Consider the following 288358-nt stretch of genomic DNA (forward strand, 5'->3'; position numbering starts at 1 on the left):
CAAATTATTGTTTTTTTATGTGTGCAGAAAGCATGTCCCAGGGATCATTAACTTACTGGGCTCATTGGACAGAATGTGGGGCTCATATTGTTGTTGCTGTTTAGTCGCTCAGTCGTGTCCAACTTTTTTTGACTCCATAGACTGCAGCCCACCAGGCTCCTCTGTCCATGGAATTCTCCAGGCAAGAATACTAGAGTGGGTTGCCATTTCCTTCTCCAGGGGATCTTCCTGACCTAGAGATGGAACCCTCACTGGCAGGAGGATTCTTTACCACTGAGCCACCAGGGAAACCCATACACGAGGTGTATATTTATGTTATTAAACTTCTTTTCCCTTGTTAATCTTTTACTGCATACGGGAATCTCAGCCACAGAACTTAGAAGAGTAGAGAGAAAATTCTTTTTCCTCCCCTTTAGCAACAGAGTCTCCGTGGAAACACAGACAGGCAGCAGGTGGTAAGTCCAGACAGACTCCGAGTGATGGGAGGGGTCCCAGTAGTTGGACCAAGCTGGGTGGAGCTGGATGGGGCTGTTTAGGAGGCTTCCACCCTACTGTTGGCCCTACATGTTGAGTTTGCTGAGGTGCTCAATGCCATTTTTGTGTTTGAAAACATTTGGATCCACCTCCTTGCAAAGATGAGAGTCCACTAGACAGCTCAGTCCCCTTGGCTATGCTGTGATTCACCTGACTCCTTACTCCTTTAAAAAAAGCTTGGTGGTGGGAATTTCCTTGCTGGTCCAAAGGTTAGGACTCTATGCTTTTAATGCAGGGGGCACAGGTTCGATCCCTAGTTGGGAAACTAAGATCCTGGGTGCTGTGTGGCACTGCCAAAACATAAAATAAAAATAATAAAAAGGCATGGTGGAATAAACAGAGATAGACGGTTTGTTCTTCAGATGGGGAGCGGGGAAGATGGCTTACCCAGGTGAGGTCAGGATGGCTACAGAGACATTCCAGACACCTCAACCCAGCAAAGTGCTCCAAACTTCTCTGCCACAAGCCTGTCCCATGAGAACTGTCTGTTTTCCTAATGACCAAATGTTCACACACAGAAAAAAAATCAATTGGGATCCAATGGAATTCATCAAAAATTAAATTAGAAAAGAGTCAATTCAATCAGAAGGAACAAAATTTTGATGAAATTAATTAAATCAAACCCATTTAATAAAAAAATTGAAACAGCACTTTAATTTTAGAGGTATCGAGAAGAGTGCATAGATTAAGACAAGGTGTGTTTACAGCACTGCTTTGCAATCCTGACTGTACGTGGTAATCGCCTGAGGTGTTACTGAGGCCTGAGTACTACTAAGTACTTAAACAAAAAAATTTACTGTTTTTATTTTTGGCTGCACTGGGTCTTCATTGCTGCAGTAGGGCTTTTTCTAGTTGTGGTGAGCCGGGCTACTTTGGAGTTGCAGAGCACGGGCTCTAGGCAAGCGGGCTCCAGTAGTTGCAGCTCGTGGGCTCCAGAGCTCAGGCTCAGTAATTGTGCTGCATGGGCTTAGTTGGACCACGGCTTACGGGATCTAGTTCCAAAACCAGGAGTCGAATCCATGTCCCCTGCCTTGGCCACCAGGAAGTCCCCCAATAAATTATTATCATGATTTAATTTGTTTGGGGTGGGACTTGGGCAAGAGGACTTTGAAAATTTTCCCTTTAAAGAAATTTCTTTGACATACATACACGCATGTATTTAGCTCAATGGGATCATAGTGACCATTTGTTTTTTTGATGTGGACCATTTTTAAAGTCTTTATTTAATTTTTTACAATGTTGGTTCTGTTGTTTATATTCTGGTTCTTTGGCCACAAGGCATGTGGGATCGTAGCTCCCAGACCAGGGATCAAACCTAAACCCCTGCACTGGAAGGCGAAGTCTTAACCACTGGATTGCCAGGAAAATCCCTATACTACTTGTTATTAACTTTGCTTTTCCTATTTTATTAAGTCATGTTATTCTGCAAGCATTTTTATATGTCAATAGATTCTTGTTTACAGGATTATTTTAACTTAGACATTTTAAAGGTACTATTCTATATAGTAGACTTAGCCTACATAGTACATTTCATATACTCTAAATGTATGATTTAGACCTTTAAGTTCTAAATAGTATTTCATATTGTCAAGTTACAATAATTAACTAACATCATGCTATTAGGTATATAGTCTTAACTTTTTCACTGTTGTAAATAACATGTCAGTAAAGAAGCCACTACATAATTTATTTTGTGCCTAACAATAATTGTTTCCCGAGAATCAATGTTTATCATATACATTAAACTGTCTACACGAGTAGAAGATGGCATTTCACTATTCTTTGTTTCTTTTTTTTAAAAAAATACTGGTGGAGTTGAACATTTGTGTATGTGCATGGTTGTATTATGTTTTATTTTAACAGCTTGTAGCCTTTTCTCCTTGAATTGTCTCCGAATGCTTCATCCTCCATAACCAGGGAGGAGCCTGGCTTTCCGGACTTGTTCTTGCCCCCTATGATAGTATTTTCCCTGGTCTTCTTTCAGAAGCTGCTGAACACATTTTAGATGACATTCTAGACCTTCTTAAAGAAATACCTTTATATTCACTCCAGACCTGGCATTCCACAGGTGTCTGGTCCTGGGGGACACCCAGAGATGCTGTGCTCGAGCAATTTGGCCAAAAACAGGGAAAAACAGGAGGGAAGTCCCTCTTCCCCTTTCCTCTCTTCAGTTTCTCTCTAATGCTTCTTTTTTGGCAAATTCTAAAAGGACTCCCTCTGGCAAGTGGATCCAAGAAATGGAGTTGGCAGAGTCTCTGCTTCAGCTCTGTTAAGCAGCAAATAAAAGGACGGATCAATAAGTAGCACACAGGGACTTACCTGATAGTCCAAAAGTTAAAACTCCAAGCTTCAAAAGCAGGGGACAGGGGTTCAGTCCCTGGTTGGGAAGCTAAGATCCCACATGCTATGTAGCCAAAAAAAAAAAATAATAATAATAATAATAAGTAGCATACAGAAGGGTAAGACCCAAGGGCACAGTGTCCTTGAGACACAGCTCACCTGGATTTTATCACCCATCTATCTCTATGTGTTTATGGCCCTCTGGTAGTTCCCACCATGAGAACGGTTCATTCCTAGTGCCGACAGGTGCCTCCACATATGGTCGGCTTCATGGTCACTGAGATGCTCTTCCTTTCACGAGCTGATCACCAGGTGCCCTCTGATAGGCTATTGGCCTCTTGGTTTTGGAAGACAACTCCATCAAGGTCGATTCCACTAAGTCGATGTCAGCTCCAGATGACAAAATGACACATACCAAACAGGAAATGAAATATTTCCCTTGCTATCTCTACAAAACACAATGAGACTGTCAACTTGACCTCTAGAGAATTCTCATATAACTTACTGACTTCCTGCCATGAGAACGTCAAGTTGCATGCGATGATGGCTTTCCTCTTCCTGCTGAGCCTCTGCATCCGGGTCACTCTGGCCACAGAACATCATAGCCAAGAACAGTAGAAATGTGCTGACCAGCCTTTCGTCCCTCTGGGTGGGAGACACCATGGTTTCTCCTACAGGCTGATGCTGTTTAGTTGCTAAATCATGTCTGACTGTTTGCAACATCATAGACTGTAGCCCGCCAGGCTCCTCTGCCCATGGGATTTCCCAGGCAAGAATGCTGGAGTGGGTAGCCATTTCCTTCTCCAGGGGAGCTTCCCGAGCCAGGGATCGAGCCTGCATCTCTTGTATCTTCTGCATTGGCAGGTGGATTCTTTACCAATGTGCCACCTGGGAAGCCCTGTGGTGAAGGGGGAATACATGCAATCAAGCACATATATTTACAGAAGGTTTCTGCTAGTCCTGAGGAGCAGTCATCACCATGAAGGATTTTAGTGCTTTTCTAGATCTGAGGAGATACATAAATTGGGCTTGAGGTAGGAGTTAGACGGGCTCTAGTTTAGACATTTACAACTGCCCTTCTGTTTGCATTTCATGGGACACGAAGAAGTGGGCTTCAGGCTGGACACTTAAAACTAGTTTCCAGTTTGCATTTTCTGAAACAAGAGATAGGTGGGCTCCAGTTGAGGAATTTACAATCAGCCTCCTCTTTGCCTTCCAAAATGGAAATAACAACAAAAACAGGGTAAATAGCCAGTGTTTGTCTCTTGTAAACACCTAACCTGGAGCCCTTCTAACTCCTACCTAAGGCTCATAAAAATCAGCTTCTGAAAATATTTAACTATTCAAAGGCCTGTTCTGCCCATTTTTCCCAAAGCACAGAGTTCCTTTTCCTGTTCTCCACCCAGAACTCCTTCCAGGGGGTGTTAAAAGGCAGAAGCCACAGCATCACATGGTTTAACTCTTGTAGAAGTAGATGGCACGTGCCCATGACAAGTGCCAATTTTTATCTGTCACGTCTTACTCTATGTATTGCTTATTCACTTTGTTTATCCTTCATGTCAGATTCCTTTTTCTGTCTTTTGCTTTCTCCTTGAGACTCAACCTCACATCTCCTCTTGTTTCCATGCCCACCCCACCCAGGGTGGCTCACCAAGACCCGTTCAGCTGCACCAGAATCTCCTCTCTGGAACTGCCACATCTATTCACTGGGGCCACCGTGACCTGCTCCTTGGAAGAAAAGCTATGACAAGCCCAGACAGTGTATTAAAAAGCAGAGACATCAATTTGCCAACAAAGGTCTATATAGTCAAAGCTATGGCTTTTCCAGTAGTAATGGACAGACGTGAGAGTTGGACCATAAAGAAAACTGAGTGCCAAAGAAATGTTTATTTTAAATTGTACTGGAGAAGATTTTTGAGAGTCCTTTTGATTGCAAGGAGATAAATCCTAAAGGAAATCAAGCCTGAATATTCACTGGAAGGACTGATGCTGAAGATGAATGTTTAATCCTTTGGCCACCTGATGCGAAGAGTCGGTGGAAAACACCCAGATGGTGGGAGAGATTGAGGGCAGGAGGAGAAGGGGACGGCAGAGGACGAGATGATTGGATGACATCACTGACTCTATGGATGTAAGTTTGAGCAAACTCCAGGAGACAGTGAAGTTCAGGGAAGCCTGGCATGCTGCAGTCCATGGGGTCACAAAGGGTCAGATACAACTGAGCAACTGAACAGCAGCAGCACTCTGGCCTGCAGGGCATCCTTGTCCTCAGGTGCTTTCGTTCCTCCCCTCAGACTGTCCCTGCTCAGCTCACACAGAGGCTTCTCTGATTCTGTGTAAGGCTCTTGCCAGAGGAGCTGGAAGGGTGATTTTTTAAAAGGGGGATTGGCTTGGCTGAGGGTGAGGGCCATCTCCCACCATCATCAGCCTCCCCTCCCCCAGTAGGCGTCAATGGGAAGCAGGAGACAACTCAGCAGGACAGTGACCCTCCCCGGTGGATGCACCCTCTGTTCATCCCAACCCAAGGGTGGCTCTGCTAGGTGGTTGTGATCAGCAAAAGCTGAGGTTGGAGGGCACCAGGGGGCCTCATCTCATCACAGATACCCACTCCTCCACAATACACGCTCTTCCCCCAAACTCCCAAGTGCCTGTGGGGCCCGGTACTCTCAACACAGAGGACTCCTGTTGGTCCCTGGGCTTCTCTCTGATGCCCCCACTGGAAGTGGTCAAATGGACTTTGCCAGGCCAGTTTGTCCTAGAAAGCTCCACTCAACAGATTCTATTTAGAATTCAGTGCCGGAGAAAGGGCTGCCTCCTCAAGGAGAAGTTATGCTTCTGCCTCTTTAATAGAAAGACTGATGTGAAAGCTCTCTTTGCTCTCCTGGGGGTAAACTTCTAACCAAGCAGGACCCTCTGGGGCTGTCCCAGGACAGGCCTTTCCCCATATCCTCTGCTTTAGCTCCTGTCTGAATAGTATTTGACGCATATAGTGTTTAGTCCCTCAGTCACTCAGTCATATCTGACTCTTTGCGACCTCAAGGACTGTAGACCCCTAGGTTCCTCTGTCCATGGGTATTCTTCAGGCAAGAATACTGGAGTAGGTTGCCTTGCCCTTCTCCAGGGATACAAATAGTATTTGATGCAAATTTCCTGAGATGTTCTGCAGATGTGAAACCCCCCACCAAATGGAAGATGTTAACTACTTGAAGACCTTGAGCACACAGCCCCAGGCCTCTTGGACCCTGAGTTCACTCCTGTGACCCCCATGTTAGCTCACCATCAATCAGAGAATTGTGCATAAACTGATCACAGACCCTTTGACCCCCTGCCTCAGTGGATTTTAAAAGTGCTTTGTTGAAACCCTTCAGAGAGCTTGGGGCTTTTTAGGGCATGAAGGACTGAGCATGCAAGCACCCATCTCCTTGCATGGCCCTGCAATAAACCTTTCCCTGCTCCAAACTCTGACGTTTGGTGTGTTTGGCATCACTGTGTGTCGGGCACATACTTGCTAACACACTGAACCAAGAGCAGTGGCAAAAGAGGAGGAACCACAGCGCCAGCTTTGTAGGCCATTTCCTGAGCTTGTGAGCGGTGCCCAGCGGGGTGTCCGCACCCTCTCTCCATTGCTCTTGGCTCCAGTTTCTGTGCAGGACAAATGGTTACAGGGAATCCTCAAAGCTCACACAGAAACTTGGAGTCAGTAGGGTGTAAAAGAGGAAAAGAAGGACGCTTCCATCACTCACTGTTGGCTGGATTTTTGCTGGATTAATGAATAACTAAATGAACGTGCTTGTGAATGCATGAGTTAATAAGAGAATGGACAAACAAATCTGTTTTTGCTGAGACAAATTCACTCCGAGCTGATTCTCTGCCTGGGGTGCAATTGAGATACAGTCAGTCCCCTACATACAAACAAGTCTCATTCTGAGAGAGAGATCATAAGTCCAATTTGTTTGTTAAGTCCAACAAACTTAGCCTCGGTACCCAATTAACACAGTCAGCTGTATATTAATAGTACTGTACTGTCATAGGCTTATAATACTTTTCACACAAATAATACATGAAAAACAAACACAAAAACTAGAGAAAACTTTTTTTTTAATTAATTTTTTTTATTTGGCCACACCATGTGGCATTCAAGATCTTAGTTCCCTGACCAGGGATTGAACCCATGACCCCTACATTGGGAATGAAGAGTCCTAACCGCTGAATTCTTTGGAACTCTGCATTCAGATGGAAATATCTTTCCTTTTCTTCTTTGCTTTTAGCTTCTCTTCTTTTCACAACTATTTGCAAGGCCTTCTCAGACAGCCATTTTGCTTTTTTGCATTTCTTTTCCATGGGGATGGTCTTAATCCCTGTCTCCTGTACAATGTCACAAAACTCCGTCCATAGTTCATCAGGCACTCTGTCTATCAGATCCAGTCCCTTAAATCTATTTCTCACTTCCACAGTATAATCATAAGGGGTTTGATTTAGGTCATACCTGAATGGTCTAGTGGTTTTTCCCACTTTCTTCAATTTAAGTCTGAATTTGGCAATAAGGAGTTCATGATCTGAGCCACAGTCAGCTCCTGGTCTTGTTTCTGCTAACTGTATAGAGCTTCTCCATCTTTGGCTGCAAAGAATATAATCAATCTGATTTCAGTGCTGACCATTTGGTGATGTCCGTGTGTAGAGTCTTCTCTTGTGTTGTTGGAAGAGGGTGTTTACTATGACCAGCATGTTCTCTTGGCAAAACTCTATTAGCCTTTGCCCTGCTTCATTCTGTACTCCAAGGCCAAATTTGCCTGTTACTCCAGGTATTTCCTGACTTCCTACTTTTGCATTCCAGTCCCCTATAATGAAAAGGACATCTTTTTGCAGTGTTAGTTCTAAAAGGTCTTGTAGTCTTCATAGAACCGTTCAATTTCAGCTTCTTCAGCATTACTGGTTGGGGCATAGACTTGGATTACAGTGATATTGAATGGTTTGGCTTGGAAATGAACAGAGATCATTCTGTCATTTTTGAGATTGCATCCAAGTACTGCATTTCAGACTCTTTTGTTGACCATGATGGCTACTCCATTTCTTCTAAGGGATTCCTGCTCACAGTAGTAGATATAATGGTCATCTGAGTTAAATTCACCCATTCCAGTCCATTTTAGTTCACTAATTCCTACAATGTCGACATTCACTCTTGCCATCTCCTGTTTGACCACTTCCAATTTGCCTTGATTCATGGACCTAACATCCCAGGTTCCTATGCAATATTGCTCTTTACAGCATCGGACCTTGCTTCTATCACCAGTCACATCCACAGCTGAGTATTGTTTTTGCTTTGGTTCCATCCCTTCATTCCTTCTGGACTTATTTCTCCACTGATCTCCAGTAGCATATTGGGCACCTACCGACCTGGGGAGTTCATCTTTCAGAATCCTACCATTTTGCCTTTTCATACTGTTCATGGGGTTCTCAAGGCAAGAATTGAATGAAACCACTGAAGTGGTTTGCCATTCCCTTCTCCAGTGCACCACATTCTGTCAGACCTCTCCACCATGACCTGTCTGTCTTGGGTGGCCCCACATGACATGGGTTAGTTTCATTGAGTTAGACAAGGCTGTGGTCCATGTGATCAGATTGGCTAGTTTTCTGTGATTATGGTTTCAGTGTGTCTGCCCTCTAACACCCTCTCGCAACACCTACCATCTTACTTGGGTTTCTCTTGCCTTGGACAAGGGGTATCTCTTCATGGCCGCCCCTCCTGACCTTAAACTTGGAGTAGCTCCTCTCGGCCCTTCTGCGCCCGTGCAGCTGCTGCTCCTTGGACGTGGGGTAGCTTCTCTCGGCTGCCCCTCCCAAAGCCTTCTTCAGTGATCAATGCAAAGAAATTGAGGAAAACAACAGAATGGGAAAGACTAGAGATCTCTTCAAGAAAATTAGAGATATCGAGGGAACATTTCATGCAAAGGTGGGCTTGATAAAGGACAGAAATGGTATGGACCTAACAGAAGCAGAAGATATTAAGAAGAGGTGGCAAGAATACACAGAAGAACTGTACAAAAAAGATCTTCACGACCCAGATAATCACGATGGTGTGATCACTCACCTAGAGCCAGACATCCTGGAATGTAAAGTCAAGTAGGCCTTAGAAAGCATCACTACAAACAAAGCTAGTGGAGGTGATGGAATTCCAGTTGCTGCTGCTGCTGCTGCTAAGTCACTTCAGTCATGTCCAACTCTGTGCGACCCCATGGACTGCAGCCTTCCAGTCTCCTCTATCCATGGGATTTTCCAGGCAAGAGTACTAGAGTGGGTTGCCATTGCCTTCTCCGGCATTCCAGCTGAGCTATTTCAAATCCTGAAAGATGATACTGTGAAAATGCTGTACTCAATATGCCAGCAAATTTGGAAAACTCAGCAGTGGCCACAGGACTGGAAAAGGCCAGTTTTATTCCAATCCCAAAGAAAGGCAATGCCAAAGAATGCTCAAACTCCCGCATAATTGTACTCATCTCACACACTAGTAAAGTAATGCTCAAAATTCTCCAAGCCAGGCTTCAGCAATACATGAACCGTGAACTTCCAAATGTTCAAGCTGATTTTAGAAAAGGCAGAGGAGCCAGAGATCAAATTGCCAACATCTGCTGGATCATTGAAAAAGCAAGAGAGTTCCAGAAAAACATCTATTTCTGCTTTATTGACTATGCCAAAGCCTTTAACTGTGTGGATCACGATAAACTGTGGAAAATTCTGAAAGAGATGGGAATACCAGACCACCTGACCTGTCTCTTGAGAAACCTGTATGCAGGTCAGGAAGCAACAGTTAGAACTGGACATAGAACAACAGACTGGTTCCAAATAGGAAAAGGAGTACATCAAGGCTGTATATTGTCACCCTGCTTATTTAACTTATATGCAGAATATATCATGAGAAACGCTGGGCTGGAAGAAGCACAAGCTGGAATCAAGACTGCTGGGAGAAATATTAATAACCTCAGATATGCAGATGACACCACCCTTATGGCAGAAAGTGAAGAGGAACTAAAAAGCCTCTTGATGAAAGTGAAAGTGGAGAGTGAAAAAGTTGGCTGAAAGCTCAACATTCAGAAAACGAAGATCATGGCATCTGGTCCCATTACTTCATGGCAAATAGAGGGGGAAACAGTGGAAATAGTGTCAGACTTTATTTTTCTGGGCTCCAAAATCACTGCAGATGGTGACTGCAGCCATGAAATTAAAAGACGCTTACTCCTTGGAAGAAAAGTTATGACCAACCTAGATAGCATATTCAAAAGCAGAGACATTACTTTGCCAACAAAGGTCCGTCTAGTCAAGGCTATGGTTTTTCCTGTGGTCATGTATGGATGTGAGAGTTGGACTGTGAAGAAGGCTGAGCGCCGAAGAATTGATGCTTTTGAACTGTGGTGTTGGAGAAGACTCTTGAGAGTCCCTTGGACTGCAAGGAGATCCAACCAGTCCATTCTAAAGGAGATCAGTCCTGGGTATTCATTGGAAGGACTGATGTTGAAGCTGAAACTCCAATACTTTGGCCACCTCATGCGAAGAGTTGACTCATTGGAAAAGACTCTGATGCTGGGAGGGATTGAGGGTGGGAGGAGAAGCAGACGACAGAGGATGAGATGGCTGGATGGCATCACTGACTCGATGGGCATGTGTTTGGGTAGACTCCAGGAGTTGGTGATGGACAGGGAGGCCTGGCGTGCTGCGATTCATGGGGTCACAAGGAGTCGAACACAACTGAGCGACTGAACTGAACTGAACTGAACCGAACCACTGAATTGCCAGGGAAGTCCCAAGAAAACATTTTTAATCTTACAGTACAGTACCTTGAAAAGCACAGTAGGACTGGTTACATCAGTGCTGCTTTTATGTTTGCTTCCAGACATTCTGGGCTTGAAATAAAGATGCTATGCTGTTGTGTACTATATAGGACTGTACAGTGAAGTACACACAAACACAACTGATCTCAGCGAGGCAGTAGTGAGAGGTGCCATGAAGTGAGATGTTAATTCCCTGCCTGGGAGTTGAACCTGGATAGCCTGAAGAGCCAGGAATCCTAGCTACCAGGCCTGCAAGGGCTAGAGGCTAGAAGCTATTTTCCCCTATATTTTGCCTCCAGTGAAAAATGCACTTATCACAGAGGCAGGAACTATAAACGCAGGTACAAAGTTTATTATTACAGACATAGCACAATAACAAGTAGGAGAATACACAGAGAAATTGTTTTTTTAGTTAAGACAGAAGCAAGGCAGCAATGCACAAGTGGAGAGAAGGGTATGGGGCATCCCCCCTAGTGAAGAGGAGCATAGTAAGAGGTGGTTAAGTCATTTAATACGTCTGTTCTTTGGGTCTTTGTCTTCCTGCAGACCAATTGTCTGGTTTCTTTTCTATACCTGATGTACCCTGGGACCCTCCTCTGGGCACATATGCACCCCTCAGCCAAGATGGATCTTGAAGTGAAGGTTTCTGGGAGGAAAAAGACTCATTACAGCCTGGCATTATCCCCTGACTTTTGATCCACAAGGAGCCATTTACTGTGCATGTATAGTGTCTTCCTTGTCCCCAAAATGGAGGAACAGAGATCCCTTAATCCTTTACTCAAACAGGATTTGCCTCTTTGTCCTTACCGTGACTATTACCTTGACTATTACCATGACTATTACCTTGACTGTTACCATGACTATTTCCTTAAGGTGTTTACAAGAGACAAACATTGGCTATTTACCTTGTTTCTTTTACTTTCATTTCAGAGGGCAAACAGGAGACTGATTGTAAATGCCTTAACTGGAGCCCACCTATCTCTTGTCTCAAGAAATGCTAACAGTTCTAAGTGTCCAGCCTGAAGCCCACTTCTTCGTGCCCCACGAAATGCAAACAGGAGGCTAGTTGTAAATGTCTAACCAGGAGTCCACCTATCTCCTACATCACAACCACTTGGAGAGGACGCAAGCACATGGCAATGTACGCCAGACACATGAACTAACTTACGTGATTGGACATGTGAACTCACATTCAAATCTTTGAGAGTTTGCAGCTTGAAGGTTCATGTATAAGGAACTTACTGTACTTTCCTGTTTAAGTACCTCAGGTCATGAAAATCTCCCCCCTTCACTCTGTGCTGGTCATTTTGGCCCTCAGCCCCCTTTCCGTTCCTCCATGCACTGTCTTGTGTGAAGGGAGGCTGGGCCCTGCACACTGAATTTAGATGCTGGCCTGGGGGGCACTAGGGGAAGTTTGGAAGATGGGGGATAGAAGGCTTTCCTAGCTATTGTTCCTGCAGCAGCAGTGGGGAAGCTGGACTCCTGGGTTCCAGTTCAGGTTGCTGTGATGTGGCAGGAATGTAGGCGTTGACTTCCTGGAACACCAAAGTGTTGGCAGTTGTAGGGGTGCAAGCTGCCACTCAGGACTGTCTAGATCCCAGACTCCAGCACCCGCTCCCTGTCAGCTGTCTCCTGTAGGGTTCATTCCATTTCTTTTTCTGCTTCTCTGGCCTTTTCAGTGCTTTTGTAATCAACTCCCTGTATCCAGATCCTGCAAGCTGGTACAAGCTGGCTGCAGCCCACTACGGGAATGGGCGTGTCTGTGTGCTGCATGCTCAGTCGTGTCCGACTCTTTGTGACCCTGTGGACTGTAGCCCATCAGGTTCTTTTGTCCATGGGATTCTGCAGGCAAGAATCCTGGAGTGGGTTGCCATTTTCTCCTCCAGGATAGAACCCTTGTCTACTTCATATCTTGCATTACAGGCAGCCTGGGAAGCCCCCTTTGAAGCTTCCAGTTGAGCCTAAAGTGCAGATAAATTTGAATTCCACTGCTTTAGAAAAACAGCTCTCAAATTTTAACATACTTTGGGATCACGTGGGGGGCTTGATGAAACATAGACTACTGTGATAGGGGCAGAATAAAGGGACAAAGTAGGTGATTAAATAGTTAACCCCACCAGGGGTTTATGGGGACCTCCCCTGTGGCTCAGGGGTAAAGAACCTGCCTGCAATGCAGGTAGACCTGGGTTGGGTCCCTGGGTCAGAAAGATCCTCTAGAGAGGGAATGGCAACCCACTCCAGTATTCTTGCCTGGAGAAACCCACGGACAGAGGAGCCTGGAGGGCTACAGTCCATCAAGTCACAGAGTCAGACATGACTGAAGTGACTTAGCACAGGGGATTATAAGTAGAATAAATATGGGATACCTGTAAGTTAATGATTACTCAAGAAAGCAGGTTTGCTTAACCACGGAACCAAGCAGGCTTGCTTAGCAACAAAACCATGCAGCAGAAGCAGGAGATATGCCCCCAAACAGTAAAACAGCGGTGGCATGAGCCCCACATCCTGCCCAGTGAGCTCAGCAAGTTAATGATCCCTAGGACACTCTCTCTGCACACATGAAAAACAGTAATTTGTGGACCTAGCTTGATCTGTAGGGACAAGAAAACTTGCCTGCCCAACCTGGAGGAGGAGTGATGATGGAAGCATGGCGTCTACTCAAGAAAGACAAAGGAGCTCTCTTCGTCTGCTCCACTTTTCCTTTCATTATAAAACTGGCCCAGTCCAGTATGTTCCCAGGGTGTGGCATTTCTCATCTGTCTGCCTATAAACCTCACAAGTGTCCTATTCTAATAAACCACTTTTTATCTATCATTTTGTCTCTTATTGAATTCTTTTCTGTGCTGAGACATAAACGATGATGATGGTACCAGAGCTCTCTGGAGGCCCCCTGAAATGACACCAAATGATTTCACTGTGTCTGCCCCTGCCTCAGCTTCTGACTTAGTAGGTCTACCTTGGGAGGAGAGAGTTGCGGGGGAAAGAACTTGCCCCTCTTACAAGTTCCCGGAAGACATTAATGTTGCTGGTCAGAGAACCATACTTTGATTAAAAATACACCAGCTTCAGTTCCTGGTTAACTTCCTTTCTCAGAATGGGCTGGGTTTGGTTGAAGCCAGTCTGTCTGAATTTCTTACAGATAGCAGTTCCCACCCAGAGGACAGCAAGCACAGTGAATGTCTGATGCCGTGGGATGGTGCTTCAACCTTGAAGATGCCCTGAGAGTTCTGCAGCCCCAGGAGCAGACTGTGAATCCTTACAGCCCCTCCCCCATCACCACTCACCCTCCTGCTCCCAGGGCCAAGGGTAAGTGGGTAGGGGGCGGGGAGCAAGCAGCAAAGCTATCACTCAGAAAGCCATTACCAGCTCCCTGGGGGCAGTTTCAAGTGCCTACCCCGTCACCATGGAGACTGACCATTGGTGGGGAGGGGCTGGGATCCAAAGGAATGATGACTGAGCCTAGACATAGGCAGACAGCTCCCTTAGCCCTTCTTGTCCAAAGACTATGGGAAGTCAGAGGCATTTTACCGTTGGCCTGAGAAGAGGTGTAAGAAAAGCTTATCAAGGTTTCTGCTACATTAGATAAAAAAGGACGAGGAGGTTTCATCAAGTGAAAGATAGGCAAGAGACTTCCTTGGAGGTCCAGTGGTTAAGGAAAGACTCTGTGCTTCTAATGCAGAGGCGTGAGTTTGATCTCTGGTCAGGGAACTAGGATCCCATATGCTGTGCAATCAAAAAAAAAAAAAAAAAAGAAATAGGCAAAATGAAGCTGCATTTATTCTTTAAGGGACTAAGCAAGCAGTGACCTTCCTAAAGACAGGGATCTTGTAGTCAATATTACCCATCTGCCTGCAACAGCCATGCACAGGACCTGCTGTGAGCAAAGCAGGATTTCATAGATGTTTGCCAACAAGATGAAGGATGTACACCACAGAATCTCAAAATCAGAAGGAGCCTTATCTCTGGTTTTCCCACATTTCACAGTGTGATCTGAGAAGGCAGGGGATGGTGACAGATTTCTCTGTACCCTCAGACAACGACATAAACTTCCTCCGTTTTCTCATCTGTAAGGCAAAGACCATGTCTACCATGTGGGACTGATGAAGACATAAGTGACCAGGTTCACCATAAAGTACTGAGCTCAGTGGCGGTGAGTAACAAACATTTACTGTTGTGTGACTCAGTGACCTGGGAAGCAAAAATGGACTAAAGCTGGCACCTGCTACCCTATCCCCATTGCTTCTGAGGCATCTGTGGAGCATCTTGCTGTTCAGTTGCTCAGTCATGTTCCATTCTTTGGGACCCCATGGACTGCAGCACACTAGGCTTTCCTGCCCTTCACTATCTCCCAGAGTTTGCTCAAACTCATGTCCATTGAGTCAGTGATGCCATCCAACCATCTCATTCTCTGCCACCCCCTTCTCCTTTTGTCTTCAATCTACCAGCATCAAGGTCTTTTCCAATGAGTCAGTTCTTTGCATCAGGTGGCCAAAGAATTGGAGCTTCAGCTTCAACATCAGTCCTTTCAATGAATATTTAGGGTTGATTTCCTTTAGGATGGACTGATTTGATCTCCTTGCCATCCAAAGGGACTTTCAAGAGTCTCCTCTAGCACCACAATTCAAAAGCATCAATTCTTTGGTGCTCAGCCTTCTTTATGGTCCACCTCTCATATCCGTATGTGATTTACTGGAAAAACCAGTAGTCTGGGGAGACCAGTGGAGCATCTAGGAAGCTGTATAGGAGGAACAGAGAACCCCAGCCTCCTAAGGACCCCTGTGATGGGCACTACACCCTTTACACCTTATGGTATGAGCTAGGATTCCACATAATGCACAGGGTGTGGACAAAAATCAATAAATAAATGTGTTTAATAAAATATGTGGGGAAAAGGCCATAAAGATGTTGTAAAAATACATACCAACATACTAACGATGATTATGGATAATTTTTTTGGTAATGGCTTTTTTGAGATACCACTCACATACTGTAAAAGTCATCCATTTAGAATACACAATTCAATGGTTTTAGTATATTCATAAAGTTGTGCAGTCATCACCACAATCCATTTTGCAACTTTTTTATCCCTCTAAAAAGAAATGGTAGCAATTAGCAGGCACTGCCCCTCAGCCTTAGCCAACCACAGATCACCTTTGTCTCTCTAAACTTGTCTATTTAATGTATGTTATGCAACTGAAATAAAACATATGTGGTCCTTTTTATTTAGAATACAATAGAGTTAAAATATTATTTTTTTAGTTTTATCCAAGCTGTAACTTGAAACAGTTCAGTTCAGTTTAGTCTCTCAGTTGTGTCCGACTCTTTGCAACCCCATGGACTGCAGCATACCAGGCCTCCCTGTCCATCAACAACTCCTGGAGCTTGCTCAAACTCATATCCATTGAGTAGGTGAAGCCATCCAACCATCTCACCCTCTGTCACCCCCTTCTCTTCCTGACTTCAATCTTTGCCAGCATCAGGGTCTTTCCCAATGAGTCAGTTCTTCACATCAGGTGGCCAGAGTATTAGAGTTTCAGCTTGAGTCCTTCCAATGAATATTCAGGACTGATTTCCTTTAGAATTGACCGGTTTGATCTCCTTGAAGTCCTTCCCCTTTTATTTATGATTGAATAATATTCTATCAGGACTTCCCTGATAGCTTAGTTGGTAAAGAATCTGCCTGTAATGCAGGAGACCCCGGTGTGATTCCTGGGTTGGGAAGATCCACTGAAGAAGGGATAGGTTACCCACTCCAGTATTCTTGGGCTTCCCTCATGGCTCAGCTGGTAAAGAATCTGCTTGCAATGTGGGAGACCTGGGTTTGATCCCTGGGTTGGGAAGATCCCCTGGAGAAGGGAAAGGCTACCCATTCCTGTATTCTGGCCTGGAGAATTCCATGGACTGTATAGTCCATGGGGGCACAAAGATTCGGATGTGACTGAGCAACTTTCACTTTCAGTATTCTAGCATATAGACATATCGCATGATTTTCCTTATTCATTCATTGGTTGATTGATAGTTGAGTTGTTTCCACTTTTGGCTATAATGCTGCTATGAATATTAGGCTTCCCTGGTAGCTCACCTGGTAAAGAATCCGCCTGCAATGCAGGAGACCCTGGTTCAATTCCTGGGTTGGGAAGATCCCCTGGAGAAGGGATAGGCTACCCATTCTAGTATTCTTGTCTCAAGAATCTCCGTGGACAGAGGAGCCTGGCGGGCTACAGTCCATGGGGTCGCAAAGAGACAGACATGACTAAGTGACTAAGAATAGCACAGATATGAATATTATTGTACAAATTTCTGTGTGAATACATCTTTGTGTTTCTCCTGAGTATATTCATAAGAGTGGAATTGCTGTGTGTCTTTTGAGGAGCTGCCCAGCAGTTTTCCTGTGTTTGCACCATTTTATAATCCCACCAGCAGTGTCTGGGGTTTTATTTTAGCCCTTACATTTAATCTTTTGATCCATGTTAAGTTAAATTTTGCACATGAAGTTGGACCCCCTAACTCATACCCCGTATGAGGTAGTGCATCCAACGTTTTTCTTTTGCACATGGATATACAGTTGTCCAAAACCATTTTGTTGAAAAGACTATTCATTCTCCATTGAATGATCTAGGCACTCTTGTGGAAAATCAATTGACTTTAAACGTGAGGTTTATTTCTGGACTTTCAGCTCAATCCTATTGATCTATACATCTAACCTTATACTGCTATCACATTGGTTTCTCTATAATTGCAGCTTTATATATATGTATATATATATATATTTTAAAAACTATATGTTTATATCTACTTATTTGACTGCATCTGGGTCTTAGTTGTGGTGTGCAGGATCTAGTTCCTAGACCAGGCATAGAACCCATGCCCCCTGCATTGATGGGGCGGAGTCTTAGCCACTGGGCCCTCAGGGAAGTCTCCGTAATTACATTTTTGCAGTAAGTTTTAAATTAGGAGGTATGAGTCCTCCAATTTTATGTTTTCTTTTAAAGAAATTTTAACTAATTTGAGTCCCTTGAATTTCCATATATATATATATAGCCATGCAGCAAGACTTGTAAGATCTCAGTTCCCACACCAGGGATTGAACCTGGGCTCTAGCAGTGAAAGCCCAGAATCCTAACCACTAGACCATCAGGGAACTGCCTTCCATATATATTTTAGAATCAGCTTGTCAATGTCTGCAAAGAAACTAAGAGGAATTTTGAGAGGGATTGCATTGAATCTGTAGCTCTATTTGTATTGCCATCTTAACAGAACTGGCAGAAGGAAATGGCAACCCACTCCAGTATTCTTGCTTGGAGAATCCCACGGACAGAGGAGCCTGGTGGGCTGCTGTCTATGGGGTCGCAAAGAGTCAGACACGACTGACATGACTTAGCAGCAGCTTAACAGAACTGAGTCCTACAATCCGAGAACATGGGATGTCTTTCCATTTATTAGGTCTTCTAGAATTTCTTTCAACAATGTTTTATAGGTTTTGGAGTGTATGTTTTGCATTAAAAAAATAATTTTATTTATTTTTGGCTGTGCTGGGTCTTCATTGCTGTGTGGGCTTTTCTCTACTTGCAGTGAGCGGGAGCTACTCTCTATTTCGGTGCACGGGCTTCTCATTGCAGTGGTTTCTCTTGTTGTGGAGCATGGGCTCTAGGGCATGCTGGCTTCAGTAGTTGTGGCTACTGGGCTCTAGAGCACAGACTCAGTAGTTTTGGTTCCTGGATGGAGTTGTTCCTTGGCCTGTGGGATCTTCCCAGACAAGGGATTGAACCTGTGTCTCCTGCATTGGTAGGCAGATTCTTTACCACTGAGCCACCAGGGAAGCCCTGTATTTCTTTTGTGAATGGGTAATTTTTTCATTGTGATAAAATAGACATAAAATTTACCATTTTATTCATTTTTAAGTGGCAGTAAGTACATTCACTTTGCTGTCATCAGCATCCACATTCAGAACTTCATCTTCCCAAAGTGAAACTCTATCTGCAATAAACACTGACTGCCTGGTCCCCTCTTCCTCCAGCTCCTAGTCACCTCTACCCTACTTTCTGTCTTTAGTAATTTGATGACACTTGATACGTCACATAAGTGAAATCATATGTTCTCAGAACCCATCAACATGTCCCATAATTTGGGAACTAATAGATATTTACAATGGCTTCAACATGTGGTTCACGTAATCACTCTGCTGACAACTTGGAAATGTCTCATTTCCTTCCCTGGGGAGTGGGTCAGAACTCGACTGGCAAAAGTACAGTAAGTTCCCTACATACAAACAAGTTCCATTCTGGGAGCGTGTTCATAAGTCCAATTTGTTTCTAAGTCCAACAAAGTCAGCCTACTTATCCAAATAACACAATCTGCTATATAGTACCGTACTGTAATAAGTTTATAATACTTTTCACACAAATAATACATATAAAATCAAACAGAACACATAAAGGAAATATTTTTAATCTTACAGTACAGAACCTTGAGAAGTACAGGAGTACATAGTACAACAGCAGGCACACAGGGGCTGGCATCGAGTGAACAGGCAAGAAGAGTTACTGACTGGAGGAGGGAGAGGAGGTGGGAGATGGTAGAGCGGACAGGTCGTCAGCAACAGGAGATGGAGGGCAAGCTGAGATGTCACTCATGCCTGACATTGATGGCACAGGTTCTGATTCCTTGCTGGATTCAATTCTATCTACCCTCTTGAAAAAAATGATCCAGTGATGCATATTAGCATCTTTGAAAATCTGCAGCTTGAAGGTTTGTATATAGGAGACTTACTCTACCTTGGACTTTTCCTGTGAGCAGTAAGACCTGACTCTTGTGTCTACTCTGTACCTCTCACCCACCTTCACGACACGGAGTTTTATACCCGTTCCTGGGGCAAGGAGCAATGAACAGAGAAGGTGAGTCCTTTGACCTGTTGATTAGTGATAGCCTCTGTCTTCTGACTCTGGTCCTGCTACTTCCATTCTAACCATGTGGTCTTCCTTTCCCCAGGCGGCACAGAAAACAGAACAGAACAGAATTGAACACAGTGGTTTTGGCAAACAAGTCAGCATGCAAACGGGAATAAGAGCCCTGGGACTTTCCTAAGACAAACAAAGGATTTAAAAGAAATAACAATATTTAACAGAACTCAAAACCCCCAAGTCCAGATTAAGAAAACAACTTGCTACAAACAACGGAAGATAGTAAAATTAGCTGTATTTTTTTTTTTTAACTAGAAACTCTCTCATCACAGCACCCAAAAACAGGTACATCAAGTTTAAGAACTGTTTTATGATGGGAATAGAAATTTTCAGCTCCAGGAAGAATAACTACTGAATCCTCCACTGACTGGAGCTTCCCAAGTGTCGCTAGTGGTAAAGAACCCGCTTGCCAATGGAGACATAAAGAGACCTGGGTTCAATCTCTGGGTTGAAAAGATCCCCCTGGAGGAGATCATGGCAACCCACTCCAGTATTCTTGCCTGGAGAATCCCACGGACAGAGGACTCTGTAGGGCAACACTTCATGGGGTGGCAAGGAATTAGACATGAATGAAGCAACTCAGCTGATCCACTCAGTGGCCTACCCCAAATCTTTGTTCATTCCTGCTTCCCCAAGTGCCTGGTTTCCTGTCAAATTGCTATTGTCCCGAAGCCTTCACGTTTCCTCTTGATCATGTTTCTTCCCCCAAGCCCTTTTTCAGCAGTGAGTTAAAGCTCCAGACAGTTGTCAAGTATTCCTCTTGTACAGGCCAAGCTTTCCAAGGAGTGACACCACAAAGTGAAGACGCAAACGGATGTGACGAGGCACTTGATGTTGGACTTGGCAGAGCCCTGGGCAGAGAAATGGAGCTGCAGGGGAGGATCCACGCGGAGCCAGGATCCACATTATTTCCAGAAGAGTCATTGGGATATAACTGCACGTGGCTCAAGTTCAGAGTCCTGGGTCAAAGCCCTTGAGAAATCCTATGGTCCAGAGTCTCTCACCCCAGCTGACACTTGGCATCAGTAAACATTCTAGACCAAGGGTCAGAAAACTATGGGCTCTAGGCCAAATAGGACCCTTGCCTATTTTTGTATGACTGGCAAGCTTCGAGTGATTTTTAAGTATTTGAAAAAAAAATTAAGTAATACTGTTGACATTAAAATGGTATGCAATTAAAGCTTCAGTGTCTAAAATTAAAGTTTTGCTGCATACCACCACATCCATTGACCTGTGCCTATGTCTATGGCTGCTTTCTTATTGTGTTAGAAGAGTTGAGTAGTTGTATCAGAGATTGTATGGCCCACAGGAGCCTAAGATATTTACTCTCTGGCCCTCTGCAGAGAAAGTCTGCTATCCTCGTATCCAATTGTTTTTAAAAATGATTTTATTTACTTATATATATAATGGCTGTGCTTGGTCTTGAAAGGGGTTTCTCTGTTGTTGTTGTTCAGTCCCTCAGTCATGTCCAACTCTTTGCGATGCCATGGACTGCAGTATGCCAGGCTTCCCTGTCCTTCATCATCTCCTGGAGTTTGCTCAGACTCATGTCCAATGGGTTGTTGATGCCATTCATCATCGACTTTGGGATCTTTCTCTAGTTGTGGTAATTGGGGCCTCTACTGTTCATTGTGATATTCGGGGTACTTTTCTCATTTTGGTGGCTTCTCTTGTTGAGGGTGGGCAGGCTTCAGTAGCTATGGCTCGTGGGCTCAGTAGTTGGGGTTCCTGGGCTCTAGAGCACAGGCTCAGTCGTTGTGGTGCACAGGCTTAGTTGCCCCACTGCATGTGGGATATTCCTGGATCAGGGATTGAAATGGTGTCTCCTGTATTGGCAGGTGGATTCTTTACCACTGAGCCACCAGGGAAGCCCCAGTATTCAACTCTTTTTCAGAGACTGCAGTAGCAAAAGAAGAGAAAGGAACAGAGGAGAGCCAAGTCACAACCATCCCCTCTAAGATGGGGAGTCCAGCTGGTCAGACAGGATTAGAGCTTGGGAATCACTACTTAGATCTGGCCACTGTGTTTCCACAAGGGGGCCCTTGGATGCAGTGAGGGATGGGCCAGGCCTAGTGACTGCCCCTGCTGCTGTATCATCTCACCCTGCTACGGCCCTTCCTCATCACATGGTGTGCCTCTAGACACATCGTGCCTCTTACGGGAGCAGCCATTGCCGTCCTCGTCTCCAGGACAGAAGTCTAAGTTCAGCTCCATTTGGCAGATGGAGAATTTGGGAAGACCTTACGTGTCACCCCAGCAATTCTGAGTGCCAATGACCTCCTCAAGATCGGTCCCCTCTCTCAATTCAACTTCTGTGTTGGCCCCTTGACCAGTCTCTGGGCTCCATTCTGTGTCTTGATAGAGCCTAGGAAAGGGATTAACATCTCCAGATATCCCAAGGGCCGTCCTGCAAAAGATGGTTCTATGAGGTCCCAGAGGTCAAACTAGTGTGAATGGGTGGAGTGAAAATAGCTTTGAACTTGCACGGGGAAGGCTCACCACACAATGTTTGCTGAGCAGAACCCGACCTTGGGAGGCAACGAGTTCACTGCTTTAGCAGAAATTATGTGGGTGATAAGAGAGTGGTGGGTCTGATGACCTCTGGCTGCTAGGATTGTCTGAATCAGAACTCATGGATTTGGGGGCAGAGTTTGACAACTCAGATACTGAATGTTTCCCAGGTGACACAGCGGTAAAGAATCTGCCTGCCAATGCATGAGATGTGGATTCCATCCCTGGGTCAGGAAGATCTCCCGGAGTAGGAAATGGCAATCCATTCCAGCCTTCTCGTCTGGAGAATTCCAAGGACAGAGGAGCTATAGTGGGCTATAGTCCATGGGGTCGAAAAGAGTCAGACTCGACTTTGTGACTGAGTGCGTACACACGTACACACACAGACACACACACACACACACACACTGAATGCAGTAGCTCAGAGCATGGGCTTTGGTGTCAGAGCTGTCCTAAAGTCAAACCTCAGGCTCAGTCACTTACTGACTGAGTCATTTGGTAAAGTTAGTTAACTCATTGTTGACTGGGGGATTTTTGCAGAAACTATCGCCTATGACGGATTTTATTTTGGCTGGCCCCCAAATTAATTCTGTTATTTCACTAACACTTTGCAGGTTATTACATTCAATAGTTATACCTGACACACCTGTAAAGCCTTCTAATTTTCATGAAATGTGTTCAACCCAAAGCAAAGGATTGACGCAAAGGAGCCTTCTCCAGTACGGTGAGTTTCATGTTCACTTTCTGTATCAGAATCAATCACTAAGGTGTTTTGTCTTTTTGTTGGTCTAATATTCACATCATCTGAATCAGAACTATGTTCTGAAGAACTGTCATCTTCTGAGACGTTAGTATATATGTCACTCGGACAATCAGAGAAAGTATAAAATTCACCAAAAACTTCACTCAAAATTTCAGGATGCATCATTTTTGAAATTTTACATTGATGATATATATAAAGTTGGAACAAAGACCTAATGTAACAAAATGTGAGTGATTATGACAATCATAAGTTGCATAATGGACACTTGATCAATTTGAAGCTCTAACAACTTCCCGTGGTGATGTTAATTGTATCTCTCTCTAACAGTAGATTGATAAGTCTCTGGTCAAAAATGCTCAAATAACACAACACGTAGTAATACGTCTCTGGTCAATAGTTAAGATGAGGGACTTTCCTGATGGTCCAGTGGTTAAGAATTCGCCTGCCTAAGCAGGGGGCACAGGTGGGAAGATCTTAAAAGCCATGGGGCAGCTAAGCCCATGCCCAACAGTTACTGAGCCGGCACACCCTAGAACCTGTGCTCCGCAACAAGAGAAACCACTGCAATGAGAAGCCCGCGCACCACAACTAGTGAAAAGCCTCTAAATAACAACAGAGACCCAGCACAGCCAAAAATAAATAAATAAAAAGTTAAGATGAGTCTCACTGAGCTCCCACATCTGTAAAGTGTGAGGCTGGTCATTAGGAAACCAAGATCCTGTTAGGGATGACAGCACATTTAGTGTCAACAAGAGGTAACTGTTGATGAACAATTTATTACAAGAAATCTTCGTCGGTTGCTGATTGCCTTCTATATCAGTGGAGTCCAAATCTTGGTTGGAAAAAAATTTTTTTTCCCCAAACCATTTGAGGGCCAGGAATGGAGGAAATGAAGAAATAAATGAAATAGCTCTCTTGGATCACACATCAGCCTTCAAGCAGGAGATGGTGACTGTTCTGCATCACCATCTTCCTGGGGTCAGTGACATCAATGTGTCGCTCATCGACATGGTTGCTTCAAATGGGGTTGTTGAATCTCTCCCCGCGACTCCAAAGGGTTGAGCAGAGAGGAGAGATGCTCACCAGATGTCTGAGGGGAATATATTGCTGCTGATGGTAGACAGGGATGTGGGAATCAGAGAACATCACATTAACCGCTTTCTTCTATTTTGCCCAAATGTTTTACGAAAGCATTAATCAAGAATCACATTTGGTGGAAAAACCAATGTTGGTGGTGAGTAATGAATGCCAGCTTCCGTCACTTTTGTCCTTTTCTGGGAGTTTCTAAAGTGCTGGACTTGCTGGTTTAATGGTTTACTGCCACCAAGGGAGATTTTTATAAACTGCAGCATCAACAGGCAGCTTTATTGACACTGGGGAGCTGAGCCACTTTGAAGAGAGCACAAAACAGGGTAGCTTAACATCTTCGGCTGGGATGAACGTTTCTTGAATTCATTTTATTTGTTTGCTTTTTTATAAATTATTTAATTAGTTTATTTTAAAGTTTGTTTTTTTTTTAATGTGGACCATTTTTAAAGTCTTTATTGAATTTGTTACAATATTGCCTCTACTTTATGCTTTGGTTTTTTGGCCACTAGGGGTGTTGGGATTTTTGCTCCCTGACCCCGGATCGAATCCAAACCCTCTTCGTTGGAAGGGGAAGTCTTAACCACTGGACCACCAGTGTGTCCATGCTCAGTTGCTCAGTCGTGTCTGACTGTGACCCCACGGACTGTAGCCCACCAGACTCCTCTGTCCATGGGACTTTCCAGGCAAGAATGTTGGAGTAGGTTGCCATGCCCTCTTCCAGGGGATCTTCCTGACCCAGGGATCAAACCTGAGTCTCCTGTGTCTCCTTCATTACAGATGGATTCTTTATCCACTGAGCCACCTGGGAAGCCACAAACCACCAGGTAAGTCCCTTATTTATTTAGCTTTGCCAGGTGTTAGTTGCAGCACTCAGGATCTTCCATCTTCCTTGTGGCATGCATAAAGGATTTTTAACTGTGGCATGCGGGATCTTTTTGGTTTCGGTTAGTTGTGGCATGTGGGACCTAGTTTCCTGGCCAGGGGTTGACCCTGGCCCCCTGCATTGGGAGTCTTAACCGTGGGACCACCACGGAAGTCCCAGTTGAATTCATTCTAATCCTCTTCTCCTACTGGGTGCCGGGCACTGTATGAGGGTTTGGAGATACGGAAGTGAGCAGGGCAGCCACTGTCCTTAAGAGGACCATCTGTTGAGAAATACCCACAGCTGTTCCATGCAAAGTGGCCCCTGACGCAGATATGAGCCTGGGGGTAGGAACGCCTCATCAGGCCAGGGGCCCAGAGAAGGCTTCCTGGAGGAGTCAGGCCTGAGCTAAATTTGGAAGGACCGTTAGTTAAGGACTTAGGCATCAAAAAGAAAGTTGCTGCAAAGTCAAAGGCAAGGAGGCCAGAGACAGCCTGCAGGAGCAGCCAAGTGGAGGCCAGTGGGTGAGGGAAGCAACAGCGGACAATGAAGCTGGAGTGACGGGTAGGCTGGGCCTTAAGGCAGCGCTTGAAGGCCATGCGCCAAAGCAGGGACTCTGCCAGGGGGAACCATGAAGGGTTTTAGGAAGAGAAGCATCAATCAGATTTGCATGTTTATCTTTTCTAAATTAATTAATGTTTACTATTTGTTTGGCTGTGCTGGTTCTTCGTGGCTGAGCATGGGCTTTCTCAAGTTATGATGAGCGGTGGCTTCTCTTGTTGTGGAGCATGGGCTCCAGGGCGTGCGGGCTTCAGTAGTTGCAGCTTGAGGGCTCTGGAGCACAGGCTCAGTAGTTGTGGCACATGGGCTTAGTTGCTCTGTGGCATGTGGGATCTTCCCAGACCAGGCATTGAACCTGTGTCCCCTGTATTGGCAGGAGGATTCTTAGCCACTGGACTACCAGGGAAGACCCAGATTTGCGCTTTTAAACAGATACTTTGTGAGCCACGGTGTGGAAGACCAGCTAGAGGGCGGGAGCCTGGGCTGGGTGGTGCTGAGAGGCTGCAAAGGCGCCGGGACAGTGGTGACCACTTCTCCTTTCCTTCTGGGTCCCCACCATCTATCTGCCCGGGTCATGTCCTCATGGTGGGGAGCAGGGTCACTCAATGTTTGCTGACTTAGCAGTAAGTTGTATCAGTAGACCCTAGTGTCCTGGGTGGTGAATGTACGTGAGTGTGTATCTATATCTATTTAAAGGGAGTTTCCACCGACCTTGACAGTGACAGGGAATCCAGACATGCTTGAATTATGCTGCACATCCATCATATGTGAGTCATTTGCATTTTGAATTGTAGAGGCCCTCACTGAAGTCTGCCAGCAGAGGAAAAATGGTTCCTGTCATGGAGCTGACTTCATCATGGTCAAATTCAGCACTTGTAGGCGTCACAGGTACGAGAGAGCAGGACATGTTAAGTGGGGAAGGGCACGTGAAGGACAGGAGGCAGATTTCCCAGGTGCACGGGGAGCGCTGCCCTCATGTATCATCTCCATGCATCTGCATAGCAGCCTTGGATGGTTGTTGTTGGGTCAATAAATCGTGTCCAACCCTTTGTGACCCCATGAACTGTAGCCCACCATAGAATTCTCCAGGCAAGAATACTGGAGTGGGTTGCCATTTCCTCCTCCAGGGGATCTTCCTGATTCCAGGATGGAACCCGTGTCTCTGTGTCTCCTGCACTGGCAGACGGGTTCTTTACCGTGGAACCATAAGGGAAGTCCCAAGTTACTGCCTTTTATATTAATACCCGGAAACACCAGAGGATGAGAATGTGGAGTAGTGAACACCCTGAAGGCTCAAATGCAGGGCTCCTGACTGTCCAGGGCTCTGTCCCTCCTCCTTGGTGTGTTGTGAGGCAACTCTGAGAACAGACAGTATTGTAACATGAGTGCTTTTTTTAAAAGTTTTTTTGGTGTGGACCATTTTTATAGTCTTTACTGAATTCACTATATATTGTTTCTGTTTTTTGGCCAGGAGTCATGTGGCATCTTAGCTCCCTGACCAGGGATCAAATTCATACCTCCTGCATTGGAAGAAATCCTAACCACTGGACCACCAGGGAAGTCCCAACACGGCTGCTATTTGAGAACCACGGCACTTCTGATTGAATGAGACTCTAGTACACTTGGGAGGTGTGGTAGGCTTAACAATGCCTCCCAAAGAGGTCCACATGCTTATGCTTGCATCCTGGAACTATGTCACTTTATACGGTAAAAGAGACCTTACAGATGTGATGAAATTAAGGATCTTGAGATGGGAGATGACCCTGGATTATCTGGGTGGACCAAGGGAATCACAAACCCTATATAAGGGAGGCAGGAGGATTGGAATTGGTAGTTGAAGATTCTTGACTGTGAAAAGAAAAGGCTGGAGTTATTGGAGGGAGGGGTCTTGAGAGAAGGAGTGCAGGCAGCCCGAGGAAGCTGGAAAAGGAAAGGAATTTCTACCGGAACCGCCTGAAGAGAGCCAGTTGCAGACACCTTATTTCTAGAGCACAGTGAGACTAGGTTTGGATTTTTGACCTCCAGGACTCTCAGAGAGTAATAAACCAAACAAGTAGGGCCACACTGCATAGCGGCTACAATATGTACCTGGGATTTCAGAGAAAATCCGGAGTCTTGCAGAGGTTGATCTAGTGATGAATATGAGTGAGGGGTTGGGTGAGAGGATCTCAGGTCGGCCCGGAGGGGTGACCATTCTGATGGTATGGTTTATCTAGTCAACATGGGCTGAGAGGCAAGTCTAGTGTTGCTGAATACAGTGACAAGAACGCTCCTCTTTTCTCTTTCCAGCAGTGGAACCATAGGTGTCAGCAGGCTCCCCGCTCATAGCTGGGTTGGCTTTAGAAGAAGGGGGGCAGTCTACAAAATGGGATCGGGGGTGGAAGGCAGTGGTTCTCTGCTTCACAAGCTCCAGCCCCCTGTCGCATGCACACATACACACACACATCCTTGGAGGAGGATACGCCTTTCTATCAACCACCTGGCTGAGGATGCTGTGCTGTTTGGACTTGGCCCCCTTCTTGGACCACCCTCCTCCCTGTGCCTGTGCTGTTCATCTGGTTGTGAGACACAGAGGGAGAAGCAGGTGTCTAAGTCCAGCCTTGCTTTCCCTACTTCCCAGATGGGACCTCACACACCCTGGACAGGTCTGCGGGGGCTCCTGGGGGACACCTGCATCGCTCTGGCTTGGTGGTCAAACACCAAGACAGAGTTCCTCAAAGGCTGTACACCTGAGCGGGTATCTAGCAGTCTGTTCAGTAATGGGGCTGCTTGAAAGAGAGAGACACTCCCACAGTCCTGCCTCTTTTCCCGGGGCTCCCCTGGTGGCTCACACAGTAAAGGATCTGCCTGCAATGCGAGAGACCCAGGTTCGATCCCTGGGTCAGGAAGATCCCCTGGAGAAGGGAATGGCAACCCTCTCCAGTATTCTTGCTTGGAGAATCCCATGGACAGAAGAACCTGTTGAGCTATAGTCCACGGGGTCGCAAATAGTGGGACATGACTGAGTGACTAACACAGCACATTTCTTTTCCCTAAAGACACACTTTGAGCTTAGCATCTCCCTTCTGGGAAATCCCAGAAAGCTGGTGTTCCTTTTTCTTTTTCTAATTTCATTTATTTTTGGCTGTGCTGGATCTTCGTTGCTGTGCGGGCTTTTCTCTAGTCTCAGTGAGCGGGAGCTATTCTGTAGGTGCAGTGCTCGGGTCTCTCTTTGCAGTGGCCTCTCTTGCTGTGCAGCATGGGCTCTAGGGCTCTGGGTTTAAGTAGCTGCAGCATGTGGACTCAGTAGTTGCAGCTTCTGGGCTTCAGAGCACAGGCTCAGTAGCTGTGGCACACGGGCTTAGTTGCTCTGATGCATGTGGGATCTTCCCGGACCAGGGCTTGAACCCAGATCTCCTGCATTAGCAGGTGGATTCTTTACCGCCAAATTCCTTAATTCCCCATCCACACTTCCCTTGTACTTGATGGCTGGATGCACACAAAGCCACACAGCACCGCATCCGAAACAAACAGACACATTTTAAGTTCTTTGCTTCTGTCAAGGCTATGCCCACATTCAGTCAAGCTGTTCCAGCCTTTTCACAGAGACGACTTCTGTGGCTGCCAAACAGTCTCTCGTGTTCAAGTTTCCCCTGCTGTCATGGAGGCATGGCAACAAGGTATAGCCACACCTCTCTTGTGTGTCAATACAACTTTATTTTTCTGAGACTGGACTCAGGTTAGTTCTGTAGATGGTAGGAAACTTTTTCTTTCACTCAACTCTGCTTTAAAAGTTAGTATCTTTGGAATTAAATCTGGGACTCTCCTTTCGCTTTTGCTCCACTTTTCAGCTCCCTGAAGGTGGTCTAATTTCTAGGGGATTAAGAGAAGTCTTGATCCCTAGACATTGGCAGGGACTGCTTCTCTTGTTGGTGAAATCCTCTGACCTTGCCACTTTCTGTTGTGGGCAAACCCAGGATTGGACACTGGGGGTTAGTATTGACCCGGGATCAGATACTGTGTGTTGTATTGATTCAGGATCAGACACTGGGTGCTGATATTGACCAGGATGGACTTCTCTGGTTGCTCAATGGTAAAGAGTCCATCTGCAATGCAGGAGCCTCAGGAGATGTAGATTCAATCCCTGGGTCTGGAAGATCCCCTGGAGGAGGAAAAGGCAACCCACTCCAGTATTGTTGCCTGGGAAATCCCATAGACAGAGTAGCCTGGTGGGCTACAGTTCATGGGGTTGCAAAGAGTCGGACACATGGGGTTGCAAAGAGTCGGACACAACAGAAGTGACAAGCACTTTCACTTTCATGTTTTAAATGAGCAAGTGGCTCCCAAACTTGTAGTCAAAGGACAGATTAATATAAGACAAACAAGTTGGATTAAGGCTGTATAAACAGGAGTCCCACTAAATATGAAACTCAAAGAAGTGACCAGAACAGGTTTATCCCTTTCAGATAAAAAATACATGTATACCTATGGCTGATTCATGTTGATATATTGCAGAAACCATCACAACATTGTAAAGTAATTATTCTCTAATTAAAAATAAAATAAAGTTTTAAAAAAGAAATATTTGTGAAGAATTGACAGAAAAATAACTGGGGCTCAGTACAGTAAGATGATAAAAAAGTAATAAAATATTTTTCTACAGCCTTTTCAGCCCTTAACTCCCTGTCTCTGGTGATAAGGTTGCCTTCTACCCTCCTGGTTGTCGTTGTTTAGTGGCTAAGTCACGTCCGACTTTTTTGAGACCTCATAGACTGTAGCCCGCCAGGCTCCTCTGTCCAGGGGATTTCCCAGACAGGAATGGAAGGGCAATTTTATGGGAGATTTAGCTTCTGCTTTCAGGGGGCAAAAGAGGGTCAGATTGTGCATCCTGCACTGGCTGTTTCTCAAATATCTTTACTTAAAAATAATCACTATGCCAAAATGGCATATTTGGAGGTGACATATTCTGAACCCTTGCAGGCAAAAAGATCATTATTAGGCCATCATGAGTCTTCTGTACCCAAAGGGAAGTAAAAGCTCCTCAGCTCTCCAATCTTGGCTTTGTGTTTTTGTGTCTAGATCCTATAAAATGCTTTCAAACTTTTAGTACAGGCCGAATCTTGCAAAGTCTCTTCAGCATTTTCTCTGCATCTATATATAATCTCTCTTTTTAAAGGTGCTTTCTGGGAGTTTCCTGTTGTTCCAATGATTAAGAATCCACCTTGCAAAGCAGGCGATCCTTGGTTGTAGGTTGAAGACCCCATGTGCCACAGAGCATCTAAGCCCATCCACTGAAACTACTGAGCCCACACACTGCAACTGGAAGACTCTGCATGACGCAGCTAAGACACAACACAGCCAAATAAATAAATACTTCTTTAAAAAGTGCTTTCTATTCCCAAGATAGGGGCTCTTCCTGCTCCCTGAGTGGAGGCTGGGAAGGGCAGGAGAAGACAAAGGGAATGAAATATTCATAGTTTAATATTAAATCATTACTTATTACACAAATATAACTGAAATGAAGAATTCTCTGGGTTTAACTTTTCCTTATGTTGAGTAAATTTGATGTAATAAATTCCCAGCTTCTGAGAGAATGGATCAGAAGGTCTGCACATGGCTCTGTGTGGCCAAGGGTCTATGACTGAATGACAGAAACTCGCAACTGTCTTTTCTAGCCTCATGAGACCAACGCTGTATCCCTGAGATCAATAATGATAACTTAGTGGAGGAAGCACAGTGCACGTAGGTCCCATCTTTTATTCTTAAGACTGTCGTCTGAGGCCGGCACGTACAGCCAGCATGAGCGCAGCCTGGGTGAGTACTCCAATTACAATCCTTAGATGACCTTGAACATGTGCTTGTACAATAAAAAGTGTCCATCAGGGCCTCCCATCTCCCTGCCCCCTGGCTCTCTGCATGCTCCTGGGACCTCTGGACCTCACGACTTCACCCACCGGCTCTGCCCAAAACCATCAGGTCAACTAGATGCTTGTTTCATTCACTGAGTTTTTCTGAAAGCTGGGTGTTGCCTTGTGATTGAGGCCTGGGGACATGTTTTTTTCCTGGAGTCTGTGCCCTTGGAGGCTAGTCTTCACAGAAAGGACGCCTGGATCCTGCCTTGGCTACACCACTGGCCTTGCTTTGGCCGGGTCCCCAGTGACTCCTAAGCTCCAAGGTCAGTGGACACTTTCCAGGCCGGATATTATTTGACAGCTGTGTCATTTGACACTGCTGATGGTACTTCCTTAATACATGTCTGTTAAAAAAATTATGGTTCCCTTTTGGCTTTCTTGAAGGTTGGACACAAATTCATATCAGCATAACTGGAAAAGCATTTTGTAATTTAGAAATATACTGTACTTAAATATGCAGAGTACATCATGAGAAACACTGGGCTGGAAGAAGCACCAGCTGGAATCAAGATTGCCGGGAGAAATATCAATAACCTCAGATATGTAGATGACACCACCCTTATGGCAGAAAGTGAAGAGGAACTCAAAAGCCTCTTGATGAAAGTGAAAAGAGAGTGAAAATGTTGGCTTAAAGCTCAACATTCAGAAAACGAAGATCATGACATCTGGTCCCATCACTTCATGGGAAATAGATGGCAAAATAGTGGAAACAGTGTCAGACTTTATTTTTTTGGTCTCCCAAATCACTGCAGATGGTGACTGCAGCCATGAAATTAAAAGACGCTTACTCCTTGGAAGGAAAGTTATGACCAACCTGGATAGCATATTGAAAAGCAGAGACATTACTTTGCCAGCAAAGGTCCGTCTAGTCAAGGCTATGGCTTTTCCTGTGGTCAAGTATGGATGTGAGAGTTGGACTGAAGAAAGCTGAGTGCCAAAGAATTGATGCTTTTGAACTGTGGTGTTGGAGAAGACTCTTGAGAGTCCCTTGGACTGCAAGGAGATCCAACCAGTCCATTCTAAAGAAGATCAGCCCTGGGTGTTCTTTGGAAGGACTGATGCTGAAGCTGAAACTCCAATACTTTGGCCACCTCATGCGAAGAGTTGACTCATTGGAAAAGACTCTGATGCTGGGAGGGACTGGGGGCAGGAGGAGAAGGGGACGACAGAGGATGAGATGGCTAGATGGCATCACCGACTTGATGGACATGAGTCTGAGTGAACTCCGGGAGTTGGTGATGGACAGGGAGGCCTGGTGTGCTGCAATTCATGGGGTCGCAAAGAGTCAGACACAACTGAGCAACTGAAGTGAACTGAACTGAAAGACTCATTTAAAAAAATTATTTTGAAATAATGATAGCCTCATAGGAGGCTGTGGAGAAATGTACAGGGAAGTCCCAAGTATCCTTTTCCTGTCTTCTCTGCCCCCTTGTTTCCCTCTTTCATAGCTTGCATGTGCAGTTCAGTCACTTCACTTGTATCCAACTCTTTGTGACCTCATGGACTGTAGCTCACCAGCCTCCTCTTTCCATGGAATTCTCCAGGCAAGAACACTGAAGTGGGTTGCCATGCCCTCCTCCAGGGGGTCTTCCTGACCCAGGGATCGAACCCAGGTCTCCTGTGTCTCCTGCATTGGCAAGTGGATTCTTTACTGTTGAGCCACCAAGGAAGCCCTTTTCATAGCTTAGATGACTGCAAACCCATGAAATTGACATTGGTGCTATCCACAGAGATTATTCGGATGTTACCAGTTTTATATTCACTTGTATGTGTGTGCACGTGTGTGTAGCTTTATGCAAGATGTGTGTGTGTGTGTGTGTGTGTGTGTGTGTGTGAGTAGCCTTGCAGAACCACCACCACAGTGCAGATATTGTAACATCTCCACAAGGCCCTCTCATGTTACCTTCCCTACCCACACCCATCTGTCCCTCCTTAACCCCTGGCAACCATTAATCCCCTCTCTGTCTCTGTAATGATGTTATTTCACGATGACTTTCACATTAATGGAATCAAGTAGCATGTATCCTTTTGAGAACGGCTTTTCTCAAGGCTCACCCAAGCTATTACATGAATCAATAGTCTGTTGGGTTTTTTTTAATATCTTTTTATTGTGGTAAAAGTCACATAATGTAAAACATTCTATTTTAACCATATTTAACTGCACAGTTCAGTAGCACTAAGTACATTCCACTGTTGTGCAACTCTCACCATCATCCGTCTCCTGAATTTTCCACCTTCCTGAACTGAAACTCTGTCCCCATTAAACCCTAACTCCCTTTTCCCTCTCCCCCACTTCCCCTGGTCCCTGGCATCTACCAATGTATTTTCTGACTCTATGAATTTGACTATTCTAGGTACCTTGTATAAGTGGAATCAAGTAGTATTTGTCTGTATCTACTGCATATAGGGTCACAAAAATCAGACACGACTAAAGCAACTTAGCATGTACTGCATATTGAAATGCATTTTAAAGGTTAACTTTAAGTTAACTTTAGCTTCTTTTTTCCCCTGTGCTACAAGCTATTATGAGCATTCATTGACAGTTTTTTAAAATGTTTACAATTTCTTGAGTGAAAAATAAGTCTCCCTTTTCCTAAGATAAATCCCCAACAGGGCCATTACCGAGTTGTATGGTAAATCCACTTCTTTAGTTTTGAAAGGAGTTGCCAAACTACTTTTCAGAGTGGCTGTACTGTTTTGCATCCTCACCAGCAGTGTCTGAGCCGTCTATCTTCTCCACATCCTCGCCAGTGTCTCGTGTTGTCACTATTTTTCATTTCAGCCATTCTGATGGATGGGAATGATGTCTCACTGTAGTTTTACTTTAGCTAATCCCCCAATATGTGAAGGCCTCATATTGTTGATAGGAAAGGCTTCCCTTAAAACTCTAAAATAATCTGCATCAAATAAATCTTCTGTTGCAACAACCACAATGCCTAAAGTAGTGTGGAAAGCATTTTTGATATACATTCTAATGTCTTTTCTCTCTTAGTAATTTGGATAGGTTCTTTCTTCTTTTTAAATTTTGGCCACACTGGGTCCTTGCTATGGCACGTGGGCTTCTCTTGCTGCAGAGCACAGGCTCTATAGGGTAAGGAATCAGTAACCCCGTGGCATGTGAGATCTTAGTTCCCTGACCAGGGATTGAACTCATATCTTCTACATTGGAAGGCGGGTTCTTAATCACTGGACCACCAGGGAGGTCCCTGGATATGTTCCTTCTGTAGGCCTTTCTGTGATTACAAACTCAAGGAACGGGAGGGTGGCTCACACCTAGGACAATGCAGTCCATTGTGTAGGAAGCAGAATGTGAAGCAGAAGAAGTTCTCACCCAGTAGGACGAGGAAGGAGGTGCTTCTGGCAAACAGGAGAGGGAAATTTAGAAATAATTAATTCATTTATCAAACATCATGTATCCATTGTGTGACAGGTAATGTTCCCAGCTGCAGGGGAGATCAGTGAACTAACAGAGATCCCCAATCTCATGGAGCTGAGAACGTTGCCCTCCTCCAAAATTAGAAAAAGGAAACAAAAAACAAAGGTGAAATAAACCCCTTGAAGCAACAAATATGAAGAGAGAGTACCCAAGAATAAGATAAAATGATAAAATATCAGGGCTTCCCAGGTGGCTCAGTGGTAAAGACTTCACCTGCCAAAGCAGGAGACATGTGTTCCATCCCTGATCTAGGAAGATCCCACGTGCTGCGGACCAACAACTACTGAGCCTGTGCTCTAGAGCCCAGGAGCCACAACTACTGAGCCCACACGCCCTAGAGCCTGTGCTCTGCAACAAGAGAAGCCACCGCAGTGAGAAGCCCACGCAGAAAATAGAGAGGACCCCCCGCAGTAACGAAGACCCAGCTCAGCTGGAAATAAAAACATTTTAAAAATTAAAAATAAAATCTTGGTTTAAAATATCTTTAAAAAATGATAAAATATCTAGTAGAAAAACATATAGGTAACCATGGTGATTCTGAGTTAGACAGAGATTTCTTAGCTTAGGAACACCAAAATCACATCCACAAAAACAAAGATTAATCATTGGGACTTGGGTAAAATTAAAGAAGTTTGCTTTTTGAAAGGCTGTTAAGAGAATGAAGTGGCATGTTAATACAAAGGAATGTTATTTGGCAATAAAAGGGATTAAAGTACTGATACACGCCACAACATGGATGAACTTTGAAACCCTTATGGCTAAATGACAGAAGCCAGACACGAAAGGCCGCATTCAGTAGGATTCCATTTATATGAAATGTACAGAACAAGCAAATCCATCCAGACAGAAAGGAGATTAGTGGCTGCAGGGGTTGAAGGGAGGAGGGGAAGAGGAGGGGTATGGGGTTTCCTTATGGGGTGCTGAAATGTTCTGGAATTAGTCACGATGGTTGCACAACCTTGTTTATAGGCTGAAACCACCACATTGGACATGGAACATGCTATGTGAATTTTATCTCCGCTTGAAAAATGCAACACGTGTCACTGGAAGAATTTCAACAAATGTAATCACCATCCTCTTTCCAGAATAATCCTCCTTCTAAAACACACTCCCTCCTGTATTTTTGTATTTCTTTATGAACAGAAAAAGAGGTAAGATAGCATTGGCTGGTGTACCCATTCAGAAAAGGCAGTGTTCTCTAGCTCCATGCCTTGCCCAGTCACTTTTGCCTTTGACCCATGCCTGGAATGGGCATGGGTCTTGCTATCTTGGGTCCTCTTGCTATCTTATGTCAGCATGGACATCTCCTAGGTTGCTCCAGAATACCTCCATCTTCATCTTGTTTGAGTTGGAAATACCATTTTCCACCCTTCGTTCACCCCATGATAGAAGCACCTTCACAGACATCACCGATGCTGAGAAACGCAAACATGGCAGCTGGAGATTGTGTGTATCTGAACTGGAGCTGAACCCTGTCCACACGTACATTACACTCTACCCCACCACACTGATCTCATCTCCACAGATGCTCTGAGCCTCAGACTCAGCATGGTAACTGTGACCTAGCTTTCCCCAAATACCCTCTACTATTAATAAAGGACCAGTGACTCCAAGGACTATGGCTTACCAGCCTACTCTGTCCATGGGGTTCTCCAGGCAGAAATATTGGAGTGGGTAGCCATTCCCTTCTCCAGGGGAACTTTCCCACCCCGGGATCAAAGCCTGGCCTCCCGCAATGCAGCAGATTCTTTACTGTCTGAGCCACCAGGAAAACCCAGATAAAGGACAAAGGACTTTATCTCTGAAATCTGAATGTATTTCCCTCTTTCTAAACTCAATCAGACTCACCATCTGACTGTTCCTCCCAAAACTGTGCTCCTCTCTTCTTGCAGTCTTCAGATCCGAACACAAATCGGATAGGCCCATATGGAAGCAAAAAATATACATAATGTAAATAAATAGGAGCAAAAGTCTGTGATTTACAGATCCACACACTGAGTCTCTGAACAACACTTCCAGGTCCAGGCCCTGCCTATCCCAGGCGTTCCTGTGTGGGGTCCCTCCTGGAAGATCCCAGGACTGAGCATCTCATCAGACTCAAAGAGGCTGGGTCAGGTAGCAGGCGCTAAAGGAACTGGAGATGAGACACTGTCCAGGAGATAAGCATGTGGACACCCAGCCCCTCCTTTGAGCTTCTTCCTACTCAACATTTGCCATTGATCCATAATCATCTAGGAATCTCCAGGGTCCACTGGGAATTTCTCTGGGATTTGTTCCACCCTTTTGCATGAATGATAACCCTCCAAAAGTCAGAGTTGTAATTGCAAGTTTAGGTCAACCTCCTGTAGTCTCTGTGTTTTTGTGAGTACGTCACCATTATTTCCAGGCCAAGGAGGTGAATACAGATGGAAGGTATGGTACTCCAGTGGGCAAATTTATCATGGCCCTTGGATACACTTCCTCATATTCATTCCATCTAAAAACATGATTGATCACTTTTCCAGACATTGTGTTGGGGGGTAGAGATACAGAGATGAATATACCCGTACTGCATCCTAAGTTATCTATCCATTCTAGGGTATTTCTGGAGCATAATCTTGGCCTCCTAAGAAAAAAGATTTCAGAAAGATAAGAATGCAATGTTTCTAATGCAAAACAAAACAAAGAAAAAAAGAACAAAAATCCCTAACCTTTGTCAGTGAACCTATTTGTTAGTCTCAAACCATGTGGATTCAGGGACTTCTCTGGTGATCCGATGGTTAAGACTCTGTGCCCCCAGTGCAGGGGGCCCAGGTTTGATTCCTGGTTGGGGAACTAAGATCCTGAATACTCTGTGGAGTGGCCAAAACAAATAAATAAAATAAAGAGATGCTATTTTTAAAGAAAATCAAAACATGTGGATTCACATTTTTGAGCACAGCTGGTCTTTCTCTCTGTGGTACGTGATTTTTTTTTTCTCCCACACTGCCTTCTCTGATGGAGATTGCTGGGCAAGAAGAGACAGTTCCGGTTTTAGGGGACTTGTGCCATTTGCTCCTGTCCTGTCAGGGGTCTCCACTGCCCTGTTTCTTTAACCTCGCCATAATTTCTGCCTTCCTTCTGTCCCAACAAATTACAGAGCTGGGGGACTTCCCTCGTGGTCCAGTAGTTGGGAATCCACCTTCCAGTGCAGGGGATGCAGGTTCCAATTCTGGTCAGGGAGGTAAGAGCCCATGTACTATGAGGCAACCAAGCCTGGGCTCTGCAACAATAGAAGTCTGAGTGCCACAACTAGAGAAAGCCTGGATACAGTGACAAAGATCCAGGGCAACCAGAGAAAAATAACTAGTAAGAAAAATAGATCAGATCAGTCGCTCAGTCGTGTCCGACTCTTTGTGACCCCACGAATCGCAGCATGCCAGGCCTCCCTGTCCATCACCAACTCCCAGAGTTCACTGAGACTCACGTCCATCGAGTCAGTGATGCCGTCCAGCCATCCCATCCTCTGTCGTCCCCTTCTCCTCCTGCCCCCAATCCCTCCAAGCATCAGAGTCTTTTCCAATGAGTCAACTCTTCGCATGAGGTGGCCAAAGTATTGGAGTTTCAGCTTTAGCATCATTCCTTCCAAAGAACACCCAGGACTGATCACCTTCAGAATGGACTGGTTGAATCTCCTTGCAGTCCAAGGGACTCTCAAGAGTCTTCTCCAACACCACAGTTCAGAAGCATCAATTCTTCAGCACTCAGCCTTCTTCACAGTCCAACTCTCACATCCATACATGACCACAGGAAAAACCATAGTCTTGACTAGATGAACCTTTGTTGGCAAAGTAATGTCTCTGCTTTTGAATATGCTATCTAGGTTGGTCATAACTTTCCTTCCAAGGAGTAAGCGTCTTTTAATTTCATGGCTGCAGTCACCATCTGCAGTGATTTTGGAGCCCAGAAAAATAAAGTCTGACACTGTTTCCACTGTTTCCCCATCTATTTCCCATGAAGTGATGGGACCAGATGCCGTGATCTTCGTTTTCTGAATGTTGAGCTTTCAGCCAACTTTTTCACTCTCCACTTTCACTTTCATCAAGAGGCTTTTTAGTTCCTCTTCACTTTCTGCCATAAGGGTGGTGTCATCTGCATATCTGAGGTTATTGATATTTATCCTGGCAATCTTGATTCCAGCTTGTGTTTCTTCCAGCCCAGCGTTTCTCATGATGTACTCTGCATAGAAGTTAAATAAGCAGGGTGACAATATACAGCCTTGATGAACTCCTTTTCCTATTTGGAACCAGTCTGTTGTTCCAGGTCCAGTTCTAACTGTTGCTTCCTGACCTGCATACAAATTTCTCAAGAGGCAGATCAGGTGGTCTGGTATTCCCATCTCTTTCAGAATTTTCCACACTTTCTTGTGATCCACACAGTCAAAGGTTTTGGCATAGTCAATAAAGCGGAAATAGATGATTTTCTGAAACTCTCTTGCTTTTTTGATGATCCAGCGGATGTTGGCAATTTGATCTCTGGTTCCTCTGCCTTTTCTAAAACCAGCTTGCACATCAGGAAGTTCATGGTTCACATATTGCTGAAGTCTGGCTTGGAGAATTTTGAGCATTACTTTACTAGCATGCGAGATGAGTGCAATTGTGTGGTAGTTTGAGCATTCTTTGGCATTGCCTTTCTTTGGGATTGGAATAAAACTGACCTTTTCCAGTCCTGTGGCCACTGCTGAGTTTTCCAAATTTGCTGGCATATTGAGTGCAGCACTTTCACAGCATCATCTTTCAGGATTTGGAATAGCTCAACTGGAATTCCATCACCTCCACTAGCTTTGTTTGTAGTGATGCTTTCTAAGGCCCACTTGACTTCACATTCCAGGATGTCTGGCTCTAGGTCAGTGATCACACCATTGTGATTATCTGGGTCGTGAAGATCTTTTTTGTACAGTTCTTCTGTGTATTCTTGCTATCTCTTCTTAATATCTTCTGCTTCTGTTAGGTCCATACCATTTCTTTCCTTTATTGAGCCCATCTTTGCATGAAATGTTCCTTTGGTAACTCTGATTTTCTTGAAGAGATCTCTAGTCTTTCCCATTCTGTTGTTTTCCTCTATTTCTTTGCATTGATCGCTGAAGAAGGCTTTCTTATCTCTTCTTGCTATTCTTTGGAACTCTGCATTCAGATGTTTATATCTTTCCTTTTCTCCTTTGCTTTTCGCTTCTCTTCTTTTCACAGGTATTTGTAAGGCCTCCCCAGACAGCCATTTTGCTTTTTTGCATTTCTTTTCCATGGGGATGGTCTAGTAACTTTAAAAAATAATAAATAACATATTATTTTATAAATTACAAAAAAAAAATTAGAGAGCTGGGAGCTCCCTCTCCAGAAATGGTCTCCCCTTCCATCTTTCACTTCTCAGTGAGTCCACTCTATTCCTAGAGAGAATGCAGTTAATTCTCAGCATCCTGAGAACCACCTCTCTGCTGGAGACCTTGCGTTCCCTCCCTCCTTCTGGGGTGAGGAGTCTGTGCCCTGGGGATCGAGGTCAGCTGTCCCGAGGCTTCTGTAAGCACCACGTCTTCTTCGTTGTTATTCAGTTGCTCAGTCATGTCTGACTCTTTTCTGACTTCATGGACTGCAGCACGTCAGGCTTCCCTGTCCTTTTCCATCTCCCAGAGTTTGCTTAAATTCATGCCCATTGAGTTGGTGATGTCATCCAACCATCTCGTCCTCTGTCACCCGCTTCTCCTCCTGCCTTCAGTGTTTCCCAGCATCAGGGTCTTTTACAATGAGTTGGCTCCTCTGATCAGGTGACCCAAGTATTGGAGCTTCGGCTTCAGCATACGTCTTCCAGATCTGTGCAACTGTGGTGTAGCGCTGGTGGCAGATGGCGTGCTTGAAAGGAGGGTCTCAGGGAAGAGGCGGAACCCTCACGCCTGGTCAGTGCTCTCTGGCAGTGGGAGTCCAGGATGACCACCATCTGGCACTGAGGATGCCCAGCTGTTTGACATCACTCCTGGGCCTGCTGTTTCTGCATCAGATCCACCAGTCATTCCAGCTCATGCAGCTGTTGTCTCTGCTTGTCCAAGTGCTTCTTCAGGACCCGACATGCTTTCCTTGGCTGCCGTGTTGGTAGTAGGGACGTTCTGTGTTGCTTCAGGCACTTCTGCATATTGTTTGAACCATCACACGTCTGAGACAGAAAGTCTGCATTCCTGCGTGTTCTGGTGGAAGACCAGGCAAGTGGAACTCTCCCCCCACCCTTTGCCTTATGTCATGGGTTGATTGTCCTGCCTACCTGCTCTGTCGTGTCCGACTCTTTGTGACCCCATAGACTATAGCCCGCCAGGCTCCCCTGCCCATGGGATTCTCCAGGCAAGAATACAGGAGTGGGTTACCATTGCCTTCTCCAGGGGATGTCCCTGACCCAGGGATGGAACCCAGGCCTCCTACATTGCAGGCAGATTCTTTACCATTTGAGCCACCAGGGAAGCCCCTTCTCAGAAATTCAACCTCAAAAACTCAGGGTTGGGTGTGATGAATTGGGAGATTGGGATTGACATATATACACTGTAGATACTGTGCATATATACACTATTGTAAAATAGATAATTGATGAGAACCTTTAAAAAAAAGTTATAAAAGACATTAAAATTAAAAAAAACTAAAAAACTCAGGGTTTTCGTCTGTGAGCCAAACTGCCAAGCCAGATTTGTGTTCAGTTGCTACTCCCTTTATGAGGTGGACTCGGGTAGAATGTGCACATATGACCTAGTCAGTCTTTTTCAGGTCAAAGTGGAAGGGTCATTCTCCATACACCTGTCGCATTGAATGTGATGCAGAGAAGAACAATGTTTCGCTTCAGTCATGTCCTACTCTTTGTGACCCCATGGACTGTAGCCTGCCAGACTCCTCTGTCCATGGGATTCTCCAGGCAAGAATACTGGAACGGGTTGCCATGCCCTCCTCCAGGGGATCTTCCCCACCCAGGGATGGAACCCTCATCTCTTGTGTCTCCTGCATTGGCAGGTGGGTTCTTTACCACTGCGCCACATAATCACCAGCTTCTCATGGGCTCTTTGTGGGTATGATTCTTGGACTCGTTCATCTAGAAGAATCAGGCTGAGATAAGTTTCCTCTATTGCCCAATCTTCTGGGAAACAGAATAAACAGAATAAACTTCGGAACTCCCTTTTCCTTATCCGTTACCAAAATTCCCTCCAGCGTTAAACTTCTGTGGTTCCATAAAACCCAGTCAGCATCTTCCTTCCTCTTCAGGGGTTCTATCTTTGTCAGGAAATGTTGAGGTCCTGGGTAGGTGACCAGATGTCCTGGTTTTCTTCATTTCTGCGACATAGGACTTTCACTGCTAAAAAGGGAAAAGTTTCAAGTCAACCAGGATAAGTAGATTTCCCTAGTCCTGGGAAAAATAGACTTTTATTTTTTGCTTTTTTTTTTTAGATGACCACTTTCTTCCTCATTCTTGTTTTTCAATTAATCAATCAATTTATTTTTGACTACACTGGGTCGGGTCTTTGTTGCTGTGTGCAGTGAGCAGGGGCTCCTCTCTGGTTGCAGCATGCTGGCTTCTTATTGCGATGGCTTCTTGTTGCAGAGCACAGGCTCTAGGGTGTGTGGGCTTCAGCAGTTGTGGCACCTGGGCCACGGCATGTGGATCTTAGTTCCCAGACCAGGGATCAAACCAGTGTCCCCTGAACTGGCAGGCAGATTCTCAACCACTAGACCAAAAGGGAAGTTCTGAAAAACAGGTTTCTTTGTAGACAAAGTCCTTTCCACATCTACACTATCAAATATTTCTAAAATTTAAGATTTATTTTAATTGAAAAGGAAAGGTGAAATTCTTTGCAGGCATATCTTTAAAAATATTTTTTAATTTCTTGTTTTTCTGACAGAAAAATGAAGTGTGACTGTTCCTATTCTTTGCTGCAGTGTAGTATTTGTTATAAGACTGTCATTGATCATTGGTAAAGGGCTGGTCTTGGCAGATGTAAAAATCTGAGGCACTTGGGCTCTGTATGCTTCTGCAAAGTAGAATCCAGCAGGCTGAGGACAGCCCTTCAATAAGGAGACCCAGATTCTGGTGCCTTAAAGTGAAAGCAGAGAGCTGGGGTGTGTGAACCTGGATGGAGGTCTGTGGGCAGCCACCTTTTTCTCCCCAGCAGAATAACAGAGTCCCAGGGATCTCTGTAGTCTGCTCAGAAGGTCTGAAGTCATGCTGGGGTTCAGTTCCTTTGGACGTTGGGCCATCTCCAGAATCGGAAGACCCTGGGCACACTGAGAACCAACATTCCCATCTTGGCCCTTGCCACACAGCTTGACTTTCTGCCTCTCTCCCATTACTTTAATTTCTTCTTTTTTTTTTTTTTTTTAAATGGGGACCATTTTCAAAGTCTGTATTGAAGATGTTACAATACTGCTTCTGTTTTTTTTTTTAATGTTTTGGTTTTTTGGCCATAAGGCATGTGGGATCATAGCTCCCAGACCAGGGATCGAACCCATACCCCCTGCGTTGGAGGGTAGATTCTTAGCCACTGGACCACCAGGGAGTACCTCTGCCCTCTCTTCTTTATCTTCAGGCTGTCTGTTTGGAACACGCCATTTCTCTATCACCTGGCTCCAGCATCATGAAGCTGTCTTCTCAGGCAACAGGAAGTGCCTTCACCCTTGGGTTCTCATTTCCTGGATGTTGTTTTTTAGAAATCCTTGTTGATCCTGGTTCAGATTAGGCTAAATGCCACCCCTCACTTACCACTCTTCGCACCTCCTCACACTTCCTCCCTGACCACATACCCACAAAATTGTAGGAGAATCACTCAAAGTAAGGGGCAAAGCTCGAAGATTCCAGAGTTGAAGCTCTTACTTCCCCAAACCTCCTGATCTTGGTCCTCTTTCCCTTTGCCCCCAACCCCAGCCCATCCCTCTCACTTGAGCTCAGCCAGTTTTCATCATGACCCAATGCTAACCGCGTCTCATCCCAGCTCGCCACTGCCCTCCATGCGTTCCATCTCCCTGAGGCAGACAGGAATGACAATACAAGTGTGCACACCCATCCCTGGCTCAGACGCAGGGTCTGAGGCCTATCCAGAAACCTCTCAAGCTGCCAGCAGTCGTGATGAACTCACTGTGGAGCTGGACAATTGAGGAACCTGCCTCTGCCTCCTCTGTCCAATGCTTGTGACTTAGAGCAAAATGAATTTCTTATAGTTTTTCCAGAAAAATTTAATTTTTACTTTATATTGGAGTTGAGTTGATTTACAATGCTGTGTAGTTTCAGCTGTCCAGCAATTCCTTATCATTTAAAGACCATTCACTGAGTTTCATGTACTTTCCGATGTATTGCACAGAGACTGGTGAACAGAAAGCCTGAAGAAGCCCCCACTGAAAGCCTCCTCAGGACCACATCCTGGGTCATTTCTCTCTTCTGTCCCACCTTCCAGGGAGCTGGCCCCTGGAAGAGGCCACACAGGAAGTGTGTGAGCACCCATGCCTAAGACAAAAGTCTCCTCCCCACCCCCCTTACATGGTGACTTGGAAGCGCATTAACACCTCATTCTGCCAGTGGGACATGAACCTAAGAAAACATAACTCCAAGGTTTCTAGCATCTTATTAGTGTTTGGGATCCTGGCTGCTCGCTGAGTTGATGTGACAAGGTGACTTTCCATGGCTTCCAAAGGCAGATCTCAGAAGACTAGCCAGGAGTCTGTCGGATCACCAAGGTTTCCAGTAACCCATGTGTGATGTCATCACGGTGGAGCTCAGTTCTGTGGGTCCAGCTTATGCCCCAATGTGGCCATGATGAAAACATGGCAGCCCTCTAGGGATGTGGAGACTCCGTGAGAAACATGAGCCAGCATGGCTTTTACTGTCAAGGACCCTGGGGGAATAGCAGGGCTCACACACTGATAAACCGCTGTGATGAAATATTTTTTTTCTTCCCCGTCAGCGCCAGGTCACGTTTCTTTGTTTTTGGCATTTTTATTTGAGTCTTAAGTGAAATGTGTGGGAAGAATTAGGAGCTGGGCTGTAGAACCAGAGGCCAGCTGCATTCCAGGCATTTTAATCTGGTGTCCTGCTGAGGGGCGGCTTACCTATTTCATGATTTATAAGGGTCTTGGGCTTGGAGACGGGAACCCATTAAGCACTTTCTGCAAAAGCAGAGCCAACAAGCTGGGCGCCCGGTGGGGAGGCTCTGCTTCTGATGGGCCCCATCTGTTGGGACCTATTGACGAAGTCATGCAAATCACAGCCTTCTGAATTCTTCCCCCAACCCACCTCCCTTTGTCCATCTGCAGGGTGGGTGCTCTCCACCTAAATCCTTAGCACTTTTATTTTATATTGGAGTATAACTGATTGACAATGTGACAGTTTCAGGTACACAACAAAGGGACTCAGCCATACATATACATGTATCCGTTCTCTCCCAAACTCCTTTCCCATCCAGGCTGCCACATAACATTGAGCAGAATTCCCTGGGCTGTACAGTAGGACCTTGTCGGTTATCCATTTTACTTTTTTTCTTCATGTAAAGATTTCTTTTTATTAACATAACCACAATAGAATGTTTTACTTCATATTAGCAATCAAAATGGGCATTTTAAAATGACATTTGTCATTCATTAATGACATTCAACAATGCTACTCATTCAATCATAACAACTAAATAATATCATTTATTAATTCAAACACATAAAGTGCCTTATTGCTGTTGTTTAGTCACTAAGTGGTGTCTGACTCTTTGCGACCCCATGGACTGTAGCACACCAGGCTCCTCTGTCCATGGGATTTTCCAGGCAAGAGTACTGGAGCGGGTAGCCATTCCCTTCACCAAGGGATTGTCACAACCCAGGGATTGAACCCATGTCTCCTGCATTTGCAGGCAGATTCTTTACCACTGAGCCACCTGGGAAGCCCTATCAAGTGCTTGCTGCTTCTGCTGCTAAGTCACTTCAGTCGTGTCCGACATTGGATGAGACAAAGATAAAATTAGAGCAATAATTATACAACATCCCATCACAAATATGACAATAATTTCAGATATTTCATATCAAGGTTTTAAAAAAATTTCTAATGCATTTTTTAGAACTTTTTATTTTGTACTAGGGTATAGCTGATTATCAAAGTTGTGATAGTTTCAGGCGCACAGCAAAGGGACTCAGCCATACATATACATGTATCCATTCTCCCCTAAACCCTTCTCCCATCCAGTCTGCTACATAACACTGAGCAGAGTTCCCTGTGCTGTAACAGTAGGTCCTTGTTGGTTATCCATTTTAAATATAGCAGTGTTTACTTGTCCATCCCAAACTCCCTAACTATCCCTTCCTCCATCCTTCCCCCAGGAGCCATAAGTTAGGAACCTCATATTCTAGGGGTGGGGTTGGGTCTTCACTGTGTAGCTCTAGCCCTGTGTGCAGCAAGTGGCAGGTGCCACACAAATGTTTATTGAAAGAGCATGCTTGAGAGGGTTTGCAGGAGAATTAACTTCATAACTGTTGGGCTTCAACATGGTTAACAGGGAGATGACCTTATTTTCCTTCCAGAGGAAGATAAGGAGCTGTTGGGAGGGGAGGCTGGGAGGTGGCTCTTGGAAGTGGAGGGAGCACCGTGAGAACCTGGCCAACTCTTCCTGCTTTATTCCCCCTCCCAACCTGAGCAGCCTCACGCTTCCACATCCCTGTGCTTCATCCCCATTGCCTTTCACTGTTTATTGGGCCCCTGATCAATAACCTGAATCAGAATACAATCTTTTATTCTTCATGCTTTTCTATATGCTACACTCTTAAAAATAATGAGTGTACATCATTAGTAACATCAGGAAAAGAATTACTATTGCTCTATCTATGATGAGAGTGTACTTCTATTTAGTTGTCTATTGCTGGGGGAGGAATAAAGGGAGGATGCAGGTGAAGCCATGTCCTGGCAACTGTTTGGGCTTTTTTCACTATTTCTTCTCCTCTGAACTTACCTGGCAATTCCTGCACTGCCTGGTCTGGCATAGCTGTGTCCAGCCATGGCTCTTTCTTTTTTTCCTTTTTAAGTTCAAAGTTTCAAGGTTCAAAAAATTATTTATTTGGCCTTGCTATGTGGCATGCAGGATCTTAGTTCCTCGATGAGGGATCCAACGATTTCAAGGTAGTGTGGCTAAGTCATTTATTTTCTTATTCTGACAGGTGATTTGCTTTTCATTATTTTTCAAGACTTTATAAGTAATACACATTCTTCGTAAAACAAATAACATTAAAAATTACAAGGATAGGGACTTCCCTGGTGGTCCAGTGGCTTAGACTCTGAGCTCCCAACGCAGGGGGACCAGGTTCAATTCCCTTTTCGGGGAACTAGATGCTGCAACTAAGATTGGGTGCACTCAAGTAAGCAAATAAATATATATATATTTTTATTACATAAAAGGTAAATTCACTTGAGATTCTATTATGTGGAGATAGGCTACTAGAGTGTCATCTTTAATGAATATAAATGCACACAGAATTTTATATCAATGCAACGGAACATTCCTGGGTCAGGAAGATCTGTGGAGAAGGAAATGGCAACCCACTCCAGAATTCTTGCCTGGGAAATCCAATGAACAGAGGAGCCTGGTGGGCTACAGTCTATTGGGACACATAGAGTTGGACATGACTGAGTGACTAACACTTTTTCTACTATGCAGCAAATTTGAGAAAAGTATACCATATGCTCATCACCAAGATGAAATAGCTGTTTAACATTTTGCCATAACTGCTTCAGATACTTTTTCTCCAGATGAATGGATAAAGAAGATGTGGCACATATACACAATGGAGTATCACTCAGCCATTAAAAGGAACAAAATTGGATCATTTGTAGAGACATGCATGGACTTACAGACTGTCACACGGAGTGAAGTAAGAGAAAACAGAAAGAGAAAAACACAAAAAGAGAAAAACAAATACCATATATTTCTCTTTATTTTCAATCAACACCTCTTTCTTTCCTCTGCCTTAATCTGCTTTAAGGAATTCAACCACACAAGTCACTCTGTCCACTCTTCCTCTCTTTATTCACAGTTGTACCTATCCATTTAGGAGATTCTTTTTAAAAAATGTTTGCTGCATATCTATTTATGCAGAAACACAATACGTAATTGCCCTGAGTTATAAAATATGTACAATCTTTTAAATGTAATAGTATGTTTTTAGAAGGTGCGCACACTTCTACAAAATCATTTTAAGTGCGGCACACAAATGTTGTGGGCCTACATCAATCAGTCGATTCATTTCTTTCCTGAAGGATGCTTAGGCAGGTTCCCGGTTTTTCACTGCAACAAGCAGTGCAGTAGGTCTCCTTTTACCTGCCTTGTCTCACACATGTGGGAGGTTTCCTAGGACAGACCCTTGGATTCACTGAGTCATAGGGTTCGTACATCTTTGACGTGTCAGGATATTGTGTAACCCTTCCCAGAGTGTCTGTCCTGTTTCCCCATATGGTCATAACAATTGAGTTATCAGACCTGGTACATCTGAGTGATAGACCTGATCTTGCTTGAATTTTGCATTTCCCTTCATTACTAGTGAGGTTCAGTCTTTTCTCAGCATCTAATGCCACTGAGTTTCTATGAACTGACAATTCAAACTCCAATCATTTATCTATTAAAAACAATTCTTTTTGTTTTTTTTGATGCGGACCATTTTTAAAGTCTTTATTGAATTTGTTACAATCTTGTTTCTGTTTTACGTTTCGGTTTCTAGGGAAGTGAGCTCTTGGACCAAGGATTGAACCTGTAATCCCTGCACTGGAAGGCAATGTCTTAACAACTGGACCACCAGGGAAGCCTCTGGTCACTTAGCTATTGAGTTGTATTTTTCTTATTGACTTTGATGACTCCTTATATTCAGAATAGTCTCTCTCAATGATGTGAATACCACTTCGTTAGGTACATACATTGCAAATATTTCTACCAGTTTATTGGTTGTCTTGTCCATTTCTTTAAGCTGATTATGTTTTAGTGACCTCAAACAAAACTTTTTTTTTTTTTTTCAAACAGAACTTTTAAAAATTTCTGTATAGTTTGTGGTCTTTTTGCCTGGTTTAAAATCTCCTTCGCTAACTGATTTCATGAATATATTTTCCCAGATTTTTTTTCTAAAGATTTTACATATATTGCTTTTCAACACTCAGATGTTTTCATCTGTGGGGAATTTATCTTTTGTACATTGTGTAAGATAAGAGTACACTTACTTCTTTTCCCCATGTGCTTTTCCCTGGCACCATTTATTGGAAGTCTGTCTGGTCCCATGATTTGTAATGCTGACTCTTGTAAATAACAGCTTTGGCTTGCTTCAGCAGTGCACATACCAAATATTCTCCTTTCTGAACATGTGCATACTTTCAGATTCTTTATGGTATTCTACTAATCTAGTTTTCTCTATGCCAATCCCACGTCTTCTTTTAAAAGAAAAATGTAGGCCATTTAAAAAAGTTTTTATTGAATTTTTTACAATACTTGCTAGTTCATGTTTTGATTTTTTGGCCACAAGGCATGTGGGATCTTAGTTCCCTAACCAGAGATGGAACCTGCACCCCTTGCATTGTAAGGTGAAGTCTTAAACATGGGACCACCACTGGACTTCCAGGAAAGTCCCTGGGAGAATTTAAGAAAGAAATGAGTGTTTGAAGAGTACAACAGATACAAGGTTTTGTAATGAGACCTAAGATCAACCTTTTGTGTTCTTAGATAAGTCACTTAACTTCTCTGAGTCCCAATATCTGAATCTATAAACCAGGAGTAATATCCACATCGCAGAGGTTAATAATGGTCACAAAAATAGCATTTGCAAAGAGCCTTCCAGAGAGCCTTGCCTAACACACAAAGCTGAGAGTTATTAGCTTCTTTTAAAATTTTATGTACCCAGATCTCCTGACAGTCACTCTTTAGCATACATGCTTTCTACACCCTTTTCTGGGGACAACAAAACACAGCCCTTAGGAAGAGTAATATGAGAGCATCTACCCAACTTCAAGAGCAGGTTCTATAAATTCTTCAGTGAAAAAGCTGGCCTGGGCTATTCAGTGTTCAGAGCAAAGTCATTTTTATTGTAATGAAATTTTAAAAGGCAGTTCCATTAGTTACACATATACACAACTGACTTAATAACTGTTAGTCATAGAGAACATTCAAGAAATACAAATGATTTATCCACAGCACGGTTCACATTCATAAGAAGAAAGGTTAAAAGAGAAACGATTAAGTGCTGAAACTGTCCTCTGAAGCTCATCTGGGAATTATCTTGTTTTTGGAGGAAAATGAGATTGTTAACCAGAAGCAGGCTGCCTTGTTCCCATAAAAGGTGGAAAAACCTCCCTTTTTCCACCTCCATGGTCACCACTCCACAGTCTTTGGCCCCAAGACCCAGGCACACCTACCTATGCATGAAGAGGTGCCGGTATTCCAGCATGATGCCTCTCAAGCTGCTCCAGCCCACAGACAGCGGGGAAAGGACAGTCAGATCCCTTCATACCCAAGATGAAGATCTGGCCAGGAGAGAGGGCTGAATGGACAAGTTGGGCTGTCCGTGGCAAGTCAGGACACAGCGACTTAATGATCAAACCCGTACTTCCCAGTAAAAGGAGCATTTCCACCCTGACTCATGACTGGCTACTGCTGTTAAGTGACCAGCATGGTCCTGCTTATGTCATAAATGTTAGGGAGCAGGTACGTTGTGGGGGGGGGGGGGCCGGGGGTAGAGATTCAGGGCTCATCTGCTAGTCCAGGTGCTGACGTAGAGGGAAGGGAACACGGTCATTTCCCTGGGGCCTGACTCATCTCTAGGCTGAGCCTGGTCACAGCACTGACAGTGTCAAGGGTGGCTAGTCTGGGGGACAGAGTCTCTCATGGACTCAGGAGAGTCATGCTCTTCAACGTCAGTCCCATCAACTATCGGTATTCTCATTGCAACATGTATTCACGAAACAACAAAAGGGTGAATTTGATCAACTGGGAAGCAGAGAAGAATGTGGGTGTCTGTGATGGCTCTGTTGCTCCCTGAAACCAAAACTACAGATGAAGCCAGTGGGAGGCATATGGGGCAGAACGTTCCAGAAGCCCTGTAGCCACCGTCGCAGTCACTGAGCCAGCCTTGGCCAAGCCTCAGCGTGGCTGTGTCTGTGTGCTCACCAATGGTTCAGGCAGCCACCACATGGCTCTTTTTGGGGGAGAGCCTTCTGCTTGCTCAGCCAAAGGAAGCCACTGGAAGGCCTGGGAGATGCAAGATGAGGTGTGAATGAGGAAGAGAGTCCTGGAGCCAAAGTCCTAGTGTTGTTCCCCTTCCCAATCCAGCTTTTTGTCCATCTCCAATAGGAAAGGAAGTTGAGCTGAAGGCCACGCTGACACAGGGTCCGTGGGCATCCTGGTCTCCTGGCTGGGCAGGACCAAGGCTTCTACAAACTGGCATTACTAGGCTCTCCAGGACTTTAATGCTCATTTGTCTCAAAATTCCTTGTGTGTGTGTGTGGGGGGTGGTGGTGCAGAAAACATCCCTCAGACATGTGGTCCTCTGGGTGCTCCCTGTTTTCTGAGTGGCCACATGGTGCTTCTAACACTCACAATCAAAGCGTGGAATGGGGAATACAGAAAACAGAAAACTCAAACTGCCAGTCACACTACAGCCACACACCCTTCCAGGGCTCCTGGGACACAGCTGGGAGGGGAGGTGGGCTTACTTATTTATTTATTTTTTTGGCCACACTGTGCTATGTGTAGGATCTTAGTTCCCCGACCAGGGATCGAACTCAGGCCCCAGAAGTGGAAGCTCAGAGTCTTAACCACTGGACCACGAGGGAAGTCAGGTTGAGGCTGTTTAGTTATGACGCTCTCCATTACATCTGGCTTTCATTTGCTCACGAATCCTTGCCTACTAGGACTAAGAACTGAGAGGTCCTCATCCTAGACCTTGTGTAAGTAGATGAAAGGTCCTGGGGGCAAGACTGTTCTCCTCTGTCCTGCATCCCCTCAGCACCCAGTACAGCCCGGGTGGGTGGCAGGCTCCCAGTCAGCGTGCCGATCAGTGTGTGCGCCTCAGAAAACCCCCAAACTCCCTCCAAAACCAGAAGAGACAAACATACCTCCCACCTCAAACTCAAATTTATAGACTCAAAGTCACAAGAAGTCTGTTTTCATTTCACCGAGAACCCATTCTTTGATCCAAAAGCTATTTTGGTGTCTCTTCTTGGGAAATAATTAAGTCTACCGTCTGGGACAAGTTCAAGGCTGCAGGGGGTGCAGAGGTGACCCCAGGAGCAGGGCACACCCAGGGGAGGCCCCTTCTGGGTCTTGGTTCTGTCAGGGTCGGGGGACGTTCAGCCACCTGCCATTTTCCCAGGAACCAAAAGGCTTCTAAAGGTTAAAAATGACATCCGTGCGTCTAAACCCCAAATCCAATCGCCACTATATACACGAAGATTAAAAACCACTCTAGAAACTGTCAGGTCAGTTTTAATTTAGAGCCCATGACCTGGGATCACACAAAGCTGGCTACCAGCCAAGGGTAAGCTCATGAACAATGCTGGACTTTAACAGCTGGAGCTTCCCAGGCCAGAATGAACGCCCATCCGCTCTGGATGCTGGCCAGTGCTGGGGTTGATGCAGTTTTCAGAGGATGAGAGCAAACACTCTCCACGTGGCTCCTTCCTGCAGATGGGGCTCACTCCCGGCTCAGGTAGCCTAGAAGCGACTCCACCCCGCCGGGCCCCTCAGAACCCCAGGAGGAGGGGTACAAGGATTGTTCCTAGCCAGGCGCCTGCAGGGGGCAGGGCTCCTCTGCCTGCTGCGAGGTGGCCACGGGTAGGTAGCCTGTCTCCCTATGGGTGTCGGTGAGCTGATGGGATGGGGAGGCAGGACAGGAGGGGGACTATTGGGAAAAGAAGAGGACACAGGAGTTTCCTTCCTTACTGTAAAGGGCACGGGATGGAGTGGTGGTAAGTAAAAAGGGGGAATCATCTCAGATCTGAGAGAAACAACAAGCCAGGGACCAGGGGCTCAGAAGTTAGCCAGGCAAGCTTCTAGAAGTCAGCTCTCACTCTGTCTTGAGACAACCTGAGGGATTCAAGGCCCTGGGGTGGGGGGTGTGTGGCAAAACCAGAACTGGAGCCCAAGTCCTCTCCCTCAAAGACCTGCCCTCTGCCCCTCCTGAGAAGCCGCTGTCCCCTGCCTGGACTGAAGAACTGACCTAGCAGAGCAAGCAGCTCTGGGCCGGGACTCCTGGGGTCGCCATCAAGTGCCCGCCTGCTCAGTTCAGCCTGTCTGCCTGGAACCCAGGCCCCAGGCCTGGCTCCCTCTGGTCAGGGCATCCTCCTCAGCTTGGCCGGGGCTCCACCTCCACCACACACCCTGGATTCTAGACACTCGCTCTTGCCACACACGACAGACACGGGCACAGCACATCCTTCAGGACAAGGATTCACATCACGCGGCACAAAGTACATGCCTCATGGCCACACGGACGGACGGACGGATGGATGTGGCTGAGCCAGGAGACAGAGGAGCCGGCGTCCACCTGGGGGTCCCCGGCTGCTCACCTCCAGCTCTGAGAACACAGGCTTTGTGCCCTCTCTCCTCACTACTCCCTGAGCCCCACGCGGACACAGAAGTAAGAAGCCAGGAGAAACCAGATTCCAGCTTCCAGGGCAGGCCTGGGCATGCCGCTTGGGCTCTCTGGGCTGTAAGTGAACTTTACATAGACACAAATTGTCCGATAGGAGATTATTCACAACCAGATTTTAGGAACCCAATGGGTTGGCCTCCCAAGCACACACAAGTAAAATACAATAAATAAACCCACCCCTGACGTCTACCAGGCTCCTGTTTGGTGGCGGAGCAGCCACTGCTGAGGGTTAGAAGCTGAGCAATGCGACAGTGGCAGGGGGAACACGGCGGGGGCGGGGGGAAATGAGGTGTCTTCTGCTGCGGGGGGTCCTGCCACAGGACAAGCAGGGCAAGGGGGGCCCCTGTTCACGACGGCGTCGACGTCACAGCAGGGGGGACACTGCTCTGTGAAGCCTGGCTTTGCCCGCAGCTACTCCGAAAACGGCGGGAACATGCCCAGGTCGGCAAAATCTTCAATGTTATAGTTGCCGGTCCCCTGGGTTGGATCTCCGGGCATGGGCAGCATGTCCTGCAGGAGAGAGGAAAAGAGCGCAGAGGAGTCGGCTCATCCCTCATTCTCCCGGGCAGTAGCACGTCCCAGGAGCCCAGCCTGCCCACCACCCTCACGGCATCTCTCCAACAGGGCAGCCTGGGAACACGTACCCTCCCCACCGCCCCCACCATCTGACAGATGCTCTGCTGGGTTCCTCCAATGTCTGAAACCCTGGGAAGCTTTGCTGTCCTGGGAGATGTCATTGCAGCAGGAAGCTCTGTCTGTTTAAAGCCTAGCCAGGACACAGGGTGCACAAGAGGCCCACTGGTACCAGTCTGGTACCAAGCAAGTTATATACACAACCGACAATCAAGATACAACAGCACTGTGATGCAGGGAAGGGCAGGAGGGCTACGTGGAAGGAGAACTGCGTGGGCTGTCTTCACCGTGTACATCGAGGACAAGGCCAAATCCCTGTGGGGTTAGACTTCACCTTTCACGAGTCCTTCAAGTTCTCTGGGACTCAGACTACCCATCCAGAAAATGGGCAGAGCTATATTTCAATCCTTTACAGCAATTTCCCCAAAGTGTGCTGTGTCCAATTCCCAAAGTGTGCTGTGTCCAATTCTTGGCCCATGAGACACTCTGGGAGAAAAGAATTCTGCGGACAAATGAGTTTGGGAAACGAGGTGTACTTTGCTGCCCTTCTGTAAACCCTCAGTCATCATTAGTACATAAAGGCTCTGTTAAGTCCTGTAGTCATACAGATGAACCTATCTGCAGGGCAGGAATAGAGATGCAGATGTAGAGAATAGACGAGAGGGCAGAGCAGGGGAAGGAGAAGGTGGGACAAACGAGACAGTAGCATTGACCTATATATACCACCACGTGTAAAACAGAGGGCTATTGGGAAGCTGCCATATAGCGCAGGAAACTCAGCTCTGTGATGACCTAAAGCAGTGGGATGGCAGGGTGGGAGGGAGGCTCAAGAGGAAGGAGATACATGTAAACATATGGCGGATTCACTTTGTTGTACAGCAGAAATTAACACAACATTGTAAAGCAATTATATTCTAATTTTTTAAAAAAGAAACTGAATAACTGTTTAATCATGTCTCACAAATGTATTTGACCAAAAATTCCTTTTAGCATCGTGACCATGAAGAGCCAGGTTAGGGAAATCTGCTTAAATGGTGACTGTGAGGCACAAGGAGGGGCCAGGGCTCAGCATGACGGATGGAGGAAGCGGGGATAGTCATCATGGGTCAGGGGTGGTCAGGTGAGGGCCTGGGTGAGGCACCTCTCTGCAAGTATAAAAGGATTTTGTCTCTTCGGGGACCTGGGTTCTACAGCTTTGCCTGTAAAGGTGCTGCTTGAACTGGTGGGAAAGGAGCTTGAGGTGTTGCTGCTGTTTAGTCACTAAGTCATGTCCAGCTCTTTGTGACCCCATGGACTGTGGCCCGCCAGGCTCCTCTGTCCATGGCATTTCCCAGGCAAGAATACCGGAGTGGGTTGCCATTTCCTCCTCCAAGAGATCTTCCCGACCCAGGGATCAAACTCGCGTCTCTTGCATTGGCAGGCGAATTCTTTTCCACTGAGCCACTAGGGAAGCCCCAGCTTGGGGTGAGGGTGGGGTAAATGGAGAGCTCTCCCATGAGAGCTTTGTAGTCCTGTGGGTCCCAGGTGAGCCCTGCTCCAGCCATGCCTTGAGGGGCAGGCTCTAGAATGTGACAGAAGGCACTGGGGGCTCTTGTTATCAGGTGTTTCTCCCTCATGAAGACCTGGTAGGATGGACGGGACACACCCCCACTTGGAGCCTCTTCCCAGTGAGAACTTTCCTGGCTGAAAGTGGGGCTCTGACACCCAAGGGGGCCGAGTCCTGCACTGTGGTATGCCAGCGATATCTGTTACTGCTGCACACTTAGGGAATGGCTCAAACCGGGGGTCCCCAATCTCTGGTATCCAAAGCCTGATGATCTGAGGTGGAGCTGATGTAATAACAATAGAAATAAAATGCACAATAAATGTAATGCACTTAAATCATTCCGAAACCATCCCCTCCCACTATCCGTGGAAAAACTGTCTTCCACAAAACTGGTTCCTGGTGCCAAAACGGTTGAGGACAGCTGGATCAAACAACGGAGGAGTTGCAAGGCACCCAGGCAGCTTCAATCAGCAATACGTGCCTGGGGCTCAAGAAGGGAGCCTCGCCTCTTTCTCCTCCTGGAGCCCCTGGAGTCGGGGCTACGACCTTCCCGGGAGGGGCCAGAACTCACAATCTCTATCAGCAGTCGGTGCTACAGCAGGGAGGCAGAGACTGAGGGGGAAAGGAAGCAGAGAGAAGGCGCGGGTACCTACGAGAAGGCGGTGCTCGCTGATTTACCTGGAACACTTCAGTCTGACCGGGCTGCTGGTGGGAGTGCGGCTCACCGCTCTGCTGTCCGTGGTGCTGGCTTTGCCACTGCGACCAAACTTCCGAGGGCCGCCCTTGGAACTGCCCGCTACTCTGTCCGCTCTCAGCTGAAAGATCCGACATAGAGGACACTTCCTTTAAAAGCCAGCCCATGACTTCGGGAGACCCAAGAACCACTACAGCCCAGAGGACCCCCGCACTCCATCCAGAGCGGGCTGACAGTGCTCGCTGTCCCCCTCTGCCTCATGCTGGCTGACAGATAAGAAGCTGGTTTGGCACCCGAGGCCTGGATGGGTGAAACAGAAACAGGAGCTCTCTGCCAGATGGTGCGGGTACTGGGCAGTGAGGGTGGTTCTCCCCGAGCGCATCTGCCAGGGTAAAGTCTTACAGCCCTCAGTCCTTCATGATCACTGCTGGAGGCATGTCTGTGGCCGAGAAGCCATCTCCTAGATGTGCAGGAGAATGGATATGCAGTCTCTGCCACTCCAGATACCCCAGCTCACAGGCTGCTCTTTAAAGGAACCCTGACCTGCCAGTAGTAGAGCCTCACTCAGCAAAACTTGACCTCCACCAGCCTCACTGCCTTCTGGGTAACTCGGCTGAAGCCACACATGGCATTCCATGAGGGTCCTTCCATGGGGGCCAAGAGCCATGGCTCTTTCTGCCCGTCTCTTTAGCAGAGTGTTTCTCAGCACCACTAGCTAGAGAGGAAAGGCATTTGGGTACAGCTTAGACAAGGAGATAGGTCTCTTTGTGGGAATTGCTGGATAAATTTGTGAACAAGAGCGACCTTGCTTCTGTCCACAATTTACAAAAAATACCTAGTGGAAAAACAAAACTTAGAAAAAAAAGAGCAGAATTTTGCCTAAAACATTTTAAAGACTAACCCAAGGGGGCGAGAAAGGGAATATTTCCTGCCATATATGTAAACAAGGACGTCACAGTCATCAGCAATTGCAGACACCATGATGGGGAGCTGGTGAGCCCTGAGGGAACCGAGGAAGAAAAGAATACCTGCCATCCAGCCGCCATCAGTCTGCAGCCACTCCCTACTGGGAGCCTTGAGGAAACTCAGGATGTGAAAACATAGGATACTGGCCCCAGATAGGTGAGGTGTACATCAAAGGAATGATTTCAGTGAGCCCAGACTCTTGTATCTTCCCATACATGGAAAAGTGTGAAATTCCTTAACCTGGCTATCTGGTCTTCTTTAACAATAATCTTTTGATGTTCAGACTACCTGCCCTTTGTTGCAAAACTTCTATATCACCTGGCTTCTCCCCTCACCTCCTCTGAGCAGTTCTCTAAGGGTTACTTGAAATGCTGCCTCACAGGCTTGAAGTCCTAAATCCTGTGCATGCTCAGTCATGTCTGACTCTTTGTGACCCCACGGACTGTAGTCTGCTAGGCTCCTCTGTCCATGGAATTTTCCAGGCAAGAATACTGGAGTGCGTTGCCATTTCCTACTCTAGGGGATCTTCTCAACCCAGGGATCCAACCCTGGTCTCCTGCATTGCCAGGAGGATTCTTTATCATTGAGCCATCAGGGAAGCCCAGTCCCATCAAATAAAACATAATTCTCAACTTTCAGGTTGTGAATATTTTTTAAGTCTACCAGGGTTGGTTTATCCTAAGGCATATTAAAAACTGCAGGCACTTTTCCTTGTTCCAAACCATTCAATGACATTTTGGAGGTGACAGGCTCACTGTCCAGCTCTAGAGAGCAGAACAAGTCCCATCTTGGCCCTACTTGTTCTTCAACAGTTGTTCTGACCATGGGCGACCCCACTCCCCACCTGATAAGTGGGCACTGGGTTCATCTTGGGTGGAAGTTTAGATGGTGTTCAAAGGGAAGAGTCAATCCCTTTCTCTCTCACATCTCACCTACTGCCTGAGACATGAAGGGCTTTTATAAAACATATACTCCCTTGAATGGTTCACCACGGCACCTTTCAAGCTCTGCGTGACCACAGTTGGTAAAGGGATCCAGAAACTCAGGTAAGGATACTATTCCCAATTGCACACAAGAAGGAGTTAAATCTACTGTGCATACAGGATTCTGTTGTTTAAACAAATGCATCTGGCTTTGCTGAAATGCTTTCCCGAACACTCTCTCATGATATTCCATGGGCCAGGGACAACTTTTTCATAGAATCATGTCCCCTGGCCCGATTTGGGAATGGTGGTGGTTTAGTTGCTAAGTTGTGTCCGACTCTGGTGACCCCATGAACTGTAGCCTGCCAGGCTCCTCTGTCCATAGGATCTCCCAGGCAAGAACACTGGAGTGGGTTGCCATGATAAGAGAAGCCACTGCAATGAGAACCCTGTGCATTGCAACTAAAGAGTAGCCCCTGCTTGCTCCAACTAGAGAAAGCCCACATGCGGCAACAAAGACACAGCACAGCAATAAATAAATAAGTAAATAAAATGCTTAAAAAAAGAAGATGAAATGTGCAGCGGCCCCAGCTGGAGCAGTGATGGAAGCCCCACTGGTCAGATATCCACCCCATCCTGGAGGCCCTGAGGTTGAGCATGAGCTGGGCCATCTGCTGCTGGGACAGAGGATGGATGGACACAGGCACCTCTGCTGAAGGTGGGGCTGGGGCAGACCATGAGGGTTGTCCTCATGTATTCAGGGATGACTGGCTTGGTGTCGCTGTACCTGTGTTCTCTCTGGCGTGTGCGTCCTCCCCCTGTTCTGCGCCTGCAGGATTCTACTTGTACTCCGAGACCTGATGGAATGTGACCTTGAACGACTGACTCCATGCTCTCTCCTCAGTTGGCCTGTGGCACTTGTGCTGTCTCTCAGGATGGTGCCCTTCACGCTAAGATGACTCATCCCCAGATGTGAATAACTTAAGGCCAGGGACCTTATCTATTAAAACGTCTGTTCCAGGCTTCACTGAGTACAGTGCCTGGAATAAAGCAGAAGTATCTGCTGGGATTTCCCTGGTGGTCCAGTGGCTAAGAGTCTGCATTCCCAATGCAGGGGGTCCAGGTTCAATCCCTGGTCAGGGAACTAAGATCCTACATGCCACACTAAGATCCCACACAGCCAAGTAAATTTTAAAAAGTATCTGCTGAAGGCAAGAATGAAGGAAGGAAAGAGGAGCAAAGGAGGAAGAAATAAGAACGCTCTATACACTTTTACTTCTATTCCCACTGGAGGCTTCCTGGATATCACTAATTTATAATGAAGCTAATACCCATCTTCTCATCAGTCTTCCTTGGTGACAGCCAGAGCCAGGGGAGGGGGAGGATTAGAGGAAGACTAGCTTCCCCAACTTGTGTCTGGGGGTGGTTGTATTCATGAACAAGACAAAATTTCAGAACAAAAATTCTTAAACTTCTGGGAAGGGAAGTGCTTTTCTTAACTGCATGCAATAGAAAAAAAATTAATGAACTGGATTGCTTTATTCATTTATTTATTTTTATAGGGATGTAAATGCAACATGATGACTAAATAGTTAATACTGTTACAGGGTATGCCTATTTATTTATGACCCTGCTGCGCGGCACAGGAGATCTTAGCTCCTCAATCAGGGATCAATCCCATGCTCCCTGCACTGGTCATGTGGAGTCTTAACCACTGGACCACCAGGGAAGAACTGGTTTGCTTTAGAAACAGCATAAGCTAGCTAAGGAAGCAGGGAAAGGGCTTGGTATTTTTGGAGTACTGACTAGGTGCTAGGCATCCCTCGGGATACTTTTTAGACATTCTTTAATTTCTTCTTCACTCTGACGCTAAGAGATGAGTCCATCTTCCACATTTTTCAGATGAAGACACTGGGGCTCAAAGATGTCAGGAAATGTGCCCAACTCATTTAGCTTATGAATACCAGAGCCAGGGTTTGAACCGAGATCTGTCTGATGCTGAAGCCCACGTGCATTGATTTGATAAATAGTTTTCATAGTGAATGCTATGTACCCGACACTGAGCAGTGGCTGGGGATACAGTGGGTTGCAATGGCCCAATTCATTGAGAAAGACAGATGAGTAACTAGGCAATTGGAATTGTTGTTTGTTTAGTCGCTCAGTCATGTCTAACTCTTTACAACCCCATGGACTGTAGCCCACCAGTCTCCTCTGTCCATGGGATTTCCCAGGCAAGAATACTGGAGTGGGCTGCCATTTCCTTCTCCAGGGGATCTTCACAACTCAGGGATTGAATCCAGGTCTCCTGCATGGCAGGTGGATTCTGTATTGCTGAGCCAGCAGTGAAGCCCAATTGAAACTGTTAAGACTGCTTATAAGGGAAGCACAGGCAATTGGAAGGACAGGGCTGTGAGACTTAAGTCAATCTGCATCTTCCTGGAGGAAGTTATATCCACCGACAATCTAGAAGATGACCTCACCCGTCATGTGGTGGGACAGTTAAAGGGGAAAGTCCGCCATGCAGTCTCTGCTCCTGACATTTTTTTCTGAGCTGTATCAGTGACCTCTCTGATTAAAGAATGAGTAATAACTACAACATAACCTCCCCAGGATGATAGAGCCCTGTGGGGTCTTAGACTAAACCCTGGCCCCGACTGACCAGTACCACAGACCATAAACAGGGCATGTTTGTGGCCCACCCCCAGGATATGTACCTACAAGCCTCTTTCTGGAAAAAGCCCCAGTGTTGCTTCATCGATCCGAAAGCCACGTGTGTGACTGCAAACCTTAAGCATGGGTTCCAGCCACGCCGTGCTTCTTGTGTTCTGCGGGCTGCCTGCGTAAGACCTAGGCTGCTACATCTCCTGGCTGGATGCCTGGGCCACCTGCCAGCCCAGGGATTCCAAACAGAATATACGAGTAGGTTGCTACCATCTGGGCCGACTGGGTGGGCTTTCACAGCAAGAGTCAGAATCTTGGGGAGCTTGTCAATTTCTAGACTGTAGACAAAGGGGATGACAACTTCCTTAAATTATTGGCACTCAATGTTCTCTTTTCAGCTTTTGCTAACTAATAATTTTGGTGAGATTCATTTGATTTGGAAAGTGCATTAAGACTCAAGGTTTACCTGAAGTCCCATTCAGAGGTCCTAAGTGGTTGAGTTTAGCTCAGTGCTTCTCAGGCATGGGTGATTTTGCCCTTACCCGCCATCCTGGAGGGACATTTGGCAACGTCTAGAGACATTTCTTTCTTTTCTGATAGGTAAGAAGTAGACCTTTTTAGAGAGACACACTTCACAGACAGGGTGCGGGCCATCTCAGAAGGCATATGTATGTGTGCGCATGCTCAGTCGCTAAGTCGTGCCTCACTCTTTGTGACCCTATGGACTGTAGTCTGCCAGGCTCCTCTGTCCATGGGACTTCCCAGGCAAGAAAACTGGAGCGGGTTGTCATTTCCTGCTCCAGGGGATCTTACCAACTCAGGGATCAAACTTGTTTTTCTTATGTCTCCTGCATTGTCAGGCGGGTGAGTTCTTTACCACTAGCACCACCTGGGAAGCCCTCCATGAGCTTTAACTAAATTCAAGTGTGTAAAGCACTGAGCACAAAGTAAGTATGTGGTATGAGTGAGCTGCTATCATAATTATTACAATATTATCATCATCCGAAGTAAGCTAGCTGCATGGCAGCTGTAGCAGCGGCTGCTTAGCCTGGAGCCCCGTTTGTGCAGTCCTGCTCTTGGTCAGAGAGTTGTGTGGCAGCCTCAGCCCCTGGCTCTGTCCTTCCTGCGTTCCACCTCCTTTTGCACTTCAGAGCCCAGCATTTGTAAGTGGAGACCAGACAGAGGCACAGAGCTAAAGGCTCTAGCCGCTGGGGCAGGGGGTGGCGTCCCCTCATTTCTTGTTAGGGCCGCCCTGAGATACTTCTAGGCATACCAGGGGGAATGCTGACTCTCCTGGGAGCCTCTCCTGACTCCCCCACTTGCTTCCAACAGACTTGGCTGTTGCACCTTCAGCACTGGCTTGCCCGCCTCTCTGTAGCTGTCTCTCTCCCCGGCCTCGGAGTCTGCACTGTGACCTTCTACCCGGTCAGAGCTGAGTCTCCTCCCAGGGCTCAGCACAGGGCCTGGCATCAGGAGGGCCAGCGAGTAGGTCAGTGCCCGGTGGGCCCTGTGCTCCCAGGAAGGACTAGGTGCCTGCATGCCAAGTGTGCTCAGATTGGTCATAGGGGTGGTGTCTCTCCACATGCAGCGAGCAGGGGGCCCTCCTGGGAACCAGGGACCTCCAACCTCAGGGTGGGTCCAAGTTGAGCTCCTGGCTGACTTGAAAGCAGCTGCCTTTCAGGAAGGCCCTCTCCTTCCTGAAACAGGGGGCTGTGCTTCTAAACTCACCGTATCATCTGGCAAGGATATTTAAAGGCTGAGTGTGAGACCCTGCTACAAGTCTATGGGATTCACGCAGAGAGACACCTGAATCTGAGGGGGAGGGACAGATAAAGGGTTGGGAAATGCTTGCCCAACCCCCAGGCCTGGGGCTGCGGGGCCAGAAGTGCTCTATTAGCGGTGGGGTTGGACAGGGGGTGGGGGCAGCTGACGACTCAGGTGTGGGCCAGGGGCAAGGCACCACATACTTCCTAAAGCTGACATAGCCCTAAAAGGACACATGCAGCTCAAATGGAAACGCAGGTGTCTGCTTCATGCTTGCCTGAGAATGATCCATTCTGGAAAGGAAATGCCCCCTGAGCATGACTGTCTCCACAGACAGCCCTGCAGGAAGGGGACACCAGCTCAGGCTTCTTGCCAGCACCAGGATCCTTTCTGAGTTCCTGCTCTGTGACGTGGCACTCAGACCCTGGCAGACACACGGAGTGGGTCATTTAAACACCCGCAGGGTGAGCAGTGGCAGGGGCTCCTGGGAAGTCCACCAGAGGGAGCAGACGGTTAACCCTTTAGGGCCTGAGGTTGTGCAAACAAAGCTAAGCAAACTGTTCTTCCATGGGATAGGATCCCTCTTGTAATATTAAAGAGAGCGAATTTTACGATGTTTATCATGTACACAATTTATTGACACAATGCATCCTCCCTATGACCCACACTTCCCCAGCTTTTTGAAACAAGATCACAGTAAGCTCCCTATATAAAAACTTTCAAAGATGCGAATATGCCCAGCTATTGTACTGCAGTACTGTACTTTTCAAGGTACGGAACTGTAAGATTAAAAATACTTGCTTTTTTTTGTTTTTTTTTTATGTATTATTTGTATGAAAAGTATTATAAATCTATGGCAGTACAGTACTATATAGCCAGTTGTGTTAGTCTAGGCTAACTTTGTTGGACTTACTAATGCACTCTTGGAACAGAACTCATTCATAAGTAGGGGACTTACTGTATAGGGTTTTTGACTTGGGTGATCTAAAAGTCCTTGCCAAGGGCCATAAATGGTTAAAATAGCACTCAGATGACATCAGTGCACAGGAGACCCAGAGCCTTGACAATAATAAAGTCGATCTACAAAGCCAAGGTCTAGGCAGCAAGTCCCTTAGGGACACCACTGGCCTCCTGATGGCCAGAGAGAAGAGAATTTGGAAATCTCCAGACCTGGTACCAGGGTTCTGAGAGCCTAGGGCTCAGACCCCCAAACCCAGAATGTTCAGAAATGATCTTAGCTGGCTCTCCCAGGAATTCTTCCCCTCTGTCCCCACCTACCGAAACCTGGAGTCCTGTTGGCCAGGCTGGAGTAGGCGTTCCCGCTGGGCGAGGAGGTAGCCGGACTGGAGAGAGGGCTGTAGGACGAGGGGTCTGCGGGATATGTGTGGCTCGTTCCGATCCCAAAGGGAGAAGACTGAGTCTTGCTGGACTGCGAGGGGAGTTGCTACAATCAGGACAAAGCGAAGAGAGGGCCAGCATCACCAGCAGGCCCCCTCCCCCCACCCTCCATGGCCCCGCTTGGTCACTGTCACGCGCAGGTCCAGCCTACACGGGCAGCCCTGCTCTGGGCTGATAGTGACTCCAGTGGCCTCCTGGCCTGCTGGGCACCATGCCCAGGATCAGGCCAACATGTGCTGGCCCAAGAAACAGGACTCAGGTCCTGGATCTTCAGGGTCTGGTTGAAATTGCCCTCCAGGGACTCAGTGATCTAAGTCCTCTGCCTTCCGCTTAGGGGACCTTGGCAAGGTCCAGGATACAGATGTCCCCACAGTGACAACAGGGAGGCAGGTGCATCCCCATGTTGACAACCTCATGCACTCCGGGGCCAAGGGAACTGAGGTCCTGAGTGGTGAGGGGCTTGCTCCTGATGGACGGTCTCTGAGTGCCTGTCCCCTCCCCTGGTTTCCCAGAGCTGCCTCCAGACTGCTGGGAGAAAAGGCTGTGAAAACAGACTTGGTACCATTGATGGGTACCTGGTTCTCAAAGTACCCTTCGCCTCCATGCTCCCTGGAGCCTGGCCGTGGTTGAGGCAGTCAGCTCCAGCTCCATGCGCTGACTTGTTCTCAGAGCCGGGATCCCCAGAGAGCACAGCTCAGGTGCTCTGCGCCCTCTGGGGACCTGGGGCAATGCCCTTGCTGACGCCCATACCTGTCCTGGAAAGGGCGGACGGCTTCCTGTCCAGGCCACCTGACTCTGGTTGAGCTGCCTGGAGATCTGGGACATGTTCTGACTTGTTGAGGACGAGGACTGGATGTCGTTCACTCCAGGCACGTGCACCACGGCAGAGCTGCGAAGGAAGAAAGAGCACCATGGGACTTTCCTGGTGATCCAGCGGTAAGACTCCACCTTCCAACACAGGGGGCTCAGGTTCCACCCCTGGCCAGGGAACTAAGATCCCACGTGCCTAGGGGCAACTAAGCCTGTGTGCCACAACTAGAGACGCCACAGTGCCACAATGAAGACACAGCACAGCCACAAAAAAAAATTCCTGCACTAACCGTGATTAAGAGGAACTTCACTCCTGAGATCCCTTCCTCACTTAACACAGGGCTCCTTTCCCATCTCTTGATGTGTGTAAGTGACCTCGGGGCCTTTTCTGATCACTGTTCTCTATTGGGGTGGCGGGAGTCTCCTCCACCGCTTGGCCCTGGCTGCCCTCACAGCACTGACTGGAGAGCTGGCAGGAGTGCTGTGGACCCCAGGAAAGGTGCCCTGGTGCACAGGGCCCGTGGGACCACAGCAGGACTTGGGTGGGGGACAAACTTAGGGACGTGCAGCCACAGCTGTGCCATCCTGCCAAGGGCTCAGTGCCACTCATCCCATGTCCCTTCCCACTCAATCCAGCTCAGGCCCTGCAGATGTACAGGAAACTGGCCATCCTACAAGCTTACAGCTTCATGGCACTCTTTTAACTAATTAACCCATTCGTTCTATAGACCAGTGATCTAGTGAGAGCCTCCCCAATGCCAGGCTCCACAAGGGGACCGGCCCCTTCTTCTGTTTCAGTGACAACAGCTGGTGCAGACTCAGCATCTCTGGCTGGACCATCTGTTCTAAGCACCTGCCTGCAGCCGCAACTCCTCCACTCCACCCCTTACACCCCGTCATCACAAACTTTCTCCAGGACCTTGTTTCCTCAAGCCCCTCTTCTACCATGAGTCGTCCCAGTGATGAGTCCAAACTCCCAAGTCGAGCACAGTAGTCAAGACTGATATATTCATCTCATTCTTTTCCTCCCAGACTCCAGGAGTCCCCATGTCTCCTGCCCCTGGACTCCGCTCAGCACAATCCTGATGCCTATGCACCTACCCTTGCAGCAGGTGGCCATCTGCTTTTTTGCTTCCGGGCCTCCCCCTCCTCCTGCCCCCACCATGCTGTGCCTGGCTAGCCCTCCTCACCTCTGGCCTCTGCTCCATCCTGGCTGCCCTCTGTCCAGATGGCAGGGGGCGGGGAGGGAGAGGGGGAAGCAGCAAGTGCTACAAGGACTCGATGAACACAGGCCTAGGCGGGCCTGGCATGGAACTACAGCAGGTCACCATGTGCTGAGTGGGTGAGTAACCAGCAGCAGGGGAAGAGCCTGGAGCCTTGGCCAGTGCTCTGCAGAGCCAGGTGACCAGCATGGATTATGTCTCAGGGGCAGCTCACAAGGGGCCACCATCTTGTTCTTCCATCCCCAGACTAGAGAGTAGCTGCTCCAGGAAAGAGTTCCCCAGAGACTCAGAACAAGTCACCATCTACTACAGCCCAGCTGCGGGGCTGGCAGAGCTACTCTGTGACCTCAGGGGTTAATGTCTCATGGCGCAGTTGCTGACCACCTGCTGCCTCCCCTGAAGTTGGTCCACTGACCCTTGGTGAGGGCCATCCCGGCTGGGACCTGTTCCTGGGGTGGCTGGCCCACCTGCCCAGTCTTGGTCCCTGCCTGATTCTCAACTGGACATTCAGCTCTGGCCAAGTCAGCCAGAGGCTGGGCTGCTTGGGGAGCCCCATCCCACCAGGCACGGGTCTGAGATGCTTCTGCTAGTGGGTCTGGGGGTACCCGTTGGCTACCACAAGTGCCCACCACCCTCCCTGAAGGTGTCTGTGCCCTAGCTGAGCTCCCCAGCCCCTGCTCCTGCTGCCCTGGGAGCCCCTGGATCCAGGCCCCATCCCTGGTGGTGTTGCTGGCTTCCTCAGTGACTTACAAGAGACCCCTGATGCTAAGAACCAACCCCCGGAAGCACAACATCTTACTTATACCTCCCATGAGCAGCCCTTTAGGCTGAGACCCCAGGCGTGATGGGCTGAGTGGTCCTCTCCCCCTTGGAGTTCGCTGTGGCCTCTAGAAACCCAGGGACAGGGTACTTTCTGCTGCCCTGTCAGGTGTCCCTAGGTCTGTCCTGGCTTGAGCCACCTCACTCCCTTCTCCATGGCAGGCACCTCTGCAAACACAGTGGCTGGCACCTTTCACATCCAAGAAAGAGCAACCGACACTTTGTGTTTATGGTGGCTCATCAAGGGCTTGCAGGTCAGAACTGGAGCTCCCGGACCCCTCAGCCTGGCCCTGGCATACAAATGTGTGTGTGTGCTCAGTCATCTCTGACTCTTTGCGACCCCATGGACTGTAGCCCACCAGGCTCCTCCGTCCACGGGATTCTCCAGGCAAGAATAGTGGAGTGGTTGCCACTTCCTTCTCCAGGGGGTCTACCTGACCCAGGGATTGAACCCACATCTCCTGCACTGGCAGGTGGGTTCTTTACCACTGAGCCATCTGGGAAGCCCGGGCATTCGAATGGGTAAGCACTAAGTGAGGTTGGCAGTATTTGCTGCACACAGAGTCATACTCTGAGACCCAGGGCTTCACTGAGTAGAGGCCTCTTCCTGCCCTCTTGCCCACCCCTGCTCCATGTCCCGCACTCCCAGCTTGTACCTGAAGGCCTTTCCCGAGTGTCCAGCAGGGAATGGGCTTCCTTGGGAGTAGATCTGCTGTGTTCCTGCTGCAGAAGCTGAGCTCATCATCTTCTTCTCCGCTGGGAAAAGTAGAGCAAGGGTCACCCTGGAGGAGTTCCCGCCCTATAGACTCCAGGGCAGGGAGCCCCGAGCACCCCCACAGAGAGGCTCAAGAAATGGGCTCAAACCCCAGCTGGGCCTTTAGATCTGACATGAGCAAGAGGGTGGTAGTTTGAGAAACAGCAATGGGGATGGGAGCTCTCTCACTCTCTCTTGTAATCGAGGGGTCCGGGGCTCCCTCGAAGCACCCTCCCATTTCCCCAGAAGCTCAAAGACCCCACTTGCATCTTATTCCTATAATCTCTAACATCTCCACTTGCAGTAAGATACCAGAATAAAGGAGATGCAGATGAGTTACATGGCAGCTATTCTGTGCCTGGACAGACCCCACATCTGCACCTATCTCTGGCTTGCTGGTGGGGAGGTGGGCAGAGCGGGCAGATCCTTCCCTGGGTGACCATGAGCAGAGATGGACACTCAGGATCCCAGACTTGGGGCCCAGGGATTGGGCTAAAGGGACCATGGCTAAATCTCCCACATGTGTCAACAAACCTCCATGATGTTTTTAAAAACACGGAGGCACTGCACAGTTTTACTGCTCCATTGTCTTTTGCTGTGATGACGGTGTTGCTCAATGGGAAATCCCTACAGGATGGAAAGAGATCGGATCTTGGGTGTGTATTTCTAACCTAATCATAAGGCCTTGGATCTTGGAGAGAAAGAGACGAGGCTAAAAGTTGCAGGAGGGGGGCTTCCCTGGCAGTCCAGTGGTTAAGATTCTATGCTCCCACTGGTGGGGGCACAGGTTTGATCCCTGGTCAGGGAACTAAGATCCTGCAAGCCACATGGGGTTGCCAAAAAATAAATAAAATTAAAAGTTGCAGGAATAAGAAAGACTTCTGAATTTCTCTTAACTATAAACAAGCCATTTTTTTTCTCATGTATTTAAGATTTTTGGTTGTTGGTTAAATAAGAAACATTTATTTTTCTCAATGCTCCAGAATGTTTGTGGGGTACAAAATTACATATGTCTATAAAATCACATGGGCTTCTCAGGTGGTTCAGTGGTAAAAAATCTGCCTGCCAATAAGAAGATGTGGGTTCAATCCCTGGGAGGGGAAGATCCCCTGGAGGAGGAAATGACAATCCACTCCAGTATTCTTGTCTGGGAAATCCCATGGACAGAGGAATCTAGTGGGCTATACATATAGTCCATGGGATTGCAAAGAGTCAGACATAACTGAGCACGCATGCACATAAAATTATATATATATATATATAAATTTTAACTTTCTAAATCTTTCTTATTACTTTGAGCTACATGAGTGGTTAGAGATGAAGAAAGGCATATTGAAATCTTCCACTGCAATTTGGCTTTATCAGGCTTTCTTGTGTTTCAAACTATTTTTGGATTTCACATTTCAATGTTCATGATGTATCTTCATTTTTAGGTTCCACCTTTTATCTATATAAAATAAGCTTCTTTCCCCACTGAACGCTCTAACTTTTCTTTGTGCAGCAAGGTCAACATCTCTGCTTTCCTCCTTGGTTTTGGAGCACCATCAGCATCTATTCTTTCAGGTTAAATAGTTTCACTCTGTTATCATATTTTATCATATCATATCATATCATATCACTCTGTACTATCATATTTTGGGGGCATACCATTCCAGAATTAGCAATCAGGAGCCCTTGGACATCAGCTTATTGCACTACTCATGCTATTCATAGTTTCTTCTATTTCACTTTATTTTTCTTCTGAGTATTTTGCAAGTTGCTAAAAATGTCCTTGTCTTTTCTTGGAAATGATTTGGAAGTGAGACCTCTTTCCTTTCCTTTTTTTTTTTTTTTAATCATTCATTAGTAGTTATGTTTTTAATACTTGAAGTTATATATCTTTGTAAATGTCAGAGATAAAAATAGTATAGACTGATGAGAAATTTCTGTTCCTAGTATCCTCGCCCAAAGTATGTATTTTTGCTGAACTGATTTGACTTGGGTTTTTATTTATTTTTACGTATCTTTTGTATCTTCTAAGAATTTTTATATTAATTCTATATGTTACCAGTTTCACTTTTTCATTGCTACTACTTTTCCAACCTATCATTTCCAATCTTGGGTTCTGTATTTTGATTCATTTCACAATGAATTCTCCTGCAAGTGATTTTTTCCAGGAAGTATAAGTAGATGGCATATATCTGAGAAGGTCCTTCTGTTCCTTTTTTTCTTTCTTTGGCTGCACTGGGTCTTCCTTGTGATGTGTGGGTTTCTTCTCTAGTTGAGGCACTAGGGCTTCTTATTGTGGAGCACAAACTCTGGAGTGTGAGGGCTCAGTATTTCTAGTACGTGGGCTTAGTTGCTCCATTGTGTGTGGGATCTTAGTTCCCCGACCAGGGGTCAAACCCACGTCCCCTGCATGGAAAGGCAGATTCTTAACCACTGAACCAACTCTCTGTTGCTTTTTCATATAGGAAAGCAGCTTGGCTGGTGGGAAAATTTTGAGATTACATATTTTCTTTCCCCTTCTTTTTCCTTTTCTGTTAACTTTTTTTTTTCTATTTTGTCATCTCTATGGGAAGATGTCTATGTCTGTACAACATTAAAATTTCAAATGGATTTCCCAGAAATGCTGTGGGTGTGGCCAAATATTTCAGGATTATCTGAGAGGAAGAGGAACCAGTGATATGAGGGACTGTTTCCTCTTGCTGGATGAAACCACATCTCTCTATGAAAGTGGAAGAAATACTGTTATGGGCAACTGGCACATGTGGATGACCGGCGATGGGGAGGAGGGGGAGCACCAGCAGGGAGCCCTCGAGTCATGCTAACAGGTCTGTCCTCTGCTCGGAGCCGGGCGCTGGGCTGCGCTGGCACCTGCTGCCCTCAGTTCAGGCTGTGCTGTGCTTAGTCAGTCAGTCGTGTCCGACTCTTTGTGATCCCATGGACTATAGACCGCCAAGGCGCCTCTGTCCATGGGGTTCTCTAGGCAAGAATACTGGAGTGGGTTGCCATGCCCTCCTCCAGGGGATCTTCTCAACGCAGGGATCGAACCCAGGTCTCCTGCACTGCAGGTGGAATCTTTACCGTCTGAGCCACCAGTTCAGGCAGCTTCCTGCTTTCTAGCATCCAGTCCCCAGCCACATGGGAATAGGGCTGGGGTCTTCCACCGCACGAGCTGACAGCAGGAGGCCTGGGACTGCTTAGGGCCTCTCTGTCCTCCCCCAGGCCACGCTGTCCCCGTTCCCTGGTCCTGGGAGGATGGTACCGGGGGGTCCTGTCCCTTTACTGCGTTTCCCACGATTCTGTGGGATGAGTCAGCAATATCTCCCTAAACTGATTCCAACTGTGCTGTATTTTGCTAATCACATGAAAATGGAATCTTTTTTTCTGAATTTTGGAACTGACAACAACATTTCCAAGTTTTATATGTGATCACAGACTGATCTCTGTGGCAGTCTGAGTTGGGGAGTGAGGCGGCTACACAAGTGGGTTCCATGTGACACCTGAACTTTGGACAGCACCATTTTCTTTATTAGGTTTCTTATATTGTTTTGTTATTTATTTATTTTTTTGGCTGCGCTGTGCGGCAAGTAGGGATCTTAGTTCCCTGACCAGGGATTGAACCTGGAACCCTTGTCGTGCAAGCACAGAGTCCTAACCACTGGACATCAGGGAAGTCCCATGAATGGTACCACTTTCTCTAATAGCGGCACTAACACAGGTGGACACTCTGGTGACCACCGCAAAGGATGACTTATGAACACTCATACAATGGAACGCTACGCAGGCAATAACAATGCAGATTATTTAATAACCTAGAAAGATGTTCGTAATAGACACGTGAAAAAGTAAGCTACCAAACAGTATGAGCTCAATTCTGTATATAAAAAGAATTCATATGTGTAGAAAATGGTCTTGCTCTAGTGGGCAGGGCCATGCTCAGTAAATCTTTAACCCAGTTGTCTCCTCCTGGGAGGTTGTGCTCCCTCCATGTTAGTTGTTTGGCCTTCAACATCAAGAAGATCAAGCCAGTCAATCCTAAAGAAAATCAACCCTGAATATCCATTGGAAGGACTGATGTTGAAGCTGAGGCTCCAATACTTTGGCCACCTGATATGAAGAGCCGACACATTGGAAAAGTCCCTGATGAGAGAAGTTGAGGAGAAGTTGAGGCCAGGAGGAGAAGCAGGAGATGGAGGATGAGATGGTTGGATGGCATGACAGACTCAGTGGATATGAGTGTGAACAAGCTCCAGGAGATAGTGAAGGACAGGGAAGCCTGGTGTGCTGCAGTCCATGGGGACATAAAGAGTCAGACACGATTTAGCAACTGAACAACAACGTGTAGAAAGACAAAAAGGACAAGCTTTAAAAAGTTAAAAAAGATTAAATGTAGGTGGTATGATACTGGATCATTTTTATTTTCCTTTTTATGCATATTTTTATTTTCAAATATGGTCCTCTCTACATTAGAGATTAAAATTTTTTTAAAAATAGGGACATGTCTTTGGCTTGATAATACTAAACTGTACCATGATGAATAGAGCTCATTTACTCCAATTCCTCACATTTTGAAGATGAGATGTCAGAGGCCCATGAGATGTCAGGTGGTTGCCCCAAGGTAACAGGTAAATGAGAGGTGAGTTTAAGAATAGAGAGGATTCATTAGGACCCCTGAATTTGGTGTTCCTTTTACACCTTGCAGTAGTCGCTGAAAATTCACCCTCAAGGGTGGCCAGCTGGAGGCAACTATAAATCCCACCATCTCACCATGTCAGCACTCTTTGTGAACTTACATGCACTGATTCCTGCAAACATTTCGGCAAACCGCGGATCTCTTTCCTGGGAAAAGATTGCATCTGCCTTCTCCACGGACTTCCCTGCATCATGAACTCCAGCTGGTAGGTTGGGGACAGGCACCTGTTTGCATGTGAAAATATAACAGCATCCCTGGGTGTGAGGGGCAGAACAGACACACCAGATCCCTCTCCCTCAGAATCGCTGGCATCTCATGCTGGGGTACTGGGTAGGGCAGGAAGCTTTTGTATATGTGAAAGATAGAACACACAGGTGTGGGTGTGAACAAAGGGTCACAGAAGGCTCACTGGAGTTCCACCGATCACTTGGAGAGAAAGAAATAAAAATGATCAACTTAGTCTAAATATCAGGGAAAGTGAACATAAAGTTTAATTGGAGAGAAACGCCAAGTACCAACACAAGCTTCAGTTTCTCTAAGGCCAGAAGCAGTGAGAAGAGAAGGAAGGAGAAGGGAAGGAGGCGGGCCTGAGGAGATGGCCAGGAAGAGGTCCCCTGAGAACATCAGGGTACAGACTAAAGGTGGGAGGGGCAGCAAGGAGGCTGCAGAGCTGACAAGGTTCAGAGCTGGGTGGTCTCCAAGTTCCCACACAGCCTTTGGATCTCAGTACCAGTAAGTCCCTTACATACGAACCAGTTCCATTCCGAGAGCATGTTCATAAGACCAATTCGTTTGTAAGTCTGACAAAGTTAGCCTAGGTGCCCAACTAATACACTCGGCTATATTGTACTTTACTCTCATAGGTTTATAATACTTTTCACATATATCTGCACAAAAAAATGAACACAAAAAAAATTAAGAGAACATGTGTAATCTTACAGTACAGTACCTTAAAAAGTACAGGAGCACCAGCTACATCATCACTGCTTTTATGCTTGCTTCCCAACACCCTGGGCTTGAAATAGACACTGCACTGCTATCCCCTATATAGTACTGTACAGTAAATACACACGAGCACAACCATTGTACAGGCTGTACACACGTGATAGTGTATGCCAGACATGAGAACTAACTCATGTGATTGGATATGCAAACCCACATTTGCATCTTTGAAAGCTCACAACTTGAACTTCGTATGGAGGGAACTTACGGTACTGGCTGTCCGCAGCTCCTAACGCTTGTGTTCTACACTCTGCATGGGAGAGTCACGGTAGACCTCCACTGCACACACACACTCTCTGGGGGCCAAAATGCTTTCTGCAGTGTGGGTGGAGGGAGCAACACCACCTGCTGGGCGGAGGGGATTTAGTCTGCAGTCCTTTGGTTGGAGACAGTTCTAACTGGGAAAAAGTTTTCCAGAAATTCACCTGCGACAAGTCGTACGATGACAGCCCGTCTCTCTGGTGCACTTCCAGCTCTGCCTGCTGCTGCTGGAGCTGCCTGTGAAACAAGGTCAGCAGAGAGTCAGGAAAAGTAGACGTGGGGATGACAGGGAGGAGCCTGAATGTCCCTTGCTCCCCAGTGGCACAGCGGGTGACACCTGTTGGATCTCTAAATCGTTTTCAGTGTTGATTGATTTTATTTCTTCATGTTCCAAATCAAGGCTCCAAGTCTTATATTTTAAGTTGGAAAGTGAAAGTGTTAGTCGATCAGTAGTGTCTGACTCTTTGCGACCCCGTGGACTGTAGCCTGCCAGGTTCCTCTGTCCATGGGATTCTCCAGGTAAGAATATTGGAGTGTTGCCATTTCCTCCTCTTGGGCCGGAGGCGGGGAGGTCTTCCTGACCCAGGGATCAAACCCAGCTTAGGTTGCCAATATTTAGGAAATAAGTGGGTTTTTTCAAAAAGTCAATTTTATTGAGTATAGTTGCTTTTGTTTCCCTGGTGGCTCAGCTGGTAAAGAACCTGCCTGCTAACACATGACATGCAAGAGACACAGGTTTGATCCCTGGGTTAGGAAGATCTCCTAGAGAAGGAAATGGGATTTCTTGCTGGGAAAGCCCATGGACAGAGGAGCCAAGAGGGCTACAGTCCATGGGGTGGCAGAAGAGTCAGACATGGCTTCACGACTAAACAACAATAATACATAAATATATATATATATATTTATATATATTTATATATATATTTATATATATATATATACACACACATATAATGAGCAAGTAGGGAAATATTTTCACCATTAAAATAAGCAAAATAAGCGCAAATTAAAATAATCTCAAAGTACAATTTTTCACCTACTAAGTTGGTAAAAGCACGCTCAGTGTGCTGGCATGGTACTGAAACTATCTTGCTCACACCCTGCAAGAGAAGCCTGTGTGGATGCAGTCTTCTCGGAAAACAGGACAGTGGCCACATCAGAAGGGGCGGCTGCGGTCACAGCCTTGCAGGTGGTCGCCCTGAAGCAGGGGCTGTACTAAGGAAATGATTCAGGGGCAGGAAACAAGAGCTGTCCCCGCACAGCTGGCTGTGACAGGGGAGTGGCTTTGTAAACTACATCTATTCATTTGCTGAGTAAACACGGTCAGCAGCGGAGGCCACAGTGAAGACTGGAAACACCACAAGGTATGACAAGAGCGTGCGGGAAAGTTCAGCACCAAATGTTACGGATGCTGTGATTACAGCTACAAACGTTATGTCCTGTGTGGGTGAGTGAGATTTGGAACATGGAAAAAAAATATCTTAAGAGTTTGCATTAACTGGAAAGATTTTCCGTGTTCATTTTCACTATGAAAGTATGAATGATGCTAGGGTGTCCCTTTGTCATTCCTGGCCACACCCTGGACAGGAAGTGGCAGGCAGAACAACGGCTCACAGATCCCCTGCCCTCTTCACTTGCGGCCTGAGGTGTATGGAGGAGAGCCCGTGAGGCCCTTCCTGGAGAGGACAGGCAGCTGTGGAGCTCAGTTAGGGAGTAGGGCCCTGGAGAGGGGCAGCTGCTGAACAGTCACAACCTGAATCAGCATCTGAGGACCTGGAGGGCTCCCGTTCACCCTGCCCTTTCGGCTCAGAGTCTGCATTCATATGGACCACGTTAGCCTCACAATGTAAGCTCACAGCCCTTGGGGTAGAGATATTTAAAACTCCCTTTATATTTAAAACTCCCAGGTGGCTTAGACGGTGAAGAATCTGCCTGCCAATGCAGGAGACCCAGGTTCAATTGTTAGATTGGGAAAATCCCCTGGAGGAGGGAATGGCTACCCACTCCAGTATTCTTGCCTGGGAAATCTCATGGACAGAGGAGCCTGGCAGGCTACAATCCATGGGTTTGCAAGAGTTGGAGACAACCGAAGCAACTTAGCACGCACGCACCTCCCTACGACTCCGAGTTTGAGTTCCAATTCTGCTTTGGAGAAATACAAAATAACTTGAATTGTGGTTCTCAACTCTTTTCCTCAGCATTCAGAGGTGTACAATCTGAACACTGTTCACTCCTCCAGTCACGCCTTTTAATTGGGGCCCCTAGCATGTGTGTCCCCCACAAGGGAAGATGTCTTAAAAGAGGACCCCACCCAGTTGGAAGACGCAGTGAATAGTTCATTTAAAACTAAGCCCGGCAGGGCTTCCCTGGTGGCTTAGTGGTTAAGACACCGAGCTTTCAATGCAGGGGGCGCTCCAGTGTTCTTGCCTGGAGAATCCCAGGGACAGGGGAGCCTGGTGGGCTGCTGTCTACAGGGTCGCACACAGTCGGACACAACCAAAGTGACTTAGCAGCAGGAGCAGCAGCAGTAGGGAAGTAAGATCCCATATGCCTCCAAGTGCAGCCAGAAAAAAAGAAAAAAAAGAACTAAGCCCAGGTGAGCCATGTCTTCAGTGAAGTGTGCTGAGCTATCTATGCCAAGTGTCTGCAAGGCACTGGAGAGAAAAGATAACTCAGAGCCTATGTGGTCTCTGGCCTCGGGGAGTTGACAGCCTCCAGGGGCAGACAGATAAGTTGGCAAAAACAATGGCAGTATGCTGAGTTAGGGATCACAACAGAGGAAGAAGGGAGGTTCTATCTGAAAGTGAAAAGTGTGAAAGTGTTAGTCGCTCAGTCGTGTCTGAGTCTTTGTGACCCGGTGGACTGCAGCCTGCCAGTCTCCTCTGTCCATGGGATTCTCCAGGCAAGAATACTGGAATGGGTTCCCATTTCCTTCTACAGGGGATCTTCCCAACCCAGGGATGGAAGCAGTGTCTCCTGCACTGGCAGGTGGATTCTTTACCACTGAGCCACCAGGGAAGTGCACAGTATGTCTCCCAACCCTGGTGTCAGAGCCTGGAGAAAAGCTTAACAATAAAAGCAGCACCATGTGACTGCCCACCAGTCAGCCTAAGCCCGGCAACACCAGGAAACAGGAGCACTAAAAATAATTTTCAAAAAAAAATGGACATTTCAAAAACATTTTAAAGAATTGATATAATCGTCTATTGAAAAATGACAACTTTCTGTATTTTCTGATTCTGACTTGACAGCTTTGCTGTTTTACTTTGATTTACATCTTGTGGGCACCCTCATCTCTCATTAGCATGCCCTCTAAAATCCAAGTGTGGTACACAGAGCCAGAACCTCATCAATGTTTTCACATCTCTGAAAAACATCCCATATTACAGATAAAGAAACTGAGGCTCAGAGAGTTCAGTGACGTGCCCAAGGTGACATTGGTCAGTACGGCAAACCCAGGATTCAAAACCAAATGTGTCTGGCATCAGCCCCTGAATTCCATTCCAAAGGTGTAACAGGAACCACCTTTCCACGTGTCCCATCCCAGACCTGTGAGCCCAAGACACCATCCTGAGCCGCCAGGTAGGAGAAAACAAAAATCTGTGCTTTGGGATTTTTGTGGGATTTTTGTAGCAGTGAGCTCCCCTCCAGGGCAGGAATCCATGGACCACCCCCTTCTTCCTTTCATAAGCTTTCAGACGCTCAACCTTGAACACAGAAGAGGGTTTCCAGGAAATAAGGACCACTCCTACCTCGTGGTTCAGCCCTGGTGTCCAGCCCAAGCACAGAATCTTGATGAGTGGGCAGCTGTGCTGCTGTGCCGGGGGGCCTGGTGCTTGGGGTGAACAGGGCAGAAACCCAGCCCTTTCCACTTGCCCAGCTCTGCGCCCTGGGGTGTGTCTGTGATGCATGGAGGAGGGCGAGGGCTTTAGTTAGCACAGAAGCATGATCAGACATGATCAGAGCCAGAGTGTGTCTGCTCTCTGCACTGTTGAGCTCTGGGGGCGCTGAGACCGCAGACAGTGACTTTCGCTGGGATGTGGAAAGAAAACAAAGTCTCAGGCCTGGCTGGCAAAGATCCAGGATGCCAACCTCACTGTCCCTGTGGTCTGGACATGAGGTGCTCGGTCTGGGCCTTTGGTTTCCGCTTCTGCAGCTGAGCGCGTGGGGAAGAAGTGCTGACCTGTGGGCTGCCCCATTCTGAGAAGCGGTCCGAGGAGCTTTTTCGGACATTTCATGGCAATGGAATGAAAATAAACCTTGGTGTGCTTGCAAATTCCAGAGAGGGAGAAACACGGTGGCTGGGCTGAAAGCTGACCCATAGCACACGGGAGGGAACCGGATCCCGTTCCACAGACTGCTGCCCCCGCCCACCACCCATTAGCTGGGGTCCAGAGCTAATGATCAGCGAACAGACACACCAAGCACGGGCTTCCTGTCAGAGTGGCCTCTCTGCATCAGGAGGTGCAGCATGCTGGCAGATGCTGTCAATTATCTCTGATGCTCCCAGGACAGAGGTTTTTACTCAGCCAGAGTAAGTGAGCAACCAGCCATTAGGGGAGAAGTCGGGGGCAGCCTGCCATCATACCCCTGGGAGTAACAGGAATCTGGCTCACAGCCATCAGGGTGGTGGGGGTGAGGGGGTGCGCAAGCTCAGCTGATCAATTTGCTCTCAAGGATAATAATATCCTGCCCCCTCACCCCCATGGATTGAGCACTGTCTGCATGTCCCCTGCGAAGGGCTCTGGGTGCCTGTGAAAGGGTTCGGAATTGGTCTGATCCGGGACAGGGAGCAGCCTGAGTGTGGTTTTAGAGACATGCTTCCAGGGCCGGATGGAAGGCAGGGAGAACCGGCAGCAGGGATGATGGATGGTCACACGGGAGACGGTGAAGCCTTGATGGAGGCAGAAGCAAAGGAGGAAGAGGTGGGTCAGAGGACCCCAGACACAATCCGTGCGCCCCGGCTCTCTGCCAGGTGTCTGCCTCAGAGAAGAGGCAGAGGAGGAAGAGGTGGGCCCCAGACAAAATCCGTGGGCCCTGACTCTCTGCCAGCTGTCTGCTGCAGGTGGACTAGAGGGCGTCTGGACCCAAGATAAGATGGGGCTTGGTGATTTGACAGGGTGTTTCGGCTTCTTTCTGACTCTAAATTCTGCACAGACCAGGAGCAACACCTTCCCTGTAGGTTGTCTTTGCTTCCTTTTACTCTCTGCTTGCACATCCTGCCAACTACCAGCCAGGTGGGCTGGACCCACCAGGAAGCCATCCCGGAAGACATGGGGACCGTGGAGTTTCAAGGACACACATACACACCAGCACAACACGCAGCTGTGGTCATGTAGACCCGCAGTGACTCTGTAAGGGGTGGTTGCACAGGAGGGCGCGTGCTCAGCCCCAACAGATGCACAGGAATGCCTTCCATCCCTAAGGAGAGGGGGGGCACAGGAAGGTACAGCGCCTGGGTCGTGCGAACAGCTCCTGCTCAGCGGCAGCCCACAGCATGTCTCCCTGATGGTGTTTTCCCCAGACACCCAGATGTGGGCACTTTTCAAAGCTGGGCCTCTAGCATGTAAAACGGGAGCCTGTGTTTTATGGACTTTCCCTTTTCTTGCCTCGACGTAATAGGAAAACAGGCAAGCGGGCGACAAAGAGGCCTCCCTTCCAGCAGCTTCCAATGCTAATCACACTCTGTTTCCCTGGGCTGTTTCTTTTGGATGGTCCGGACTGAATGCAACTGGGTTTGCAATTCTCCCTGTGCCCCACAGGCAGAGAGCATGAAAGAACCTTTCCACAACAAGTCTGCCTATTGCTCGCGAGGACAGTCAGGTATAAACTGGAAGCCGGACTGTTCACATGATGGCTGTCACTGCCCTCTGCTGTCCACAGGCAACATTTGCTACATCCTCACCCAGAGGCCCTTAAAAGCCAGCAGACACTAGTTCAGCCTCTGCTGTGAGTCCGTGTGTGGGGTGGCTCCTCACTCCGTCCAATCTCAGTGAGCTGCGGGCAGTGATCGTTCTGAGAAGAGATGTAAGGACATCCCCGGGACAGAGTGTTCTGTTTTGTCCATGATGCCTGACTTCCAGGAAAATAGGTCAGAGCCTCTGCCTGTGGCTGCTTTTAGGAGGAGGGAGCTTTCCTTTCCTTCCAGGCCTCCCTGTGACACTACCTGCCAGGGATGCGTTCTCAGAGGCCCTGCGTGTAAATTGTTGATTCTCTGCCTCCCCTGCGCCCTCCTTGTGGCCTTTTACTCCCTCCTGCGTTCCTTCCCTCCTGCCACTCACTTCTCATGCTCTCCATGCAATGGGAGACACCTGGGGTGGCAGGGACCAGAGCAGAGGCATCCTGAGAGTACTGGACGCCTGGCACGATGCTCAGTGACCATCCATTGTGTTGCATCACAACAAAGCATGCAACTGTGAGTGCTGAAGCTTGTATTCATGTTGGAAGTGAATGAAGCATGGGGAGGACTTCCCTGGTGGTCCAGTGGTTAAGAATCCACTTGCCAATGCAGGGGACATGGTTTCGATCCCAGGACAGGGGTCTGGGAAGATCTCACATGCCTCGGGGCACCTAAGCCTGTGCGCCACAACTACTGAAGCTCAAGTTCTGGAGCTCATGCTCTGCAACAAGAGAAGCCGCTGTAATAAGAAGCCTGCACACCACAACTAAAGAAAGCCCGTGCAGAGCAATGACGATGCAGTGAAACAAACAAAAGAATAGTCATAAATATAAAACAACCAAAACCCCCAAAGGGGCAGCTTCAGTCTGTTCTTCTGCCCCAAATCCAGAGGACTCTACCGATCCCCAACCTGGGATCCTGCTCTCTACTGCTGAGTGCAGCCTGCATGTAAGTGGCTTCATTGACAGGCGGGCTGTTTGCACCACACCCTCCGAGGTTCCCTGGATCAGGCCATGGACACCAGGCATCACACACACAGAGGGAGGACCAGGAGAGAGCCCAGGTGTGGGGAGGAAGGCAGACAGGGTGAACAGAAGAGAGGAGGGGCAGGATCATAAGAGGAGGTAGCTATCACTAAAAGCTGGTTAATATGTTGGCATCAAAACCGTGGACGTTCTAGGATGCTGCCCATGGCCTGGCATGGTGGTAGGCTGGCCCATCTCCATAGCTTTGGGCACAGGTAGCTGGTGGGGCTGGGACAGGCGAGGTGAGCCTGCAGATGAGCTGCAATTTGAACAGATGCTGAGCAGACCTGCTCTCTTGTTCATTTCAGCCTTATTCCCTGGGGCTCCTGCTGCCCAACCCCAGCTTCAGGCCAATGAGCCCACCTGTTACTTCCTCCTAGAAGCCCCTGCAGGTCTGGCCTGTGTCTCACTTCTACACCCCCAGCTGCTGAACAAAGAAGGAGCTTCGAGATTCTACATGCTGCGTATCTCACTCTTCCTCCTGTTTCTCAAGCTTCATCATTTTCTCCAAGGGCAGGGCAGGACACAGGCCCAGCACTAACAGGCACCACTCTGCTCCCTCTCCTGCCCAAGTTGGGAAGAGTGGGAAGCAAAAACTCCTTCACTGGAGTTTACCAAGCAGTGACTAGACAAAGTCAGATATTAAAAAATAATAAAGATATGGGGCTTCCCTGGTGGTCCAGTGGTTAAGACTCTATGCTTCCACTGTGGTCAAGGGGGTGCGGGTTCAATCCTGGTCAGGGAACTAAGATCCCACATGGCACAGGCCAAGCAAAAGAAAAAAAAGTTACCTTTTTGCATTAGTGGATCTACAACTTAACTAGATTTACTCCTGCTATTCTTACCACCAAGAAAGTCTTGACTAGGAGAAGGAGGTGTAAGAAGAATCAGAGCATCAGGTGAGTCAAGGGGTAAGATGTAAAGAGAGAGGAGATGCCCTGACAGTTAGGGAAAAATGACCAGTGAGAACGGGTTATTGACGAGGGTCCCTGGTGGCTTCTGGGAGAGCAAGTTAGCAGAGTTGGTACCACACCAGGTTCTCGGGGGTCAAGGGGAGATGAAGAGCGAGAGCGTCCAATACAAACACGTGGCAGGGCAGGGAGGGAAGCAAGGAGGGTGGCAACAGAGGGGTTTTCTAAGATCAGGAGGCATGTCCCCAGGTGAGGGCCTCCGGAGGAAACCTGCAGCTCAACTGGATGAGTACCAGCCCATGGGAGACAGGATGCACCAGGAGCTAGAAGAAGGAAAGTGGAGGGCTTGGTCCTGGAGGGGGTGGCCTCGCCCTGGCTGGAAGCCAGCAGAGCAGGAGAGGAGGGTACTAGACAGACCCACATGAACAAGGAGGGGTTCACACAGACGGCCCCTGGCTTCCCTGTTCGCTGGAAGACAATACAATGTGCTCAGAGTTAGAAGCAATGCATGCTTAGTCAATCTGGTGGAACTGGCAGAGAACAGCCAAGAAACTGCCGTGCAGCTGCGCCACGTGGCAGGGAGGATGTAGCTGCCTCCATCAAATCAGTAATGATCACTGGAGACCCCCCATCTCACTGCCCAGGGCTGCTGCTCCACCAGAGAGATGCAAAAGCACCATCCACACTGAGGATCCAAGGGTGGGCAGGTGGGTGGGGTCCGTCATTCTCCCCATTTTACAGATGAGCAACTGAGGCTTCGAAAGAGCAGGTGACTTGCCCAGGTGGGAGCTGGGACTGAAGCCCAGGTCACCGGTCCTCTGAGGGGTCTTGTGTGGACCCATCTGTCCAGCTCTGCGCCTTGTGGTCCAGCAGCAGAGCCAAAGCCGAGACACTCAGGGTGGTGCTAGAAAGGAGGCTGCTTCCGGGGACCCAGAGGGGAACCGCCAAACTCAGGGAGCCAGGGATGGCAATGGAGAGCTCTGGGCAAGCCAGGAGGTCACTCACGTGATGGCCTGGAGGTGCTGGTGTCTGGGGAGGGGGGGCTATCATAGATGAGGACAGGGAGGTGGCCAGGGTGGGGACAGACTCCACAGCTTAGTGTGGAACCTGGGAAAGTGGAGGGCAGCAGTGCTGCTGACCGGAGACACGCGGACGCATGGGCACGGTTTCCACCATGTAAGCTCGTCTCACGCCCTGCAGACTGTGCCCCCTACCCCAACACTGGGCACGGCTTCCACGTGCTCCCATGCATGTGGACATCATTTTGCCTTTGTCCATGTTGGTTCTTTGGATTGCTGATATTTCCTCAAAAATAAGTCCAGAGAGGAGGCATGACCTGCCTGTATCTAGAAGCCCGACCTCATCAAACCTTCCGGGGAACCTGAGAGACAGTTGTTATCACCCCTTCCACCAATGGGGAATGAAGGCTGAGAGATGAAGGGACACAGTCAAGGTCACACAGCAGGGAATCAGGGGCCATGATCGGAGCTCAGGTCTGTGTGTTAACACATGTAGGGTACAGCAGCAAAGCCAGCAGGGATCTCAGAGGACTGCGTCAGTGACCAGACAGCCAAGAAGCCCTGTGACCCTGAGGTACTCACCCGCTGTGCCGCCTGCCCCCCATGCCCCAGAACTGCCAAGAGGCTCAGCCTCACTCAGCTGGCACAGCAGAGAGCCCCAGGGAAGCCCCCAGCTCCACTCTGCTGGGTTCTGCACTCGGGGAGGAGAAGATCATGGAAACCAGAGCATCTTGAACTGACCAACCGTGTGATGGAGAGGGAGTACCACCAGGGTCATCAGTCAGCACTGAGGGCTCCCAGTCAGGAAAGCCTTGAGAAGGGGGACCCGGGAGGAGATAGTGAAGAGGGGCCAGTGTTGCTTCGTCCTGCTCCTTAGTCTCCTGCAGGGATCTGCAGCTGCCGGCAGAGCCAGAGCCTGCAGGGAGGAGAGCGTCACAGAACACTAGCAGGCTGGGACCTGGGGAGGGGCGGGTGGGTACTTACTTGACGTTAGTGTTGGTGCAGATGATGTACTCTATCTCATCGGAATACGGGTTCTGGAAGGTGAAGCTGCTGGTGCGGATCAACACCCACTCGCGGTTCTTGGTGCGGAACCGATACATGACCGACAGCACTTGGCCTTTCAGCTTCACCACCTGAGCAAACATTTGGAGAAGGAAGTCAGCGGGAGGAAGGAAGGTGCCAGACGGAGCGGGGAGGCAGCAGGCAGTGCAGGCTTGGCGGGGGCCAGCGGGAGCCCAGGACAGGAGCATCATGGCCACAGACAGGCATGGAGGGAGGGCGGTCACCCTCAGGGAAAGCTTGGTCCACTCCCCCTTGAGAAGGGACACTGCACTTGGGTCGTTCTGTCACCCCCCAGTGAGAAACCAATTAGTCAATGCCCTTTTTAAAATACTGGCGTATAATTGCTTTACAATGTTGTGTTAGTTTCTGCTGTACAACAACGTGAACCAGCTCTACATAAACATATATCCCGTCCCCTCTTGAGCCTCCCTCCCTCTCACTCCCCATCCCACCTGTCTAGGTCATCACAGAGCCGCAAGCTGGGCTCCCTGTGCTAATCAGCACCTTCCCATTAACTAGCTATTTTACACATGATAGTGGATATATGTCAATGCTCCTCTCCCAATTTGTTCCACCCACCCCTTCAAAGCCCATTTTATATCAGAACATTTTAGCTTTTAGAAATCAGACCATGAAAACTCTATAAGCTGGAGGGTTTCCCTTTTTGCCTTGGCTACCAGGGCACTCTGAGTTTGGTGCCCATGCCCCGGATGCAGTTAACTCAGGTACGTAGTGACGTTGTACTCGTGGGTTTATTTCTTCATGCTTCACGTTAAGAAATTCTTAAACTCCATTTAACATTGCAGATTGGATTAAATATACTCTCTGGGAGGAGATACAATAAAATAACAAATTTCTATGCACTATCTATTATTACTTTTTTGTGGCCCCCTCAATGAGGCATACAAGATTTTAGTCCCCTGACCAGGGATGGAAACTTTGCCCCCTGAAGTGGGAATCTTAACCACTGGACTGCCAGGGAAGCTCCTCTATTATGACTTTTATGTTGCAGTACAGTTTCCAAGATACTTCTCAATGTAATCCCTCACAGGAACTTGAAGAGGTGGGCTTTTACTATTTACAAAGATAATGCTGAGCATCACAGAAATAAAATAAGTTGCCCGAGATCAGACGACTTGGGTAGAAAAGCTGGGACAGGAACCGAAATCTTATTTCCAAACCACGAGTATGTTTCAGGGGACACACAGCTGGCTTTCCAGCTTTATGCACACACAGAACCTATCCCACGTAGAAACCCCAAGATGCCAAGACTAGATGGCACGGTGTGGGTGCAGAAGATGACACCAGGGGCAGTTCTCAGCTGAATCAGGAAAGAAGGAGAAAGGATACAGATGGCTGGTGGGTCCAGGACTGGGTGTGATGATGTCTCCAGGACAAAGCAAGGGGAACAGGAGCGCCCCCTCCTGGTCTGCGCATCCCAGATCCTGGGGCTGGGAAGCAACCAGCCTCCTGACTGCAGATCACAATGCCAGAGATAAGAACTGGGACCCAGGTCCTTGCCCCCTAACCCTAGGCACCTGTACTTTATTCTGGTTGAATGTCAGCAGCAGCTGGGGTCACGGACCCCATGGTCACCAAGAGCATGCACCATCAGCCCAGGACCCGGCAGAGAGTAGGTGCCTCAAGCACATTTCCTGAGCTGACTCAACATATCAATGTGGGGGGGTGAGGCCAGGCCAGGATGCCCAGGGGTGCCTGCTAGCAAAACTACAGCCTCAACAGGAAGCTGGCCAGAGGTCAAGGCCATGTGCCCTTCAGGGCCGTTTTCCGGGGGTTCTCTGAGTCTGCACAAAGCACCTGGGATGCAGGCAGCGCCCCCATGGTGAGACCATGTCTACTGTGTTCTGAAGCTTGAGGATGGTGCCTTTTCCTGCTTCCTCCAACCAGGATGCCTGAGATGTGTGAAATTTTTTAACTCCATGGAACACACACTCTCAGGCACTGCCTGTGTGCGAGCTCAGCCCCTGCCGTTAGTCGCTCAGTCATGTCCAACTCTTTGTGACCCCATGGACTGTAGCCCACCAAGTTCCTCTGTCCATGGGATTCTCCAGGCAAGAATATTGGAGTGGGTTGCCATTTCCTTCTCTAGGGGATCTTCCTGACTCAGGGATTGAACCTGCATCTTCTGCATTGCAGGCAGATTCTTTATACCATCTGAGCCACCAAGGAAGCCCCTTGGCCCCTGGAGCCATGGGTAAAGACCAAGGGCGGGAGGGAGCCCAGACTTGTACCTGCCGGGGGCTGACCTACAAATATCTTGTGCAAGTCACCTCCTGTGGTCCTCACAAGTGCCTGGTGTATCTGGAAGCTGAGCCACAAAGGAGGGAACTCTCCTGCCAAAGCCTTGTGACAGAGGAGGTTAATCTCAAAATTAAAGGCCTGCTGTCTTCAACTTGGAAATGAAAAGAGCCCCATTCATCCCATTCACATGGGATAGAAATCTGATTCTGCCCATTGGGCACCATGAAAGGAAAGGTTAGTTTCTTTTTATTTATTTATTGGACTGTGCTGGGTCTTAGTTGTGGCATGTGGGATCTAGTTCCCTGACTAGGGATGAAACCCAGGTCCCACGCATTGGAAGCTCAGAGTGTTAACCACGGGACCACCAGGAAAGTCCCAAGAAGCAATTAGCTTCCACTGCATCTGGCCAAGTATCTCCGAAGTATTAGAGAACTAAAAAAGATATAACACAGGGCACTTGAATGGCATTGTCGACTCAATGGACATGAGTCTGAGCAAACTAAGGGAGATAGTGAAGGATGGGGAAGCCTGGTGTGCTGTATGTAGTTCATGGGGTCGCAAGGAGTTGGACATGACAGAGCGACTGAACAACAACAACGAAAATAGGGAACTCTCCTGCCAAAGCCTCATGACTGAGGAGGAGCAGAGGCAGGAAGGAACCCCACGTCTACCTGACCTCTGTCTTTCCCCAACTCGCTAGAGCTGAGACAGAACCATCGTGTCATCCCCAGAGAGCCTCTCACCAGCACAGGAGGGGCAGGCACATGGGTAATTGTAACTTGGAGAGCAATCACTACAACAGAAACATACGATCAGGTGCCATGGGTTACCAAGAAGTCAAGGGCAGGCTTTCTCAGGATCCAGAAAGGGTCCTGGAGGGAGGTGGGTTTGGGTGACATGCTGGCTGGTAAAGCTCTGGCTGAAACTGAAACTCCAGTACTCTGGCCCCCTGATGCGAAGAACTGACTCATTGGGAAAGACTCTTGATGCTGGGAAAGATTGAGAGCAGGAGAAGTAGGTGACAGAGGATGAGATGGTTGGATGGCATCACCGACTCCATGGACATGAGTTTGAGCAAACTCTGGGGGATGGTGAAGGACAGGGAAGCCTGGCATGCTGCAGTCCATGGGGCTGCAAAGAGTCGGACACGACCGAGTGACTGAACAATAACAAAGCTTTGGAGAGGGTTTCCCTGGGGCAGAGGGCGCAGATGAGCACATGTCTGGGGGCGGGGAGACCTAAGGTGCTATGTGGGTGGGACCACGCATGTAAGGCAGTGGGGGTGTCACAGTCCAGGCCTGGAGACCAGGCTGGTGCATTCACCTGTGCTTTATTCAGGTATGATGCTAGTACCTGAGACCACCAAGGCCAGGTATAAAGCCAGCCCAGCCCAGCTGTTCCTGCAAACATGTTTACTCATCACCACCACCACCACCATCATCACTGTGGAAGACATCTAAACAGAGAGAAGGAGGAGCCTGCCTTAATCTCCCTGGGTCCCACTCTTCCATCTGACATCCAGGTCACCTGGGATCTAGAGAGGGCATCAGAGTCCAGAGCAGACTCGGGATCCCCACCCCATCGGGGCCCCGTCTGGCATGCTGTCATCCCACCAACCACAAATTCCTCACAAACTCGCGATCCCACTCTAAAGTCTCACATCTGGGTCGTTCAAAACGTCTGTTTAAATCCAGAGTTCAAGGACTTGCTCTGAACTCACACAGCCTCCTCTGTGCTTTTTGCAAAAATAAGTCACTTCCTTTTATCAACATTTGTCCTCCACCCCGACCACTGGTGGCTGGAACCCAAAGAACACAGGCGAGAAGCCCTGGCCTGGCTCTCCAGCATGTCCTTGTGGCTGCTGGTTGCTGCCTGCTGAGCCAGGTGACCCACCCTGGCCGCCGGCTATCGGGTGCGGCTGTTTTGGTTTCACCTCCTGCCCCAGGAATGAGGTGGCTGCTCTCAGAGAGAGGGTTACTTAAGCAGAATCCTGGGGTGGGATCGATGTCTTACTCCTTCTCTTTCTTTTCCGAACTAACTGGGTTCTGACAGTGTCAGCAGTTTAAAATCTCTGAGGTGCTGTCAGATGGAGAGGTCTGTGTGAGGAGTTTGGGGTTGGAGGTGGACACTTCAGAAGGAGGCAGGCTCTGACTCCAGTTCTGTTATCACCTTGCTGTGTGACTTGGAGCAAATGACTGAATCTCTCTGAGTCCTGGTTTTCACTGCAAAAAGTAGGAATGATAAGATATTGTGAAGGGTTGAGGATTATACAGGATAAAAATATGTGTGACAAAGGGTCCATTGTTATTCAGTTGCTAAGTCGTGTCTGAGTGTGATCCCATGGACTACAGCCTGTCAGGCTCCTCTGTCCATGGGATTTCCCAGGCAAGACAGCTGGAGTGCATTTCCATTTTCTTCTCCAGGGGATCTTTCCAACCCAGGGATCAAACCCATGTCTCCTGCATTGGCAGGCAGATTCTTTGCCACTGAGCCACTTGGAAAGCCCAAGGAAGCTGTTGCAAAACTCAAAATACATGGCCTGGGCAAGGTCAGTAAGAACAAGAGAGGGAGAAGAGGGCAGGTTACTGGTGTCTTTTGAAGGGGGCTGGAGTCAGGAGGACTGATTGGGCAGGATATGGGAGATCAAGGGAACAGTGAAGACTTTTTCTTGGTTTCTGACCTTTGTATCCAGAAGACCAGTGGTACAAAGGAGACTGGGGGCTGTGAGAAGGGAGTGGAGCACTGTGTTGGAAGGTTCATGGGCACTCAAGTGCAGATGTGGGCTAGGTATCCGCACATTCGGAGGTGATGATCTGGACTGAACTCATCCAGTAGGTAAAATCACCTGGATACTAGAGAGAAGGAGATGTAGGCAGAGATGAAGGATGGACTACAAAGCAGTCTAACAGGTGGAAAGGTAACCAGGAGCTGGTGATATTTGGGAAGAACAGAGCAGCAGGGCACACGTCAGGTCATGTGATCTGCACGCACAGGTGTGGTGTAACTGGAGCCCTAGGTCTGTGCATGCAGACAGCTCCATGCCTTTCACAGGAGAGCTCAGTGTCCGAGGCGCTCATTCTGAACCACTTGCAAAGCAGAATGTCAAGGACTTATTCTCTCAGATGAATGACAAACCATGATTCCCTCTTAAAAAGAAATTCAAAGGCCCTTCTTCTGTAACATCACCCATCCTTTTCCCTGCAGGGGCTGAAGCAAGTCCTTGGAACCCTTCGAGGAACTGGCTCTCTCTCTCCTCCCAGGTGGACCCGGGCTCAAGAGGGGGCAGGTCCACAGTGACAGTCCTGCTCCTGTCACTCCCCACCCACGTGACCTTATGGAATTCCTTCACGAAGCTTCACTTGACTCGCCTGAAGCACGAGGATAATCACACCCACTCCTGTGACTGTTGTGAAGTTTCAGGAAAGTAGTGTGTGCAAAAGGGGTTTCCACACTGCCTGGAACACAGTAGGTGCTCAGTAAACAGCATCTAATTCTAACAATGCTCTGGATGCAGTGAGCACAGTGGCCTTTCTCTCAGACCCCCACGGTCACCCTCGGTCCTTCTCTCTCCTTCACTGTCTCTATTCACATTGTCAGCATCGCTACCCAGCAACAACCTCCTCTGCTGCTCCTGCCCCAGTTCTGGTCTCATCACTAGGGCAACCGAAGCAGCCTTCTGATTTGTCTTTTGTTCCATTTATTTCGCATCCTTGTCTCTTCCACATACCTGGGCTGCCAAAACGGTTTTTCAAAAACATCGCTCCACTTCAAATCCTCAAGGGAATTCTCACTTAAACGATTCAGGAGAGATTTTAAGTTCCCGGTGATAACATATGAGGCCCTTCAGAATCTGGCCTCTTCTTTGACCACTGCCCACCTCCTCCCTACAAGCCGGCCAGTGTCGCTCTAGCCATGAGGAACTACTTAAAACTCTCCCAACAGGCTGTGCTCTTCTTTGCATCTCTGATGCTGGCCCCTTGTCTAGAATGTTCTGTCATTTCTTCTCTGCTCATCTGTTAAGACCCATCCTGATTGTTGCCTCCCCTTAAAGACTGTTGCTCACCCTGTCAATCTTGTCCTCCTTTGCTCTTCTCTCAAGACATGGAAATTCCTTACTGATGGTCTGCCCTCCCCACTGGACTGCGAGCTCCTTCATTCCAGGGGCCCTCTGATGCCTTGGAGAGGGGGTCCCTGCTGCCTGCCTGGCAAATGGAAGGACCACATCCACGTGTACCCGGCTTCTACATCAGCTGGAAATGAACATTCATGGTACCTGCTGGAAACTCTCCCGAAGATGGCTCTGATCCTCAGAGTGGCAGAACTCCAAAATGTCCTTTCCTAGAAGATCCTAAAGAGAGAGAGACAAGCTTTAATACTCCCCAACTCCACATTTCATTTTATATCAGTTTATATATCATATATATAACAGTTTATATATCACTGTTAGACAAGAGTGTTCACATACATCCTCTTCAACTCATCTCCTTTAGCTCACACCATCATAAGGGGGAAAAAGTGGATGGAAATGTTCTCCTTGAGCGATTAAGGAGCTGGCATCTGGTGCTCCATCCTCAGTGCCTCTGGCATGTTCAGTACTGACTTCTAATTTTGCTAAGGCACTAGAGCAGCAGCTTCAGAATGCAATTTTATTTCTGTTTGCCTTGGAAAGGCAGAATGTACAGGCGAGCTCTAATAAACATTTTAATAAACATGAAAGGAACACAAGTGGTAGCATGAAGATGGATGTGTAGCCTATGAAACCTGGAATCGTTTAAACTGGGGGAATTGCAGCTCTCTTGTGACTGGAGAAAAGCAGTTATCATAAAATAACTAAACTTGTTAAGTCTGTTGACTACCTACCTTCGTTCATCTATGTTTTATTCAAAGGACCCAGCGTTAACCCCAAACAAAAGTGTTTTGCAATGAAACCAACTGGAATGAGAGAAACCGTCCAAAAGCAAATGGGTTATAGGAAACTGGTCCAGTTGGAAGTATCTTCAGCAGCAAAGAGTTTCAACAAAGTCATCGATCAGAACCCAAATCAGCAAATGGCCTCAGTGGGTGCTGACGCTGACAGGGGAAAGGAGTCTTATCTGTGCCAAGAAACACCTAGATCCAGATGCCCATGGAAGGTGACCGGCGGATAAATGAATCTGGCTGGAAACAGAAGTCATCAGAGGTCACAGTGAATTTGGAAAGAGATTAATTTCCCCCTTCATTCCATCCCAGTATTCTGAGGTTTACATCAGTCTAGAGATGAAGAATTCGATGAATGGTTCCCATATTTCAATTTGGTCTGTTTGTAGTTATAAAATAGACATGTAATTAAAAAAAAAACCCATCAATGTCACCCAAACTCTGTTTCTCAGAACAAAGATTCTTTTTCTTCTTTCTTTTTTGTTCAAATGCTTTTTATATTGGAAGAAATTTAAATCTACAGAAAAGTTGAAAGGGTAGTGTAATTCACACCTGTGGGTCATTTTAACTGGATTCATCCACTGTCAGTATTTTGCCACATTTGCATTTTTCTCTTTCTTTCACATATATGCAAATATAAATGTATAAGTGAAACATAAAAAGTAAATACAAATGAAATATCATACCTATGCACAAATATATCTAAAATATATTTATATATCTTATTTTAAAATACATTTAAAATATATTTATATATTTAATTTTTTGTTGAATCATTTGAAAACAATTAGTAGGAATCACGACACTCCTCATATATGAAATACGTGTCTCTTTGCGACCCCATGGTCTGTTCATGGAATTTTCTTTTTTTTTTTTTTTTTTTGAATTTTCTAGGCAAGAACAGTAGAGTAGATTGCTATTCCCTTCTCCAGGGGATCTTCCTGACCCAGGGAATTGAACCAGGGCCTCCTGCATTGCAGGCAGAATTTTTAGCATCTGTGCTAGCAGGGAAGCCCCATATAAATGACATTTTCTTACAAATCCATAATGTACCATATTATACCTTAAAAGATCAATTTGATAAAATCACCTAACATATTAACATTTCCTCACTTGTCTCCCAGTTGTCCTTTATAGCTATACGTCTTCAGGCTGAGGACCCAAGGAAGGCTTTTACCTTGCATACTGTTATTTTATCTCTTTGGTTTATCTTAATTTGGAACAAACTCTCCTGACTTTTGGTATTTCTTGTGACTTTTGTATTTTTCCACTTTCTTAAAAAAAAGACCTTGAAAATGTGCCTCCTGTAAAAAGAGGATCCATATACATTTGAGAAACAAATGGTGAGACAAAATTCAGGGAACATCTTTAAGACATTTCAGGGTCTTTCACATGAATATAATGTTAAAGTTTCTAAGGAGATTGCCTGTTTGGTATTCATCAAAATTAATTGATAAGAGAGTCTCTTTTTCATAGAACATCTTAATTCTAGTTTGAGAAAAATCTAGAGCGAGATTAAACAAAATGGTTAGCACAAAAAATGGAGAGTTAATTTTAAGCAGTGCAGTTGCACACAATAACCTTTTTTGCTTTGGAAGGCCATTACCCAGGCAAGGAGATGGATTTTTATGCTGTGTTTCCCTGTATCATCACTGTATTATATCTTGAACAAATGAGGTAGGTGCATTTTAAAAGTGAAACTGTTAATCGATCAGTCGTGTCTGACTCTTTGTGACCCCATGGTCTATTGCCTGCCAGGCTCCTCTCCATGGGATTCTCCAGGGAAGAATATTGGATTGGGTTGCCATGCCCTTCTCCAGGGGATCTTCCTAACCAAGGGATTGAACCCAGGTGTCCTGCATTGCAGGCAGATTCTTTACCATCTGAGCCACCAGGGAAGCCCAGGTGCATTTTAAATAAAACTAAATCTCTAGCCTACTCCATGAGCTCAAAACCACCTACCTGAGGCTGGTAGCCAATCACACTGATGCATCTTGGGTCCACAAACGTGATGATCCCATCAGAGTTATGCCGTGATAAGAATTCTGTGGGCACCGACATCCCACTCATGTCCATGCACACAGGAGAGCTGGTCACCTGGAATGGAGAAATCCACAGGGAGGCAGTTTTAATAGAGACAGGCGGTGATGGAGACTGAGTTAGAGAACAATCCACGTGGATTTAATTTCACAGATCCTTCCAGGTCATGAGTACAATGAGTTCAAAATGTTTGACAATAAATGCAGGAGAGGGTGTGGAGAAAAGGGAACCCTCCTACATTGTTGGTGGGAATGTAAATTGGTGCGAACAGTAGGGAGGTTCCTTAAAAAAAACTAAAAATAAAACTACCGTATGACCCAGGAATCCCACTCCTGGGCATATACCCTGAGAAAACCATAATTCAAAAGATACATACAGTGGAGAGCAAATAGGGAATTAATTACTGGCTAGATTGCTCTCTCCCGTTTTGATTCCCCCTCTTCTCCTCCTGGTCACCTCTATCACCCTCCTCCCTCTTCTCTTCTCTACGTAACTCTGTGAACCTCTCTGGGTGTCCCTCACTGTGGAAAATCTTTTCACCATTAACCTAGATGTTTTGTCATTGGTGCTATATGGATGGAGAAGTCTTGAGGTTACTGTAAGAATAACTAAAGCCAGAGGCAGGAGGCTTAAATCCAAAACTTGAGAACAACAGAAAACTCCTGACTCCAGGGAACATTTATCAACAAGAGCTCATCCAAAAGCCTCTATACCTACACTGAAACCAAGTTCTACCCAAGAGCCAACAAGTTTCAGAGCAAGACATACCAAGCTAACTCTCCAACAACACAGGAACTTAACCCTGAGCACAAAAATACAGACAGCCAAAAGTCACACCAAACCCATTGACTACCTCAACACTCACTACTGGACACTTCACTGCACTCCAGAGAAAAGAGATCCAGCTCCACCCACTGGAACACCAACGCAAGCTTCCCTAACCAGGAAGCCTTGACAAGCCACTCGTCCAACCCCACCCTCAGGGAGGAACCTCCACAGTAAAGAGGAACCACAAACTTCCAGCATATAGAAAGGCCACCCCAAACACAGCAACCTAAACAAGATGAAAAGGCAGAGAAATATTCAGCAGGTAAAGGGACATGATAAAAGCCCACCAAACCAAACAGAAGAGGAGGAGACAGGGAGTCTACCTGAAAAAGAATTCAGAATAATGATAATAAAAATGATCCAAAATCTTGAAAACAAAATGGAGTTACAGATAAATAGTCTAGAGACAAGGATTGAGAAGATGCAAAAAAAGTTTAACAAGGACCTAGAAGAAATAAAAAAGAGTCAATCAATAATGAATAATACAATAACTGAGATCAAAAGCACTCTGGAGGGAACCAACAGTAGAATAACTGAGGCAGAAGATAGGATAAGTGAAGTGGAAGATAGAATGGTGGAAATAAATGAAGCAGAGAAGAAGAAAAAAAATAATTAAAAGAAATGAGGACAACCTCAGAGACCTCTGGGACAATGTTAAACACTCCAGCATTTGAATCTTAGGAGTCCCAGAAGAAGAAGACAAAAAGAAAGTCCATGAGAAAATAACTTGAGGAGATAATAGTTGAAAACTTCCCTGAAATGGGGAAGGAAATAGCCACCCAAGTCCAAGAAACCCAGAGAGTCCCAAACAAGATAAACCCAAGGCGAAACACCCCAAGACACATATTAATCAAATTAACAAAGATCAAACACAAAGAACAAATATTAAAAGCAGCAAGGGAAAAACAACAAATAACTCACAAGGGGATCCCCATAAGGATAACAGCTGATCTTTCAATAGAAACTCTTCAGGCCAGAAGGGAATGGCAGGACATACTTAAAGTGATGAAAGAGAAAAACCTACAGCCCCGATTACTGTACCCAGCAAGGATCTCATTCAAATATGAAGGAGAAATCAAAAGCTTTACAGACAAGCAAAAGCTGAGAGAATTCAGCACCACCAAACCAGCTCATCAACAAATACTAAAGGATCTTCTCTAGACAGGAAACCCAGGAAAGGTTTATAAACTCGAACCCAAAACAACAAAACAAATGGCAACAGGATCATATTTATCAATAATTACCTTAAATGTAAATGGGTTGAATGCCCCAACCAAAAGACAAAGACTGGCTGAATGGATACAAAAACAAGACCCCTATATATGCTGTCTACAAGAGACCCACCTCAAACCAAGGGACACATACAGACTGAAAGTGAAGGGCTATAAAAAGATATTTAATGGAAATGGAGATCAGAAGAAAGCAGGAATAGCAATACTTGTATCAGATAAAACAGACTTTGAAATAAAGGCCGTGAAAAGAGACAAAGAAGGACACTACATAATGATCAAAGGATCAATCAAAGAAGAAGATATAACAATTATAAATATATATGCACTCAACATAGGAGCACCACAATATGTAAGGCAAATGCTAACAAGTATGAAAGGGGAAATTAACAGTAACACAATAATAGTGGGAGACTTTAATACCCCACTCACACCTATGGATAGATCAACTAAACAGAAAATTAGGAAGGAAACACAAACTTTAAATGATACAATGGACCAGTTAGACCTAATTGATATCTATAGGACATTTCACCCTAAAACAATGAATTTCACCTTTTTCTCAAGTTCACACGGAACTTTCTCCAGGATAGATCACATCCTGGGCCATAAATCTAGCCTTGGTAAATTCATAAAAGTTGAAATCATCTCAAGCATCTTTTCTGATCACAATGCAGTAAGATTAGATGTCAACTACAGGAAACTCTGGGCTGGAAGAAGCACAAGCTGGAATCAAGGTTGCTGGGAGAAATATAAATAACCTCAGATATGCAGATGACACCACTCTTATGGCAGAAAGTGAAGAGGAACTAAAAAGCCTCTTGACGAAAGTGAAAGAGGAGAGTGAAAAAGTTGGCTTAAAGCTCAACATTCAGAAAACGAAGATCATGGCATCTGGTCCCATCACTTCATGGGAAATAGATGGGGAAATAGTGTCAGACTTTATTTTTTTGGGCTCCCAAATCACTGCAGATGGAGACGGCAGCCATGAAATTAAAAGATGCTTACTCTTTGTAAGGAAAGTTATGACCAACCTGGATAGCATATTAAAAAGAAGAGACATTACTTTGCCAACAAAGGTCCATCTAGTCAAGGCTATGGCTTTTCCAGTGGTCATGTATGGCTGTGAGAGTTGGACTGAAGAAAGCTGAGTGCCGAAGAATTGATGCTTTTGAACTGTGGTGTTGGAGAAGACTCTTGAGAGTCCCTTGGACTGCAAGGAGATCCAACCAGTCCATTCTAAAGGAGATCAGCCCTGGATGTTCTTTGGAAGGAATGATGCTGAAGCTGAAACTCCAATACTTTGGCCACCTCATGCGAAGAGTTGACTCATTGGAAAAGACCCTGATGCTGGGAGGGACTGGGGGCAGGAGGAGAAGGGGATGACAGAGGATGGGATGGCTGGACGGCATCACAGACTCGATGGACATGAGTTTGAGTGAACTCCAGGAGTTGGTGATGGACAGGGAGGCCTGGCATGCTGTAATTCATGGGGTCACAAAGAGTCGGACATGACTGAGTGACTGAACTGAACTGAACAGGAAAAAAACTATTAAAAATACAAACATAAGGAGGCTAAACAACACATTTCTGAGTAACCAACAAATCACAGAAGAAATCAAAAAAGAAACAAAAATATGCATAGAAACGAATGAAAATGAAAACACAGCCCCAAACTTATGGGATTCAGAAATGGCAACCCACTCCAGTATTCTTGCCTGGAGAATCCCATGGACGGAGGAGCCTGGTGGGCTACAGTCCACGGGGTTGCAAAGAGTCGGACACGACTGAGCGACTTCACATCACATCACATCACATCAAGGGGAAGGTTCATAGCAATACAAGCCTACCTCAAGAAACAGGAAAGAAATCAAATAAATAACATAACTCTACACCTAAAGCACTAGAAAAGGAAGAAATGAAGCACCCCAGGGTCAGTAGAAGGAAAGAAATCATAAAAATTAGGGCAGAAATAAATGCAAAAGAAAAAAAGTAGATCATAGCCAAAATCAACAAAGCTAAAAGCCGGTTCTCTTTGAGAAGATAAATAAAATAGACAAACCATTAGCCAGACTCATCAAGAAAAAAAGGGAGAAGGATCAAATCAACAAAATTAGAAATGAAAATGGAGAAATCACAACAGACAACACAGAAATACAAAGGATCATAAGAGACTACTATCAGCAACAATATGCCAATAAAATGGACAACTTGGAAGAAACGGACAAATTCTTAGAAAAGTAAAACTTCCCAAAACTGAACCAGGAAGAAATAGAAAATCTTAACAGACCCATCACAAGCACAGAAATTGAAACTGTAATCAGAAATCTTCCAACAAACAAAAGCCCAGGACCTGATAGCTTCACAGCTGAATTCTACCAAAAGTTTAGAGAAGAGCTAACACCTATCCTACTCAAACTCTTGCAGAAAATTGCAGAGGAAGGTAAACTTCCAAACTCATTCTATGAGGCCACAATCACCTAATATCAAAACCAGACAAAGATGCCACAAAAAAAGAAAAGTACAGGCCAATATCACTGATGAACATAGATGCAAAAATCCTTAAAATTCTAGCAAACAGAATCCAACAACATACTAAAAAGATCACACATCATGCCCAAGTGGACTTTATCCCAGGGATGCAAGGATTCTTCGATATTCACAAATCAACCAATGTGATACAATGCATTAACAAATTGAAAGATTAAAAACCATATGATTATCTCAACAGATGCAGAGAAAGCCTTTGACAAAATTCAACATCCATTTATGATAAAAATCCTCCAGAAAGCAGGCATAGAAGGAACATACCTCAACATAATAAAAGCCATATATGATAAACCCACAGCAAACATTATCCTCAATGGTGAAAAATTGAAAGCATTTCCCCTAAGGTCAGGAACAAAACAAGGATGCCCATTTGTACCACTACTATTCAACATAGTTTTGGAAGTTTTAGCCACGGCAATCAGAGAAGAGAAAGAAAGAAAAGGAATCCAGATTGGAAAAGAAGTAGTAAAACTCTCCACCATTTGCAAACCCTAAAGACTCCACCAGAAAATTACTATAGCTAATCAATGAATACAGTAAAGTCTCAGGATATAAAATTAACACACAGAAATCCCTTGCATTCCTATACACTAACAATGAGAAAACAGAAAGAGAAAGTAAAGAAACAATTCTATTCACCGTTGCAACGAAAAGAATAAAATACTTAGGAATAAATCTACCTAAAGAAACAAAAGACGTATATACAGAAAACTATAAAACACTGATGAATGAAATCAAAGATGACACAAATAGATGGAGAAATATCAGGGATCAGAAGAATCAATATAGTGAAAATGAATATACTACTCAAAGCTATCTATAGATTTAATGTAATACCTATCAAGCTACTAACAGTATTTTTCAGAGAACTAGAACAAATAATTTCACAATTTGTATGGAAATACAAAACACCTCAAATAGCCAAAGCAATCTTGAGAAAGAAGAATGGAACTGGAGGAATCAACCTGCCTGACTTCAGACTATACTACAAAGAAACAGTCATCAAGACAGTATGGTACTGGCACAAAGACAGAAACATAGATCAATGGAACAATATAGAAAGCCCAGAGATAAATTCACACACCTACAGAAACCTTATCTTTGACAAAGGAGGCAAGAATATACAATGGAGAAAAGAAAATCTTTTTAACAAGTGGTGCTGGGAAAACTGGTCAACCACTTGTCAAAGAATGAAACTAGAACACTTTCTAACACCATACACAAAAATAAACTCAAAATGGATTAAAGATCTAAATGTAAGACCAGAAACTATAAAACTCCTAGAGGAAAACATAGGCAAAACACTCTCTGACATAAATCATAGCAGGATCCTCTATGACCCACCTCCCAGAGTAATGGAAATAAAAGCAAAAATAAACAAATGGGACCTAATTAAACTTAAAAGATTTTGCACAACGAAGGAAACTATAAGCAAGGTGAAAAGACAGCCTTCAGAATGGGAGCAAATAATAGCAAATGAAGCAACTGACAAAGAATTATTATCAAAAATATACAAGCAACTCCTGCAGCTCAATTCCAGAAAAATAAATGACCCAATCAAAAAATGGGCCAAAGAACTAAACAGATATTTCTCCAAAGAAGACATACAGATGGCTAACAAACACATGAAAAGATGTTCAACACCACTCATCAGAGAAATGCAAATCAAAACCACAATGAGGTACCATCTCATGCTGGTCAGGATGGCTGCTATCCAAAAGTCTACAAACAATAAATGCTGGAGAGGGTGTGGAGAAAAGGGAACCCTCTTACACTGCTGGTGGGAATGCAAACTAGTACAGCCACTATGGAGAACAGTGTGGAGATTCCTTAAAAAACTGGAAATAGAACTGCCATATGACCCACCAATCCCACTGCCGGGCATACACACCAAGGAAACCAGAATTGAAAGAGACCCATGTACCCCAATGTTCATCCCAGCACTGTTTATAATAACCAGGACATGGAAGCAACCTAGATGTCCATCGATAGACGAATGAATAAGAAAGCTGTGGTACATATACACAATGGACTATTACTCAGCTATTAAAAAGAATGCATTTGAATCAGTTTTAATGAGGTGGATGAAACTGGAGCCTATTATACAGAGTGAAGTAAGTGAGAAAGAAAAACACCAATACAGTATATTAACACATATATATGGAATTTAGAAAGATGGTGTAATGATGACCCTATATGTGAGACAGTAAAAGAGACACAAATGTAAAGAACAGTCTTTTGGACTCTGTGGGAGAAGGCGAGGGTGGGATGATTTGAGAGAATAGCATTGAAACATGAATATTATCATATGTGAAACAGATCGCCAGTCCAGGTTTGATGCATGAGACAGGGTGCTCAGGGCTGGTGCACTGAGATGACCCTGAGGGATGGGATGGGGAGGGATGGGATGGGGAGGGAGGGTTGGGATGGGGAACACATGTACACCCATGGCTGATTCCTGTGAATGTGTGGCAAAAACTACCACAATATTGTAATTAGCCTCCAATTAAAATAAATTTTTTAAAAAGATACATGCATCCCAATGGCCACTGCAGCACTATTTATGATAGCTGGGACATGGAAGCTAAATGTCCATTAGCATAGGAATGAATAAAGAAGATATGGTACATGTATACAACAAAATATTACTCAGCCGTAAAAAGGAATGAAATTGTGCCATTTAGGCAGGTGGATGAACCTAGAGACTTATACAGAGTGAAGTAAGTCAGAAAGAGAAGAACAAATACTATATAATATCGTTTATCTGTAGAATCTAGAAAAATGGTACAGATGTGCTTGCTGGAAAAACAGAAATAGAGACACAGATGTAGAGAACAAACATTCGGACACCAAAACAGGGAAGGGAGAGTGGGATGGATTGGGAGATTGGGACTGACACTTATACCCTATTCATACTATGTATAAAATAGACAACTAATGAGAACTGTACAGCACAGGAAATGATACTCACTGCTCTGTGATGACCTAAATGGTAAGGAAATCTAAAAAGGAATATATGTGTAGCTGATTCACTTTGCTGTACAGCAAAACTAACACAACGTTACCTGAAAGCAACTATCAGTTCAGTTCAGTTCGGTTGCTCAGTCATGTCCAACTCTGCGACCCCATGAATCGCAGCACACCAGGCCTCCCTGTCCATCACCAACACCCGGAGTTCACTCAAACTCATGTCCATCAAGTCACTGATGCCATCCAGCCATCTCATCCTCTGTCGTCCCCTTCTTCTCCTGCCCCCAATCCCTCCCAGCATCAGAGTCTTTTCCAATGAGTCAACTCTTCGCATGAGGTGGCCAAAGTATTAGAGTTTCAGCTTTAGCATCAGTCCTTCCAATGAACACCCAGGACTGATCTCCTTTAGGATGGACTGGTTGGATCTCCTTGCAGTCCAAGGGATTTAAAATTAATTTAAAAAATAAATAAAATGTTTGAAACTGCCCTGGTCATACCTTGGACTAACTGGAACAGTGGACCACTTTCTCTACATTTCTGAGCTTCTTTTGTGACCCCATGGACTGGAGTCCACCATGCTCTTCTGTCCATGGGATTTCCCAGGCAAGAATACTGGAGCGGGTAGCCATTTCCTTCTCCATGGGATCTTCCGGGACCAGGGATTGAACCCGCTTCTCCTGCATTGGCAGGCGGATTCTTTACCACTGAGCCACCAAGGAAGCCCAAGTGAATCTAAGGCACTGATTACACTGTTTGGAAATTCTACATTTGTGAACTGAATTCACCCAAGTATTCTTTCTTCCCCTGTTTGCAAGGAATAAACAATGCTTATCATGTGTTAATGAAAAAGCTTATTCATCTGTCTGAAAACAGTGAGATCCAGGAAGCCACAGACATGCAGTATCAGTGTTCTCTGAACTACATCTACTACGGCCTCACCATCAGTAACTGGAAGGCCCTCAATGCCACAGGAAGAAAGACTTAGTGGCTACTGGGTGCACCAGCCATCAAGCCAGTGGGATTTATGCATTAATACATTATTCAGAATATCTAATTCTCAAAAGATGAAAAAGACACATTTCCTGCCCTTGAGGAGTCTGCAAGGAAGGGCCTTACCCTCAACTAACTATATGAAAACAGCAAAGAAACTTAACTGACATATAAACTCGATGCTGGGTGAGTAGGGAGGCGAGTGATTCATTTTGACTAAGCAGACAAGGGAGTCGTTTCACTGGATCTTGAAGGATGAGGAAACAGAAGTAAACAAGAGGAGAAGGAGGTCTCCTGTTTAAGGAGCCTCCTTTAACAACAGGCAGAAGTAACAGCCTGTGGATGTCCACAATGGTGGGCATGTGCATGGCAGGCTTGTGGAAAGTGGATGATGTAGTTTGGGAATAGGGCATGGGAGAGGGGAGGGAGGAGACGGGGTTGTAAGGTGAGTGGGTGCTTTATCCTGCAGACCACAGGGAAACACTCACAGTGAATAGACATGGGTGCGAAACAACAAGGACTGACGGTATATACAGTACAGGGAACTATATTCTGTATCTTGTAATAACCTACAATGGAAAAGAATTAGAAAAATATATACAATATCATTTATATGTGGATGCTTTCGAACTGTGGTGCTGGAGAAGACTCTTGAGAATCTCTAGGACAGCAAGGAGATCCAACCAGTCAATCCTAAAGGAAATCAACCCTGAATACCCATTGGAAAGACTGATGCTGAAGCTGAAGCTCCAATACTGTGGCCACCTGATGCAAAGAGTCAACTCATTGGAAAGACCCTGATGCTGAGAAAGGCTGAGGGCAGGAGGAGAAGAGGGCAGTAGAGGATAAGATGGTTGGATAGCATCAGCAACTCTATGAATTTGAACAAACTCTGAGAGACAATGAAGGACAGAGGAGCCTGGTGCTCTGCAGTCCCTGCAAGTCACAAAGAGTTGGACACGACTTAGCGACTGAAAAAAACAAATATGTAGAATCCAGAAAAGTGGTACAGATGAACTTATTTGCAAAACAGAAACAGAGACAGAAGTAAACAACAAACTTATGGACACCAAGTAGGGTGGAATGCATTGGGAAATTGGGATTGACATATATATATTACTGATGTGCTAAATCGCTTCAGTCGTGTCTGACTCTTTACGACCCTATGGACTATAGCCCACCAGGATCCTCTGACCATGGGATTCTCCAGGCAAGAATATTGGAGTGGGTTGCCATGCCCTCCTCCAGGAGATCTTCTCCACCCAGGGATCAAACCCACATCTCTTGTGTCTCCCTCATTGGCAGGCGGGTTCTCGACCACCTGGGAAGCCCAATACTATTTATAAAATAGCCACCTTATGCCAAGAGTTGACTCATTGGAAAAGACTCTGATGCTGGGAGAGATTGGGGGCAGGAGGAGAAGGGGACGACAGAGGATGAGATGGCTGGATGGCATCACCGACTCGATGGACGTGAGTTTGCGTGAACTCTAAGAGATGGTGATGGACAAGGAGGCCTGGTGTGCTGCAATTCATGGGGTCACAAAGAGTAGGACACAACTCAGCGACTGAACTGAACTGAACTGAATGAGAACCTACTGTCCAGCAAAAGGAAGTCTACTCAGTGCTCTGTGGTGACGGGAAGGAAACCTAAAGAAGAGGGGATATTTCTATACATAGAGCTGATTCACTTTGCTGTATAGCAGAAAAAAACATGAAATTGTTAATTCACTATCAGATCAGATCAGATCAGTCGCTCAGTCGTGTCCGACTCTGTGCGACCCCATGAATCGCAGCATGCCAGGTCTCCCTGTCCATCACCAACTCCCGGAGTTCACTGAGACTCATGTCCATCGAGTCAGTGATGCCATCCAGCCATCTCATCCTCTGTCGTCCCCTTCTCCTCTTGCCCCCAACCCCTCCCAGCATCAGAGTCTTTTCCAATGAGTCAACTCTTCGAATGAGGTGGCCAAAGTACTGGAGTTTCAGCTTTAGCATAATTCACTATACTTCAATTAAAAAAAACAACAACAAAAGCGGGTGTGATGTGAGCAGAGCTCAACTTTGCAATAACTGGTGCATATCAGGATGGGCCGACACAGACCCTCATTGAAGTGAGAACTCTGCCGCTCGCGGGTCACAGTTCCCCCATTCTTCTCCCAGATTCAGCCTCATCTTCTCCCATAAGGTAAGACACAGAACCCAACAATGCTAAGGACACGGGAGATGGAAAAAGTCATCCAGACCACAGACTCTTGCTCGCTGCAATAGCAAGCCCTCCTTGGAGATTAAAAAGGCAGTGACTTCCTTCTTACCTGGAGTCGTCCAATTGCCACTAGGCAATATTTACTGCCTTGTCCCACATCAGCATCTTCTTCAGGTATAGTCATTCCTGAAATGAAAGATGCCAGAGTCAGCAACATGTCCAGGGAGACTTGAAAAGAGGTACAGGTGTCCATGATTTTACTTACATGATCAAAAATGTAGATCCACTGTGGACCCTGCAGGGTCTAGGAAGTCAGTCAATGAATTAACCAGTCCTTTGCTCATTTCCTGCTCAGCTCTCTGCCTGACGTCTTTTGATAATTTGTTTTTCTAATATATATATATATATTTTGGTGTGGACCATTTTAAAGTCTTTATTGAATCTGTTGCGCTATTGCTTCTATTTTATGTTTTGGCCCTGAGGCACACAGGATCTTTCATGCAGGATCTTTTTTAGTTGAGGCATTCGAACTGTTCATTGTGGCCTGTCGGATCTTAGCTCCCTGACCAGGGATCAAACCTGCATTTCCTGCACTGGAAGGTGAAGTCTTAACCACTGAACCACCAGAGAAGTCCCTCTTTTGATAATTTCATGCACATTATCATCTGCATCTACAGAAGATGCTGAAGAACTGAAGGAAGATGAAACAAATTATTCATGTATAAATTTGCAAAACTTGGCTAAAACACTTGGTTATAAGGGTAAGTTTGGTAAGAAGTATATACAGACACTTCAAATTATGGAGTGGGTTGCCATTTTTTTCTTCAGGGGATCTTCCTGACCCAGCGATCAAACCTGCATCTCTTGGATCTTCTGCACTGGCAGGCGGATTCTTCACCACTGAGCAAAGCTCCATCTCAGCCTGCATTAAAACTGAGGTCCAAAAAGGTATGATATAGTCCATCGCATGCTGTGAGGCTTGAATGCGAGGACGGTGTGGAACCTCCCTCAGCCCAAGACCCAAATGTCAGCTTCTTTTTCACTTCCCTGACTTTACTCCTCAATTGCTGGTAGCAGGTATATTTGTGGGCTTCCCCAGTGGCTCAGTGGTAAAGAATCCACCTGGCAGTTCAGGAGATGCAAGAGACACAGGTTCGATTCCCTGGGTTGGGAAGATGCCCTTGAGGAGAGCACGGCAACCCACTCCAGTATTCTTGCTTGGGAAATCCCATGGAGAGAGGAGCCTGGTGGGCCACAGTCCACGGGGTCGCAAAGATTTGGACATGAATTAGGCGACTGAGCATGCAAGCACAGTGTATTTGTGGACAAAGAGAACAGTGGGTTCAGATACACCTTTGCCACACTAAGGATGAGGGTGCTATGCTACAGTCCAGAACAGGAAGCAGAGGAGACAGTGAGTGGTGGGAAGAACCCTTGAATCCAGTCAGGATGAAAAAATCATGTTTTTCTGTTCTACCCTGTGGAAGGAGGAATTCTGCAGGGCGAGGCTGTCACTGGCTGATCCCTGAGACTATCTGCCTAGAGACACCACAGTTCATTTGCTGATTCATTCTTCACCCCACCAGTGTTGAGTGAGAGCTTTTGTATATTTTTAAAAGTAGTCACAAATGCTCTTTATGTACCTTCTATCAAGACTGGAAGTTAGATTTCCTTGAGACTACTTTGATCAATGAAAGAAGTGGAAGTGATGCTCTTTGGCTTCTAGACAATGAGCCCCAGACATTGTGGAGCAGAGGCAGGTCATCCATATTGCACCCTGTCTCCATCCCTAGCCCACAGAATCTGAGTATAATAAAATGGTGGTGGTTTTATCAACAAAATGCATGAGTGTGTGCTAAGTTGCTTCAGTCGTGTCCAACCCTTTGCGACCCCATGAACTGTAGGCCACCAGACTCCTCTGTCCATGGGATTCTCCAGGCAAGAATACTGGAGTGGGTTGTCATGCCCTCCTTCAGAGCATCTCCCCAATCCAGAGATAGAAATCTCTTACATCTCTTGCATTAGCAGGCAGGTTCTTTACCACTAGTGCCACCTGGGAAGCCCTGTTTTATCATCAAAATAAAATGTCTCGATTAGAAGCTGCATCAGGAATTCTCCAGTGGTCCAGTTAAGACTCTGCCTTCCAGTGCAGGGAGCTTGCGTTCAGTCTCTGGCCAAGAAACCAAGATCCCACATGCTATGTGGTGCAGTCGATAAATAAATAAATGTAATTATTTTAAAAATTAAAAAAAAAAGAAGGTGCATCAGCCTAGACATGCAGAGGAGAAGACTTAATGGAAGCCAAAGATACAAGTCCTTTAAGTGTATAAAAACTACATCATATATATATATATATATATATATGTATAATATATATTATATTATAACGTGTATAAAGAGTACATTATGCTAAATGCTGGGCTGGACAAGCTGAAATCAAGATTTCTGGGAGAAATATCAATAACCTCAGATATGCAGATGACACCACCCTTATGGCAGAAAATGAAGAGGAACTAAATAGCCTCTTGATAAAAGTGAAAGAGGAAAGTGAAAAAGCTGACTTAAAACTTAACATTCAAAAATCAAATATCATGGCATCCAGTCCCATCTCTTCATGGCAAATAGATGGGGAAACTATGAAAACGTGACAGACTTTATTTTCTTGGGCTCCAAAATCACTCCAGTTGGTGACCAGAGCCATGAAATGAGAAGACGCTTGCTCCTTGGAAGAAAAACTATGACCGACCTAGACAGCATCTAGACCAACCTAGAAACTAGAGACATTACTTTGCTGACAAAGGTCCATCTAGTCAAAGCTATGGTTTTTCCAGTAGTCATGTAGGGATGTGATAGTTGGACTATAAAGAAAGCTGAGTGCCAAAGAATTCATGCTTTTGAACTGTGGTGTTGGAGAAGACTCTTAATCCCTTGGACTGCAAGGAGATCAAACCAGTCAATCCTAAAGGAAATCAGTCCTGAATATTCATTGGAAGGACTGATGCTGAAGCTGAAGCTCCAATACTTGGGCCACCTGATGGGAAGAACTGACTCATTGGAAAAGACTCTGATGCTGGGAAAGATTGAAGGCAGGAGGAGAAGGGGATGACAGAGGATGAGATGGTTGGATGGCATCACCAATTAGATGGACATGAGTTTGAGCAAGCTTCGGGAGTTGGTGATGGACAGGGAAGACTGGAGTGCTACAGTCCATGGGGTCACAAAGAGCTGGACATGACTGAGTAACTGAACTGAAGTGTATAAATAGGCTCCTTTGTAAGAATGCATTTTAATACACCAGCTAAAATTATGTTACCATAATTTGGCTTTGCAGAAATGAAGTGAAAGTTGCAACTTATTAAATAAATAGTTTTGGTCTTAATGTGGGCAGGCAATCTTTAGTTGTGAATGAAAGCCAAGTAAGTGTTTGTGAAATATCCAGAAAATTCTTCAGTAAACCCAAACTTCCTTAAAGAAATTGATTTCTGTGCCTGTCTCAAGGTTCTCCTCAGGATGCTGGGCTCAGTTTTCCCATGAAGGGCTGGCACCTAAAACACTGGGGCTGAATATTTGCATAGGTGGCTCTGACACAGCCTCACGAGCAGCCATAGGGACCCCAGTGCCAAGGAAGCTATGATCATCACTGCTTAGACTACCAGGGTCTGGAGGAGGCTGTGGGTGACCACAGGAAGGCAGGGGTGGGCTCTGGCACCAGCTGGCGGAAAGGATTCAGGATCAAGCTCTCACATGCTTTTCTGACCAAAAGCCTCTGACAGGGAAATGATGTGTAATCTCCAGATTATCATCCAGATATCTGGATGTTCTCTATTTTCCAAACGTTTGGGTAATATTCTCAAGTAATAGATGATCTTTTAAAATGGTTTTGACGGTTAGTACTCATCAATAAAAAGACAAATATAGCCCCAATTAACAAAAGGGCAAAGGATGTGAACATTACTCCAAAGGAAGTATACAAATGGTTAGTAAGCATATGGAAAGATACTCAACATCGTTAGTCATCAGGGAAATGCAAGTCACTACCATAATGAGAATACTTCATGTCCATTAGGATGGGCTACAATTTTTAAAAAATGCAATAACAAGTGCTGGTGGAGATGTGGAGAAATGCACCGTCAAATACTGCTGGTGGGAATGTAAAATGGTGCAGTCGATTTGGAAAACAATCTGGCAGTTCCTCAAAGAGCTAAACATTGAGCTACCATATACCCCAGAAATTCCACTCCTAGGTGTGCACCCGAGAGAAATGAAAACGTATGTCCACTAACATATGTCCATGTGTACATAGATGTTCACAGCAACAACAGCCCCAGAGTGGAAACAACCATGATATCTGTTAAGGGATGAATGGATAAACAAAATGTGGCAGATCCAGACACTAGTATATTACTGGGCAATAAAAAAGAAAATACTGACACCTGTTACAATATGGATAAATCTTGACAATATCATGCTAAGTGAAAGAAGTCCATCACAGAAAGTCACATATTACATGAGTCTATTTATGTGAAATGTCCAGAACAGGCGATTCCATAAAATCAAACAAGTAGATTAGTGGTTGTCTAGGATTTGGGGGGAAACAGGAGTAACTGCTAACTGCTAATAGGTGTGCAATTTCTTTCTGGGATAACGAATATATTTTAAAACTAACTGCAATGATACAGTTGTAAAACTATGTGAATACACTCCAAACCACTGAATGGTACACTTTAATTTGTACACTTTGTGATACACGAATTATATTTCAATGCAGCTGGTATATAAACAATATTTTGAAAAAAAGGGGGGGTAGAAATAAGGGGAGTAAAAAGCCACCTACCAAAAGAATATAAAAAAATGATATCTTGGTATATTTCTGGCCAGTCTTTTTGAAGCAAATTTAGAAGACTATATGATACCATTTTTTATTTTGGCCACACCATGCAGCATCTTAATTTCCTGACAAGGGACAGAACCCATGTCCCCCTGCAGTGGATGCACAGAGTCTAAACCACTGGATCTCAGGAAAGACCCTAGAAAACTATAGATAAATAAAAAGATAAACATTAAAATTAACCTTGATTACAGTAAAATCCTTATGTCCTTTACTGTGTGTATATGTGTGTAATAAAATATCTTTTTTTTCTTATATATTGTTTTATAACCTGCTTTGGAAACTTTTCAGCTTATTGAGAAACATTTATGTGTTTTCATCTTTCCTCTGTATGGATGTGCTGTGATTTCTGTAACGCCATCTCTCTGATACTAGTGCATTTTATTTTCCCCCAGTTTTTCACATGCACAAGAAATACAATCCCATGCATCCTTCTACACAAAATCTTAGAGCATATCAATGATTTCTTTAGTATAAATCCTTGGAATGAAACTGCCATCTCAGAGAGTACACATGGTATTTTATTATTAGTTATATTTGCTTTTCTTTGAACATATATTTGTTTTCCATTTGGTCTTTTATGGACAGCCTGCACACAATTTTGCCATACAAAAGTTCTGTTTGTGGGTTTTTTCCTCATTTATTTAAAAAGTTCTGTGATGTATTAAGAATATAGGTGGGTCTCTCACAGACTTAGAGAATGAGCTTATGGTGGCTGGGGCAGGGGGAAGAGATAGGGAGTTTGGAATGGACATGTGCACACTGCCATATTTAAAATGGATAACCAACAAGAACTACTGTGTACAGCACAGGGAACTCTGCTCAGCGTTCTGTGGCAGTCTGGATGGGAGGGAAGTTTGGGGGAGAGTGGATACATGTATATGTGTGGCTGAGTCCCTCTGCCGTCCACCTGAAACTATCACAACACTGTTAACTGGCTATACTCAATACAAAATAGTTTTTTTTTTTTTTTTTAAGAATATATGTGGGTCTCATTTAAGTTATTTTTTTATGTTTTTCTTTCCTTTAAAGTGTTTTCTTCATTTATTTCTACAGTATTATTAAAGTATAGATCATCAAAACTGTCCGTTTTTACTCTGGTTTTTGCCTTTGGGGGTCATTCTTTGAAAAGTACAACCTCTACCCAAGATCATGTAAAATATTCACTCATGTGTTCATATAGCATAGTTTCACATTTACCTTTAATAAACCTGAAATTTTTGATGTGCTGCATCTCATGGTTTTGCAAATGATCAGTCAGTTGTCCTCACACTGTGCACCACTTTTTCCTGTTGAAAATGCTTCCCTCATCAAACACCACGTTTCTAAAGATACTTGGGTCTGTTTTAGGTCTTTTATGTTTGTTCAATAATTGGATTTAGAAAGTTCATTGATCACATCTTAATTAGTTAGGCTTTAAAAGATATTTTCACATATAGTAAAGCAACTACTCCCAAGTACTGTTAATGAAAATTTTACTAGCTACTTTTATATTTAGTGGACTATACAAATTTCAGAACTAACTTTCTTTTAAAAGAAATTCCACTGGGACAGTTATTAAAATTATATTAAATATACAGATTGGTTTAGAAAAAACTGAAATCTTTGTAATACTAAGCCTTTATATCAAAGAATACATGACTCTCCACTTAGCTATATTCATACATAATTCACATATTAGTTACATTCATATCCCTCAATATTATTTTGTAGTTTAAGAAACATTTTGCATTTCATGTTAAGGTTACTAACATGCATTTTATTTTTTTTTAATTTTATTTTATTTTTAAACTTTACATAATTGTATTAGTTTTGCCAAATATCAAAATGAATCCGCCACAGGTATACATGTGTTGCCCATCCTGAACCCTCCTCCTTCCTCCCTCCCCATACCATCCCTCTGGGTCGTCCCAGTGCACCAGCCCCAAGCATCCAGTATTGTGCATCGAACCTGGACTGGCAACTCGTTTCATACATGATATCATACAACTAACATGCATTTTAACGTGTTGCTATTTTTTTTAATTAATTAATTTTTTAATTGGAGGCTAATTACAATATTGTAGTGGTTTTTGCCATCAGTTCAGTTCAGTCGCTCAGTCGTGTCCGACTCTTTGTGACCCCATGAACCACAGCACGCCAGGCTTCCCTGTCCATCACCAACTCCCGGATTTCACTCAAACTCATGTCCATCGAGTCAGTGATGCCATCCAACCATCTCATCCTCTGTTGTCCCCTTTTCCTCCTGCCCCCAATCCCTCCCAGCATCAGAGTCTTTTCCAATGAGTCAACTCTTCACATGAGGTGGGCAAAGTACTGGAGTTTCAGCTTTAGCATCATTCCTTCCAAAGAACACCCAGGGCTGATCTCCTTTAGAATGGACTGGTTGGATCTCCTTGCAGTCCAAGGGACTCTCAAGAGTCTTCTCCAACACCATAGTTCAAAAGCATCAATTCTTTGGTGCTCAGCTTTCTTCATAGTCCAACTCTCACATCCATACATGACCACTGGAAAAACCATAGCCTTGAGTAGATGGACCTTTGTAGGCAATGCAATGTCTCTGCTTTTCAATATGCTATGTAGGTTGGTCATAACTTTTCTTCCAAGAAGTAAGCATCTTTTAATTTCATGGCTGCAATCACCATCTGCAGTGATTTTGGAGCCCAATTGACATGAATCACACATGGGTGTACATGTGTCCCCCATCCTGAACACCCCTCCCCCCTCCCTCCCAATCCCATCCCTCAGGGTCGTCCCAGTGCACCGGCCCTGAGAGCCCTGTCTCATGCATTGAACCTGGACTGGCGATCTATTTCACATATGGTAATATACATGTTTCAATACTGTTCTCTCAAATCATCCCACCCTAGCCTTCTCCCACAGAGTACAAAAGTCTGTGCTTTATCTCTGTGTCTCTTTTGCTGTCTCACATATAGGGTCATCATTACCATCTTTCTAAATTCCATATATATGTGTTAATATACTGTATTGGTGTTTTTCTTTCTGACTTACTTCACTCTCTATAATAGGCCAGTTTCATCCATCTCATTAGAACTGACTCAAATGCATTCTTTTTAATAGCTGAGTAATACTCCATTGTGTATATGTACCACAGCTTTCTTATTCATTCATTTGCCAATCGACATCTAGGTTGCTTCCATGTCCTGGCTATTGTAAACAGTGCTGGGATGAACATTGGGGTACACGTGTCTCTTTCAATTCTGTTTTCCTCGGTGTGTATGCCCGGCAGTGGGATTGGTGGGTCATATGGCAGTTCTATTTCCAGTTTTTTAAGGAATCTCCACACTGTTCTCCATAGTGGCTGTACTAGTTTGCATTCCCACCAGCAGTGTAAGAGGGTTCCCTTTTCTCCACACCCTCTCCAGCATTTATTGTTTGTAGACTTTGGATAGCAGCCATCCTGACCAGCATGAGATGGTACCTCATTGTGGTTTTGATTTGCATTTCTCTGATAATGAGTGGTGTTGAGCATCTTTTCATGTGTTTGTTAGCCATCTGTATGTCTTCTTTGGAGAAATGTCTGCTTAGTTCTTTGGCTCATTTTTTGATTGGGTCATTTATTTTACTGGAATTGAGCTGCAGGAGTTGCTTGTATATTTTTGATAATAATTCTGTCAGTTGCTTCGTTTGCCTTCATTTTCTCCCATTCTGAAGGCTGTCTTTTCACCTTGCTTACAGTTTTCTTCGTTGTGCAAAAGCTTTTAAGTTTAATTAGGTCCCATTTGTTTATTTTTGCTTTTATTTCCATTACTCTGGGAGGTGGGTCATAGAGGATCCTGCTGTGATTTATGTCAGAGAGTGTTTTGCCTATGTTTTCCTCTAGGAGTTTTATGGTTTCTGGTCTTACATTTAGATCTTTAATCCATTTGAGTTTATTTTTGTGTATGGTGTTAGAAAGTGTTCTAGTTTCATTCTTTGACAAGTGGTTGACCAGTTTTCCCAGCACCACTTTTTAAATTCAGTTCAGTTCAGCTCAGTCACTCAGTCATGTCCGACTCCTTATGACCCCATGAACTGCAGCACACCAGGCCTTCCTGTCCATCACCAACTCCCAGAGTTTACTCAAACTCATGTCCATCAAGTCGGTGATGCTACCCAACTATCTCATCCTCTGTTGGCCCCTTCTTCTCCTGCCCTCAATCTTTCCCAGCATCAGGGTCTTTTCAAATGAGTCAGCTCTTTGCATCAGGTGGCCAAAGTATTGGAGTTCCAGCTTCAGCATCAGTCTTTCCAATGAACACCCAAGACTGATCTCCTTTAGGATGGACTGGCTGGATCTCCTTGCAGTCCAAGGGACTCTCAAGAGTCTTCTCCAACACCACAGTTCAAAAGCATCAATTCTTTGACACTCAGCTTTCTTTATAGTCCAACTCACATCCATACATGACTACTGGAAAAACCATAACTTTGACTAGATGGATCTTTGTTGGCAAAGTAATGTCTCTGCTTTTTAATATGCTGTCTAGGTTGGTCACAACTTTGCTTCCAAGTAGTAAGCGTCTTTTAATTTCATGGCTGCAGTCAGCATCTGCAGTGATTTTGGAGACCAAAAAAATAAAGTCAGCCATTGTTTCTACTGTTTCCCCATTTATTTGCCATGAAGTGAGGGGACCGGATGCCATGATCTTAGTTTTCTGAATGTTGAGCTTTAAGCCAACTTTTTCACTCTCCTCTTTCACTTTCATCAAAAGGCTCTTTAAGTCTTCTTCACGTTCTGCCATAAGGGTGGTGTCATCTTGTTAAAGAGATTCTCTTTTCTCCACTGTATAGGTGACAATAGGTGTGTGGATTTATATCTGGGCTTTCTATTTTGTTCCATTGATCTATATTTCTGTCTTTGTGCCAGTACCATACTGTCTTGATGACTGTTTCTTTGTAGTATAGTCAGAAGTCAGGCAGGTTGATTCCTCCAGTTCCATTCTTCTTTCTCAAGATTGCTTTGGCTACTCTAGGTGTTTTGTATTTCCATACAAATTGTGAAATTATTTGTTCTAGTTCTGTGAAAAATACCGTTGGTAGCTTGATAGGGATTTCATTGAATCTATAGATTGCTTTGGGTAGTATACTCATTTTCACTATATTGTTTCTTCTGATCCATGCTGCTGCTGCTGCTAAGTCGCTTCAGTCGTGTCCGACTCTGTGCGACCCCATGGACTGCAGCCTACCAGGCTTCTCCGTCCCTGGGATTCTCCAGGCAAGAACACTGGAGTGGGTTGCCATTTCCTTCTCCAATGCATGAAAGTGGAAAGTGAAAGTGAAGTCGCTCAGTCGTGTCTGACTCTTAGCGACCCCATGGACTGCAGCCTACTAGGCTCCTCCATCCATGGGATTTTCCGGGCAACAGTACTGGAGTGAGGTGCCATTGCCTTCTCCCTCCGATCCATGAACATGATATATTTCTCCATCTATTGTGTCATCTTTGATTTCTTTCATCAGTGTTTTATAGTTTTTTATATATAAAGTGTTGCTATTTTTATAGATGGGTATTCTTTTCACATTTTATTTTCCAATGTGTTACTGATTTTTTTAGTATTTTATAAATGGCTTTGTATCCAATTCTCTCAAATATTTTCAGTAGATTTGATTTTATATTTTAGGTAATCATATTTGCTGCTGCTGCTGCTGCTGCTAAGTCGCTTCAGTCGTGTCCAACTCTGTGTGACCCCATAGACAGCAGCCCACCAGGCTCCCCCGTCCCTGAGATTCTCCAGGCAAGAACACTGGAGTGGGTTGCCATTTCCTTCTCCAATGCATGAAAGTGAAAAGTGAAAGTGAAGTCGCTCAGTCGTGTCTGACCCTCAGTGACCCCATGGACTGCAGCCCACCAGGCTCCTCCGTCCATGGGAGTTTCCAGGCAAGAGTACTGGAGTGGGGTGCCATTGCCTTCTCCGCATATTATCTGCAAGTAATGTTAATTCTATAATTTTCTTTCTTTTTTCCCTTTCAAGTAATTATGCTTTATTCCTTTTCTTATTTTAGTTCCTGGAGTAAAAATTCCAACACAAATGCTGATTAATAGAGGTAGAAGTGAACATTCCTCTTATATTCTTCATTTTGATAAAAACCCTTCTAATATTTCACCAGTCTGTAAGATATTGATTGTTGGTTTCAGATATTTGTATTGTTTGCACTAAGAAAACATATTTTATTATTGATTTATAAACACTTATTTAAAAACATTAATGATAAAATTAATTCACTCCCCTGCATTAATTAATTATATTAACAGATCTCTTAATATTAAACCATTCAAGTAGTCTTGTAATTAATAAATATATAATTTGATGTTGTATTTAGCACCTGTATGTTCATAAATGAAATTGGGTTCATTGTTTTCCTTTTTGAAGTGCCCCTGTCAGGTTTTGTATTAAAGTTTTGGGAACTTTAAGAAATAAAGCCAAACACTTGCTGTCTTCCTATGCTTTGTAAGTGTTTAAATAATTTGCTCATAAAATCTTGAGGCCTGGCACCATTGGGAGAGCTGTTCTTTGTTCTTGAAAAACTAGCTTTTTCAAGTTATTGCTTAGTTTTGATTTCCTCTCATTAAAAAAAAAAAAAAAAGATCTTTCTTTGATTCAATTTTCCCAGAAATTAACTTTCTTCCCAAAGATTTTAACATGTATAAATTTAAATTATGCACACTATGTTTATAAGGTTTTAAACTTTCTTTGATAAATCTCTTTACCATTAACATGCATTTATTTTCTTTTTTTAAAAAATAAGGATTAGACTTATTAGAAGTTTTCTCTTTTACCAGTCTTTATTTATTTACTCATCTCACACACTAGCAAAGCAATGCTCAAAATTTTCCAAGCCAGGCTTCAACGGTATGTGAACCGTGAACTTCCAGATGTTCAAGCTGGATTTAGAAAAGGCAGAGGAACCAGAGATCAAATTGCCAACATCCGTTGGATCATTGAAAAAGCAAGAGAGTTCAAGAAAAACATCTACTTTTGCTTTATTGACTATGCCAAAGTCTTTGACTGTGTGGACCACAACAAACTATGGAAAATTCTTAAAGAAGTGGGAATACAAGACCACCTGCCCTGCCTCCTGGGAAATCTGTATACAGGTCAAGAAGCAACAGTTATAGCTGAACAAGGAACAGCAGACTAGTTCAGAATCGGGAAAGGAGTACATCAAGGCTGTATATGGTCACCCTGCTTATTTAACTTATATGCAGAGTACATCATGAGAAATGCTGAACTGGATGAAGTATAAGCTAGAATCAAGATTGCCGGGAGAAATAGCAATAACCTCAGATATGCAGATTACACCACCCTTATGGCAGAAAGCAAAGAACTAAAGAGCCTTTTGATGAAAGTGAAAGAGGAGCGTGAAAAAGTTGGCTTAAAACTCAACATTCAGAAAACTAAGATCATGGCATTTGGTCCCATCACTTCATGGCAAATAGATGGGGAAACAATGAAAGATGACTTTTTTGAGCTCCAAAATCACTGCAGATGGTGACTGCAGCCATGAAATGTAAAAGACGCTTGCTCCTTGGAAGCAAAGTTATGATCAACCTAGACAGCATATTAAAAAGCAGAGACATTACTTTGCCAACAAAGGTCCGTCTTTGACCATAGTCAAAACTATGGTTTTTCCAGTGGTCATGTATGGATGTGAAAGTTGGACTATAAAGAAAGCTGAGTGTCGAAGAATTGATGCTTTTGAACTGTGGTGTTGGAGAAGACTCTTGAGAGTCCCTTGGACTGCAAGGAGATCCAGCCAGTCCATCCTAAAGGAGATCAGTCTTGGGTGTTCATTGGAAAGACTGATGCTGAAGCTGGAACTCCAATACTTTGGCCACCTGATGCTAAGAGCTGACTCATTTGAAAAGACCCTGATGCTGGGAAAGATTGAAGGCAGGAGGAGAAGGGGGGATGACAGAGGATGAGATGGTTGGATGGCATCACCGACTCAATGCAGATGAGTTTGAGTAAACTCTGGGAGTTGGTGATGGACAGGGAGGCCTGGCGTGCTTCAGTCCATGGGGTGCAAAGAGTCAGAGACGAGTGAGCAACTGAACTGAACAGAACTGATTTATTTACAGTTGAAGTATAATTACTTTACAATGTTGTGTTAGTTTCTGCTGTACAACAGCATGCATCAGCCATATATGTACACATATATCCCCTCCGTCCTGAGCCTCATTCCCATCTTCTCCATCCCATCCCACCCCCTATAGGTTTTCTTTTACCAGTCTTGATGAATAACTATTATCAACAGGATAATAATTTTGTTTTCTAATTTAATCTTTTTCATTTATATTTGTTCATTAATTCTATCCTTTTGGTTTGCTCATGTTATTTTGTTATTCTATGTTTGTAAGTTAAATAAACTCTATTTTCATAAGTTAAATTCCTAATTCATAAGGCAAATCCTAGTTTTCCCACATTTAATAAGAAAAGCACTTCAAACCACAGCTTTCCTATAAGCACTGTTTTGGTCACATCCACGAAGTCTTGATATGGAATGGGGCCTTAGTTGTTAATTACAAAATAGTCTGTAATGAGAGTTTAATTTTGATTTCCACTTTTCAAAGATAGGTTTCTTTGCACAAAGGTAGTAGCTGGTTTACCCTTTTATAAGGACACAAGTCGTACTGGATTGGGGCCCACACAACATCAGTATGATCTCATCTTAACTTAATTACATCTGCAAGGGCTCTACTGCCAAATAAGGTCACATTCTGAAATCCTGGGCTTCAACCCATGAATTCTGTAGGGAGCTCATTCCAACCCATAACACCTCTGTGAATGTTCTATGTGTTCATTTTTTAACATATAGGTTAGCCGTGACACAGATCTAACATGTGAACTGAGATACCCCCTTTCTGTATCCAAGACAAGCATCACTAATCACTAATAAATAATGGCATATTTCCCCCCCTCCAGTTATTTTATCCATTCATTCATTCATTTATTTGGGGGCATCAGGTCTTAGTCACATGTGGGATCTTTTGATGTGACGCACAGCCTCTCTAGATGTGGCAAGTGGGCTCCAGAGCATATAGCTCAGTACTTGCTGTGTGTGGGCTTAGCTGCTCTGAGGCATGTGGGATCTTAGTTCCCTGACCAGGGATCAAACCCTTGTCCTCTGATTTGCAAGGTGGATTTTCTACCACTGGACCACCAGGGACATCCCTCCCACCAGTTACTGAAGCAGACACAAAACAGTTCATCAAAGCAGGCTGTAAAATAAAACCTGTTTGCTGCTTCTGTTTCCTTAGCGTAGTGTTTTATTATAAACTTGCACAAAGTCTTTCCATAGCAATGACTAAAGAACAGTGTTAAATAGTGGTATTAGTAAACCTGGGTTCCTTCTGGGTAGGTTCTGCAGGGTGCATGAGCAGGAGAGGAAAGAGAAACTCAGTCACCAAACACTCACCGGGGCCCCTCTGTGTTCTAAGCCCTGTGCTCAGTAGCTTAAATAATACAGCAATGTATATGATCTGGTCCTGTCATAAGCAGCAGAGACAAACAGATGTAAAGTATCTATAACAAGAAGTACCATGTGACACACCTCTTGGCTGGGAAGTTGTTGGCAGAATACTCCTGAAGGCTTTATAGACAAGGGTTCATCAGAGTCGGGTGTGTCTCTGTGTCTGGTGGGACCAGCGTTGGCCAGAGAAAGATGTCTCTGGGGATGTGTCAGGGGAAGGAGGTGTCTTAACAAGTCTAGCACAGTTCCTTTACAGCATCACAGTTCTGAGTCCCATGCAGTCAAGGCCGAGGCACCGAAGAAGTATTTCTCATGTAAGAAAAAAGCCTACAAAAGCCACCTCCTCCATGAACAAATTTATATTTATCAGTCTCAGCAAACCAGAACAAGGTCTCTACCAGCCCTAACAGATCTCAAAGGTCATTCACTACAGTCTGGGCACTTCGCTCTCAGGAAAGGCTGTCAGCCCCACTCACAGTCTATTTCATTCCTTCTGTCCATGGTACCGACAAGTTACTATTGGTCTAGACCAGTAGTCCTCAATCTTTTTGGCAATGGGGATCAGTTTTGTGGAAGACGATTTTTTCATGGAAGGCAGTGGGGATGGTTTCAGGACGATTCAAGCCCACTGCATTTATTACGCACTTTATGTCCATTAGTATTACATCAGCTACACCCCAGGTCATCAAGCATTAGATTCCAGAGGTTAGGGACCCCTGGTCTATATCATGAAGGACGGCGTGGCATGCGTGCTCAGTTATGTCCAACTGTTTGTGACCCCATGGACTGTGGCCCGCCAGGCTCCTCTGTCCATGGGATTTCCCAGGCAAGAATACTGGCGTGGGTTGTCATTTCTTCCTCCAAGGATCTTCCCAACCCAGAGATTGAACCTGCATCTCCTGTGTTTGCAGGCAGATTCTTCAGCACTGGGACATCAATTATGCCACCTGGGACATCAATCAGCTCCACCTCAGATGATCACGCTTTGGATCCCAGAGGTTGGAGACCCTTGGTTTAGACGATAAAGGATGAGAACCAGAAATCTGTGATTGGATAGCACAGTATAAAAAGAGACACCTGGAAAGAATGAAGTTATTTACCACCAGGTGAATTTGAAGACAGGGAATCCTTACGGAGCATAAAAAGGAACAAACAACAACCCACACACAAAAAAACAATAGCCGCAAGGGAGACAGCAGTGAGCTGAAAACCCTTGAGGACACCTTTGAATTATCCTTTCAATTCCCATCCAGCTCTAGACTTTTGTCAAGCCAACTCTGAATTATTAGGGGAAAAGACAAGAGCATGTTCTGGGCCCCTTATGTAAGCAGATGAGAAATTCTGTGCGATGAAAGATAATACAGACAAAACGAGAAGAGAAACAACAGCCTGGAAGAAAAGATTTGCAACACACAGTAGACAAAGGTATAATATTCATAATATTATAAAGACCTCCTATAAGTAATGGCAACCCACTGCAGTACTCTTGCCTGCAGAATCCCAAGGACAGGGGAGTCTGGAGGACTACAGCCCATGGGGTCACAGACAGTAGGCTAGGACTGAGCAACTAACATCTGGACAAGTAAATAAGGAAAGCACAAATCACTCCACAGGAAAATGTGCATATATACCATGGACAAGCAACTCACAGTAAAGTACAGATAGTCGATACATCCAGAAAAGATGCTCAATTTCACTAATGAAGACAATCTAATTAAAATATATCATCTCCCCTCACCCCCCCAAAATACTTATCAGATTGGCAAAACTTACAAAAGAATGAAAACATTCAGAGTTGGGAGGAGAGGGGAAAAATGGACCCATTTGCAATCTGCCTTGTAAGGTAATTTGATAACATCTATTAAAATATACTTGCATCATCCCATTCCACTTCTAAGACCATCCTGCAGAAACACAAGTGCTCATGGGAAAAGAATCATGTGCAAGGACATCCACTATGGTACTCTTTGCAAGTGCCCCAAACTGAAAACAATCTTCAAAAACATTTTTTTTGATTTATTTTTAATTTTTGGCCATACCTTTCAGTATGTAGGATCTTAGTTCCCTGACTAGGGATTGAAGCTGTGCCCCTTGCATTAGAAGGTGGTCTCAACAATTGGACTGCCAAAGAAGTCCCTGAAAACCATCTTAAAGTTCCAATTTGGGGAGCAGCTGATGGAATACTATACAGTCATTTAAAAGAATTAAGTAGGTGAAAGTGAAGTTGCTCAGTCGTGTCCGACTCTTTGCTACCCCATGGACTGTAGCCTACCAGGCTCCTCAGTCCATGGGATTTTCCAGGCAAGAACACTGGAGTGGGTTGCCATTTCCTTCTCCAGGGGATCTTCCTGACCCAGGGATCAAACCTGGGTCTTCAGCATTGTAGGCAGATGCTTTATCGTCTGAGCTACCAGGGATTGCACAGTTTAAGTACTAACTTGGAAACATTTATGATACCCATGAAAAATTAAAAATGTCCAGAATAGAACAAGGGTGGAAAGGGAGACTTCTTTTTTACTTCATAATACATTAAAATGTTTTAAAATGGGTTTTCAGTGGACTTCCCTGGCAGTCCAGTGGTTCAGTTCAGTTCAGTTCAGTCGCTCAGTCATGTCCGACTCTTTGTGACTCCATGAATTGCAGCACGCCAGGCCTCCTTGTCCATCACCAACTCCCAGAGTTCACTCAAACTCATGTCCATCGAGTCTGTGATGCCATCCAGCCATCTCATCCTCTGTCGTCCCCTTTTCCTCCTGCCCCCAATCAGAGTCTTTTCCAATGAGTCAAGTCTTCGCATGAGGTGGCCAAAGTACTGGAGTTTCAGCTTTAGCATCATTCCTTCCAAAGAAATCCCAGGGCTGATCTCCTTTAGAATGGACTGGTTGGATCTCCTTGCAGTCCATGGGACTCTCAAGAGTCTTCTCCAACACCACAGTTCAAAAGCATCAATTCTTCAGCACTCAGCTTTCTTCACAGTCCAACTCTCACATCCATACATGACCACTGGAAAAACCATAGCCTTGACTAGATGGACCTTTGTTGGCAAAGTAATGTCTCTGCTTTCCAATATGCTATCTAGATTGGTCATAACTTTCCTTCCAAGGAGTAAGCGTCTTTTAATTTCATGGCTGCAGTCACCATCTGCAGTGATTTTGGAGCCCAGAAAAATAAAGTCTGACACTGTTTCCACTGTTTCCCCATTTATTTCCCATGAAGTGATGGGACCAGATGCCATGATCTCCGTTTTCTGAATGTTGAGCTTTAAGCCAACTTTTTCACTCTCCTCTTTCACTTTCATCAAGACGCTTTTTAGTTCCTCTTCACTTTTTGACATAAGGATGGTGTCATCTGCATATCTGAGGTTATTGATATTTCTCCTGGCAATCTTGATTCCAGCTTGTGCTTCTTCCAGCCCAGCGTTTCTCATGATGTACTCTGCATATAAGTTAAATAAGCAGGGTGACAGTGTACAGCCTTGACGAACTCCTTTTCCTATTTGGAACCAGTTTGTTGTTCCATGTCCAGTTCTAACTGTTGCTTCCTGACCTGCATATAGGTTTCTCAAGAGGCAGGTCAGGTGGTCTGGTAACAGCATGAAAAGGCAAAATGATAGGATACTGAAAGGGGAACTCTCCAGGTCAGTAGGTGCCCAATATGCTACTGGAAATCAGTGGAGAAATAACTCCAGAAAGAATGAAGGGATGGAGCCAAAGTAAAAACAATACACAGTTGTGGATGTGACTGGTGATAGAAGCAAGGTCCGATGTTGTAAAAAGCAATATTGCATAGGAACCTGGAATGTTATGTCCGTGAATCAAGGCAAATTGGAAGTGGTCAAACAGGAGATGGCAAGAGTGAACGTCAACATTCTAGGAATCAGCGAACTAAAATGGACTGGAATGGGTGAATTTAACTCAGATGACCATTATATCTACTACTGTGGGCGGGAATCCCTTAGAAGAAATGAAGTAGCCATCATGGTCAACAAGAGTCCAAAATGTAGTACTTGGATGCAATCTCAAAAACGATAGAATGATCTCTGTTCGTTTCCAAGGCAAACCATTAAATATCACAGGAATCCAAGTCTATGGCCCAACCAGTAACGCTGAAGAAGCTGAAGTTGAACGGTTCTATGAAGACCTACAAGACCTTTTAGAACTAATACCCCAAAAAGATGTCCTTTTCATTATAGTCCAGTGGTTAAGACTTTGATTTCCAATTCAGGGGGTGTGGATTCGATTCCCTGGTTGGAAAACTAAGATCCCACATGCCTCATGGCAAAAAAAACAAAACATAAAAACAAAAGCAATATTGTAACAAATTCAATAAAGACTTTAAAAAAGGTCTGCATCAAAAAAAATCTGTTAAAAATGGGTTTTAGGTGAATTTTATTTTTTAAGATTTTATAGACTTCTAAATTTAATAAGATGGGCTGTTTTATAGTAATGATAATAAAAAATGATTAAGGAAAAAGGCTGGCCTGTGATGTTCGTATTTAAAAAGGTGGGCTTCACACACCTGGGGAATTTTCCCAGTTCACACCTCATTCTCCAACCATGTCAGAAACATGAACGTATTGTACTTAAATCCAGCCTTTAGAATCCTGCTCCTGATTACCAAACTGAAGGAAAATGCACATGATGATGCTGGACATTTAATTGTCAAATGTTTGGCAGAGATACATTTCTTTCCAAATTAACTGCCATTGAATCATGAAAATTAACACGCCATCTTCTTGTGCCTAAAGGGAAGGCTGTAATAAACTTGGACTCCGAAGATAGAGCTTCATTTCCAGAAAGGCGTCATCTATAAACAAAGGGCTAAGGGCCTGTAACAATAAAGCCACACTGGGGTCCAGCAGGATGTCAGGAAAAAAGGAATTAGGGGGCACAAGGACTGCCCTTTCCAGGCCTGAGTCTCACCAGGGGTATAGAGAGGAATGGGCCACGAGGCTCCCCTAGGTTTCCTGCCCACCTCAAGACTCTTGAGTCCATGTTATTTCCCCCTGACAGAAGAGGGATGTCATTAGAAAGCAGTGGACTGTTTTCCAAAGGAAGCTCAGATGACTGACCCTCTCATTCTCTTGGTGGCTTAGCTGTGGCTCTTCCCTGCTATCTTTAGCTTTCAGTTATAGAAAGTTCAGGCTCAGACGGTAAAGAATCTGCCTGGCAAAGTAGGAGACTCAGGTTCAATCCCTGGGTTGGGAAGATCCCCTGGAGAAGGGCATGGCAACCCACCACAGTATTCTTGCCTGGAGAATCCCCACAGAGTCGCCTGGTGGGCTACAGTCCATGGGGTCACACAGAGTCAGACATGACTGAAGGGACTTAGCATGCAGGCACATACAAAGTTCAGAAATAAATGACATGCTTCATTGATTGACTTCTCCCCCATTTCTAGCTCCTAGAAGCTATAAATCCTCACTGGTGCAGAACAGGCATCTAAAAGGCAGGGCTGTGTCCAGCAGCCCACCTGTCACCCATCCCTGCTCTGGGGCTACACTGTCTCTCCAGCTTCTGGTCACAATACTTTTGTCTTGGGCAGGCTGGGCACTGGCTAGCACGAAGAGTTCTGCCATGATGCTAACTCACCACTCATTGTAGCCAGTCCCCCAGTAGCACTCACATCCTGATTCTGCTGTCATTTCTCACCACCATCAGTGTCTTGCTGCTTTCTGCTCCACATTCCTCTCCAATGAAGACCAGCCTCCACCTGGCCTTGCTCAAAGTAACTAGCTCCCAAATAACCTTCTACATGGTCCTTGGGAACTTCATCCTTTGTAGTTGAAGACTGGCATCCTTGGCTGTCCGCATCTCATGGGCTCTGCGATCTGGGTGCTTCCATCTCCCTGACTGTGGCCCCCTCCCCAGGAGAGGATGTTCCTTTCTCCAACAGCCCCCGGTCACGGACACTGGACCCCTCCAGACACCGCCTTCACACAACCCTCCTGTTGCGTGCACGCTCAGTTGCTTCAGTCGTGTCTGACTCTTTGCGACCCTATGGATTGTAGCCTGCCAGGATCCTCTGTCCATGGCATTCTCTAGGCAAGAATACTGGAGTGAGTTGCCATGCCTGCCTTCAGGGGATCTTTCCAACCCAGGGATCGAACCAGCAACTCTTGCACTCCTGCACAGGTGGATTCTTCCTGAACCACTGGGTAAGCCTGACCCTCCTTTTACAGGTGCTCAAAAGTCTCTTCTTCTAGCACGTACTCCAACCATCTTCCCTCCTTGGCCCCACCTCTCCCTATGCTATTGCTACTTTTCATTTTGCCAAAGCACAGCCTTGACCATATTTCAAGCTTCTTTTCCAAAAAACCTCAAAGGCTCCCCACCAGTCACCAATTTCAGGGCCGGAGGGGTTGCAGAGTCAGACATGACTTAGCGACTGAACAATAACAACAACTGGCAGGTGGGGCTCAATATGTCCAGCTCTAGTTTTTGCTATGATGCTGGTGATGGCTTCCCCGACACTAGTCAATAGACACAGAATCATCCCATTCCTGAGTGGCCGCTTGGCATCTGAACTCTGCCTGGCTGCAGGTTTCCCCTGCAGGGTCTGGGCTGTGGTCAAGGGGAGCGGAGAAGTGCTGGGGTTAGCTGAGATGCGGAGTCTTACAGGATTTTAGATTTCTCCTCTGTGGAGAGAAGGGGCTGGCTTGGGGTAATGCTGAAGGTTCTCTTTAACTCTGACTTTCTTAGCCCGACACCAGCTCAGACTTTGGCCATGGGATCAGTTTGACATACCTGTTGAGCACCTGTTAAGTGCCTGACAGTAAGGGATTCAGCGTGCATTCCACCAGCTCCTGCTCTCAAGGAGTTGCCAGCAGGTGGGAGAAGCAGAGAACCAGAGCATCACAATGCCAGGTGGTTAGTATTACAACAGAGAAAAGAACAGGCTGCTTTGAGGAAGAGCGGGTGGCCAAGGCTGGATGCCAGGGCTGGCAGGGATGGTGTCAGGAGGGAATGCTTCCTGGCAGGAACCTCAGCATTTCTCAAAGTGGTTTTTAATAGGAACGGAATAATTCCAGCCATTTAAACAGATCTCAATGATTTCCTAATTGGTTTCACAAGCCCGTTTTGCCCCACATTCAATTACCTTTTCTTTGGAAATACGCTCCACTAACGCCAGCTCTAAATAAACCCCGAGTCATATAAACAACACACAAGTGAAATGTAACTGGAGACTGCCGTCTCGGATGAAGCTCAGAGTTGTTGGCCAGAAAGGCTTCTTCATGTTTAACTAAAGGGTTGCATTAACCCTGTGCAAACACTCACGGAAAGTTGGGTTGTTTTTCAGTAATGCTGGGTGGAGTCTATTCTGGGACTCACATCTTCACATGAGAATTAAGACTTTTTTTTTTGCATTCCACCAAACACAGGGGGAAAAAACAGCCACTTGTTCACAGTATGTTTCCAAAGTATTCTCTGGGGAACAGTAAAAAGTTTTAGTGGGAAAAAACGATTCTCTGGCCAAATACATTTGGGAAACACGGTTTAAACAAAGACAAAAAAGTTTCATCACTGTAGGCATGCTCAGGAAACACTGAACTTCGGAGTATGAGTCTCTAAGAGAGAGAAAGGTACCCTAATTATTGACCAGGGACTCCTTTCTTTATGAAGTATCTCTGAGACTGAGATCTCAGGACACACTTTAGGAAATGCTGACTTGTAGGTGTTTTGCATTTCAGGGTTCCTGGTGGTGATCTTACAGACCTGGCTCTCCCACTTTACAAAGGACAGCTTAGAAGTACAACAGGTGGTTTGGGGTCAAAAGAGCAACCTGAGACCACATGAGTAACTATCTGTCCCTCCCAAGTTTCTGTGGAAACTCTCAGAGTCTGAGATGAGAGACGAACATCTCAATACCAGAAACCAGGGAGGATTGTTTGGGCAAGATGGGGTGAAGGGAAGTGCTGAGGAAGCTACATATGAAGGAAAAGGGAGGCTTTGGAAGGGTCCCCAGCAAGACCAAACTACAAGCTCAGAACTGCTTTGGCTTGACAGTGGCAAGAACGGGGGCAAGTCTTGAGGGAGCGACCCTTCAGGTGCTCAGTGGTAAAGAATCTGCTTGCCAATGCAGGGGATGTGGGTTCGATCCCTGGGTCAGGAAAATCCCCTGGAGGAGGCAATGGCAACCCACTCGAGTATTCTTGCCTGGAGAATCCCATGGACAGAGGAGCTATAGTCCAAGGGTTTGCAAAGAATCAGATACACTCAGCAACTGAGCATGCACACAGGAAGGGCTTAAGTCTGCAAACTGAAAGGGCCCACGTGGCACTGAGACGTGATATCAGATATGGAGGAAACATAGTCCAGAAGCCAGCGGAGGTGAGCAAGTAAAGCAGGAAGATGGAAGAATTGTCAGTAACAGAGTCCTGGACTTGACTGCAAATGGCAGGCCTGTTTCTTGAAAGACAGATGAATAATATAAAATAATGACCACATGCTGCAGTCCATGGGGTCACAAAGAGTCAGACATGACTGAGCGACTGAACAACAACAACAACATATCTAAAATCTAAATTGCAGATCCAAAGTCCCATGTTATTTACACATTAATTGGCAGGGGTGGGGTAGGCAATCTCCCATAGTTCTTAAAACACATGGACTCTGCGGTATGGCCTGCAAGGGGTTGAATTCCAGCCTCCTCACCCACCAGCTGTGTACCCAGCATGGCCCAGCCCTTACCTGTTTTCTCCCATCAGCTCACATCTCCCTGCTGTCCATACACTCGACATGCACCTCTCCATCTGCACGGCCACTGCCTTCGTTCAGGCCTCACAGTTTCTCCTGAATCGGTCCTCTCTGGCCCCCCCACTGTCAGGCCTATCTTTGCCCCTCCTCTCACTTCAACCCAACTTCTAGAATGATCTTTAAGAACTTTCAGTGGCTTTTAGTAACACTCCATAGAGAGCAGAGGAGGGTTCCAAACCCCCAGGCTTAGCATACAAGGCTTCACCTCCAGGATCTGATTCTACCCACCTGTCTGGCCACATTCCCTCCAGCCACAGTCAAACACACACGATTCCCAAGGCAGCAACCTCTCTTCTCCCCGACATCAGAGCATCAGTAAGGCCTAGATTCATTCCCAGACTTGGCTGCTTACTAACTGTGTGAACTGGGCTGATTAAGTTGCTATGCTGACCCTCCAGCATGTCACCTGCCCGACAGAGGTAATTACAATGCCTGGACCTCATGAGAGTTGTTGTGAACACTGAAGTGGGCTTCCCTGGTAGCTCAGATGGTAAAGAATCTGCCTGAAATGCAGGATACCTGGGTTCAATCCCCAGTTTGGCAAGATGCCCTGGAGAAGGGCAAGGCAACCCACTTCAGTATTCTTTCCTGGAAAATCCCACAGACAGAAGGGCCTACAGAAGCAGGTTATAGTCCATGGGGTCGCAAAGAGTCAGACACAAGTGAGCAACCTAACATTTTCACAAACACTGAAGCACAATGCACAGAGTCCTTGGCACAGTGATTCGCACGTTGTGAGCACTCTGAAATGAAGACTGTGATCATTACATACCTCCTCTACACTCACCAACACAACTCAGTATGCCTAGAAAGCAATTTTTTCCACCTAGAAAACTCCTTTATGTTCATGTTTCAGCTTAAACGTTACTCTCCACCTATTAGGCTTTCAGCGAGGCTTGGCCTCAGAGCATAGGAGAGAGCAGACAACCTTGACACTCCCAGTAGACGGGATCTCTTGTCCTTGTGCTTCTCTCATGAGTCCTCTGTGTGACCCTTGATCTGGGGCTTTGCAATGACCCACATGCCTAACTGTCTCCTCCACTGTGCTGTGACTTCTTTTAGTTTAATTAAATATTAACTTGTTCACTTATTTTGGCTGTGCTGGGTCCTCATTGCTGTGTGCAGGTTTCCTACAGTAGCAGTGAGGTGCGGTCACGCTCCTGTGGCGCATAGGCTTCTCACTGCAGTGGTTTCTCTTGTTGTAGAGCACAGGCTTCAGTAGTTGTGGTGCACAGGCTTAATTACCCCAAGACATGTGGGCTCTTCCCAGACCAGGGCTCAAACCAGTGTCCCCTGCATTGGCAGGTGGATTCTTAAGCAATGGACCATAAGGGAAGCCCACACTGTGAGCTTCTAAAGGGCAGGTGCTATATCAGACTCCCCCTAGGGTCCCCAGGAACTAGGAAAGTAACTGGCCCATGGCTGGTGCTCAGAAAGTATCCATTGAAAGAAATGGAAGAGTGGCTTTGCCCTGCCTGAGAATGAGGAGGACGGAAGAGGTGGCCAGTGCTCCATCTCACAAGTTAAGGTCATGGCTCTGATGTCCAACCAGAATATCAAACATCAGCATGTCCAGCTTGGGCAGGACAGTATGGCTGAGGGTTGGTGAGACGAGGGAACCCAGCCTTGCGGGTGCATGGCTTCCCCACAGAAGACCAGCCTTTGGAGACTTTCAAATGAAGGGAAAAAAAAAAACAACACACTGTGTTCAACCAGCAAACTGTGAGAAGCGCAGGGCTGTCGTGGATGAGCTCATGGTGGGGCTGAGCTGTCTGGTGAAGTGGCAACACTGGTCTGACCACTGCAGATTCTAGCCAAAACCCCGAAATAACCTCAGGCCTCTGGCATGCTGTGGCCGAGGCTTACTGAAAGTCCAGCAGCATCGTGAAGGAAAGCATCAGCCTCACTGATGAGAAAGCACCAGAGGCTGCCAAGAACCAAGCCTCTTCCTGATCAGGATGGTCCCAGAGGGAGGTAACCTGATCTCAGTCAAGCACACCCCCTCCACTGGGGCAGATCCTGGCTCTCCTGTGCAGACACACAGCCAGTTAATCAGACATTTTCCACGTATTATTCTGTGGTGATGAACCAAGCACATCAGATGATGATGAGTAGAGGAGAAGTCCCTGTGATAGACATGGAGTCTGGCTCAAAGCAGGATGCCAGTCTGAAAAATGCAAGGCGCTGGGGCAGTGACCATGGAGTGGAGGCAATTCCCATCTTCAGAATTTCAAAGCTACCCCTGGACTCTAAGCATACCTCACACACTGGAAAATGCAACCTGCTGTGGGTGATCTCTTCTGCACCGAGGGTGATGTCTCCTTTGCTACGTTGAACACAGAATATTGACTTCTTTAGAAGGAAGGATTGGACAGAGCAACTGTAGAACTCTGTATTTGCTTTAGTCATACACCAGATTTTTTTTCTTTTTAGCTGCACCATGTAGCATGCCAGAATCTTAGTTCCCCAACCAGGGATGGAACCTGTGCCCCCTGCAGTAGAAACACAGATTCTTAACCACTGGACCACCAGGGAAGTCCCTAGCTCAAATATTTTAAATGAAGCTTATACAGTATACTTGGTGGTTCAGATGGTAAAGAATCTGCCTACAGGGCAGGACACCCAGGTTCAATCCCTGGGTCGGAAGATCCCCTGAAGAAGGCAATGGCAACCCACTCCAGTATTCTTGCCTGGAGAATTCCATGGAGAGAGGAGCCTGGTGGGCTATAGTCCATGGGGTTGAAGAGTCAGATACAAATGAGCGACAAACATTTCACTTTCATAGAGTATACAATGCTGTGAGGCTAATTGGGAAAGTCACTCTGTAATAGAAAGGGTTTCTGGAATATAGCAGAATTTTGGGGGACATTTATGTTTTCGATGGAGTCAACAGGTACCAGGTAAAAGTTTGCCTGCACAACTTGTTGGTTCAGAAATAAGCACAAGTGTTGCCAGCAGGCTGTCAAAGAATTATTCACAAGGTCCTTGCTTGCTTCACAAAGTCTACTGCTTCTACTCACCTTTAGAGACTGCTAAGGTCACCTGTAGATATTCTGAGCAACTTTGGTGCTTAGGCACCTTCATACCTCCTAACCAAGTCACTGTTTATAATTAAGGAGTCTGAGCCTATGAGCAAGTAGGGACAACATTCCTCGTGGACATTTACAAGGCATCATTCAAGCATCAAGTGAGTGGCTGTTCCAGTGCTCCGGTACCATGACCTTATTATACAGTAATCGTGCCAATGACCTTACTCAAGCCACCTCATCTATGTCAGATGACTGTCTGTGCCATCTCAGAAGATTTCTGGGAAAGTGGATTCTATAAACATCTTTGGAAATTCTGGCAAAGAATTCTTTCAAAACCCATTCCCCTTAGGTTAACAACTATTTTTTTTTAAATCAAGGCAGACTCTTTTCTTCTTTCCTTTCACACATCCATCCACCCATCTGGTCTGTTGTTCAGTTACACAGTCATGTCCGACTCTTTGCGACCCCATGGACTGCAGCACACCAGGCTTCCCTGTCCATCACAATCTCCTGGAGACTATGTGAAATGTAATACATTTTACATGCCAGGTCTGAGCTCACCACTGGGTTGAGAAAATGAAGCATGCATTTGGTCTTGAGAGCTCTAAATGTAAAATAGTGTGTGATATGTGTAATGAATGGAGTTATGAATCAAGTAAATATGGTCCACACTATGTCTAAAATGGCAGAGAAGGCAATGGCACCCCACTCCAGTACTTTGCCTGGAAAATCCCATGGGCGGAGGAGCCTGCTAGGCTACAGTCCATGGGGTCACTAGAGTTGGACACGACTGAGCGACTTCACTTTCACTTTTCACTTTCATGCATTGGAGAAGGAAATGGCAACCCACTCCAGTGTTCTTGCCTGGAGAATCCCAGGGACGGGGGAGCCTGGTGGGCTGCCATCTATGGGGTCACACAGAGTCGGACACGACTGAAGCGACTTAGCAGCAGCAGCAGCATGTCTAAAATGGATAACCAACAAGGACCTAGAGTAGTATAGCACAGAGAACTCTGTAAAATGTTATGTGGCAGCCTGGATGGGAGAGGAGTTTGGGGGAGAATGGGTACAAGTATAAAAATGGCTGAGTTACTCTGCTGTGCACCTGAAACCATCACAGCATTGTTAATTGGCTATACTCCAATATATTAAAAAAAGTATAAACAGAAAAAACAATGGACTTATTAATCAAGAAACAGTATTAACAGCCACAGAACAAGATATATATCAATTCAGGATACTGGAGGCATGATTGAATCGTCATGTGTGCATACAAGCTTAATTTCCAGAACTTCCATCTTTATAGAAACACAGCAACCAAATACAACAACCAAACCAAAAAAAAAAAAACCAAACAAACAAACAAAATACACAATTTCTGAATTCACAGCAAACCACTCAATCCAGTGGTATGAAATGCTGTTTAGAAAATTCTGCTTGATTGCCTAAAAATGCCGTTTTTTTCTGATGATGGAAGTCATGTAAAAATTTGGAAAATGCAAGACCGAAGACAGAAGAAAAAAGTAATCAACAATCTACTACACAGAGATACGATTACTATTCTACGTACAATTTTTCAACACATAGATACACCATTCACTTATAATCTAAAAATAAAATTGGGATCATGATTGCATAAACTGTCATTCTTTTTAATACTTCTTAGCACTTTGCTTCACTCTTTTTTTTTTAAGATTTACTTGTGTATTTGGCTATGGCATGTGGGATCTTTGATCTTTATCATTTTGGCATACAGAATCTTTTAACTGCAGCACATGAATTCTTAGTTGTAGCATGTGGAATCTAGTTCCCTGACCAGAGATCGAACCCAGGCCCCACGCACTGGGAGTAGAATCTTAGCCACTAGACCACTAGGGAAGTCTCATGCTCCATTCTCAAATACCTTCTGAAAGCACGCCTGTTTAATGGTTGTCTAGTATCCGATCATGGCTTCCCTGGTGGCTCAGACGGTAAAGAATCCACCTGAGATGCAGAAGACGTGGGTTCCACCCCTGGGTTTGGAAGATCTGATAGACAAGGGCATGGCAACCCACTCCAGTATTCTTGCCTGGAGAATCCCCAGGACAGAGGAGCCTGGTGGGTTACGGTTCATGGAATCACAAAGAGTTAGTCACGACTAAAGCAACTAAGCATAGCACACAGCACAGTATCCTATCATATAGACATTTCATGCTAGTTTTAGCCAATTCTTTATTATTGAAATTTAGATATTCACAATATTTAGACTTTGAAATTTAAAACAATTCAAGGTTTTCACAACAATGTTTAACCATACAATACACACATCTCTGATTAATTCCTATATATTGATTGCACATTTTAAGGCATTTAATATATACTCTGAAGTTATTCTACAGAAGATTTGTACTGATTTAAATTCCCATCAGCAGAACATTGACCTTCCCAGGTGGGTACAGAATCCGCCTGCCATGCAGGAGACTTAATGAGACACAGGTTCAATCCCTGGGTCAGGAAGATCCCCTGGGGAGGGCATGGCAACTCACTCCAGTATTCTTGCCTGGGAAATTCCATGGACAGAGAAGCCTGGTGGGCTACAGCCCATAGGGTTGCAAAGAGTCGGACATGACTGAATCAACTGAGCACACACGCACAGAACACAAAAGTGTCCATTTTTCTGAACCTTCCCAATACTGTGTATTTTGTCTTATAAATTTTTTGCTACTTGATAGATAAGAGAAGATGGTATAAAATTATTTTAACTTGCAGTTCTGATGAACAGGAGGCTGAATTCCTTCCAGATGCTTAGCATGTGTGTGTATTCATATTTGTAAATGTATGTAACACCCTGTTCAGAGCTTTTGCTCATTTCTTCCTATTCAGTGAAAATCCGCCTTTTGGTCCAAATTGTGCCCTCTGGAACTATCCTAAGTAAGTTTAATTCCTCCTTCATATGACACCCCCTCAAATACTTGAAGACAAAAATCATGTCTTGCTTTCTCCAAGATAAACACTCCCGGCTCCTTCAACTGTTTCTCATGTGGCAAAGTTTCAAGGGTGGTTGTTGGAGATTTAATGCCTCACAACTCCTTCCGCCCTGTTAGTCTGTACCCTTCAGCTCTCTCGTGTATAGAACTCCACAGGACTCCAAAAAAGCTGGCCTTGAATCACTTTTTAGAATTTTTCTTTTTGGCCACATGACAAGTGGAATCTTAGCTCCCCGACCAGGGATTGAACCCATGCCCCCTGCATTAGAAGAGTGGAATCTTAACCACTGGACCACCAGGCAAGTCTTGCCCTGAATCCTCCTGGCAGACTCTCTGGATGCAGTCACCTGCCTGCACCTTGGTCCTCAGCCTCCTTTCTTGTGATAGGCAGGTGTGGCAGTCAAATAAAATGGTAGAAAAAGAGCACTTTGAGGCCAGAAACGGGAAGAGAAGTTTGCCTGGTATAACAAGGACGATGAATTCAAATGAGGAAAGCATCAAGAAGGAGATGATCTGCTGGTCCCAAGAGGCTGAATTTGGCAGGACTGGGGTAGCTTTCTACAGAGTCTCATCTGGGGAGCCTCTCCTGACCCTGGGGCAGGTGAAGGACCCTGCCTCCATCCACAGCGCTGACTGCCTGCCCACACTCTCCTGGAGTCAGCTGTGTACCTGCTTGTCCCCCACCAACACATCTTTGCATTCCCCAAGGGCTGGGCCTCTGTCTAGTGCCCAAGAGCCTTGCTCAGCAGATGGCATGGATGAGGCCATCACATGTCACAGTGAGCCACGGCTAGAAGTCTTTCACCAGGCTGCCCACAGCCCTTTGCTCTTCTTTGCTTTTCATCAAACAACCTTCCAGCACAAATGTGTTGTCTCAAGTACTTTCAAACCTCATAGATTTCCTGGACAATAGCCATGGGCATCCATGCCAGTGACGAGGAAGCCCCAGGGCATCACAGAGTTGTACCTGATTAACACGTCAGCTTTGGAGGACTCTGTCTAAGAACCCTGGATCTGATGAGTTCTGCAGCATGGTCAAGACTATGGATCTACAAAGCTAAGGTCCAGGCTCTGGACACTGTAAATGAATCACTGCCCTCTGAGTTTCTGTCCTTGAGCCCAACCTTAAGGCAAGCAACACCTTGATGATTTTATGCATTATGATCTCAGTATGGGCTTCCTAGGTGGTGCAGTAGTAAAGAATCTGCCTGCCAATACAGGATACACAAGAGATGCAGATTCCATCACTGGGCTGGGAAGATCTCCAGGAGAAGGGAATGGCAACCCATTCTAGTATTCTTGCCTGGAAAACTCCATGGACAGAGGAGCCTGGTGGGCTGCCATCCTTAGGGTTGAAAAGAGTAGGACAGTACTGAGCAACTGAGCATAGGCATGAGCATGGTCTAAGTAGAAAAACATATACAAATAAGATATACTATAAATAAAACTGATATATTGATATCTGTCTATCTATATCTCAAACATTAAACATTGCCAACTTCAGTTCAGTTCAGTTCAGTTCAGTCGCTCAGTCATGTCCGACTCTTTGCGACCCCATGAATAGCGGCACGCCAGGCCTCCCTGTCCATCACCAACTCCCGGAGTTCACTCAAACTCACGTCCATTGAGTCGGTGATGCCATCCAGCCATCTCATCCTCTGTTGTCCCCTTTTCCTCCTGCCTCCAATCCCTCCCAGCATCAGAGTCTTTTCCAATGAGTCAACTCTTCGCATGAGGTGGCCAAAGTACTGGAGTTTCAGCTTTAGCATCATTCCTTCCAAAGAACACTCAAGCAAGATTAATATAAAACCTCACAGTAAAGACCTATTTACCTCAGTTCTTATTACCTGATATATCGCACTTGGATTTCAACAAAGATTTACAAGGTATGCTAAAAGGCAGGAACAAACATAGCTCAAAGAGACAACTAAATATCAGAACCAGACTCAGATATGACACGGATTTTGAAATGACTAGGTTGGGAATTTAAAATAACTATGATTAATATGTTCAAAGAGCTAGTGGAAGAAGTAGATAAAATAAAGAACATATGGGTAATGTAAACAGAGAGATGGAAACTCTAAGAAAGAATAAAAAGGAAATCCTAGAAAAACAAAAAAAAAACCACTGTAACAGAAAACAAGGCCTTTGACGTCTCATCAGTAGACTGGACATAGTCAAGAAAAGAATCAGTGAGCTTGCAGATATATCAACTGACATTTCCAAAACTGAAATGCAAAGACAAAAAAGAATAAAAAACCCAGAACAGAATACCCCCAAACTGTAGTCCAGTTTCAAAAGATGTACATGTAATTAGAATACCAAAAGGAGAAGAGAATGAAACAAAAGAAATATTTGAAGAAATAATGTCCAAGAATTTTTCAAAGTTAATGACAGACCCCAAACCACAGACCCAAGGAGCTCAGAAAAAAATACCAACCGATAGGGCTTCCCTGGTGGCTCAGTGGTAAAGAATCCATCTTCCAAGTAGGAGACGCGGGTTCAATCCCCGCGTTGGAGTGATCCCCTGGAGAAGGAAATGGCAACCCACTCTAGTAGTCTTGCCTAGAGAATCCCATGGACAGGGGAGCCTAGCAGGCTACAGTCCATGGGGTCACAAAGAGTTGGACACAATGGCACCCCACTCCAGTACTCTTGCCTGGAAAATCCCATGGATGGAGGAGCCTAGTAGGCTGCAGTCCATGGGGTCGCTAGAGTCAGACAGGACTGAGCAACTTCACTTTCACTTTTCACTTTCATGCATTGGAGAAGGAAATGGCAACCCACTCCAGTGTTCTTGCCTGGAGAATCCCAGGGACGGGGGAGCCTGGTGGGCTGCCGTCTTTGGGGTTGCACAGAGTCGGACATGACTGAAGTGACTTAACAGTAGCAGCAGGAACTAAAAAACAACAACAATAATAACCAAAAAATCCCACAAAAACTAAACAAATTATACTATCATGTTCAAACTTCAAAAATCCAAAAACAAAGAAAAATCTTGAAAGAAGCCAGAAAAAAAGTCCCACGCTACATATAGAAAAATGAGGATAAGAATCATGTAGACTTCTCATCAGAAACCATGCAAACAAGAAAGTGAAGTGAATACTTAAAGTGTGGAAAGAAAATAACCACCAACCTAAAATTCTACATCCAGTGAAATTGTCCTCCAAGTGTGAAGGAGAAATAATAACTTTCTATGAAAAACAAAAATGGTGAGAATTTATCACCAGCAGAGTTGTCCTGTAAGAAATGTTAAAAACAAGGTCTTCATGAAGAAGGAAATGATATAGATCAGAAACTCAGATCTCCACAAAGGAAGGAAGAGCATCAGTGAAGGAATATAATTAAGGTAAAATAAAATATTCATATACTATAAAATTTGCCATCTTAAAGAACACAATTCAGTGGTTTTTGGCAGATTTGCACAGTTGCGCGGCTATTACTACTATATCTAAATTTAGAACACTTTTGTCACCTCGGAAGGAAACACAACCCTGAATATTCATTGGAAGAACTGATGCTGAAGCTGAAGCTCCAATTCTTTGGCCACCTGACGAGGAGAGCCTACTCACTGGAAAAGACCCTGTGCTGGGAAAGAGCGAAGGCAAAAAGAGAAGGGGGCGGCAGAGGATGAGATGACTGGATGGCATCACTGACTCAGTGGACATGAATTTGAGCAAACTCCAGGAGATAGTGGAGGACAGAGGGGCTTGGCATACTGCAATTCATGGGGTTACAGAGTAGGACACGACTTAGCAACTGAACAACAACAACACCAACCATTAGCCATCACTCCCAATTTTCCTCTCCCCCCAGAACCTGGAAACCACAAATCTACTTTTTGTTTCAATGGATTTGCCTATTCTGGATGTTTCACATACATGGAACTGTAATGTGGCCTTTTGTGTCTAACTTTCTTTTACTTAGCATGATGTTTTCAAGGTTCACCCATATTATAGCATGAATCTGTAATTTATTGCTTTTTTTTTCCCCTCGCCAGCCCTGGCATCTGCCAGTCAATTTTAATTGCAGGATAATTCTTTACAGTGTTATGTAAGTTTCTTGTGTAAACAATGTGAATCAGCTATAAGTATACATATAACCCCTCCCTCGTGAGCCTCCCTCCCACTCCCGCCATCACACCCTTCTAGGTCATCACAGAATACTGAATGGAGCTCTTTGTGCTATATGGCAGCTTTCCACTAGCAGCTATTTTACATATGGTATTGTATTAATGTATATATCAATGCTACTCTCTCAATGTGTCCCACCCTTTCCTTCTCCTTCACTGCTTTTTATTGCTGAATTATTATTAGCTTAGCTTAGTGCATTGAAGCTATCATATGGGTATACCACTTTTTATTTATCCATAAATGTACACATGTAATTTGATTCCACATTTTGGCCATCAGGAATAATGCTGCTATGAACATTCAGGTACAATTTTCTTTGTGAACATATGCTTTCAGTTCTCTTGAGTATATATACCTTGGAGTGAAACTGCTGAGTCATATGGCAACTCCAGGATCAACATTTTGAGGAGCCTCCAGATTGTTTTCCAAAGCAGCTGTTTCATTTTACACCCCCACCAGCAAAGGATGAGGGTTCCAGTTGCCCCAAACCCTTACCAACAGGCATTATTGTCTGTTTTAACCATACTAGTGAGTGTGAGAGGTATTTCATCATTGTGTTTTGATTTGCATTTCTCTAGTGACTTGAAAACAATTATCATTTCAAATGTCCCTCTGACTTTCCAGAGTGCTCTCAGTGACAGATCACAGAAAGGATTTGTGAAGCGCCAATCACCTTTGCAGGATTGCTCTTTTACAAACCTTTGTTTCAAGTAGCAAGACTTTTTTCCATTACAAAGACCATTACATTCTAACTGCAAAGGAAAATAAGAGTATTTTCCAGTCTCTTTCTATAAGAATGCATGTCTAACAGGATACATGGTGACATGAATCAGCATTCAGTACCCTAGGAATGAAGATGCAGGTTCTCCTTACCTGCTGGCGGCCAAGCCTTGATGTAGCCTGTGCAGTGGACCACAGCATACTGGGCTTCTCCTTCCTTCACAGGGCCAAGGCCATTCCTAGAGAAAGAACGTCATGAGCTGGCTTTCAGCAGCTGGGGGTGAGGCAAGGCTGCCCATGACTCCTTTAGTACTAAGCTTCTGGGTTCACCTGTTGACCTTGTGTTTCTCAATCTTCACTTCCACGATCCCTCTTTCCCTCCTCCCTCATAGTATGCATATCCAAAATAAATCCACCCAACACCTTTCTCAGCTGAGCCACAGTAACTCTGACGTGTGAGTCTCTTGGTGCTTTCTATGGCTAAGCCTGTCTTTAAGTTCAGCTACTCCTTAGCTTAGTGCATTGAAGCTATCCACTGCATAGCCCCCAAACATCCATCATGCCTACTGGGACTTTCCTGGTGGTCCAGTGACTAGTACTCTGTGCTCCCAATTCAGGGGGCCCAGATTTGATCCTTGGTCAGGAAACTAGATCCCACATGCTGCAACTAAAGATCCCATGTGCCACATCCAAGACCCAGCACAGCCGAATAAATAAATATTTTTAAAAATAAAGATAAAAACGGAAAGGCCTACTGACCTGAACCTCTTCCTCATGGTGGTTAGTCTGTTTAGAGGAAGATGGTCCAAAGGAGCATTTCCACACCTAAGATGTGAGAAACACATTAGAACGAGTGAAGAGCCAGCCAAGCATATAAAGCCCACAGTGCTGCAGGCAAGTATATTTGTTGTTGTTCAATCACTCAGTCATGTCTGACTCTTTGCGACCCTCTTTGGACTGCAACACACCAGGCCTCCCTGTCCTTCACTATCTCCTAAAGTTTGATCAAACTCACGTCCATTGAGTCAGTGATGTTATCCAACCACCTCATCCTCTGCCGCCCCCTTCTCCTCCTGCCCTCAGTCTTTCCCAGCATCAGGGTCTTTCCCAATGAGTTGTCTCTCTGCATCAGGTGGCCAAAGTACTAAAGCTTCAGCTTTAGCATCAGCCCTTCCAACGAATATTCAGGGTTGATTTCCTTTAGGACTCACTGGTTTGACCTCCTGGCAATCCAAGCAACTCTCAAGGCAAGTATATGGACCTTATCTAATGTGACCACACTTACTCAGGTGAGCTGTATAGCTAATTTCTTTCCAAAGTGCAGAAGCAGGGCTGCATGTCTATGAATTCCTATCATCACCAAAGGCAAGGGAGGGGACCCATTCTTCAGTGCACAGGTAGATGGTCTCCGGTCCAGCCCAGAAGCCAGAGACCTATGGACAGACACTCGGAGGATCCTGGCCACGCTCCACCCTGCAGATCACTTCAGTGTAATTTGGGGGCTTTCAGGGAACAAGGGAAGGGTGGTGATGACAGCTACGGCGTCTCTTCAGGCCCGAGCAGAGGCATCAACTCCAAACAGATGTTGCCAGTTGACAAACATCATCTTCTCAAGCTTCAGATTCACAGTGTAGAAAGTCCCTCCTCCCCTGCAATGTTCTGGAACTAGGAATGAGCAGACCACTGTGAGCCTGCGGATGGCAGCAGACAAACTGGGGACAGGAGGAGGATGAGTCTGGAATCAGATCTTTCTATGGGTCCGTCTCTGGGAGGGAGGCGGTGTGAGGTGTCCCATTGCCCTTTCAAGCAGCATCTTTTCTGCCTCCCTTCTCCATAACTGTCTCTGCATCCCAGGCTCCAAGCATCCACAGCCTGCATTGTGGCCAACCTTTGACCTGTGTTCTCAGTTCACACTTCCATTTCCCAACTTCACAGTAGATGATGTCCTCAATGCCTTGGTATTCAGTGCAGCAAAGACAAGAGTCCAATTATACTCTGAGGCCTGGGGCAGCTGCCAGAATGGGCATGTTTTCACAGCAGGATCCATCCAAGAGGTAGCCACCTAGGGATGCTGGCACAGCCTTCTGCCCTCTGGCAGGCTGTGCCCAGTGTCTTCCTGAAATTAAGCTGCTTTATTTGGAGGGGAAGGCCAGGCTCTCAGCAGATGGCAGTGCTCCTTGCTTCATAGGTAAATCCAGGTAGTGTGGGTGTGGCACTGGGAAAAGCAACCCAGAGGTTACCAGGGCAGGGAGGGGACCACCTGGTTCTGGTCGATAGGTCAGTGATAATGGTATTGGAGGGCTTCCCAGGTGGCACAGTGGTAAAGAATCTGCCTGCCAATGCAAGAGACCTGGGTTCAATCCCTGGGTCAGGAAGATCTCATGGAGGAGGAAATGGCAACCCACTCCAGTATTCCTGCCTGGAAAATTCAGGCTCTAGTCCATGGGGTCATAAAGAGTTGGAGACGACTAAGGAACTAAACACAGAACAGTAATGGTATTAGACTTCCCTGGTGGTCCAGTGGCTAAGACTCTGTGCTCCCAATGCAGGGGGCCTGGGGTCAATCCCTAGTCAGGGAACTAAATCCCACATGCCTCAATTAATAGTTTGCATGCTGCAACTAAAGATTCCGCATGCTACAATGAAGATCAAATATCCTGCTATAACTAAGACCCAGCACAGACAAATAAATTAATTAAATAAATAGGGGCATTGGAGGCTACTTAGGAATGGAATACTTGATGCTTCCAATAAATTTATGCACAAGGCAACTTCTTAGATGGCACAATGAAGAATTCACCTTGCTGTGCTACACTGAATGTCCATCTAGCTAGGATGGGCATTTACTCTACTGGCCAAAGCACTGAGGAAAGCCCTTGCTGTGCTGGACTGCATTAATTGATGCATTTTGTCCCTGGGTGGACACTAATGCATGTGAGTCTGAGCCACTCAGCTTGTCCCTGCCGGCTGAACAGAGGGAAGACAGTCTGTGCAGTTGTTAGGTTGCTCAGTTGTGTCCGATTCTTTGTAACCCCATGGACTGCAGCACGCCAGGCTTCCCTGTCCTTCACCATCTCTCAGAGTTTGCTCAAACTCACGTCCAAGGAGTTGGTGATGCCCTCCAACTATCTCATCCTTCGTTGCCCCCTTCTCCTCCTGCCCTCAGTCTTTTCCAGGATCAGGGTCTTTTCCAATCTCTCTGATGTCAACCCTCAACTCTGTATCTTCAGCCCCAAGCTCTCCCATGAATTCCAGAATTCTATGTCCAACTGCTGACTCCTCTTCTCCCTTTACAGGTGAGAGACCAAGAAGGAGGTAACATGGGGCTGTAGTCAGGAGGTGACGTCACCATGGTGAAGGTGTGATCTGAGAGCCCCTCAGGATGCTCAGCAGCAGAGGGGAAGGGAGTAGCCCCACCAGAGCCCCAGCCCACTGCTTCCCCAAACAGACCTCATCCTGCAGATGAAGGACCTCCGGGAACCCATGCACATTCTCATGGATGACTGCTGCCCTTCTTTCTTGACTGTCCCGGTCTTCAGGTCCAAGATCCGGCCTGAGACAGAGACAGAGAGAGAGAAAAGACAGTTGCATGAACCTCTGTCTTTGACTGTGGGGTGCAGGTGAGGGGAGAGTTCTCCAAGTGAAAACACATGGGGCCATGCAAACTGTTTCTTGGAATTCCCAATATTCTTAAAGCAATGAAATCCACACAGTCCTAACGCTTTGTTTCTCAAAGAGTGGTCTACACCGGACATCTGTACTTTGTCCAATTCCATCACAAGTCCCCCCAGGTCGGCTTTGTCTTCGGTGGCTTCATGGAAACGGCATTCACCAAGGTCACTAACGACATTCTTATTGCTAAATCCAAAACATGCTTTCCCTTTGACTTATCTGACTGCTTTGGCTAAGGCACAATGATTCTTGAAAATCCTCCCTCCCCTTGGCTTCTGACAAGCACTCTCCACTCGCCTCCCCCAGAGGCTCCTCCCTCTCCCAGAGGCTCCAACCTCAGCCATGGTTCTATGGCTTGTTCTATGTATCTATCCCTTATGTCAGGAGTCCCCAACCTCTGGGCCATGGACTGGTCCCTGCAGTCAGATCAGCGGCAGCATCAGATCAGAAATAAAGTGCACAAGAAATGTAATGTATTTAAATCATCCCAAAACCATCCTTCCACTCCCAGTCTGCAGAAAAACCATCTTCCATGAAATTGGTCCCTGTTGCCAAAAAGTTTGGAGACCACTGTCCTGTGTGATTTTAGCCACTCCAAGGTTTTAAGGATCACCTCTACCCTAATGAACCTACATCTACACCTGACGCACCAAGGTCTAAACCACCAGTGGATGACTGCACACCTCAAAGGCAGCATCAACCCCACCCAGACACGAGCTAAAGCATCTCCAGCCAACAACAATCGAAGTCAGAATTCTAAATGTCATTTCACCTTCCTCTCCCTCACCTCCTGCACACTCAGTCTCGCCATCTTGTCTGGCTCATGATTTATTCCTCAAGGGAGACTCACTTCCAGCCCTCAGCATCTTTTCTCCTTGATCCACCTTTCACATGGCTGATGGCTGTCTAGACAATACATATCTGACTGTGCACCTCTTGGCTTAAAACTGCATTGCTAGATGTAAGTCCCTGTCGATTATTTATTTTATATGGTGTGTGTGTGTATTAGCCACTCTGTCATGTCCAACTCTTTGAGACCCCATGGACTGTAGCCCACCAGGCTCCTCTGTCCATGGGATTCTCCAGGCAAGAATACTGGGGTGAGCTGTCACTCCCTTCTCCAGGGGATCTTCCCAATCCAGGGATCGAACCCGGGTCTCTTGAATTGCAGGCAATTCTTTACCATCTGAGCCATCAGAGAAGCTCCATGTAGTAGTCTGTATATCCTGACCTCTTCATGTATCCCTACTGTAAAGCACAGGGAGCTCTACTCAATACTCTGCAATAACGTATATGAGAAAAGAATCTGAAAAAGAATAGATATATGTATTTGTTGTTTGGTTGCTCACTCATAACCGACTCTGCAACTCCATGGACAGTAGCCCACCAGGCTCTTCTGTCCATGGAATTTTCCAGGCAAGAATACTGGAGTGGGTAGCCATTTCCTACTCTACAGGGTCTTCCCGACCTAGGAATAGAACCTGTATTTGCTATGTCTCTTACATTGACAGGTGATTCTTTACTGTTGAACCACCAGAGAAGCCCAGATACATATGGAACTAAATCACGTTGCTGTACATCTGAAACTAATACAGCATTGTAAACAACTGTACTCCAATATAAAATAAAAAATTTTAACTGCATTGCTTACAGGAGCTCCTTAGAGAGTCTTTGGTCCCTGTCTGCCACTCAACCTCATTTCCCCTACACTTCCAAGTATCCTGTCCAAGAGAAACATACTAAGAGCCACCTATGTAATTTTAAATGTTCTAGCAGAAGCAGTTTTTAAAAAGTTAAAAGAAACAGGTAAAATTACTTCTAAAAATATACCCCAAATATTATCCTTTCAACATGTAATTCATGCAAAAATTATTAATAGGCTATGTCACTTTTTCTCATACTATATCTTTGAAACTGGTGTGCATTTTACAAGAGCAGCACATTTCAATTCCGACTAGCCCCGTTTTGGGTGCTCAGTAACCAGATGTGGTTAGAGACTTCCACGCGGTACAGGGAGCAGCTCTGTGGACCACGGCCTCATCAGAGCCCTCAGCAGGCAGGTGTTTCTATAAGTGCCTTGTGCCCTCTCACATTTGCAGATGTGGTTCTTCCTGCCAGAAATTCTGTCCCTGTTCCACACAAGCTGTTGTCCTGGTGAACTCATCCTTCAGGACTACCTCATACAGCACTGCCTCTGGGAAATCTTTTCTAGGTTCTTCATGCAGAGCTTCATATCTGTTTCTTCCTTCTTCCCTTCTTTCCTCCCTCCCTTTCTTCCTTCCTTCCTCCCAAGGAGTTGGACATGGCTGAAGTGACCCAGTACACACGCACGTACATTTACACTGTTATTACATATAGCCGTTACAAGTAATCAAGAAATGAATTAAAGTGTATAGGAGGGGAACTTCTCTGGCGGTCCAGTGGTTAAGACTCTAAGCTTCCACTGCAGGGCGCAAAGGTTTGATCTCTGATTGGGGAGCTAAGACCCCATGTGATGTGAGGCATAGCCAAGGATATGCACAAATGCTATACGATTTTATGTAACAGATAGTACCCCATTTCACAGAAGAGATTTGAGCCTCTGTGGATTTTGCTTTCTGTGTCAGGTCCTGCATGGGCTCTGAGGCAGGACTATATATGCTAGTTGGACTGAGTCATTTTTATCCATCCACAAAAGGACTGTTTAACACAATTGGCATTAAGTAACATGCTAGTATGGGGGCTTCAAAGACAGTTCAGTGGTAAAGAATCCACCTGCCAATGCAGGAACTGCAGGAGACAAGGGTTCAACCCCTGGGTCGGGAAGAACCCCTGGAGGAGGAAATGGCTATCCACTCCAGTACTCTTGCCTAGAGAATCCCATGGACAGAGGAGCCTAGTGGGCTACAGTCCATGGGGTCACAAAGAGTCGCACACAACCAAGCAACTAACACTTTTATCTTTCATTGAATCTACCATGATAACCCTTCTGCTCCAAGTTTTTTGGTCCTTTGGCCATGAAACATGTGGAATCCCAGCTCCCCAACCAGGGATTGAACCCATACCACCCGACACCACCTCCTACCTCTGCTGCTGCTGCTGCTGCTGCTGCTGCTAAGTCTCTTCAGTCGTGTCCGACTCTGTGCGACCCCATAGATGGCAGCCCACCAGGCTCCCCCGTCCCTGGGATTCTCCAGGCAAGAGTACTGGAGTGGGTTGCCATTTCCTTCTCCAATGCATGAAAGTGAAAAGTGAAAGTAAAGTCGCTCAGTCGTGTCCGACTCTTCGGGACCCCATGGACTGCAGCCTATCAGGCTCCTCTGGAAGTCAAACTCCCAGCCATTGGACCTCCAGGGAAGTCCCGGAATGGGTTTCTATCACTTGAAATCAAAAGGTCCTTGAAGTAGGCACCCCCCCCTCCCAGCCAAAATGGCTCGCACTGCCCCAAGCAGAGAAGAGGCAGCAGGGGCTTTGAATGGCGGGATCAGCTCTCTTTCCCCATTACCTTCTGCTGCAGCAGCTGGGACCCTGCAGCCTTCAAACCCCATGTGGACCAGGGCTCTGTAGGGTGTGGGGCACTCAGCTCTCTAAACACCAGCAATTACACCATGCCCATTACAGAGCCACACATCTTTAAGCAGGACATGTACCCCAGAATTCAAGCCCATCAGGGGCCCAGCTCTCACTCTGCTGGTCAGGGGTGGGAGAGACTCTGGCACTTCCCACGCAGTGGAGACCCTCGGTGTCTGTCAGTGATTCAGTGCTGTCTGCATCCCAGGTTTGACACCTGTCTATCAGATGTCTTCTTTTCACAGCTGTTTTAGTGGAAATTGTCACTGGCCTTGTCATCTACCAAATGGCAAATGGCTTCAGCTGAGAAGAAGGCCAGCTTGAGAGTCTGTCAAATTCCAAAGTGTGCTCTGAAAATAAATCACAGCTGCGAAGCATATGAGCCCTGGAACATGAGGAAATGAGAAAACACACTTCCACGGTCTGTCGTCTTGACCCCGAAGGATGACTCCTTCGGAGTTTATTTCTCTGTGCGCTTCTACAATTTCCTCTGGCACAATGAACCCCTTTCCAGGCTCCTTAGGAATGGAAAGCATGCCTACTTTCTGCAGTAGGTGTGTTCCTGAAGGGCTTATGGAAACTGGATTTTTGACAGATTTCATAGCAGGGAAGATGTATGGAGTATGAGACCATCCCCTGGCCCTGGGCAGTGAGTCCCAGCACGATGGACGAAGAATCACTCCCTGTACCATGGACACCTGGGAATTGGGTTTACTTATGATAGGGTTCCCCAGAATATGGAGCATAGCTACTATTTATACTGCTCTTCCCAGGTGGCACAAGTGGTAAAGAACCCAGCTGCCAAGGCAGGAGACACAAGAGACACAGGTTCGATTCCTGGGTTGGAAAGATCCCCTGGAGTAGGAAATGGCAACCCACTCCAGTATTTTTGCCTGGAGAATCCCATGGACAGAGAAGCCTGGTGGTCTACTGTCCATGAGATCACAAAGTCAGATATGACTGAGCACACACGCACACACACACACACACACACACACACACACACTGCTTTTACTTCTTTCCTGACCCACAGAAACCTTGGGTCTGCCTCGAACCAGGGGTCTGGATATCTAGGGCAGGTCCCCAGTGGGTCTCTAAGAAGCACCATCAACCAGGCCAATGCTGACACCTTCCAGAATCTCCTCCCACCCCCAACCTCATCCACTGGGTCAGGAGGACTCCCTCCTTGTCAATGCCATCACTGGCTGATCCCACCAGGAATCCCATCCTGCTTTCCTGCAGCCAGTGCCTAAACTCCCGGCCACTCCAGTCACTTCTCCTCTCTGTCCTCATTCTCGCCATCCCAGGCCCCTGGTCCTCTCCTCCCTAATCTCCTCCAGGGTGCCCTTTGGAATGTCCACTCTGAAATAAACAAATGTGTACATCCTCAACTCCTTTCAGAAAGCCTGACCTTCTCCTTCCTCGGTGGCATCACTTCTCAGAAGAAACCTGTTCGACCATATCCTATGTGTTATGGGCTCAGAGGCAGATCTGCCACCTTCCTGGGCATCCAGAGCCCTTCCAAGTCAGCACTCCTCTCACATAACCCTGGCTCCTCCCAGACGCACCTGGTCAGCCTTATCCACCCACAAGCCCTCGTGGTCTCTGTAGTCTTCTAACCTCAGGGTCACTTTCTTCTTTCATTTTAGACATCAGCATATCACTCATACTCTTACTCTTTGCCCCCAAGACCTGCTACCACCATGGATGGGCTCGGCACCCATGTGAAGGATCCACCCAGCCTCCCTGCCTCTGTCCTTGCCCTCCTCACCTCTGAGCCTGCTCCCCCCACTCCATGGCAGACAGTACAGCCACCACCATTTCGTGGAACTCACAGGCATCCACAACTGCTCCCTCTGAGGCTTTACATTCAGATATCCCCTTCTGGACCACAACTTCCACATCCACTAGTCCCTTCACTCTGGCTCTCTGGCTTCATCGTTCTTAGAACGCAGTCAGTCCGGTGCCCAAAGCCTCCCACCCAATCAGCTTCCTTCTTCTAGGACAAAAGCCACAAGCTTTTCTCTGAGCTGGTCACCAGGGTAGAGGGCTCACATTACACAATGGCCCCTTTGCCAAAGAAGCCCCAGAAATGTTCCACACAACAGGCAGCTGTGGAAGCAGGTATTTTGTCTGAATTCAATGTACGAAGCAGAACTGTTGGTGACATAGCCCAAATCTGGGAGAGATTTGATGACATAGCCCAAATCTGAAGTTGTTGTTTAGTCACTCAGTCGTGTCCAGTTCTTTGTGACTCCATGGACTGCAGCACACCAGGCTTCCCTGTCCCTCACCATCTCCTGGAGCTTGCTCAAACTCATGTCAATTGAGTCGGTGATACCATCCAACCATCTCGCCCTCTGTTGCCCTCTTCTCTTTCTGCCTTCAATCTTTCCCAGCATCAGGATCTTTTCCTATGAGTCAGCTCTTCACATCAGGTGGCCAAACTACTGGAGTTTCAGCTTTAGCATCAGTCCATCCAATGAGTGTTCAGGGTTGATTTCACTTAAGATTGACTGGTTTGATCTCCTTGCTGTCCAAGGGACTCTCAAGAGTCTTCCCCAGCACCACAGTTCAAAAGCATCACTTCTTCGGCACTCAGCCTTCTTTACAGCCCAGTAAGTACAACCATGCATGACTACTGGAAAGACTATAGACCTGACTACATGAACCTTTGTCAGCAAAGTGATGTCTGCTTTTTAACACACTGTCTAGGTTTGCTACTTTAAAGTGAACAGGGCAGCAACAATAGGAGTCACAGCTCCTGTGTGTGCAAGTGTGGGAGAGGAGCAGGTCATCTCCTTTCTCTGTGTTTGGTCTCCTTCACTGGAAACAGGATCAGACCTGTCTGCTTTGACAGTTTTGTGGGGATTCAAAGACTTAAACAGAGGAGCTCAATAACCTCCTTTGAGAATTAGAATATAAGTGACTGGCAGGCTCCAGGCAGCTGCTTTGTGAGCTTTAAGATAACTGTGTTGAAATACAGGGCAAAGGTCTGAGAAGCTCTCTTAGAGTTGGCCCAGCCCCTGCCTCTTGGCTTCTCTAAGGAAGATTCTAGAATAATGCACACAACACTGTCTCAGGCTAAAAGATTGAAGAACTCCTTACTTTTTTCCTTAAAATAAAATTTTTTAAATTATAAAACTAAAGTGTTAGTCACTCAGTTGTGTCCAACTCTTTGCGACCCCATGAACTGTAGCCCACCAGGCTCCTCTGTCCATGGAATTCTTCAGGCAAGAATACTGGAGTGGGTTGCCTTTTCCTTCTCCAGGGTATCTTCCTAATCCAGGGATTGAACCTGAGTCTCCTGCATTGCAGGCATATTCTGAGCCACCAGGAAAGCCTCTAAAACTAAAGTGATCTTTAAAAAAATTAAAAAAAAATCAAGCAACCATACATATAGTAAAAGCCCAGATAATCTTCCTCTCCAAACTATTGAGTTACCAAAAAGTTCGTTCAGATTTTTCCGTCACATTGTACAGGAAAACCTGAAGCACGTTTTTGACCAATCCAATATCAACACTTAGGCATATTTTCTGTCAATCTTTTTTCTATGCGTGTCTGCTCATTTCTTTTAACTAAATGAGGTTTCATGGTGTATATTTTTCCACTTTATATTACAATATAAACTCATAAGGATTTAATTATCAATGTTATTTGAAAGGCTCTGTGGTATTATTTTGAGTAGAGAATTTATTATTGAACATTAAATCATGCTTAGGTTTTCCACAGCAAATAATGCAGTGGTAAATAACTATATAGGAAAAAATAGCCATATCATCTTAGGACAGGTTCCTGAAAATGGAATTACTGCATCAGATGAAAAAAATTTTAAGGCTCTTAATACCAGCTCCTAGTGAACCCTGTGATCAACACATTGACCAATATTCAGTGTTTCCACTCCATGGAATGGAAAGAATTATGACGCATCTCAGATTTTAACTACAATTTTTCAAAGACAGTTAAAAAGAAAAAATGCTTTAGAACAAGAGTTGGCAAACTCTGACCTATGACCCACAGCTGGCTCAGTCTCTGGTTTTTAAATATTTATTGGAACACAGCCCTGGCCATTCACTTATTTACTGCCTATGGTTGCTTCCAGGCTATGAAGGCAGAATTGAGTAATTAATTGTGAAAGAGAATAAATACATCGCTCACAAAGCCAAAAATATTTCCTATCTGACCCTTTACAAAAAAACATTTGCTGACTCCTACATTAGAAGAGCAATGATTATAACGATTCCAACAACAGAGTAGCCTTTTCTATGGGCAGAGGGCCCTTCTATAATTGTTTTCAGTAAGCTGATTTTTTAAGTACTATTTTGGTCAGTAGTAACTTTTTGAAACAAAGAAGGATCCTAAGTTTGTCTTGGATAAGATCACAAAAGAAGGCTTTGTGCTCATAAAACAGCTCCCCAGGCTACCACAGAAATACAAATATAAATTAGAATTATTTCATCAAAAGAATCCTTAAGAAAACTGGAAACATCTTATCTTGGTTTAAAAGGGAGGAAAACAAGAGAAAATGATTAGCAACCAAAGCACAGTGATGGCTCCATGATGGACAACATTTGATGTTGTTTCAAAAATGTGTGGCCCCTGAAAGGGGAGCCCAGGGGCTAGAAGAGACTTTGGTTGCTGTTCCAGTGACAATGTGTCCTCATTCTCAAGAGGTTGAGCCCAGCCACGAGAGCAGCTGTGCACACAGGAACAAACACCACCCCCCACCCCACCTCCACAACCCAGGAATCTAAGCAGTGTGCATGAGGCCTGCTCCAGACCATGAACTGCATCTCTGGAGCCTGGGCTAGAGCCGCCCTTCTGCCACTGAGGTGGATACATCTTCTTCATAGTTCACTATCCATTATTATGAAAGTCAAACAAGAAGCGGTCATCTTATAAGATCCCATCCCTTAGGCTACAGTGATTGGGTTGAGTGTTGGGTACCTAACACAAGTTGGACCAATCATAGTACCTCATCCACCCTATGTCCATGGTGACTGGCTGAGGACTGAGCAAATGATACAAGTTAGGCCAATCCTAGCACCTCATCCACCTTATGCCCATAGTGATTGGGTTAGGGCGGGCCAACCTGACACAAGTTGGACCAATCACCATACCTTACTCCTCCGTCCTTAGTGATTGGCCAGAAGACTAGGACATGATCCAGCCATGTCAATCAGGATCCTCCAAAGGCAAAATATGACGACTTCTACCACTCCTCTCTTTTCCTTTAGGAATCTGAACATGATTTTTTCAGCAGTAATGAGACTAACTTCATGGAGAATTGTATCTAAGACAATGAAGTTGATTCTAAGAAAGCAATGAAAACATAAACCAGTGAAAGAGTACCCTCTCAGTGTTCAAATCATTGGTGCCTCAAAGTTCCCTCTTTTAATGCTTAAACTAGTTCAATTTTAATTTCTGTCACTTGCCTGGAGAATCCCAAGGACAGAGTAGCTTGGAGGGCTACAGTCCATAGAGTCGCAAAAAGTCGGACACAACTAAAGCATGCAATCAAATAGTCCATATCAATACAACAATCTCTGACTTTGGACAGAAAAGGAAGGACAAAAGATTAACCTTTAGAGGATTTTACTAAGGGCTGGTTATTATCATAAAATATTATTAAGCATTTTCTGTGCATTATTTGTTTGATCTACATCACAACCTGAGGAATTAGGTCATAGTGGTGTACCAAGTTAGACTGGGGAGAAAGGTGTTGGGAGCCATCAGCCTCAGAGGGGAGAGATATTTTATCACTGATATTGCCAAGAACTGCTGGTACAGGGTGATCATAAACAGCCATTAACTTTTACTGGGCTTTATTTTTTTTTCCCCCTGGAATAAAATTTCTTTACAATGTTGCCATAGTTTCTACTGTAAAACAACATGAATCAGCTATACGCATACATGTATCCCCTTCCTCCTGAGCCACGCCATCCCATTCCTCCAGATCATCACAGAGCACCGAGCTGAGCTCCCTGTGTTACAGTGCAGCTTCCCACTAGCTAGCTATTTTATACCTGGCAGTGTATTTATGTAAATGCTACTCTCTCAATTCATCCCACCCTCTCCTTCCTGCCTTGAGTCCACAAGTCCATTCTCTACATGTGTTTTGTAATTCTCTGTAAACAATGCAGCCCTTTATTCCTGGCACCCTGGGCAGAGACCCACAACAACATCCTCTTCTTGCTAGCCCCTGGGTGGATTGCATCGTTCCCATGGGGAAACCGAAGCCCAAAGATACTGAAAAACCCAGCCAAGATGGGCCTCATCACAGGGGAGTAGGGAGTCAGGATCTGATCTAAAGTCTGTGCTCTTCACAGCATACTTCCCTCAGCAGCAAACAAGATAGCACCCACCAAGCAGAAAACAAGATGGCACCAACCAAGCAGAAAACAAGATAGCACCCACCAAGCAGAAAACAAGATAGCACCCACCAAGCAGAAAACAAGATGGCACCCACCAAGCAGAAAACAAGATAGCACCCACCAAGCAGAAAACAAGATGGCACCCACCAAGCAGAAGCAGATGGGCAGTGAGGGGACAGGAGGTCAGCCATCTGCAGGGGATCATAGCCAGCCAGTAGCTGTTTCAGGATCAGAAGCATAGACTGGGAAAATGCCAGTTTTTTCCCCCTTGTAATTCTTATCATATGTTTACTGCTTTTCAGTTTTTCCTTCTGATTTTAGACACCTGTAGATCATGCTAGCCCATCTCAGTCATCCCAAAGACACCACTGGAAGGGATTTTCATCTGTATTTGGATGGAGTTCTGGAAGGGGCGGCACCCTCAGGGCAGGTGTGGTTAGAATGACCACACCTGCACATACCAGCTTTTGCCTAATGATCCAGCATGGTTATTAGTGGGGTCTCTTTTCACTCTCAAGGTGTCCATGTTTGGATGACAGACTCTATACATATGGTCTCTCTTTACAGGTGACCTCAGAGGAAATCAGGGTGAGAGATGGATCCTACCCTAGGAAGATGGAGAAACTCGGCTACATTTGAGGCTACCTAGCCCTCCAGTCCCTCGCTCTGGCTCCTCTGCTCCTGGACAGGTTTCTCTTTTTTTTAATTGGTGGAAAATTGCTTTACCATTTTGTGTTGGTTTCTGCCCGACAGCAACAGTAATCAGTCATATTATATACATATATATATATATATATATATCTCCATATATCACTTCCCTCCTGAGCCTCCCTCTCCTCCCCTCACCACACCCCTCTAGGTCATCACAGAGCACTGGGCTGGGCTCCCTCTATTATTTAGAAACTTCGCACTAGCTATCTGTTTTACACATGATAGTGTATATATGTCAATGCTACTCAGTTTCTCTCAGTTTGTCCCGCCCTCACCTTCCCCACTGTATCCACAAGTCTCTTCTCTACTAGGTTTATCAGTACCATTTTTCTAGATTCCATATACATGCCTTAATATATTTGTTTTTTTCTTTCTGACTTACTTTGCCTCTTATAAGGCTCTAGGTTCATCTACCTCACTACAACTCAAATTTGTTTCTTTTTATGGCTGAGTAATAATCCACTGTATATATGCACTACAACTTCCTTATCCATTCATCTGCCAATGGACATCTAGTTGCTTCCATGTCCTGGCTATTATAAACAGTGCTGCAGTGAACACTGGGGTACATGTGTCTTTTAGAATTGTGATCTCAGGGTATATGCCCAACAGTGGGATTGCTGGGTCATATGGTAGAGATGGCCAATAAACATGAAAAGATGCTCAACTTGCCCATTATTAGAGAAATGCAAATCAAAACTACAGTGAGGTATCACCTCACCCCAGCTAGAATAGCCATCGTCAAAAAGTCTACAAACAATAAATGTTGGAAAAGGGAACCCTCCTGCACTGTTGGTGAGAATGTAAACGGCCACTGTGGAGAACAGTGTGGAGATTCCTTTAAAAATCAGGTTTCCATTTGTCTTTAGGGACAGAGGGCAGTTCTCCAAGAGCGTCTCAGAGAATAGGGTGGGCTAGCCATGCAGTCCACGGTTCAGTGGGACAGGTTCACAAAGAGCAAAAGCTCATTCAAGTTTGGGAAAGGAGAGTGAGAAAGCTCCTCTCCAGAGAAGCCTCTTGGGGCCCGGGAGGAGTGGCTGACTGGATTCCTGCTGCTCTGCTCCGAGCTGTACCAGGTTAATGCCACCCAGAAGCACTGCCCGCGTCACACTCAGGGGTCTGATGTTGCAGACGCTTGGAGATGAACATGAAGCTGAAGCTATAAGATGAAATGTATCAGAAAGTGCTTCCCTTTCCCCTCGTCTCTAAAATTCTTGCTCTGGAAAGACTTTTCTTTTCCACATTTTTTTTCTCATCAAGAATAAATTCATAATTATCTCGTCTGCAACACTGCTCTACCCTTTCAAATCCACATGCAATCATTTACTAGTGATGACAGCCTTCAGGCTTCTCAGGACAGGGACTTTTTTTTTTTTTAATGTGGATCATTTTTAAAGTCTTTATTGAATTTGCTCCAATATAGCTTCTGTTTTATGTTTTGGTTTTTTGACTGCAAGGCATGTGGGGAATCTTAGCTTCCATGTGTATGTGTGCTCAGTCATGTCCGACTCAGCTCCCAGAACAGGGATCAAACCTGCACCCCCTGCTTTGGAAGGAGAAGTCTTAACCCCTGGACCACCAGGGGAGTCACAGGGGACCCTGTGTTATTCCTCTAGGAATCCCCTACGGCTCAGGGAATGCTTTGTTCTCTGATAGGATGGTACCTCTATTCCTTTCAATTGTGTGTGTGGGTGCTCAGTCATATCTGACCATTTGCGACCCCACAGACTGTAGCCCGCCAGGCTCCTCTGTCCATAGCATTCTCCAGGTAAGAATACTGGAGTCGGTTGCCATTTTCTTCTCCAGGGGATTTTCCCAACCCAGGGATAGAACTCTGTCTCTTGCATCTCCTGCACTGCAGGTGGATTCTTTACCTTTTGAACCACCATGGAAGCCCAGATTTCCCAGGCAAGAATACTGGAATAGATTGCCATTTCCTCCTACAGGGAATCTTCCTGACCCAGGGATCAAAGCTGCATCTCCTTCAAACCCACTTCTCCAGTAAATGGCAGGCTATGAGTGTCACACTAGCCCATTCAGAGCTATTTATCTGCTGGGAACACTGGCACTTGACTCTGGAAGGTGTTTTATGAGAAAGGACACATGGTTTAATGGCAGCAACCAAGGGAGGCCATTCTACCCAGCTAGAGTTACATGCTGCCCATCGAGACCATGCGCTGGGCAGGCTCTCCCACATCACATCTAGTGTTCACAACCCACAGAAGGAGAGGAGAGGAGGGCGGTAGCCATCCAATGAGTTTGGGACAGGAATGGACCACAAAAGGCAGCCCAATTACCCAAAAATGGAAATAAACCACACAGTAGTTTTTCATCAAAATAATATTGTCAACAGAAGGTGCATGGAAGCTCATGAACAACTAGAAGCTCACAGGGAGCAGGAATCTACAAATCGGCTCCACTTGATGGAAACTTCCAAGTGCAGGTTTCAGCAGGCTCACAGTTAGGGGGAGACAAGACACCATTCTCATCCAGCTACTCAACCAACTCAACTGAGGAGGAGCAGTGCAGACAGGGCACAGACAGTGCAAGGGCAGCACAGAGCAGAGAGCGCTTCATGTTAGACAGCACCAAGGGGTATCAAGGGAAGCTTCCTGGAAGAGGCGGTGTGAAGAGGAGCCCTGGAGGTCCAGAGAGGTGGAGCTGGAGAGGCAGGATGCCCCAAGCCCAGGGATAGTGGAGTGAGGGGTCTGCAAAAGGGCTGCAGTCCTGTCCGGATGGACGTCAATGTGAGAGGCTGAGGCCCTGCCATAGGGGCCAGGAAGGCATGAACAGGAGGGAACAGAGGAGCCCAGCCTTCGGGGCTGTTCCGCCATCTCTCACACAGAGGCAGATGAGCCAGAGTTGCCAGATTTTAGGAAATGTGCTTCACACAGACCCACCCATCCTCTGATGTCACTGGCAACAGATACTGAACGTGCTTTGCAAAGGCCTCATCATACTGAAAAAGCAAACCTTCTAACTGCCCCAGAACTGCCTGGGAAACTCATATGATTTGTACTTTAAGTGCAAGAATAACAATCATTTTGATTTCAGAAGCAAAAAACTTGTAAGGCAAGCATGACTCTCTAATGTTGCCCACCTCTGCCACTCAGGGAAAGAGAGATGCCAGACTTGGGGATTCACGACCCCAGTTCTCCACAGACAGCATTCAGTCTGCAGTGAAAGAGCTGGCTGGTGTAGACAGAAAATTGTCGCCTGTCTTTCAGGTAAACAACAAATGTTGCCTGCCATCAAGCCATCAGCATCTGCAGCCGCCTGATGGTGTGCCCTGAGGGGATTCAGGATGGAGAAAAACAGGATACTGGCCCCAGATAGCAGAGATGTGATCAGAGGAATGATTTCATTAAGCTCAGACTCTTGCATCTTCCCATACAAAGAAAGGACTAACATCTTTGAGATGTCTGTTTTTTGTGATTAACAATAATGTTTGCGTGTTCAACTATCTGGCTGCATTTGTTTTTGTTTTTAGCAAAAACTCCTATATATCTGGGGCTTCCCTGGTGGCTCAGTGGTAAAGAATCCATCTACCAATGCAGGAGATGCAAGTTCTATCCCTGGGTTAAAAAGATACCCTGGAGAAGGAAATGGCTACCCACTCCAGTATTCTTGCTTGGAGAATCCCACGGACAGAGGAGCCTGGCAGGCTACAGCCCATGGGGTTACAAAGAGTCAGACACAAGTTAGTGACTGAGCACAGGAGCACCTGTATATCCTGACTCTCCCCTTACATCTTTGGAGGAGTTCCTCAGAGCAATCTGAGTGGCTGATTCCCAGGCCATAGTCCTCAGTAAGGTCCTTGGATAAAACATAACTCTCACCTTTAAGTTGTGGGGTTTTTTTTCCTAAATCAACATTGAGAAGAAGTAACTGACAACAGGAACAATGTCCACAGAGCAGAACCATCTCCTGGGCAGCCCTGGAGTGGACTGCTTTCAGGAGCAGAGATAGTTTTGAGGGGTAACATCGATCCTCTGAGCCCTCTAGCTTTTCTGGACCAAGGGAACTAGTGACTGGGTTTGGGTTATAACTCTAGCCTGTAGCTGTGAAACAGGGAAATTAAAAAAGGGCTCATGGGAACCCTTGACTAGAGCTGGCAAAAAGGACTGAGCACAGTAACTAAGAGGCTCCGAGCAGACACCAAGAAGGAGCCTCCCTGCCAGGCAGTCTGGTTTTCATGTCAGTCTTTCTGTTTCCCCCCACCCCACCATCTGGGGAAGGTGCTAATGAGCCACTAACTAGGCAGGAGTAGGTGACATCTCTGCAAAAGGAGGGCATCAAAGGGATAATCGCTGTGTGCAATGAGGAAAGTGAAAAAGCTGGCTTAAAATTCAACATTCAAAAAATTAAGATCATGGCATCTGGTCCCATCACTTCCTGGCAAATAGATGGGGAAACAATGCAAACAGTGACAGACTTTATTTTCTTGGGCTCCAAAATCACTGCAGATGGTGACTGCAATCATGAAATTAAGATTCCTTGGAAGAAAAGCTATGAAAAACCTAGAGAGCATATTAAAAAGCAGAGACATCATTTTTCCAACAAAGGTCCATATAAGTCAAAGCTATGTTTTTTTCCAGTAGTCATGTACAGATGTGAGAGTTGGATCATAAAGAAGGCTGAGTGCTGAAGAATTAATGCCTTTGAACTGTGGTGCTGGAGATGACTCTTGAGAATCTCTTGGACATCAGGAGATCAAACCTGTCAATCCTAAAGGAAATCAACCCTGAATATTCATTGGAAGGACTGATGCTGAAGCTGAAGAACCAATATTTTGGCTACCTGATGTGAAGAGCTGACTCATTGGAAAAGACCCTGATGCTGAGAAAGATTGAAGGCAGGAAGAAAAGGAAGCAACAGCAGATAAGATGGTTAGATGGCATCATTGACTCAATGGACAAGAGTTTGAGCAAGCTCTAGGAGATAGTGAAGGACAGGGAAGCCTGGCATGCTGCAGTCCATGGGGTCTCAAAGAGTTGGACACGACTTAGCTACTGAACAACAACAACGACAAGCCCAAGACCAGAACATCTGGGGTAAATCCAAAGCACAGAGTTCCACCACCGGTGACTAGCCACATCAACCTCAATCACCTGAACAACAGTTCTCAGAAGTCCCTGAAAAGACCAAGAGCCTGACCACTTTCTTCAGTGCTTGCATTCCAAACATGAATCACATGAGTGCCTCGTGCTCAGCCCAGGCTCTGCTATTCATTATAAAATCGTCACCCCTCAGCCCCCCTGCAGCCAGAACCTCTTCTGCTATTTAATCTGTAGACAAAGTACAAATTCCTCATCCTGTTTGGAATATGCTGGAGTGTGATTTAAAGAAATACATTCCTCTCAGGGTATCATGCTTCAAAAATGCCAGAAATGCAAGCTCAAGGGGGAATGATTAACCCTACTCTCCGTCCTTGGCTGGAGAAGGGCTGCCTGGGGTGTGAACAGAGCCCAGGCTGACACGCAGTTCAAGAAGGCAAATGCAGGTCATACATCGCCTGCCCTGAAAATTGCTCCTGAAATGATCAGAGAAATACAAAAGGAGCATGGATGGACCCAGAGGCTGTCATACAGACTGAAGTGAGTCAGAAAAAAACAACTGTCACTTTTATGTGGAATCTAGAAAATTGGTACAGATGATCTTATTTGCAAAGCAGAATAGAGACACAGATGCAGGGAACAAATGTATGGACACCAAGGGGGAAGGGGGTGGTGGTGGGAGGAATTGGGAGATTGGGATTCACATATATGCACCACTATGTATAAAATAGATAACTGAAGAGAACTTACTGTACAGCACAGGGAAGTCTACTCAGTGCTTTGTGGTGACTTAAATAAGAAGGAAATCCAAAAGAGAGGGCATATGTGTATATATATGGGCTTTAGTAATAAAGACTCTGCCTGCAATACAGCAGATGCAGGGTTCGATTCCTGGGTCCAGAAGATCCCCTGGAGGAGGTAATGGCAAGCCACTCCAGTATTCTTGCCTGGAGAATCCCCAAAACAAAGAAGACTGGTGGGCTACCATCTATGGGGTCTCAAAAGAGTCGGACACAACTGAGGTAACTAAGTATGCATGCATGAATGTATATGTATACACATAACCGATTCACTTTGCTGTACAGCAGAGGGATCAGAAACATGGAGGGATTTCTGCAAGAAACTGTACATCTAAGGATGTGATGGGAATGGATACGAGCAGTCGTGTAGCCCAACAATTGCAAAGGAATTGGCTGCCTGAGAAGGATGTAAAAGAGTTCCCTAATAGAAGCCTCTATGGGAAAGACCCTGATGCTTGGAAAGATTGAGGGCAGAAGGAGAAGGGGGTGACAGAGGATGAGATGGTTGGATGACATCACTGATTCAATGGACATGAGTTTGAGCATACTGTGGGAGGTAGTGAAGGACAGGGAAGCCTGGCGTGCTGCTTCCATGGGGTTGCAAAGAGTCAGACACGACTTAGTGAGGACCAACAACAAATTCTGCAAGCAGGAAAGAGACGGGGTCAGAAAGCAGAGGAGAGGTTGCCCAGGGTCTAGACCCAGAAAGGCCAGGGGCAGAGCTCTCACTCACATGACCTTGACTTACAGCAGCCACCTGCCCCATAAACTGGAGAGGCTGCTTCCTAGGGGCAGCATTTTGGTTAGAGCAGTGGGCGACGCTCTTGCCAGCTTGAGGCTGCCCAGTACACATAGCTGCCGCTGCCTGCAAAACCTCAGCCCTTCCCAGACAACCAGGCCCTCAACCTAAACAAACTAAGTTTCAAAGAAATATACAGTGACTTGAATCATTTCAAGTTTCAATAAATGTTAGGAACCCAGGATTAAAAAGGTGAGGGAGTGGGCAAGGTTAGCTTAATAGATGAAAATCATTAAAAGATGAAAAAATTCTACTCCAAAAAGAAGGAAGTTGATCTGAAAAGTTAGAAGAATACCATACCACTCCATGAAACACATTCTGAGACAGAAAACAATATTTCGGAATACCAAATCGCAGTGATATTTGAGGAGATCTTCTATAAATAAAAAAGGGAACAATCTGAGACGAGAAAAGATTAGTTTTAGATGAAAAACATGATTTCGGCATTGAAAACTCAAGTGGAGGCAGTACAAAGTGACCTTGCTGAAAGCTCAATTGATGAATTAGAAGGACCCACTGAGAAATTGTCCCAGAAGTCACAGGAAAAAAAGAAAAAGGAGGTGAGTGTGACAAGCAAACATCTAACATTCTGCGGGAATCATCAGGAGATCATCACAGGAACTGCAAAACAGAGTTTACAGAGGAGACCAACACAGAATAGAAACAATATAGTGACAAGTTAAATAAAGACTAAAAATGGCCCACATTAAAAAAAAAAAACTATATGAAAATTCAGTAGAAAAGGGACAGTCTTTTCAACAAAGGTGCTAGAACAAATGGATTGTTGTTGTTCAGTCACTCTGTCAAGTCCAATTCTGCGACCCCATGGACTATATATATAGCACGCCAGGGTTCCCTGTCCTTCTCTATCTTCCGGAGTTTGCTCAAACTCATATCCATTGAGCTGGTGATGCCATCCAACCATCTCATTCTCTGTTACCCCTTTCTCCTCATGCCCTTAATCTTTCCCAGCATCAGGGTCTTTTCCAATGAGTCAGCTTTTCACATCAGGTGCCCAAAGTACAACTGGATATCCATATGCAAAAAAACAAACTCCCAAAACCACATCTTGTCATGAGGATTAAATGAGAAATATTTGTGAAGTTACTTCACAGAGCATCTCTCTATATATTAGTTCCCTTCATTCTTGGATTCTAAATGAAACCATTTCCTTCCCTGGAGCAAAAAAGGCATAAAAATGAAGAACAGATTATGTGAATGTGCTTTCAGGGACCATTTCTTGCACATGGTTTGAATTCTAGTGCATAACTGTCCTCCAGGGCTACCACGGCCTGGTCTTTCCCCTCATCACACTGCATGGCCTTATTTACCTCCCCAAACCCTACAGCAGCTTCCATGCCACAGGGCCTTTGCACATGTCAGTCCCATGGCTAGGGAAATGCTTGCCACTCCAGGCCCTAGGGCTTCCCAGGTGACTCAGTGGCAAAGAACCCACCTGTCAATGCAGTAGACCCAGGTTCAATCCCTGGGTTGGGAAAATCCCCTGGAGAAGGAAATGGCTACTCACTCCAATATTCTTGCCTGGAGAATCCTATGGTTGAGGAACCTGGCAGGCTACAGTCCATGGGGTCACAAAGAGTCGGACACGACGTAGCAACTAAACCACCACCACAGGGGTGACCAAACTGGCTGAGCACAAGGATATTATTCCAAAGCAGATGGGACTGACTGCCGAAGCCGTCAGCTCTGCCCCTGTGGACATTCCACAAAGAGTCAGGCATGTTCTGGAAGGTGCAGCATGACCCAGAGAAGTGTTGGCCTTGTGACTTCTGGGGTCCACACAGCACACTGCTTTAGTGATTCTAGGTCCCCAGCATACAAGCCTTCAACTCAAGGTTAAAGAATGACACTGTCAGCTACTCACTGGAGAGTAATTCATGTCATCACCAGAGAGCAGAGAACTGAAACCCGGATGGCTGCCTGAGAAAACTGGAGGATAAGAAAAGAATCCACAAAAATAACGGGAAAACTGTATGCAGATGTTTTCCTCAATTAACGTCTCCTGAGCAAGCAATAAACAGGAAAGATCAGTGCTAAATGTGCATTTTTCTTTAACCGTTAGGCATGAGTCACAACCTTTCAGAGGGGAGTGTGTCTCTTTTTTTTAATGAAGTGAAAGGAAACTATTTTAATTTTCTTGATCACACTGGGGTTTTTGCAATTGAGTTATTTTTAACCAAAGCATTACAAAATATGACCATCACGTGAGAATATTACTGAAACTGAAATCATACCAGCAGGAAGCAATGAGTCCAGATAATTTCATCTGTCTGAAAACAGTGCTACTCTACGTTATTTTTGTTATATTTACCTCTTATATTGATACATGGAGGGGGAAAAGGGTCCTTGTCTGTATTTCTTGAGCACCAAAGTTAGGACAAAAAGGGACTCCCCAGGTGGTCCAGTGGTTAGGACTCCATTCTCCCAGTGCTGGGGGCCTGGTTTCAATCCCTGGTCAGGGAACTAGATCCCACGTGCGGCAACTAAGAGTTCACATGCCAAAGCTAGCAACTAACACCTCGAGCAGCCAAATAAATACATTTAAGAAAAAAGACACAAAGTTAGGACAAAAGATACTTCATTAAGAAATCAAGACTCAGACTTCCCTGGTGGTCCAGTGGATATGAATCCACCTGATAATGCAGGGGACACGGGTTCCATCCCTGGTCTGGAAAGGTTCCATACGCCTTGGAGCAACTAAGTCCACGTACCACAACTACTGAGCCTGTGTGCTGCTGCTACTGAAGCCCGCTCACCTGGAATTTGTGCTCCGCAAGAAGAGACGCCACCGCACTGAGAAGCCCGCATACCACAAATATAGAGTACCCCCTGCCTGCCACAACTAGATAAAGCCCGAGCTCAGCAATGAAGACCTAGTGCAGCAAATAAATAAATAAATAAATCATTAAAAAATAAAAGGAAATCAAGACTCTTGCAAAGAGGTTCAAAAATGCTGAAGTTGCTCATTTTTCAATGGTGTTGTTAACTGATTACATTTTTAATACTTTGTGTCTTTGTGGTTTTGATCTTGCTGAACTCTCTCTCCTGGTGTAAAGCAAACGAGGCTGTATTATTTGATTGGATGGGGTTTTATCCGGCAGGAGATGCCCCAGGGTGCAGCATCTAGTTCATACTGAAATCACCAGGGCTGCTTTTACAAACACAGATGCTGGGCTTGACACAGTGGAATCCAGAGAAATGGGGTGAAGACCTGATATCACAATTGTTAACACATCCAGTGAGATTCTGATGTGCATGGAGATTTGAGAACCACTGTTTCAGGAGGCAGGAATTTTAAAAACGTATTTACAAAGTGGTTGTGTTTCAAGCACTTCTTGGATGTTCCTCGGTTCAAGAAAAGCCAGGATACAAAAATGGGCCTGTAGAAAACAGATCTTTAGGAGGCAATCTTAGTTTCAAAGAAATGCACCAGTGGTTCTTTCATGTGGTGAAATCTCAGAGTGAATTTGAAGCAAGATTCAGAGTTCTCAAGTCTAATACACATGCCTTTATAATGGGATGGAAAACATATTGTTGTGTTGTTGTTGTTTAGGTGCTCAGTCGTGTCGAACTCTTTGTGACCCAATGGACTGTAGCCCACCAGGCTCCTCTGCCATGGAATTCTCCAGGCAAGAATACTGGAATAGGTTGCTACTTCCTTCTCCAAGGGATCTTCCAGACCCAGGGATCGAACCAGGTCTCCTGCATCGCAGGCAGATTCTTTACTGTCTGAGCCATTGGGGAAGCCCAATCAAGCTATACCCAAGTTAAAATGAGGTCACGCTCTTATCAAGGAGGCTCCTAATTCAATACAATTGGCATCCTTAAAGGAAGAAGAAATGTGGACATGGAAACATACAAGCATTTGATGATGGAGGCAGAGATGGGAGTGGCATGTCTGCAAGTCAAGGAATGTCGGGATTGCTGGTCACCACCAGAAGCCAGGAGAGAGGCCTGGTACAGTCTCCTCATAGCTTACAGAAGGACTCAGCCCTGCTGACATCCTGATTCTGGACTCCTGACCTCCAGAACTGGGAGACAGTAAATTTCTGTTGTTTTAAGCTGCTCAGTTTGTGGTGATTTGTGAGTGCAGCTCAAGGGCACCATCCTAACCCCTGCCTCCATCACCTCCCCTGGACAGTTCCAGCACCCGCGTTAGCCTGACTCCTCCCACACCCCAGGCTGGCTTCCCTACACGTTCTCCACTCGGTAGCTGCAACGAGCTTCTCAGAAGCAACATGGAAGCCAGGACTCTTCTGGTTAAAGACCTGCAGTGCCCTGGGTACGTACTGCTCTGGGACTAAGCACCCACGCTCCTCACCCTCCACCGCCATCTCCGTGGGTAGCCTTCAGCTTCCTTGCCAGGTCTCACAAAGCCTCACGCACTCACAGGAGCCCACTCCAGCCTGCCCCGACAATCCAGATTCTATGTTATTCATTCTCCCTGACCCCCGGCCTCTGCCTTCTTAACACTTGTCATAGTGTGTTGCGAGTGATCATTTCTTTGCTGTTTCTCTTCCCCACTGAACTGTAACCTCCATGAGAGCATCAGTCTGGTACAGACTGCATCAGTTTCATGGGGCTTCACAGGTGGTGCTGTTGGTAAAGAACCTGCCTGCCACTGAAGGAGATGTAAGAGACACGAGTTCGATCCCTGGGTTGGGAAGATTCCCTGGAGGAAGGCATGGCAACCCACTCCAGTATTCTTGCCCAGAGACTCCCATGGACAGAGGAGCCTGGTGGACTACAGACCTTGGGGTCGCAAAGAGTGGGACATGACTGAAGCGACAGCACATGTGTATCCCCAACACTCAGTACAGCATCTTGCACAAAACGAGTAGGTACTCAATAAATACGTGCTGGATGAACGAATTAGACAGAACAAAGAGAGAAAGAGAGCATGCACATCTTCACACCCCCTCCTCCTGAATGTGCAATAGATGATCTCGAGCACAGGGTGGGAGGAGGAAGCCATCCTTTCACGATTGGACAAAACTCAGAAAGTCTACCTGCCTTCCCTTGTCAACAGTGCCAAAATCCTAAGTGACACTTTATTGGGGCAAGAAGAGGAATAAAGCAAGCAAGACAGTCTGGAAAACCACTGATTCAGATAGATGTTTGAATCTAATTTTCAATTATTTAAAAGTGAATGAGGACTTCCCTGGTGGTCCAGCGGTTAAGAACCCACCTGCCAATGCAGGGGACATGGGTTCAATCCCTGGGCCGGGAAGATTCCACATGGCTCAGGGTAATTAAATCCCTGTGCAACAACTACTGAGCCTGTGCTCTAGAGTTGCTGCTCTGCAGCAAGAGAAGCCACTGTAATGAGAAGTCCGAGCACCGCAACTAGAGAGTAGCCCCTGCGTACCACAACCAGAGAAAGCCCACTTGCAGCAACAAAGACCCAGCACAGCCAAAAATAAATAAATAAATATTTTTTAAAAAGTGAACGAAACCTCCCCAGTTTTCAAATGCAATCATTAATACTATCCCACATGTCATGTCAGGCTTCCCAGGTGGCTCCAGTAGTAAAGAACCGACCTGTTCACGCAGGCAATATAAGAGACGTGAGTTCGATCCCTAGGTCAGGAAGATCCCCTGGACAAGGGAATGACAACCCACTCCAATATTCTTGCCTGGACAATCCCACGGACACAGGAGCCTGGTGGGCTATAGTCCATAGTGTCACAAAGAGTCAGACATGACTGAAGTGACTTAGCACGCATGCATGTGTCACATCGTGCAAACTTCACCACAGTCCTGTAGGTCTGTATCTACAGGTGAGGAACTGAGCCCAGGAGGGTTAAGTCATTCACCCAAAATAAAGGGTCGTGAACCATAACTGTCACCAGGTGCATCCAACTCCACATGCAGGGATCCTTCCATGATCCTCAGTGGCCTCACCTCACCCCCATGCCCACCCCCATCATCCTCCAGCCACCCTAGTGAGCACACACGCAGGCTGGGGGAGCTCTCTCTGCTCTCCCTGCTGGAGGAGAAGTCGACTCTCCAGCCACAATCTGTGGATGTTTGTGCAAACACTGTCCGAGCCCTTTATCTGCTGTGACACCACAGTGATAATGAACCCAGCAGCCCCAGTTGGAAATCTGTCCAGATTCATGAAATAATTTTCACCATAAACAGGAGAGAAAAACACCAACGTTTGAGCAGCATCAGCAAGCTATGGACACAGGAAAGCAAAACAAGGCAGGTTGTATAAATATTTAACAATGAGAAAGAACTGAACAGGCGCCAGAGAGACATCTGGGGTAACACATCTAAGCAGGCTGTGGTTTCCAGTGGGAAAGGCACTAGGAAGACCTGAAAATAGCTAGCCCGCGAGTTCAGATTTCACTCTCACGTGCGTTCACCAAGCACCTCTGGCGACCCAACTCTAAACGCTTTTTCCAGTGGCCTAAGTGTTTACTACACAATTGGGCAATTTCTAAGGAGCTGGAATCAAATAAACATGATTTCCTTGCCACTAACACACTTTATTTTGATTTCAAACAACAGAAATGCTATAACGGTGCTCATAGTTGACTTGGATAAAGTGGGGTTCTTTTTTTTTGGCAGGGGGCACATGTATTGACGTTACCTAATATGGCAACAAACAGATGAACTGCTGAAGGTGTTTAGGATTTCAGGGTCTGGCATCAGTCCAAAGATGAAGTTTGGGTATTCCAAGGAAAATAAGCTATAGATTTTCAAGTCTGGTTTTCATGAAGTTACCTTTATGATTGACATTTGGAAATAGACCATCTTTCTCCAGAACTGATACCACCGGGGTGGACTTCCCAGTTCAGGGACCCCTGTGGGACCAATTATTGGCCTGACATTCTTCCCTGAAGGACCCAACTGTGTGGCTGAGGCTGACACAATTCTGTCCTCGCCCTCCTGTGCAAAGTGTCATGAAGGAGGCCCAGCTGCCTCGGTGGGTGAGGCTCAATGCTGACAACTGTTGGCTCTTTTCCCAGGCATGCCTGCTGTCCTCTGTGCCGTCATTCATAACCAGGCTTGCTTCTGCTCCAGCCCGGGTCCTCACGGGCCATCCTCAGCTCCTTGCTCCCCTCCTCTTCCCTGGTGGAGGATGGTAACCACCGAGCCTGCAAACTTCCTCCCAACACGGACGGAGAGTCTGCCACATGTGAGCTACTGAGCAAGGTCCCAGGGCTGCAAACCTCCTCCCCACATGGATGGAGAGTCTGCCACATGTGGACTACCGAGTGAGGTCCCAGGGCTGCAAACCTCTTCCCCATGAGGACAGAGAGTCTGCCATGTGTGGACTACTGAGCGAGGTCCCAGGGCTGCAAACCTCCTCCCCACACTGATGGACAGTCTGCCATGTGTGGGCTACTGAGCGAGGTCCCAGGGCTGCAAACCTCCTCTCCACACTGATGGACAGTCTGCCATGTGTGGACTACTGAGCGAGGTCCCAGGGCTGCAAACCTCCTCCCCACACAGATGGAGAGTCTGCCACGTGTGGACTACTGAGTGAGGTCCCAGGGCTGCAAACCTCTGAAGGCTGCTCCTCCAACTGCTCTCCCTGAAAGCTTGGCCTTGGACCCAAGAGCTGGGCAAATCCAAGCTGGTCAGCAGAAATTGCTGGGCCAGGACTTCCCTGGTGGTTCAATGGTTAAGACTCTGCATTCCAATGCAGGGGGTGTGAGTTCAATCCCTGGTCGGGGAGCTAAGATCCCACATGCCTCAGGACCAAAAAACCAAAACATAAAACAGAAACGATGCTGTAACAAATTCAATAAAGACTTTAAAAGTGGTCCACATCAAAAAAGTCTTAAAAAAAAAGTTGCTGAGGCCAATTCTACCACTTCCTGCCAGTACCCAGCCATGCCTAGCAGTCAGAGGATGCCCCTGACCCCAGCTGCTGCAAGCCCCCAACCACAACTTGCTGAATTCTTTAGTTCAGGGCTTCTCAGTCTAGACTATGCACATAAATCCCTTGGACATTTCACTAAAATGTATTAGGTTGGCCAAAAGGTTTGTTTGTGTTTTTCTGTAACATCATACAGAAAAACCCAGATGAACTTTTTGACCAACCCAACAGACTCTGAGTCGGCAGGCTCAGGATGGGGCCTAGGATTGCATTTCTAAGAAGCTCCCAGGAGACGAAGGTGCTGCTGGTTCACAGAGCACACTTACTACATCTTACCAGGGTCTACCTTCCAAGGTCAGATACACATGTGCCTTCAGGTTCATTGTTCATAAGACACTTTATAAAACCATGTATCCCCATCTTTCTGAGGAGGACTGCTAAACTCAAGACATGAAAGAGCTTGACAAGGTCAAAATAGAGGTGGACTCAATCCGGGTGATTTTAGCTCAAGTTCCAGGATGGTTTCTGGAAACCAGTGATTCTCAGATTTCAGCGTGCATCAGAATGATGTGGAGGGTGGGAAAAAATACAGATTACTGGGCCCCTGGAGCCTCTGACTCAGTAGGTCTGGGGTTCAGCCCACAATTGACATCTCTAACAAGTTCACAAGTGATGCTCACACAGTTGGACCAGGGACCACACTTTGAGAACCACTGCATTAGACCAGGGGACCCTGGAGACCCCTGGGGAATCTGACTGTAGTCTCAAAGCTCTGACACTGTCTACAACTCATGTGACCCTGAACTGGACTGTCTTCCCTCTGAGCAGGGCTCCCAGAGTCCAGGGTTGGACTGCTCTGCATGTGCTACATCGGGCCAGGCCAAGGCTTTCCAGGCTTCTTTGTATCTCAATGCCTCAGAAGAAACAGATGTTTTGTCTGCACTGAGGATGAGCTCCATCTGTAGAAGCTGCTGGGCCTCAGCTGTATGGTCCTGGGAAGCTCCCAGTGAGATGTCAAGCACCATGCTCCTCACCTGTGAAATAAGTTCAACACAACCACCCCCACTACCACCCGCTTTCGCCCCATGAACAGAACTGCACTCAGGCCCAGAGGAGTGAGGGTTCTGAAGCCCACCTGTGCATCAGAGTCACCAGAAAGCTTTTATAAAGTACCAGTGCCAACCCCTTCCCCCAGTCCTAGGGCAGGACAGGTGTATTGGTGTATTGGTCACCTCTCCTCACATGATTGGGTCTAATCTGCAGCTTGTTTCTACTAACATAGGGTAGAAACGTGCTATAAGAATGTAAGACAAGGGCTTTCCCGGTGGTCCAGTGGTTAGGAATCCGCCTGCCAAGGCAGGGACACCAGTTTGATTTCTGGTCGGGGAAGATTCCACACACCTCAAAGCAACTAAGCCTGTGTGCCACAACATTCTAGAGACTGCATGCTCTAGAGCCCGTGCTCCACAAAGAGAAGCCACCACAACTAGGGAGTATCCCCCAATCGTCTCAACTAGAGAAAACCCTGTGCTCAGCAACGAAGACCCAGCACAACCAAAAACAATACATTATTTATCTAATTAATTAATTTAAAAAGGTAAAAGAGTCTGCTATAGCTATGAATAGTTCACTGTTGGGGTTGGGTGAGAAAAGAAAAGTGAAACGAGCACTGAGTCCCGCAGGCGTCATCCCCTCTCGCAGACAAGCAGGGAGACAGCAGAGCCTATGTAGCATCCTAACCCCTCCCAGGAGCAGTGTGATGACACGTCGTCAAGCCGAGCTGGATGAGCAGGCTTCCTGGGGAGCTGCTCCCTGTGGCCCGACCGCGGCCCGGCCAAACCCAGTGATCCAAGACTGAAAGCATCTCTGGACTTCAGCAAAGCTCTAGGGAAGATAGGGAAGCTTAATCACAGCTGATTGGGACATGTGAATCACGCACAGGAGCTTTCCGGCTAAAGCCTTTGGGGAGCAACCCTGCTGAGGCTCGCCCCAGATTATCAAAAATCATTTGGAACAGTTAGGAAATGGGGATCCATTCATCCAACAACAGTTGGAAACGCCTGTCGGTGATGAGAAGGAGAGGCTGTGTCCCAGATGAGCTTTCTATGGCTGTGCAGAACAAGTATTTGTTGAATGAATGAATACATGACTTAAATTTTAAAGACTTTACTGAATTTGTTACAATACTGTTTCTGTTTTATGTTTTGATTTTTTATCCACAAGGCGTGGATCTTGGCTCCCTGATCAGAGATCGAACCTGCACCCCCTGCATTGAAAGGCGAAGTCTTAACCACTGGACCAAAAAGGAAGTCCCACATACATGACTTTTAAAAAGTAATGACTGGATAAAGAAAGAGATGGAGAGAGGAAAGAAGGAAGGAAGACAAGGGAAGGAAAGAAGGAAGGAAAGGAGGGAGGAAGAGAGAGAGAAAGGGAAGAAGGGAGGGAGAGGAAGAAGGAAAGAAGGGAAGACAGAAAGAAAAAGAAAGAAAGAAGGAAGGAAGGAAGAAGAAAGATAATCCAGCCTTGCTTATACTCTGTGCCTTTGGACACTTTTAACAACTACAAAGTTTTTCCTTATATTGAACCAAAAGGCTGACCCAATTCTCTGAATAAAGAGCCAAGCAGAAACAGAGCCACAGAAAATCAAAGTGGGGAAAGGGACCAATAAACCTAGTCTGACAAGTCCATGGATCCAGGCACTTCCTACACAGTGCAGTGCTCGAGGTCACTGAAGAGGAGTCTCCAGTGTCTGCTAGCCAGGACCAGGGCTGTCCCTGTCCCACAGGGACAGGGTCGGGGGACAGGGCTGGGGGATGGGAGGGGTCTTGGGCTACATCGTGTAAGACACAGAGAAGGGCTTGCCCCCTCTGTGCTCCCCTGGGCAGCTGGCTGCACTGCTGGCCCTCTCAGCCCCACCCGTTGGGCGCATCCTGTTACAGTCACAGACTCTGGTACCACTGGGACCCCTTCTTGGTTCCTCTCCCTCCACACAGTGAGCTGGGGCTCAGGTCACTCTGAGATACATAATAATTATTTCTGATGGAGGGCCCCTCCCTCCATCAGCCTTCTACCTGACCACTGCCCTCCTTCATACCTGACACTGGCTCCATCTTAAGCTCAGAATCCTGTCACCCCAGTCTCCCCAGCATTCCCAGTAAGAGGAGATGCTCCCCATTCTCTGGGAGAACACCCACCCTTCCCCAGGATCACCCTGAGCCTGGTTCTCCCAGCCAGCGCCAACTTGAGGTCTGCCTCTCGGCATTCCCCTCTCCCTTTGAGTGACTGCACTAACTTCCCTCCAGGAAATCACATCTCCCCTGCTCTTGGGTCCAAGTGTCTTGGGTGGAGACGCCAGCTCAGTCTCCCTGGCCACTGGAATAGGGCAAGGCAGGTGGCCCAAGCTGATCCAGGAGAGCCAGTCCCAGGATTTTTGCTAGAAGTATTGAAAAGGCAACCTATTTCTGCTGGTGTTATAAAGCTTTGTTGTTCAGTTACTAAGTTGTCTGACTGACTCTGCGACCCTGTGGACTGTAGCCCTTTAGGCTCCTCTGTCCATGGGATTTTTCAGGCAAGAATACTGGAGTGGGTAGCCATTTCCTCCTCCAGTTTTGGAGGGGAAGGGTATGTTTAATACCTTGAAGCTGGTAATGGTATATGGGTGTGGGCCTAAGTCCAAACTCATCAAATTGTATACATTTAATATGTGCAATCTTTGGTATATCAATTGCACCTCAATAAAGCTTTAAAAAGAAACAAAGCTAGAAGAAAAGACACACAGTTGATTCTCACCATTCGCAGTAGTTCTGTGGAGTCACTGCAAACAGTGAATGAGCAAACACTGAACCATTGCTCCTAAGGGAGATTGAGCGTTATGTTCCTGCCAGCCTCTGGTCACAACACTCTTATTAATCACTGGACATAGAGTCTTATTTTCTGTGTTTCTATTTAAAGACACCTTCTTTAACACATCTTGATTCATAACACTGAACTCACAGTCAACAGCATTTATGACTCATGCCTGAACGAGGTTTATCCAACACACGTCTTCTCTCCAGAGGGCACATTACAGCCCTGTGCTTAAGGACACTAGAGAGACTTCAGCACTGCTCTAGGGGGTCACGTTAAACAGCAAAATCACTGACAGAAAGCACAAAGAGACCAAATGTCACAGCACAAAACACGAGAAGAGCACGTGTTTCTAGTTATGAGGGCTGAGAACAGAAGGCAGGGTGTCATCCCGTGTGGCCTCTGTGCCAGTCCTCAAATGACCTCTAACACTTCGTGGGTACTGATGTTGGGATTACAAGTAAATTTTGCTACTATCAAATTCATCAACATGGAATGTGCGAATAACAGAGACTGACTGTGCTTTCGCTAGCAGGGCTCAAATTACCTGGATCCTTCTAAGCCTGAAGCCAATACACCCCTTTCAGTTCCACGAGCCCATGAATTTCCTTCTTCACTCAATCTCCTGGAGTTGATCTTCTGTCACTTGAACCACGCCGGTTCCATGGCTGCTCTTTCCTATTGGCATGGAGGTCTCTGGGAGGAAGGCACTGGTTCCCTCTCATTAGCCTTAGAACCCTCAACATCCCCATGACCCCTGCAAAGGGAAAGTTCAGCACTGCCCGCCCCCACCCCCCAGGCATTGTTTGCAAAGAGATTTTCCAGGTTTACATCCAGAGTCACTCAGCGTGAGATGACAGATCCCTTTGACTCTCCTACCAAGATAAATTCTCACAAGGAGCTGGGTTCTTCTTGTGAGTAAACACTCCTCAGCAGGATCCCCCTCAAGCTACAGCCAATCTGAGTCTTGGAGAATGAATATGCTTTCTCTATGGCTCTTCTTTTTCCCTTTGGGAACTTTATTGATTCAAACCTAAGAAGCTGGATGTGCAAAATCTCCTGGTTACTGGCTATCCAATTTCAGTTGGATACTGGCCATTGAGAATTCCTTTATAGTTTCAGTCAGGCTTCCCAGGTGGTGCTAGTGGTCAAGAACCCATGTGCCAATGCAGGAGACATAACAGACGCGGGTTCAATCCCTGACTCGGGAAGATCCCTTGGAGGAAGTCATGGCAACCCTCTCCTGGAGAATCCCATGGAAAGAGGAACCTGGCAGGCTGCAGTCAATAGGGTCACAAAGAGTCAGACACGACTGAGAGACTTGGCATGCACACAGTTTCAGTCATTTCTTGACCTCTTTTCCTTCTACTCAAAATCCACTTATATAATTTTTCAGAGACAGAAAACTCCACCCTTATTACATGATGCATGTCTCTGTGTAGCATTTTAAAAACAATTATTTAAAAATAATACTTAAAGTATAATTTTAATTTTCATGGAAAGCTAAGATTCAATTAACTTTTTCTTAGAGATCTGAAAACATTTCCCCACTTACTTTTGATGTCCTGTGTTCTGCATAGCTCTGGTTTCCAGGGCCAATGTTGCCACCCTGCCCACCAGGCTGTGACAACCCACAAGGAAGCGTTCACGGGAGTGGGGTCCAGAGGGGCCTGTGGCTGTGGCCCTGAGGCAGGAACCTGGTGGCAGCTTTTAGTTCCTCTTCTCCAACCTCCTACCATTTCTCCAATCAGTGGATTAGATTCTATACCGGGGCCTTGGGCAAGAGGGTAGAATAGAGCTAGAAGGGCCCTAGCAATGTCCTAGGCTGAGATAAGCAGAACAAGAGGCAGAGAAGAAAGGAACCAGCCAAGATCGCAGACTGTAAACCAGCAAGGGGCTCCCAAGGCCCTCCCAGCACTTTCTCTATGAGCAGTGTTGCTGCTGCTAGGTGAGGGTTTTCCCCAGCCCCTCCTCACATTGATAAACCTCAGCTTTTATTCACAGACAAGTCACATCATTGCACTGGTCCACACCACTCCATGAGATGGTTGGATGGCATCAGCAATTCAATGGACATGAATCTGAGCAAACTTCGGAAGATACTGGAGGACAGGGAAGGCTGGCATGCTGCAGTCCATGGGGTCGCAAAGAGTCCGACACCACTTAGCAACTGAACAATTCCATGATGCCTGGTTTCCATTCCAAGGAGACTTTGTGAATCTTCTGACACACTCTTTGTCACCACTCCTCCAGCCATGGGAAAAATTTTAATTCCACAAAGAAGAACTCCCTCATCACCACCACCCCCAGTGACAGCAGTTCTGTGCAAGCACTGTTTTTCTGGGATCCTCAAGTCAGCATGGGCATCTGCAGGCCCACTGTCATTAGGCGGCTTGTCCCCCAGTCACCACGCGCATGCAAGGCCCCACATGCTCAGTCCAGGATGCCCTGCAAAACCTGTGCATGGAACAGGGACTCTCTACTGACTGGGAGGCTCAGAGAAGGGGAACTTTGTTGGGTCAAGAGTGCCAGGCTGCCCTGGTTAAATCAGCCCCACCCCAGCAGTCCTTGCCTGGTTCCCTGCCCCCACACCCTGCCTCCCACCCTGATGGCCCATCCAATGGGCCATATCATCTCTCTCCGGGCCTGAAACCCACCATGCCTAAGGACAGGAGGGTTGAGAAACCCTAGTCCAATCACTGAAGGCATCATATCGTCCCTGTGGTTTTTTATTACTAGTTTTCATTACATCTGCACTTTGGCTGGCTACAAAGCCCAGCTCCCGCCCAGTCCTTGGTCCAGCAAAACCCTGAGGCCCTATTCCCAAGCTTCCTGCGCCAGATCAATACACTTTTACGCTGTGTGTCCTGGGAGATTCGCATTGCACGCTCTCTGGTTCAAGAAGAGACCCGGTCCTCTTCACCACCCTTCTCCACCCAACCTCATGGAGCCCAGCCACTCAGGGTTCACTGGCTCTTCTCTGGCATCTTGGAGGACTCACTCCACTACACCAGCTCTGGCTGCCAAGGCCACCATCCAATGTCCACTCCAGGGACCTTTCTTTCCAAATGTGGTTCACGCTGCCCCTTTCAACACTGCCACACACATTAAAACTTCCCACAGACATAAGTGTCCACCCAACTCTGGCAAGCCAGTTTGTTAAACCCTTGATCCGGAAACTGACCTGCCTTTGACCATCACTTCCCCCACCCACTGACTACCACAGCTGGGTCTCCTGACTGCTTTCATAAAGCCACATCCTGTGTTCACATACTGGAGTTGGGGGGAAAAAAGACCGCTCTTTTCAGGGAAGGTGATTTCAGCTGTCAAACCAACACTTCCTGGCTGATGTATTCTCCCTTTCACATCCCTTCCAAGATCGTTAACTTCCCAAGGCGTGTCCCCTACGATGTCTGTAGGGAGTTCTCTCATTCAGCCCCAGCTGTGCAATGGCGGACCATGTCTTTCTCTGAGTCTGTTTCAGCACCGTTGTTTTACACATATGGAGAGCTCATCTCTGCACATCGTAGACTCTGTCCACATACCTTAATCCTTCATTATCTTCCTCCTTTGTGTGTGTCATTGATAACCAACACTGAGAAAATTACTATTATTGTTCAGAAACAGCGGTACTCCTGTCACTTTTTAAAAACATTTTAAAAATTAATTTTATTGGGGTATAGTTTGGTTTATTGGAGTATGGTATAGACCCAGCTCATCTTGAGTGGTGAGAAGATTGGACATGGGACTCCTATCCAGAGATTTGAGCCCTTTGGAGGGAGGGGCTTCCCCGGTGGCTCTGACGGTAAAAAACCCACCTGCAATGCAAGAGACACAGGTTTGATCCTTGGGTTGGGAAGATCCCTTGGAGAAGGGAGTGGTAACCCACTCCAGTATTCTCACTGGAGAATCTCATAGACAGAGGAGCCTGGTGTGCTCTAGGCCATAGGGCTGTAGAGAGTCAGACGCGACTGACTGACGCGAAAAGGTGGCTGTCTACAGCCCAAGAGAGAGCTCTTACCAGAAACCAAACCTGTCAACACCTTGATCTTGGACTTCCAGCCTCCAAAACTGTGAGAAAATAAATGACAGTGGTTTAAGCCACCCAGTGTGTGGTATTTTGTTATGTCAACCCTAGCAGACTGCTGCTGCTGCTGCTGCTAAGTCGCGTCAGTCGTGTCCGACTCTGTGTGACCCCATAGACGGCAGCCCACCAGGCTCTCCCGTCCCTGGGATTCTCCAGGCAAGAACACTGGAGTGGGTTGCCATTTCCTTCTCCAATGCATGAAACTACAATATAAAAGCACTGCCTCACTGCTCACCAGGCTTCTGCTGGACACCTACTGTGTGCCAAGCATTGAATGAGGTACTTTAGGCAGACTCGGAAGAAAATGAGACTCCAGTGGCTCTCGGTGTTGGTAGGAAGAACACGCTGCACAAACAGATCTGTCATAAAGCGGAATGTAGGGATCATGGTATGAAGTGTTGCTCAACCACGTCCGACTCTTTGCAACCTCATGGACTAGAGCCCCCCAGGCTCTGCTGTCCATAGAATTCTCCAGGCAAGAATACTGGAGTGGGTGGCCATTCTCTTCTCCAGAGAATCTTCTAGACCCAGGGATCAAACCTGGGTCTCCTGCATTGCAGGCAGATTCTTTATTGTCTGAGCCACCAGGGAAGCCCTATTATGGTATACTCAGCTCTACTATAATGCTTTTTTGTAAAAGCAAATCTTGGGACTTCCAAGGTGGTCCAGCAGTGAAGAGTCCGCCTTGCAATGCAGGGGGACACAGGTTCATTCCCTAGTTGGAGAATTGAAACCCCACAGGCCAAAGAGCAACTAAGCTCATGTGCTGCAACTATTGAGCCTTCAAGCCACAACTAGAGAGTCTGCGCACTGCAATGGAAGATTCTGCAAGACTCAACAAAGAACCTACATGCTGCAACCAAGACGCAACACAGCCCAGTAAACAAACAAAATAATTAAGAACGCAATTCTGCTCCAGTGCCACTGATACGCTGGGTGACAGTTTGATCAGAATGTGAATTTTGTGTTTGCTTATGCTTGATTTTATCTGTAAGAAGTACTACATGAACACAGAAACTGCACCCAGCGGAATAAAGCCACACAGGAATTCACAAAATGTACACACTCTGGCACACAGCAGCTGCCTTGATTTACCACGTGTGTTATGAGCCACAACTATCCACATACTATGTTACAGTTCTTGATTTCTGCCTGATTTCACACAATGATCCTTGGACCACTTTCACACCAACACCCAAGTTCTGAGGCTCACTTAAACAAGTCAGCTTCAAGTCAGGTTTCAAGGTCAAGTGCCATAAATTTCTTAACCACTTAATGTGTCAAGCAATGCTCCCATTTTCATTAGGTTCCTAGTTTTGTTCTTATCTAAAAATCTAGCCCACTTTCCCCTCCCAAGCCCTCTGGTTTTTATTTCATGATTTTGTTTCTTGCAGTAATTTTTATAGCATGTTATTTTGTGGTATAGCAGAGCTAACTGTATTTAAATGTCTCAATAAGAAATTTCACTTCCCATAAGTAAGGCCTGGAAAATCAACACCTATGATTAGGCTCACAAATAATCACACACTTGTGGGTTGTGGCTAATGTGTAAACAATGCTTCCTAGTGGCAACACCCCATAATTGGAGGTAAAATATAGGAAAAAATCATGCATTAAAAATGAATTTTTAACATGTTACAGGATAAATGAAACTATTAAACAAGCTAAGTCAAACATATCCTTCACCTGTAGGCAACTTTTTCTGACCTCAAACTTCCCAGTACTTTTAGAATTTACTTATTTTAACTGGACAATAACTACTTTACAGTATTGTGATAGTTTCTGCCATGCATCAGGGTGAATCAACCATAGGCAAACATGTGTCCCCTACTATTCTGTGCCCCCCACCCCATTCCTCCAGGTTGTCACAGAGCACTGGCTTTGGGCACCCTTCGTCATCATTAAACTGCCACAGGCTATCTATTTTACATATGGTAATATATTTGTTCCAGTGTTATTCCTTGGTATGTTTAAGGAAAGAAGATTTTCTCTAGGGAGAAAACTTCATGGAGAGAGCGACACTGACCTGTCATTGAGTTTTCTGAGGTGCACAGCTGCTCTCTCAGCTTCTCCACGTCGTCAGGATGTACCTGCTCATAGAGGGTGCTCCCGAACCACTCTGACTGGGGTTGATTCAGCACAGGGGTGACAGAGTCGGACACGTAAATCACTCTGCCCGTCTCAGCTGCCACTACAAACAGAAACCCGTCAGCCGCTTCAAGGATGAGATGCTTCAGTTCCTGGGAAGAGAAGATCACGATGAGGACCTGACATGGACAAACCCAGGTCAGGTAAACCGTCTTATTAGCAACCTTCAATTTTCATTCAGAAGCTCATTATGATACACAAATGCTTTTAGGAACTCTTTTTTTTTTTTTTTTTTCCGGAAAATGAGCTTTAAAAGTGCACAAAGCAGACTTCCCTGGTGGTATGGAGGATAAGAATCTGCCTGCCAATGCAGGGGACACGGGTTCAATCCCTGGTCCAGGAAGGTTTCACGTGCCAAGGAGCAACTAAGTTTGTGCACCATAACTCTGAAGCCCATGCGCCTAGAGCCTGTGCTCCATTAACAACAGAAGCCACTGCAATGAGAAGCCCCCACACCACAAGGAAGAGTACTCCCTGCTGTTCACAACTAGAGAAAGTCCACTCAGCAATGAAGACCCAGTGTAGCCAAACATAAATGAATAAGTTATTTTGTTAAAAGAAGTTCAGAAAGCTCATACTAAGCCCTAAGATACAGCTGCTCCAAACACAGTTAACTGTCTTTAACTAGTCCTCTTTTTTATGATTTTTTAAAAATGTGGATCATTTTTAAAGTCTTCACTGAATTTGTTAAAATATGCTTTTATTTGGCCATGAGGCATGTGGCATCTTAGCTCCCTGCCCAGGGATCAAACTCGCACCCCCTGCATTAGAAGGCAAAGTCTTTATCACTGGACCACCAAGGAAGTCCCTTAACTTGCTCTCGCTTAAAGAAAGAGGAAATTCCCAGCCCAGTGGAATCAGAAGGTATTGGGTCACAGAGGTGTGAATGGCCTCTCCTACATTTTCAAACTGCAGTCATGTCACTGGAGCACACGATGGTCCGGGAAGGGAGGGGAGGACCACGGGAAAGTGGGAAGAGAGAAGGAAAGGCACCAGGCGTCTCCCCAGCCACCGCCTGCCATGCTGTTAGCGTTCCCACTCCTCTTCTCTTCCTTTCTGAGCTGAATGCTGGCAGTGGATATGAGGGCCTCACTTTACATCGTCTGTCAAACTCCCAGAACTCTGTGACAGCTGACATCTCAACAGAGTCCCAGGGTAATCCCAGGAGGTGGCAGGGATACCAACATTGTCCATGTCCCTTGGCGGTGAGAAGAGAGTTTAGCTGTGCCAGCCCTGGAGTCACACTGACTCACAGGCTCATGACTGTTGGTGCCGGCAGGAAGGATGGATGAATGGGCGGCAGGAAGCCCTCAACATCCCGAGAGGGATGCAGAGTGGGCAAGATCAACTTTGTTCAAATGAGATGCCTTTTCTTTGCAGCACCTGCAGGCAGCCCAGGGGCAGCTGTCTCCCCTGTCAGTCTCATGTCAGGCTCAGGGGCCCTTTCCTGCTGAATGCAAGGGGCTCCGTCCTTACAGGACTTGGGAACCAACTCTTTCACGTGTGCCGGAGTCCACAGCCAGCTCTCCATCCACCTCACACACTGCTCAGGCCCCAAAGAGAAAAGGGATTCTTCTGGTCAGTGGTTGGCAAACAATTCTTGCTGGGAATTCTTTGCTGTTTTGTTGTTTAGTCGCTAAATTGTGTCCGGCTCTTTTGTGACCCCATGGATTGTAGCCCACCAGCCTCCTCTGTCCATGGACTATCCACAGACTGAACCCACAGCTCTAACATCTCCTGCACTGGCAGGCGGATTCTTCACCACTGAGCCACCTGGGAAGCCCCAAATTCCTTGCTTCCATGTAATTGCTGGTGGGCTTCCCTGGTGGCTCAAGTGGTAAAGAATCCATCTGCCAAAGCAGGAGACTCAGGTTCGATCCCTGGGTTGGGAAGATCCCCTGGAGTAGGAAATGGCAACCCGCTCTAGTATTCCTGCCTGAACAATCCCCAAGGACAGAGGAGTCTGGCAGACACAGAGGAATCCATAGGGTCACAAAGAGTTGGAAACAACTGGGTGACTAAACAACAACAACAAAAATTGGAAGCCCTGCTGTAACAGAGTAAGGGCCACCTGTGTGGAGCCTGGAGCATCCGGCCCCGCCCTTGGTGTCCGACCTAAGGGCACCCAAAAGCTCAAAGACTAGGAAACATGAGTCAGCTGGTGAGCAGAACCCAGGGAGGTCTCCGAGCCCTCTCGGCTGAGTCAGAACTCTAACATCCTTTGCCTGGGAATTGGGTGCGGAAGCGGGCTATACAATCATTTTTTAAAGAAACGTTTGTTTTCCCCCTTTGTCTTGTTTCGCACTTCCGCTGTGCCATCCCTCTTGATGATGACTTAGTTCAGAAGACTGGGTCAGCAGTTTTATTTTCAGTGTTGAGATGGTCTTCCCAACAGGAAGGACGGTAACACATAAAACAGGTTGTCTGGGAAAGTAGAGAATTCTGTCTCCGAAGGAGAGGAAGTGGACAAGTTGACTCCATTTATGTTTTCACAGTTTCAGCCCTTTTTAGGGACTGTGGGAAGGGCTTATGGGCCAGAGCTCACCCTCCTCACGGGCCCCTCTTTCTATACCCTCCCCTCTGGTTTTCATCTTTTGGGAGCACCCCCACTCATGACCAAGGTCCTGTGCCCTGAATCCAGAAGCAGTCTTGCCCCTATCTTTGTTAAGCCAACAGGAAGGTCTAAAAGCGCAGACGGTGGAGTCAAAGGAGACCACCAACTCCAGCTCTTCCACTCCACTGTGCAAGTCTGGGCTCCGGACGTAGTATCTTTGGCTTCTGGTTGGTTTTTTTTTTTCATGCTTTTTTCTTGGGGTGGGGGGAAAGATTTTGTGAGGTTAAATGAGATCTTGAATGTGAAGGACTTAGTAAGGGCTTGGCGAACAGTAGGTACTTAACATATGTGGCTGTTGTCATTATCAACAGCCTACCAAGGAACGGAGGGGTGAATGGGGGGAGAGGATGCATGTGACTTGCATAACTGCCTTCTCTCTTCTCTCCATTTTCTTTCTTTTTTAAAAAACATTTAAAAAATATATTTATTAATTAGGCTGCATCAGGTCTTAGTTGTGGTGTGTGGGACCTTCAGTTGTAGCATGCAAACTCTTAGTTAGGGCACGCAGGATCGAGTTCCCTGACCAGGGATCAAATCTGGGCCCCCTGCATTGGGAGCACAGAGTCTTTAGCCACTGGACCACCAGGTAAGTCCCTCCATGTTTTTAATCCCCAGTCACTTAAAGAGATTAATGTCAAATATGGACCCCAACAGGGTTTTTATAAGGATTAAAGAAATGTAGAGGAAAAGCCTTTTACTAACCCCTGTGGTTAGGACATGCATAATGCATTTCTGTCTGCTTACCTGCCAGCTAGGCTTCCCTGGTGGTTCAGATGGTAAAGAACCCGCCTGCCAATGCAGGAGACTCTGGGTTCAATCTCTGGTCGAGAAGATCCCCTGGAGGAGAGCATGGAAACCCACTCCAGTATTCTTTCCTGGAGAATTCCATGGACAGAGGAGTCTGGCAGGCTATAGTCCATGGGGTCACAGAGAGTCCGACATGACTAAACGATTAACACTACTTTCACACTGTCCACCAGCTAGTCATCCTTCATTCCACTCCAGCTCCGTGTTAAACACCCTACTCTGCTTCCTTCCTTACCTGTCTCCACAACCCTGCCAGGTGGGACCCATCGCTGTGTTAACCTTAACCCTTTTACAGAGGTGGAAATGGGTTGGGCATTCTGCCCTGGACTACCGTGTTCCACGGCTCCCAGCGAGGATCACTCCACTGCCACAGCTCTTCAAACCTTGAGATGAAGAGCACATGGGCACTGGGATGACAAAAAACCCTTGCTAAAAAGTCTGCCACACAGGAATTCATGTGAGCTCCTCTTTCCTTGCTCTTTTTCTAAACCTAATGCTTAGATTCCTCACTCCAGCAAAACACACGATTCTGTCTCTGGACACATCTTCTCACCCCTTCCTTCAAGGCTCTGTTCTCACCGGTTTCCCAAGTCTCCTCATGTGGAACCCTTTCCTCTGCTCTCTTTCTATGCACATGTGGGGCTCCCTCCCAGCAGGCCAGCGCTGAATCTGTCCCGGGCAGCCCCTGACAAGCCTGAACACTTTTTCCTGCCCGTGTCCCTGACAACACATCACTTCCCTGTCCCCCTGCCGGCACCAAGTCCATTGTCCCCTTTATCCCGCAGAAGCCCTCAGGGTCAGGAAGGCAGAAAGCTCATGTTTATCTACAGATGAGCGAATACAAGCTGACAATATCTGACCAGCACGGGGAAGAACAAGGACCCAGAACACAGGCCTTCCAGGATGTGGAATGGTCAAATTACAATATATCAATACTTCCCACAGACCACCTCTCGGGTTCACTGTTCCCAACTCTGCAAAGACCAGGATAGCTTTTAAAATACATGGTTCTGGGGTCTGACCACCCTGTGTCAACTCTTGGTCTGCACTGAGCAGTAGACACTTTCAAAGCCTCCACTTCTTCATCTCTAAAGCAGGGATGAATAACAGCAGCTTCCTCCTTGAGCCAGAACAAGGATTCAATGAAATCCTGCACAGAAAGGACATGACTTCAACTGGGCTCAGGGCAGAGGCCGGCTACGTGCTGGCTGTTAAGTCCTTGTCACCATGATTGCTGTGACATCTACCAGAACTTCCATCACGATGACGACCGTCACTGCTAGTCCAGCACAGAAGAACTGGGTTTGCTGGCTCTTTCCCGGGTTAGCATGTGCTAAGCACAATATCTCTTTTTGCTTTGAGTGATGTCTGATTAAGGTGGTTGTTGTTCAGTCACTCAGTCGTGTCTGACTCTTTTGCGATCCCATGGACTATAGCCAGCCAGGCTCCACTGACCATGGGATTCTTCAGGTAAGAATACTGGAATGGGTAGCCATTTCCTCTTCCAGGGGATCTTCCCAATCGAGGGATCAAACCTGCATCTCCTGCACTGGCAGGCAGGTTCTTTACCACTGAGCCATCGGGAAGCCTGTCTTATTAAGGTACATGGTGGGGGAAAAAAAGCAGAGGATGCAAAATCAGAAAGACAGTCCCCAGAAGAGAGTTCCCTAGTGAAGTGTAGGAATAAAATTGCCTGCTTTCGTCCCCACCTCAGCCTTTCACCCCACGCAGTTTATCTCATCTTGGTCACGCTGTCATTCTCGCCACTCTCTGCCCTCCCAGGAATGTGGTTACCAGGGGAGCAAGGAGCACAGACGAGGAGTGAACAGGTACCTGTTCTGTCAGGAACGAAGGCTTGTAGGCGCCGTCCGTGGACTTGTTCCCGGTGCCCCGCATGGACTTCATGTGAGAGACAGCCATGCGCAGGATGGTGAGCTTGTCAGGCTTCCGGGCCAGCGCACTGCACGTGGGGACCATGTCCGAGAGCTCGGTGATGTACTGAGTCATCTTGTTCCGCCGCCGCCTCTCGATCTCACTGTGGTTCTCTCTTCCCGAAAGCACGAGATCAGGGTGGGGGAAGAGAGACGGATCAGACCAGGGCTTACTGTCTAATGGGGTAAAACGGCACATCCCTAACACCAAGTCACCAAACGACGAACTCGTGATGGCTCATTCAGTGCCTTATGTGAGTGTGTTGGTGGGGTATATAGCTGCTTTACAATGTGTTAGTTTCTGCTGTACAACCACGTGAATCAGCCATATGTATACATATGCCCCTCCTTCTTGGACCTCCCTCCCATCCCATGCCCCATCCCACCCCTCTAGGTCATCACAGAGCACCGAGCTGAGCTCCCTGTGCTATACAGCAGCTTCCCACTAGCTCTCTGTTTACACATGTAGTGCATATATGTCAATCCTACTCTCTCAGTTCGTCCCACCTCCCCGCATATCCATTCTCTGTTTGCATCTCTATTCCTGCCCTGCAAATAGGCTCATCTGTACCATTTTTCTAGATTCCACATACATGTGTTAATATACATTCCATCCATACATATTTGTTTTTCTGACGTCACTCTGTATACAGGCTAGATCCATCCACATCTCTGTGGATAAATGACCCAATTTCGTTCATTTTTATGACTAAGTAATATTCCACTGTATATATGTACCAATCTTCTTTATCCATTCCTCTGTGAATGGACATCTAGCTTGCTTCCACGTCCTGGCTATTGTAAATAATGCTGCAATGAACACTGGGGAGTGTATGTCTTTTTGAATTATGGTTTTCTCTGGGTGCGTGCCTAGTAATGGGAGTGCTGGGTCATATGGCAGTTCTATTTTTACTTTTTTTAAGGAACCTCCATGCTTTGAACACATCTTCGAGCAGCTTCTGGACACCTTAGCAAGCTTCTGTCTCAGGGCATGGGGTGGGAACAGACTTCCACAGATACCTCAGTCTCGTCTCTAAATATCTCTTCAAAGCTTCCACTGCTCGCATGTACCTAGGTATTAATACTTTTTAATAAGCATAAAGAATGAAGACATGACCCTTCAGGCATCCAAAGTGAACCAAACACGCTTTCCAAGTGCACCCACGAATGCTAGGCTTGCACAAATATCCACACACATTGAACGTAATAGTTATCACCGACTTGAACAAATGGTTTACCTTGACCCACAATGAGAAACACGTCTAGCCTCCTCGCCATTCCTGGCATCCCTAAGCAGACAGCCACACCACAGACCCACATCCCATCACGTTGTGAACAAGCCCCTGCTCTACCGGCAGCACATTTTCTACAGCCTCGTAACAGAATATGCATACCTGCTCTCTAACAACAGAGCCAAAAAATCCCAGCACTGCCAGGAATTCTGAAAGTGACACTCAGTGACGTGCTTAAGATAAAAAACGAACAGAAGGGACAGCAAAGTGTTTCTGTCTCGAAATGATCACCTCTAGGCTTGACAGGGAGTAACAGCCAATCCAGTTCCACGGCATGGAGACAAAGCTGTCACGTGGGGCAAAAGAATTGTCTAAAAACACAGCACACGTCTCTGGTGGGATTTAGGGTTTCATTGGTGCTCATAGGATGAGGGTGGCAGTGACAGCAAGGAAGGAAGAGCCCTGGGCAAGGCTGCCTCACACACTGCTTGTATTCACGGGACTTTGCACACCCTGCCCTCCAGGCCAGGAGCAGATGCCAAGTGGGCCTGATTGTGGGCAGGTCTCACGTGAACATACAAACAAAACGGGGGGAGTGAGACTGTGGTGAGGGAATTTCCCCGGTGGTCCAGTGACTAAGACTCAGCACTCCCAATGTTGGGGGCCCAGGTTCCATCCCTGGTCGGGGAACTAGAGCCCACATGCCTCAGCTAAAACTCCTGTGTGCCACAACCAAAACTCCATGCAGCCAAATAAATAAATATGAGTAAATAAATATTTTAAAAAATAAAAGCCTGGAGTGGACCTGGGTGGGCCTGGTGAGCACCTCTGTACGGAAAGCACTGAGCCAGGTGCCCAGAGAGGACGGGCCCAAGGGACCAAGGAATGTCCCGCTCCTGTCCTATAGGAGCGAAGCGTTTGGTCAGGACAGAAAAACATCACCTTGAAGAGTGGAAATGAAGGCAGAAGTGATCAAATGCTCTGAGAGGCACATGGAAAGTAAAGCCCACAGGAGAAAGTAAGGGAGGAGAGGAGGAGGTGGTCCTGGGGGCCACAGGGGCTGAGAGGGTGCGGGAGGAGCTGAGAGGCAGTTGGCCCTGACCTGGCAGCAGGTAAAGGGGGTGCACTGTGGGAAGAGCATCAGTGGGATCAAAGAAAGGGCCGGAATTGGAGTGAAGCCTTTGGGCAGGAGCAGACAGGCCCTCAGTTCAGTCTGTGTGCTGTGATCCTGTGGATATTCCAAAAACGCAGACCCAGACCTTCCTCTCCATTCCTTCAGGCATGCCCCAAATATACAGGGTAGAGTCCAACCCCCTTCCCTCCCTGCTTCCTGTTAGTTACCACAGAGACCACCCCAAGGCAGGACTAGGGCATGCCTACTTCTGATCCCATTTCCAAAAGACCCACAGACCAACTTGTTTTGTAAAACATCTGAGAAGAAGAGTCTTTGTGAAGTTCTTAAAATGGATCTAAAGCAATTTCGTCACCACGTTGATTCAACCCAACTCATGAGAACAGGTGCTTGAAGGAGACATGAGGACAACTGTTTAAAACAGTATCGATTGGCTAGTGCAGAAAAGGCTCTACTTCATGAAATGAGACTGAAAGAGTTACCAACAGAAGGTCAAAATGAGGAAGAGCTGCAAATTACCTAGCAACAAGCTCTGATAAACAAGTGAGTGTAGCTACTGAATCTATTAAAATATATGTAAAATATGTATATATATGGTTTTATTTTGAAGGATCACGGAGGCAAGAAACAGGAACAATGCCATCTTGTGAAAACAGAAGGAAGTGTCTCCAGGACCAAAGCCACCTCCTCCACAGGGTGCGGAGCGATGGGGATCTGCTTGGAGGAGTTGCAGGGGCAGCCTGTGAACTTAGCATCTGAGTTCCATGGGCCCCACATGCAGCATCGATAAAGCAATGAGCCCCTCTGCACGTGGGTGCCAGGGCGGGGGCCTTGTAGCAGTGACCGCTGGGGACACAGCACAGCATCAGCCGTGACCCCTCCGCTGGGACCAGAGGGCCGACCGCCTGACCCAGGAACACGGCTGCAGAAGCCAAGGGCAAGGAGGAGCTGCGGCTGCACGCTGCCTCGCGCTTCTCTGCCAACTCAGGGCCCGTGGGTCTGTGAAGGGAAACCAGAGCATGGGATCCAAGTCCATCCCACACTGTCTTCAGGAATGTCCTTTGTGTAGGACGACCCTGGGGCTCAGAGTGGGACTGATTTACCAGGACTTGAACTCGGCTCCCCAGCAGAGCGTTGTCTGGTCCCGGAGTCAGAGCTGGAACACCGGGGAGACAGATAGGCAGAGACACTTAAGGCTCGACAGGGAAGAGAAGCCTGGTAGCTTCTACAGACACAGCTTGGGGCTACTTATGCCTCCAGAAACGATCCCCTCTTCCCCACAAAGCCTGGGGTCATCCAGGACTGTTGGCTTCCCCAGTGGCTCAGCGGGTAAAGAATCCTCCTGCAGTGCAGGAGACGTGGGTCACTTCACATCAAGGTTAACCTCTGCAGAAGAACAGAAGGAGCTGGGGTCACTGAACAAGGAGAGCAGGACATCAGAATTGAAGCTGATGACATGAGAGTCAAACAGCTATGAAGAGGTCACTGATTCAGATAGGCCTGATGGCAGAGGACTGTCTCCACTAGACACAGCATTAATCCCACAGCTTCCAGCCCTAATCTCAGCTCCAACCCACCAAAACAACAAGACTGTCTCAGGCTATCTCCCCTGGTAATTTGGTTCCTAACAGGCTACACTGTTCCTCAGAGAACTACACCCAAGTTCTCTGCAAGACTTCTCTGGTTCATAAGAACTAAGCCTGACGAAGCCACTATGGAGAACAGTGTGGAGCCTCCTTAAAAAACTAACAACAGAGCTGCTATATGACCCAGTAGTACCACTCCTGGATATATACCTGGAGAAAACCATAACTCTAAAGGACATATGCACCCTGATGTTCATTGCAACACTATTTACAATAGCCAGGACATGGAAGCAACCTAAATGTCCATCAACAGAGGAATGGATAAAGAAAATGTAGTACATACATACAATGGAATACTACTCAGCCATAAAAAGGAATAGAACTGTACTATTTGCAGAGACATGGATGGACCTAGAGATTGTCATACAGAGTGAAGAGAATCGGAAAGAAAAAAACAAATATTTTATGTGCTTGCAAAGTCACTCAGTCATGTTCAATTCTTTGTGACCATATGGACTGCAGCCAGCCAGGCTCCTCTGTCCATGGGGATTCTCCAGGCAAGAATGCTGGAGTGGGCTGCCATGCCCTCCTCCAGGGGATTGTCCCAACCCGGAGATCAAACCCACATCTCTTACATCTCCTGCATTGACAGGCAGGTTCTCTAATACTGCTTACAAGTGAAATCTAGAAAAATGGTAGAGATGAACTTACTTGCAAAGCAAAATTCAAGTCACAGATGCAGAGAACAAACTTACCAAGTTTGTTAATTACCAAGGGAAGAGGGGAGTGGGAGGAACTGGGAAATTGGGATTGACACATATACACTATTGATACTGTGTATAAAACAGATAACTAATGAAAACCTACTGCATAGCTCAAGGACCTCTACTAGGTGCTCTGTGGTGACTGAAATGGGAAGGAAATCCAAAAAAGAAGAGATCGATGTATAGTGACTCACTTTGCTGTACAGCAGAAACTAATACAACATTGTACAGCAACTATATTCCAATTAAAAAAGAAAAGAAAAACATCACAGTAAAAAAAAAAAAAAAAAAAGGGAACGAAGGCTGTCGAGGCAGGGACAGAGTCTGGAAAGGCTGAGAGTGCTCATTTGGGTGTTTATTCGGCAGTGTCAGAAGGCTCAGCTGAAATTCTCCTTACTCTAAACAGAATCCACATGGCCAAGTCAGGGTGTCCCCCACAAAGTGACTGATGAGATGAGGGTAATCCTTGCTCCCTCCTGGCCGTCCTCTCTGCATCAGAAGTACTCTGAACATCCTCCACCTTGAAACAAAACGCCTGGCTCTCTAAGCTAAGATGCACACTGAGAATTCTGTGAAATGACAATCTTGTTCTTTTTTCTGCCAGGAAGGAAATGAAGGACACATCCACATTGCATGTTTCCCCCTTATCAACGGGGTTTTGATGGTCAGAGCTCTAAATAAAACAGGGTGATGAATTCAGGAAGAAAGATGAAAATACCATCACAACCCAGAGAGACAGGGAAAAAAAATATCCACAAGCACAAATACTGCACAAAACCAAGAGGAAAATGTAAAAATGGGTGTGATAAAAAAGGAAAAAATTCTGTGGAAACCTTCCTATCGTGGTTAGCTTTACTTTTAGATAATGTTAGCAGTTCACTGGCGAAACCCTACAAAATATCACGACTCCTTATGAGCTAATGCAACTGGGTTTGACCATGTCCGAGGGAACATTTGAAAGTCATACAGATTAAAGGTGGAACCCCGGGAAGGTCAGAGACGGTCCTCAAAAGGTAAAGGGTGAAGGAAGGGGTGGAAGAGAGGCTAATAAAACCCATCCAGGTCTTTTGATTCCAGGTTTGTGGACGGCCCCATGCACTATAGCTGAATTCAGAGCAACAGGTATGAGAACTTCCAAGACCTTCTGAGTCTCCCGAGAAAGGATGCAGAATGAGTGAGAACTCAGCAAAAAATCAGGGTGATAGCACATAGCAACAAAAATGAAAAGTTTGGGAGTGAGCACTTGGGTGTTCCTAAGATGTAAACTCCAAATTTAGAGACTTCCCTGGTGGTCCAGTGGTTGAGAATCCGCCTTCCAATGCAGAGGCCTGCGGTTTGAGCCCTAGTCAGGGAACTAAGATCCCACATGCCATAGGGGCAACTAAAGCCCATGTGACACAACTAGAGAAGCCTGAGCACCACAAGGAAGACCCAGCATGGCCAAAAATTAAAAAAAAATAAACCCAACATTTAAGAATATCTCTATTTCATGTGTCCGCTCTCCTGTTTTAATGACCACTATACAATACATGTGGCTCAGCAGTAAAGAATCTGCCTGCCGATGCAGGAGCCACAGGAAACCCAGGTTCAATCCCTGGGTCGGGAAGATCCCCTGGAGGAGGAAATGCCAACCCAATCTAGTATACTTGCCCGGGAAATCCTATGGACAGAGGAGCCTGGCAGGCTATAGTGCATGGGGTCACAAAGAGTCAGATGGCACTGAGTGACTGAACAACAAACTGCTCAATAAACTGTCCCCTCTGGTCTTCGGTTCCTCATCCCCAGTCTACTCCTCGGCCCCTGCAGACCGGCTTCTGCCCCCCAGGCTGCCCTTGACTTTGTGTGTGGGGAGGGGAGCACCTTGGTCAGCAGAGCCCTGTCCTGCATGTCACAGCCCCCAGAGCAGCATCAACTGCATGTGGGAGGGAAGCCTGAGACCCGGGGATGGTGAAGCGAGTCTCGGGGCATTTCTGGCCCTGGCACTGAGTGTGTGCACCTTTGCATGTGCACAGGTGTGTACATGTGCCCAGCAGCTGAGTACCCCGACACAGTTCCTCCAGAACTGGTGAAACCGAAAGTAAAACATCTGTTGACAAATCAGCAAAAATCAGCTGTAAGACGACAACTGCAGAAAGGAGAAGCAAATATAGTCACCAAGCAATAGAGAGAAAACATGCAAAATATTAAGTTTGGAAGCAGCTAGCTCTAAGGGAAAAGTAATATATTTAAGACTTGGAACATTTTTCAAAAAGTTACTTGGGGTTGCCCTGGTGGTTAGGAATCTGCCTGCCAACAGAGGGGACACCGGTTCAATCCCTGGTCTGGGAAGATCCCACATGCCTCAGAGTAACTAAACCCATGCACCACAACTACTGAAGCCTGCATGCCTAGAGCCCACAAGCCCTTCTCTTGTGGTGGGGGCAACAAGAGAAACCACCACAATGAGAAGCCCACGCATCACAACTACAGAGTAGTCCCTGCTGGCTGCAACTAGAAAAGCCTGCCCACAGCAGTGAAGACCCAACACAGCCAAATAAAATAAATAAATCTTTTAAAAAGCTTTTTGCAATCCCTTTTTAAGCCACCATCAGTATTTTTTGGATTAAGGCAGGGGATATATACATATATATATAAGGGCTTCCCAGGTGGCGCTAGTGGTAAAGAACCTACCTGCCAACGCAAGAGACGAGAGACATGGGTTCAGTCCCCGGGTTGCAATGATCCCCTGGGGGGAGGAAATGGCAACCCACTCCAGTATTCTTGCCTGGAGAATCCCATCCCTTAAGGGCTATAGCCATGGGGTCGAACAGTGAGACATGACTGAAGAGACTTAGCACATACACACATATATAAATAAATCCTCTTTTATCTATTTAAAAATGCATGTGTGTACATCTGTGTGATCTGTAAGCAGCTTAACATCTGACACCTGCTGTGAGAACATAGGAAGCAAACCTAATTGGCTACAATGTACCTCCTATGTGACTGTGACCATATTCTCCAAATCCGAAATTGAGACAGAACGTCTGATAGCACATGGGACATTTGAATTTGGGACCACCCTCAAAAGAAGCTGGGAAAGCTGGCTGCACACACATCAGGGTGATGTAAAGAAGTGAAAGTGTTAGTTGCAGAGTCATGTCCGACTCTTTGCAACCCTATGGACTGTAGCCCACCAGGCTCCTCTGTCCATGGGATTCTCCAGGCAAGAATACTGGAGTGGGTTGCTGTGCCCTCCTGGGATCTTCTGGACCCAGGGATCAAACCTGTGTCTCCTACGTCTCGTGCACTGTAGGGGGGATCTTTACCATCTGAGCCACCAGGGTAGCTCAGGGTGACACAAACCATGGCCTAGCATGCTGGCTGGTTTCTGAGACAGCAAACTCTGCTGGCGAGACACCTGCCTCTCAGCCCCTGTCTTCCGACACCTGGCCTGAGGGCTCCCTCGGCTAACTGTGAACACAGGAGGAGGAAACAGAAACCGCCCCAAGGCATGCCATGCCTGCTGCCGAGGGAGACAGCCTGCAGCAGTCTCTCTGGCCTACCTCTGGATGGTGGCCAGTGCAGCTGGCAAAGCGAAGGGAGGGGTGAACTCAGTGGTCTCCCCAGCTGGGAGCAGCTCAGATGTCCCCAGCAGCCGACAGGTCCATCAACCCTTCTGCCGTCAGAGTGAAGCGGCCCCAGGCTCCCACCGGCACCAGCATATGTTGTAAGCTCACCCCATCTTTCCCTCTTATTTTTAATGTGAGGGGAGGGGGAAGGATGTGGTTCACAGAAGCCCAGGTTTGAACCCTGACTTCCGTACAACCTGACTCAAGGGCAGGCTTACAGCAGAGTCTAGGATCTGTTTCTTCCTGGTGGGACTCCACACGATGAGTTCTCTGTGTCCCTGAACTATTATTTCATCACTGACACTGATCTTCCATCAAGCAAATGTCACTCATCTCTCTCTTCCTCCTTCTGTTCTGAGACCCAGGAACCGTCGCTTCCTGAGGTCAACACGCTATGGAACATTATCTCCAGGGGAATTCTGATCCAGAGGAATCACAAGGCTTTGTTTCCTCACAAAAGAAGGCTGTGTAAGGCAGGCGCAAATCAAGCTGGGGTGACATGTGCCCTTATTTCCCAGGTCAGCTTCCTTTCAGGAACACAGCGCTCCCTGCTATTCACATGTATCCTAAGAAAGACATGGACATCAAGCTTGGGTTCTGTCTGCACCCAGGGGAAAATAATACATGCTCTTGTTGTTGAAACCTGTGTCTTGATTTGATTAGAAGGGTCATCAGAGATCAAAGAGGGTTCCACTTCCTTGCTCCTGTCTCACCAGAACTGAGTGGAGGGCGGAACTCAGAGTTCTCAGGGAGGAAAGTGAATCAAGGTTGAGACTTCCAATGGACCTGGAGAGTCCAGGGAAGCCCAGAAATAGGAACTAGATGCCTGTTTCTCTTGGGTTTGGGGAAAGGATGCTCAATTCACACCTATAAGACGGGTAAAAGGAACCTGACCAAAAGTAACTTCCAAGAGAATGAGCAAACTGGGGGAGGTCATGGGTACAGAGTTCAATACAGACATCATTCTTCTAAACATTTTTTTTAGGGTTTTTTTTTTTTTTTAATGTGGGCCATTTTTAAAGCCTTTATTGACTCTGTTACAATACTGCTAATACTGCTTCTGTTTTATGTTTTGGTTTTTTGACCACGAGGCATACGGGATCTTAGCTCCCTGAACAGGGATCGAACCCACACCCCTTGCATTGGAAGGCAAAGTTTTAGCCACTGGACCACCAGTTCAGTTCAGTCGCTCAGTCATGTCTGCCTCCTTGAGACCCCATGAATCGCAGCACGCCAGGCCTCCCTGTCCATCATAAACTCCTGGAGTTCACTCAAACTCACGTCCATTGAGTCAGTGATGCCATCCAGCCATCTCATCCTCTGTCATCCCCTTCTCCTCCTGCCTCAATCCCTCCCAGCATCAGAGTCTTTTCCAATGAGTCAGCTCTTCGCATGAGGTGGCCAAAGTACTGGAGTTTCAGCTTCAGCATCATTCCCTCCAAAGAAATCCCAGGGCTGTTCTCCTTCAGAATGGACTGGTTGGATCTCCTTGCAGTCCAAGGGACTCTCAAGAGTCTTCTCCAACACCACAGTTCAAAAGCAACAATTCTTCGGCGCTCAACCTTCTTCACAGTCCAACTCTCACACCCATACATGACCACAGGAAAAACCATAGCCTTGACTAGACGAATCTTTGTTGGCAAAGGAATGTCTCCGCTTTTGAATATGCTATCTAGGTTGGTCATAACTTCCCTTCCAAGGAGTAAGCGTCTTTTAATTTCATGGCTGCAGTCACCATCTGCAGTGATTTTGGAGCCCAGAAAAATAAAGTCTGACACTGTTTCCACTGTTTCCCCATCTATTTCCCATGAAGTGATGGGACCAGATGCCATGATCTTCATTTTCTGAATGTTGAGCTTTAAGCCAACTTTTTCACTCTCCACTTTCACTTTCATCAAGAGGCTTTTGAGTTCCTCTTCACTTTCTGCCATAAGGATGGTGTCATCTGCATATCTGAGGTTATTGATATTTCTCCTGGCAATCTTGATTCCAGCTTGTGCTTCTTCCAGCCCAGCGTTTCTCACGATGTACTCTGCATAGAAGTTAAATAAGCAGGGTGACAATATACAGCCTTGACGTACTCCTTTTCCTATTCGGAACCAGTCTGGTGTTCCATGTCCAGTTCTAACTGTTGCTTACTGACCTGCATACAGATTTCTCAAGAGGCAGATCAGGTGGTCTGATATTCCCATCTCTTTCAGAATTTTTCACAGTTTATTGTGATCCACACAGTCAAAGGCTTTGGCATAGTCAATAAAGCAGAAATAGATGTTTTTCTGGAACTCTCTTGCTTTTTTGATGATCCAGCGGATGTTGGCAATTTGATCTCTGGTTCCTCTGCCTTTTCTAAAACCAGCTTGAACATCTGGAAGTTCACGGTTCACGTATTGCTGAAGCCTGGCTTGGAGAATTTTGAGCATTACTTTACTAGCGTGTGAGATGAGTGCAATTGTGCGATAGTTTGAGCATTCTTTGGCATTGCCTTTCTTCGGGATTGGAATGAAAACTGACCTTTTCTAGTCCTGTGGCCACTGCTGAGTTTTCCAAATTTGCTGGCATATTAAGTGCAGCACTTTCACAGCATCATCTTTCAGGATTTGAAATAGCTCAACTGGAATTCCATCACCTCTACTAGCTTTGTTCGTAGTGATGCTTTCTAAGGCCCACTTGACTTCACATTCCAGGATGTCTGGCTCTAGGTCAGTGATCACACCATTGTGATTATCTGGGTCGTGAAGATCTTTTTTGTACAGTTCTGTGTATTCTTGCCACCTCTTCTTAATATCTTCTGCTTCTGTTAGGTCCATACCATTTCTGTCCTTTATCGAACCCATCTTTGCATGAAATGTTCCCTTGGTATCTCTAATTTTTCTTGAAGAGATCTCTAGTCTTTCCCATTCTGTTGTTTTCCTCTATTTCTTTGCATTGATCACTGAGGACCACCAGGGAAGTCCTAAAAAACTTTTATTAAATAACCGAGGCTGTCAGTCCAAACTGTGGGCTGTGCATACCAGAGAAAGGTACCCATCACCCAGGGGAGGTTTTCAAATTCATCAGCAACCAAGAATTAGGAATTCTTGGGCAGTGGAGGGGGTGGGGGGGTGGAGTGAGGAGGAATGTCACAGTAGGTCCTTCCATAAGTAAACTGATGTAGATGGGAAGTTTGCTAAGGTTGATGGAATGATCTTTGCTCTTTTTCTCAACCTTGCCAAACTTTCTCCCATAACTTAAAACAAGATAATAATAATAATAAAGAGCCATGGGACAGGGCACGCCTCACCCTTCATGTAAGTGATGCACCTACCATCACAGCACCCACGGGCTAGCATCCTTCTGGAAGGCAGTCTGCACTCCAGACAGCCCTGCAGAGCCTAGTTAGAGATGTTGTCATGTGGCCAGCGAGTGACGTAGCTCTTAGGAACTTAAGGTCCAGTTTTCTGCATCCAGAACAGGGCCACCCAGGTTTCTTATATTTCTCCTTATTTCCCATGGTAGAAAAAGAGGCTTTATCTTGATTGTTTTTCTAAACTTGAACTCTAGGCCTGTCTTTTAAAAAGGGATCCATTAAAACTAGCAGTCTGTTTAATTTAAAAAGCCAACAGAGTTAATCACTTGTTAATACTTAACTTTTGAAAATCTAGGCTGGGATATGGCAGATTTTGCTAAGAGTTACCTGTCCCTGAGCCAAATATAAGCACAGAATGAAGGACAAGGCCGTCAAGCTACAGGCAATGGCTTTCTTCTTCTTTTTTTAAAGGTTTTAAAACTATTTTGTATTGGAGTACAGCCATTTAACAATGTTGTGAGTTTTAGGTGCACAGTGAAGGGACTTAGCCATACATATACACATATCCATTCTCCCCACAAACTCCCCTCCCATGCCATGTAACAGGCAATGGTTTTTTTTCAATGACAAAAGACATTCAAACCCCTATACATTCCAATAAGGTGATAACTGGCTATTTGGGCTTCTTTAAATCTAGGGAACACAAAGGAAACTCACCTTGAAAACTTGCTGGGGCCTTCGCCATCTTCATCATCAAAGTCCATTCTGGAAAAGTCAAGTTCACAAGTGAGCATTCATTAGAAGTAGAACATTTAACTGGACACATGAGCTGTTGGCTTGAGGGGGGTTGATTTGGTCAGACTGCTCTCCAACAATCCTAGCCCTTGACAGTGCGATAAACAGCATCTCCACACAGTCCTCAAACAGGTTTGGGACAAGAAAAGGCAAAATGAAAGGTCTACGGTACCAGCGTCATTAATCACGTGGTTGAGGGCTTCTGCACAGTGCTGAAATACTGACTCGACCCTTCAAGAACCCTTTACAGGCTGCCGTGCTGGAAAAGTCAGCACCCCATATTTCCCACCATCTTTGGGGACACCTGCACCCCTCCACATCATGTATCAACACTGGACTTCCTCCTTTGACTATCTAGTGGTATATTAACAGATGGAGAAAGCTCCAGGGAGCTTGGAAACAAGAAGCTTTAGAGGCAAAGAAGGCATACTGCTAGTTGTGCCATGTGACGACTTGGCTGGCCTCGATGAGTTAAGTGAAAAAGGCATTTAAGGCCATTACCCTATAAACTCTGGGTCCAAGTAAATGGATGTGGGAGGAGATACAGTTGTTTAGTGCCTGAGTTAGTCAGAGTGGCTGTCTGCTTATTGAAACTTACCCAAGACATACTCAGATTCCCACTTTACTGGGTCTCTCCAAACAAACATTGAAAAGTTTTGACTGATATTTGTTTAGCTGATATCCCAAACTCTCCTTCTCAAAAAAAGAAAAACAACAAAGCAGCCCTCCCTAATGTCAATTAATTTTACTCCTTGAAGATGTTACGGCAGAACAGTTAATTAGTACGAGGTGTACCCAGAGTCTTCAGGAACAAAATAGAAACAGTACAGATGTTTTGATTCTCCCGGACATTCACGGGGAGTGGGCTTCCTTGAGGAAGAACGTCTCAGGCATTCTGCACTCCCCATCTTGTTCTTAGGGGGCCTGATGGATTGAGCGGGACACAGTTCCCGTGGCCTCCAGGCAGAAGGGAATCCAGCCTGCCTGGTGGCCAGGAGCTTGCCACAAGAATGGCGGGTGTGCTCCAGAACCACACTACAGGTGCCACGGCTGCTGGCCTCATGGGAGACATGACCCCACCCGCAGCTCTCAGGCTGGGGCGCAGGGCGTAGTGGTGACGTGGGGAGGGCTCGGGGCTCCCAGGCCAACTTTCAAGGGAAGAGCTATCACTCCACAAGCACATGGGAGAGGGCCCTAAAGAGGTAAACTCTCCAGGCTTTGGGGTTACTTGGGGAACCAAAGGACTGGGATGACACAGGGCAAAGGAACACTGTTTTTTCTTTACAATCATTTGTTTATTTTTATCTTGTTTTATGAGCAGTGTGACCAGAGTTCTGATCTGAGATGACCTGATGGGATTTATGCCCATTTAGAACCCCCAAGTTCCAGACTTGAGGGCTTGCATTCAGAATAAAGGAACAAAAGGAGTTATATAACTAAAGAGATGACGGTAACAATAACAAAAATACTTGTGCACAATTAGAAGAGGGGAGGCAGGGAAGAAAAATTATAAGAAAGGAAAAATAGAATTAAAACATCCCTGGGAGAGAGAGACAAGGACCCCCCACAATGCAGAGTGTGTAACGGGGTACCAGACAGCAGCAGCAGAGTTGTCTACGTTGTGGGAAAATGAAGGCTGAATGCACGACTTCCTAAAGGAAGGAAAGTCACCAATACGCTGCTTAACTACTAAGGCTTCGCCTCACCTTTCCTGAAAATTACATCTGGGAGACCCCATAGACGGCAGCCCACCAGGCTCCCTCGTCCCTGAGATTTCCCAGGCAAGAACACTGGAGTAGGTTACCATTTCTTTCTCCAATGCATGAAAGTGAAAAGTGAAAGTGAAGTCGCTCAGGCGTGTCCGACCCTCAGTGACCCCATGGACTGCAGCCTTCCAGGCTCCTCTGTCCATGGGATTTTCCAGGCAAGAGTACTGGAGTGGGGTGCCATTGCCTTCTCTGACATCCAGGAGAAGAAAGCACTAAAAAGCCTGTCTCTGGGCTTCTGCAGCGCTGCAGAACCACACCGTCACCTAGTGTTCATCATGGGTAAGAGCGACTTTGCTGCAGACAGAAAGGTTACTTAACACCCCTGGGCTGTCAAAAACAGCTCAGTGGTTAAGAAAAAGAAATCGCATTTTCAGAATTCCAATGGATTTATGCAAGCATTTAGATAAACCTCAAGTGGGTGCGAGATGATCAGTTATCTTTAAAATGCCTTTCAGCTCCAGTTGATAGGACTGTGATCATCTGGCTCCTGCAAGATGCAGTTTTTTAGTCAGCCGTCCCTCCTGAGCCTGCAGATCTTTGGGGTGTTGAGGGTGACATATGTCCTGATTTTCCCAGGAGGGGATCCGCGGGGGGGAAGCGCTTCAGTGCTGGAGCCGGGGAAGCCCTGGGCCAACCAGGGCTATGTCACCCTCATTTTCATAAGGACAGCTCAGTTCTTTACCCCATCCTCAAGCGGCAGACGGGTAGAGAGGAGAGCCTCAGGGTAAACGGTCCCGGTCTGGACCACGTCAACCCAATCAAGCAGAGTGTAAGAGACGGAGTGCCAGGCTCTGGAGGCAGTTTTCTGAAGACTGCTGAAAACTGAGGAAGCAGGACTTCTCTATGAAAATTCAGGGACCACAGATCTGTACCTTTCTACCCATGCAGGTGTGTGATCACATATGAGCTGCGATCACATGTAGGAATTGTGAAATGTATCGTGTCGGGGTGAACTCAGGAGAGAAAACAGGACACAAACGACTGTTTAGATCCTCAGGGTAACTCACTTGACCCCAAAACGACTCACTGCTCATCAGCCACACAGAAAAATTGCAACTTCTGAGGACAGAAGGATCTTTTGGAAGACTCCTTGCCAAGACCCTGCCTTTGGGTCTTCTGTCATCAATTCAAATGCTCCACTTTAAATATGACTCCAATAGCTCTGTTTATTTCTCCTGCTATAAAAACTCCAAGTAAATCATCCTTTGTTTTGTATCTTTTATGTATCTCTATTATACCACAGCATCTGGATAATAAAGGAGAGAAATCAAAATATGACTTTTAAGTCCTATTGTGTTCACTTTGAAGAATTTGGTACCATCAGTGGATGAGGTAAGAGTCCTCCAAAGGTGGGCTGAAGATGCCTTCTGCCTCACTTTCCTGTTCTGAGCATGATTTCTACCCTCAATAAAAAGTCGTGAAAGGCACTTTTGAGCTTGCATCTGGTTCAGAGTGAGCAATGTGAATCTGCCTCACAGCGATTGTGTAATAATAATAATAATGCATCATCCACTATGAGTCATCAAAGAATCCACTTTTGCTCTTATGAAAAAAGATGACAGGCCGTGCCCGCCAGGCTGGTTGTAGAGCTCAGCAAAGGAGCAACCCTGGGCTGCTCGAAGCTGCTATTGACAAAAGGTGAAGGGACATGGGTGCCAGCAAATGCCAGATGACAGCATCACTACTGCATAATCCGAGCCAAGCGAAACATGTACTTACGTAACCACATTCCAGCAGCCACGGGCTTACACTGCAGGGAGACGCTGGTGTACTGGCTGCACACGATTTGGAAATCATTCTCCTCAATGATGATGCTTTAGAAGCCCAGCATCTGACTCCAAGGCAGCGGGAAGGGGCTAGGACTCCTGGTCCTCACCACCCTTACCTCCCCTTCCCGATAGGGGCTGACTCTGGAGTGGGCACAACCTGTCCACAACAATGACAGCCCACCCCCCTGTCTTTTGAAAAGAACCCAATGTGCCCTGTGGGTGCCCCCTAGCCCCATCCCATCCCCTCACCGGGATCAGGGAGTCCTCTACAAAAATGCAGCCCAGGTGACTGGCTTCTGCTTCCTTCCCCCACACATGTGGAATCACTTTGCAAAGAATCTGAAACTTCTGAACCTTCACCTTGTGTCCCCACTGCCCGCAGAGCACGGAGCTTGCTAAGACGTGTACTGGGGAGCCTGTCAGGGGAGTGGAGGGAACATTCGGGCCAGAGGATCCTCGGCACTGGGCCAGGCATGTGGCCAGGGGAGCCAAACCCACTAGGGGTCAGTTCTACTTGGCTCTGAAACCCCAGGGCTGGGTAGTTATCCTGGGAATCGGGACAAGTTCCTCCACCAGAATAACCAAGTCAGAGTGGGAAGACCTGGGTAGGGAAGAGGAGCGGGAGGAAGGATCCTTCCACCCGCCACAGCCCATCTCTTGGACAGCAAGGAGATCAAACCAGTCTATCCTAAAGGAAATTAACCCTAAATATTCATTGGAAGGACTGATATTGAAGCTGAAGCTCCAAGACTTTGGCCAACTGATGCAAAGAGCCAACTCATTGGAAAAGACCCTGATTCTGGGAAAGATTGAAGGCAGAAGGAGAAGGGGGAGACAGAGGATGAGATGGTTGAATGACATCACCAACTCAATGGACATGTGTGCTAATATGCTAAGTCACGTCAGTCATGTCCAACTCTCTGCAACCCCATGGACTGTAGCCCACCTGGCTCCTCTGTCCATGGGACTTTTCAGGCAAGAATACTGGACATGTTTGGGCAAACTCCAGGAGAGTGAAGGACAGAGAAGCCTGGCATGCCGCAGTCCATGGGGTCACAAGGAGTTGGACACGACTGAGCGACTGAACAACACAACCCACCTCTCCTCTCTCCTTCTCCCCCTCCCTATGTCTCTAACTGTGCTGAACACTCTAGGAGAGAAGGAGGAGGAGGGGCAAGATGGCAGGGATGGGGAAGCATGTGTAAATGGCCACAGTTCATGGGCAGGGGCCCCAGTGGGGTGACCTGCTATTTGAGGAACGTGACTTACATCGGGGTCTCCTTTGTACAAGCATGGGGGCTGAGAGCAGAAGAGCCTTATCACTGCTGTGGCTACTCTACAACAGTGAAGGCCTCCATCACAGAATTTCAGCAAAACATGTAAAAATATCAGAGGTAAGAATTACTCTGGAAACCACCCTGTGAAAAGGGAGGTTTCTTTGTGAGACACAGAGCTCCCCCCGTGAGTCCCAGGGGCTTAGCAGAAGGAAGCACAGTTTTCTGGCTGCTCCCTCTGAAGGGGGAAATGGAGTCAGGTGTAGGGCTCTAAGAATGAAGATAATGAAGGACAGGCCTCCGGGAGGTGGCTGGTTCCCTGATCTGCCTCCGGAGGTGTGTGTCCTCCTCCTCCTGCTTGGGAGGGTGTGTCAGCAATTGCTGCTCATCCCCTTGAACCTCTGGTTTTTTTGCTTGGCATTGGGCTTCCTTGGTTCTAAGTGGAGCAGAACTCTAAGCCAGCAGTCCACAACCTTTTTAGCACTGGAGATCAGTTTCATGGAAGACAATTTTTCTGCCGATGGGGCTGGGGGAAGGTTTCGGGATGATTCTCATCAGGAGCGAGGCAACCCAGATCCCTTGCATGTGCCGTTCACTGTAGAGTTTGAGCTCCTATGAGAAGCTAATGCCCCCACCGATCCAACAGGAGGCGGAGTTCAGGTGGTGATGGGAATGATGCAGAGCGGCTACAAGTATAGATGAAGCTTCACTCCATTGCTCGCTGCTGCTCACCTCCTGCTATGCAGCCCAGTTCCTAACAGGTCACGGACCAGTACCGTGGGGGACCCAGCAGGTTGGAGACACCTGCTCTAGGTTGTGTCTCAGTCTCACCCCACCAAGGTCCTCCTCCACCTCCGGAATCACACTGAGTATACGTGCTCTGGGAGGGAAAGGGGCAGCTGGGAGGACTCCTTCACAAAGAAGCCTGAGTCCACTGTCCGATCATCAGCTCAGGGAGCCAGCAGAAGTCAGGGTCCAGATGTCAGGCTGGGGCCAGGATCTCGGGGGCGGGGGAGGGGAGTAGCCTCAGCTCGCTGAAGCCTAGCACACACTCTGCAGGGGTTGGGGGCGGGCAGGTGGCGGGGGTCGGGGGAATGGCACAGACTCCTGGCAGAGTCTCTCAGAGACCACTTTCCTTCCCGCAATACTGGGCTCCAGCCTCTCTGCCTGTGCCTGGTGCCTGGCCCAGCCCTACCTTCCTGCATCAGAGAGTCCTGTGCCGCCTTCTTAAAAAGGACTGGGCCTGCACTGAGGCTCTGTCCCCAGGGAATGGACGTGAGAGAGCAAAGGCATTTAAAATAATTTTTTAAAGACCTGGATTCTTTAAAAAAAAAAAAATGCAGTAAGTTGATATGTTGACAGCAAGTGCATTCTTTTAACAACCCAGACTCCACTGAGCTTAGCACCTAGTTAGAAAGAAGAGCTGGTTAAAGGAGGATATCTGGGTTTGCAGTAAGCGCTGGAGGCAGGCTGATCTGAGGAGTGTGGCCCCAAGCACCCCACTGCTCACAACAGCTCAGTGGGTCCCATGTAAAGATGGAACTCTGGCTGCATCAGCACCCTGGGGGCATTCAGGGGTGGGAGGGAGCTGAACCAAGGGAAAGTGGGGAACCAGGCTCCATAACCCCCTCCATAATCACCAAAATCTTAGCCCCTCTTTTGAAGACCAGCACACAGGCAGCAGTCTTTTCACCATCTAAAATGATAACACTGAAGGCACTTTTTCATCCTATCCTATTCCATTCTAGATCCTCAAAATACACCTGCCCCCCACCTCTACCCCTGCTGGGGGCAGCCCAGGCACCTTTAAGAATTGCATTGGTTAAGAGGAAACTCTCGGGTTTAAAATGCGAGACCATTTTACAAATGAGGAGCCCTGTCTTCCTGGGGAGAACCTGTGTTATGGGAAAATGCATTCATAGGACAAACTGACTTTATGTGAGAAACTTTGTATATCAAATATTTCATTGAAAATGAAGTTGATTCAATGAAGAAAAGGAGTTGGTTGATAAACAAGAGTCTGACCACGTAGACTCTGTTCTTCTTGCAGGGATCTGTGATGGCTGATTTGTTTCTGAGACCTGCACTCAGTTACAGATGTGGTACATCATGAGTACATGCTGTTTTGGGTTCCATCGGCTCAAGAGTGATGGTCTTTCTGGTCACACCAGAACTCATCACTCTTACCAACATTACGGGCAGAGTAGGTTACAGTGGAAGCTGCCCAGCCTTTAGATGCCGGACTAGAGCCAGGTGTTTTGTTTTGTTTTTTTCTTTTTTTTGAGAGGAATTCCTGCACAGCACCTGGCAAAGACTGGTACCCAGAGCAAAGAACAGAAAGCACCAGAGGGATCCTTGCTGCCCACAGGAGCTGAAGCTCGACCCTCAGGGTGCCTCTGGCTGGTGGGCTCAGGCGGACGGATGGGTGAGCCCCCTCCCTGAGAGAGATGGCTGGAGCAAGGCCCAGCAGGACCACAGAGCCGTTCTCACAGTAAGAACAAGCAAACAGAAGTCCCCAGCTGGGTGCCGAGGCCCAAAAACACTTAGAGGCGATCACATGCCTGGTTAGGAATCCCACGGAATCTAATAAACAGGATGCAAACTGCTGAGCTCTTACTCTCTGGGACAGGGAGAGACAATATTTTCCTAACAGGTCAAGAATGTTGTGCAACGCATATCCAACGCAGTTCCCAGAAACACCGAGGGGGCTTACCCGGATCGCCGCTTTCCTCCTCGGGCGGGCATGGCCCCCGCCATCCTCACCTGTCCAGTGGACGCCATGGGGGCGACGGGCAGCGTCACTGAGCCAGGGATGTCTGAAGCCATTTCTGTAATTCAGCAAAGAGGAGAGGTTTTGTTAATGACAGAGAAGTCCAGGAATGAGCAGAAAAATTGTCCAGCTAACCAAAAGCACCACCTGGGAGGAGAACCGGGGAACCTGGGTACTGGCCCTTCCTTAGTCATGTGACCTGACTGAGCCCTTCCCTAGTCCGGGCTTTGCCTTTCTCCTCTGGAAAACAACATCCCAGGCAGCATGCCTATATTTAGTTTCAGTGGTTAAAGAAAAAAAAGTTCTCACAGCTAACAGCATTCATAAAGAACTCTTGTTTCCTGTCACGTGGAGGCAGGTAAGATGTTCAGAAGTTCAGGCACATGGCACAAGCTACAGGGAAAGAACCACTGCTGGTCCCAAATACTGGTAGCCCACTGGGGCAAACCTAGAGAGCCAGTCTCCTGCAGCAGCATCACAGATGCTCCGACCTCACCCTGGGCATCTGTGTTCAAGCAGAAAGTCTGCCCCCTGCTTAAATTTGGACTCAGAATCCCTGACTGTAGAGGCCTTCCTGGCCCTCCATTCACGATGAAGACCGTGAGGTCCCAGGGCCTTAAAAACACCCCCTCAGGCCACAAGAAAGGAAAACTACGACAAACCTAGACAGTGTATTAACAAGCAGAGACATCTCTTTGCTGACAAAGGTCCATATCATCAAAGCTATGGCTTTTCCAGTAGGGATGTATGGATGTGAGAACTGGACCATAAAGAAGGCTGAGCACTGAAGAACTGATGCTTTTGAGTTGTGGTGCCAGAGAAGACTCTTGAGAGTCCCTTGGACTGCAAGGACATCAAGCCAATTAGTCCTAAAGGAAATCAACCCTGAATATTCACTGGGAGGACTGATGCTGAAACTGAAGCTCCAATACTTTGGCCACCTGATGTGACCTCATTAGAAAGACCCTGATGCTGAGAAAGATTGAGGGCAGGAGGAGAAGTGGACAACAGAGGATGGATGGCATTGTCGACTCAATGGACATGAGTTTGAGCAAGCTCCGGGAGATAGTGAGGGATAGGGAAGCCTGGCATGCTGCAGTCCCTGGGGTCGCAAAGAGTCAGACACAGCTTAGAGATTGAACAACAGGCTGCATGGCAAGCCAGTGAGGGCGGCTCTCTACAGCCAGGCCTCCGAGGCAGAAATATTAATTTAAAGCATAAGTAGGTCTGTCATTAGATGAGAGTGCCTTCCCCGTGCTTCACTACCATAATATATTATTTCTTACGAGCTAGAAATTTTCAGAAGCTTGTTAAGGCAATGATCAGCATTCTACATTTCAAAGAAACCACAGTTTAAGAATTTCTCCTTCCCACTTGTGGCAAGCTCGTGAACTCAGACGCCCTGTCCTCAGACCATTAAATGGCAAGAGCAATCCTCCAGTGGCCTCTCTGATCCTGTTTATTGCTCTTGGAAATGACTTGCACAGGGCTCGATTTTCTCAGCCTAACTCTTATCCAGGGCAGAAGGGAAGCAAGAGTCTACAAAAATGTATTTCAGAAAGACAGTCTGGGATAAATATGAAAATCTGGACCCTTGTTAGTGAAGGAATGCTGGTGATGCTCAGAAGTTACAGCTCTGCCTCCTCCCAGAAACCACAGAGGCATCTGATCCTCAGTTATGTCCAAAGACATTGTGTTTAATAAACATATTCCAGAGAAGGCAATGGCACCCCACTCCAGTACTCTTGCCTGGAAAATCCCATGGGCGGAGGAGCCTGGTAGGCTGCAGTCCATGGGGTCGCTAAGAGTCAGACACGACTGAGCAAGTTCACTTTCAGTTTTCACTTTCATGCATTGGAGAAGGAAATGGCAACCCACTCCAGTGTTCTTCCCTGGAGAATCCCAGGGACGGGGGAGCCTGGTAGGCTGCCCTCTATGGGGTCGCACAGAGTCGGACACAACTGAAGTGACTTAGCAAGGTCAACTTAAACTAGTCCCCTTGAAACTTCTGAAGAAAAATCTCACAGTACTAACAGACATAATCTTAATTTAGCTACTCCACTAGATTCACAAAAATTTGAGAGCTATCAGGTTTTTCTTTCAACTAATGTAATCCTCTCCACTGTAGACAGTGAATGTACTGTATTTGTTACAGCTAGGCAGTACGACCAGCAATGACTTGATAATCTGACATCTGCCTGCTTCTGATAAGAAATTTGTATTTTTTCCTGAAATGGAGGCTAAACCATGTTAAGTCCATTAAGGCCTCAAACTGAAGGCTGAGTCACTGCCAGTGCAAACACGGGCAAAACAAAAGTCACCACTTCCCAAAGTAAGTCTCATAGAACATCAGGCCCTTAAGATTTTCCAAGAAAAGGGTTCCGTGGTCAAACGCGCGAGGGAAAAGCCACACCTTTTTTCCCCTCTCCAAGATTCCAAAGTCCACCCAAAACAGACTGAGAAGTCCTAATAGGAGGACATTTATTTAACTGTGACTAGTGGAAACAGTGTCAGACTTTATTTTTTTAGGCTCCAAAATCACTGCAGATGGTGACTGCAGCCATGAAATTAAAAGACGCTTATTCCTTGGAAGGAAAGTCATGACCCACCTAGATAGCATATTCAAAAGCAGAGACATTACTTTGCCAAAAAAGTTCCATCTAGTCAAGGCTATGGTTTTTCCAGTGGTCATGTATAGATGTGAGAGTTGGACTGTGAAGAAGGCTGAGTGCCGAAGAATTGATGCTTTTGAACTGTGGTGTTGGAGAAGACTCTTGAGAGTCCCTTGGACTGCAAGGAGATCCAACCAGTCCATTCTGAAGGAGATCAGCTCTGGGATTTCTTTGGAAGGAATGTTGCTAAAGCTGAAACTCCAGTACTTTTGCCACCTCATGCGAAGAGTTGACTCATTGGAGAAGACTCTGATGCTGGGAGGGATTGGGGGCACGAGAAGAAGGGGATGCCAGAGGATGAGATGGCTGGATGGCATCACTGACTCGATGGACGTGGGTCTGAGTGAACTCTGGGAGTTGGTGATGGACAGGGAGGCCTGGCGTGCTGCGATTCATGGGGTCGCAAGGAGTCGGACACAACTGAGCGACTGAACTGAACTGAACTGATCCCAGGATACCATAAAGGTCTCTAATTAATGTTTATCAATTAATTAATTAATTTGGGGGGCTGCACTGGGTCTTCATTGCTGCTCACAGGCCTTCTCCAGCTGTAGTGAGCAGGGGCTACTCTTTGTTGCGGTGTGCGGCCTCTCACTGCAGAGGCTTCTCTTGTTGCAGAGCACAGGCTCCAAGGCGTGCGGGCTCAGTAATTGTGAAGCACAGGTTCAGTTGCTGTGCTGCATGTGGGATCTTCCTAAATCAGGGATCGAACCCATGCAGTATCCCCTGCATTGGCAGGCAGATTCTTAACCACTGGACCACTAGGGAAGTCCATGTGGAGACTCCTAAAATGCGTTTTCTGAACAAATAATGTTTCACGTGACTCTAGTTTTTTAAAGTCAACTATCTCGTTCCTGCCTTTGAACTAAGGACATGTCAAGCTTTGAGAAATTTTTACCCGTGTCTGCAGACTTGGAAAGGCCCACCTGCAGTCACCTTCTGGCTCAGAGGTTGGCAAGGAGGAGGAAGGAGTAGAAAAAGGAAGACAATGTGCAGTTAGGAAAGAAGATGATATGTGTCCCATTTTATGTGGACTGTAATGCTCCACAGAAACCCTGTCTATGGGGCAAGGGTTGAGGAGTTTGGAAAGTCCAGTTCTTTCCTCAAAGAGATGAGGGACACAAGGAAAGAGAGATTCAGTGACTTGCCCAGGTGCGCCCCCTGGACCAGGGGCCGGGCCACAGGGAGGGCCCAGACTTGCTGTCATCTTATTCTGCGTGACCATTTCCCATGATTAAGTTTCATCGGCCCAGAAGAAGGGCCAGTGAGGACAGGCCCACAACCAGCTTGCCTCCATCAACGCCCACTGGGTATATTCTTGTGCCCTCCCAGCGTGGTGCAAGATGCCAAATGTAAGTTGGCAGGTAGACACAAGTAGTTTCTACCATGGAGAAAGCATATGCTTCATGAAGGTCACCTGACAGATACACTGAGCCAGCTGCAATCTTTACATGTGACGTGAGGGTGTCATAAAGCCAGAGCATGGTGGCTTTAGGGGGAGAGGAGCAAGGGAGCAAATACATTAACAGAATCTGAAGACTGAGAGGCACAAACACCTCCCCAGCAAAGAGGGCTACCCAGACAAAACAGACGGATGTCGGCTCACCAGCCACAATGGCCAAAACGACCCCTTCCCCAACTCAAGAAGCATTTCTTTTTTAATTAGTTTTTATTGGAATGTAGTTGCTTTACAATATTGTTAAATTTCTGCTGTACAGCAAACTGAATCACTTATATGTATACACATATCCCCTCTGTTTTAGATTTCTTTCTCATTTTCAAGAAGCATTTCTAAGAAAACGTGGCTCATTCTAGTTCTACTTTTCTCTTGTAAATTGCATTTGTATATCTTTTTTTATTTTATGTTTATTTTTTTAGATGGAAGGATAACTGCTTCACAATGTTGGATTAGTTTTTCTGTACAATGAAGTGAATCAGCCACAGGTATACATATATCCCCTCCCTCTTGGATCCCCCAATCCCCCTGCATTCATATATCTTATATCCATTTCTCTTCTAAGTTTCAGATGTTCTTTCTCATCTAGTTGTAAGATGCTTTTTATGACAGATACTGAAGCTTTGCCAAATTTTCTGAAAATACTTAACAATCTTTCTCCTATTTGTTGCTTGCTTTTTTAGGTTGAAAGATTTTTTTAACACTAGACAAAGCCTTAAGAGGTAGAGTTTTAAGATGTATTGATCAGCTCCAGTTGCCATAACAAAATACCATACACTGAGAGGCCTGAACAAAAGAAATGTATTTCCACCCAGTCTGGAAAATGGGAAGTCCAAGATGAAGGTGCCAGCCAAACTGGTTGCAGTAAGAACCCTCTTGCTGGATTACAGACTGCCACCTTCCCTCCATGTCATCACATTTTCTCTTCTTATAAGACTACTAATGTTCTTGGTGTTCCAGTGTTCTTGCCTGGAGAAATCCAGGGACGGCAGAGCCTGGTGGGCTGCCGTCTATGGGGTCGCACAGAGTCGAACACGACTGAAGTGACGCTGCAGCAGACTCATGACCTCATAACCTCATTTAACCTTAACTACCTGCCATAAGCTCTATCTTCAGAACAGTCAACTGGGGTGTTAAGGCTTCAACAAATGAATTTTGGGAAGATACAGTTCAGTCCACAGCAGAAGAAAAGATCAATTGTCCTAACCTCATTTATTCTAGTCCTTCCTTTTCCCCGTAAGTTTTTTTTTTAAATAATGACTAACTTCTTTAACACTTTCATTCTATTTACTTATTGATTTGGCTGCTTCAGGTCTGAGTTGCAGCATATGGGATCTAGAGTTGCAGCATGCGAACTCTTACTTGTGGCAATGTGGGGTCTAGCTCCCTGACCAGGAATCAAATCTGGGACCCCTGCACTGGGAGCTCAAAGTCGTAGCCACTGGACCACCAGCGAAGTCCCAGCATTCAGTTTATTTCTACTTTATGATGTTACTATGATGTGACACTGTATTGTGTATTATGATCATTGCTACTGGTGTGAATGAGATCACCTTTCCCAGATACTTTCTGATTGCTTAGTAGCTATGAAGACAATTGTGCTGCAGTAACTCTTCACAAGTGATATCAACTGATTTGACCAGCAGCTAGATAGGCGCTGCCCTCCCCTCCCTTGCTGTTCTGTGTATGTATTATCGTTTCAAAATCTGAATTCCTGGATAAAGAGTTTCTAGGGCCATTGCCATGTGTCCTGCCGTTTCACCAAATTTTCAAATTTGCTCTAATAATTTGTCATTAAATCTTATGAATTTTCTAATTTTACCAAGCCTATGGGCTACCAATAATACTATTTTCTCACTTCAAATAGTTAAATGTTTGATTTCTTTTCAAGTCTTATTTCATTGACCAGAGTTTCCGAGATAATTTGATAATAATGACCAGTAAGTGGGAATAGAAAGGCCATGGGGTTCTGCAGTGAAACATATCTGGTTTCAAATTACAACCCAAAAACTTCTTAATAATAATCTACTTTAAAGGATCACTTGAAAAATTAAGGATAATGTTTATAAAGAGCCTCAGACAGTGTCTGGGAAGGGAAAAAACTCTCAAGCACCAATGATTAAAATGATCATGATTATGGTGATGGTAAGTAAACTTGCTTGGTCCTTGAATATAATTGCGGGTTTAAGACAAATACAGTTTATGACGTCAAGGAAATCTGCTGCTGTTCGTATTTCTTAACTGATTCATGGAATGGATGTCTCATTTTACCAAATATCATTGTGGTAACTAACACAGTGTTTTAGATACCAAACAAACCAAGCAAAATATGCAATCGATGAGACCAAAATTCACTTGAAAGGTTAAACTTTTCTCTAACATCTTTTAAAAACCACTCTTAGTACATTCAAATAGAAATATAAAAAATACATCTCTCTCATCTATAACCTACATCCATATCTACCAACTGATCCGGGGGTGTCAGCCTTCTTTGGATAAGCGACTACCTGCTCCCTAAACCTGGCAATTTCTCCATATGATTTGAATATAAGTTAGCAAAGCTCCTAGGACATCCATCCAGGAAAAGTGGGCAGAGAAAGTTCACTCACTTGGTGTCAGAGGTGAGGGTCTCCAGGCAGAGCATGGTTTTCAGTGGAATAGAAAATGCTATTCAATTAGATGGAAAGTAGTCCTGTGAGTACACTATTGATGTGCAGGGTTTCTGAATTTCACTTCAAAAGGAAGTAAAGTGGAACCTTGACTATAGCACTGGGCAGAGAGGAAATAGCATGAGATACCTAACAGGTGACGACCTGGCCACAGTCATACCCTGGGGTGTGCAAGAACACAGCCTCTGTGTAGGAGGACTTGGCAGTATGTATCAAGAGACATCAAATTACCCATGCCTCACAAGGGCGTCCCTGGTGGCTCAGCGGTAAAGAACCTGCCTGCAACACAGGAACCACAGGAGTATGAGGATTCCATCTCTGGGTCCAGAAGATCCCCTGGAGGAGGGCATGGCAACTCACTCCTGTATGCTTGCCTGGAGAATCCATGGACAGAGGAGCCTGGTGGGCTACAGTCCATGGGATCTCAATGAGTCAGACATGACTGAAGCAGCTGAGCACGCACGCACAAGAGGATGCCAGGGCAGTGCGTGTGTACTTGCCGTATGTGCAGAAAAAGACGGGAAGGCGGATACAAGGACACCAATGTGTTAAACTTGGCTACTTTTGTTGTGGGAATTATAGGTGGGTTTTATTTCCTCCTAAAAGCTCTTTTTATTTCTGAATATACTAGGATTTTTTCCCAAATAACTTGTGCTAATTTAACATTAATCAAATGATGTGTTAATTTAATGAACACAAATAGAGAAATAAATATTTTTAAAGGGTTTCACTGTAAGACACATTCGAAAGCATACACAGCTGGAGAGCTAGAAGCAGTGAATGAATGAGTCAAAGGAAGAGGATGACTTCTTAATAAAAAGAGTGTCCAACAATGGAATGTGTTGGCTTAATGATGATGATAAACATCAACATATATACACTTACTAGGGGCTTCCCTGGTGGCTCAGATGGTAAAGCATCTGCCTGTAATGCAGGAGAGCCGGGTTCAATCCCTGGGTTGGGAAGATCCCCTGGAGGAGGAAATGGCAACCCACTCCAGTACTCTTGCCTGGAAAATCCCATGGACGAGGACCCTGGTAGGCTACAGTCCATGGGGTCGCAAAGAGTTGGACATGACTGAGCGACTTGCCTTTTACTTTCACTATGTATAAAATCAATAACTAATAACCTACTGTACAGCGCAGGACACTACTCAGTGCTCTGTGGTGACCAAAACGGGAAGAAAATCCAAAAAGGAGGGGCTAAATGTATACCTATAGCTAATAGGTATAGATTTACCTAAAAGATTTACATTAGGTGCTTACCCTGTTCTAATCTCTTCACATGAGCTTTACATCCAGCCTACAAGAGAGGCATAAATCAGCCCATTTTACAGACAAGGGAGTTGAGGCAGAGAGAAGTCAGTGCTATGCCCCAGCCACAGGGCTGTGAAGGGGGAAAAAGAACTCTCATGGGTCAGTCCCACCTCTGTAGGGCCCTCGCCTCCTCAAGGGGCCCAGGCAGAGGCTGGGCAGCCAGCAGACCCTTTCCCAGTTAGGGCAGGTGGGGCAACAGGAGCCATCGTAACATCCAGACTCTAAATCACAGATCCAGGTGGACATTGTGTGACGTGCAGAAAGTTTCCATGCTTTGGGGTCACTCTGCGGCCACAGGCAAATTATGGATCGTCCCCTAAGCAACAGACTCCTCATCTATAAATAACGAAAATGCCCACATTATCCACAGTTACTGTGGGGCTTAAGGAAGATCCCTTATGTCAGATACCTGGCAGAAGGTATGGTCCCTCTTTTCCTTTTACTTCCCCCCCAAGACAAGAATGCTTTTTAAAGCAGATATTGTGTGTGCGTGTCTGTACTTTTCCAGAACCCTTGAGCAAAAGTTCGCTTCTCTATGCCTCAGTCTTCTGTCTAGAAAATGGCCATAATAATAAACAGTAAATTCCTCATGACATTGCTATGAGGATTTAAAAAGCTAATATCTGTAAAGCACTTAGCATGATGTCTGGAACACAAAAGGATGTCTAAGCCTTTGCTAAGTAACACACCCGTGCACATGCTCAGTTACTCAGCTGTGTCAGACTCTTTGAGACCTCATGGACTGTAGCCCTCCAGGCTCCTCTGTCCATGGGATTTCCCAGGCAAGAATACTGGAGTAGGTTGCCATTTCCTTCTTCTCCAGGGGATCTTCCTGGACCAGGGATTGAACCCACATCTCCTGTGCTGGCAAGCAGATTCCGTATCACTAGTGCCACTTGGGAAGCCAGGTAACATATACATAGACACTAACAAAACTTAGTATAATTTCTTTCTGTAAGGAATTAGATCACTTCTGCAATTTGGTTTGTATGGCTATGTCTCACAGGAGTGCAGGAAAGGGACAGTGGGCCACAGAAGGGAGCTGGCCATACGACTGACTCCTCTGCAGCCCCCACGCAAAATGTCTTCAGGGTGACGCCCGTGCAAAGGGAGGCCAAGAGGGGCTGCCACAGCCCCGGGAGCCTGAGCTGGGATTCTTGTCCTTCACTGACCTCACTCCAGCTCCCTACCCAGAGTTCTGCCTTTAACCTGGCTGGCCTGCCCCATACCCCAGGGGAGGGTCAGCAGACAGACCCCGAGAGTGCGTCCACTGGCTGCCCCCAACCTCCACTCTCCCAAGGTCCCTGAAGGACTTCACCCAAGCACACCCTCCCCCCGAACCAATGTGGACACGCCTCCCTCCTGGCGACGCCATGCTTTCATCCATGAGAGCCTCACCTGAAGAGGTGCACGTGCCCCTGTCACAGCCCTGGGACCCCACGGCCCTACACAGCTCTACTCGGCCTTCAGAGTGTTCACACAGCCCGGCAGGGGAGCCCAGAAATCCTGGGTGAACCATCTACATCCTTTCCACTCTAGTTTTCTTTGGGTGTCCCAAGTGGGCACCAGCAAAGGAATTCCACTGAGAGGTGTGTGGAGGTCATGGTCAGCACCTTAAAAAAACAACAAAACAGAGGCTTGGGACTTCACTGCTGAACATCCAGGGAAGTGGCTAAGATTCCAGACTCCCAATGCAGGGGCCCAGGCTCCATCCCTTGTTGGGGAACTAGATCCCATGTGCTGCAACTAAGAGTTCACATGCCACAGCTAAAGATCCAAGTGCCACAGCTAAAACCCGGTGCAGCCAAATAAACAATATTTTTTTTAAATAAACAGATAATGTAACCAGGGTAGGAGTAGTGAAAACTTTTTTCCTTCTCGTGGACATGGAGAAAAAACTAAAGATCCTGCATGCCGCAACAAAGACCCGGTGCGATCAAATATATAAATAAATAAACTTTAAAATGGAGAGGCTTGAGTGCCACAGAAACATGAACGCATCCTACTGATCAAAACACCACATATCAAAATGCAAATCGACCCTAAAAGCAGATGAAGAACTCATCAGAGTAAGAGTTGTCACATGGGGCAAAGTCACTGCTCCCCGTCGCGTCCCCTCAGGATCTCCCCACCCCTCAGTCTCCTTTCAATCCCCCTCCATCAGGCCTGTGTCTCTGTCACCCTGCTAGGGAGCTGCCATGATCATGGGGGTCTCGTCTCCACCCCTCCCTTCTCTGCTGGGGGCGGCTGCCCACTCCATCACCAGACGCTCCTGGTTGCCAGGGGCCACATCCTCTCCCTGCAACCTCGCAGGCCCCTCCTCCTCTCCTCAGCCAGCTGCCCCTCCTCTAGGCCTCCAGGCGCTTACACAGCCCCCTCTGCTCTGCTCTCTCTCCAGGTGAACTCACGCAGGCAGCGGCATCAATACTGTCTCTTCAATGGCAATTCCCAAACCCAGTCATCAAGGCCTGCTGCCACATCCTCGCAGTCCCTCTGTCCCCTGGGTTCTGCTGCTGGCCTGTCACAGGGCCTCCTCCCTTGGTCTTTCCGCTTCTAGTCTCCCCCCTCATCATTCACAGGGGAGTTGGAGCTGACCAGTCCAGCCTTTGCTTCTTTCTATCCCCCAGCAGTTTCTCTCTGCTCTCAGCACAAATGTGGAGCTCCCAGCCAGTCCCTGGGTGGTCAGACTGCCGTCCACCTCTCCTGCCCACCTCTTGGGCTCTGGACACACTGCCCCAATCAGTTTTATGAACACACCACATTCCCTCTCACCTCAGGGCCTTTGCATGCGCTATGTCCTGTGGCCAGAAAGTTCTCTCTTCTCTCTTCACCAAGCTAACTCCGAACACTCATTCAGATTCAGCTCAAACATCACTTTTCCAAGGAAGCTTGTCCTTGGCCAGTCCCTGCCCCTCCCATTCTAGGTCTGGTCCCTGGTGATTCATTCTTCTTGTACCTGCACTTCTCCTGTGAATGACTCAAGGTCACGATGGTCCAGGTGAAAGATGACAGAGCCTGAATGATGGAGCCACCAAGAGGCGTTCAGGAGGAAGGAGATGATGTCAGTGCCTCAGAATACAGGATGTGTCATCGTCAGAGCCCAGAAGGGAAGATTCTAAAAAGCCTTGGTCACCTGATCCTCCTACACTGAGACTGCACAGGGCAAAAAATTTCTGGAGGAGGAAGAAAAATGTGGTTGGTTCGGTCGCATATTTACATCAACCACTCCATGCACTTGATATGTGGGGACTCTGGAGAAAAGCGGAGACATGAGTGTCTACACCTTCCTCCGCACTAAAGAGGCATCTGCTTCTAGTTCTGGCTTCATTGCCATGAGACTCAGTTTCCCCATCTATTCTTCAACTAAGAAATGGGGTTAATCAGGACATCCCTTCTTTATGCAGAAGCTGCTGTAAGAAAACAGGGCCTGTACCCACTACAAACAGCATTTGCAAAGCTCTGATTTTGAGCCAGGAACTGTGCTTCAAGTGGGAAAGCTGGAGACGAAAAGACCCCATCCTGCCACTGACAAGTTCAGTCCTGAGTGTGATGACACATAGCTGGGTAATTTCACACTGAGCTGTGAGTTGTGCAAAAGACTGGACCCTGGGTGGTGGGAATGGCTGGGGAGATCCAAGAAGGCTTCCTGGAGGAGGCTGCACCTGCGCTATCTTGGCCAAGGACTGTAAATGTTTCAGGAAGGAATGAAGCATGGTGTGAAAGATGCCCTTTTCCCAAATGGATTCCTTCTATTGCCCCATGATTTCTGAGCAGACACACTCACGCCCCGCTTTGAGGGGCATGCACTCTTGTTCCTGTCCTTGCAGGTATTTTCTCCCAAATGCAGCTCCCAACAGGATCTAGAATGAAACCCCCACCTCAAATGCAACCCTCCGGCATAGCTCCTTGCTCAGGCTCTCTGGTCGTAACCAATGACAAATGCACAAACAGATATGCATAGCTCTATCCAGAGCAACCCCACCCCAAATGCCAATATCCATCCCCCCACCCCAGGAAACTGTTTCCTGTCACACACAGGGATGGAATGACTCTCTGCCCCCCCTTACCCAAAGCTGCAGGTTTTCAGCTCATTTCAACATCAGCACAAGCTGAGGCTTTTGAAAGCTTCACCATAACACAGAACACAGAGCTGGCTTACGATGCAGCATCTAGCTAAGGACTATTTCACATTTCAAATGCAGAGGCGGTGTATAGAATTTCTAAAACACAGTATAGGCAGCGAAAACCTGGGGGAAAATGTGAAACTTGAGAGCATTACAGATAAAAAGAACATGAGAAAATGGAAAAACATTCTGTTTCATCTCCCCTCACTACTATTTCATATGAATCTAAATAAGGAAAAATATCCCTTGATTGTCACATTGCAAAAAAAAGATTAATGACATGCAAACTTTCACAATACGACAATGCAATATTTTAATAACCATTCAAATAAGCAAAAACCCAAAAGGGTTCCCCCCATGATTGGGAGGGAGTGAGGGGCAGCTAACCAAAGAAAAATGCTCTCCCCACTATTCATCTCTCTTAGAACAATTTTTTTTTCAAGGATAGCACATCAAATATCACCGCCATACCTTTACAGAGGGATTAAACAAAGATCTTTCTTCCTTGTGACCAACACCTTCTTGGGAGAATCTGTTATCCGTGTAGAAGAAATGTCAGAAAGCTCTGGGAGGAAATGAGTTACATTTGTATTCCGCTCAGAAAATGTCATCACAGATCTGTTTACCTTAACTGTGGACCATGATTCAGCCGTGACAACTGTCTTGCATACTGATCAATTTATTTGCAGCAAAATTTCTAATGTTAACTGCTTAGGTTCTGAAAAATTGGTGATTTGGATTTCTTGCGCAACCACAATCTATACTGAAATCTCTAGATTGTTATCAAAATATTTCAGCGAGAGATCAAAAAGGAGTCCTCCTAGCAAGCAAGGGAGAAAGGGTCCTTTCCACTTCTGGAAGGAAGGTAAGGCACAGAACTCCCAAAGATCCTCTGGAGGGTGGGATTTTTATAGCACAATGTATAGGAAAAGGGTGCTTCCCTGGTGTCTCAGCTGGTAAGGAATTCACCTGCAATGCAGGAGACCCCAGTTCAATTCCTGGATTGGGAAGATCCCCTGGAGAAGGGATAGGCTACCTACTCCAGTATTCTTGGGCTTCCCTGGTAGTTCAGATAGTAAAGAACTTCCCTACAATGTGGGAGACCTGTGTTTGATCCCTGAGCTGGGGAGCTCCCCTAGAGGAGGGCATGGCAACCCACTCCAGTATTCTTGCCTGGAGAATCCCCAGAGACAGAAGAGCTTAGCAGGCTACAGTCCATGGGATCACAAAGAGTCAGACACGACTGAGTGACTAAGCACAGCGCAACATAGAAAAGGGACTTACTTCCCTAGCGGTTCAGTGGTTAAAAGACACTGCACTTCCAATGCAGGGGCATGGGTTTGATCCCTGGTCCAGGATGATTCTGCAGGCCTCAAGGTGTGGCCAAAACAAAACAAAACAAAAACAATGTACAGAAAAGCCATTAGACTGAGAAGCAAGGAACTCTAATTCCAAGTCCTTTCTAGACTTTAACCTGTTGTACATCCTCTGTAAGGCAGCCTTCATCCACAAACAGGCAATAGTGCGGGGGGTGGGGGGTGGTGGGGGGGGAAGGTGCTCTCTGCAGCAGGGCAGAAGGTGCTGGACAGGGTAAGAGATGGCCAATGGACCCAGGAAAAGAAGAAAAGGCCAGTCCTGCCTCCATCAGCTGATGCCTCCCACCTGGACACAGAGCCCTGGCTGCAGGCCTGAGTCACTTCTCGCTGGCAGGCAGGTTTGGTGTTAGGGAACTGGAACCAGTCCCAAGGCAGCCTTGGGAGATGGCCTCCCATCTCAGCTAATGATGCTTGCTTATGCAGAGCCCTGCTCCCTGGCCCGCCTGAGCCGTGCTGTGCCCTTTGGAATGCGGACATTGCACCAGAGTCTACTAGGGTGTCAGCACTTGTATTGCTGCTCTGTCCAAGCCCACCTTGAACTTTATAAAAAGGGCAAAACCCAGACCCCCAGGGAGAAGACAGGTAACCAATAATGGCAGAAGAAAGGTCGGGAGGTCACTGGTAAGGTAACAACTAGAGGAAGACAGTTAAGTGTGAACTCAGCACTCAAATCTGCCCCCTCTGGGAGATCACAAACAAAGGCCCATGTCTTGAACCACAGTGGGGCCTCCACCATGGATCATCTCATGCTTGAGTCAAATCAACAGCCAGAGACCATCAGAGGAAAGCGGGTCTCATGGGTCGGGCAGAAGACAGGGCAGGTCACCTGGGTTGAAGGCTCGGAGTCAATCAATGCACAGGTTGCCCTGAGAGGGTCTTAGAGGGAGCCTCACTTAAAACCCAGGTTGAAGAAGAGTCCTTGAGGCAGAAGGAGAGATGAAACTGTCTTCAAATATGCAAGACACCTTCCTGTATAAAGCAGAAGAGGCCACTTCTTGATTATTGCCGAGCCCTTGACATGGTGGCCAAGGATATGAAGGATAAGGGAAAAATGAATGACTCAGATGCATGCTGTCCAAATACAGTTTGAAGTTGAACAGAAACCAAATGAACTAAAACATCTGACATAAAGTTAAAAGCTAATAAATTATGGAACACCCACACAGATAAAAATCACTCAGCCATTAAATATCACGATTTCAAAGAATAATGTCACAGGAAAATGTTCAGGGTACATTAGTAGGGCAGGATACAAAAGCTTAGAGACAGACATAGATGTCAGGGATCCAGTGAAATTCAGCTTTACAATATTTACCCTAGCATCTGGCCCTGGCTTCTGAATGAATGGCTCAACCTTTGAATGGTCAAGCAGTGAAATACCTATTTCAGGATCGTTTCTGGCGTCCTTGAACTTGTGGGTGATCAATGACCCTATGATCACATGGGTCATCATCATATCTACATTGATAGTATAGTAACAGCGATCCCAAGACAAGGCATGCCACACGAACTTATTGTTCTCCAAATATTCAGTTTCAAACGTACATAGGCATTCTAGATGAGCTAAGATTGAGAATCTCCCAATATATAAGATATATGCGGCTTCCTTGGTGGTCCAGTGGTTAAGAATCCACTTGCCAATGCAAGGAATACATGTTAGATCCCTGCTGTGGGAAGATCCTACATGCCAAGTGGCAACTAAGCCCGTGCACCACAACTATTGAGCCTGTGCTCTTGAGTCTGTGCTCAAGAGAAGCCACTGCAATGAGAAGCCAATGCACCATAACTAGAGAGTAGCTCCCACCCGCAAGCAACAGTGAAGACCCAAGCTATTAGTAGATGCAGACTGCAATCCCTCAGAAGACAGATTCAGGAATAAGGAGGAACTGTAGTAGAATTGAAGAGCAGCAGAGAATGTTCCATGAGACAGGATGGGACTGTCTAAATGCCTTATAAATGATCAAGTCACCAAGAGAGTGCCAAGCAGGGCTTGGGGTGCTATGGGGCCACCTGTATCCTGGGGATCCCTGCCATGACTACAGGGTTAAAACAAAGGACTTTTATCTTCCTAAGATGTATGACTATGTGATCTTCAACTACTTGGCAATAATGTATAGAGGTGGCTCAGTGGTAAAGAATCTGCCTGCAATGCAGGAGATGTGGGTTCAATCCCTGGGTTGGGAAAATCCCCTGGACGAGGAAATGGCAACCCACTCCAGTATTCTTGCCTGGAGAATCCTAGGGACAGAGGAACCTGGCGGGTTACAGTCCATGGGGTCTCATAGAGTTGTACACGACTCAGCAACTAAACCACCACCACCGCAGCAGTATCACAGTTAACCTCAACCTCTGTATTTTAAGGGTGTCCCCATTGGCTCAGATGATAAAGAATATGTCTGCAATGCAGGAAACCCAGATCCGATCCCTGGGTCAGGAAGGTCCCCTGGAGAAGGGAATGGCAACCCAATCCAGTATTCTTGCCTAGAGAATTCCATGGACAGAAGAGCCTGGCAGGCTTTCCTGGATCGGAAAGAGTAGGACACGACTGAGCAACTTTCAATTCACACTTCCATAGTCTAAAATGGAACTCCGTTTTTCCTTCCCAAACCATCTGGTAAGCTGATTTCCAGTCTTTCCATCAGCAGAACCTCACTTGTTTTCAGTCTTGAGGCTCAAAACTCCCTGTTTTCCTTCCGCTAGGGTTTTCTGAGCACCCATCTTCTATCAGGTACCACCAGTCACTGCCGCAAATGCAGAATGGAGTGGGACAGTTCAGTGCAGAATCAATTTGAGCGGTGAACCAAGAAGTCACTCTTAAATGTCTCAGAAGAGAGGCAGACAGGGACACAAAGCACCATGCTCAGGTCTCAGCAGAACAAACCACAGCCACAGAGCCCCACCTTGCAAGTCAGGTGTCCTTTCTCACTTTTTCCACCGGAGTCTAGGATCTTATCACTCCAAACACGGATCACTACAATAAGCATTCCCGATGGCTCAGTAGGTAAAGAATCCACCTGCCAATGCAGGAGACACAGGAGACATGGGTTGGATCTGTGGGTCAGGAAGATCCCCTGGAGGAGGAAATAGCAATCCACTCCAGTATTCTTGCCTAGAACATTCCATGGACAGAGGAGCTTTGTGGGCTACAGTCCAGGGGGTTGCAAAGAGTCGGACTCAATGAAGCTCATATGCATATCCTAAAAATAACTTTGTGCCAATGCTAGGGATTGAAGGGTGTCCCCTTGGAAGTCATGTTGAAACTCTAAAACCTAATGGAACGGTACTTGGAGGTGGGGTCTTTGGGAGGTCATAAGGTCGTAAGGATGACGCCCTCATGATGGAATTAGTTTCTTTTTAAGTAGAGATAGGAGAGAGCTGACCCACTCCAGTGTTCTTGTCTGGAGAATCCCAGGGACGGGGGAGCCTGGCGGGCTGCTGTCCATTGGGTCGCACAGAGTTGGACATGACTGAAGCGACTTAGCAGCAGCAGCAGCAGCAGGAGAGAGTTGGCATCCCCTCCTTGTTTCTCTGTTCCCAGCCTGGGAGGACTCAGAAAGAAGGTGGCCATCTACAAGCCAGGAAGTGAGCTCTTGTCAAGAACCAAACAGGCCGGCATCTTGACCTCAGGCTTCCCAGCCTCCAAATGGTGAGAAAATGAATTTCTGCTGTTGAAGCCACCCAGTCTGCAGTATTTCATTATCACGGCCCAAGTGAAGATAGCTGTTCAACAGCACTGTGTCAAAAAGAACGCCTTTCATTTGTGAAATGTGTTCTAAACAAGATAATTTAGGGATTTCCCTGGTGCTCCAGGGGCTAACGCTCCCAATGCAGGGGGTCCAGGTTCAATCCCTGGTCAAGGAACTAGATCCCACATGCCACAACTAAAGATCTCACAAACCACAGCTAAGACCCAGTACAAGCAAATAAATATTCTTTTAAAAAATAAACAAGATAATTTAACCAGGTTAGGAGAAGTGAAAACTTTGTTCCTCTTCGTGAAGTTGAGAGAAAATCACCCAGTGACTGATGACCACACCCATGTGTTCACCAAATCCTTTCTTTGCTTGGCCCTGCCCCTCTTACGTAGTAGCCTTGGGAGAAAGGCACCATTAAGAAGTTGGGTTTTGCTCTGATTGAAAGAAGATCGAGAGGAACTGAATTCTGGTGGCAGCCTGGAGCTCCTGTAATTGCTGTTTTATGTCTTCTCTAAGATGATATCCTAAAACCCAACTCTACTTGTCCAGCTATGCTCAAAGTAGAAAATATGGGGACAAGGGGACTTTCCCAGCAGTTCAGTGGTTAAGACTTCATCTTGCAATGCAGGAGGTGTAGGTTTGACCCCTGACTGGGGAGCTAAGATCCCACATGCCTCAAAGCCAAAAACCCCCAAAATATAAAACAGAAACAATATTGTAACAAATTCAATAAAACCTTTTTTAAAAAATGTGCTCAGTTGCTCAGTCGCTCAGTCGGGTTCTACTCTTTATGACCCCATGGACTGTAGCCTGCCAGGCTCCTCTGTCCACGGGATTTTCCCAGCAAGAATACTGGAGTGAGTTGCCATTTACTTCTCTAGGGGATCTTGGAGACCCAAGGATTGAACTCAAGTCTCCTATATCGCCTGCATTGCAGGCATATTCTTTACCAATGAGCCACCTGAGAATCCTTTTAAAAAATGGCCCACATGAAAAAAAAAATTTTTTTGTAAAAAAGGAAATATGGAGACCAGCATGACCCAGGAGCTGTTAGGAGCTACCAGTAAAAACCAACATTTATCTTGAGAAGAAACACAGACCTCAAGAATCTACCTTCCTGGCCACAGAAGGAGCGAGGCAATCAATCACATTTCCATCTTTTCTCTTTTATACATACACCAATAAAATGATAAACCTCTAGTTCTAAAGTACTTAATTCAATTGAGCCTCATGGATGGACTGGGGAACCTGAAATAGAGATCATGGGCTTACCTGGTGGCTCAGATGGTAAAGACCAATGCAGGAGACCTGAGTTCAATCCCTGGGGCAGGAAGATTTCCTGGAGAAGAGAATGGCAACCCACTCTGGTATTCTTGGCTGGAGAATTCCATGGACAGAGGGGCCTGGCAGGCTACAGTCCACAGGGTCACAAAGAGTCAGACATGACTGAGCAACTAAACAACAAGGATCAGAATCCTCAGGGGTCATCCCGTAGAGATGCTACTGATACAGCCATCTTCATGGAAGAGAGTGGAAAAGAAACGTGCCCATTATGACTTCAGATTTTAAAACAGCCATTCAGAGAGCCACACTTGCAGAAGCACGAAGTCTATCCATTTAAAAAGTCAATGACGATACAACATTTCAGGCTCCCAGGAAGGACATTCTTGTTTGTCTTGAGCTATTTAAAGGCTCAAGTCCCTGTTCTGAGTGCCTGTTCATCTTCATCTTGATTATCTCATTTATGTTCATCTTGACAAGCAAGGCTACTCTAAGCAGACCTTCAGTGGACATCCCTGGTGGCTCAGACAGTAAAGAATCTGCCTGCAATGCAGGAGACCCAGGTTCAATCCCTGGGTCCTCCATAAATACAGGGAGGAAGATGATATCAAATAAAACTCCATGGGAGCTTCCCTGCTTGTCCAGAGGTTAAGAATCTGCCTGTCAATGCAGGGGACATGGGTTCAATCCCTGGTTCGGGAAGATCCCACATGCCTCGGGGCAATTACTGAAGCCTAATCACCCTAGAGCCCGTGCTTCGCAACAAGAGAAGCCACCGCAATGAGAAGCCCGCACACTGCAAAGAAGTGTAGTCCCTGCTTACCGCAACTAGAGAGAGCCTGCACACAGAAAGAAGACCCAGCACGGCCTAAAATAAATAAATAAAAATTTTAGACAATATTTTATAAAAACTTCATGGGAGCTTTGTGCAAGCCAAATGAGGTAACTGAAACCTGGAAAACACAAACGCACCTGATCAATTAGGGATAATCCAGAATGTCTTGTACTGCCTGTCCCGACGTCCCCTTCTTCACTTCAGTGACAGTGCTGAGAACCACATCTCAGGTATGTCCCCCCTTCCACTCATAGTCTGTGTGGCTCAAGTGGGACCCAAATGCATACACCTCAACTAGAGAGCCCAAGTGCCACAACTGGAGAAGCCCACGTGCCGCAATACAGATGGAGCACAGCCAAAAAGTAAAAGTAAAAAAGACCTGTAAACATAGAGCCAGATATGTGAAAGTCAAGACAAGGTGAGGCCAGATAAAACATCTAAAGCTGTGATGGAGACTCTCTTTACAGAGAGAGTCTTTCTTTCTCCTTCCCAAAGGTGGGCACATGCCCAGGTCTGTTCAGAGCACTGCATGCCCTGGCAGGAGACCCCGGCTCAGCAATGTCATCTGACTTCTGCTGGAGTTCCGCTGATGAGATGTAACGTCACCACCACTAGGGGGATTCTGCCTGAGATTAAAACCAGTACAAGGAGGGAGGGCGAGAGGACCTAGTGAAGATAAACAGGGTGAAAGGCACAATGTTAGCACCTCTGGATCTTTACCTGAAACGAAATGCGCACCTGGCTATCTTAACTTTAGGGACAATTACTGTTTGGTTTGAATTGGGCTGTCTTTTTTTTTTTTTTTTAGATTTTTTTTTTGATGTGGATCATTTTTAATGTCTTTATTGAATCTGTTACAATATTGCTTCTGTTTTGTAGTTTTGGTTCTTTGGCTGCCAGGCATGTGGGATCTTAGGTCCCTGATCAGAGATCAAACCCAGAGCCCCTGAACTAAAAGGTGAAGTCTTAACCACTGGAGCACCAGGGAAGTCTCTGGGATGTCTTCTGAGAGTGAAATAATCCTGACAAATATATTGTGACTTCCTTTTCTCTGTGTCTCCTCTCCTTCCTCTTCTTGCTACTCTCCTATTTCCCCTGCCCCCCTCCTCCCCTGCTTCATCTTTCCTGTCTTTCTTTTTTCACCTCCTCCTTCTTCTCTCCTTTCCCCTCCCCTTCTTTCTCCTTCTTCTCTCTCACAGACACAATGAATATTTGTAATCTGTATATATGAATTATTCGACAAGCACACTTCACCAACTACACTGCAAATTCTGTATTTGCAAAAACACCTCACTCGTTAATATGGATGGAAAATCCCTAAATAAAATCTTAGTAAATCAAATCCAGCATTATCTTACAATAATAATATTAAAAGAACTGTGCAGTGTTACCATGTTCCTTTTATTCCAGGAAGATGCAGATAATTCACCATTAGGAGATCTATTAATAGCTTAAATAAGCTTTAAAAAAAAAAGCCCTGAGTTTATCTCAATAGATGCTGAAAAGGACATGTGACATAACTGATCATGGGACGCGCTGCTTTGACAGGCTTGTGTTCCTAGTGTTAGGAGGTGCTGTGTGCTTCCCCGCCTACTGCTCAAGGCTGCCATTGCTCAGATCCATTACGAATCATTTCTCAGATCCCTGTGGAAATGGTCCTCGGAGCCAGAAAAACTCCAATGATAGGAAGGGCCAACACATACTGAGCACAGACACTGCCCAGCACACTGCTAAGCACCGCTAAACACCTTACATCTCATTTCAACAGCTCACCTCACCTGCTCCTGAAGATAGGTATTTGTTATTATTCCATTTTACAGATAAGGAAACCAAAGTAACCCCAAATGGAAGGTCTCAGGCACAGGGAGGACTCAAAGAGAGTGATGAACACAGAATAAATATAAATATGCATTGACTATAAGTAAATAATACTAGCATGTGCTTCATGGGGTGATCTGAGGTGATGCTAGGCCATTCCGTATTACTAAAGTCTGCTGAGTGTGCGTAATCATGCTTTCAAAGTGGTAATTAACACGCATACTATATATGACCTCAAAACTAGCAGAGCAAGAAAGAACAGAATGGTAAATATGACCTTCATCTCCAATAAAACAAAGGAGGGGGGAAGAAAAAGACAAAGTGGGACAAAAAGGAAAAAAGTGGTAGAAATAAGTCTGTACATATAAATGGTCCCAATAAAGGCACTCAGTTTTCTAGATTAGGAAACAAAGACTGTCAAACTATGCGTTAACAATAAATAATTCATCCATCAGTTTCCTAATTTTGCTTATTTTTCGGCACTGTAACTTCCTGATGGCCCACCTGAACTAAACAATAGACAGCCCGTTTCCAGTTCTCCTGAGTGCTATAAGGTCCAAAGGTGTCACAAATGACCAAAGGAAGGGGCGGGGAGGGGGGGGGTCGTATTCCCCAGGAAACATGAAATGGGATGTTCCAACAGCCAGCTGGAAGGGATAGGCAGGTTTAATTTGATGGCTAAAAATACACCAATAAGATGGGCATTCACTGCAAGTGATAAGAAATTCATATCAATTACAAAATGTTGTTTGGTGCATTAAGATCAAAACCAACAAATCACAGGGTAATAATTTATTCTTACCATTAGATGTTTTGACAATAATTTCATTTTTACTGATTTTAACATTGTGACCACAGCTTTCTTTTTGTCTGCACTGGCCTGACACACCAAGGCTGGCCCTTCTATTTTCAAACCTTTAAATCACTTTTTCCATAATGGTACATAATGGTATAGTTTGGCTTCTGTTGTTTTACCCAATTAGAAAATCTTTTAAAAGAAAAAGTGAATCTAGATGCTTCTTTGAAAAGCCATTATTTTCTGGGACTTCCCTGGTGGTCCAGTGGTTAAGACTCCACACTTCCAATGCAGCAGGTTCAATCCCTGGCTGGGGAACTAAGATCCCACATGCCGTGCAGCACAGTCCAAAAAAGAAAAAGAAAAGAAAAACCACCATTTTCCAATTAAAGGCAGCACAATGACATATGCCTCATCCTCTCTACCTTCCCAACACTATCCCATTAATGATAATAACAAACTTCTAACCCCTAATGCCAATGGGCTGACATTTCTCCCAAGGAATGAGACTTGAAGGTTTGCTTTCTAAAGAAATATACCCCCTACACGGAAAACAATCAAGGAGCCAGGGAACGAGAGAAGAGATAGAGAATCAATCCAGGAGGTCTGCATCTAACTAACAGATGTCTTAACCACTGGAACAGGGAGCCCAGGTTCCATCCCTGGTCAGGGAACTAGATCCCACATACTGCAACTAAAAGCTTACACACCACAACTAAAGATCCTGAGTGCTGCAACTAAGACCTGGCAGAGCCAAAGAAATAAATAAAGTTTTAAAAAAAATTTTTTAAATAAAGAAATAGAAATGTCAGGCCAATCTTCTTTCAACTTGACCACCGCCTATGGGCAGAGCCTCTAGAACCGGGCTAGAGGCTAGTTCTAGCCAGCACTGGGTATTAACAAGCAGGTCTAATTCCAGTGACTGAGCTACCTGTATATTGTCACCCTGCTTATTTAACTTATATGCAGAGTACATCATGAGAAACGCTGGGCTGGAAGAAGCACAAGCTGGAATCAAGATTGCCAGGAGAAATATCAATAACCTCAGATATGCAGATGACACCACCCTGATGGCAGAAAGTGAAGAGGAACTAAAAAGCCTCTTGATGAAAGTGAAAGAGGAGAGTGAAAAAGTTGGCTTAAAGCTCAACATTCAGAAAACAAAGATCATGGCATCTGGTCCCATCATTTCATGGGAAATAGATGGGGAAACAGTGGAAACAGTGTCAGACTTTATTTTTGGGGGCTCCAAAATCGCTGCAGATGGTGATTGCAGCCATGAAATTAAAAGGTGCTTACTCCTTGGAAGGAAAGTTATGACCAACCTAGACAGCATATTCAAAAGCAGAGACATTACTTTGCCAAAAAATGTCCATCTAGTCAAGGCTATGGTTTTTCCAGTAGTCATGTATGGATGTGAGAGTTAGACTGTGAAGAAAGCTGAGTGCTAAAGAATTGATGCTTTTGAACTGTGGTGTTGGAGAAGACTTTTGAGAGTCCCATGGACTGCAAGGAGATCCAACCAGTCCATTCTAAAGGAGATCAGTCCTGGGTGTTCTTTGGAAGGAATGATGCTAAAGCTGAAGCTCCAATCCTTTGGCCACCTCATGCGAAGAGTTGACCCATTGGAAAAGACTCTGATGTTGGGAGGGATTGGGGGCAGGAGGAAAAGGGGACCACGGAGGATGAGATGGCTGGATGGCATCACCGACTCGATGTACGTGGATTTGAGTGAACTCCGGAAGTTGGTGATGGACAGGGAGGCCTGGCGTGCTGCGGTTCATGGGTTCGAAAAGAGTCGGACACGACTGAGCGACTGAACTGAACTGAACTGAGCTACCTGTGTGACTGCGCCACCTAGTGGTCAATAGGCACAACAACACCTATGTTCTGTGAAAGGACCAGAATATCCAGCCTGAATGACTGCTAGCAGGCTACGGCTGGAGACTGTGGATGCTCAACGGCATAGACTGTGCTGTGCTTTCTAACCAGGATAATCCCAGCACTTAAGCACCATGATTAACAAAAGGCAGACAGTTAATGAATACTGGTTGAATGCACGAAGACGAACGAATAAACTTAAAAAGACACACACGTTCTAATGCCCATTCTGTCCACAAAGTGTTTGTGAAATTGAAATGTCTTAGGATGCAGCCTGAGGCCCAGTGAAGCCAGGTTTAAGAGGTGGAAGGAGACAGGGTGGGGGAGAGTGCCAAGCCACTGCCTGCAGCGGCAACGTCCAGGCATCCAGGTGTAATGTTTGCAACTGCAGCAGCCCTGGGCATTCAACGGGGGACCCTCCTGGGTGGGGAGCCCTTCACAGTCTGTCTAGAGGATGGAGGGGCCAGGAGGGAGACTCGTCCTAGGGTGATGGGACCCTCCCCCCACCCTACTATGCCCGTGAGGGAGGAGAAAGGGGGGTGACAGGGCATTATGTACTGGTCTGCACTCAGGGGCAGGACCAAGACGGGGAGTCTAGCAAACAGGGAGGGATGGCAGGAAGGACAATCGCAGCACAACAGGAGGGGAAAGCTGGAGTCCAGCGGGGTGGGGGCGGGGGCGGGGACTGCCGCCACGGCTGATGGCCTTCTTCCCAAGGAGGAGGAATACTGGAGCATGGACAGCTAATGACCCCCACATGCACAGAGGAGCCCCAGAAACCCAGACTGCCTACTGCACAAGAGCCCCATCTCTTTCATAAGCACATTTGGTTATTTGCTCCCCAAGTTTTCCCTGCCCAGCTGGAAAGCTGTCCTTCGAAGACTCCTGAACCCTGTGCTGTGTTCCACGTCCTGACAAGGAGCAAAGGCCCCTCTGACCCAGTGTTTACCATGTGCCAAGCCGCATCCCCAAAGTTCTTAAGTAGAACCATCTAATCCTCCTCAAAACCCAGTGAGGAGCCCCTCTATACAGGTAAGGAAGCAGTGGAAACGAGGAGGTAACCAGCCAGCCCACAAGCCACAGACACCAGGTCCGCCATGGCCTGTCTCAACCCCAGGGGGCAGTGTCCTCCTCATCTCTGAATTCTGAGCACACAGCACAGTCAGTGCTTGATAGAGAATTCAGCGTATTTTACAGAGGGGAAGACTGAGGGCCTCACCTATACCATCTCCCAGTGGATGGTGTTTACATCGTCACCACTCACACAGTCAGAGTCTGGGTTTTTACATACCTGCAGCACCCCACTCCAGTACTCTTGCCTGAAAAATCCCATGGACGGAGGAGCCTGGTGGGCTGCAGTCCATGGGGTTGCTAAGAGTTGGACATGACTGAGTAACTTCACTTTCACTTTTCACTTTCATGCATTGGAGAAGGAAATGGCAACCCACTCCAGTACTCTTGCCTGGAGAATCCCAGGGACGGGGGAGCCTGGTGGGCTGCCGTCTATGGGGTCGGACATGACTGAAGCGACTTAGCAGCAGCAGTAGCAGCAGCAGCAAGATGACCCAGCATGAACTACTGGGGTGATCTGAACATTTCCACCCTGTCTGGTTCCTTTGGGTCTTTGATGAAAGAGAAGTGGGAGCAGGGAGGGAGAGAAGGACAAGGGAGGGAGGACAAATGGAAGAAAGGAAGAGGTGGAGGAGAAAGAGATAGAAGGAGGAAGAAATAAGGAAGGAGACAGGAGAGGGAAGGGAGCAGAGAGGAGAGAACGAGGAGGGGGAATTCTCGGACCTTGGGAAAAACTCAGCAACTTTCTGCAGGCAAATTACTCACCCCCCAAATCTGATTTTTAAGTCACCAGGTCTTTCTTTAGGAAGTTACAATAAAATGCAAATGTGTTTTTAAATGGACCATAGAAGCAGCAGCAGACTTCCCTCATGGTCCAGTGGTTAAGATTCCATACTTTCAATGCAGGATGTTCAGGATTCCATACACAGCGCAGCCAAAAAAAAAAAAAAGCAGCAAATTCACTTCCTAAAATAAACACAAATACATATCTAACCCTAGATACGCATCAGCCACAAAGAACAGGTCAAATCATACACTAATTACTGTTTGAATGGAGATCTGACTGTTAATTGCAATGCGTTTCAGGAATTCCACATGAGCAACTTACCTGAAAAGCTTTCCAATTTGTATGTCAGGAAAGTTGGTAATTAAACCCTTCAACTTCCTATTGACTTTATTAGAGATATGATCATCCTTACATAGTTAGATTATAATTATTTGTCAAATGAAGTCGATACTTATTTAGGAAAATGTTACCCTTACAGTCTTTAAAAAATAGAAAAAAACCTGGGACTTGTACTTGACAAGGAACACCTGAAGCTGCCTATGTAGGGTGTATAGAACCCACAGAAGTTTGCCGAGCACACAGGGAAGGGTTTCCCAGGCGGCTCAGATGGTAAAGAATCTGCCTGTAATGCAAGAGACCCAGATTTGATCTCTGGGTCACAAAGATTCCCTGGAGAAGGTAATGGTTATCCACTCCAGTATTCTTGCCTGGAGAATTCCACGGACAGAGGAGCCTGGCAGGCTATAGTCCATGGAGTCACAGAGAGTCAGACACGACTGAGCAGCTAACACACTCTCTGCATCTACACAGGAAAGGGCATCTGGAACCACTAATCAGCTCTGCTTAGCCTTGTCTGCACAAGACCTTGACTTATCAACCCAGAATCTTGCTTTTTAAGTAATGCCTGCTAAAAACAGCCTTGTGATATAACATCACTTTTGTTGTGTCCTTGATAACAGACACGTTTAAAAGCACAATCCCAAGGTCATCATGCAGCAACATCAAACAAAACCAGATTGCAGGGTATTTTACACAGTGACTGGCCTCTACTCAGTAAAAACGTTATGGGGGGTGGGGGTGGGGGTGGGGGGGCAGGGGTGGGGAATCAGGGCAGTTATTGAAGGAGCAGTTAAATAAGGAGACTAAAGAGACATCATAAGTTGTCATCCTAGATTAAACCTAGAGCCAAAAAAATGGTTTTGGCTATGAAGAACAACTGGTAAAAATGAATAAGGTTTTCAGCTTAGAATACACTGTTATATGAATGCCAACCTCCCGATCTTGCTCATAAATCACAGTTCTGTAGAAGGATGTACTTATTTTCAGTTTACACACATTCAAGTGTTTAGAATTAAAATGAGGCCCAGGTTCGATCCCTGGGTTGGAAAGAGCCCCTGGAGAAGGAAATGGCAACCCACTTTAGTATTCTTGCCTGGAGAATTCCATGGACAGACAAGCCTGGTGGGCTACAGTCCACCGGGTCACAAAAGAGTCAGACATGACTGAGCGATTAACACTTTCATTTTCATTTTTGTCTACCAGGTATTATCAAATTGTTCAGAAAAAAACTGTTCAGAAAATAGAGGAAAAAAACCTGAAGAAACTGATGAAGCAAACGTGAATGTTAACACTTAAGGAATCTAGATGATGGGCATACAGGAGTTCTGTAGTCTTAAGACTTTACTGTAAGCCTGTAATTATTGCAGCATAAAAAGTTACTAAAAACAAAAAAATGAACCTTGTCATGGTCACGCTGCTTTGCATTGGTTTTAAATGTGGGAGACTGGGTGACCAAACCATCCATCCATCCATTCATTCAATAATATTAGAGATGTTGTTGTAGTTTAATTGCTAAGTTGTTTCCAACTCTTCTGCGACCCCATGGACTATATAGCCCACCAGGCTACTCTGTCCATGGGATTTCCCAGGCAAGAATACTGGAGTGGGTTGTCATTTCCTTCTCCAAGGGATCTTCCTGACCCAGAGATGGAACCTGTGTCTCCTGCTTTAGCAGGCAGATTCCTTACCACTGAACCATGTGGGAAGCTCCTAATATCGAGGCTCCTACAGTGGAAAAGAAAATCTCAGCTCTAAGCGAAATGAAGCAACTTGGGGGGTTTCTGGCAAAGCCCCACCTACATGCCTTGAACTCTTGATGCCTTAGACTCAACAGGTCCAGGACTGAATCCATCACCTCCCTGCCCCTTCCACCAAAATACCCGCAAACACTGGGACTTCATCAACAATCTCTGTCTTGGGAAATGGTACCCTGCCTTTCCAGGGACTGAATCAGGAACCTGGCCACTGCCACGCTCACCAGCTCCATCTGATCCATCATCTGGTTCTGATCTGGTTCTGTTGGCTTCATCTCAGGGGTTCACCTGCTTCTCTCCATGTCCACTGCCACCTAGAGAGGGCCTCTGCAGTCCCCTCCCTGGACCATGGGGATGGACGCCCTCAGCCTGTAGGCCTGATTCAACAGCCAGAGAGGTCTTTTCAAAATTCACCTCCTGCTCCCAACACTTCAATGGCTTCCTATTGCATCTGGATACAAAGACACCTTTTTCCCCTAATACTTACTTTAATAATACTGTCCTGCTCATGACTCTTTAATAAACAACCAGTTCTCCCCACAGGGATCTCCGTGGGCGTGGGGACCACGCCTGGCTTTGCACACTGCTGTGCATGCACAGTTGGCATTCAATTAATATTTGCTTAATTAGGTGGATAAGCAATTAAAATAATTAACGTCAGGCTTGGACCAGTAAATGGAGAGTGATGCCATTCACTGCTGCAGGGGACCTGGGGAAGGGGTACTGGCTTTGCAAAATGAGGGGGACACGTGGACGGAGATGCTGGGTGGGCAGCAGGAAATAGAGACCTGTGGTTTGTGAGGCTGACGTTAGGAAAAGGCATATACTCTGGTGCTAAAATGAGCTGTGCACCCTTAAGCCAGCAGTCCCCAAACTTTTTGGCACCAGGGACTGGATTCATGGAAGACAATTTTTCTACAGACAGGCAGAGGGGTAGAGGGGATGGTTTGGGGATGATTCAAGTGCCTTACATTTGGTGGCTCAGATAATAAATAATTTGTCTGCAATTCAGGAGACCTGGGTTCAATCCCTGGGTCAGGAAGATGCCCTGGAGAAGGGAATGGCAACCCACTCCAGTATTGTTGCCTGGGAAATCCCATGGACAGAGGAGCCTGGTGGGCTACAGTCCATGGGGTCGCAAAGAGTTGGACACGATGAGCGACTTTCACTTCACTCACTTATTTCTATTATTATTACATCAGCTCCACCTCAGATCATTAGGCATTAGATCCCAGAGGTTGGGGGCCCCTGTTCTAAGCCATTCCTGTAACTCTCTCTCTCTCTCTCTGCCCTTCAGGAGGAGCTGGTGGGGGTCCACGTTCTCGCCTGTCCGTAAGAGTCCACCGGTCATTGGCATAAGACTGTCCCAATACTGCCTGTTGAGGAGACCAGCTGCACACACAGTGCAGCCAACCTATTTCACTCAGAATCTCTCTACCCGCCCAGAACCCGGTACAGCGGGGCAGAGGGGTGCCCAGGGAAGGCTGGCTGAACTGAATTAGAAGTTTTCTGGTCTGAAATGCTTTCAAAGAGAAAGAACACAGCTGTGATCCTTGATCACATTCATTCATTTCATTCTTTGGGGGGCTTGGAATCCATCAAGCATATAAAATTACGGCAAATGAACCCAGACGAGGCCTCATTTCGAACTTGCTGATGTGATAGAAAGAGCAATGCTGTTCTAAAAATAATAATAAAAAAAATTCATGCAGTTCTGTTATTTCACATTTAAATTAACTTTCACTGCGGATATCATAATTTTCCGAAAAGTACCATCTTGTTTCTAAAGCCACCGTGGTTTCTTATTCTGAAGTGGTGGCCTCGGGGGCCAGCCTCTTTGTGTCTTGTCAGCCACATGCCCCATGGAACTCTCAAGTTCCTTTCCCAGTGGCCACTGCCCAGAGACCCACGAGAAGTCCTGTCCCTGTAGACCGGGGTTTCTCAGCCTCCCACTGGTGACCCTTAGGGCTGGATCATTCTTTGTGCTGGGAGCTGCCCTGTGCTCTGGAGGATGTTTGCCAGCATCCCTGGCCACTACCCCCAAGATGCCACCTCCCCCCACCTTCCCACCCACCCTGGTATTGTGACAACCAGAAATGCCCACCCCCCACCGCAGCTCATAAGCACTGTATGGACACATCTCTGGGCCCCCGTGTCTGGGTTCTTAGATGCTCTGCCACTTGGCTCAGTCAGAGTCTCTTCAAATAAGAAAGAGAATAGCATCTGGTGATAACCAGGAATAAAATGCTTCCCTGGTGGCTCAGCAGTAAAGAATCCACCTGCCAATGCAGGAGACGTGGATTCCATCCCTGGGTCGGGAAGATCCCCTGGAGAAGGAAATGGCAAACTGTATATTTTATTCCAACACAGAATTAATTTACAATATACAATATGTAATATACACTAAAATTCTATTTTGTATTAATTTCTAATGTTTTTTAAGATCTGTAACAACATATGCAAAAGTATTAATAGCGGGTAGGAGAACTATCTTAACACTTTTGTGTATTTTCCAAATTTCTTATAATCCACACATTATCTTTCTTGTTCCATTCAGGGAAAAAGTGATTATGGGGAAGAAAGAAGCCAATTCCTCAGAAGGGTGCTGGGAGAAGACCCTCTCCAGGCTCTGCTCAGCTGCCCTCGCAACATAACCGGAGCAGTAAAAAATGCCCCACACGATGTCCAAAATCAAGAACTCCTTACTGGTGAACATTTTTGCTTTTCTATGAATTTGCCCGGAAAATGGCCCAACTGTCACAGTCTGGAAAACCATGCAGGCTCTGCTTATCTGCAAAGGGCCTCGCTTCCAATTGCAAAGCCAGTGGTCCTCAATGCCACCTTCTTGAGACCCGTGTCGACCCCTGGGTTGGCGGGGTGGGGGAGGCAGATGAATGAGAACCAGCCCAGGGGGCCTTATCCGTGACTGCTGGTGCTCACACAGGACACAGCAGCAGTCTCACACCCAGAGCAAAAGGCTGGGAAGGGGAGCACCTTGTGGGATTTCCACAGGGATCTGGTGAGCGTACGGGTCTTCCGAGACTACCAGTTGGTCCCCAGGCTGCTACCGGTCTGACCTGTTCTCCTGCAGCAGTGGCGGTGGTGGTTGTTCAGTCGCTAAGTCATGTTTGACTCTTTGTGACCCCATGGACTGGTCTGTCCAAGGAATTTCCTAGGCGAAAATCCTGGAGTGGGATTTCTTTCCATTTCCATCTCCATGGAATCTTCCCAACCCAGGGATCGAACCCGGGTCTCCTGCATTGGCAGGCGGATTCTTTATCACTGAGCCATTGATAAAGGGATCAAGAGAACCTCTTCCAATGGAGTAAGAATTCAAGCTGAGACCAGAAAGAAACAAAAGGAGTGGCATGGGAGACAACGGTTAGGTGTGGGGAGTGGGTAGGAGACAGCAGGAAGGACAGGTGAGCAGTTCTTCATCCTCAGAAGAGAACACAGCAGCACAGGCTAAGGCCCTCAAGTGGGAAAGGCCTTGACGAGAAGTGGGAGACCTCGCTTTTCTTCACTGAACAAGTGCTGTGTGTTCAGCTAGTCCACCAGCTTGACCCGCATGACAGCGGCTCTGCCTGCTTCTGTGTGAGGGCCTCTTTGGCTCCCCATGCAGTGGATCCCACCCCTGGGCAAGTCTACTGCACGCTCCTTTCCTAAGGACAGCCCAGCACTGAGCTGACACTCGCAGTGGAGTTGTAGTTCTAGAAAAGATACCAAAGTGACTTCCCCACGCATCTCAGCATAGGCCGAGGATGAGGCAGTTATGGAGGTGATGCTGGAGGACTCAAGGGATGTGGTTCAGGTGTTCCACTCTTGGGGAGTTCACATCCCCCAAGGAAAGGCCTTAGAAAGCTGCTGAGAGGCTGGCAAACACCACTCTTCACTTACATCTCCAGCCCTGGTTGCTCAAATCCACTTGGCCCACAGCCTCCCCAGCAGCTCCCTGCCAGTGTCTCCATGGGACCTCCACCCCAGTGCTAAGTGCAGGAGCCTCATGGACACCCCACGGCCACATGCACCTCACTATCTCCCCATCATCTCCTACCACCCAGGTGTTAGGAGTCAACCTCAACTGTTATTTCCCCCAACCCCACACCATAAATGGTGCTAACCCAAAAAAGGGCTGCTGCAGGCAATGTGGCCAAGGATATAACTGGTGTCTCCGGAGCTGCTCAGCACAGCAGTCTGCCCTCCAAATAGATCTCAACTCCATCCCCTTCCCTCCATGCTCACCGCCGCCCTTGTCCATGTCAACAAGCTCTAACAGGATGCTGGCTTCTCCTCTTGCCTCCATCCAGTCCACTCTCTCCACTCTCCATACAGCAGTCACTGCAGGTGGTACCATGTACCTCCACTGCTCAAGACCCTTTGAGCTCTCTATTGCTCTTAGCACCAAATCTCAACCCCTTATCCCAATCCATGCCTCCCATGAGTGGCTTCTACTCCCTTCTTCAACCTCCCACATCACCATCACCCCTGCTCACCCACTGTCCTCTGGCCACCCTGGCCTTTTCTGGGTCCTCAAACCAGCCCAGCTCTTCCCAACTTCAAGCTAGCACAGCACCTAGCTACCGACACATACTAGTTGCTCAATAAATCATGCCCGAGAAATAAATATATCTCTTTTTCAGATATCACTCCTGTTTTTTGACAGAAGCTACTGCAGATGGTGACTGCAGCCATGAAATTAAAAGATGCTTACTCCTTGGAAGGAAAGTTATGACCAACCTAGATAGCATATTCAAAACCAGAGACATTACTTTGCCAACAAAGGTCCGTCTAGTCAAGGCTATGGTTTTTCCAGTGGTCATGTATGGATGTGAGAGTTGGACTGTGAAGAAAGCAGAGTGCCGAAGAATTGGTGCTTTTGAGCTGTGGTGTTGGAGAAGACTCTTGAGAGTCCCTTGGACTGCAAGGAGATCCAACCAGTCCATTCTGAAGGAGATCAGCCCTGGGATTTCTTTGGAGGGAAAGATGCTGAGGCTGAAACTCCAGTACTTTGGCCACCTCATGCGAAGAGTTGACTCATTGGAAAAGACTCTGATGCTGGGAGGGATTGGGGGCAGGAGGAGAAGGGGACGCCAGAGGATGAGATGGCTGGATGGCATCACTGACTCGATGGACTTGAGTCTGAATGAACTCCGGGAGTTTGTGATGGACAGGGAGGCCTGGCGTGCTACAATTCATGGGGTCGCAAAGAGTTGGACACGACTGAGCGACTGAACTGAACTGAACTGAACTGAAAAGGCTATTGGACAGAAATGGTATGGACTTAACAGAAGCAGAAGATATTAAGAAGAGACGGCAAGAATACACAGAAGGACTGTACAAAAAAGATCTTCATGATCAAGATAATCATGATGGTATGATCACTCACCTAGAGCCAGACATCCTGGAATGTGAAGTCAAGTGGGCCTTAGAAAGCATCACTATGAACAAAGCTAGTGGAGGTGATGGAATTCCAGTTGAGCTATTTCAAATCCTGAAAGATGATGCTGTGAAAGTGCTGCACTCAATATGCCAGCAAATTTGGAAAACTCAGCAGTGGCCACAGGACTGGAAAAGGTCAGTTTTCATTCCAATCCCAAAGAAAGCCAATGCCAAAGAATACTCAATCTACCGCACAATTGCACTCATCTCACACACTAGTAAAGTAATGCTCAAAATTCTCCAAGCCAGGCTTCAGCAATATGTGAACCGTGACCTTCCAGATGTTCAAGCTGATTTTAGAAAAGGCAGAGGAGCCAGAGATCAAATTGCCAACATCTGCTGGACCATCGAAAAAGCAAGAGAGCTCCAGAAAAACATCTATTTCTGTTTTATTGACTATGCCAAAGTCTTTGACTGTGTGGATCACAATAAACTGTGGAAAATTCTGAAAGAGATGGGAATACCAGACCACCTGATCTGCCTCTTGAGAAATCTGTATGCAGGTCAGTAAGCAACAGTTAGAACTGGACATGGGACAACAGACTGGTTCCAAATAGGAAAAGGAGTATGTCAAGGCTGTATATTGTCACCCTGCTTATTTAACTTATATGCAGAATACATCATGAGAAATGCTGGGCTGGAGGAAGCACAAGCTGGAATCAAGATTGCTGGGAGAAATGTCAATAACCTCAAATATGCAGATGACACCACCCTGATGGCAGAAAGTGAAGAGGAACTAAAAAGCCTCTTGTTGAAAGTGAAAGAGAAGGGTGGAAAAGTTGGCTTCAAGCTCGACATTCAGAAAACTAAGATCATGGCATCTGGTCCCATCACTTCATGGCAAATAGATGGGGAAAGAGTGAAAACAGTGTCAGACTTTATTTTTCTGGGCTCCAAAATCACTGCAGATGGTGATTGCAGCCATGAAATTAAAAGATGCTTACTCCTTGGAAGAAAAGTTATGACCAACCTAGACAGCAAATTAAAAAGCAGAGACGTTACATTGCCAACAAAGATCCATCTAGTCAAGGCTATGGTTTTTCCAGTGGTCATCTATGGATGTGACAGTTGGACTACAAAGAAAACTGAGCACCAAAGAATTGATGTTTTTGAACTGTGGTGTTGGAGAAGACTCTTGAGAGTCTCTTGGACTGAAAGGAGATCCAACCAGTCCATCCTAAAGGAGATCAGTCCTGGGTGTTCATTGGAAGGACTGATGTTGAAGCTGAAACTCCAATACTTTGGCCACCTGATGTGAAGAGCTGACTCATTTGAAAAGACCCTGATGCTGGAAAGGACTGAAGGCAGGAAGAGAAGGGGACGACAGAGGATGAGATGGTTGGATGGTATCACAGGCTCAATGGACATGAGTTTGAGTAAGCTCTGGGAGTTGGTGATGGACAGGGAGGCCTGGTGTGCTGCAGTCCATGGGGTAGTGAAGAGTCGGATATGACTGAGTGACTGAATTGAACTGAACTGATCTTGCCATCAACAGTCTTCTAAATGCCATGAAATGTAGTGTGTAATGACACTGGACATGGGACTTCCCTGGAGGTCCAGTGGTTAAGAATCTACCTTCCAGTGCAGGGAACATGAGTTTTATCCCTGGGTGGGGAACTAAGATCCCACATGCCCACGCAGCAACTAAGCCCAGGTGCCACAACTAGAGAAAGCCCACACCTGGCAATGAAGACCTAGTGCAGCCAAAAATAAAATAATAATAATAAATTTTAAAAAATCAGCCACTGCCATAGTATCAGCAACCAAGACAGGGACAGCAAATGACCTAGAAGTAGGGAGGGGTCCCCAGTGGCTCACTTGCCTGCCAAAGCAGGAGACACAGTTTGATTCCTGGGTCGGGAAGATCCCCTGGATGACGGCATGGCAACCCACTCCATTATTCTTGCCTGGAGAATCCCATGAACAGAGGAGCCTGGTGGGCTACAGTGCATGGAGTCAAAAACAGTCAGAGACGAACAAGCAACTAAGCAACAGCAGCAGGGAGGGGTCAGGGGCCCCAGGAGATGGGAGCTAAACCCACGGACTATGGTGGCAGATACCATAAGAGCGGAGGGGCCAAACCCATCCTGCTCCAAAGACCACTCCTCCTTGCTGAGTAATTGGTAGAATCCAAAACCCAAACAGGGCACCTAGAAGGGGCAGGTGGTTAGAGTGTGAACCTGGCTCAGATCTCCTGAATACATGAAACTAGGAAGATTCCAACTTCATATTACCTGGTCCCCAGAGTGCCCCTACCATACAGCACAGACAAGTGTCACTGCAAATGGGTCTGCTGGTCTGCAGGGCTCAGCTGGAAAAAAAGGAACAAGTGGGTGGGGTGGGGAAGTGATGGCCTGTCACCTTGGTATCCTGAACAGAGATAAACATTAGAAAAAAAAAAAAATCGGGTGCCTCCCAGTCCACTTGTCTGTGTTTACTAAGCTCTTATTCTTGGCAAAACAACAACATCTGGGGAGAGAGGTGAGCTGGGAGGAGGAGGGAGCATTCAAAGAAGCATCATGTGACTCGTGCCTAGGAGAGGTGAACTCTGGGTACCCAGCTCAGGTACCTTGCCTCTCTTGGTTGTAAATTGCCAGAGAAATCTGAAACCTGTCTTTGGGCTCTAACCTTTAGTTGTCTCCCTTAGGAAATACACCCTTTCCCCAGAGAAGTTCAAGATTCACAGGGTGCAAAAACAACTTGATCCACAGACCTGAGGGTTATCATGGAGGGTCATTCAGAGAAAAGGCAGGTGAGGGACTTCCCTGGTGGTCCAGTGGCTAAGACTCTGTGCTTCCCATGCAGGTGGCCAGGGTTTGATCCCTGGTCAGGGAACTAGACCCCTGCCGCCGCTAAAGATCCTTCATGCTGCAACAAAGACTTAAGATCCCCAGTGCCCAACTGAGACCTGGCCCAGCCAAATAAATAATTTCTTTTTTTAAAGAAAAGATGGGTAAGTAAGAGAAAAGTCAACCACCTAAAGGAATTTTTTCCCTTGGGAAGATCACATCATGCTCAGTATCTCTGGTATCACTGCCAACAGAGAAAAACAGACACCCACTGTCTCTATCAAGCAAGTTGGGTGTTAATAAATAATAAAAACAACTCCCTCCACTTGCACAGTTCAAGTGTTCCAAAGTCTAAGGCACAGGCAGTCATGTGCTCAGCATGGCCAAGGCTGGCAGTTGCCCTGTATTTATTACATTTGCCTCACGGAACAATGTGATACATAAAATGTATTAAACAGCAATGTTATGCTATGTATGTATGTATGTATGCATGCGCGCGTGCGCACGTGTGTGTGTGTGTGTGTGCATGCTCAGCCGCTCAGTCGTGTCCGACTCTTTGGGACCATGGCCCACCAGGCTCCTCTGTCCATGGGATTCTCCAAGCAAGAATACTTGAGTGGGTTGCCACTGGGGAAACCCCATAGCCTACATATATTAATGTACAGTGCCTCTGATTTTATTCCTATTTCCATTATAAACCTATATTGGACTAAAATATCCTCATTTAACGTCCTTTGCTTTTCCTAATATAACATTTAAATCCATCAACTTAACATTGATCTTTAAGTAGCTGAACAGGTTGAACTTGTAGGCTTCAATCACAAGCAAACTGGCAAAGCTGTTTTCAAACTCAGCATCTGGACAGGAGACTCATCTGTTCTTCCTAGACTCCCTATTTCTGCAAATGGAACCTCCGTCCTTCGAGCTACTCAGGCTCCTCACCTCTGTGTCTGTGTCTCCTTTAAGCCTACCCCTAATCTAAGAGGTGCAAGTCTGAGCTCCTCCACCTGCCCAACAGTATTGTCCTTCCTCTCTGTGTTCCAAGCCAGGGCCACTAAGTCCCTCCTCCCCAGCACCTGCCTCATCTCAACCCGGCCCCTCTGTTTCCAGTCCTGCTCCCTCATTCCTATGTTACCTCAAACCTGAGCTAACAAATTAATCTTCCAGAAGCACTGTGATCATGTAACTTCCCTGTGCAATATCATAGAGAATTCTCTTAATGTGGAATGCGAGAGTCCATACTCCTCAGTCGGTCCACTCTAAAGCCTGTTGTTGTTCAGTCCTATCCAACTCTTTGTGACCCCATGAACTGCACCAGATCCGGCTTTCCTGTCCTTCACTATCTCCTGGAGTTTACTCAGACTCATGTCCATTGAGTCGGTAATGTCATCCAACCATCTCATCCTCTGTTGTCCTCTTCTCCTACTCTGAAGTCTGCTGCTGCTGCTGCGTCACTTTAGTCGTGTCCGACTCTGTGCGACCCCATAGACGGCAGCCCACCAGGCTTCCCGTCCCTGGGATTCTCCAGGCAAGAACACTGGAGTGGGTTGCCATTTTCTTCTCCAATGCATCAAAGTGAAAAGTGAAAGTGAAGTCGCTCAGTCGTGTCCGACTCTATTGACCCCATGGACTGCAGCCTACCAGGCTCCTCCGTCCATGGGATTTTCTAGGCAAAAGTACTGGAGTGGGGTGCCATTGCCTTCTCCACTCTAAAGTCTGGCCACTGCCAAACCGCTCGGTGTGAAATTCTCCGGCTTAGAGCCCCATCACTCACTGTATCTGCGCATGCTCAGAGTTAAGTCCACCGTGACTCACACCATCCCTTCCACCTGCAAGTGTCTTTCGCACCTGGGTCTGTGTTCCAACTCTTCAAAGTGCAGTTCTAAAGTGTCCAGTCTCCAAAAGCTTTGCCTTACCACTTCAGATGGAACTGACCCTTCCTTTCTAACTTTTTTTTTCCTTTGCTAGATACTGCGTATGTTCGCCCCCGCCCCCCGCCTCCACCCTACGACCTCCGACCTCCGGCTACCAGAAATTCCCCGAGGGCTGGCCTCTGTCTGACTCACTCGCACCCTCCACCGGGGCCGAACACCACGCCACGGCCATAGCAGTCACTGCACAGCACCCAAAACTTTGTAGCAGTCAGCCCAGCTGTCCGCCTTTCCATTCTCAGACACCTTTCCGGCCGTCCTATTCACAAGGTAGAGCATTTCTCCAAACACAACAGAATTTCTCTGCTACTATTCCAAACCATGTCGTTATTCCCACTTGATCAGGACCTCTTCTCATTTTTTTGAAATCTGCCCAGTAAGCAGAGTTGTCATAGACAGCACCCTGGGAGCTGGTCAGCCTTATAAAGCAGAGGACGTTGAATTGGCCTGGGCTTCTCCACGCTGTTTCTACAGGCTGTGTGCATGTGTGTCCATTAAAGATGGGGACACACAGTAGCTAGTCGCCAAGGGATCAAAGGACCAGAGCTTGAGGGGACCATCCCGGAGTTCCACCCTGTTGAATCCTGGCTCCGAACTTTTCCCTTCATCAGCGCTGTACCCTCCTACCCGTCCCGACCGGCTGACGCCTGATGCTACAGGGGCCCGGGCCGGAAGAGAAAAAGGCGCTGGATGGGGAAGGCGAAGGTGGGTATTTTCGGAACTTCAGGGGATCCCGGACAGGCGCTTCTGGTTCCCAGGGATGCGAGGCCGGCGTGCGCCGCCCGCGGACCGAAGGGGACGCATCCCCGAGACCGGGACGGGCAGAGACCGGGATGGAGATCCTGGAGCTGGTGCTGAGGCTGAGGCTGCCGCGCAGAATGACAGCGCCCCGCTCTACCCTACCCGGGGATGGGGGTGTCCAGCCCCCCCGCTCCGCGTCCCCGGGGGCGCTCGGCGCGCCCAGCCCCTCCCGCCCGCTCCGGCCCCAGGCAGGGCCCGCGGGTTGCGGCGGGGCCCGCGGCCGCTACTCACCCGGAGGGTTGACGGCCGCCGGGGTTGCCATCTTGCTCGGGAGGCTGGGCGCGCGCCGGGCGGGGGCGCGGAGCGGGGGCGGCGTGGAGCCGGGCGCCCCCCGGGGCAAACGCGGCAGGCGCAGGCCCAGGCGCCACCGCCGCCGCCCCTCCGCCGCCCCTGCGCCGCCACACAAAGGACGGCGCGGGCGGGCGCTGCTCCGCGCTCTCCCGCCGCCCGGCCGCCCGCGCCCCCGCCTCTGTCGCCTCCGCCCCCTCCCCGGCCTCCTTCTCCGGCCTCAGCCTTTGTCACACGCGGGGGGCGCCCGGCCGCCGCTCCCCGGGCCGGGCCGCAGCACCGCGAGACTTGGGGCGGCGGGCGGCCGGACCCCCGAGTCGGGGGCCGCCCCCTCGGGGCCGCTCAGGTGCCCAGGCTCGGGCTAGAGGCGCGCCCCCTCCCCGCTCTCCAGGTCCGAGTCTCCCCCCGCCCATCCCCACCCCGGGGGTCCCGGACACTGCTCGAAGGGGCGCTGTTCCTGGGCCAGGGGGCCGGGCCCGAGAGGGTGGGGGGCCGCCCATTAAGATTCAGAGGGAAGATGGAGAGAAACAAAGGCGCCCCAGTGCTGCCCACTTAGCATGCCGGCGCCGCGCCGCTCGGCTCCCAGGGCCGAGACTCCTAAGGCCCCCGGCACCTCCAAGGCCACGGGCACGGAAGGACAGCTGCCGAGGGCACCCAGCGAACACCAGACCCGGGAAATTGTGCAGGATTCGGCCCTTAGAAAGGCTGTCAGCTCGACTTCCCTTTCTGCACAGTGACTGTCTTTGGTTTTTACCCGAAGTTGTTGCAGGAGCTTTTACACAACCACCTAAGAATTTAAGAGTCTCTGAGAGCTTTTGTTTGCCTATCCTGGTGAAGTTAGCCATAGAGAGCTGGGAGGGACTGTTTCTTCGCCAGACAGCACGGTTGATCATAGGAAGGAGATGGCACCCACTGAGAAGGCTCCAGTGACGAATGAACCCCTCCCAGGTGAGACCCACAAAGGGCAAGACGGCCTCTTAATGTGGACACGTTTGCAAAAACATCAGACTGTCTTAAATCCTTACAAAGAAGCACTTGGTGGAGAAGGAGAGGGCGAGTAGAGAAAAAATGCTTGGGATGTTATTTTCAAATCAGCATTTTCTTCCAGGGGAGTATTTGTCACTATTGATTTGACTAATAGGCACTTAATGATATTCATTTGTTTATCGATTCCATGAAATTGAATGTCTGCTGTGTGCCTGGACAAGGCGATGTATTGGGTGGACCATGGAAAGAGAGCCACAGGGGCTCTGCCCTCCCTGTACTTCTAGTCTGGGTGGCCATGAGGGCAGCAGAATAAGGTGTTTGTACTCCAGAAGCACACAGCTGCTTGGGGCTCAGTGGGGTCACTGGTGAATGAATGAATGGGGGCAGAGAGAGGCCAAAGTGATGAAGAACACACACACTATTCTGAAAAAATGAGCAGAATATGACAAGGGAAAACTAGGGCATGAATGCAACCAGCACCAAGGTGGGCCAGGCTGGTGGGACTTCCCTGGTGGTCCAGTGGCTAAGACTCTGACCTCCCAGTGCAGGGGGCCCCTGGGTTCCATCCTTGGTCATGAGGCAGGAGATAGATGGGCCCCACACTGAACAGTTTCTCCCTTATAGACAGAAACTCCATAATAGCAGAAATCCCAGGGCTTACCTGGTGGCTCAGTGGTAAAGAATCACCTGCCAATGTAGGGGACCCAGGGTTCCATCCCTGATCCAGGAAGATCCCACATGCTATGGAGCAACTAAGCCCTAGCACCACAACTATTGAGTCTGTGCTCCAGAGCTGAGAAGCCACAACTACTGAACCCACGTGCCCTAGCCACCAAAGGTAACATGCCCTAGAGCCCATGCTCCCCAACAAGAGAAGCCACCACAATGAGAAGCTCAAGCACTGCAGCTAGAGAGTAGCCCCTGTTCACTGCAACTAGAGAAAGCCCACGTGCTGCAAGGAAGACCCAGCCCAGCCAAAAATAAATAAATAAAAATTATTTTTTAAAAAATAGCAGAAATTCCACAAAAACAGGATGACAGAGGAGGCTGTGCTTGCTAAGTCGCTTCAGTCGTGTCCAACTCTTTGTGACCCCATAGACTATAGCCCTCCAGGCTCCTCTGTCCATGGGATTCTCCAGGCAAGAATACTGGAGTGGGTTGCCTTGCCCTTCTCTAGAGAATCTTCCCGACCCAGGGATCGAACCTGAGTCTTTTATGCCTCCTGCGATAGCAGGCGGGTTCTTTACCACTAGCACCACCTGGGAAGCCCAAGGAGGACACTGGGCCCTGCCCAAATAAGACATAAAAGACCACATATTCCTCATTCTCAAAGTTAAGGAGGCCTCCCCAACTATACATGCACAGAAAGGCTCCATGGTGGTCAAAAAGGGAGGGGGCACCACCCTAGTGAGAGAAGGCAATGGCAACCCACTCCAGTACTCTTGCCTGGAAAATCCCATGGACGGAGGAGCCTGGTAGGCTGCAGTCCATGGGGTCGCTAAGAGTCAGACATGACTGAGTGTCTTCACTTTCACTTTTCACTTTCATGCATTGGAGAAGGAAATGGCAACCCACTCCAGTGTTCTTGCCTGGAGAATCCCAGGGACGGGGGAGCCTTGTAGGCTGCCCTCTATGGGGTCGCACAGAGTCAGACACGACTGAAGCGACTTAGCAGCAGCAGCAGCAGCAGCAGCCACCCTAGTAAGTGCTGTCAACCTACCCATAGGCCTCTTCACTAGAGTCTGCCTTGGCTAAGAGATGCCCATGCGTACACTGAAGGGATCCTGAGATATACCAAATACAGAGTCAGTACCAGGCAAATCTAAATGATTGACCAGAGGAAACCTGGAAGAAATACCCCCTAAAAGTGATTCAAACTACCACCAGGGCATGACTCTCTCTGAGCCCGCCTGTGTGTCTATCCACACCAACTGTACTCTAGTAAATACTGGTTTCACAACTTTCTATCTCTGTGGGAACTCTTTTCTGCAAAGCTGAAGGGCCTTGTCACTGACCACTGACCTAGTGGCTAGGTCCTCTTATCTCCAAGACCCCATCTCAATCTCTGGTGGGGAACTGAAGCCCCACTTCAAACCACTGCAGGCCGAGGTTACCTGAGGTCAGTCAGGGAACTAGATCCCATGTACCACAACTATAAGACCAGGTGCAGCCAAATAAGTTAATAAATATTTAAAAAAAAAAAAAAAAAAAGGTGGACCAGGCCTAGACAGATAATGAGGTATAGAGAGAGAACAGCTTGGGTACACCTCATCCTTGTATCAAGTCGCTGCCCCTGATTTTCCCAGCATCAGTTAAATGAGAGCTCAGGCTCTCTTCCACATCCTCCCAAATGGCAGCACACTCAAATACCCCCATGCACTTAACAAATACACAGGGCCTCCTTGATGGCTCAGTGGTAAAGAATCCACCTGCCAATGCAGGAGACACAGGTTTGATCCCTGGGTCAGGAAGATCCCCTGAAGGAGGAATTAACAACCCACTCCAGTATTCTTGCCTGGAAAATCCCATAGAAAAAGGAGCCTGGGGGGCTACAGTCCACGGGGTCACAAAGAGTCAGACATGACTAGCGACTAATCAAGAACAACAGGGATATTTGACTGAAGATTTGTCACTCCATCTCAAGCAAGGTAAAAATCCATTTTTAATGCTTCTGCTACCCAGGCGATTCTTTTTTAGGCTCTGCCCTTAAGAGTATCTTCACATAGGCCCCAGCATCACTGTACCCTCACTGCCACCAAACTCTTTCCCTTCTCCAACTTTCCACACCCCTTAGAAGTAAGCTAGTTTCTCTCCTTGGCATTCATATGTCAGCCACTCCATGTGGCTCATTTTGGTATTATCTCCAAATATATTTTTTAATAGTCTCCCTAAAAAACTAAAATTGTAGCAAACATGACCGTTTTACTCACAGACACACATATATTCAACTGTGCTGCTGAAAAGTGAAAAGTTAAAGTATTAGTCGCTCAGTCATGTCCGACACTTTGCAACCTCACGGACTGTATCCCAATAGTCTCCTCTATCCATGGAATTCTCCAGGCAAGAATTCAGAAATGGGTAGCTATTCCCTTCTCCAGGGGATCTTCCCGATCCAGAAATTGAACACCTACATTGCAGGTGGATTCTTTACCGTCTGAGCCACTGGGGAAGCCTTAACTGTGCTGTCGCCTTCTCCCCATTTTTCTAAAATGCTACTGTGCAAATATCTTTAGTCCTTCTTTTTGCATTTGTCCATGGCAATAAAAGTTAGAATGTGGATGACTACAAAACACTGGGACACTTTGTGTCCTATAGTCTGCTTGGAGTCTGTGGTGCTGTGGTTTTTAGTAAGTAATAAACATATTTGAGTTTTAACAGAGAAGGAGACATTTCATCTTCTCCCCCAATCCCCACACCTTCCAGGTGGAAGGGACTTTTGGCATCACCCAATTCAGCCCCCAGAGTTTGCAGATGAGGGAACTGAGACTCAAGGCAGGGAACTGACTTTCCCAAGGTCACACAGCTCAATAGCTAGATAAGATTTGGTGTTTTGTTTTGTTTTCTATTGAGCTGCATGAACTGTTTGTATATTTTAGATTAATCCCTTATCAGTTGCTTCATTTGCACATATTTTCTCCCATAATTTGTTGTTGTTGTTCAGTTGCAAAGTTGTATCCAGCTCTCTGAGACCCCATGGACTGCATGTAGCATGCCAGGCTTCCCTGTCCTTCACTGTCCCCCAGAACCTGCTCAAACTCATGTCCATTCAGTCAGTGATGCCATCCAACCATTCCATCCTCTGTCATCCCCTTCTCCTCCTGCCCTCAGTCTTTCCCAGAATCAGGGTCTTTTCCAGTGAGACAGCTCTTCGCATCAGGTGGCCAAAGTATTGGAGCTTCAGCTTCAGCAACAATCCTTCAAAGGAATATTCAGAGTTGATTTCCTTTAGGACTGACTGGTTTGATCTCCTTGCTGTCCAAGGGACCCTGGAGACTCTTCTCCAGTACCACAGTTCAAAACCATCAGTTCTTCAGCACTCAGTCTTCAATGTGGTCCACCTCTCACATTCGTACGTGACTCCTGGAAAAACCATGGCTTTGACTAGATGGACCTTTGTCGCCAAAGTGATGTCTGTGCTTTTTCATATGCCATCTAGGTTTGTCATAACTTTTCTTCCAAGGAGCAAGTGTCTTTTAATTTCATGTTTGCAATCACCATATACATTATAAGGGTTGTGTTTTTGTTTTCTACATGGTTTTCTTTGCTCTGCAAAAGGTTTTAAGTCTAATTAGGCCCCATTTGTTTATTTATGTTTTTATTTTCATCACTCTAGGCAGTGGGTCAAAAAGATCTTGCTATGATTTTTGTCAGAGTGTTCTGCCTATATTTTCTTCTAAGAGTTTTATAGTATCTGGCCTTACATTTAGGTCTTTAATCTATTTTGAGCTTAATTTTGTGTATAGTGTTAGGCAGTGTTATAATTCCATTCTTTTACATGTAGCAGTCCAGTTTTCCCAGCACTACTTATTGAAGAGACTGTCTTTTCTCCATTGTATGCATTTGCCTCCTTTGTCACAGACTGTGCTGTGTGTGTGCTATGCTAAGTTGCTTCAGTCATGTCCAACTATTTGCAACCTCATGGATGGTAGCCCACCAGGCTCCTCTGTCCATAGGATTCTCCAGGTAAGAATACTAGAGTGAGTTTCCATGCCCTCCTCCAGAGGATCTTCCCGGCCCAAGGATTAAACCCAGATCTCCTGCATTATAGGTTCTTTACTGTCTGAGCCACCAGGCAAAGAACCCCTTTGTCATAGATTAGGTGACCTTAGGTGCATGGGTTTACCCCTAGACTTTCTATCCTGTTCCATTGATCTGTATTTCTAGCCAGATAAGACTTGGAGCCAAGTGACCCACAGTGCCGGGATTTGGGGTGAGGGGATGGCGGTGGAATGAGGAGGGTGTTGAGAAGTAATGAGGAATGAGTGATTTGGGTGCTCATCCTCTCTCGTCTCTCAGTGTTAAATAAGTAACTACCCAGAAACATCGATTGTGGATGAAAACCCCACTCTTAAGTAAACAGTCTGAAACAGAGTGGTTAGTCATTGTTGAAAACTGAGTGGTGTTTGCATAATACAGTGTCTCTTGCTAATTATGAGAGCTAGTAGACTGTGACCAGTTAACAGGCTCAGGAATTCCACTCAAATGTTAAACAACCTAGAACTCTTTTAAATTCCAAATGAGGATCTTGCTTTGGAAGCTGAGATTTGCATTAAAACACACACACACACACACACATACACACACACAGACCCATGGGACCCACAGCATGTGATTCTGGGTATGGTATTCCCAGAATGACTTGGGTTGCCAGACACAATGCTGATAAGACTGGGTGGGGGAAAGCAAGCACCTTGACTCTGCTTGTATCCCTTTGGTATGAGAGACAGGATTTCCTTTGTATGATGCATAACATCCAAGGAATTGTTATCTTTTAACTTTAAGATGGCAAGAGGCCAGGAATGCAAACACATGGCATGAAAATGTATACAACAGATGCTACTAGAAATTCAAGAAGAAATTGGAGGGGTGGGATGGGAAGGAGGCTCAAGAGGGAAGGGATATATGTATAAGTATAGCTGATTCACATTGTTGTACAGCAGGAACTAACACAACATTGTCAGGGAACTATACTCCAATTAAAAACATATATGAAATGGAATTCAAGAAGAAACTGACAAAAATCACAGTACAGATTTTAGCTAAGATTTTTCTGGTTGTTGACAGAATAACAACAAAAGCAACTATAAGACATGCTGATTTGAAGCTTATTATTTACTCTTGGCTATAACTCGGGACCCCTAAGACTCTGCTCCTGAATCTGACTGAAACTCTTCCTCTTAGCATGAGCCAGAGTTACTTGGCCCCCAGGGTGGCTGTGATTGAGTGGGTTTGCAGACAGTGACTGGACCATATAGGACAGGCATAATCTTCCTCCCTGGAGATGTTCGTCTCTTGGGAGATGCTCTCAAACTCTCTGAAACTCTCTGTGGCCCCCATGAACGGAGAGAGGCTGGGGCTGGCCCTGGCTCAGATGCCTGCCTCTACGCCAGCTGTGCCCATGAGGCAGGTGACTTTGTCCCTTCTTGGGATAGGAGACCTGATCATGTAAGAAGAACGAGGCTCCTGATGAATCCCTGTGGCTGGAGCCATGAAGAAGCAGCACTCAAGAACACAGGGCTGCCATTCCAAGAGAAGGATGGAATGGCTAGGAAGACGTTTGCACAGATGGCCGCTGCAAAGTGAGAGAAATGAAAGAAGGAGAAAAAATTAACAAAGAGAAATGCAGAAAGTGATATAGCAGGTAATGAAAGAAGCACTTACCAATTAGTCCAAGGGCTGAGCCTTTGGAAAGGACCTTTACCTCTGACACTCAATCTCCATTCCCCATCAACAATTACATTCTAGTAAAGTTCTACTGCTGCTGCCAAGTCACTACAGTTGTGTCCAACTCTGTGCGACCCCATAGACAGAAGCGCACCAGGCTCCCCCGTCCCTGGGATTCTCCAGGCAAGAACACTGGAGTGGGTTGCCATTTCCTTCTCCAATGCATGAAAGTGAAAAGTGAAAGGGAAGTCGCTCAGTCGTGTCCGACTCTTAGCAACCCCATGGACTGCAGCCTACCAGGCTCTTCCGTCCATGGGATTTTCCAGGCAAGAGTACTGGAGTAGGGTGCCATTGCCTTCTCCGTAGTAAAGTTCAGGACTTGTTATTTCCTACACACACCAGGAGGCTTCCTTTGCCCCCGCCCCACCCCCATTCCTAATGGCTCAGTGGTAAAGAATCTGCTTGCCAAGGCAGGAGACATGGGTTCGATCCTGAGGTTGGGAAGATCCCCTGGAGAAGGAAATGGCAACCTACTCCAGTATTCTTGCCTGGGAAACCCCATGGGCAGAGGAGTCTGGCAGGCTATACAGTCCATGGGGTTGTCAAGAGTCAGACTCGACTTAGTGACTAAACAACAACAGCAACCCATGACCTTCTTACCATTATTGCCTCCTCACTTAAAAGCAGTGACTTCATGATTTCTCCCACGGAGGGGCTCCATTTCCCTCCGTTTCCTTCATTTCAGCACATATCTCTCTATACTGGGGTTGATTTTTTATGTTTTTGTTTCACTAAGCTGTGAGCTACTGCCTTTATCTTTTTTTTCCTTTTATACCGAGTTCATATCCTGACCCCTTTGAAGCATTCTGGGGCTTTGCTGGTGGCTCATATGGTAAAGAACCTGCCTGTAATTCAGGAGACCTGGGTTCGATCCCTGGGTAGGGAAGATACCCTGGAGAAGGGAGTGGCTACCCACTCCAGGATTCTTGCCTGGGGAATTGCACAGACAGAGGAGCCTGATGGACTACAATCTGTGGGGTCAACAAGAGTCAGACATGACTGAGTGACTATTTTTCTTTTTCTTCTTTTATGAAGTATTCTAATATTCATGGAAAGAGTGGTTAAGTATCTTATCAGACATGAGTGAGCCTGTAATCCACCATGCCTCCCTACTGTTCCCTCCTTGATAGGATACACAGAATGAAATGTTGCTTCTATCTGTAACATCTCACGCATTTCCAGTGATAGGGAACCCTAGCATCTCTGTTTTTTAACTTCTCTAGGCTGGATTTTTATTTTTAATTTCCTGCTATAGTTTTGATCCATGTGAAAAGCTACATCAGTTACTCTTGGAGAACAAGAGGGAAATGAGTATGAAAAAAGGTCTTCCACCCAAAGTTCAATGCTCTATGCCATGTAGTGAAGTGAAAGTGAAATTCACTTAGTCATGTCCCACTCTTTGTGACCCCATGGACTATATTGTCCATGGAATTCTCTAGGCCAGAATACTGGAGTGGGTAGCCTTTCCCTTCACCAGGGGATCTCCCCAACCCAAGGATCCAACCCAGGTCTCCCACACTGTGGGCAGATTCTTTACCAGCTGAGCCACCAGGAAAGCCCATGTAAGTCTTCCTTTTTTCCCAGTGCATGAGAAGGATTATAATAATTCCATTTCCAGTAGGAATTATAACAACTCTTCTATGTACAGCACTTTCTGACTCTCACATCACTCTGACACTACTATTTCACGAGCTAGGGCATTTTTGATTTGGTCTTATAAATGAAGAATTTCAGCATGTGAAAATAATATTTTGTTAGATAATCACTTTCCTGTTTGTGTTAATCCATTTTGGAAACCACCTCACAAACGACAACAATTTTCTCTTTCAGCATAACCAGATTCTCTGGATGTTTTTATCGGATAATATTGTGTGCATTGGGTCTTCTCACATGTTACATATTTACAGAGGTAATTTTTGCTTAAAAATGCCCAGTGAATTAACAGAGTTAATGATCAATCTCTCTTTCCAGGTGATATTCGAAATTCTGTTGGCATCCACAGTGGTCTCTCTGATACAACACGTCTAGACCAAATTCATTATCCAGCCAACTGGTCTGTGACTGTTCAATCATTTGCATGCAAATGACCACAAATAAAGGGCAGGTGACAATGATTTCCTTTCCTGTAGGTCACAGTGTTCAAGGGAACTCTGTTTCTGTTCAAGAACATTTATTTTGGGAATGCTTAGTCTCCCTCATTGAGGGGTTAGCTTTTGGTCTTTTGAATATCTACCTGTTTTAATCATGGTCAGAGACTTCTAGAGGGGAACTTGAAAACCCATCTAGTACATGATTTAGAAGTGAACCTTTGAAATTTTCCATTTCTCTCTGCTTGTTGTATCTGTTGTTGTTGTTTAATCACTAAGCCTTGTCTGACTCATTTTCAACCCCATGGACTATTGCCCCGACAGGCTCCTCTGTCCCTGGAATTCTCTAGGCAAGAATACTGGAGCGGGTTACCATTTCTGTCTCCAGGGGGTCTTCCTGACCCAGGGATCAAATCCATGTTTCCTGCATTGGCAGGTGGATAATCTTTACCACTGAGATATCTGCCATTCACCCCAATCATTAACATTTCACAGTACTTGCTTTCTCATTTCCTCTCTCTGTGTACATCTTCAATGGTTTCAGTCCAAACCATTTGAACAATCTCAAATGGCTTATGAACCATTTGAGAATAACTGGAGACATGACAGCCCTTTCTGCTGAATACATGCTAAGTCTCCAGTCGTGTCCAATTCTTTGTGACCCCATGGACTGTGGCCCATCAGGCTCCTCCGTCCACGGGATTTTCCAGGCAAGAGTACTGGAGTGGGTTGCCATTGCCTTCTCCAGGGGATCTTCCCAACCCAAGGATCAAACCCACGTCTCTTACGTCTCCTGCATTGGCAGGTGGGTTCTTTAGCACTAGTGCCACCTGGGAAGCCCTGCTGAATACTTCAGTGTGTATTTCCTAAGAACAAGGACTCTGTCTTACATAAGCACATTATAATTATTCAAATCGAGATGTTATCTCTGATTAAATAATTATCTAAGCCACACACCCTACTTGTTTTTCCCCAATTACCCGAAAAATGTTCCTTATAAAAAAAAAAATTCTGTCCCGTGCAAGATCATATGTTGCCATGTCTCTGTCATTTCCTCTAATCTAGAAATGTTTCCACTTCTTTCTTTAGTGGACTGTATATTTTTTGGAACAGTTTTAAGAGTCACAGCAAAATTGAGCAGAAAGTACAATAAGTTCCTATATACCCTCTGCCCACACAAGTGCAACCTCCCCACTATCAACATCATACTCCAAAGTGATACTTTTGTCACAGCTGATGAGTCTAGGGACTGCCCTGGTGGTCCAGTGACTAAGACCCTGCACTTCCAATGCAAGGAGCTGGGGTTCAATCCTTAGTCAGAGAACTGGGTCCCTCATGCTGCAACTAAGAATTCGTTGCCTCAACTAGACCCAGGAGAGCCAAATAAATAAAAATAAATAAATATTTAAAGCAAAAACAATTGATGAGCCTACATTGATACATCATAATCACTCCAAGTCCATAGTTTATATCATGGCTCACTCTTAGTGGTATGTAGTCTATAGGTTTTAACAAATATATAAAAACATTCATCTCTTATTACAGTATCACACAGGGTAGTTTTTGAAATGTTGATAGAAACATCTCGCAGCCACACACCTACGGAAATGGTGAAAACCCAAGTGTTTCTTGTGTGTGTGTGATTTTTGCTGTGGTACATAAATCAATTATAAATAAATATATTTTACAATTGATGGTGTCAATGAAATACAGTGTTGTGCCCATTGTTCAGATAAGGAAGCAGAGGCTCAGGGTGATTAAGTAACTCACCAAGCGAGTAAGAGTCAGATCCAAGGTCTGACTGCACACATCAGCTCTTAGGCAGTCTGCCCCACACTGTTCACAGCTCTGGTTTCGATGTTACGGTCTCCACCTACTTTGCCCTCCAGGTCTTGTAGTACAGAGTACTCACACACAGACGTTTGGCTCTGTCTTGAGGCAGTACAAGTTAACCAGTGTCAACTATAAATTGGCACTTGCCGTCTACCTCTACAAGGATTAAATCAGGTGCTTCTGCAGCTGCTGACCTTCAGCACCCCCGGAAAGGAGTTCAGGCTGGAGAGCAGAAATGAGGCGCTCTGTGCTCTGGGAAAACTGGCAGGACAAGTCTTTAGATACATATTTTCAGGAGCTGGTTTCAAATTCTTGCATCTCCTCACATGTAGAAAAGCACTAAAATCCTTCATGGTGACCACTGCTCCTTGCGACTAACAATCACCTCCTGCAAAAAATACATGCTAGATTGCATGTACTCCCCCTTCACCAAAATCACATCTATACTGACCTTCCCCCACTGCCCCTCTGGACCAGTTTCTCAGAGCTCTTTAAGGTGCTGTTCTCCTGGGCTATCAACCTCATTTTGTCCCGAATAAAGCTTAACTCACAACTCTCACATTCTGCATTTTTTTAAGCCGACACCAGAAATCCCCAAGCCCATTGAGATGATCTTGGGAGCAGGGACCTGGCATTCCTGAGTTCTTTCTACTCCTGAGACTATTTGCAAATGAAAACAATGGATTCTTTCAGTCTCTTTTAAGAAATATTCCTTGTCTCCTACAAGACCTGGGCCTCAGGTCTTTTTCTGAGATTTCAAAATGAAAATCAGAAGTAATATTAACATGTAAGATAACAAAAAATGTCTGTGTAAGCTGAGTCAGGAAAAAATAGAACACGATATAAATTCAAGTAAAAGATGGCTTTGAGGGGCACATAAGCAGAATATTCTCAGCTTGTGTCCCCCCTAAAACATTGTGACCCACATAGCAGCATGCTCACTGTTATTGCAGCTCAAACGGTGAAGGCAAAGCACAATACACAGCTCAAATGCTCTTTTTTTATTTGGCTCTTGCACCTCATAAATATGTTCAATTATTTAAATTAAATTGTACCTAAGCCAGCTCAACCCAAAAGATAACATTTCCTGCTCTCACAAGGCATTTGTTCTATTTATATCCCAGAACACCATCAAAGAAAACATACTTCAGAACTACTTTCTTATTTTGCTGAAAGTAGCATGTACAACGAAGGACATCAAACTCAATTAGCACATTAACATAATCACATCAGGCAAGCACTTGACAGTTGGAAATTGGGTAAATCAGAGCGAATGATTTTAGCTCCTCACTTTACAATTAGGCAAAAAGAAAAAAGAATAGCTTAAATGCTATCAGATGCGTTTACTATAGTTGTATCTAACTGATAAAGCTGGAATTGTTGACACTCCAAGAGTGCTTAAATTTCTCTTCATATTTAAATAAGTCAGAAGTTAAACACATGTATTGGATGGTTTGGTGGTAAAGAACTCACCTGCCAATGCAGGAGACATAAGATACGTGGGTTCGATCCTTGGGATGGGAAGATCCCTTGGAGAAGGGCATGACAACCCACTCCAGTGTTCTTACCTAGAGAATCCCATGGACAGAGGATCCTGGAGGGCTATAGCTCACAGGGTCGCAAAGAGTCAGACATGACTAAAGCGACTTAGTACACACACATTGTCCTACTTAGAGGCTTCCTTCTGACCATCTGTGCTAAATGTAGATGCTCTCTTGCTTTCAACGGCATCCCACACTGGAGCTATCATGCCACTGTGAGAAGTTTTGCAATGAAAACACGTGGTCATGCAGCCTAGCCACAGCAGTGGTCCTTTTTGGAAGCTGGGACCAGATCTGTGGAAAACAATTTTTCCAGTCAGAGGTGTGGAGGACAGTTTTGAGATGATTCAAGTGCATTATATTTATTGTGTACTTTATTTCTATCATTATTGCATCAGCTCCACCTCAGATCAGCAGGCATCAGATCCCGGAGGTTGGGGACCCCTGGGCTATAGGTTGGGGATCCCTGGGCCATAGTTAACAGTACTGTGTTATAAACTTGAAATTTGTCTAAAGAGTAAACCTTAAATATTCCTACCACAAAAAAAAAGTAATTACACTAAGTGATGGGGGTATTAACTAACTCTATTGTGATAAGTATTTCATAATATATAAGTGTAACAAATCACCATATTTTACACCTTGGTGGTGGTTTAGTCACTAAGTTGTGTCCAACTCTTGCAACCCCGTGGACTATGACCCGTCAGGCTCCTCTGTCCGTAGGATTTCCCAGGCAAGAATACTGGAGTGGGTTGCCATTTCCTTCTTCAGGGGATCTTCCTGAGCCAGGGATAGAACCCAGGTCTCCTGCAATGCAGGTGGATTCTTAACCAACTGAGCCATCAAGGAAGCCCATTTTACATCATAAATTTGTGCAATGTTGTATGTCAGTTATAGCTCATTTAAGCTAGAGGTAATAAAAATAAAAATAAAAATTCTAAACCCGTAACAGAAGGTGATGTCGACTAAAAAGATGCACAATGTGAGAGTTGCCAGTTAAGTTTTATTTGGAAAAATATGAGGACTGCAGCCTGGGAGATGGCACCTCGGATAACTCTGAGAGACTGCTCCACAGAGGCAGTGGGGAAGTTCAGTACAGATGATTTTGGTGAAAGTGGAGTTCACACAATCAAGCACTTATTTTACAAGAAGTTTTCTGGAGTCACAAGGAGTTGATGTCACCATGAAAGGATTTAGTGCTTTTCTAGAGGAGATGCAAGGACTGGGGTCATGAAATTAGTTTCTGAAAATATCTAACAATCTAGAAAGACCTGTTCCACCAGTTCCTCTGGAGCACAGAGTACCTTACTCTCCATCCTGAACTCCCTCCAGGGTATGTCAAAGGTCAAGAGCTGCATCAGCACAGGGTTCAGTCTCCACAGAGGCAGATGGCAGATGCCCTTGGCAAGGGCCTGTTTGTAGTTTGACAGTGGGCAAAGACCTGGTGAGAGTTTTCTAGGCTGACCTTGTCTTGTATTTTGTACCAGACATTTTCCAAGAATTTGCATGGATACATAAGAGTTTAGTTCAGTTCAGTCCCTCAGTCGTGTCCGACTCTTTACCACCCCATAAACCGCAGCACGCCAGGCCTCCCTGTCCATCACCAACTCCCGGAGTTCACCCAAACCCCTGTCCATTGAGTCTGTGATGCCATCCACCCATCTCATCCTCTGTCATCCCCTTCTCCTGCCCTCAGTCTTTCCCAGCAGGGTCATTTCAAGTGAGTCAGCTCTTCCTATCAGGTGGCCAGAGTATTGGAGTTTCAGCTTCAACATCAGTCCTTCCAGTATACACCCAGGACTCCTTTAGGATGGACTGGTTGGATCTCCTTGCAGTCCAAGGGACTCTCAAGAGTCTTCTCCAACACCACAGTTCAAAAGCATCAATTCTTCAGCGCTCAACTTTCTTCACAGTCCAGCTCTCACATCCATACATGACTACTGGAAAAACCATAGCCTTGACTAGACAGACCTTTGTTGGCAAAGTAATGTTTCTGCTTTTTAACATGCTATCTAGGTTGGTCATAACTTTCCTTCCAAGGAGTAAGTGTCTTTTAATTTCACGGCTGCAATCACCATCTGCAGTGATTTTGGAGCCCAAAAAGATAAAGTCAGCCACAGTTTCCACTGTTTCCCCATCTTTTTGCCATGAAGTGATGGGACCAGATGCCATGATCTTAGTGTTTTGAATGTTGAGCTTTAAGCCAACTTTTTCACTCTCCTCTTTCACTTTCATCAAGAGGCTCTTTAGTTCTTCTTCACTTTCTGCCATAAGGGTGGTGTCATCTGCATATCTGACATTAATATTTCTCTTCTCTTGTGTTGTTGGAAGAGGGTATTTGCTATGACCAGTGTGTTCTCTTGGCAAAACTTTGTTAGCTTTTGTCCTGCTTCATTCTGTATTCCAAGGCCAAATTTGCCTGTTACTCCAGGTGTCTCTTGATTTCCTACTTTTGCATTGCAGTCCCCTATAATGAAAAGGACATCTTTTTTGGGTGTTAGTTCTAAAAGGTCTTGTAGGTCTTCATAGAACCATTCAACTTCAGCATCTTCAGCATTACTGGTCAGGGCATAGACTTGGATTACTGTGATATTGAATGGCTGCCTTGGAAACCAACAGAGATCATTCTGTCATTCTTGAGATTGCATCCAAGTACTGCATTTTGGACTCTATTGTTGACTATGATGGCTACTCCATTTCTTCTAAGGGATTCCCACAAATTCACCCATTCCAGTCCATTTTAGTTAGCTGGTTCCTAGAATGTCGACGTTTACTCTTGCCATCTCCTGTTTGACCACTTCCAACTTGCCTTGATTTATGGACCTAACATTCCAGGTTCCTATGCAATATTGCTCTTTACAGCATCAGACCTTGCTTCTATTACCAGTCACATCCACAACTGGGTGTTGTTTTTCCTTTGGCTCCAACCCTTCATTCTTTTTTTTTTTTTTTTCTTTCTTTTTTTTTAATTTTATTTTATTTTTAAACTTTACATAACTGTATTAGTTTTGCCAAATATCAAAATGAATCCACCACAGGTATACATGTGTTCCCCATCCTGAACCCTCCTCCCTCCTCCCTCCCCATTCCATCCCTCTGGGTCGTCCCAGTGCACTAGCCCCAAGCATCCAGTATCGTGCATCGAACCTGGACTGGCAACTCGTTTCATACATGATATTTTACATGTTTCAATGCCATTCTCCCAAATCTTCCCGCCCTCTTCCTCTCCAACAGAGTCCATAAGACTGTTCTATACATCAGTGTCTCTTTTGCTGTCTCGTACACAGGGTTATTGTTACCATCTTTCTAAATTCCATATATATGCGTTAGTATACTGTATTGGTGTTTTTCTTTCTGGCTTACTTCACTCTGTATAATAGGCTCCAGTTTCATCCACCTCATTAGAACTGATTCAAATGTATTCTTTTTGATGGCTGAATAATACTCCATTGTGTATATGTACCACAGCTTTCTTATCCATTCATCTGCTGATGGACATCTAGGTTGCTTCCATGTCCTGGCTATTATAAACAGTGCTGCGATGAACATTGGGGTACACGTGTCTCTTTCCCTTCTGGTTTCCTCAGTGTGTATGCCCAGCAGTGGGATTGCTGGATCATAAGGCAGGTCTATTTCCAGTTTTTTAAGGAATCTCCACACTGTTCTCCATAGTGGCTGTACTAGTTTGCATTCCCACCAACAGTGGAAGAGGGTTCCCTTTTCTCCACACCCTCTCCAGCATTTATTACTTGTAGACTTTTGGATCGCAGCCATTCTGACTGGTGTGAAATGGTACCTCATGGTGGTTTTGATTTGCATTTCTCTGATAATGAGTGATGTTGAGCATCTTTTCATGTGTTTGTTAGCCATCTGTATGTCTTCTTTGGAGAAATGTCTATTTAGTTCTTTGGCCCATTTTTTGATTGGGTCATTTATTTTTCTGGAGTTGAGCTGTAGGAGTTGCTTGTATATTCTCGAGATTAGTTGTTTGTCAGTTGCTTCATTTGCTATTATCTTCTCCCATTCTGAAGGCTGTCTTTTCACCTTGCTAATAGTTTCCTTTGATGTGCAGAAGCTTTTAAGGTTAATTAGGTCCCATTTGTTTATTTTTGCTTTTATTTCCAATATTCTGGGAGGTGGGTCATAGAGGATCCTGCTGTGATGTATGTCAGAGAGTGTTTTGCCTATGTTCTCCTCTAGGAGTTTTATAGTTTCTGGTCTTACGTTTAGATCTTTAATCCATTTTGAGTTTATTTTTGTGTATGGTGTTAGAAAGTGTTCTAGTTTCATTCTTTTACAAGTGGTTGACCAGTTTTCCCAGCACCACTTGTTAAAGAGATTGTCTTTAATCCATTGTATATTCTTGCCTCCTTTGTCAAAGATAAGGTGTCCATATGTGTGTGGATTTATCTCTGGGCTTTCTATTTTGTTCCATTGATCTATATTTCTGTCTTTGTGCCAGTACCATACTGTCTTGATAACTGTGGCTTTGTAGTAGAGCCTGAAGTCAGGTAGGTTGATTCCTCCAGTTCCATTCTTCTTTCTCAAGATCGCTTTGGCTATTCGAGGTTTTTTGTATTTCCATACAAATTGTGAAATTATTTGTTCTAGCTCTGTGAAGAATGCTGTTGGTAGCTTGATAGGGATTGCATTGAACCTATAGATTGCTTTGGGTAGTATACTCATTTTCACTATATTGATTCTTCCAATCCATGAACATGGTATATTTCTCCATCTTTTAGTGTCCTCTTTGATTTCTTTCACCAGTGTTTTATAGTTTTCTATATATAGGTCTTTAGTTTCTTTAGGTAGATATATTCCTAAGTATTTTATTCTTTCCGTTGCAATGGTGAATGGACTTGTTTCCTTAATTTCTCTTTCTGTTTTCTCATTATTAGTGTATAGGAATGCACATCCCTTCATTCTTTCTGGAGTTATTTCTCCACTGATCTCTCGTAGCATATTGGGCACCTACTGACCTGGGGAGTTCATTTTTCAGTGTCCTATCTGTTTGCCTTTTCATACTGTTCATGGGGTTCTCAAGGCAAGAATACTGAAGTGATTTGCCATTCCCTTCTCCAGTGGACCACATTCTGTCAGATCTCTCCACCATGATCTATCCATCTTGGGTGGCCCCACACAGCATAGCTTAGTTCCACTGAGTTAGACAAGGCTGTAGTCCATGTGATCAGATTGGCTAGTTGTCTGTGATCGTGGTTTCAGTCTGTCTGCCCTCTCATGCCCTCTCTCAGCACCTACCATCTTACTCGGATTTCTCTTACCTTGGACGTGGAAGGAATAAGGAATAAAGGGAAGAGGGGGCTGCCCATGAGAACAGGGCCAGCAAGAAGAGTATAGAAACATCCAGTGGGCTGGGGTGCAGAGCAGCGTCCACTCATGCTGGCTAGGAAGAGTCCACTGCTGAATATTCAGGACTTTTGTGAGTTTGCTGACATCATGTGTCTAAGGAACAGAGCTGGTCAAAGGTTTAAGCTGGGATTCATTAAGCTCAGGCCATTTCCTGTCTTTCCCTTCACATCTCTTAGGCCAGGAAGCAGATAAGGATGTTACTTTGAATAAACTCTTCGGATTACTGTTTCCTTTAGGGTCTCAGTGATCCAGTCAGGGCTTCTGACTATAAACAGATCTGTCATATAAACTCTTAACCAAGGAAGGGGTGGGTAGCTGTCAGGAATCCCCGTCCTCCTCATTAAGTAGTGGTGGGCTTCAAACTTCAGTGAGTGGGGCCAACCCACTGTTCTCAGTATTTCCCTCCCCCCACCAACCCCTGTGGGTTGTAGCAGTAATATGTTGTTTGTTGTGACTCTGTGTGACCTCACAGACTGCAGCCCACCCGGCTCCTCTGTCTATGGGGTTCTCCAGGCAAGAATACTGGAGTAGGTTGCCATTTCCTTCTCCAGGGGATCTGGCCATCCCAGGGATTGAACACGCATCTAGTAACACTGAAGAAGCTGAAGCTGAATGGTTCTATGAAGACCTACAAGACCTTTTAGAACTAACACCCAAAAAAGATGTCCTTTTCATTATAGGGGACTGCAATGCAAAAGTAGGAAGTCAAGAAACACCTGGAGTACCAGGCAAATTTGGCCTTGGAGTACAGAATGAAGCAGGACAAAAGCTAACAGAGTTTTGCCAGGATGATGCACTGGTCATAGCAAACACCCTCTTCCAACAACACAAGAGAAGACTCTACACATAGACATCACCAGATGGCCAACACCGAAATCAGATTGATTATATTCTTTGCAGCCAAAGATGGAAAAGCTCTATACAGTCAGCAGAAATAAGACCAGGAGCTGACTGTGGCTCAGATCATGAACTCCTTATGGCCAAATACAGACTTAAATTGAAGAAAATGGGGAAAACCACTAGACCATTCAGGTATGACCTAAATCAAATCCCTTATGATTATACAGTGGAAGTGAGAAATAGATTTAAGGGACTAGATCTGATAGACAGAGTGCCTGATGAACTATGGATGGAGGTTCGTGACATTATATAGGAGACAGGCATCAAGACCATCCCCAAGAAAAAGAAATGCAAAAAGGCAAAATGGCTGTCTGAGGAAGCCTTAGGAATAGCTGTGAAAAGAAGAGAAGCCAGAAGCAAAGGAGAAAAGGAAAGACAAGCATCTGAATGCAGAGTTCCAAAGAATAGCAAGGAGAGATAAGAAAGCCTTCCTCAGCGATCAATGCAAAGAAATAGAGGAAAACAACAGAATGGGAAAGACTAGAGATCTCTTCAAGAAAATTAGAGATATCAAGGGAACATTTCATGCAAAGATGGGCTCAATAAAGGACAGAAATGGTATGGACCTAACAGAAGCAGAAGATATTAAGAAGAGGTGGCAACAATACACAGAAGAACTGTACAAAAAAGATCTTCACGACCCAGATAATCACGATGGTGTGATCACTCGCCTAGAGCCAGACATCCTGGAATGTGAAGTCAAGTGGGCCTTAGGAAGCATCACTACGAACAAAGCTAGTGGAGGTGATAGAATTCCAGTTGAGCTATTTCAAATCCTGAAAGATGATGCTGTGAAAGTGCTGCACTCAATCTGCCAGCAAATTTGGAAAACTCAGCAGTGGCCACAGGACTGAAAAAGGTCAGTTTTCATTCCAATCCCAAAGAAAGGCAATGCCAAAGAATGCTCAAATTACCACACAATTGCACTCATCTCACACGCTAGTAAAGTAATGCTCAAAATTCTCCAAGCCAGGCTTCAGCAATACGTGAACCATGAACTTCCAGATGTTCAAGCTGATTTTAGAAAAGGCAGAGGAGCCAGAGATCAAATTGCCAACATCCTCTGGACCATGGAAAAAGCAAGAGACTTCCAGAAAAACATCTATTTCTGCTTTATTGACTATGCCAAAGCCTTTGTGTGGATCACAATAAACTGTGGAAAATTCTGAATGAGATGGGAATACCAGACCACCTGACCTGCCTCTTGAGAAACCTGTATGCAGGTCAGGAGCAGCAGTTAGAACTGGACATGGAACAACAGACTGGTTCCAACTAGGAAAAGGAGTACGTCAAGGCTGTACATTGTCACCCTGCCTATTTAACTTATATGTAGAGTATATCATGAGAAACACTGGGCTGGAAGAAGCACAAGCTGGAATCAAGATTGCCGGGAGAAATATTAGTAACTTCAGATATGCAGATGACACCACCCTTATGGCAGAAAGTGAAGAACTAAAGAGCTTCTTGATGAAAGTGAAAGTGGAGAGTGAAAAAGTTGGCTTAAAGCTCAACATTCATAACACTAAGATCATGGCATCTGATCCCATCACTTCATGGCAAAAAGATGGGGAAACGGTGAAAACTGTGGCTGACTTTGTCTTTTTGGGCTCCAAAATCTCTGCAGATGGTGATTGCAGCCATTAAATTAAAAGACGCTTACTCCTTGGAAGGAAAGTTATGACCAACCTAGACAGCATATTAAAAAGCAGAAACATTACTTTGCCAACAAAGGTCTGTCTAGTCAAGGCTATGGTTTTTCCAGTAGTCAGGTATGGATGTGAGAGCTGGACTGTGAAGAAAGTTGAGCGCTGAAGAATTGATGCTTTTGAACTGTGGTGTTGGAGAAGACTCTTGAGAGTCCCTTGGACTGCAAGGAGATCCAACCAGTCCATCCTAAAGGACATCAGTGCTGGGTGTTCATTGGAAGGACTGATGATGAAGCTGAAACTCCAATACTCTGGCCACCTGATAGGAAGAGCTGACTCATTTGAAATGACTCTGCTGGGAATGATTGAGGGCAGGAGGAGAAGGGGACGACAGAGGATGAGATGGGTGGATGGCATCACAGATTCAATGGACATGGGTTTGGGTGAACCCTGGGAGTTGGTGAAGGACAGGGAGGCCTGGCGTGCTGCGGTTCATGGGGTCGCAGCGAGTCGGACACCACTGAGCGACTGAACTGAACTGAACTCCGTATGAATTTATTAACGTAGTCCAGCTCTCAGACTCCAGACTGTTGTGGAATCCGGAGTCACAAAACACACCTCGGAGGACACTCAAGACAGTGGAGTACAGTTTATTATGACCGCGTGTCCGAGGGTAATCAGTTCCCAACAAGGACCTTGATGTTTCTGACAGGACCAGTTTTTTACCCCCCGCTACGTGACTGATTACTTGTTAGTGAGAGAGTCACTTCCTAGGCAGGTTGATAAGAAGTCTGGGGTCCTTGAGGAAGAGGAGAAAGAGGTCTGGGGTTCTCAAGGAGGAGATAGGGGTCTAGAATTCTCAAGGAGGAAGAAAGGACAAACATCTTTTTTCTCTACTTTCCTTAGTCTTAGTCACATAAAATGTTTTTTTCTTTAAGCCCGGAACTGATGATTACACAACAAACAACTCAGTTTAAACTCTGTACTAAGGGTTATATGGACTTCCCTGGTGGCTCAGAAGGTAAAGCATCTGTCTGCAATGCAGGAGACCCAGGTTTGATCCCTGGGTTAGGAAGATCCCCTGGAGAAGGAAATGGCAGCCCACTCTAGTATTCTTGCCTGGAAAATCCCATGGACCACGGAGCCTGGTAGGCTACTGTCCGTGGGGTCGCAAAGAGTCAGACAGGACTGAGCGACTTCACTTTCACTTTTAAGGATTATATAACAACAATATATCCTGCTTGAGACCATTTTCTCCTTCCTGAAAACCTTCTGGCTAATCCTGTTATCTTAAAATGTAAATTATGGGAGTGAGTCTAGTAAGATCTTTACAACCTCAAGACATTCTTCTGATTTATTGTAATAACTAATTAAAAATGTATATAATTCCCTTGCTAACACTAGCAAGAGGGGCACTCTCCACCCCCCCTTCTGATGTCTATGTCAGAAGCTTTCTCTATCCCTTTGCTTATTTTAATAAAACTCTGCTACACAAAAGCTGTTGAGTGATGAAGCCTGGTCCCTGGTCCTGAAGCTAAATCTTCTTTGGAAATCACAAATCCGACATCATTCACCATAAGCTATCATCTGCAACCTCTGTTGTATCTGACTGAGTTTTACAACAGATAGGTGCTAGAAGAACAAACAATTAAAGTTAAGGGTGGCGGGGGGGGGGGGGTGGCGATGATTATACATCAAGGGGGGATGTCTCCATGGTTAATCTAACAGGGGCAGCCTGACCTCAACTACAATCTCCGTTTGTCATCTGTAGGGAGGGAAGTCTCCAGGAGACCTGGTTTTCACTAGCAACAGTTTCCTCACTCTTGGACAGGGTTCAGGCCCAGTTCACATCCTATCTTTAAGGTAGGTGACAGGCTTCAAGATGGAGTCTCTCCTGATTTCCTCACACTGGCCACAACACAGACCACTTCCTGGTCTGGGACCGTGTCCTGTCCCCCATCCCATGCATCCTTCAGGTCTTAGCCCTCTGTGTGGCTAAGTTGGACCACCTTGATCTCTGTCTGCTGCAGCTCCGTTCTGATTCCTGCACCTTCTGCTGGCTTCCCCGCTTCCCTCTGCTCAAACCTTGTTCTCACCTCACCCCCAGCATCCGTCCAACTTTCAGGCAGGTGCTGTTTTGTTTTTTTCCCCCACATTTTATTCACGAATTACATTTTACAGGTCCTCTCCCTTCTTTGCAAATTCAAAGGAAGATATTGATTCATGAAAGAGGTCTAGTTTGCACAAAGAGGGGAAGCAGAGCCAACCATGGGTCAGGAAGCTGACAGTTTCTCCTTACTTAACTCCTGAGATGTTATATGAAAAACGTGCCTAATACCCAGACCTGAGTGGCAAGTGGGAGAAGACAGAGATTTTGCTTTGGTGTCCTATGGAAAAGCTGCCAAACTGTGATTAAGCTTTTTGAGTTAGGAAACTTATTAAAAGTGCTTTTGCTATCAGTTTCCATGGCTGTCCAATGAATAGAATGAATACTTTTATAGGAGACACAAAAGGTGGTTTTAGAGCTGGGCAGGATGGAAGTATTCCCTCTACTATTTGCTCCTGTGATCTTAGTGTCCCAGACTCTCTCAGGAGCCTGGAAGATGCTGGTGGGAGCGTTTTCTTTACAAATCCTGAGCAGGTTGAAACTTCTTTGTAGATAAGGAAAAGACCTGGATGTTGAGAAAGACTCAACATCTTACTAAAGAGCTTCTTACTTTTTCTAAGAGCTTCTTACTTTTCCCAAGATAGCTGTCCTTGAAGAAAACAGAAGGTAAAGAGGCTCTCTGGTCTCCTATTCTAAGGGGATCTTTGGCCACAGGGAAGATGCCACAGCTGCCTCCGCTTCTTCTCTTGGCCACCAGGACTGTGGTGAAGGAAAATGTGACCGAAGTAGTAAAAATCAATGGGGTGGTGAGGTGGCAACTCGGAATAATGAAAAAGGCTGTTAAAGAAGCTGTGGTACATATATATATATAATGAAATACTATTCAGCCTCAAAAGGAACAAAATTGGCTTATTTGTAGATACATGGATGAACCTAGAGATTGTCATACAGAGTAAAAGTAAGTCAGGAAGAGAAAAACAAATATCGTATATTGACTCATGTATGTGGAATCTAGAAAAATGGTAGAGATGATCTTATTTGCAAAACAGAAATAGAGATGCACACGTTGAGAACAAACATATGAACACCAAGAGAGGAAGGGGTGGGGTGAATTGGGAGATTGGTATTGACATATATTAACTATTGATACTATGTGTAAAATATTAATAGATAATTAGTAAGAACCTACTGTATAGCACAGGGAACTCTAGTCAATGCTCTGTGGTGACCTAAATGAAAGGAAATCCAAAAAAGAGGGGACATATGTATACTTACGGCTGAGTCACTTTGCTATTCAGCAGAAACTAATAGAACATTGTAAAGCAACTTTCCTCCAATAAAATTTAATTTAAAAAGAAAGTATTTCTCAGTAAAAGAAATAAAAAAGCTTTTAGGTGAGAAGTCTGAATTCAAGTCCACTTGTAGATTACTTCCCCGGGGGCTGGATCCCAAACAGTCACATCTCTGTTCCAACCAATGTCTCCAGTGACTCAGCAGGAACCACTTGTCTCTTCTTCCATCTACTTAGTTTCTGAATCTTATGCCCCTGCCCTGAGGAGTACTGACACCAAGAGTTCCAATTTATTTAACACCTCTGTGCCTCAGTTTTCTCATCTGTAAAATGGGTATATTAGAAGTAAGTCCTGCAGTTGATCACATTTGAAAAATATATGAACACTAGTTTCTCGTCTCCAACTGTTGACAGAACATCTCCACTTATGTCAAAGATGTCCTAACTTTATCATGACCTTCAGAGAACACTGAGGGGGTGGAAGCTATTGCTGCAATAGCCCCTAGGATGAACTTTCTCCAGCTTAAGACAAATAGATTGTGAGAGTGGAGAGATCCTGAAATAAGGGTTCTGTAACTGCAGAGAAAACTGCTGCAACTCTGTCACCCCTTAGGAACAGCATGTCACTGTCACTGAAACAGAAGACTGAATATTAGCCCATGCTATATATACATTGGGTGGAAAAAAAAATAAACCAGGCACATCTTGTTTCAATATCCAACAATATTTTTAAGGCACTTGCAAGAGATCTTAAAAGAGTCAAGGAGCTAAAGGGAAACTAGAATCACGTTTTCAGTGACATTTTGACCTGGAAATGAAACCAAACCCCGATAGTAATGACGTGACTGGCTCCTGTCTTGACAGCTCTCCTCTTTGCACAACTGAGTTTGTTTCATGTTCATAGGTACCTTCTGCCTCACTCCAGACTCTGGAATGAATCCTCTGCCAGGCTGACAGCAGAAACACCTATCAGTCCAGCATCTCCTAGGAAGAAGCCTGTAATAGAAACAGCAGTGTTCTGCATGGAAGCACTTCACACATGATTCTGGGAGATTCACATGCTTGTTGCCCTGACCCTTGTTGCTTGGAGTCACGTGGTCATAGTGGCTGAATTCCCTCTGTCTCTTCCACACCAAGTCTAAGCCGGTGGTTCTCAATCAGAGGCTATTTTGTTCATCCCTCCCCCCATCTTGGATGATATCCAGCAGTATCTTGACCACAATTTTGTTGTGGCATCTGAGAAGGTATTACTGGCATCTGGTTCGTAGAAGACAGGGATGCTGCAAACATCCTACAAAGCACAGAACAGCTGCTCATGACAAAGAGGTACCTGGCTCCAATAATCAATCATAATGCAGAAGTTAAGACACTTTGATCTGGGCTTCCCTGGTGGGTTAGTGGTTAAGAACCCACCTGCTGATGCGGAGGACTTGGGTTCAATACCTAGTCCTGGAAGATCCCACATACGGCAGAGCAACTAAGCCCAAGAGCCACAACTACTGAGCCCATGCACTGCAACTACTGAAGCCTGAACACCCTGGAGCCTGTGCTCTACAACAAGAGAAGCTACTGCTCTGAGAAGCCTGTGCACCACCAACTAGAGGGTAGCCCCCACTCTCTACAACTATAGAAAGCCTGCACAAGGCAACAGAGACCCAGTGCAGCCAAAGATAAACAAATAAATAAATAAATCTTAAAGAAGGAGGGGAAGATCAGGCCTAACGGGTTCCATTTCCCAATGGTGGTTTAGAGACAGGAATATGACAATCTCAGTTTATTAGATTAAAGCAAAGTCTGTTGTAAGGTCTCTGAGAAATCTCTCATTTCCAAGAAGAAGAATTTGAAAAGACTATGTCTTTTCTTGTGACCGTTGTTGTGTTTGGATGTGATGTCTGGAACTGCTGCAGCCACCTTGAAACCATGAAGGGAAGTATTTTGAAACAGATTCAGCAATATCCAGTAAAGTTAGAAATGTGTATGACTTATAACCTAACAATTTCACTTATAAGTATATACCCTGGAGAAATTTTTACATGAATGCACCAGGAGATGGTATATAAGCATTTCAAGTAATATTATAACACTTAAAACCCAGAAATATCTCATAGGGGAACAGGAAAATGGATAGTTAAATTATGATATACTGTAACTAAGAAAAACATATACTTCACTAACTATGCTAAAGGTTTTGACTACGTGGATCACAACAAACTGGAAAATTCTTAAAGAGATGGGAATACCAGGCCACCTTACCTGCCTCCTGAAAAATTTGTATGCAGGTTAAGAAGCAACAGTTAGAACCAGACATGGAACAATGGACTGATTACAAATTGGGAAAGGAGTACATCAAGGCTGTATACTGTCACCCTGCTTATCTAACTTATATGCAGAGTTTAATTCAGTTCAGTTCAGCTCAGCTTCTCAATTGTGTCTGACTCTTTGTGACCCCATGGACTGCAGCACACCAGGCTTCCCTGTCCATCACCTACTCCCAGAGCTTTCTCAAATTCATGTCCATCAAGTCAGTGATGCCATCCAACCATCTCATCCTCTGTCATCTCCTTCTCCTCCTGCCTTCAATCTTTCGCAGCATCAAGGTCTTTTCCAATGAGTCAGTTCTTCCCATCAGATGGCCAAAGTATTGGAGTTTCAGCTTCAGCATCAGTCCTTCCAATGAATATTCAGGGTTGATTTCCTTTAGGATTGACTGGTTTGATCGCCTTGCTGTTCAAGGGACTCTCAAGAGTCTTTCTCCAACACCACATCATATATATGATCCAATACCACATCACTGTATATGCAGAGTACATGGTTCAAAATGCCAGGCTGGATGAAGCACAAGCTGGAATCAAGATTGCCAGGAGAAATATCAATAACCTCAGATATGCAGATGACACCACCTTTATGACAGAAAGTAAAGAGGAACTAAAGGGCTTCTTGATGAAAGTGAAAGAGGAGAATGAAAAGCTGGCTTAAAAGTCAACATTCAGAAAACTAAGATCATGGCATTCGGTCCCATCACTTTATGGCAAATAGATACGGAAACAATGGAAACAGTGACGGACTTTACTTTCTTGGGCTCCAAAATGACTGCAGATGGTGACTACAGCCATAAAATTAAAAGATGCTAGCTCCTTAGAAGAAAAGCTATGACAAACCTAGACAGCATATTAAAAAGCAGAGACATTACTTTGCCAACAAAGGTCCATATAGTCAAAGCTATGGTTTTTCCAGTAGTCATGTATGGATATGAGAGTTGGACCATAAAGAAAGCTTAGCATCGAAGAATTAATGCTTTTGAACTGGGGTGTTGGAAAAGACTCTTGAGAGTCCCTTGGACTGCAAGGAGATCCAACCAGTCAATCCTAAAGGAAATCAGTCCTGAATAGTCATTGGAAGGACTGATGCTAAATCTGAAGCTCCAAAACTTTGGTCACCTGATGTGAAGAGCCAACTCATTGGAAAAGACCCTGATGCTGAGGAAGATTGAAGGCAGGAGGGGAAGGGGACAACAGAGGATGAGATGGTTGGATGGCATCACTGACTAGACGGACATGAGTTTGAGCAGGCTCTGGGAGTTGGTGATGGACAGGGAAGCCTGGCATGTTGCAGTCCATGGGATCAAAAAGAGTCAGACATGACTGAGCAACTGAACTGAACTGAACTGTAACTAAGATACATGAATATTCAGCAGTGAAAGTGAAGAAGTCATGCATGAGGATGCATATCACAGATATTGAGTCATAATTATGAATTAGTTTTCCCTCCCCCCACACCCTCTACATCATAACCACTCTCTCTTGTGGAAGCCCCTGGTGGCTGAGATCCAGTTTGATATTTTATGTGAGACCACACATTCGGTTGGGACAGAGCTTGCTTACTGTTGCGCTCAGTCGTATCTGACTTTTTGTGATCCCATAGACTGTAGCCCACCAGGTTCCTCTGTCTATGGGATTTCTTCCTGATCCAGGGATTGAACCAGCATCTCCTGCATTGGCAGGCGGATTCTTTATCATGCTGATTCACTGGGGAAGCCTGAAAAACTGCATGCTCCCAGTTCACTTCTTCTATGTATAGTCCAAACATGTCCTTGAATACACCGTGGTGGGTTTTCTAGTAGGGCATCTGGGGCAGGAAGTTTGGACTGGTGCCTATCAGAGTAAAGAAACTTGGGGTGGTCCACATGTTATTTTGGGTTTGGTTTTGTTTGAGGGGAGTAGATTTGGCCATGCCATACAGGACGTGAGATCTTAATTCCTGACCAGGTATCAAACCCATGGCCCTTGCATTAGAAGCACAGAGTCTTCATCATTGGATCACCAGGGAAGTTCCCACACATGTTATTTTGAATTGTCTGTGGTGTCCAGCCTTCTTCCTCGCAAGTAGACATGGACACTCAGTAGATATTGAAGAATGATGCTCTGATCCTCAGTATACTCATGACTTCTCTAGTGGTCTCATGGTTGAGCCTTCACCTTCCAATGTAGGGGATGCAGGTTCAAGGCCTGGTCAGGGAGCTAAGATCTTGCATGCCTCTTGGCCAAAAACCCAAAACATAAAACAGAAGCAATATTGTAATAAATTCAATAAAGATTTAAAAAAAAAAAGCAGAATACTCTGATCATTTTTAGGTATAAAGACCAGAAGAGGTCATTGTCTCTAAATACCAAGATAGAATTCTGCTTGGTTTGACTTTCGTATGGTTTTTGTGTATTTTCATCATTTGATTGAAATTTTTGCATCCAACCACAAGATTTTATTTTTAAATATTTAAATAGATTCAATTAAAAGTTTTTTTTTAAGACAAAATAAGTTTATTTATATCTTTAAGATGTTAACTGAATGTCACTCTTTTTTTAAAATGATATGTTCAAAGCTTATGTCTGTTGAACTTTAAAAGTATATTGCTTTTCAGCTTATAAAGTCTTATGTTTCTATGGCAAGTTTAACAATACAGGTTTTTTAAAAAGAAGTAGTTATTGTGGCAACCACCTCCTCATATGTAAATCATCCTTCCTGTCTTAAGGTGTCCAATTTTCAAAAATATTTGTGTATTTCTGCTTACATTTTCCTTGCTTGGATATATCTGTATACAGTCACAGGTACACATGTAGATCCTTTTCTTTAGTTTAGTATTTTCTTTCTTTGGGCTTCCCTGATGGCTCAGTGGAAACTGGGTTCATACTCTAAGGAATTGGGTTCATTGCCCTGCCTGTCAGAATGAGGCCTGACACAGAGTTGTTGTTCAGTCGCTCAGTTGTGTCCACCTCTTTCTGACCCCATGAACTACACCCACTCTCCTGGAGCTTGCTCAAACTCATGTTCATTAAGTCAGTGATGCAACCATCTCGTCCTCTGTTGTCCCCTTCTCCTCCTGCCTTCTATCTTTCCCAGCATCAAGGTCTTTTCCAATGAGTCAGCTCTTCACATCAGGTAGCCAAAGTATTGGAGTTGCAGCTTTAGCATCAGTCCTTCCAGTGAATATTCAGGGTCAATTTCCTTTAGGATTGACTGGTTGGATCTCCTTGCTGTCCAAGGTTGGAACAAAATGAGCATGTGGATATGATGTGCAGTGTTTCTAGAAGCATCGCTGTGTGGCTTTCACTCCCAGCTTGAGCACCAGCATTCTAGCAGGGCTGAGAACCCCACGATGGGTTTTGTTCCCTGAGGGGCTGTGCTCTACTCCAAGGCAATGGCCAGGAGCAGGGCTGGTCCCTCCCCATGCCTATGATTCTCCCCACCCCCTGCCCCACTTGCCCCTCAGCCTTTCCAGTTCCCTGGGCATGGTCACTGCTCAGAGAGCCGAGGCTCTGATAGCAGACTTAGGGGCCGTGCCCTTCGGGCAGCGCCTGCCTCACAGAGCTCAACTTCTCCTTGCAGTGAGGTAGATCAGAAAGATAATATAGGAAGACTTTACATGCAGTTTAATGTTTCCCTAAATCATCTTTCTGTGCGTGTTCAATGGCCCTGAAGAAAAATCCCTTAAGGCCTCATACAAGTTGCAAGAAGATGAAAACAGAATTTTTAATTGTGTCAGGATCTGCAGGAAGAATGCTAAGTGAAGTGTTAACTCCAGGGGAAATTTCTGAAATAGCCCCATCCATCTCTCCTAGCACCTTCAGCAGCACACCCCCAATCACTGGAAGGCATTCAACTATTGGTCCTTCATGCCCCTCCAAAGCATCTTCTTGATCCCTCCCTGCTTTGTATCCTCTGTCAGTTTCATTACCAGGAGGGAGGGAGGGAAGACAAAGAGGGAGGGAGGGAGGAGGGAGAACTCAAGATATCTGGAGGGGCAGCAAGTTAAACCAGTAAAATTAAACTGAAACCTCTTTTTCATGTATCTGAGTTCAAAGAGTCCTTTTTGGAACAGTTTACTTTGCTCTAGTTCACAGTGAAGAGAGGACACCGTTAAAATAAGAGAAGCCCTTCTGCCACTATGTTGTATGTGTGTTGTGTTGACTTTCCTCCACATCAATGAAGGGTTGGTGGGGAGGGGAACTTGAATGCTACATCCCATCATTTGGTTACATTCTATCTACCATTTCCATGTAGCTGTAATAGGAGGGACACCTTCTCCATGGAAGCTCAGCCTGACATGTGGCCAAATCCTGCTTTCTAAATTCTCTATAAAGAAGATATATTAGTTTTAGAGTCAGTAAGAAGTTATTTACCACAGGTGGCACCAATGGTAAATAATTCACCTGCCAATGCAGGAGACACAGGAGGTTTCGGTTCGATACCTGTGTCAGGATGATCCCCTGGAGAAGGAAATGGCAACCTACTCCAATATTCTTGCCTGGAGAATTCCACGGACAGAGGAGCCTGGTGGGCTACAGTCCTCGGAGTCACAAGGAGTCAGACCCAACTGAGAAGTTAATATTTTAACTTTCAACCCATAACTTTTCAACCGACTCAGAGAATGGCCAGCAAAATAATTCATGATCTCATTGGACTTGGTAGACTGTAATATCCTTCTTGTCATTTGAGCCTTACAGGAGCTATTTGTTTTAGAGTAAAGATATTAAATTCACGCCCAAGAGGATTAAGGAAGGAAGACAAATGGCCTCAAATGAAGTAAACTTCTAAAGGAAAATGTCTCTTGAATTGCTCTAGAATCTAAACTTCAAGTCATTTCAGGTTTGAAGAAGAAGCCTTATTTAGTTCTTGCTTTTGTTTGAACAGAGTGTCTCATTGCTTTCCAAATTCCCCTTTTGTCTGGGCCTTAAGGAGCTAGACACTGTCTACTTTGGGTCAGTCACTTCTCATGCCCAGGCCTGATCCTGCATCTGTGAAATGAAAGGGATGAAGTGACAGTTTAATCCCTAACATTTAGGGCTCCTGTGATTTTGCACTTAGACAGACTCTAAGCCTTACATTTGTGTACGTATTATTGCTCACAGAATTAGAAATTAAACTATAAACTTTAGGAGGTATACGTTTTTACAGATAAAGCTGGGGTGAACCATGCAGCTTTATTTAAAGAAGGGGATGCATTTGCTCAAAAGAATGCATCCAAGTTCTTCCTCTGACTTGGGTGAAAGATAAATGTTATGGCCTGAGTTCTTTTAAATTAGCTTTATTAAGCTTCAGACCACGCTCCGAGTGCACATCAATGTGAAGCCGAGCTTTCAGTTTTATTTAACATCACTGGGAATAAATGTGATGAAATCACACGTTATATTTCCTTTGATGGCACAGAAACCAAGATGAAGCAAGCTTGCTGGGAATTAAAAACTAAATGGCAGCCCATGAATCACTTGCGCTTAGGGACAAGTCATTTCTTTTCCATTTTCCCTTTTCTATTGCAATCACTTTTCAAGGCTTCCTATCTGAGTTTGAAATTGCTGGTCTAAAAGACTGGATGGTATATGTGTGGCTGAGTCCCTTTGCTGTCCACCCGAAGCTATCACAACATTGTGAATAGGCTATACCCCAATAAAAAATAAACAAAAAGTTTTTAAAAATAAAATTAAAAAGATAATTTAAAAGAATAACCAACAAGGACCTGCTGTATAGACAGAACTCTCTCAATGCTGTGTGGCAGCCTGGATGGGAGGGGAGTTTGGGGGAGAGTGGATACATGTATATGGATACGTATGACTGAGAATGGATACATGTATGTGTATGGTGAATCCCTTGGCTGTTCACCTGAAACTATCACGTTGTTAATTGGCTATATCCCAATACAAAATAAAAAGTTAAAAACAAATAAAACAATGGATGACTGTAAAGCCCAAGTCATCTCACTACCATGACCCATCACCACCTGTACGCTGTCAGGTCTGCCTTTCTTGGTCATGGAAACAGTCTCTTAAAAATGGCGTGGAGCAGACCACCTTCGGGATATAGCAGGTGTGTCCCTGTGGGAAGCCCCCATGCCTCTCTCTGGAAGGGCCTGGGTCCCACTGCCCTGGTGAATGTATGAGGTTCCCAGGGTGACACAGCCACAGCTGCTGTGTCTGGCCTGCCTATGCACTCCGCTCCTACACTGACTCACTGGCAATACCAGGGCCCTGCCCTCTGCTGGGCTCTGTGCTGTCTACCTTCCCCTCAGACAGCCAAAGCCACACACCTGCCTTCACTCCTATCTCCTCAATAGCCAGGCTGCTGCTGCTGCTAAGTTGCTTCAGTCGTGTCCGACTCTGTGCGAACCCAGAGACAGCAGCCCACCAGGCACCCCGTCCCTGGGATTCTCCAGGCAAGAACACTGGAGTGGGTTGCCATTTCCTTCTCCAATGCATGAAAGTGAAAAGGGAAAGTGAAGTCGCTCAGTCGCGTCCAACTCCTAGCGACCCCATGGACTGCAGCCTACCAGGCTCCTCTGTCCATGAGATTTTCTAGGCAAGAGTACTGGAGTGGCTTGCCATTGCCTTCTCCGAATAGCCAGGCTAGAGTCTGACAAATAGGAAGTACTTTACTTTTTGGCTGCACGGTCTGGCATGTGGGATCTTAGTTCCCTGAATGATACAAAGTCACTTCAACCTTGTGTCCGACTCTTTGTGACACTATGGACTGCAGCCCTCCTCTGTCCATGGGATTTCCCAAACAAGAATACTGGAGTGGATTGTCATGCCCTCCTCCAGGGGATCTTCCTGACCCAGGAATCGAACCTGTGTCTCTTACGTCTACCTGAACTGGCAGGCAAGTTCTTTACCAGTAGTGCCACCTGGGAAGCCCTTAGTAAGTGTGTGTTAGTTGCTCAGTCATGTCTGACTCTTTGCAACACCATGGACTGTAGCCCGCCAGGCTCCTCTGTCCGTGGAATTTTCCAGGCAAGAATACTGGAGTGGGTTGCCATTCCCTTCTCCAAGGGATCTTCCCAACCCAGAGATTGAACCTGTGTCTCCTGTATTGCAGGCCATTCTTTACCGTCTGAGCCAGGATCAAACCCACACCCCCAGCATTGGAAGTGTGGAGTCTTAACCACTGGACCACCAGGGAAGTCCCAGTGAAGACTTTAGATTGAATGAGTTTACAATGCTTTCCCAAGGTTCCTCCCAACAGTGCTGTGTACATATAAGAGCCTGAACAAATGTTTGTTTGTTATTTATGAAATAGCCCAATTAGTGAATACCACAGTCATTATATTGATAACAAGGGCATTGTATGGAGTCAGATCATACAGACTGTGCTGAGAAAAAGGAGTGTTTGACTTACAAAGGCATAAGATTTGACTTACAGAGATAGAGAGAAAAATTCTTCATTCAAGCAAGCAACAACAAACACATATTATATCCAGTGTTTACAGGAGCCAGCTCCAGTGACATGAAGCAGAGTAAGGATATATGGGAAGTTGAGAGGAAACCAGCTGATAACTGGTACCCTGGGCAGGTCAGGTGAGAAGTCTTTTAAGTTGAGAGGTATAATCAACAATAAAAAGCTTAATAGCCATGAAGCCATACACAAAATGAGAAGATAAAAATAAACAAAGCAAACTTATTTGATATACAAAGAGGAACTAAAATCTTGCATATTACCTAAAAAAGAGTGGCTACTGAATAAATATTTTCTGAATGATTTTTAAAGATTTAAGTTGGCTATAGCATGCAGTATCTTAGTTCAAACTCACATACCCTGGAGTAGAAGCACACGTCTTAACAACTGGACCACCAGGAAAGTCCTTTGAATGGTTTTTAAATGATTTGCCAAGATCACAGTTACAATCGGAGTCAAATTATCCCTTTAGAATGATTTTGGGTTCTGATTAGAAGAAGGGCCTGAGGGACTTACCTTGAAGCTAAATGTGCCCCGCAAAGCAGGGTTGGGTTGTTTTATTTTTTACTGTATGTTTATTTGGAATGATTTTAGAAGTTGTTGGCTGATAGTGAACATGCATAAATGAAAGCCTTGACAAAGTCCTTTGGCATTGCCCTTGGTATTGGAAGATTTAAACAGCACTGTGAATGCATTATAGATAAAACAGACCAAACGTGAAACTTGAGAGGTTGAATACTTATTGAATCAATAGCACTGTGCATGTATATATATATGTGTGTATGTATATGTACAAATATACATAATCATACTTAGAACTGTACATGACATCATATTTTCAAGTTACAATTAATCATTTATAAATCATTAAATTTTATAATAAAAACACAAGATCCATTTGGATCATATAAATTATAATCCTAATTATATAATATTACATATCATAATATATAAAATTTATGATCCATTCTAAAGGAGATCAGTCCTGGGTGTTCTTTGGAAGGACTGATGCTAAAGCTGAAACTCCAATTCTTTGGCCACCTTATGCGAAGAGTTGACTCATTGGAAAAGACTCTGATGCTGGGAGGGATTGGGGCCAGGAGGAGAAGGGGACGACAGAGGATGAGATGGCTGGATGGCATCACTGACTCGATGGACATAAGTCTGGGTGAACTCCGGGAGTTGGTGATGGACAGGGAGGCCTGGTGTGCTGCGATTCATGGGGTCGCAGAGTCAGACACGACTGAGCGACTGAACTGAATTGAACTGATGATCCAAAAAGTAGGAATTGCAGGAGCCACATTTAACACTCATGAATCAATTAAAACTATAAAACATAAAACCAAAAATCCAACTGGATATTAAGAACCACTTTCCCAAATTCTACTGAATAAAGAAGGGGAAACTGATACCATGTTAACATAATTATCATCAGTCATTACAGATTGCATTTCAAATGTTTTTGACATTTGTCATAACGTTCAAGATACAATCATGAGTTAAATAATCATAAATGTTCTTTACAGATAGCATGATCTCAAATAGCCCCAGGTATAAGCAATATGGGGCTTCCTCGGTGGCTCAGTGGTAAAGAATCCACTTGTAATGCAGGAGGTGTGGGTTTGAAACCTGGGTTAGGAAGATCCCCTGGAGCAGGGCATGGCAAACCACTCTAGTAGTCTTGCCTAGAGATTCCCATGGATAGAGGAGGCTGGTGGGCTACAGTCAGTCCATGGGGTGGCAAAGAGTCAGACATGACTTAGCAACTAAACAACAACAAAAATAAACAATATGGGCATGGACAGGGATAAGAAAAGATAAAACAGACCCTTGGTTTGGTCAAGGAGTACGTTCTGATATCTTCACCACCTTCTATCTTTGCTGATAATGTTGAATAACTGCATAAACTCAAGAAAACATTGCAGTTTTTCTTCATTTACATCATCAACATAGCAGTTGGCTTGGGACACAGTGTATGGAGAAAGGTGGGGTGATGAACATCCCATGAAAAGATGCATTTGTTACTTCAGAGCAATTAACAGTATAGACAGAATAAGTCAAGAGGGGCGATGCCAATAAGTTACAGATGCTGGACCGGTGCCAGACTCTTTTACTAGATAAAGCATTTGCTTCTGCACAGAAGACTCACAGTACATGTACTAGTTAAACCTCTTCAGGTTGCAAGTGACAGAAATGTCACTAAAACTGAATTAAGAGAGAAAAGTGGGAAATAGACTATACTGACTCTTTTAATGGAAAAGCCCAGGGATTTCAGCTTCAGGAATGGTTGTATCCAGGTGCACAAACAAAGTGGTCTGTCCCCAACCATCTCTCGTACTGCTTCCCTCCCCATTGCTATATTTGTGTGTGTGGTTAGCAACAGTCACCAGCAGATGGAGGGTTTTATTCTACAGGCCACCCTGATGGAAACAGTGCATCTCTTTTCAGGGAGTTGTACAGGTCCAGGAGCTGCCTGCAATTGCACTAACTTGGGTCACATGCTCACTGTTGATTGGAGGATGGAATCTGTCATTGGCCAGGCCTGGATGACTGTGCATCTCTGAGCCCACTTGGACTTAGCTCTTACCAGAGTTATAGGGGCTAAGATGGTGGCGAGCTATTGGACATTTTTCTTTAAGTTGCTTCCTCTAGCACATGTGATTGGATACATACCTGAAAGAAGACATGGATAACCCATCCACATCATGAGCCTTTAAAGTCGCTCAGATGCATGCAACCTAGATGTCCATTGACAGAAGAATGGGTAAAGAAGATGCAGTACATATGTACAATGGAATAAATAACTCAGCCATAAAAAGGGATGAAATTGAGTCAGTTGCAGTGAGGTGGATGAACCTAGAGTCTGTCACACAGAGCGAAGTAAATCAGAAAGAGAAAAACAAACATTGTATATTAATGCATATGTATGGAATCTAGAAAAATGGAACTAATGAACCTATTTGTAGGGCAGGCATAGAGATACAGATGTAAAGAATGGATTTGTGGACACAGTGGGGGAAGGAGAGGGTAGGACAAATTGGAAGAGCAGCATTGGCATATACACACTCCCAAGTGTAAAACAGAGGGCTAGCGGGAAGCTGCTGTGCAGCGCAGGGAGCTCAGCTCCATGCTGTATGGTGGCCTAGAGGGGTGCGATGTGCGTGAGGGGTGGGAAGGAGGCTCAAGAGGGACGGGGGTATACGTATACATATAGCTGATTCATGTTGTTGTATAGCAGAAACCGACACAACGCTGTAAAGCAGTTATCTTCCAATTAAAAATAAACTAAGAAATGAAAAAAGGTCACTCAGATATATTCAAACCATGAGGGTCTAAAAAAAAGAATCTGCCTGGGTTCGATCCCTGGGTTGGGCAGATCCCCTGGAGAAGAGCATGGCAACACACTCCAGTATTCTCGCCTGGAGAATCCCCATGGACAGAGGAGCCTGGAGGGCCACAGTCCATAGGGTTGCAAAGAGTCAGACACAACTAAGCATCTAAGCACGGCACATGAGTGTCTAGTGTGCAGAAAATACGCAGCAGTGTCCAATAGAAATATAATGAGCCACACACATAAATTAACATTTTCTAGTTGCCAAATATGGCAACCCACTCCAGTATTCTTGCCTGGAGAATCCCAGGGACAGAGGAGCCTGGTGGGCTGCCGTCTGTGGGGTCGCACAGAGTCGGACACAGCTGATGTGACTTAGCAGCAGCAGCAGCAGTTGCCAAATTAAAAAGTAAAAAGAAGCAACTCAAATTAATTGAATAATATAATTTAACCCAATATTCCAAAATTAGCATGATTTTAACAATGTAATAAGTATAAATAATTATTAATGAAATATTTACATTTTTTTCCCATGCTAAGTCTTCAAACTCCAATGTATTTTACTCTCACATCACATCTCAGTTTGGACCAGCATACTCTCCAAGGTTTGATAACGACATGTGGCTGGGAGTTACTCTCTCAGACAGCACAGATACATATTATAAAGAAATATTAACATTATACAATGATACAGTGTTGTTTCTGGAGAGGAGGCTTCATTTTCTACTTTATATTTTTCTGTATCTTGTAAATTTTCTATGAAGAGCATGTATTTCTTTCTAAATAATGGTAAAGTACTAAGAAGTATGTCAAAATCTTTCTTGCAATGTGCTCATTCATGAGATAATGTCAGCTGAAGGGAACTATATCTCCTCATCTTCCCTAAGGGTCTAGCCTTGACATCACTCCCCCATTTTTTAGTGATCAGAATAAGGACAGATGATTCTGACTATTCAATTTGCTATTGATATGATGCTGGAAGCCTTAAAGTCTTCCACAGGTGCCAGAAGCAAAGAGCAAAATAATCTCCACAGGCTGGAATAATGGCATAAATCTAATAAAGCTTACACATGATACAAGGCATCCTTGGTTGGGTTCCAAAACCTAAGTGCACATGTACAGAAATACGGATGATATGGCTAAGGAGGGGGTGTCATTATCCAAAGGACTTAAGAGGTTAGGTGAACTCTAAACTCAACATCAGCCAGCAGTTGAGGAAGCTGTTAATAATTGATGCTGGGGTTGTATTCATAGAAGCGGTGTCCAGAACAAGGGAGCAGATGGTCTTGGTCTCTATTGAGCAATCAACCACTGAAAGCGTCTCATTGTTCTGGATACCAGGGTTTGAAGGAGACTTTCCCAGAAGAAAACAGGAGAGGGAACAAGAAAAAGAACTGAAAAGTGAATGCCCCAAATTTAAAAAGCTGGAGGAAATTGAAGATGCCTTTAAAGATAGGGAAAAATGTCCACCATAATCTGTGATAAGAGAAATATAAAATAAGGGTACACACGACTGAGCGACTTCACTTTCACTTTTCACTTTCATGCATTGGAGAAGGAAATGGCAACCCACTCCAGTATTCTTGCCTGGAGAATCCCAGGGACGGGGGAGCCTGTTGGGCTGCCGTCTATGGGGTCGCACAGAGTTGGACACGACTGAAGTGACTTAGCAGCAGCAGAGGTGTTTTTATCCAATGTTCAGCTTGGCAGACATCCTACAACATAATGACAGTATTGACTTTTGACATTATTGGGCTCCTCCTCATGTTTGCTGAAGGAGAAGTAGATACCATGCAGATTTTGACACCCTGAGAAGATCATATGTTAATATAACGCCTCTTCTGTTATATATATTCATTATTTTCAGTAAAAATGAAGTCAAAGGAAGCATTATTATTATGGCCAGAAGAGAAGTGCAGTTATTTTGTTTCCTTTCTTGAACTTCACACCCCTAATGAATCATATCAGTAAAAACGATTAGGAGGCACAGAAATGAACCTACAGTACACAAATATTACAGCTCAGTGCTTTTTCATTTCATTAACAAACATTTTTAAATGTTTACCTATCCATCTGTCTTGGTAATAAGGAATAACACTGCAGTTTCTGTTTCCAAGACTAATTTTTATAAAGTTTTGAATGCAAGTAGAAGCTTTAAGTGATCACACAGAAGGACAGAACTGAAGTAACTTGAGTTTTGTTTTTTCATCTTTACAGTCATTGCATAATCCTAGTTTTGTGTTTGTATTTTTAATCTTTTGGCCACTCTCTAGGGCACATGGCATTTTAGTTCCATGTGATTGAAACCACACCCTCTGCATTGGAAGAACAGGGTCTTTTAAAATTTTATTTTGGGGTATAGCTGATTAACAATGTTGTGATAATTTCAGGTGAACAGCAAAGGGACTCAGCCATATATATATATACATGTATTAGCTCTCCCTCAAGCCCCCTCCCATCCAGGCTGCCATGTACACTGAGCAGAGTTCCCTGTGCTGTAGTCAGTCAGTCCTTGTTGGCTATCTATTTTAAATAAAGCAGTGTGTACATGTCCATTCAAACTCCCTAACTATCCCTTCCTCCACCATTTCCCCCGGCAACCATAAGTTTGTTCTCTAAGCTTGAGAGTCTCTGTTTTGTAAATAAGTTCATTTTCTTCGTTTCTTTTTAGAGTCCACATATAAGAAACATCACACAATGTTTCTTCTCTGGGCAGTGCAGAGTCTTAACCACTGGACCACCAGGGAAGTACTGTTTAAGCCCAGGATATGGAGGACCATGTGGGCTCAAGACAGGACTGCATCAGAAGTAGGCCTCCAGCTCAGAAGCATACCCTGACTTGGTAACCATTTCCCTCTCATTCTGCACCAATAGCTGACTTTGAAAGGGGCTAACAGCCTGACTATGAGTCCTCCAGGTTAATTTCCACGTAGACAGAACCCAATAATTACGTGTAGATTATTAAAACCAACAGTGACTGCTGAAATTATTTAGAATTTAGACCAATCAAAGATCTGGGGGAGGGAAGAAGTCTTTTATCAGGAACTGTCAAATTTCCAGGCTTATCTTATAGTTCAGTCAGTAAAGAATCTGCCCACCATGCAGGAGACCTGGGTTTGATCCCTGAGTTGGGAAGATCCCCTGGCGAAGGGAAAGGCCACCCACTCCAGGATTCTTGCCTGGAGAATCCTATGGACAGAGGAATCTGGCAGGCAACAGTCTATGGGGTCAGTTCATGGGGTCAGAAAGAAAACACACCAAATTTCAGTTGATTTTAATATTAGCTTTTTAAGTTTTCTACAGATAATGCATCCCTGGTTGCTTCCACCAGGGGGCGACTTTCTCCACTTCCTGCACTCCGCGTGCCACTGGGAAGCGGTAGAAACTGGTACCACATCGCCCCCGAAGGAGAATGTAGCACTCTTCATGCAAGTTATAAGCGCTTTCGCTCTTTCAGTCAGCAATTCCACTTCTGAAAATTATACCAGATACTCGAGCACTGGCACAGAATAACTTAGTTTCTATTCACTGTAGTTTTAAGTTTAAAAGAGTGGAAATGACCAAAATGCTCATCAGAAGAAAACTGGTTTTATAAAAAATTGAAAACAGTGTAGTGATTCCACAGGATGGAATAGTCTGTCACTGGATGGGGCAGGGGGAGCGGGAATAAATCTCTCTTCTGCTGAATCAGAGCCAAAAACAACAAAGTGCAGAACGGTAGGAATAATATGCTATCTTTTATGTACAAAAGGGAGAACGTGAACTTAAGTTTACCTTTGTGGGGACTTCCTCGGCAGTCCAGTGGCTAAGACTTCACCTTCCAATGCAGAGGGTGAGGGTTTGATCCCTGGTCCGGTCCAGGAGCTAACATCCCATGAGCCTGGAGGCCAAAAAACCAAACCAAAACAAAAAGCCCAGAAGCAATGTTGTAACTAATTCAAGAAAGACGTTAAAAATTTACATTTGTATCTACACTCTGGAGAGCTATGCCACAAATTAATGACAATGGAGGTGTGAGTGAAGAGATAAAGAAATGGATGGAAACAAAAACGAATACAATTATGTAAAGTTTAAAAATAAAATAAAATTAAAATAAAATAAAATAAAATTACAATGAGAAACAAACAAACAAACAAAAAAACAAAAATAAAGCAGCCTCCGTGCAGACATATAGACATCTTCATATCTGTGCTTGGTTATCCACTTTGGGCTTGTTGCCAGTATCGGCAAAGGGCAAAAGAAGGACCTTTAAGCTGAGGTTACAACCAGCGCTCTGTTTAGCTCAATATCTAAAACAGACCAGCATGGAAAGGAGGGTGGAAGAGAGGCAGAGAGAGAGAGATTGAGAACAAATTCAACTCAGCCTTTGGTCTATTCATTTTGTTTGCTTTATTTTTCTTTAACATTTTTATTTATATATCTTGTTGTGGATCATTTTCAAAGTCTTTATTGAATTTTCTGTAATATTGCTCCTGTTGTTTATGTTCTGTGTTTTTTTGGCTGAGAAGTATGTGGGATCTTAGCTCCCTGACAAGGAATTGAACCCAAACCCCCTACATTGGAAGGCAAAGTCTTAACCACTGGACCACCAGGGAAGTCCCAGTTCTATTGTGTGGATGCTCTAAGGATTTAACTCTAACTTGGAGCTTTTTAGAAATGGTTCTCTAGTCTTTCCCTTGAGACATCAGCACACAGATCTTCCTGACATAAGTCACTTAGGCGACCGACAGACCAAGCATCCTCTTTGCAAAACATTACAAATTCTACCAAATCAAAACGGCGCCTGTCTGTCAGTGATTTAACACCTTTCAGCACAGGGTTACTTTGCCGCACTTACTGTACGGCACAGACAAATGTACTGAGCGTTTTTATCTGTTGAGTGTATATTTTTTACGGAGAACCCACTCAGTTTGTCTTTCTGACGAATGAATGTAACCTTCTTTTCATCAACTTGGAAATGTCTCTGGTGACTTCCCATAAATCAGTTCTAATGAGTTCAGTGCAAAAGTTGAACATACAGGAGAAAGTTTAGGAAAACTCGCATTCGCTCTCCACCTCATTTGACACCAGAAATTGCCTCTCCTGATACAGTAGAATCAGCATCCTCTGCAGAGGAGTGTGACGTGTAATCATCTATTATACGGAATTCACTGCAAGATATAGAAAATGTTTCATTGTTATCCCTCAGATACCCCAAATGGCTGAGACTTATTGCATCTTTTTCTTTTTTAGTCTTTATAGAATTTGTTACAATATTGCTTGTTACAATATTGTTCTACATTTTGGTTTTTTGGCTTCAAGGTAAATGGGATCTTAGTTCCCTGACCAGGGATCAAATCTCCACCCCCTGAATTGGAAGGCGAGGTCTTAACCACTGGACCACCAGGGAAGTCCCAAGCTCATTGCATCTTATCTGCACATCTTTATTAGCAGGATGGGTGTTGACACAGACTTCAGATGTTGCCAGGGCTTCCCTGGTGACTCAGATGGTAAAGAATTTGCTTGCAAGGCAGGAGAGCTGGGTTCAATCCTTGGGTCAGGAAGATCCCCTGGAGAAGGAAATGTAAGCCCACTCCAGTATTCTCGCCTGGAGAATTCCATGGACAGAGGAGCCTGGTGGGCTACAGTCCATGGGATCACAGTAAGAGTTGGAAATGACTGAGCGACTAACACTTTCACTTTTCAGATGTTGCCCAAAAGAGAAGTTAACAGAAATGAGGGTAGAAAACAGGGGAGAGGCTCAGATCATGAAAACTCAGGTGCTTGACTACATTCATATGTGATTGAGAGTAAATACAACAACAGAACATTGGCCGCAGTTGCGTCGATGCCTGAGGGACAGACAGTCCCTTGGAGAGGAAGATTCTGAGACTGCAAATGCGTTATTAAACTCTTGGAAAGTATCCGCCATGAGGATATGCACTGAAGGTAGAGGAAATTGGTCTCTTGGATGAAAATGAGCAATGATTTCAGAGAGGACCCATGATGTGTTATGTGGTAACAGCCCATTTATCAGGGAAATAAACATTTCATTGGAATGAAAAGCACTGTAGCTCTTCTTTCTGCATTTTCTTCAAATAGTATTAATGTGTGAATTTGGGGACACAAACATTCAGATCACAGCATAAGGCAACCATAGTCCTGATTTGCTGGTAAATAAATGTGAAATTTGTTTCTGTCTCTGTAGAACTTCAACACTTTAGCCTCTTTCAAAACTGTAGTTTGCATATTGGCCTGTTTATTTGAGTTTGTCTCTGTTGAAATAGAAGTATGTTTGACTACAGCATAATGACTTTTTAAAGAAACATAGTAGAGGAATAATAGAAGGATTTCATAATAGACGAAGTAGACTAGGAAACACAAGTCAGAAAGGCATTACGTGGACAAATCAACAACATTCTTATTTATTTTAGCATATACGTATTTTATCCACCTGGAATTAATTCTGATATATATGTCAGAGTGTCTAGCTTTATTTTTTTGATCTCATTTGCTTACATTACCAAAGGTATCTCTCATTAATACTTCCAAGTTTAATTTATGTTTGTGGTTTTTTGCATTTAAGGGGGAAAACTCTGGCTCCAGACGTAAGTCCTAAGATTGACGATGGAAACAAACCAATTTAAATCAGTATTTCACTGGGACTTCCCAGTGGCTAAGACTCCACGCTCCCAGTGCAGCAGGCCCAGGTTCAATCCCTGCTCAGGGAACTAGATCCCACATGCCACAACCAAGAGTTTGCATTCTGCAACTAAATATCCTGCATGCTGCAACTAGGAGCCAGTGTAGCCAAAAATATAAAGATATAATCAATCAGTCGATATTTCACTGAGCAGCATTTAAGGCTGAAATCCATTTTCATTCATTCCTTTCTTTAGGATGCACTTACTGAGCACCTACTTTGTGTTGGTACTTTAAAAAAATTTTTTAATTAAAACTTTTTTTAATCGGAGTTGATTTACAACACTTAGTTTCAAGTGTTCAGCACAGTGATTCAGTTTTACATATGTGTGTGTGTGTGTGTGTGTGTGTGTGTGTGTGTGTGTGTGTATCCTTTTTCAGATACTTTTCCCTTGTAGGTTATTACAAAATACTGAGTAGAGGTCCCTGGTTGTTATCTTTTTTTCCAGGGTTTTTTGTGTGTGTGTGTGTATGTGTGTGTGTGTGAGCATAGTTGCTTTACAATGTTAGTTTCTTGTTGTACAGCAAAATGAATGTGCTGGGTACTTCTTGTGCACCTGTTTTGTACAAAAGAATTATCAGAAGCTAGGACATACCTTTAAGGGGCTGAAGGCCAGGGCTCACCAGAGCCCAAGCCTGCTCAGAGTGACCACAACCAGGAGAGTGCATATTGACAGTCATACTGGAGTCCCCTGCCGAGGTCCCTGAGGCCCCAGACTTGCTTCCGTGGCATGTAACGTCCCTTTGGTGGTTTCCCCAGGTTTAAAGTCTTGGCTGTAGCTTTTTAAAAAAATCTGTTATTTTTCCTTTTTACCTTTAACCCACATCACTCATTTCTCCCTGCCCCCCAAGCCCCTGCCTCTGGCAACCAACAGTCTATTCTTTGGTTCTATGAGTTTGACTTTTTATTCTTGTTTTACTTTTTAGATTCTTCATAAAAGAGAGATCATGCAGTATTTGTCTTTCTCTGTTTGATTTATTTCACTTAACATGATGCCCTCAAGCTTCATCCACATGGTTCAAATGGCAAGATTTCATTCTTTTATGGCTGAATACTATTCCATATACCACATCTTCTTTATCCATTCATTCACTGATGGACACTTAGGTTGCTCCCGTGATTTGCTGTTGTAAATAATGCTGCAGTGAAAATGGGTTACTGTTTTCTTTTTCTTCAGATAAATACACTGAATTGCTGGATCATATGGCAGTTCTATTTTTAATTTTTTGAGGAACCTCCATAGTGGCTGCACCAATTTACATTACTACCAACAGTGGAACTTTTCCTTTTTAAAAAAACTAACATTATTTTGACCACTGCTATGAAATGCCATCTTTCTCAATACTAATTTCCTTGAAGCACTTAGTTTCTTTGTGTTTATCTGCCTATTTCTGAACTATAACCAGACTCGTTTAATTATCATACCTTTCAGCCAATGCTCATAGCAATAGCACTGGCATTTTTATTTCCTCAAGAATTTCTTGGCTCTTTGTGAGCATTTATTCCTTTAAATGAACTTAGATCTACTTGACAAGTTCAAAAATGATCTTGTATTTTCATTAGAATCAACATTAGATTTATAAATTGGTTTTGAGAGAATTAATATCTTGGAATAACTGTTTCACTGCCTAGGCATTTTGCTTCAATTATTCAAGTTGATTTTTATGTCCCTCAGTGAAAAACACAGCATTGTTCAAAATGAAGGCCCAGCTAATTTCATCCTGTTTCCTCTTAAGCATTTTATAAATCATGTTGCTATTTGCTCATGGAGTCCATGATATTTCTTATCTAATTATTACAAGGACAATTATGGATTTTTGAATGTTTATTTTGTAGTCAGCCACTTTAAATTAATTTTTCCAGTTTTTCGATTTCTTCTCTCAGTTTTCTAAGTAGGCAATTGTATTACCTGTAAATAAGTCATGGTAATTTTTCCTTCTCCTTCCTCATGATCAAGCTTCTTTCACTTCTTGGGACTTCCCTGGTGGTCTAGTGGCTAAGACTCCTCACTCCCAATGCAGAGAGCCTGGGTTCAATTCCTGATCGGGGAACTAGATCCCACATGCCACAACTAAGATCAAAGATTCTGTGTGCTGCAACCAAGATCCAGGGCACCAAATAAATAATAAATAAAAATTTTAAAAGATTCTTTTCCTTTCTTGATTGAGTGTCAGAGAACTTTCAACAGCAGGGTTATATTGAGAGCAGTGTGTTTTTAGTTTTCCTGGTTTTCAGGAGAAAGCCATCACACACTGGCCCTTGTCCTGGGAGTTACTCTCCATCATGGCAGAATTATGTTAGCCCAGGTGAGTCTACCCTTGGCCCAGCTAGCAGAGCTTTCCCACGGAGGCAGCTCTGAAGATAACGTGTCAAGACTGGTCTCCACCCACTGTGCATCCTGCGTCTCCTTGCAGGCATCTGTGGTCACTGGGCCTGGCTGGTCTTGGAGGGATGTGACTGGACAGCACTGCTCCTCACTGGAGGTCTGCAGGCCATGGGGAGCTCTGCCACGTCTCCTCCCTGGGACCAGCAGATGAGCCAGGATCTCTCTTCCCCTGCTGGGGCCCGAGGGGCGAGAGGAGAAGCAGAAGAGGGAAGACTTTTGAAGTCCAAACTCAGAACTGATATTTTTTGCATTTCAGCCACTGTACCGCCAGCCACGACAAGACACACAGCCAAAGCCAAGGTCAAGGGAAGGAGAATGGCACTCCACCCAGGTGAGCCACAGCACAGGTGTGGACATAGGGAGCGCCGTGCGGCAGTGCCAAATCGGTCCACTCCCCACATCCCCCAAATAAGGGTCAGAATGAAGCCCGCGGGCACGGAGGAGACAAATTATAAAAGACATGATGTATGAAACCTATAAAATGTGTAGTTAAGTTTAAAACCACCCATTAACACAAATATCAACTTAATGCAGACATTATGCTGCTGCTACTGCTAAGTCACTTCAGTCGTGTCCGATTCTGTGTGACCCCATAGACGACAGCCCACCAGGCTCCCCCATCCCTGGGATTCTCCAGGCAAGAACACAGACATTATATACATCCTCAAAAAATTTTAGGAAAAAAGAGGCTGTTTATAATAACCTGGGGCTAAAAGAGTAGATACATTATTCCAAAAAAATATCATGTTAAATGTTGGGGGAGATAATGAGACATTTAAAGGCATATCAAATTTCTTATTTTACTTAGGTTGTTTTTCATTGGAGTAAAGACAAGTTCAAATGTGTTTTTTCCTTAAACATAATAACTAGTGTTGTAAATAAGATACATAGCTTCTAATCTGCATAAAGAAAAAAGCAGCAAGAAAAAATATTAGCACTTAACAAATAATAGTTGGAAAAGAGAGGAAAGCATAAAAGAGGAAGTATAAAATAAGAGAGTCATGATACAAATGAACTTATTTACAAAACAGAAACAGAATCACAGACTTAAGAGAACTAACTTATGGTTACCAAGCAGGGGAGGGTGGGGGAGGGATAGTTAGGGAGTTGGGGATGGACGTACACACTGCTATATTTAAAATGGACAACCGATAAGGTCTTACTGTATAGCACAGGGAACTCTGCTTAATATTATGTGGTAGCCTGGATGGAAGGGGGGTTTGAGGGGAAGTGGATACATGTGTATGTATGGCTGAACCCCTTTGCTGTCCACCTGAAACAA

The 288358-nt window shown here is 45.8% G+C and overlaps 1 protein-coding gene, 1 long non-coding RNA gene and 1 other non-coding gene across 6 annotated transcripts; 2 read left to right on the plus strand and 1 right to left on the minus strand.

Annotated features, from left to right (window-relative positions):
* The first annotated feature begins 417 nt into the window (after window positions 1-417).
* Window positions 418-19793, plus strand: LOC123465224. The gene is made up of 4 exons (XR_006640363.1): window positions 418-455; window positions 13837-14003; window positions 14682-14847; window positions 19686-19793. It is a non-coding gene; the product is annotated as an uncharacterized LOC123465224 (long non-coding RNA).
* A 30013-nt stretch (window positions 19794-49806) lies between these two features.
* Window positions 49807-240865, minus strand: ARNT2 (aryl hydrocarbon receptor nuclear translocator 2). Of its 4 annotated transcripts, none has more exons than XM_025271546.3 (19): window positions 240698-240865; window positions 201580-201694; window positions 193977-194024; window positions 181551-181764; window positions 176175-176388; window positions 140846-140948; window positions 138155-138220; window positions 137549-137634; window positions 103545-103621; window positions 92586-92720; window positions 89980-90054; window positions 83364-83515; window positions 73690-73762; window positions 72363-72486; window positions 67487-67586; window positions 64729-64867; window positions 63859-64009; window positions 56251-56387; window positions 49807-53903 (listed from the first exon to the last, which is right to left on the minus strand). In XM_025271546.3, the coding sequence occupies exons 1-19, from the start codon at window positions 240726-240728 to the stop codon at window positions 53805-53807; spliced, it is 2139 nt and encodes a 712-aa protein (XP_025127331.3). In that variant the 5' UTR covers window positions 240729-240865; the 3' UTR covers window positions 49807-53804. The 4 variants fall into 4 exon arrangements, with proteins under 4 accessions (XP_025127331.3, XP_025127330.3, XP_045019769.1 ...); XM_025271545.3 differs by having other exon boundaries at window positions 63859-64024; window positions 240698-240860; XM_045163834.1 differs by lacking the exon at window positions 240698-240865 and adding an exon at window positions 212706-212858 and having other exon boundaries at window positions 63859-64024; window positions 176175-176415.
* TRNAG-CCC lies at window positions 59227-59299 on the plus strand. The gene has a single exon. It is a non-coding gene; the product is annotated as a tRNA-Gly (tRNA).
* Window positions 240866-288358: the final 47493 nt, after the last annotated feature.

Source organism: Bubalus bubalis, chromosome 20, assembly GCF_019923935.1.
Source record: "Bubalus bubalis isolate 160015118507 breed Murrah chromosome 20, NDDB_SH_1, whole genome shotgun sequence".
Lineage (NCBI taxonomy): Eukaryota > Metazoa > Chordata > Mammalia > Artiodactyla > Bovidae > Bubalus > Bubalus bubalis.

Coding starts and splice junctions, on each gene's coding strand:
- ARNT2 (XM_025271545.3), bottom strand. CDS start 240,728: ATGGCAACCCCGGCGGCCGTCAACCCTCCGG. Junction 83,516..89,979: donor TTCGGGAGAGTTTCCAGCAG/GTACCATGAATG, acceptor ATGTTTGCTCAG/GTGGTGAAGCTGAAAGGCCA. Junction 56,388..63,858: donor CAACAGGACTCCAGGTTTCG/GTAGGTGGGGAC, acceptor CGGATCTTTCAG/CTGAGAGCGGACAGAGTAGC.